This window comes from Rana temporaria, chromosome 1 (assembly GCF_905171775.1).
Source record: "Rana temporaria chromosome 1, aRanTem1.1, whole genome shotgun sequence".
Classification (NCBI taxonomy): domain Eukaryota; kingdom Metazoa; phylum Chordata; class Amphibia; order Anura; family Ranidae; genus Rana; species Rana temporaria.
Window position 1 is genome coordinate 156,186,937 of NC_053489.1, and position 288,358 is coordinate 156,475,294.

The 288,358-nt window shown below is 44.3% G+C and overlaps 1 protein-coding gene across 5 annotated transcripts; it reads left to right on the forward strand.

The window, feature by feature from the left end:
• The first annotated feature begins 25,040 nt into the window (after positions 1–25,040).
• On the forward strand, positions 25,041–230,051 carry GRAMD2B (GRAM domain containing 2B). Of its 5 annotated transcripts, none has more exons than XM_040344578.1 (16): positions 174,582–174,765; positions 175,198–175,379; positions 177,159–177,272; positions 179,636–179,724; positions 180,297–180,378; positions 184,415–184,484; positions 186,111–186,214; positions 187,033–187,128; positions 199,713–199,784; positions 207,634–207,711; positions 208,052–208,163; positions 209,493–209,597; positions 209,703–209,781; positions 217,985–218,071; positions 225,843–225,933; positions 227,421–230,051. In XM_040344578.1, exons 4-16 carry the CDS (start codon positions 179,693–179,695, stop codon positions 227,460–227,462), a joined length of 1,050 nt encoding a protein of 349 aa, XP_040200512.1. In that variant the 5' UTR covers positions 174,582–174,765; positions 175,198–175,379; positions 177,159–177,272; positions 179,636–179,692; the 3' UTR covers positions 227,463–230,051. The 5 variants fall into 5 exon arrangements, with proteins under 5 accessions (XP_040200494.1, XP_040200502.1, XP_040200512.1 ...); XM_040344587.1 differs by having other exon boundaries at positions 175,198–175,337; XM_040344596.1 differs by lacking the exon at positions 175,198–175,379.
• The last annotated feature ends 58,307 nt before the right edge of the window (positions 230,052–288,358 follow it).

Genomic DNA, 288,358 nt, shown 5'->3' on the forward strand with positions numbered 1-288,358 from the left:
ACAAATGCTTTATTTTTGTTTTCGTTGCGGTTGAATGTGCCTAACCTTAACTCTAGTAGTCCAATATTATTCTACATAAAGAGAAAAGATTCGACATAGAGAGAAAAGATTTGAAGTTATAGAGACATGAAGAAGAGTCGACATAGAGAGACATGAAGATTCGACATAGAGAGACATGAAGATTCGACATAGAGAGACATGAAGAGTCAAATTAGATTTTTATTTTTTTTAAAGATTTTGTTGAATCTTCTTTTCTTTTTTTTTTTTCTCTCTTAGAACATTCGACAGACACCATAAGCCTTCAATGATAGATTCAACCTTAATTCTTCTTCTTCTTCTCCTTCTTCTTCTTCTTCTTCTTCTTCTTCTTCTTCTTCTTCTGTTTCTTCTTCTTCTTCTTCTTCTTCTTCTTCTTCTTCTTCTTCTTCTCGAAACGCGTCGGCTGTCCTGTCTTTGTGGTTGCTGTGGACTGTACATGTTCAGTTGAAAATAAAAGACAACTTTCTTTTTAAGTTATTCCGGAGTGCGGCTGTCCATTTTCCTTCCTCCATTCTACTATTGCTACGTGCATTGCCAGCACCTTGGTAATCCAACCGTCCCTGATTGTATACGGGGCTCACCTGGAGCGGTGAAATCTCTCTCACACATTAATCATGGCACAAGGAGAATGCACGCATGCACACCACTGTGGTCCCTAGCACACACACCCCACATCCTCGTCAAATTGGATTAGACCAAAGTACACCGCACGGTACTAGGGAGCAGCAACGCCACGCCAAGGCTCCAATTATGTCACTGTACATTTATACACCATTCACACGGACCTGGGATCACTTCTCCCTGGTCCTGGGGAACCCTTCTCCACCACAAATGAGGGTGACACACCTTTTCCGGCAGGAATGTCACCCCCACATTCATACATCATTCACAAACATAAAACAAATCATAATCGCAGTAAAAACAAAAAAAAAACAAAAAAAAACACTGAAAACAAAAATACACAAAAAATTAACGGAGTTGGCGTGACCCACGCCTGGGCCGGCCACGTCCCCGGCCCCTCAGGGGAGACTCATGGGGGGGGAATCAGGGGAAGGCGGAGCCTCCCCTGGTCTCTGCACACCTGCCGGCCTGCCCTCCAAGGCCACAGCAATTCTGGTCAGGCCCACATTGAGGGCTGCCGTATTGGTCTGGACTGCCTGGGTCAGGGCACACACCTCCTGACCCACGCCTGCTGTGGCGGTCTGCAGGTCATTGAAGCAGTTTATGAGAGCCAGTGAGTTGCAGCTCATGTCCTGTACTGAGTCCTTTATGGAGGCCAGGCTCTCCTCCATCTGGGCCAAAGTCTGGGTGACCTGACCCAGATGGCGGGTCTGAAGGGCCTGGTCCCTCCGCAGATTAGCAAGCAGAAAGTCTGCCACCCCCCTGGTCCTGTGGTGGCCTTCCTGCCTCCAGATGAGGCTTGTGGCCTGGGAGTAGGAGAGACCCTTGGGGGGAGCCCTGTTGGGGAGGAGTGGGAGGGGCTACCCCTGATGGAGGCCTGACTGCTGCCAGCCACAGGGGGAATCTCCTCCAAATGGAGAAGTACCTCATTGGCACTGGTGACCTCCTCCTCCTCAACTTCCTCCCCCTCATCCTCCTCATGAGCTGAGCTGTGGCCACTCCCCTCCCCTGAGGACTCCTGGCTTTCCTGGGGGTCTTCATCAGCCTGATGTCCGGGGGATGGTGCAGACTGCCCAGATGGCGCCGCACCCTCCTGCCCATCTGTGGATGACACAAAACATTCACAGGTTGGAGGATCCACACACATGTCACATACTCCCCCCCCCCACACATGCTACTCGCCAGATAGAAAAAAAAACGTACCTGTCCTCACGGCCTCCTCGGAGTCAAAGCAAGGCAGGCCCTCCACTTGCTGCATGTGGTAGCACTGGGCCACCGCACGCTCCTCAGCAGTCAGCATAATGGTGCAAGGTGGTCCCCCTCCAGTGCCCCTGGAATGTGCTGTTAGCTTGGCCAGCTTCCCACGGACCAGGCGCCTCAGATCGTTGATCTTTTTTGTGATCCCACTGACGGTCCTCGTCTAACCCCCTAACACATTGATATCATCTACAATGTCCTGCAGGATCTGCTTCTTCCTGGCCGGGGTGGTGTCCCGGCTCTCAGGGCCATGCAAAATCCCCCCATATAGGGTATTGGCCCTGGTCAGAATCTCCTTCTCCCGCACATAGAAGTTCAATTTCCTCTTCTTTGGTGCCATCTCAGCACCAAACACTCAGCACAAACAGACACAAAAAAACAGACAGCACAAACAGACACCAAAAACAGACACCAAAAACAGACAGACACCAAAAACAGACACCAAAAACAGACAGCACAAACAGACAGCACAAACAGACAGCACAAACAGACAGCAAATACAATCTCCAATAACACTCTCCAATAAGACTTTCCAATAACACTCCGACACAAACCAACAAACAGGCACAGACAACAGAACAAAAGCACCTTGCTTCAGGAAGGGAAACACATGGATGTACTTTTGCAATGGAAGGGCGTATGTCTGGGCCTATTTATGCACTGGGCGTATCTCACTAAGTACGCCGGGTCTAGTTCCTATCTCACTGATTGCGCCGGGCCGAGTTCTGAGCATGCGCAGTGAGGCTCAGAACATAGTAAGCGTCATGCGCACATGCGCAGTCCGGCCGGCCCTTCATTTGCATGGGGTCACGGCTCATTTCAATGGAGCACGCCCACTTCCTTCCCACTTTCAATTACCCCGCCTTACGCCTCGGAATTTACGTTACGCTGGCGCATATTTGGGCGCAAATACTCTGTGGATACGGTACTTGCGTCTCTAACTTGAGCCGGCGTAACGGAAATGAGATGCGCTACGCCGGTCTATATATATGCCGCTCTACATGAATCTGGCCCACATAGTTTAACCGCTTGCTTACTGGGCACATATACCCCCTTCCTGCCCAGGCAAAATTTCAGCTTTCACCACTGTCACGCTTTGATTGAAAATTGCATGGTCGTGCGACATGGCTCCCAAACAAAATTGACGTCCTTTTTTTCACACAAATAGAGCTTTCTTTTGGAGGTATATGATCACCTCTGCAGTTTTTATTTTTTGCGCTATAAACAAAAAACAAACGACAATTTTGAAAAAAGAAACAATATTTTTTACTTTTTGCTATAATAAATATCCCAATTTTTTTAAAAGAAAAAGTTTTTTCTCAGTTTAGGACGATACATATTCTTCTATATATTTTTGGTAAAAAAAAATTGCAATAAGCGTATAGTGATTTTTATTGTTTACTAGTAATGGTGGTTATCTGCGATTGTTGTCAGGACTGCGATATTATGGCGGACACATTGGACACTTTTGACACATTTTTGGGACCATTCACATTTATACAGCGAACAGTGCTATAAATATGCACTGATTACTGTATAAATGTGACTGGCAGGGAAGGGGTTAACACTAGGGGCCGAGGAAGGGGTTAAATGTGTTCCCTGGGAGTGATTCTTACTGTGGGGGGAGGGGACTGACTGGGGGAGAGACACAGCATTGGTTTCCTCTCCCTGACAGGACGTGGATCTCTGTGTTTACACACAGAGATCCACGTCCTTGGCTGTGTAACGGGCGATCGTGGGTACGTGGCGGACATCGCGGCCGCCAGGCACGCGCATCGGCATCTCAGTGATGCGCCGGGCACCTGCGCCCCCCAGTGGCCGGAGGAGCCGAGGCCATAAAAAGATGGTCTCCCGGGCATTGAGAGCCAATTTGTGGCCGTCTTTTTACAATGGCCCAGGTCTGAAGAAGTTAAAGAGAGGGGGAGAAAATGTGCATGTACATTTAAATGAGGGACAGTTTTTTACAGATATGTTTATATTTTTGCTTGCATATTCATGCATGCATTCTTTGGTATGTTATACATTGACAGTATATATTCTGATTAATTACAGATGACACTATTTCCCATATTGGATTTCTTGTACAGTAAGGGAAAAATGTATTCGATCCCCTGTTGATATTGTACATTTGCCCACTGACAAAGAAATGATCAGTCTATAATTATAATGGTAGGTTTATTTTAACAGTGAGAGACAGAATACCACAAGCATGCAATATGGGCAGCACCGTGGGGTAGTGGTTAGCACTATTGCCTAGCAGCAAAAGGGTCGCTGGTTTGAATCCTGACCACAACACTACCTGCCTGGAGTTTGCATGTTCTCCCTGTGCCTGCGTGGGTTTCCTTGAGGTACTCCAATTTTCCCCCACACTCCAAAGACATGCTGGTAGGTTAATTGGATCCTGTCTAAATTGGTCCTAGTATGCGTGAATGTGAGTTAGGGACATTAGATTGTAAGCTCCTTGAGGGCAGGAACTGATTTAAATCTACAATGTACTGTATATGTAAAGCGCTGCATAAATTGATGGTGCTATATAAGTACCTGTAATAAATAAATATACAGACTGATTTTACTGTTGTGGGTTTAGTAACACTTTAACAAATATGTTGGGTGCTCTGGATAACATTTGCTTTTATTGAGTTAGCATCAAACACACACATAAATGAGTGCAAAGTCATTTACATTTTTAACCATAACAAACCTGTTAAATGTCACTGTCAAGTTAATTTCTTAACGAGCACTACAACTGGATTTTATTTTAGTGTTAGTTTAACAATTTACACAAACAGGTTTCTTATTTGCTATGTTACATTGAAACATATGCTGTGTGGATATAGCAAGTCAGGGAAGATGCTGTGGAGAAAACTCCTCAAATGGAAACATTCTAGAGCAATAGTTTATCCAAAAGTAAAAAAAAAAATGCTTGTACTATTTTTTTATAGAACGCTAATAAATAATATTACCTCATCTACAATAACAAACATATTGTGCTGCTCTCCAGACATTTTAGGGACTGCAGATTTATTAAGTTGATCACCCCTGGTTTAAATAGAATGAAAATAAAATAACACAATTTTACCACCAAATGGACACTAGATGTCAATATTGTACTTTGCTATTACCTATCCACTGTGATCCCAAATGTCAAGCAATGGCTAGGATTCTACTCCAAAGAATCATAACAAGCATAATGTTTGATTTAGGCAACAAATTGCTTGGTTTATGTTAATCAAACAAAACATTTTTGTGATTGCAAAGTAAATTAACGATCAGTGTCCTAAAATAACATTAAAGAATAAAGAGAAGCTATTTCTATGGAGCGATTAAATCTTTAAATGTATGAAAACAAAAATATTTGATTAAATGCTTCAGATCGTGCAGTCTTAACACCACAAGAAAATAAAGGTACTGATTAAATTGTAATAAACACTTTAAACATAAAAATACAAAATATATTCTCTGCCACCAAAAAATATATGGACTGTATTCACATGACATGTGACAAAAAAATATAAAAAGATTTTTCAAGTGTATTACAAATTAAAATAAAAAAGCAGAGCAAACATTAAAAGAAGGGAGACAAAACAGCACATCCTCAATACACAAAATGTAAATCAATATCCAGTGCTGGATTGGAAAATGAACACCTATGAAACATGTCCAAATACAGATGTCAACACATTTCACAATGGATATTGCTTCATCAGTAAAATGGTAGTACAATATAAGAAACCCAACAGGAATTACACCTTTATCATATCAATGTTTAAGTTTACTGGGCCAGATTCACAGTCAGCGGGCGCAACGTAACTTTTCTGATTTAAGTTACAACGCCGCAAATTACACAAGTTAGTGCCCGATCCACAAAGCACTTACCTGGAAATTTGCGGCGGTGTATCCTAAATCAGTCCGGCGCAAGGCGGCCAATTCAAATGGGGCGAGTCCCATTTAAATTAGGCGCGCTCCCGCGCCGGACGTACTGTGCATGCTCCCGACGCTATTTTCCCGACGTGCTTTGCGTGAAGTTACGTTGCGCCGAGTTTTGTGAATCGCGACGGGTAAAAAAGAGTTGCGGCGGGAAAAAAAAAAGATTTGAAAAAAATTCAAAACCGACGCGGAAACGACGGGTATACTTTTGCATGGTAGAGTACCTTTACACTTTTGTAAAGGTACCCTATCTTTGCGACGGCAAACTAACACTTACGGCGACTTAACGAAGGGAAAAACCTTTGTGGATCTCCGTAAGTGCTAATTTGCATACCCAACGCTGGATTACGACGAGAAATGCCCCCAGCGGCGGCCGCGGTACTGCATCCTAAGATCCGACAGTGTAAGTCCATTACACCTGTCGGATCTTAGGACTAGATATGCGTAACTGATTCTATGAATCAGCCGCATAGTTAGAAACAGAGATACGACGGTGTATCAGTAGATACGCCGTCGTATCTCTTTTGTGAATCTGGCCCTCTGTGAGTAGTGTTCATGCTCACATCAGATTATGGCTGCGCAACAGGCACCATGTACAAAAGAGTCCTGCAGGCGGACACAGGGCCACACCAAAACCACAAGCCCCGGAAGGCACAAAATAATCATATAAATGATAACAATATACTGTATACCTTTGAAAGAAGATAGAATCACACTAAATATTATGCTCTCAAAATCTGTGGACGGAATGTATCATTAACTCTTATATTCATTGGAATTGGATACTTACAAGGAAAGAAATTATTTATATTGAGAATACCAAGTATACTCCTATATAGGGCAAGTATCAAATTGGTAACATGCCATTCAACAGTACAAGCCAAAAGGATAGATACAATTTCAGGGGTGAATGCCCATAAAGATGGGAATAATATCATAAGAAGAGGGGCAGCAGAGGAAAAAGTAAAATTATTTTACGTGTGATAGATACAAAATAAATAAGAGTTATAATTATTAACCTACCACATTGCAAAGTATATTACTCTTTTAAAGTCAAACTCTATGCAAGTAAATAAAGTGCCACAAGTTTAGGACACATGGCTTCCAGGGTTAAAAACCAGGCCTAGAAACCAAAGGAATGAGTGAATAAATAAATAGATCGAAATATTTTACAGGCACGCCAGACATCGCTACATCTAAAGTGACGTGAGATATGTAACATAGGCCTTATTACCTGCTTTATGACCCCAATAGTGATATTGCCACAATATACGCCAAAATACAGAGAGGCCAGTTCCTTATATGTGCCCTCACACTACCAGTTCACACCGCCCGGCACCAAAAATGGCAGTGGGAAGTGACGTTGTGATGGCACGTGCATCCCGTCAACGTGCATGCACAAGATAGCACCCAGCGTGGTGGTACCTTCTCCAGGACGTCTCCCGCAGACCACCCTGCCCACCCACCAATAAACATAGGTGATCAGGAGGATGTGCAGAAGCATCTGGAGGACCGCTCCTACCAAAAATTGATAGGGGAATGATGACCAGGCATGCCCCAACGGAGGTGGCCACTCACCCCACCACTGAACAAAAAAGATGGTGGAGTGTGCAAGGCACATTTGCCCATCCACAAGACCCACATAATGCACAGTGCAGCCCAAACAGTAAAAGCAGATAACATTCAAATAAATATTCACTGTATAAAGATAAATGAACAGTATAAACAAAAAATAATAGAGAAATGAATATAAAATTTCAGACACAATGCCAGAATAACTACAAAGGTAAAATCCAATATAAACATTGTACCTTAAAGGTACCGCTGGCTTATGTAAACAAAAGGGAATACAAGCGCACAGGCTCATGGTGCATTAACGTCTTTTTATTGGATATAAAAGGATAAAATCGATACACTCACAAGTGAAGGTGAATAAACAGCGTTAAACAGTTCCTCCAAGAGAGAGACTTAAAAAGGGACACATCCATGCTTCAGGATAGATGAGAAGACCGCTGGATGGATAGATGGGCTGGCTCCACAGACACAGGCTCATCAAGCAGATGCAGACAAACCGCGAGTGAGACATTCACAGACTGAAGAGACAGCCGGTCGGGAGAGGGCTGTGGGACTCCTACAACACTACAACACTTGTTTCAGGGAGAGCGCTGATGGAACCAACTGACCATCCATCCAGCGGTCTCCTCATCCATTATCCATCACTGGCAGTGAAGGGGTTAACACTAGGGGGTGATCAAGTAGTTAACTGTGTTCCCTAGTGTGTGTTCTAGTGTGTGGGGGATGGGACTGACTAGAAGAGATGACAGATCGGTGTTCATAATCAGTCTCCTCTCCCCTGAGAAAACCGCGGACCCGATCATCACTGGTGTGCCGCAATCGGGTCACAGAGCTGAAGAACGGGGATAGGTAAGTATAAACAAACCTTTCCCCGTTCTTCCTAGTGTGGCTGCCACTGATCGTCTGTTCCCTGTCATAGGGAACGACGATCAGTGATGTCACACGCAAAGCCACGTCCCCACACAGTAGTAAACGCTGCCTAGGAAACACTTAACCCCTTCAGCGCCCCTACAGGTTAACCCCTTCACTGCCAGTGTCGTTTTCACAGTAATCAGTGCATTTTTATAGCACTTTTTGCTGTAAAAATGACAATGGCCCCAAAATAGTGTCAAAAGTGTCCGATGTGTCTGCCATAATATCGCAGTAACGAAAAAAAACACTCATCACCATTAGTAGTAAAAAAAAAATATTAATAAAAATGCCATAAAACTATCCCCTATTTTGTAAATGCTATAACTTTTGTGCAAACCAATCGATAAATGCTTATTGCGTTTTTTTTTACCAAAAATATGTAGAAGAATACATATTTTTATATATTTTTGGGGGATATTTATTATAGCAAAAAGTAAAAAATATAGAATTTTTTTTAAATTGTGGCTCTATTTTTGTTTATAGCGCAAAAAAATAAAACTGCAGAGGTGATCAAATACCACCAAAAGAAAGCTCTATTTGTGGGGAAAAAAAGGACGTCAATTTTGTTTGGGAGCCACGTCGCAGACCGTGCAATTGTCAGTTTTAAGCGACGCAGTGCCGAATCGCAAAAAGGGGCCTGGTCTTTTAGCTGCATATTGGTCCGGGGCTTAAGTGGTTAAGGTAGGTAAAATGTCTAATTAATAAAACTCCAATCACAATAGTTGCAGGGATGTGGCAAACTCACTATTATTTCTGATATGGTAAAAACATTTATCTAATCACAATAGTTTCAGGCAGGGCTTTTTTTCAGCTGGAACTTGGTGGAACTCAGTTCCACCACCTCTGGCTCAGGCCCTCAGCTCCCTGCTTACCACTATCACTTGTAAACACTGAAATCTGGCTTCTGTGTTTACAAGTGAAAGTTTGTCTCCCAACAGCTACCACAGATCTGAGCGGCTGCCACTGAGTGCAGGATGGGGACCAGGGAGATGCAGGTGCAGATCCCGACACCTCCACTGGATGACCCCCCTGCAAGTGAGAGAGGCAGAGCCACCTACAGTGTGCGGGGAGGTACTAGAGCCGAGTGGGTGCTTCAGCTTAATACACCAACACAAATTAGACATGTGGAAGATGGTGGAGCTTTTAAGGAAGGAAGGAGAAGCTGGAGGCAGTGGAAGGGGGGTTGCATGCAGAGGTCAGAGGTGAAGATGTGTGAAAGTGAGGAGGATAGGGGATGCAGAGGTAAGTAGCTGTGGAAGAAATCTGAACTCTGCACTCTGTGTGTAGTGCACCCCTGAACCTTGCACCCTGTGTGTAGTGCACCCCTAAACTTTGCACCCTTTGTGAAGTGCACCACTGAACTCTGCGCTCTGTACATAGCCCACCACCGAACCCAACACGTAGTGCACCATCTGAACTCTGCACTCTGTGTAACACCCCCAAACTTTGTACGTAATGCACTTCTGGTATGTAATGCCCCTTCCATTGTTAGTGAGATTTGACCACACCCACTATTTGATATGGTTTGGAGGGTCTGTGTGGGGTGGAGAGTTTTTTTTTGAAAGACCATGGTGGAGTTCCAGCACCTATTTTCTGAGAAAAAAAACCCTGGTTGCAGGCACCAAATCTTCAGGTAGAATTTAAGGAGGATGTATCCTCATTTTGCTTTTTCCCTCCAAAGTGTCTTCTTGTGAGCCTATACCTTATTTATTTACTTCTATATGAGATTTCAAGTTCATCCTTCACATAGTTTTTTAGGGATAGGATCAATGGTCAATAAGTACCAATGTTTTTGTAGAATACTATGCACACAAGAGTATTGTCTATTAAATGATGTTATGAATCGGACTGTATCTGACTGCATCATAGTCTTAGGCCGCGTACACACGGTCGAACATGTCCGCTGAAACTGGTCCGCGGACCAGTTTCCGCGGACATGTCCGACTGTGTGTACGGCCTAGCGGACAGGTTTCCAGCGGACAAAAGTTTCTTAGCAAGCTAAGAAACTTGTCCGCTGGAAACATGTCCGTCGGACATGTCCGATGGTTAGTACACCTAATCGGACATGTCCGCTGGTTATGACGTGTAACCAGCGTCCCGAAATCCCGCGCATGCGTCGAATTGATTCGACGCATGCGTGGAAGCATTGCACTTCCGTGTTTGAGAACGTCGGTGTCTTCTACGTCACCGCGTTCTCTGTCTGCGGGGATTTTGGTCTGATGGTGTGTACACACATCAGACCAAAAGCTTCCAGGAGACATGTCCGATGAAAACGGTCCGCGGACCGTTTTCATCAGACATGTCTCCTTGTGTGTACGGGGCCTTACACTTAAACAAAACTTCATGTTTGGTCTGTTTGTACACTTTTTTAAACGCTTTATTTAAAATTGTACATGACTATCTCCTGGCCAGTAATCTATCACTCAAGGCTACAGCCTCCTGCTTAAAATGTTCCTTACTTGAGAAAATGTGTCATAGGGGATACTACGCATAAGTGGTTGTGAGTGTACAGTATACAACCCACATGAAGTATTGTGTTTCCCACAGTCGGTTTATGGTAAAGTGTAGTGCTGACTGTACCACTCCCCTGTATAAAGATGTGTATATCTAGAAAGATAATCTGTCTGAAGTCATATTGCATGGTGATTTTCAAATTAAACTCGTTTTTACTCAAGCTATCATAAATTCTCAAAGTTCCTGTACATTCCCTGTCCAAAACAAAATTACACCATCAATATAACAATGCCATAACAAAATGCATATCCAAGTTCTCGCATTTTTCTCATCCAAGAAAATAAAGCAAAGCCCCCCCCCCCAGGTACTGATTGGTGTACGTAGGCACACAGCATGTGCCCATCACGACACCCTGTACCTGGAGATAGTGGGAGCCATAAAAAATAAACACATTTCTGGAAAGTATGTGTTCCAAAAGTGCCAAAACGAATTGGCTGTAAGTCATGGGGCCTTAGTTACTCAATGAACAATGAATAAACATTACCACCAACCGATGTAGCAGAGGTGTGCAAACAGCTGGGTGAAGAGATTCATAAATAACAAATGACAAACAAATGACTTTACTTTTTGTGGAACAAACACATATTCACATAGTTTGGGTGCAATAACATCCTCAAAAGGAATATCCATTCAAGAGTAACCTACGGTATCTCTTTCAAACCGTGCCTGTATACCTGCCACCATGTTTCCTTACAGACCTATGCACTTCCTTCCTACAATTCCTGTGGGCAGGAAAGAGAGTGAGACTTTAAGCTCAACTACTTAATCTTTCCAAACAGTGGTGGGATCAGTTTACCCGATTCTTTTCACTATTGTTACCACACTTTGCATCTAGTGAAGATCATGTATTGGTGGTCCTCGTATTCTCATAAACCTTGGGTTACCTCGAAACAGGGCCTTTACCCCTCAGGCGCTCTTTGAGTCACTGCCCATTGCCCAACTCCCCTCAGAACTTAGACAGCACCCCTTGATATAACCCACTTGTGCAGTGGCCTGGAACATTTTTCAGGCCACTGCATCCCGAAGGTTCCAAGTGGGTTGGAGTTCCCCTTAACTCCAGCTGGTCCCTCAAACACTACTTGTGCTCTGTAACTGTTGGTCTGCCAGTGTCTCCAAGTCTTCACCATCATCTGTCAGTTCTACAAGCAACACTTACAGGCACTCGTGTTCCTCCCGACCCTAACCACCATCTGTCTCACCCTCAGAGGGCTTTGGGCAGAAGATACAAGAGAGGCCAACCTCATCATATCAGACTCCTACCAGGTACTTGACACAAAGACTCCAAGCTTAACTTGGTTCGACTCTAGGGGCCTGGTGAGTTCTCCAACTATCTAATTTTCTCCATTCCATGCCAAGGGATAGTGGATTTTTTAGAAGCATCACCCACCTTCTTGAATTTATGCTTACCCTTCACAGACATACTTTTTCTTTAGCCTGCAATGATGTGAGCTCACCCCCATCTTATATCACAGTATGGGAAAAGGAACTGGACTCCCTATTATAGAAGCACAGACAAAGTGCATGCTCATCTTAGCATAGAAGGCATCCATATCCAACAAAATTCCAGAAGTGGGTAACAAGCTGCTTACGTGATGGTACAGGACCCCTGACAGCCTACACAAAATGTATCACCAAAGCTACCTGGAGTTGTTTTCAGCATAGGGATACATTTCCTTTATGCTGGGACTGCCTGGTGTGTATCACTTTTTGCTCTGCTTTCTAATCAATATGCCACAAATTGACAGAGGTGTCCCTCGGTAATGTTCCCCTGGCCTTCCTGCTACATCTTAACCATCTCTCTAATAAATGTTATAAGAAATCACTTTTAATCCACCTGGTAAATTGGTAAATGCCTGGTATGCACCCCTTCCCTTTGGAAGCAGATCCCTCTACCAACTCTGTCTTAATGGTTCTTTGTGAGAACAAAATCATGCAGATGGAGGACCTGACCACCCCCTTTTAACACATAACACAGAGCAGACAGATAAAAAACTGGTTTTGTTGGTGAGATTTCTGCACTAGACCAGATTATAGTTTACCTCTCCTACAAGACATTGATTAGAGTGTCATTTTCTCATTTTCTCTTTCTGCTACAGCTCTGTCCTGTAATTATCTGTGATCTTGTGTTCCAGTTCCCCTCTAGCCTCAGGCTATGGCTATGCTCACTCCTCACCCTCTCCCTCATTTGCCTTCCCCCATTTACTTTTTTTTTTCTTTTCCTTTCACCTCTATATTTCTTCACCCTACTCTACTTCATCCCTTCCCTGTACCCCACTGTTTGACCTGCCTGATTAATACTATTGATAAAATGAAGACCTTCAGTCATCAGTGCTCTCAAGGGCCTTCACCGGACTGTTTGGAATAACAAGAAAACTGTTTTTCTTTATCTACCATTAGGTGTCCTATATGGAGGTCACTGTTTATGCAATTATCTTCTTTTGATTGGCAGCCTTGTAACTTAAATGTCCCTTGGCAATGTAATTATGTAACTATGTAACTATGTGCATTGTATTCAGGTTACAGTAATTTACAGTATATCTTGTCTGACACATGTTAATTTGCTGAACCATTATATATATTTACTTACCATTGTCTTTGTAAAATAAATTTCTTGAAATAAAGAGCATAATAAAAAAAAAAAAATGTCTCTATATGCAGATTAAGCACTCATTTTAAAAGCAATAAAGATGCTCTTGGCTGTCTAATGCATTATTTGCCGTTTAACAGTCCCGATGACAAGAGGTGTTCACATACTTTCACATACCTCCCAACTGTCCCTGATTTGGAGAGACTGTCCCTCATTTGGAGCAATGTCCCTCTGTCCCTCATTCTCCTCATTTGTCCCTCATTTTGATCTGATCCATATAGATGTATATAAAATGCACTTTTTATCTATCAAAAAGTGTTTCCCAGCACTAAACTTTCATCTGATTTCTAAATTGCTGAATTTGTAAATTCCAAAAGCCAATATAAAGAAATAGTAGTGGTAAAAAAAGCACTTGTGGGTTTAACCAATCTTATTTTTTTTGTACAATTCTCTTTTAAGGGGGCGTGGCAAGGGGTGTGTCCTATGCCTGCATACTTTTACTGATAGGTGTCCCACTTTCCCATCTCAGAAAGTTGGGAGGTATGCTTTCATTATGTCTGGAAGTCACTGGAGAAATGCAGTCTTGATCCCATGTTCTTCCAGAAAAAGGATACTTCATGAAGTCAATGGAGTCTGTCCCAGGCCCAGAGTCAATTGTTTATGTTTCGCATACAAACACCAGTTTTAACTTTTATGCACAGACTATAGCTGGGTATACACGATCAGTCTTTTTTTTTCATTCCAGCAAGACTGTTGGACAGAAGATGGTCATTTGACCAGCTTCTGTTGAACAGACAACAGTAAACACATACTGAAAATCGTCCTGAACCAGCTGACTTTCGGTACTTGTGTTAAGCCATGCACACTAGCATTTTTTTAAACCCCTAGAAGCTGTTACTAGCATTTTTTTGCTCCTAGAAGCTAAATAGTGTTATCCTATGTGTCCATGCACACTACTTTAGGCTATTAGACCCCATTCACACCTAAGGGCCAGATTCTCGTACATCCGCGTAAATTTGTGCGGGCGTAACGTATCTGATTTACGTTACGCCTCCGCAACTTACACGGACAAGTGCTGTATTCTCAAAGCACTTGCTTCGTAAGTTGCGGCGCCGTAGCATAAATCGGCCGGCGTAAGCCCGCCTAATTCAAATTTGGATCAGGGGGGCGTGTTTTATGTAAATGTACTGTGACCCGACGTGATTGACGTTTTTCCCGAACGGCGCATGCGCCGTCCGTGGAATTTCCCAGTGTGCATTGCTCCAAAGTACGCCGCAAGGACGTCATTGGTTTCGACGTGAACGTAAATGACGTCCAGGCCCATTCACGAAGCTACAAAACGCTGGAGGGGAAAAAATCTAATATTCTTTATGGAGATAGTTTACATCTCTACTCCAAAACACCTGAAGCCAGAAGCTCCAAAATGGCTGAAGCTCAAACAAGTTCTGGGATTTTCTTTTTAGGCAGATTTGGGCGTTTTTCAGCTTTTTACATTGGTGACCTTTTGACCTGTACAAGATCGCGGAAAAATCGCAGTAAAAAACGCCGCAAAAATCGCAGTAAAATTGCGCGACTTTCTGCTTGAGAACACTAGGCTCAGGTGTTAATAGGGTCAAGCATCTTTTGAGCTTCAGAGTCTAGGAGCAGAGAAAAAATGTTTTTGGAGAGTTTCTTGGAGAGTTTTTCCAGCAGAAACGGCTTCTAAAAGCTACTAAAATGTTAACAGCTTCTTTTGAGCTTTTCTTTTTTATTTTTTTTCATGGACTGCAAAAACGATAATAAAATGCTAATACTCCTGACTGCTCCTAAAAGCTTCCAAATGCTTCTAAAAAGGACTAAAATGCTACCAGAAGCTGGCACAAAAATGCTATTATCAGCATTTTTTATCCAGCATTTTTTTCTAGCTTTTTCTGAGCTTATGAAAAGTCTAAAACACCCTTGCTTCCTGCATATGCGTAGATTTAGGCCCCTTTCACACTGGGCGCGGGAGCTGCGCTGGTGGTATAGCGGCACTATTTTTAGCGCCGCTATACCGTCGTTTTTGCCGCAATATTTGGCCGCTAGCGGTGCTGTTTTAACCCCAGCTAGCGGCCAAGAAAGGGTTAAAACCGCCCTCAAACCGCTGCTACAGCATGATTACAATGGGTAGCAGCGGCAAAGGAGCGGTAAACAAACCGCTCCTTCACCGCTCCAAAGATGCGGCTAGCAGGACTTTTGGAGTGGTCCTGCTAGCGCACCGCTTCAGTGTGAAAGCCTTCGGGCTTTCACACTGAGGACTGCAGGGCAGGTTTTTTTCAGGCGTTATTTAGGCGCTATTTTTAGTGCTAAAACACCTGAAAAACTCCTTGGTGTGAAAGGGGCCTTATTGTGCTTTTAGAGGTTCTGGCCATCCTGGTTAGCTCTTTGTTATTATTTCTGTAAGGCTAAGGCCTCGTACACACGACAGAGTTTCTCGGCAGAATTCGGCGAGAAAGTCGGTCAGAGCCGGATTCTGCCGAGAAACTCTGTCGTCTGTACACTTTTGGCCCGATGGAGCTGCCGAGGAACTCGTCGAGAAAATAGAGAACATGTTCTCTATTTTCTCGTTGTTCTATGGGAGAAGGCGGCCCGCCGAGCTCCTCTGCGGCTTCATCCCTGAACTCGACGAGGAACTCGACGTGTTTGGCACGTCGAGTTCCTCGGCCGTGTGTACGAGGCCTAACAGTCTTCTTGAGGCTAAAACATCCCAGAGAATCTCTTCAGATGAAAAGGGTGCCAGGAAGAGGGTCTGGTATAGATTCTTACAGAAAAACCCCACATCATTTTATTTTATTTAGGAAGCCAGGAAATGTCCCTTAGTGGCAATTTACATTTATTTATTTTCTTTGTAAATGCCACTTTCACTTAAGTACATTATACAGGTACACCACTTCACACGTAGGTTTAGAACATGCCCCAATGATATTTAATGGCCTTGTGCAGTTCTGTGAGGAGAAGAGAGAGAGATCGTGAGTTACTACCAGCTGGGAACCACGATCTGTCATCTCCTATAGTCAGTCCCCTCCCCCCACAGTTAGAACACACACTAGGGAACACAGTTAACCCCTTCATCGCCCCCTAGTGTTAACCTCTTCCCTGCCAGTGACATTTATATAGTAATCAGTGCATTTTTATAGCACTGAGCGCTGTATAAATTGTCAATGGTCCCAAAAATGTGTCAAAAGTGTCTGCCATAATGTCACAGTCCTATTTTGTAGACGCTATGGGGTAGATCCAGATCACAGATTTTTTACAAACTGTCAGAAAATGTACTTAAGGTCGGAACCCTGACTTAGAGTGTTAGAATAGATTTCCAAATCCACTGTACTCCCCTTTTAACTCTTCTAGGAAAAATAGAGCTTTATTTTCACGAAATATGTTGCAATTTTAGGAATGTTTTTACTTCCAAACTTCCAGAAGCTGCACTTCTTGGAGAAAAAAGGAGCACTGTTTTTACAAACTATGCTATCGTTTACTATAAGTCCTATGAGCTGCCCTTTTTGTAGAAAAATAAAGGTATAGAGAATGAGAAATTTCATAAGGGTAAAACAAATGAGGAGGAGGTACAACAACTTGCACAAAAAAGGGGAGAGGCAAAAAGGTTTCTGAAGTGGTTGCCTCCGGCACTAATCTTACAGATATTAAGGGTTTATGTTGATTGGAGTTCTAGGCAAGTGTTGTGTTTTCAATCCAAATGCCTACAGCTGCTCTGACTGCTCAAATAAAGTCAATAGGATTTTTGCTAATCTGTATTTAGTATGCGTTCCAAATGCAGGTCAAATGCAGGAAAATAATACCCGTCAACATGAGCACTAAAGATGGTGGTTGTGCATGCTAATTATAATAACATAAAATGTATCCATTTAAAAAGATAAAAAAAACTTTTGCTGCAATACTCACCTTCAATCCAGAGCTGTTTTCCACATTACTTCTCTCTATAATCCATGTTAAATGATGACCACATCATTCAACCCACTTCCTCTGAGCTCAGGTCTTGTTGGGCCCAACCCAGACTGGGACTAGGCAGTGAAGCAGAAACAACACAGTGATCCCTTGCATTTTCCTCCTATTATCATGCTTCTTGTCAGCACATGAACTGATTGGTTCTTTTTCTGCTGTTTCTTTTCCTACTCAGTTCTGCCCTATAGTATACTGCTGATACCAAGTCAGACTCACAATACACTGCTTGCATTAAAAAAAAAACAAAAAAAAACATTTACTGATGTACTAAATGATGCATTCATTTGTGTCTTTTATAGCTACCTAAAGTTTTACTTTCACTTTTTTATGTTTCAGTGGGATACAGCTCTATGGCTGTTTGCAACTGAAGTTTAGTCATGTTTCTGTTGAGGCAATTTTTACATTTTTCGTACACTGCATTTTTGATAAAGCATTACTTTAAAAAGAGAAATATGTTGTTTATTTTTAAATCATACTTACCTAGGTGGATGTAGCATCGGCCTAATGCTGCTTCTGTCCCCCGCCAGTTTTAAAGACTGGGAACCGATCGATCAAACACTGCCGATCGCTCGGTTCTCAGAGAGCTAGTGACTGTCAATCATCGTTGTCTGCTCTGCCGCTCCAGTGCTCACTGGAGTGCTGGGCTGTGGAAGGGGCAGGAGTGGCTGGCTTAGCCTCTCAGCGACTCGCTGAGAGGCTGAGCCAGGTGTCAGTCCAGGCATGTGGGTGGATCCTGACCATATGGTCGTGATCTTTCCCGAGATTGGACCGGCTCTGTGAAAAAGGATCACAGGAGTGCAGAACAAACTGCACTCCGGTGATCCACAGGAGAACTACAGCCAAACGAGCTTTGGCTGTACTTATCCTTTAAAATCTCAAATATATTTTCTGGAAGCAAAGAAAGTCCATAAACAAAGCTTTTAATGATGTACTAAATGCTGCATTAATTAATGTCTTTTATATCTACCTAAAGTTTTACTTTCACTTTTTTATGCTTTCTGGTAGCCATAGGCCCAATTCACATCTGAGCGATACAGAATTGCGGTCAGAATTGTGCTTATTCCTAATGCACCCCATTTATGGTTAGCAGACGTGTTTTGCTGTGGGACAAATGCACTACAAATGCAGCAAAGTTTGCCCTGAAAAAATGCATGCTCGAAAAAGTGACGTATTTGCCCTTTGCGCGACAGGTGGAAACACACAAAAATCAAGTTCACACTATTCAAATTGTGAATGGGGGCTTACGCATTTTAGACTCTGTCTGGATGTGTCTCTTGTCTGAATCAGTTTGGACTGTGTTGCTGATCTAGTTTTCCTATCTGACCATCATCAACTCTTACCACTGCTTTGTTTCCTGACCTCGCCTTGTAGTAAATCACTCCAATTGTTTGACTTACTTGTAACTGACCCTTAGCTTAATCCTTACTATGATCCTGTCCAAAATGTTATACTTTGCTTCTTATGACCTGCTGATTATCACCAACAAAGCCATATGTTCCAATTAGTTTAAAAACTAGGTAACTCAAGAATAAGCACACTTGGTAATAGCACTCCCTTTTTCTGTTGGCTAGGAGCATCCTCATTCTAGTGAGCTACATCTGCTCAGAATGGGGTTAACTGAATTAAATAGTTTAACCATCTGAAAATCCAGGTTGATTTGCAAGTTGATTTGTTTGTTCAAAGATTACAACAAACATTAAGTCTAAGGCCCCGTACTCACGACCAAACATGTCTGCTGAAACTGGTCCGCAGACCAGTTTCAGCAGACATGTTTGGCCGTGTGTTGGCCCGAGCGGACCATTTTCGGGCGGATCGGACAGGTTTCCAGCGGACAACTGTTTCCTGGACTTGCTTTAAAACAGTCCGCTGGAAACCTGTCCGGCCGGACATGTACGGTCGTCTGTACAGACCTACCGTACATGTCCTGCCGCCCGCCATCCCTCGCATGCGTCGAATGACTTCGACGCATGCGTGGAAGCATTTTAAAGGCAGGCCGCCCACGTCGCCGCGTCATTGTCGCGGCGACACCGCGGACACGCCCCGCGTATTGTTTACGTGCGGACTTCTGTTCGATGGTGTGTATAGCCATCGAACAGAAGTCCCCTGGGCAGTCCCCGGCCAGACATGTCCGATGGAAACGGTCTGCAGACCATTTTCATCGGAGATGTCCTGCCGTGAGTACAAGGCCTTAATAGTCTAAATCAGTGGGTTAGGGCCCCTCTCAGGGGTCAAATTACGATTTGCCAGGGGTCACGAATCCTGGGCTGCTCTCCCAGCCTTTTTCGCGGCTGCCCAGCAGGGCTGTCCCTGGAGCCTGTGGCCACCCAGCTGGACTGTTCCTAGAGGCCGTGGCCACCCACTCAGCCTCTTTGCAGCCGCCCATTCAGTTTACGGCATGGGAGGGGGGCAGAGACTAGAGGTTAGCTGACTGGTGAGGAATGTGAAATGGGAGGGGCTGGAGGAGACCCTATTTCCTGATTTTGGCATAGGTGTCACTACTACGAGACACCACAAAGTCAGAGACACAGTAAAGCCAGAGACACAGAGTAACAATACCTGTGATTCTAGTTGCCATTAAAAGTCCCCACTACAGTTCTCAGATCAGCAGATGACCTTGATCAAGAGCACCTAAGCACACTCCCACCAGCACTGCCACTGATCCCACCCCCACCAGCACTGCCACTCATCCCCCCCCCACCTCCCCCCCCCCACCCCACCAAGGATTAAAAGAAGGAATAAAAGTTGAGAATACACGGAAGGGAGGAACAAAGATAAGCAGAGAGAAAGAACAAGAAAGACGGCTAGAGAGAGGGATGGGGGAAAAAAACAAGAAATCAGGATAGAGATAAAAGGGAAAGAAAAGAGAAGAAAGAGTGGTACATCCGAAAATGTACCATAAGGGGTTTTAATACTTTATGAGTGGAAGGGAGTGCTAAATGTCCGTGGCTTAGGGGCGCAAATTACTTGTCTTGCCTGGGATGCTGAGAACCCACGCTACAAAAATAATTTTCATTTACCAAACAGTACAGTCAAATTTACCTTGGGCCTTGCTATCAGGTAAAGAGGGCCTAGGTAATGTGTTAAAAAATGTAAAATAAAATCCGTTCTATTGCATATATTTTCAAATGTACATTATTAAAGTGCAACTTCACTCTCTCAATCTACATTGAATGATTTTAATCCTTATGCTGCTAGCATTGGATAGGAAAGTACAGTATATCATATTTATCTGTGTAACTTCTTTTTACATTTCTTTATTTACTTCCTGGTTTCCATGCCTAGGCAAATGATGTCATACATCCCAGGAGTCTTCAGAAGGGGAGGAGGAGTCTTCTCAGCTAAGCACACCCTCCTGCCTGCATGGCTGAGCTAAGGGCAGATGGACTCCAGGAAGTAAATGCTACATGAATCATCTGCTCTCACTCAAGATGGCCTCGTGCAGAAATGATAGGGGTGGTTTTCAAAGTAATTTCTCTGCAAAATAAAGCATGGAATATTGGATAAATGGATGAGTTTGCTTTGGATTTTAAAAATGAATTAAATAGTTTTTGGTCTGCAGTGTAGTTCTGCTTTTAAATTTGCATGCTGTGTCAGAGTACCTGTATATCATGTAATGTAGTTTATTCTTGCACTAATGTCTGAAACAAATTTACTATGCATGGTTGAATATGAACAGACTGCCTGTAATATGGGGCCAGATTCAGGTAGATCAGCGGATCTTTAGATCCGCGTGATCTATCTGATTTAAGATACCCTGCCTCAAGTTTGAGAGGCAAGTGGGTAATTCACAAACCACTTACCTCCAAACTTGCGGCGGCGTCTCGCAAATCCCCCGGCGGAATTCAAATTCCGCGTCTAGGGGGAGTGTAATATTTAAATCAGGCGCGTTCCCACGCCGATTTAAATGAGCATGCGCCCTCCGCAAAATTTCCCAGCGTGCATTGCTCCCACTGACGTCACTAGGACGTCAGTGGTTTCGACGTGAGCGTAACTTGCGACGCGCGGGTTTCTGAATCGGCGTACGCTAACGACGTAAAAAAATTCAAAATCGACGCGGGAACGACGGCTATACTTAACATTGGCTGCGCCTCATAGAAGCAGGGGTAAGTATACGCCGGGAAAGCCGCTACGAAAACGTCGTAACAACACTGCGTCGGGTCCGCGTACATTTGTGAATTCGCGTATCTTGCTGATTTACATATTATTCAACGTAAATCAGCGGGAACGCCCCCCGCGCCATTTTTAAATTACAAATAAGATCCGACGGTGTAACACAGTTACACCTGTCGGATCTTAGCCATATCTATGCATAACTGATTCTATGTATCAGGCGCATAGATAAGACCAGTGTAAGTCAGATATACGACGGCGTATCAGGAGATACATCGTCGTATCTCTTTGTGAATCTGGCCCACGGTCTTCATTGCCTCATGCTGCAACAACTTTTCCCTCAATTACTTGTTCTCAGATTTCCTCTAGTGTACTTTCTAGGTCTCAGTACTCTTTGGCTTCCTCTGTTAGGCCCTCATACAGTGTATATAATGTGACTCCTATCTATGGTCCATACACCTGCATCGGCAGTCCATTTATGCTTTCAGGAGTACTGCATACCTGCAGGAATGTGTGCAAGCATATGTTATATCAACCTATGTTTTTTACCTTGTTTGTCCTGACCTCATTAGCCTTTACCTGCTTTAACCACTTGCTTACTGGGCACATAAACCCCCTTCGTTCCCAGGCGAAATCTCAGCGTCCGGCACTGCGTCACTTTAACTGACAATTGCGCGGTCGTGCGACGTGGCTCCCAAACAAAATTGGCGTCCTTTTTTCCCCACAAATAGAGCTTTCTTTTGGTGGTATTTGATCACCTCTGCGGTTTTTATTTTTTGCGCTATAAACAAAAAAAGAGCGACAATTTAAAAAATATATATATATTTTTTTACTTGTTGCTATAATAAATATCCCAATTTTTTTTAAAAAAAACTCTTTTTTTTCTCAGTTAAGGCCGATACGTATTTTTCGACGTATTTTTGTAAAAAAAAAAAAAAATCGCAATAAGCGACTGGTTTGCGCAAAAGTTATAGCGCCTACAAAATGGGGAACAGAATTATGATTTTTTTTATTATTTTTTTTTTTACTAGTAATGGCGGCGATCTGCGATTTTTATTGGGACTGGGATATTGCGGCGGACGTATCGGACACTTTTGACACAAATTTGGCGCCATTCACATTTATTCAGCGATCAGTGCTATAAAAATGCACGAATTACTGTATAAATGTGACTGGCAGTGAAGGGGTTAACACTAGGGGGTGAGGAAGGGGTTAACTGTGTATCCTGGGTGTGTTATAACTGTGTGGGGGGAGGGGGGTGACTGGGGGAGGTGACCGATGCTGTGTCCCTATGTACAAGAGACACAGATCGGTCTCCTCTCTCCCTGACAGGACGTGGAGCTCTGTGTTTACACACAGAGCTCCACGTCCCTGCTGTCACCTGCCGTGTCACCGACGATCGCGTGTACCCGACGGACATCGCGGCCGCCAGGTACACGCATCGGGTCTTCGGCGATGCGCCGGGACAGTTTTTACCCGCCGCGCGCCACCCAGTGGCACGCGCGGTTAATGCACATAAAAGGCCGTGTTTAAACGGCCACTTGGCACTTGAGAGCCGCGCTGCGGACGTATTTTGTCTATAGCGCGGATCTCAAGTGGTTGAACTCCTGCATTATTTCTGCTCTCTGTACTTCTTTATGCAACATTTAATTCAGGTTATCCCTGTCAATGACCCCTACACCCCTACACTGGCTACACTTCCTAGTTACACTTTGTCTAAAGCAGCCTTTCTCAAACTTTTTAACATAGAGGAACACTTGAAATTATTTTTTGGCTTTAGGGAACCCCTGCTGATAAGTATTACAATAACAACTCACAGAACATTAGTGTGAATAATGCTCCTTAAATTTTTGGTCATTTTGGAAGAATTCAACCCTAACAGATAGATGAAAAGATAATTTATGTCAGTGGTTACCCATCTGAGAGGTAGAAATCACCTGATCCTCTTCGGTTCCCCGCCTGGCCGCTAATTGCCAGGGCTGGAGTGATGCTCTGGCCCCGCCCCATGCAGCTTGAATGCTCGAGACTCAGACGCCGCGGGGTAGGAACTGAGTGGGTGCTGCTGAGTGGGCAGCACTGAGAGCTCACTTACAGAAGTAGCATTGTGGATGGTGTCATGGTGAGCTCAGCTGTCCAGCACTGTTTGCACCGAAAGGCTTGAAATGCCCGAAGGAATGCTCCCTCCTCTGCCCCTCCTTCCTGCTTGATTGGCATAGGGTATATTGGGAAAAACAATGCTGAGGGTGGATCTGGGGTGTATAGGGGGTAGCAATGCTTGGGGTATCTTGGATGGCTATAGTGCTACAGTTATCAGAGATGTAGAGAGGCCACAGTGTATGGGGTATAAGGGATGTAGTAGGGTCACAATACAAGGAGTATCTGATAGTATATGGTAACAGTGCTGGGGGAATATCTAGGGTATAGAGGCGTCAGAGTGCTGGGGGATATCTAGGGTGTAGAGGGGTCAGAGTGCTGGGGGTAAATCAATGGTGTAGAGGGGTCAGAGTGCTGGGGTATATCTGGGGTGTAGAGGGGTCAGAGTACTGGGAGATATCTGGGGTGTAGAGGGGTCAGAGTGCTGGGGGGATATCTGGGATGTAGAGGGGTCAGAATACTGGGGGGATATCTGAGATGTAGAAGGGTCAGAGTGCTGGGGGGATATCTAGGGTGTAGAGAGGTCAGAGTGCTGGGAGGGATATCTGGGGTGTAGAGGGGTCAGAGTGCTGGGGGGATATCTGGGGTGTAGAGGGGCAATAGTGCTGGGGGGATATCTGGGGTGTTGAGGGGTCAGAGTGCTGCCGGGACATCTAGGGCGTTCTGGGGTACCATAGGCTGGGGGAATATCTGGGGTGTAGAGGGGTCAGAGTGCTACTATAATATATAATAAATTAAGCATAGAATCTTCACTATAGGATTAAACAGTGAGTACGGGCAAAAAAAATAAATAAAGGCATACTGTAGATCGCGCTACTATGCTTAATTTAATGCTAGAAAAAAAAATGTATAGGGTGAACCCCCTCTTTAATGTGTGTTTACCTGCACTGACTCCATTGTTGGGGCCCCAGAGCATTATTTTGCCCAGGGGTCCATGATGCTATTAAATAAAGGAAGTGAAATATAAGGCACATGTAGAGTTTTTTTAAATTCTATACAATCTATCTTAGAAAAAAAAGGAAAATATAAAAGGAAAACTATTAACCAAACATTTAGTTAGGAATAAAAGCTGGCACAAAATTTAAATCAATAACCATATCTCCTCGATTAGTTTGTTTGGGTGACATTGTACAAACAGCCCAAGTGAATTTTTCTGTAAAATACCAAAACATGTACCAGTACAATACTGCTATCAACATCAGCACAAACTGTGCCTTGGCAGCTTGTCTGTGCTTTAAGAATGATGACCTCAAATGAAATCTGTATCATCTGCAATACTTACAAGTTACTCATTAACATGTACAGAAACTGGACTGACTTGTATTCAAGCCAGTAGCATATACTGTTTCCGGGGCTGTAAAAGTTACTGCTTCACGACATTCCTCACTGCAGCATACTCTCAGCTTTTAACCTCATTAACTGCTTTCTCTGGTGTTTTTATACGTACTCGTCAAGTGCCATTGCTGGTGTTTTTATACATAAAAAAAAACATGAACAAAATGGAAGATTCTGTATTCTTAGATGACACTCTAGCAAATATTCCAAGCTCAAGCGATAGCTCTCCTCTGAGTCCTACAGACAGCATTGGATCAGTCTTCATAAAGTGAGTAATGTTTTATTGATTATAAGCATTCTGACCCTGAAGCTCTTAGCAGAGTCTAATAGAAACAATATTATTTAAGCCTGTGATACGTCAATAGATCAAACTACAAGCACTAGCAAGTGAAACTGCTGAATGACTATGCTAATTAAAATAGGACTTTTATTCATGATAAACTAGCTGCTTTGGATTGGTTATTTTCTATTTGAATGTCTTGTTTGAGTTTTTAAATTAAATGTACGTGTACGCCGAAGCTTGTGATCAAATGTACATTATAGTTAACTAGTAAGATTACATAATAGTCACTATGTTATTCTTATATAAGCATCTTGTAGCTTAAAATCTAAAATTATTTTCCTAATCTCTCTAACAAAGTTCAATATGCATGCAAATTCCACAACGCTACAAGTTGTTTTAATTAGGTGTATACAATTTCTAAACTGTAATTAAGGATGATGATCTGGTTCACCACTACCAAGGGTTTCAGATGGGTCTTGCAAGTTTGAAATTTGCTGTCCCTGAGGATTTATGTGCAGATTTGCCCAGGAGATTTTTTTTTTAACAATAATGCATGTCATGGCCTTTGAACTATGACCAGCCAAAAAGGGAAGCTTTTGAATAAGCCAGCTTCCTCACTATAAAAGATGAGGGCACAAATCAGTTACTGAATTGAAAGCTGTTGTACAGAATGCTGGCAGAGATTAGAGTCATTTAGGAAACTGTATTTTAATTTCGATTCCTAGCTCTTTTATTTTGTATAGTATTATTACAGTGTCTTGAAAAAGTATTCATACCCGTTGAAATTTTCCACATTTTGTCATGTTACAACCAAAAATGTAAATATATTTCATTGGGATTGTAGGTTATAGTCCAGGGGTCTCCAAACTTTTCAAAGGTCCAGTTTATTGTTCTTCAGCCTTTAGGAGGGCCGGATTGTGGCCAGCAGGGGCAGAAAAAGCCCGGGCCCAGCATTGGTGAGAATAAATATGGCCTCATAGTTTGCGATCAGTAGGTTAAGGAGTAGTGCCCCTATTAGTAGGAGTAATTGTATCTCATCATTGGTATCAGTGGAAGAAAAAGTGCCCCCTTGTTGGAGTCAGCGGGAAAAATAGTGCCACATATCAGTGGGAGGAATAAAGCCCTGAGGGCCAGATAAAGGCTAGCAAAGGGCCGCAGTTTGGAGACCCCTGTTATAGACCAACACAGAGTGGCACATAATTGTGAAGTGGAAGGAAAATTATAAATGGTTTTCCAAACCTTTTACAAATAAATATGTGAATAGTGTGGTGTGTATATCACCTTGCGCTGCAATTACAGCTGCAAGTCTTTTTGGGGATGTCTCTACCAGCTTTGCGCATCTAGAGAGTGACAATTTTTGCCCATTCTTCTTTGAAAAATAGCTCAAGCTTTGTCAGATTGGATGGAGAGAGTCTGTGAACAGCAAATTTCAAGTCTTGTCACAGATTCTCAATTGGATTTAGGTCTGGACTGGGTCATTCTAACACATAAATATGCTTTGAACTAAACCATTCCATTGTAGCTCTGGCTGTATGTTTAGGATCGCTGTCCTGCTGGAAGGCAAACCTCTGCCCCAGTATCAAGTCTTTTGCAGACTCTAATTTTTCTTCCAAGATTGCCCTGTATTTGTCTCTATCCATTAGATTCTGGGAAAAATGAGAACCGTGATTATTTTTCTTAGAACAAAGATCTCTCTCAATTCTTTAAAATGGTTTATTTAAAAAAGAAAAATAAGCTGTAGATGGCGCATGCGCAATCAACACGCCGCTATCTTCCGATGCTCGGGGCTGGTTTATAATTTAATACAGCAAAGGGCGGATGCTTTTCTCAAATTGGCGGATGCATTACATCAGCCCCTTTGAGAAAAGCATCGCCCATTATAATAACCAGCCCCGAGCATTGTGTTGATTTTGTTCAATGTATAAACATATAGAGGGGTATAGAGCACTGTATTGGAGGTACAGTCAGTGAACCGAGCACAGTATAGAGGGGTAAAGAGCACAGTATAGAGGGGTACAGCCAGTGCACACTATGTCGGACATACAGAGGTCTGATAAGAAGCTGGTCGCTCTCCTCCGCCGGGACCGCTCCATCTGCTTTCCTCTTCAGACATCTTTATATTCAGTCACTTTACCACTCAGTCACGCTTTCTTCCGCCTGACGTCAGTTCCGATATCGGCGCCATTTGCGTTCCACGCTGGTTCCGTGGTTCAGACAGGGGAGATGCAAAAATCAAGCTAATCCAGCCTGGAGATCGCTGGGGGGGGGTGAATCGAGATTGCGATCTTTAAATGATTAATCGTGCAGCTCTGCTATCCATCTTCCCATCTACTCTGACCAGCTTCCCTGTACCTGCTGAAGAAAAGCATCTTCACAACATGATGCTGCCTCCACCATGTTTCACAGTGGGGATTGCGTGTTCAGGGTGATGTGCAGTGGTCGTTTTCTACCACACATAGCGTTTTGCTTTTAGACCAAAAAGTAAAATTTTGGTCTCATCTGACAAGAGCACCTTCTTCCACATGTTTGCTGTGTCCCTTACACAGGGCTTCTGCAAACTGCAAACAGGACTTCTTATGGTTTTCTTTTAACAATGGCTTTCTTCTTGCCACTCTTCCAAAAAGGCAAGATTTTTGCATGAGTATTTGTTGTCATGTGTGATTCTCCCATCTTAGCTGTGGATCTCTGCAGCTCCTCTAGAGTTAACATTGGCCTCTTGGCTGCTTCTCTGATGAATGCTCTCTTCGTTCAGGCCTGTCAGTTTAGGTGGATGACCATGTCTTGGTAGGTTTGCAGTTGTGCCATAGTCTTACCATAGTCTTACCATTTATTATATTTGTTTTTGGCATATTATCATATATTTTTTTTCAATAATAATGAGGATTTTTGTCATGTAGTTTCACCATCCTCCTGTATAATCCGTTCCCCCCTTATTTTTTTTATATCTGCACAAATCTATTAACTATATTTGTAACTGGGTTAACAATGTATATTGTGGTTTAGTAAAGTGCATAATGATGGACCAGTTAGCTTCCGATGACCTGGTTACATCGTGTAGGTGATCACCGCTGCAGCCAGTATAAGTATGTCCCCTGGGATAACAAATCAGCCTTTTCCCCACAGCGATATCAGATAGCAGGGGACGGGATGTACACAAGCTATACGAATTGACGAATCCCAAGGGAGGGGGCGTGCCTGTAGCAGTGATTCTCCTTTATAGGATGTCGGTGGTCAGTGCGTAACCCCGCTTCAAAAGAGGTTTGATTACGAAACGCGTAAGGCAGAGTTACGCAGTGACGCTACGTCCGGGTTCTACACCAGCTGGAACGCAGGCGGATCGCAAGCCGCGGTTCCCAGCATTGGCGCACATAGAACACTCGGCAGCGTGTTTTTATTAGCTATTGTATAGCAGTTTTTATATTTTTTTTACTTTTGTTATATTATTGCTGGCCATTGTTGTCAATAACGCTGGTTTAATCAGCAGTGTTGGGCCAAATAAAACAATTTTTTACTACAACATGGAAGGCGCTTTTTCTTTTTTTTTCTTCTGAGGATTATTACATCACATTGGAGGCCCTCCATCTGGATGGAGAAGGGAACTAGCTGGGAGAGAGCAACCTTGGGAAGTCTGCACTATATGCGATACACCCCCGGAGGGGGAGTAGGAGCTGGTGAGTGGGGACCCTTGAGGGGGAGCACCGGAACCACTTGCGTACCCACCACCTGTGACATAGAAGCACCTTCCTCACTATAAGAGCCTGCACTCCCATTCCCGGCTGGATTCATGGAACTTTGATCATTTCTATTTATTAGCTAATACTTTGGGATGGACTCTGGCACTTAATTCGCTATATATTTTTCATTTATATACAATTACGTCCGATATATATACTTACACCTGTACCATATTGGTTGTGGATGGTTGTGTTTACCATCATTTATTGATTATTTGATTATTTATCGATCATCTGTGTGGATTTGTACACTTATAGGTAGATTCACAAAGAGTTAGGCAGGCTTATCAGTAGATAAGCCGACCTAACTCAGAATCTACGCCGACTTATGTTTAAGTGTTGTATTGTCAGAGATACACTTCAACATATCTAAGATACGACGGCTTGTGCCGTCCTATCTTAGGTTGCAATATTTCTGCTGGCCGCTAGGTGGCGCTTCCATTGCGGTCGGCGTAGTATATGTAAATTAGCAGATACGCCGATTCACGAACGTACGCCTGGCCGACGCAGTACTTTTACGCCGTTTACGTTAGAGATAGGCCGCGTAAAGTTAGAGCTAGGCCCTAGTTGGAATAGTAATGTTAAGTATGGCCGCCATTCCCGCGTCGAAATTCGAATTTTTTTACGTCGTTTGCGTAAGTCGTCCGTGAATAGGGATTTACGTCGCTTACGTCCACGTAGAAATCAATATGCCCGTGCGGCGTACTTAGCCGCAATGCACACTGGGAAATGTAGGCGCCCGGCGCATGCGCAGTTCAAGAAAAACGTAAGGTCAAGCCCCATTAACATAAAACACGCCCCCTTACACACATTTGAATTAGGTGCCCTTACGCCCGCCCGCTTTAGGCTACGTCGCCGTAACTTAGCAGGCAAGTACATTGTGAATCATGTACTTGCCTAGCTAACTTACGGCGGCGTAGCCTAAACACGCTAAGCTACGCCGCCGCAAGTTCAAGGCAATCTACCTGAATCTACCTATAATACTTTTTCACTCTCTATATATATATTTTTTTTTATAATATCATATATATATTTTTTGATGTTTTTTTACACTATTTGGAATTACATTTTTTATGTGAGGATTTACACAATCCCACTTATAGATCCCACAGGGATTGTGTAGATTTTTTATTCACACATTTTGAGTAACAATTGGGATTAATATAGGCATTTTGGCTTTACCCCTTTTTGCACATTAGACACATTGTGGGCTGGATTCAGGTAGCTGCGCCCCTTGTTACGGCGGCGCAATGTATCGTATTTACGCTGCGCCGCCGTAAGTTTGAAAGGCAAGTGCTGTAATCACAAAGCACTTGCCTCCTAACTTACGGCGGCGTAGTGTAAATGGGGCCGGCGTAAGCGTGCGTTATTCAAATGATGTTGAGGGGGGCATGTTTTATCTAAATTAGGTTGACCCCGCGTATTTTAAATTTTTTACGAACGGCGCATGCGCCGTTCGTGAAAAAATACCAGTGCGCATGCTCTAAATTCCGACGCAAATTGTCATTGCTTCCGACGTGAACGTAAATTACGTCCAGCCCTATTCGCGAACGACTTACGCAAACAACGTAATAAATTCAAATTTCGAAGCGGGAACGACGTCCATACTTAACATTGGCTGCGCCACCTAATAGCAGGAACAACCTTACGCCGAAAAAGCCTAACGTAAATTACGTAAATAAATTGCGCCGGCCGTACGTACGTTTGTGAATCGGCGTATCTAGGTAATTTGCATATTCTACGCCGAAAACAACGGAAGCGGCCCTAGCGGCCAACGTAATATTGCACACAATTCTACGCCGCCGCATTCAAGTTACGTCGGCGGAGGAAGCCTATTTTTTTAGCGTATCTGCCTTTGAGAATCGGTGTAACGATACGCCGGCGCAGATTTGAAATTACGGCAGCGTATCTGGAGATTCAGCTTCCTGAATCTACCCCTTTGTCTTTATTAGACCTCTTTGCAGAGGTCGACCCTAACACTTACCTGTGTTGTATATAGGGTAGGTAGCGCCATCACCCCTTTCTTTTTACTTTTTTCATACTTTACATACCTCATTTGGGGGAGTGTATCTAGGGGGGCAGCTACCTTAATTTATCATTTATAAGCGCAGGTTTACTATTCTTATTATGATTTATATAGTGCCAACAGTTTGCGCAGCGCTTTACAACATCAGGGAAGGCAGTACAGTTACAATACAATTCAATACAGGAAGGATCAGAGGGCCCTGCTCGTTAGAGCTTACAGTCTAGAAGGGAGGGTTAAGAGAAACAAAGGGTAGTAGCTGTGGGGGGATGATCAGATGGACAAAATGAAAATACAGTTGTTAGGTGTGGGTAGGATAGGCTTCTCTGAAGAGGAGGGTTTTCAGAGATCCTCTAAAAGCTAATAGAGAAGGAGATAGACAGACAGATTGGGGTAAGGAGTTTCATAGGCTTTTAGAGGCTCTGGAAAAGTCTTGGAAACGAGCATGGGAGGAGGTGATGAGAGAGCTAGAGAGCTGGAGGTCTTGAGAAGAACAAAGAGAACGATTGGGTTGGTATTTAGAGACTAGGTTAGTGATGTAGCTGGGGGCAGAGTTGTGGATGGCTTTGTAGGTAGTTGTTAGTATTTTGAATTTAATTTGTTGGGCGAGTGGAAGCCAGTGGAGGGATTGACAGAGAGGAGTAGCAGAGACAGAGCAGTTGGTAAGGTGGATGAGTCTGGCAGCAGCATTCATGATGGACTGAAGGGGGGATAGAGTATGCCGAGGTAAGCCAATGAGGAGGGAGGCGAGAGATGACCAGGGAGTGAATATACTTCATACAACAGTGAGTTCTCAATATGTTTTATGTACCAAGGGTCCAATTCATCAGGAGAATGTAGAAAGTAAAGACTTACAAGATTTAAACATGATGTTAAAACACACATTCAGTAGAAGCACAAGCAGGACATAATGGATACCATGCTGCCCTTTTTTATTAAACGTTGCTGTTTTGCACACAGGCATCAGCAGCCTATGCTGTACACATGCATGATGTCACGCTAGGGGAGTCATCTGCCATAAAACCTAAATGGTGAAATATTGGGGAATGTTATTAACCTTCTATGATGAGGTGAGTCGCCATCTAGATAAAGGAAGGCCCGTAGACGTAGTGTATCTGGATTTTGCAAAAGCATTTGACACTGTTCCCCATAAACGTTTACTGTACAAAATAAGGTCTGTTGGCATGGATCAAAGGGTGAGTACATGGATTGAAAATTGGCTACAAGGAAGGAGTTAATAAATGGGGAGTACTCGGAATGATCAGGGGTAAAAAGTGGGGTGCCCCAGGATTCTGTCCTGGGACCAATCCTATTTAATTTGTTCATAAACGACCTGGAGGATGGGGTAAACAGTTCAATCTCTGTATTTGCGGACGATACTAAGCTAAGCAGGGCAATAACTTATCCGCAGTATGTGGAAACTTTGCAAGAAGATCTGAACAAATAAATGGGGTGGGAAACTACATGGCAAATGAGGCTTAATGTGGAAAAAAAATTATTAATGCATTTGGGTGGAAAAAATATGAATGCAATCTACTCACTGGGGGGAGAACCTCTGGGGGAATCAAGGATGGAAAAGGACCTGGGGGTCCTAGTAGTTGATAGGCTGAGCAATGGCATGCAAACTGCTGCTAACAAAGCAAACAGAATATTGTCATGCATTAAAAAGGGGATTAGCTCAAGAGATAAAGCGATAATTCTCCCACTCTACAAGACTCTGGTCCGGCCTCACCTGGAGTTTGCTGTCCAGTTCTGGGCACCAGTCCCCAGGAAGGATGTGCTTGAAATGGAGCGAGTACATAAAAGGGCAACAAAGCTAATAAAGGGACTGGAGGATATTAGTTATAAAGAAAGGTTACGAACACTGAACTTATTCTCTCTGGAAAAGAGACACTTGAGAGGGGATATGATTTCAATTTACAAATACCAAACTGGTGAACCCACAATAGGGATAACACTTTTCCACAAAAGGACATTTAATAAGACATGTGGCCACTGAATAAAATTAGAAGAAAATAGGTTTAACCCTAAACTGCGTAGAGGGTTCTTTACTGTAAGCGGTAAGGATGTGTAATTCCCTTCCACAGGCGTTGGTTTCAGTGGGAAGCATCGATAGTTTCTTCAGCGTGGGGTTGGATACACGTCGATGGCCCGCAATCTATACAGTATATCAGGCCACAGCACAAGCAGGACTGGAAGCACTGAAAGTGGTTAAAGACAATCACAGACATGAATTTGAATGGAGCAAACGGCTGTATGGAGACACATCCTGGCATCCTGCTTATTATAGTTATCTTCCTCCAATCACAGGCACAGCCAATTGATATCAGCTGAGCCTGGGATCTGGAGGGAGGAACAGGGATGAAACACCATCGGCTTCCTGAGCCTAGCATGCACGCTCCCATCCCTCATGGTGAAATTTTAATTAAACGAATTTTTATTCATTGTCTCTAGACAGTGCTGCAATTTTAATTTTAATTTCACTATGAGCTCTGACAGGGAACGTATATAATTTTTGGATGTTGAGGTCTTTATGTCGCGTACACATGATCGGTTTGTCTGATGATGGTTTTACTACAAGAAGTAATGCTGCGTACACACGATCATTTTTCGGTATGAAAAAAACTATGCAAACGACGTTGCCCACACACGGTCGTTTTAAAAAAATGCTCTAGCAAAGCGCGGTGACGTACAACACGTACGACGGCACTATAAAGGGGAAGTTCTATTCGGATGATGTCACCCTTTAGCTAATTTCGTGCTTTTCTGTCTGTAATGCCGCGTACACACGATCGGTCAAACCGATGAGAACGGTCTGATGGACCGTTTTCATCAGGCTAAACCGATCGTGTGTGGGCCCCATCGGTTATTTATCCATCGGTTAAAAAATTAGGAACTTGTTTTAAAATTATCTGATGGATAAAAAACCTATAGAAAAAAACGATCGTCTGTAGGCACGTCCATCGGTTAAAAATCCACGCATGCTCAGAATCAAGTCGACGCATGCTTGGAAGCATTGAACTTTTCAGCACTTTGTTGTGTTTTACGTCGCCGCGTTCTGACACTTTTTCATTGGATGGACCGATCGTGTGTACAGGGCATTAGACATAACGTAGGGAACCAAGGCAGTAACCTTTATGGAAAACCGATGGCAGGCAATAGTATATTACATGCATCAAGCTTTCACCCTCAAACTTTAGTGAAGTCCATACCTTATAGCCAATGGGCCAGATTCAGGTAGATCCACGCAATATTTGCGTGGGCACAGGGCAACGATTTTTGCTCTGCGCCCACGCAAATATTTTGAAATGCCCGCGATTCACGGAGCAGTAGCTCCGTAAATTGCGTGGACGATATGCTAAATAGCCCGGCGTAAGGGCGCCTAATGTAAATGATCCCGCCGGGGGCGGGAATCATTTAAATTAGGCGCGCTCCCGCGCCGAGCTAACAGCGCATGCTCCGTCGGGAAACTTTCCCGACGTGCATTGCGGCAAATGACGTCGCAAGGACGTCATTTGCTTCTAAGTGAACGTGAATGGCGTCCAGCGCCATTCACGATTCACTTACGTAAACGACGTGAAATTTAAATTTCACGAGCGGGAAGGGCGGCTATACTTTAGCATTGGCTGCCCCTGCTACAGCAGGAGCAACCTTGAGCTAAAGTCGCCGTACGGAAACTCCGTACCTTGCGTGCGCAGGGCCCGTGCAACTTTTGTGAATCGGTGGTAGTATGCAATTTGCATACTATACGCCGATCACAATGGCCGCGCCCCCTAGCGGCCAACGCAAGAATGCAGCCTGAGATATGAAGGCATAAGGAGGCTTATGTCTGTCATATCCTAGGCTGCAGTCCGCGTAGCGATGTTCCTGAATCAGGGGCATTCGCTACGCGGGAGCAAAACAGCTATTGCGCCGCGCAACCTATGGTTGCGCGGGCGCAATAGCTTCCTGAATCTGGCCCAGTATCTACTGACAAGGCACAATTGTTCTGACAATAAAAAATGTTAAATCCAGGCTCCTACAGAGGGGCTATTCCCATGCCTCTCTTAAAAGAGCCTATAAACGAGTTCTGTGACAGGACAGAAAAGTACTTTTATATACACAGAAGCCTAAAAATTATATTAATCATGTTCGTAATATTAAAAGATATACAAACCAACAAGCCAAAGTTAACAACATTGTCAACAAATATTGGCATATGTTGTCATCAGACTCTATACTTGGACAGTTTGTCCCCGATCATCCCCTTTTTACATTTGAAATGGCAAAATCTATCAGGGACAGGCTGTTCACCAGCGAGTACAAAGGTAAGGCCCATGTAAATACAAAGGCACATATATGTGCAGTGCCTGCAATTATTGTAAATATATGCACACTACCAGAAACCCTGTTCTCCCTAATGGCCAAATATTTAGTCCCAGACATTTTGCTAACTGAAAAACCAATGATGTTAGTTATATGCTTTGCTGCGATTGCAGCTGTTTCTACAGTATATAGGCAAAACCAAATTGGAGTTCTGGAAAGGTGCCTATAGGCATATAAGAAGCATGCGAACCAACAATCCAGAATTGCCCTTGGGCCGTCACACTCAAATAGTGCATGGTGGCAGGTTTCCCAAGATAACATTTCTTATCTTGGATCGTGTCCACCCCAGCTCCAAAGGAGGGGATTGGAATAAAACCCTCCTCCAAACGGAGCTGCGTTGGATACACACCCTTAAAGCTATCCTACCTCCCGGCCTCAATGAGGTTGTTTGTTTTAATCCCGTTTTTGAAGACTTTTCATCCAGAGGTATGGAGAAATAAAATGGAAGAGCAAATGCACTATAATGCCTCGTACACACAGTTGGACTTTCCGAGAAAATAGTCAGACAGGCTTTTTTTCTCGGAAAGTTCGGCTGTCATAAATCAGATGTGATCAGAACTGTGTGCACTGCACAAGTGAACCAAACGTATATAGGTGAAGAAATTAAATAATTTATTAATGAAAATGTGAATATAAAACACAACCACCTCCAATAATACACAGTGCACAACAGCCAATATAAGACAAGACCCAAAAATAACAATAATCAGACAAATAAATATAGCCAAAGGGAATACCGGAATCGTAGTCTAGCATGCCAGGGTCATAACGGGAGGTCAGCAAATGGGGGACAAGGAGCAATGGACAGGGAGAGGCTGGAAGGGATCGGATAGCAGGGCAGGGATCCAGGGATACAGGACTGACAGGAACAGGTGCAAATGGGTTAGGGATCAGGATCAGAGTCAGGTTCGGAGTCAGGTTCAGATAACAGGTTCAAATCAGGGCACAAGACAAAGCCAAGGCAAGGTGTGATGAGATTGCAGGGTCTTTATACCATTATCAGGTTCAGGTGATACCTAATTGCAGCAGGAGATATCTGCTCCATCTTGTGAGGATCCACCCGCTGGTGGACACCTGTACTGCGGCCCAAAGATCACATAACACCAGCAGGGAAAGGCTCTCCCGACAGTTCCAAACTGCCAGGAGACACCTGCTGGTGGACATCAGTACTGCACGCCAGATATCAGATGGTATCACCAGTGAGTGGAATATTTCCTGACAGTACCCCCCCCCCTCAAAGGAGCGACCTCCGGACGCTCCAACTAGCCTTTGCTGGGGAAGGTCCATAATATCAAGCCAAGCAGCAGACAGAGTCACGTGAGGAAGATCCATGGCTTTAAGTTGGGCAAGGTGCAGCTCGAGCTGAGCAGTGGGTACAGACACATCAAGCTGGGCAGCAGACAGGAACTCATCGAGCTGGGCAGCAGGCTCCGGGTCATCAAGTTGGGCAGCAGGCTCCAGGTCATCGAGCTGGGCAGCAGACAGAAGCTCATCGAGCTGGGCAGCAGGCTCCAGGTCATCGAGCTGGGCAGCAGACAGAAGCTCATCGAGCTGGGCAGCAGGCTCCGGGTCAACGAGCTGGGCAGCAGGCTCTGGGTCATCGGGCTGGGCAGCAGGCTCCGGGTCATCGGGCTGGGCAGCAGGCTCCGGGTCATAAGGCTGGGCAGCAGGCTGGAATGCTGGCACTGGCTCTTCAGACTGGAATGCTGGCACCCCGGGCTGGAAAACTGGCACCTCGGGCTGGAACACTGGCACCTCGGGCTGGAAGGCAGACACCAGGACATCAGGCTGGAAAGCAGGTACCGAGACATCAGTTTGGAAGACAGGTACTGAGACATCAGGCTGGAAGGTAGGCACCAAGACATCAGGCTGGAAGGTAGGCACCAAGACATCAGGCTGGAAGATAGGCACCGAGACATCAGGCTGGAAGGTAGGCACCGAGACATCAGGCTGGAAGGTAGTGTTATGACCCTGAAAATGATAAGACTCTACTTAATGTTTAGACCGCAGGTGTAGAGGCTTATCAGAAATCAACCACCACTTCACTCTCACTGAACAATAAGAGTTTGGGGTATTATCATCATATCCTCTAATGAAGGTAACACATAAAAGTAGTAGCTTAATTCCTCTTAAGCTTAATTGATAGACACAACCCAGATACTATAAGCGTAAGTCTAATTTAGGTATTTGCATCAAATAAAGGTAGTAGAAATTACTGGTATTGTAGTATCTCAGCACACACATATGAATAGTATGAAGTACTCTGCTGTATCTGGTGCTAGTATATAGTAATAAGTATAGAGTCTAGGATATAGTTCAGGCATATACTAGCAATCACTATTAGCAACAAGCTGGTATTACATATACTTGCGGTTTAGGAGGTGGTCTGTACCAGGAAAGTCCGCACAGGTGTTGATGGTACCTTATACAGCAGTAATGTGGTTTAGATATACTTGCGGTTTAGGAGGTGGTCTGTATCAGGAAAGTCCGCACAGGTGATGGTGGTATCTAGCCTGTAGTGAGCAAATGGTGGTGAATCTCCAGCAGAAGGTAGTGATGTCTTGGGTCTCTGAACAGGTGCGCTGTGAAGAGAGGTGCTACAGGGACTCTGTAGCTCGTTCTGGGTTCCCAGGTGGCGGCAGGGTCCAACAGGAATATCCGAACACCCTGCCGCCATTCCCGGGAGTTTAAATAGCCCGGGCAGTGGCTGAGCTGAGCGCCGCACGTTGGAACGCACTTCCGCGTTCCAACGTGGAGCGCAGACGTCCGCGCACCGGAAGTGACGCGGACGTGTATCTGAATGGAGCGCAACTGTCATAAGTGACAAGTCTGCGCTCCATGTGGAAGGAGTAACGCTGACGGCGTTACATACCCCCCTCCTCAAGGGGGCACCTCCGGAGCGCCCAGTGAGACATGGTTTATCAGGATATTTATGATGAAACTGCTTAATGAGCCGAGGAGCATGAATATTTGAAGAACATTCCCAGGAATCATCTGTGGGAGAATAGCCTTTCCAACGAATCAAATATTGAATAGAGGATCCTCTTTTCCTAGAATCAAGAATCTTCTCTACCTGATATTCAGTTTCACCAAAAACTTGAATTGGAGGAGGAGGTTGTGGATCTCTATTTGGAAAGGGGTTAGATTTATAAGGCTTGATTAGTGAAACATGGAAAGATGGATGAATCTTCCAATCTGGAGGTAGAAGTAATCTAACAGCATTTTTATTTATTACATGAGAAATTGGGAAAGGTCCTGTATATTGACGACCAAGTTTCTTTGAAGGAATATTAAGTCGCAAATTCCGAGTGGATAACCATACCAAATCTCCAATCTTGTATGGAGGTGATATTGTTCTATGAGAGTCGTAATATTTCTTTTGTCTAATTTGAGCAGTCTTTAGATTAGAACGAAGAGTGTTTAGAGTGTTTTTTATGGTTGATAAGAAATTCTCAACAGCCGGAACATTACTTGGAGAAAAAGTAGAAGGTAAACTATTAGGATGAAACCCATAATTTGCGTAAAAGGGTGAAAACTGAGAAGATGAATTGGAAGCATTGTTATATGCAAACTCTGCATGTGGAAGTAAGTCAACCCAGTCATCTTGAAGATGGGTGCAATAACAGCGCAAATATTGCTCAAGAGTTTGGTTAACACGTTCCGTTTGCCCATTTGTTTGGGGATGATAAGCAGTAGATCTACGATGATCTATTTGTAAGGTTTGGCAAAGGGCTCTCCAAAACTTGGAAATAAACTGTGACCCACGATCCGAAATGATTTGGGATGGAAGGCCATGCAATTTAAGAATATTAGATACAAAAGCCCTTGCTGTTTCTTGAGAAGTAGGTAACTTTTTCAAAGGTACAAAATGGGCCATCTTGGTTAATATGTCAACAGTGACCATGATGGTGTTAAATCCATTTGATCTAGGAAGGTCTACTATGAAATCCATGGATATAACATCCCAAGGTCTGTCAGGTATTGGGATGGAGGTTAATAACCCATAGGGTGGTTTCCTCGAATGTTTGTTAATTGCACAAGTGTGGCAAGAACTCACATAGTCATGAACAGTCTTTGTCATATGGGGCCACCAATAACTTCTCTTCAGTAAAAGAATGGTTTTACTAATACCAGGATGACCTGCAAGTGGGGCATCGTGGAGTTGTTTTAATAGTGTGAGTTGTAAACTTGGTGGAACGTAGATCTTGTCGTTGAAAGTAAATAGTCCATTAGACTGCTGTTGTAGACCTTTAGGGAGTTGAGATTTATCTTTAGAAAGAGTTTGAATGAGCAATTTATCGAATGTCAAAGTTGTTCCAATAATTCGGTTGGAAGGAATAATGGAAAGTGGTGGAATGTCCATGGATTGATCTTCATTCATACGAGATAGAGAATCTGCTTTGATATTTTGAGTACCAGGGAGGTATGAGATGACAAAATCAAAACGATCAAAAAATAAACTCCATCTGACTTGACGGGCAGAAAGAGTTTTACAAGTTTTGAGATGCTGTAAATTACGATGGTCAGTGAGGATAGTGATAGGGTGTGTAGAACCCTCCAGAAGGTGTCTCCAGTTTGCGAGAGCGTCCTTTATTGCTAACAGTTCCTTTTCTCCAATCGGATAGTTCTTTTCAGCTGGTGATAAAGTTCTGGAATAAAAGGCAACAGGATGTAGTGGGTGTGATAATGTGGGTCGTTGGGAAAGTACAGCACCCAAGGCAAAATGTGAAGCATCAACTTCCAACGTAAAATGAAACATTGGATTGGGAAGTTGGAGAATGGGAGCTGAAGAGTAACTAAGCTTAAGTGTTTCAAAGGATTTCTGTGCTTCCTTGGACCAAATGAAAGGTATCTTAGAACTGGTTAGACTAGTAAGTGGTCTGACAATTGATGAGAAATTTTTAATGAATTTTCTATAATAATTAGAAAATCCAAGGAATCTCTGAAGGGCCTTTCTGGACTGGGGAGAAGGCCAAGACAAAATGCAATCCACTTTAGTATGGTCCATCTGAACTCCATCTGGAGTGATTTGATAACCAAGAAAGGAGATAGTAGTCTGACTGAAGACGCACTTCTCAAGTTTTGCATATAGAGAGTGAATTCTGAGTCTCTCCAGAATCCAACGCACATGTTTGTGATGTTCCTCGAGAGTATCAGAATAAATTAATATGTCATCTAAGTAGATAACAACACAAATGTCAAGCAGATCATGAAAAATATCGTTAATAAACCACTGAAAAGTTGCTGGGGCATTACATAAGCCGAAAGGCATTACACAGTACTCGAAAAGCCCGTATCGAGTTTTAAAAGCAGTTTTCCACTCATCTCCAGAGCGAATCCTTATGAGATTATAAGCACCTCTGAGGTCTAGCTTTGTGTAAATCTTAGCTGTTTGTAACCTTTCAATAAGTTCTGGAATGAGTGGTAATGGATATCTATTCTTTATTGTGATGTTATTGAGGGATCGATAATCTATTATCGGTCGAAGTGATCCATCCTTATTTTTTACAAAAAATAGAGCTGCACTGGCAGAAGAAGTGGAGGGCCTTATAAATCCTTTTTTAAGGTTCTCATCCAAGTAAACTTTTAGGTGTATAAGCTCTGGTTGTGAAAGGGGGTAGATCCGAGCGGTAGGGATAGGACTGTCAGGAATTAAGTCAATAGGACAATCGTAAATCCTATGTGGAGGGAGTTTCTCCGCGTTAGTCTTACTGAACACATCAGCAAAATCTTGTAAGTAATCTGGTAAATTAGTAGGATGAATCTCTGAGAAGGAGATGATACATGGAGGATGACAAAATTCTGTACAATAAGTAGACTGTAAAGAAAGAGATCTTGTGGGCCAAAGAATAGTAGGCTGATGAAGATGCAACCATGGTAGACCTAAAACTATAGGGAAAACTGGAGATGAAATAATATCAAAATTGAGAGTCTCTGTGTGGCCATTGGCACAAGAAACTATTAAAGGAACTGTCTGAGATGTAACTGGACCGAAAGAAGAGTTAGAACCATCAATAAATGTGAGTGACACTGGAATCTGCTTTAACACACTGGGAATTTTATTTGCTTTTACAACATTTGAGTTAATGAAGTTGCCACATGCCCCGCTGTCGACCATTGCTTCAATGGAAATCTTTCCTTGATCCCACTGTAGGGTGAGAGGAACAAAAATATAATGATTAGATATGGTTCCGGGTGAATTTAATTTATTAATGTGGGAGAAATTACCTTCTGAATTCTTCTTAAGAAGAGGGCAGGTGGAAACGATGTGGTCAGGAGCAGAACAATATAGGCAAAGATTGTTAGCTCTGCGACGCTGTTTCTCTGCAGAGGTTAAAGGTCCTTTAATAACACTAAGATCCATTGGAGAATCTTTGGGAGGTGATCTAGATCTCCTGAAGGGAGTGACAGAATAGGTAGTGGCACGTTCGGTCTTTCTTTCGCGAAGGCGACGATCAATAGTGACTGAGAGGTGCATAAGATCTTCCAAAGTAGTGGGTAGGTCAACACGAGCTAGCTCATCCTTCATAGCTTCAGATAAACCCAAACGGAACTGGTTTCTGAGAGAAATATCAGACCATTGAGTTTCTCTGCACCAACATTTGAATTCTGAAATAAAATCTTCAACAGGACGCCTTCCCTGTCTAAGACTCCTGATTGAATTCTCAGCTGTTAACTGTTTGTTGGGATCTTCGTATAACAAAGACATTTCATCAAGAAATGTGTCAAAATCTCCTAGGAGATCTCCGTGTTCTTCTACATAGGTGTCAGCCCATACCCTGGGCTCACCTCTAAGAAAAGAAATTAATGTAAGGATCTTTATCCTATCAGAATGATAAGTACGTGGCTGTAGTTCAAACATCAGTCGACATGAACTAATAAATTGTCTGTAATTTTTTCTATCTCCAAAAAATGGTTCCGGTGAACAGGCCTTTGGTTCAGGTCTTTGCCTGGCTTGTGCCAAATTTTGATCTCTTAAAGCATCATTCTGCATACGTAACTCATTCATGTTGTTAGTAAGATTATCAACTCTTTGAGAGAGTGCAACTAAATGATTTGCAAGGTCAGCTGGATCCATTTAAAAGATATATGTAAATATATCCTTTATCTTTTTGGGTTCGGATATTATGTTATGACCCTGAAAATGATAAGACTCTACTTAATGTTTAGACCGCAGGTGTAGAGGCTTATCAGAAATCAACCACCACTTCACTCTCACTGAACAATAAGAGTTTGGGGTATTATCATCATATCCTCTAATGAAGGTAACACATAAAAGTAGTAGCTTAATTCCTCTTAAGCTTAATTGATAGACACAACCCAGATACTATAAGCGTAAGTCTAATTTAGGTATTTGCATCAAATAAAGGTAGTAGAAATTACTGGTATTGTAGTATCTCAGCACACACATATGAATAGTATGAAGTACTCTGCTGTATCTGGTGCTAGTATATAGTAATAAGTATAGAGTCTAGGATATAGTTCAGGCATATACTAGCAATCACTATTAGCAACAAGCTGGTATTACATATACTTGCGGTTTAGGAGGTGGTCTGTACCAGGAAAGTCCGCACAGGTGTTGATGGTACCTTATACAGCAGTAATGTGGTTTAGATATACTTGCGGTTTAGGAGGTGGTCTGTATCAGGAAAGTCCGCACAGGTGATGGTGGTATCTAGCCTGTAGTGAGCAAATGGTGGTGAATCTCCAGCAGAAGGTAGTGATGTCTTGGGTCTCTGAACAGGTGCGCTGTGAAGAGAGGTGCTACAGGGACTCTGTAGCTCGTTCTGGGTTCCCAGGTGGCGGCAGGGTCCAACAGGAATATCCGAACACCCTGCCGCCATTCCCGGGAGTTTAAATAGCCCGGGCAGTGGCTGAGCTGAGCGCCGCACGTTGGAACGCACTTCCGCGTTCCAACGTGGAGCGCAGACGTCCGCGCACCGGAAGTGACGCGGACGTGTATCTGAATGGAGCGCAACTGTCATAAGTGACAAGTCTGCGCTCCATGTGGAAGGAGTAACGCTGACGGCGTTACAGGTAGGCACCGAGACATCAGGCTGGAAGGTAGGCACCGAGACATCAGGCTGGAAGGCAGGTACCGAGACATCAGGCTGGAAGGCAGGTACCGAGACATCAGGCTGGAAGGCGGGCACCGAGACATCAGGCTGGAAGGTGGGCACCGAGACATCAGGCTGGAAGGTGGGCACCGAGACATCAGGCTGGAAGGTGGGCACCGAGACATCAGGCTGGAAGGTGGGCACCGAGACATCAGGCTGGAAGGTAGGCATCGAGACATCAGGCTGGCAAACTGGCACAGGAACTTCAGGCTGGCAAACTGGCACAGAAACTTCAGGCTGGCAAACTGGCACAGGAACTTCAGACAGTGGAACGTAAGGCTGGGTAGCTGGAACTGGAACATCAGGCTGGGTAGCTGGCACTGGGATGTCAGGCACTGGAACGTCAGGCTGGGTCGCCGGCACTGGAACCTCAGGCTGGGACGCCGGCACTAGAACCTCAGGCTGGGACGCCGGCACTGGAACGTCAGGCTGGGTCGCCGGCACTGGGACATCAGGCTGGGTGGCTGGCACTGGGACGTCAGGCTGGGTGGCCGGCACTGGGACATCAGGCTGGGTGGTTGGCACTGGGACGTCAGGCTGGGTGGCTGGCACTGGGACGTCAGGCTGGGTGGCTGGCACTGGGACGTCAGGCTGGGTGGCTGGCACTGGGACGTCAGGCTGGGTGGCTGGCACTGGGACGTCAGGCTGGGTGGCTGGCACTGGAACGTCGGGCTGGAGAAGGTTGTTTGGTGTGGAGGCAGGTTGGGTTACTGGCAGGATCGTCTTGGTTGGAAAAAACTTTCGTCTTTTCTTGGGCTTAGCCACAGAAGTTCTGTAGGTAAAGGGTGCAATAGACTGGAAAGGAGGATTGGGATATGGCAGAGAAGAGGTAACAGTAGTTGGAGGTGTTTTTTTGTGGGTTTGTAGGCAGCTGAGAAGAGACAGGTGGGTTGTATGCAGGATAGGTACAGGGAGCAGAGACTGGCTATTGGTATCTGGTGGAAAGCAGTGTATACTGAGCTGCGACTGGGGTTGCCATGGGTGATGGGAAAACAGACTTTTGAACAGGTAGGTGTCTGATGGTAGAAGTGGTTTGCTGTGTATACTGAGCTGTGACTGGGGTTGCCATGGGTGATGGGAGAACAGACTTTTGAACAGGTAGGTGTCTGATGGTAGAAGTGGTTTGCTGTGGGTTGGCTGGGATTGATTGTAACATATCAGACCATGCAGAGAGTATTGGTTGGACAAAGAATGAATCACATGCTGCCTGTCTGACAAGGGTCTGTACTGACTGAATACATTCCACAAGCTTTTGCCGGGATCATCCTCTAGCAGCCACACCAGAGATTCCACCTGATCAGCACTGAAAGGGGGAGAAAAATCATCACAGGTCCCTGGAACACAGGACAGGGCTAGCTCAGCACATATTTGGATCAAAGGCTGCACCTCTCCAAACAAAAACACAGCCTTGGTCCACCTGGTGGGAGTGGGCCAAACGAATGATCTCAAGCAGCTGGTCACGGGTCCACTCTTTTAGTGTCTGGAGTAGATAGTCATCATATTTAGATGCCAGCAGAGCATAATAGGGAATTACGTTAGGGTTCATTTCAACAAGCCAACGGAACCAATATGGTTCCTTTGTGCAGCCACTTCTGATCAGGGATGGCCTTGGCTTTCTGTCATGAATCAGATGTGATCAGAACTGTGTGGACTGCACAAGTGAACCAAACGTATATAGGTGAAGAAAGTAAATAATTTATTAATGAAAATGTGAATAATATGAAACACAACCACCTCCAATAATACACAGTGCACAACAACCGGGAATACCGGAATCGTAGTCTAGCATGCCAGGGTCATAACGGGAGATCAGCAAATGGGGGACAAGGAGCAATGGACAGGGAGAGGCTGCAAGGGATCAGATAGCAGGGAAGGGATACAGGACTGATAGGAACAGGTGCAAATGGGTTAGGGATCAGGATCGGAGTCAGGTTCAGAGTCAGGTAACAGGTTCAAATCAGGGCACAAGACAAAGCCAAGGCAAGGTGTGATGATCTTGCAGGGTCTTTATTCCATTACCTGCTATCAGGTTCAGGTGATACCTAATTGCAGCAGGAGATATCTGCTCCATCTTGTCAGGATCCACCTGCTGGTGGATGCCAGTACTACGGCCCAAAGATCACACAACACCAGCAGGGAAAGACTCTCCTGACAGTTCCAAACTGCCAGGAGACACCTGCTGGTGGACATCAGTACTGCACGCCAGATATCAGATGGTATAACCAGCGAGTGGAACCTTTCCTGACACCGGCCGTGTGTAGCCTTCATCAGACTTTTTTTGTCGGAAGTCCAAAGGACCTTAGATAGAGAACTTGTTCTCTTTCTTTCCGACGGACTCACGGCGGACTTTTGCAAGGTCAAAAGTATGACCATGTGTACGAGGCATTAGACATCTTCTGTTCTGGAAGTGCATAATTGGTCAACTTATGCAGACATCTTCCCATAATCCCTATCTGTAATCTAACACATTCATTGTTTACTGATGTCAATGTGAGGAAATTATTTAATTAGGGTAGTTGTTTGATATCCAATAAATATGTCCCACACTTGATTGACTATCAATTCCAATGTGAGGACATTATCTAACTAGTGTAGATGTTTGATATTCTTGTCTTACATTTGATTTCCTCATGCCGAAGATGTCTACAGATGGCTATGCAGTGGAATAACGTCCTTGCAGGATGTCTCCAATTTACAAGCCGACCTCAATGCTCTGTCTAATTGGGCGACTAAGTGGCAGATGAGGTTTAATGTAGATAAATGTAAAGTTATGCACTTGGGGGCTAAGAATATGCATGCATCATACATACTAGGGGGAGTACAACTGGGGGGATCTGTAGTGGAGAAGGATCTAGGGGTTTTAGTTGATCATAAGCTCAATAATAACATGCAATGCCAAGCTGCGGTTTCCAAAGCGAGCAAAGTCCTTTCTTGTATTAAGAGAGGTATGGACTCCAGAGACAGAGATATAATTTTGCCCCTGTACAAATCATTAGTAAGACCTCATCTGGAATATGCAGTTCAGTTTTGGGCACCAGTTCTCAAAAAGGACATCGGAGAACTGGAGAAAGTGCAGAGAAGGGCAACCAAACTGATAAGAGGCATGGAGGAGCTCAGCTATGAGGAAAGATTAGAAGAACTAAATTTATTCACTCTTGAGAAGAGGAGAATAAGGGGGGATATGATCAACATGTACAAATATATAAGAGGTCCATACAGTGAACTTGGTGTTGAGTTATTCACTTTACGGTCAACACTGAGGACAAGGGGGCACTCTTTACGTCTAGAGGAAAAGAGATTTCACCTCCAAATACGGAAAGGTTTTTTCACAGTAAGAGCTGTGAAAATGTGGAACAGACTCCCTCCAGAGGTGGTTCTGGCCAGCTCAGTAGATTGCTTTAAGAAAGGCCTGGATTCTTTCCTAAATGTACAGAATATAACTGAGTACTAAGATTTGTAGGTAAAGTTGATCCAGGGTAAATCCGATTGCCTCTCGGGGGATCAGGAAGGAATTTTTTCCCCTGATGTAGCAAATTGGATCATGCTCTGCTGGGGTTTTTTGCCTTCCTCTGGATCAACTGTGGGTATGGAGTTGGGTGTATAGGATTTTACTGTGTTTTTTATTTTGTTTTTTTTATTTTTTGTGGTTGAACTGGATGGACTTGTGTCTTTTTTCAACCTGACTAACTATGTAACTATGTAACTACATTGTATATATTTACATGATGCTGTTTACAGAATGAATGTTTTGAGTGTTGATCCTGTCTCTAAGGCCCCGTACAGATGGGCAAACATGTACGATGAAAACGGTCCGCCGGACTGTTTTCAGCGCACATGCCCGCCCGGAGATTTCTGTATGATGGCTGTACACACCATCATACAGAAATCCGCGCGTACACGATACGCGGTGACGAGGCCGCGCCGTCGCCGCGACGATGACGCGGCGACGTGCGCGGCCCTGGCAGTTCAATGCTTCCACGCATGCGTCAAAGTCATTCGACGCATGCGAGGGATGGCGGCCGCTCGGACATGTACGGTAAGTCTGTACAGACGACCGAACATGTCCGACGGACAGGATTCCAGCGGGCATGTTTCTAAACATGTTTAGAAACATTTGCCCGCTCGAAAACGGTCTGGCGGGCAAATGTACGCTGGAATCCTGTCCGCTCGGCTGTACAGACGACCGAACATGTCTGCTGAAACTGGTCCGTGGACCAGTTTCAGCAAACATATTCGGTCGTCTGTACGGGCCTTAGCTTTAATTCTCAATTTTTACCACTACGGGGCGGCGATAATATTCGCACATATTCCCTATACTTTTACATTTTTTAGATATTCCTCAATACATCGTTTTATCTTATAGTTATCTGTGGCGGCTTTACTTGGCAGGCAGTTCAGACGATCTTTTTTCGTTCAGCCGACATATTGATACTCCGGCACGCATGTGCTGTTCGCTATTGTGTCATGGGTGCATGCCGTCATTCCACTGCGCGGATGTTGCGCATGTACGGTAGGGATAGGGGTGTGCACGCTTGGCTCAGGAAGCCGATGACGTTTCATCCCTGTTCCTCCCTCCAGATCCCAGGCGTAGCTAATATCAGTTGGCTGTGCCTGTGATTGGAGGGATATAACTATAAGCAGGCCTTGTGTTGGACATGCTGACATCCACCAACAGTCCATTCAAATTCATGTCTGTGATCATCTTAAACCACTTTCAGTGCTTCCAGTCCTGCTGGCGCTGGGGGCTGATATACATGGCACACTTATAATCGATAAAACTAGTGGTTGCCTTACCCTGTCTAGTCAGTAATTTCTGATTGCTGAGTCATGCATAGGCAATCTGGTGGATATGTATATATCTTGTAAGTTTACATACCCCTATTATGTGACAGCCTTCAGTGATCTATTTGATATGATATTTATTTATTTTGGAGTCCATGCAATAGTCCCACTCAAACTTTGCATTTAATGATTTAAAACTTCATAATTATCTACATTTTTTGCCACATGATGGTTTGTCATACCAACAATTTTGCCATACTTTTTCGGGCTGACGGCGCTGCTGCGACTTGGTCGGCATTTTTCGTGGTTGTTGACATTTCTCAGATATGTAACATGTCCATTAACCATTATATTCACATGCATACGGAATTATAAATAATGACCTATATTTATCACTTCCCAGCTGATATCAACTTCATAGTGAGTCATATCTATCTTTAAATAACAGCTAATCTCTCCACCATCAAGTAGGACATATAATTATGTTAGTATTTTGACACATTCATAATATCTGCGTATATTCTATACCTTTTTAAAGTGTGCGGTTCTAATAAAGATATAAAATAAAATAAAATACTTAACACAAATTAAATGAATTAAGAACACCTCTAATTGTCCTTATCCACAGGGTTACGCCCCCTCCCAGGTTCAGCATTGTTAGTCGCTTACTCTCCCCGGGGCTCATCTGGTCATATTCAGTGACCACGTTGTTATAATATTTTTATTCGCTTTGAAGATTAATAACTATAAAACGGGTATTTTTTGTGACACGATCCTGCTCAACTTTCTTGTTTTTATCACAATCTTTTGGAATGTTTTGCATATGATAACTCCACAAAATATGTAATTACATATGGTACATGTACTCTCTGATAGCGATATATATGCTGTCAATGTCATGTTGTTACATTTATTGTGGGCTTAAACTTTTTGTGAACACATTATAGACACATGATTGACCCTCTCATAGACGACGCCCTTGAAGGAGATTCAGAAACTCTGAAACGCGTTGGATAAACCACAAGAAATCTATTGTCAATCGTTTTGGTGATTTTTATATTGTATATGCAGTTATTGTAAACATTCCATCAATTTTTATTCCATTTATGTATATATTTCAACAATAAAATGTATGCTTTTCTATATACAACCTAATCTCAGTGCCTTAAAAGTCCAGTTATAGGGGATATTCTCTCTTTCTGTCTAGTTATTTGGATATGGCACTTTACAGAGACATACCCACCGATATTAAGTATTGCTCCATCAGATAAGCAATGTTGATTAAAATTGGTATTGGTTACTGCAATGCGGGTCACTTGTATGGAAAGTGGTCTCACAGTGTGCTAGGTTGCTTCCTACTGATGTTGTGTATGAGAAGCACTCCAGAGGACTGTTGGACAGGTCAGAAGTATTGGCGGAAGTACCAATGGAAACATAAATGGTTAACGAGAATTTTGTGCAAAAATATGTTGAAAAAGATTGTTTGACAACAGGGGGTGATGTGAAACTGTAAGAAGGTCCCATAGGGAGTAACTGTTTGCCAGTTGGTGGTCCCTCCTCAGACACTGTCCTAGCAAACAATAGGACAAGAGTTCCTGATGACCCTGACAATGATGTGTGTAATTCATGGCTAATGTGGTGTTAATGTCAGATGGTTTGGTTGCCCAAGGGGTTACAGGGGTTAGTGAACCTGAAAAACAGATGATGCTTATTAAGGTTGAGTCAGGTAGTGAGAGAGGTCAGTCCCTGACAGGTGTCATAGAAGTAGGTGCCCTATAGTCCTGGGAAAGTAGGTCTGGGGAGGTAAAAAGAAATGTATGCTCCCGAGACCAGAAGATAGAAGGGATAGTAGAGAGCGCTTGTGGAAGCACACCCAGGAAAAATATGTGGGTGGAGTGCCCCATTAAAAAGAAGGTTGGACAGGCTATGTTGAGTATAGTTGGCACAGAGGTGCCAGGGTAAAGTGCTTGGGAAAACAAGTCCAGGAAAATAGTTGGGCCTATGCAGCTAATGGTTGGCACAGAGGTGTCCCAACTACGCTGATAGGTTTATGTATTCCTCTGTCCAGTTTGAAAATGGGGGGGGGTTATGTAACAGGTGACCCCCTACCACTGTGTAAAATGGTGGTGAATCCAGTTTGTTGGGTAGCAAGCACAGGAATGGCTCAGGTGCATTCATATGCGAGCGAGAGCTCAGAGCCCCCACACTTTTGAGGGAGACAGTGTGTGTAGGGTGCCATGGGAGGTGCTGTGTGCACCATGGTTTCCAGGTTGGGACATAAACAGCTACAAAGCTGTAAGGAAGATGAAGAACTGAGGTGCAGCATCTGTGCATAAACACTGGGATGTGTTTCATGGACAAAAGGACCAAAAAGGTACTAAAGTTCAAGAGGGACCCTGAAGAGGTACTTGGATCAGTAAAGCTGCCACAAGAGAGCCATGAGGCTGAATCTATGTTTTTGCAGTGATGGTGAGAACCACCTGTGTGGGAAGACATACCCATGTGAAGTTTTGATGTTCGTTTAGATTAAAATGGGCAGGAAAGCCCTGAAAATTATAACTGTTTTGGCACTACCATTGAACCAAGAAACCCAGACGTGTCGCACTTGGTAGTTTTTTTATTAAATGACTGTCTCTAAAAATAGTTTGATTATTTAATTATCATAGAAGTTCTTTATTACTATCACAATATCCACAGACTGCACCTGGGGTGAGGCGTTGTTTGTCTCCTGTTTTTCTTTTCTTTCTCAGTGAATATTTGGGGTTCAGGCACAGGAATGGCATAGAAGCCTTTAATATATTGGTTGTATCTTTCCATTAAGCCATTTACCTTAGTGCATGGCAATCTGTACATTGCATTATATATAAATATATTATATAAATATATATAAATGTGCCCCTACTAAATATATATTGTAGATCTTTGCCATCATTGATAAAAATTAAGAATTTTCTGTTGTTTGAATTATATTGAGATATATGCTATTTATTATTGATGGGGTTTTCGGTGGAGGTATTGAAAAAATATTAGGAATTAACATGTACCATGGTTTTATTATGATTTTTTTAATAAAAATTTATACATTTTAGCAATGACACTTCTGAGGATATTTAGCCAGATTCAGAGAGACTTACGACGGTGTATCAGTAGATACGCCGTCGTAAGTTCAAATGAGCGCCGTTGTATCTTTGCACGCATTCTTAAACTGAGATACGCCTCACTACGCCGTCGTATCTTGGCTGAATATTTAAGCTGGCCGCTAGGGGCGTGTACGTGGATTTACGCATTGAATATGTAAATGAGCAAGATACGCCAATTCACGATCGTAGGTACGCCAGTCGCAGTAAGCTACGCCGTTTACGTAAGACATACGCCGGCGTAAACATGTTTAGAAACATTTGCCCGCTCGAAAACGGTCTGGCGGGCAAATGTACGCTGGAATCCTGTCCGCTCGGCTGTACAGACGACCGAACATGTCTGCTGAAACTGGTCCGTGGACCAGTTTCAGCAAACATATTCGGTCGTCTGTACGGGCCTTAGCTTTAATTCTCAATTTTTACCACTACGGGGCGGCGATAATATTCGCACATATTCCCTATACTTTTACATTTTTTAGATATTCCTCAATACATCGTTTTATCTTATAGTTATCTGTGGCGGCTTTACTTGGCAGGCAGTTCAGACGATCTTTTTTCGTTCAGCCGACATATTGATACTCCGGCACGCATGTGCTGTTCGCTATTGTGTCATGGGTGCATGCCGTCATTCCACTGCGCGGATGTTGCGCATGTACGGTAGGGATAGGGGTGTGCACGCTTGGCTCAGGAAGCCGATGACGTTTCATCCCTGTTCCTCCCTCCAGATCCCAGGCGTAGCTAATATCAGTTGGCTGTGCCTGTGATTGGAGGGATATAACTATAAGCAGGCCTTGTGTTGGACATGCTGACATCCACCAACAGTCCATTCAAATTCATGTCTGTGATCATCTTAAACCACTTTCAGTGCTTCCAGTCCTGCTGGCGCTGGGGGCTGATATACATGGCACACTTATAATCGATAAAACTAGTGGTTGCCTTACCCTGTCTAGTCAGTAATTTCTGATTGCTGAGTCATGCATAGGCAATCTGGTGGATATGTATATATCTTGTAAGTTTACATACCCCTATTATGTGACAGCCTTCAGTGATCTATTTGATATGATATTTATTTATTTTGGAGTCCATGCAATAGTCCCACTCAAACTTTGCATTTAATGATTTAAAACTTCATAATTATCTAAATTTTTTGCCACATGATGGTTTGTCATACCAACAATTTTGCCATACTTTTTCGGGCTGACGGCGCTGCTGCGACTTGGTCGGCATTTTTCGTGGTTGTTGACATTTCTCAGATATGTAACATGTCCATTAACCATTATATTCACATGCATACGGAATTATAAATAATGACCTATATTTATCACTTCCCAGCTGATATCAACTTCATAGTGAGTCATATCTATCTTTAAATAACAGCTAATCTCTCCACCATCAAGTAGGACATATAATTATGTTAGTATTTTGACACATTCATAATATCTGCGTATATTCTATACCTTTTTAAAGTGTGCGGTTCTAATAAAGATATAAAATAAAATAAAATACTTAACACAAATTAAATGAATTAAGAACACCTCTAATTGTCCTTATCCACAGGGTTACGCCCCCTCCCAGGTTCAGCATTGTTAGTCGCTTACTCTCCCCGGGGCTCATCTGGTCATATTCAGTGACCACGTTGTTATAATATTTTTATTCGCTTTGAAGATTAATAACTATAAAACGGGTATTTTTTGTGACACGATCCTGCTCAACTTTCTTGTTTTTATCACAATCTTTTGGAATGTTTTGCATATGATAACTCCACAAAATATGTAATTACATATGGTACATGTACTCTCTGATAGCGATATATATGCTGTCAATGTCATGTTGTTACATTTATTGTGGGCTTAAACTTTTTGTGAACACATTATAGACACATGATTGACCCTCTCATAGACGACGCCCTTGAAGGAGATTCAGAAACTCTGAAACGCGTTGGGTAAACCACAAGAAATCTATTGTCAATCGTTTTGGTGATTTTTATATTGTATATGCAGTTATTGTAAACATTCCATCAATTTTTATTCCATTTATGTATATATTTCAACAATAAAATGTATGCTTTTCTATATACAACCTAATCTCAGTGCCTTAAAAGTCCAGTTATAGGGGATATTCTCTCTTTCTGTCTAGTTATTTGGATATGGCACTTTACAGAGACATACCCACCGATATTAAGTATTGCTCCATCAGATAAGCAATGTTGATTAAAATTGGTATTGGTTACTGCAATGCGGGTCACTTGTATGGAAAGTGGTCTCACAGTGTGCTAGGTTGCTTCCTACTGATGTTGTGTATGAGAAGCACTCCAGAGGACTGTTGGACAGGTCAGAAGTATTGGCGGAAGTACCAATGGAAACATAAATGGTTAACGAGAATTTTGTGCAAAAATATGTTGAAAAAGATTGTTTGACAACAGGGGGTGATGTGAAACTGTAAGAAGGTCCCATAGGGAGTAACTGTTTGCCAGTTGGTGGTCCCTCCTCAGACACTGTCCTAGCAAACAATAGGACAAGAGTTCCTGATGACCCTGACAATGATGTGTGTAATTCATGGCTAATGTGGTGTTAATGTCAGATGGTTTGGTTGCCCAAGGGGTTACAGGGGTTAGTGAACCTGAAAAACAGATGATGCTTATTAAGGTTGAGTCAGGTAGTGAGAGAGGTCAGTCCCTGACAGGTGTCATAGAAGTAGGTGCCCTATAGTCCTGGGAAAGTAGGTCTGGGGAGGTAAAAAGAAATGTATGCTCCCGAGACCAGAAGATAGAAGGGATAGTAGAGAGCGCTTGTGGAAGCACACCCAGGAAAAATATGTGGGTGGAGTGCCCCATTAAAAAGAAGGTTGGACAGGCTATGTTGAGTATAGTTGGCACAGAGGTGCCAGGGTAAAGTGCTTGGGAAAACAAGTCCAGGAAAATAGTTGGGCCTATGCAGCTAATGGTTGGCACAGAGGTGTCCCAACTACGCTGATAGGTTTATGTATTCCTCTGTCCAGTTTGAAAATGGGGGGGGGTTATGTAACAGGTGACCCCCTACCACTGTGTAAAATGGTGGTGAATCCAGTTTGTTGGGTAGCAAGCACAGGAATGGCTCAGGTGCATTCATATGCGAGCGAGAGCTCAGAGCCCCCACACTTTTGAGGGAGACAGTGTGTGTAGGGTGCCATGGGAGGTGCTGTGTGCACCATGGTTTCCAGGTTGGGACATAAACAGCTACAAAGCTGTAAGGAAGATGAAGAACTGAGGTGCAGCATCTGTGCATAAACACTGGGATGTGTTTCATGGACAAAAGGACCAAAAAGGTACTAAAGTTCAAGAGGGACCCTGAAGAGGTACTTGGATCAGTAAAGCTGCCACAAGAGAGCCATGAGGCTGAATCTATGTTTTTGCAGTGATGGTGAGAACCACCTGTGTGGGAAGACATACCCATGTGAAGTTTTGATGTTCGTTTAGATTAAAATGGGCAGGAAAGCCCTGAAAATTATAACTGTTTTGGCACTACCATTGAACCAAGAAACCCAGACGTGTCGCACTTGGTAGTTTTTTTATTAAATGACTGTCTCTAAAAATAGTTTGATTATTTAATTATCATAGAAGTTCTTCATTACTATCACAATATCCACAGACTGCACCTGGGGTGAGGCGTTGTTTGTCTCCTGTTTTTCTTTTCTTTCTCAGTGAATATTTGGGGTTCAGGCACAGGAATGGCATAGAAGCCTTTAATATATTGGTTGTATCTTTCCATTAAGCCATTTACCTTAGTGCATGGCAATCTGTACATTGCATTATATATAAATATATTATATAAATATATATAAATGTGCCCCTACTAAATATATATTGTAGATCTTTGCCATCATTGATAAAAATTAAGAATTTTCTGTTGTTTGAATTATATTGAGATATATGCTATTTATTATTGATGGGGTTTTCGGTGGAGGTATTGAAAAAATATTAGGAATTAACATGTACCATGGTTTTATTATGATTTTTTTAATAAAAATTTATACATTTTAGCAATGACACTTCTGAGGATATTTAGCCAGATTCAGAGAGACTTACGACGGTGTATCAGTAGATACGCCGTCGTAAGTCCAAATGAGCGCCGTTGTATCTTTGCACGCATTCTTAAACTGAGATACGCCTCACTACGCCGTCGTATCTTGGCTGAATATTTAAGCTGGCCGCTAGGGGCGTGTACGTGGATTTACGCATTGAATATGTAAATGAGCAAGATACGCCAATTCACGATCGTAGGTACGCCAGTCGCAGTAAGCTACGCCGTTTACGTAAGACATACGCCGGCGTAAAGGTAAAACACCTCTATAGGTGGCGCAGCCCATGCAAGGTATGAACGACGGAACAGCCGTCGTATTTTACGTTGTTTGCGTAAGCGTAAGTGAATGGGGCTGGGCGTAGGTTACGTTCACATCGAAAGCATTGAGTATTTGCGACGTGATTCTGAGCATGCACGCGCATGTGCCGTACCAAGGGCCTTCATTTACATGGGGTCACGGCCCATGTACCTGCCTAATTTGAATTAGGCGGGGTTACGCCGGGCCATTTTCGCTACGCCGACGTAACTTAGGGAGCAAGTGCTTTGTGAATACTGGCCTTGCCTCTCTATTTTACGTTGGCGTAGCGCAAATGAGCTGTGCTACGCCCGCTTAAACATACGCCGATCTACATGAATCTGGCTAATAGTTTTTGTATCCATATTTTCTTTTTCTTACTCTTGTGTTTATCAAGTTTTTTAGGGATAGCGATACACCCCTGTAAGGGGTAATTTATGCAATTCATGCACAATTAATGGTTAAGTTAAGCTTAAAATAAAGCTGTCCCTATGCTGGCCCATTTTATACTGCTGGATCTTATGCCGCGTACACACGATCATTTTTCGACATGAAAAAAACGAAGTTTTAAAACATTTAATTTAAAATAATCGTGTGTGGGCTTCACATCATTTTTAGGGCTCTGAAAAACGACAAAATAAAAATCGAACATGCTGCATTTTTTAACAACGTTTTAAACGATGTTGTTTTTTCAGGTTGTAAAAAATTATCGTGTGTGGGCTAAAACGACGTTAAAAACCCGCGCATGCTCAGAAGCAAGTTATGAGATGGGAGCGCTTGTTCTGATAAAACTAGCCTTCGTAATAGAGTAAGAACATTCATCACGCTGTGATGCCGCATACACACAATCGGTCCATCCGATGAGAACGGACCGATGGACCGTTTTCATCGGTTAACCGATGAAGCTGACTGATGGTCAGTCGTGCCTACACACCATCTGTTAAAAAAACGATCGTGCCAGAACGCGTGACGTAAAACACAACAACGTGCTGAAAAAAACGAAGTTCAATGCTTCCAAGCATGCGTCGACTTGATTCTGAGCATGCGTGGATTTTTAACCAATGGTTGTGCCTACTAACGATCGTTTTTTTCCCATCGGTTAGGTATCCATCGGTTAAATTTAAAACAAGATTGCTTTTTTTTAACCTATGGATAATTATATATCGTTTATTTATAGCGTTTACAAAATAGGGGATAGTTTTATTGCATTTTTATTAATTTTTTTTTTTTACTACTAATGGCGGCGATCAGCAATTTTTTTTCGTGACTGCGACATTATGGCGGACACTTGGGACAATTTTGACACATTTTTGGGACCATTGTCATTTTCACAGCAAAAAATGCATTTAAATTGCATTGTTTATTGTGAAAATGACAGTTGCAGTTTGGGAGTTAACCACAGGGGCCGCTGTAGAAGTTAGTGTTCACTTAGTGTGTGTTTACAACTGTAGGGGGGTGTTAATAACTGTTAATAACTGTTAACCGATGGGGCCCACACACTATCGGTTTGGTCCGATGAAAACGGTCCATCAGACCGTTCTCATTGGTTTGACCGATCGTGTGTACGCGGCATTACAGACAGAAAAGCGCAAATCGTCTTTTACTAACACGAAATTAGCTAAAGGGTGACGTCATCCGAATGGAACTTCCCCTTTATAGTGCCGTCGTACGCGTTTTACGTCACCGCGCTTTGCTAGAGCATTTTTTTAAAATGACCGTGTGTGGGCAACGCCGTTTTAATGATGAAGTTGTAAAAAAACGTTGTTTTTTCTACATGCTGATCGTGTGTATGCAGCATTAGTTCTTGTAGTAAAACCAGTTCTTTTTTTGGCATTGGTACATGCTCCCAGTACCAGCTTCCCGTGCCTTTTTTTTTTTTTTTTACAGTACCTATTAGCGCTAAAATAGACAGAATTAGTCAACACAATGTAATAAACTTCAATGGGGATTGCTTCTAAGTTCAGGTTCGCCAAATTTGAAAAAATTCTCAGAATCTATGGTGGTTCAATTCTCTTAAATTGAGGTAAAACGCATCTGTCGTCACATGTCCATTTTTCACGGGTACAGGCGGCTCAAAAACGCACCAGAAATGCACAGGAAACTCAGCAAAATCTGAGAAGTGTGAAAGTGTGATTTTTTTTATTTATTTATATTTAGTTTATCTTATTATCACAGTCAATTGTTATACTTATTCTACGTACAAAGATCATTATGTGTGCAGACTTGTATTTATATTATGGGTCTGGGACTAACAAAATACAGGAGAGATTCAGGAATGTGACTTTTGCATGAGAACTGTATAATAGCTGCAAAAAGCAAAAGGGAAACATGTTGTTCACCATAATATAGCATGGACTATAACACTAGTGTGTGTATAGTTGTCAATATATCATAGTAATTATAGCACTCTGTCAAAGTGCAAAATAAATTAGCATGCTGTACTTATGCTTTACATTAATATCTTTCAATCATATTGTTGACACCCAGAAGTTTTAATGTGAGACTAAAATATTTTTTTCATGCTGTATCATAGCTGGTAAAAGTGTTCATTTGCGGGTAAGGCAGCTGATGGCAAGATTCCATTCGATTTTCTCACACTGTGTTTGGCTGTCAAGCATTTGACAAGATAGATAACTGCCAACATGTGTTCTTCCTATCTCAAGTGATGTGGCTTCTCAGGGTCACAGACTGAATCAAAACCAAAGACATAAGAACTCCAGGCCTGCAAGGGACTGTTGGGTTCTTCACTTTTTAGAGGAGAACCTTATACCGATAACATTTTTACACTGTATTTAATAAAATATGATTAAAAAAGCAATTTTTTTATTTCTGTTTTCTGGATAATGACAAGCCATTTTTTTCTTCTTTGTGGTTAGGATTATTGTTGCCTCAAATGTTTATTTTTTTGCTGTATTTCACAAAGTCTCGGAATTGGAAGTGAAAATATTCCTGTTCTTGTAGTTGTAGGATAAAATAAAATCCTAAAAGAAGCTGCCCTAAAATAGAAGAGCTTGTATACAGTACTCACCTCTTCAGTGACCATGGTCTCCTATCTTACCCTCATTTCAGTGCTGCGGCCTCCACAATAATCAGCAGAATTCTCCACCAAGGCCACTGATAGGGCAGTACAACCGGCCCGGTTGTACCAGGCCTGGCCCCATCAGCTTCACATAGGCACCGGTCAGCATTACAGTTATTTCTGCATGTCAAAAAAAAGGACTTTCTAAATTTTTCCCTAACTTTTACTTGCTTGGGGGGTAATCAAATTTTCCTGGGCCCCATCAGGTCAACAGAGGGGCCCAGGAGGTGAGCGCAGTCGAGGGACTTCTTCATTTTCGGGTACGCATGTGTACATTGGCGGCCTTATAGTGAGCGGACTTTGAGCTTTAATGTAAAAGTGATCTGCTCGGCTATGGACTGGAATGCGTTGCCAAACAATCTACTCTACCTCAACATTTATTTTGTACATAAAACTGGGCCTTTCTATTTGTGCACTAAAATGTATTTGAGTGTGTTTTTTTCTGAAAATATAGATTTTAAAAACAGTTGCAACAGTGGAAAAAAAATGCAACTACCATTTTTGTATTCTACAGGGCCTCTGCTTTTAGAAAACATATAATGTTTTGGGGGGTTTAAAGCAAGCTTAAGTTTTTCTCTCCCCTCTCCCTGCTGCACTCATAACAGCAGGAGCCATTGGCATTGCTGATAGGGAGAGGAGTGAGCAGAGGGCATGGCCAAGCTGCATTGTGTGTATCTATGAACGCACAGTCCAGCTCAAAAAGGGAGTGCACTCACCTTTCGTGACTAAGCCTATTTCTGACATTTGGTTACAAATACAGTTAAAATCTGTATTTTTTGCTAGAAAATTACTTATGACCCCAAAACATTATGGCCCAGATTCACGTAGATCGGCGCATCTTTGTGCCGGCGTAGCGCATCTCATATACGCTACGCCAACGTAACTCTGAGAGGCAAGCTGCATTGTGCTGCAGCAACAGAGGTCCGACATGATATTCGGACCTCTGCTAGAAGAAAATGTTATTGACCGGACCTCGGCGAATTGTAATTCATTGAAATACTTTTTGTCACACCGTATTTGCGCAGCGGTCTTACAAGCGCACTTATTTTGTAAAAAAATCACTTTTTTTAATAAAAAAAAAAAAGACAACAGTAAAGTTAGCCCAATTATTTTTTTATATTGTGAAAGATGATGATACGCTGAGTAAAAATGATACCCAACATGTCACGCTTCAAAATTGCGCCTGCTCGTAGAATGCCGTCAAACTTTTACCCTTAAAAATCTCCATAGGCGACGTTTAATAAATTCTATAGGTTGCATCTTTTGAGTTACAGAGGAGGTCTAAGGCTAGAATTACTGCTCTCACTCCAACGATCGTGGTGAAACATCCCTTGCAATAGAAAAAAGCATGACATGTCCTCTTAAATATGAGATCTGGGGTCAAAAAGACCTCAGATCTCATATTTAGACTAAAATGCAAAAAACAAAAAATTGTAATTTGAAAAAATTACAACAAGAAAATATGCCTTTAAGAAGCATGGGCGGAAGTGACGTTTTGACGTCACTTCCACCCTGCTATGCTATGGAGACTGGTGGGGGCCATCTTGCTCTCACTCGTATTCCAGCCGAGCAGGACACAGGACGCGATCGCCTCCGCCGCTGCCGACGGCTCCGATAAGCGGCGGAGGGCGCGGGAGAGTGGGCCCCTCTCCCGACGCTGATAACAGTGATCTTGCAGCGAATCCGCCACGGAGACCACCATTATCATTAACAGGACCGCTCACAGGAAAGATGGATATCTCGGTTGCCATTACCGAGATATGCATCTTTAAAGTACCGTTGTATATGTACATGAGCGGGTCCTAAAGTGGTTAAAGACCCCAAATCCCTCTTTTGCACTTCAAAGTATTCAGATCGCCAAAAACTGCGATTCTGAATACTATTTTTTTTTTAAAACCGGCGCCATTGGCAGCCGAGTAAACCGGAAGTGACGTTTTGACGTTGCTTCCGTGTTTACATTCAGGAGACTGGAAAGAAGCCATTTCCGGCTTCATGCCAGTCTGTGTCTAGACGGCGGAAGAGCCGGATTGCAAATCGGTCTCCTGGTGGGACGGGAGGCCTGGTAAGAGCGGCGGAAGGTGGCGGGAGGTGGGATGTCCCCTCCTGCTACTCCGGGATAACAACAGAGTGGCTTTTAGCTGCATCGGTTGTTATCCCTGTTGTGAAGCGATTTATCCCTTGTGAAACCTCTACGCCTGGCCTGTATAAGCAGATATAATCACTGAGGACAATACTCATCAGATAGCTTAAACTCACCAATACCATTTTCATCCACAGAGGTTGCTTTAATTTGAAACATCATGATACAGCAGATAAATAGATTCTTGTATTATGCGGTCAAAAGATGATACTGTCTGTTGCTTACTTATGCAGAATACATGTGCCCTGTTACATGTGGCCTGTTAGCTATATATATATATATATATATATATATATATATATATATATATATATATATATATATATATATATATACACATATACATACACACACACGCACACACGCACACACATATATAAATTATATGCCTCATTGGGGCAGCACACTCCCCGTCTGGCATTGTAAATGTCACTATATACATCAGAACGGTAGTGATGCAACTGCAAATAACAAACAGTGTAATTTGCCTTGATGTCTTGAAGACCAGCAAGACATAAAAAGAACATGCATATAATGCAATAGCTCTCAATTTAAGGCTTCAAGTTATGTCAACTAAAGTTTCAGTCTCTCGATGTGCAAAAATGATGGAGACATACCCCAAGCGACTTACAGCTGTAATCGCAGCAAAAGGTGGCGCTACAAAATATTAACTTAAGGGGGCTGAATAATTTTGCACGCCCAATTTTTCAGTTTTTTATTTGTTAAAAAAGTTTGAAATATCCAATACATTTCGTAAGGCACTGTGTATGTATGTATGTATATATATATATATATATATATATATATATATATATATATATATATATATATACACACACACACACACACAGTAAAACCTTGGTTTGAGAGTAACTTGGTTTGAGAGCGTTTTGCAAGACAATCAAAATGTTTTAATAAATTTTGCCTTGATATACAAGTGATGTCTTGATATAAGAGTAGCATCATGTCACAGCTGAGTATAAAAAAGAAGAGAGGAGCCTCTAAGTGTAGCAATATGGTTACATTTAATGAAGGTACAACATTTAGCAACTTATTGCTACACTTAGAGGTGCCTCTCTTCTCTTTTATACCCTGTAAAAAAAGGTTTTGATATACAAGTGCTTTGGATTACAAGCATGTTTCTGAAGCGAATTATGCTTGCAAACCAAGGTTTTACTGTATATCAATTCTATGCCCCATTGGGGCGGCACATATTTGTTTTTTACTGTGTAGCGCCCCCTTACTTCCAGTATGGGCACTACGCTAAAGTTAGTGGGGAATGAGAGAGTTGTTCTTGCTCCCATTCACAATTTGTCAAATTTGGGCTGCTGTCATTCCAGAAATGTCCTGTAGGGCAGCCTGCACTACAGGGGTGTTGTTTCCACCCCTGGGCGACAGGTGGCGCTAAAGGGGTTCTGGCAGAGCAATTTTCCCCAGCAGCCAATTAGAGGAGTTTTCCCTCGCGAGGCATGCTGGGGGAGAGTATATCTGTGGCAGACGCCATCTTTATTGGTTCTTCCCGCGGGTTCCAGGTGCGGCATCTACCTTTAGCTCATTCAAGTAATTGGCCTGTGGTGAGACCTAGAGCTGGGTCTGTGAGAGAGATCTGTTCCTTCCAGCAATTTAAAGTGACACTTCGGCTGCCAGGCCTGTGACAGGAGTCTGTCCGGGGGCACTTCAACCACTCTGGCTAGAGTGGCGACGAACTGTGATTTGGTACTACTGAGAGCAGGATTGCTCAGTTCTTATCCAGTCCTGATACTGCAAAGTTCTCCCTCTTTCTTCATCAACCTTTTCTTCCTATTTGATGTTGATGTTGGCCGCGTTGGCCTGGAAATAAAGCATTGGAGAACCTCTATTCCTTGCCTGGACATTCGCTCAATACTCTGTTCTCCAACTGCACCCCTAGACAGCACTAAGGTAACTTAATATACCGATCCCAACAACAAATCAGCGGCTCCTGAGGGGGTAGCGCTACAACTGTGTTAATGATAGATGTAGAAACAACCCCTGTGCATAAATACTGTATATGAAATTATGCAAATATGCAGGACATTGCTTTATCCTTTTATGGAGGTGACATTTGAATACCGTATTTTTGTCATAAAGTAGGTCTTTTTACTAGTTTAGAGAATAAAATGGGGTGGAGTGGAAAACAATTTAGTTTTATAATGGTTTTAAATGGTCCTCCTAAATAATATTTAAAGTGTTTGTTAACCCATACATAAAAAACACTGGTCAGCTGGGGGGGTCACATGGCCCCTCCTGCCCCTCCTGCAGTAGCCCTGGAAACTGGCCAGGTGTCCCGTAAACCGGCCTGAAGATTGATATAAAAATATATTTACATGCTTAATTTTTATAAGACTAATACAGTATTTATACTAATACTAATACATACAATCTATAATAGAGAGGCTGGCAGGGACTATTTTTTTTTGTATTTGTACTAATAGCGGCTGGGAGAAGGGGGGCGGAGACAGAGACATAGAACACGGAGCCGACAGGTGGGGGGAGGGGGTGAGGGGGGAGATGAGAGCAGAACAGGGCTGCGGATGAAGAAGGGATGTATGCTGACCATGGTGGTCAGGGCTCAGTAGCCCTGATTTTCGTGGTCAGCACAGAGAGGGGGATACAGGAAGTTGCCGGATCAGCCAGGTTTTTTCGCTTAGAGGGGGGCATATTACACAGCACAAGCACTATGCTGTTTAATCTGCTTTAAGGGATCAGAATCTTTTTTTTTGGGGGGGGGGGGGGTTAACAAACACTTTAATGTTACTTGCAATCTGTGTTTTAGTAAAAAGAATGTCACAATACACCATTCTAATTGTGAATCTGAATGCTTGCTATCTCTAGTTCAAAGTCCAGTTTTCACCTGCACTAATCTTATGCCTTTATGCCTATCATGACAAACCTAAGTTAACAAGGATACTGGCTAGCAATGTGTAAGTGAGGAGGATCGCTATGAACAAATTTATTTCGTCACACACAGATCACATTACTGTGTACACACAGAGATACAAAGAAGACAGCAGAGTTCTGGGAATTCCAAACCCAATATCAAATGAATGCACTGCTAGCCTGGAACATGAGTCTTGGTTTGTCAGCTTCATTCTCATTATCATTCACTATCAGTAATGTATATCCTAAGTAAAAACACCAGTAACAGAATCTAAAGGTGTACGCACGTGACCTACTTGAATTTGGGATACTGCAGCTGATGTTTAAGCATTTGCTATAACTTACAAACCTAGGCAGTTCAAACTGAGCATAGAAGGCTGCCAATTATTTTAAAAGAATAACTGTACTTTTCTGTACTTTTTTACAGCTACCCTTTACATTCATTACCTGCAAAAAAACAGATCCCCATTGGTTTATACTGACCTGTCCATACTCCTATGAGCTATGCATGTGGAGTCCATGTGGCTCTATACAGCTACCACTAGATAGTCTCTAGCTGGTCCCTAAATTCATTGGCATGCATGGGGAGAAAATGGCACAGTGGCTAAGTGGTTAGCACTTCCACCCAACAGCACTATAGTTGTCGGTTTGAATCCCATTCATGGCACAACCTGCCTGGAGTTTGCATGTTCTCCTTGTGCCTGTGTGGGTTTCCTTCCACACTTCAAAAACATGCTGGTAGGTTAATTGGCTCCTGTCTAAACTGTCCCTAGAATATGAGTTAGGGACCTTAGATTGTAAGCTCCTTGAGGGCAGGGACTGATGTGAATGTATAATACATATATGAAGCACAACAATAAATAAAGAGCAAATAAGTCCAATAAATATTGTAGCAGCGCTTTTGTTCTCGTTGAGGTGAATACGCAATACTCTTCATAAAGGGAAAAAATGCAGATAAAATAGGGAGAGGTGCTCAAAGCGGAGTAGTTCATTAATAATAGTGGTGTAAAAAAATCCTCTTCACAGTCCACCAATCACCAGTATACCACCACGTGAACACAGGGAGCCCCTCTCGGGGATGCACCACAAGGATTAGTATAATTTGCCTTCAAATCACAGCAACCTTCCTTCTCTAGCAGTGGCTGCTATTATTTAATTATTTGATTATCTATACGTGATTGAGGGTGTCTTTCCTATCACTATATATCAGTATTTTCATCACTCACACTTTCACCTCCTGAGCGCTGAGCTGTGCTGTTAGAAGAGGGCAGACGTAGCACTGGTTGCATATATGAAGCACAGCCTAAATTTGATGGTGCTATATAAGTACCTATAATAAATAAATCACATCCTTTTCTATAGAGTGGCCATTTATTAATTATCCCAACTATTAACAACTAGTCCATAGGAATGAATGGTATTTTTCTATGTATACGTAGAAGAAATGGGGGATGGGAGCTGCGGTGGCTCAACGCGATTGGCACTGCGCTGATAAGCCATTCACCTCTGCAGCTAGGGGTTCGGATCCTGGTCTCGGCTACATGTGAATTGAGTTTGGTGGTCTCAGCCCGGCTCCCGGTGGGTGTGCTATGCCCACCCCCCTCCCACAAAAACCACCACACTTACACGCACTCGAAATTGGGTTAACATGCACGCACTTTGACCATGCGGTCTCTAAAAAAGAGAGGCGAAGGACTAACGGGGCGGGTTGAGTGGGCAAATCCTCTCACTCCCTTATAGGGAGTCCCTCTGCCCTGTTGGGCTTCAAAGCAGAGCAGGTAGGGCGGGCTGTGTGGGAGGACCCCCTCACACACCCACCATTGCCACCCGGGGCATGGAGAAAGGTGGCAGATTGCCTCTGGGGGAGGCCTGCCTACTCCCAACTCCTGCAGTCCGGCTCCTCTCTCGAGTACACGTACAAAATACACTTAAAAAAAAAAAATCAGAAGAAAGAAGAAATGGGGGGCCAGATGGAGAGTTTGTAGCAGCAGCTGTGTGGCTCCTCATAGACCATGATCGTTTAAGCTGTCAGACTGTGTCAGAATTTAACCGGTTCCTGACCGGTGCACAGCGATGTACGTCGACAGAATGGCACGGCTGCGCAAATGGGCGTACAGGTACGTCCCCTTTCATTTGTGAGCCGTGTGGTCGCAAGCGCGCCACCGCCGGCATGCTCGCGACCCCCAGCTCAGTGACCGCGCCCGCGGGACCCACGGACCTGATCGCCGCCGATGTCCCGCGTTTGGGTCACAGAGCTGAAGGACGGGGAGATGTTAGTGTAAACACAACATCTCCCCATTCTGCCTGGGTCACACGGTCACTGATCGTGTTCCCTGTCGTCAGGAACAACGATCAGTGATGTGTCACAGCAAGCCATGCCCCCCTAACAGTTAAAAGCACTTCCTAGGACACACTTACCCCATTCAGCGCCCCCTACAGGTTAACCCCTTCACTGCCAGTGTCATTTTTACAGTAATCCGTAAGTTTTTATAGCACTGATCACTGTAAAAATAAAAATGGTCCCAAAATGGTGTCAAAAGTGTCCGATGTGTCCGCCATAATGACGCAGTCACGATAAAAACAAAAATAGCTGATCGCCGCCATTACTAGTGAAAAAAATATATTAATAAAAATGCCATAAAACTATCCCCTATTTTGTAGACGCTATAACTTTTGCGCAAGCCAATCAATAAACGCCTATTGCGATTTTTTTTACCAAAAATATGTAGAAGAATACGTATCGGCCTAAACTGAGGAAAACAATGTTTTTTTTTATATATTTTTGGGGTATAATTATTAGCGCAAAAAGTAAAAAATATTGAATTTTTTTCAAAATTGTCGCTCTATTTTTGTTTATAGCGCAAAAAATAAAAACCGCAGAGGTGATCAAATACCACCAAAAGAAAGCTCTATTTGTGGGGAGAAAAGGACGTCAATTTTGTTTGGGAGCCACGTTGCACGACCGCACAATTGTCAGTTAAAGTGACGCAGTGCCGAATTGCAAAAAGTGGCCCGGTCTTTAACCAGCCAACCGGTCTGGGGCTTAAGTGGTTAAAGACTGTGTCCCACAGATGATGGATGTATCTTGGAGCAGAGTGCTGGAAAGCTTTTTCCAGTATCAGCTCTGGATCTACGCAGTCATTGTTAGATGGAGTAATCTTCCACCAAATGCAGTAACATGAGTCAAGGATATCTTTCAGGTAACAGCACAATGAGTGTCAATATATGCATTTTTTTTACAGCCAGTGACCACCAATGCTTTATTTTGGAGATGCAATAGCCACAGACCATGAATAATGTTGGGGACAGATTTTTTTTTTAATACCATTAACCAAAAATGTTGGGGGAAGGGGGATTTTTTTGGCAGTGACCACCAATGATTGGAATGGGGATATACTTTTTACTGCTACTGACCATCATTGTTGAGCGAAGAAGGATCTTATTACCACTGACAACCAATGATTGGATTAGAGCCACTGACCACCTATTTTTTAGAAGGGGGGATCCTTTTGCAATTGACCACCAATGACTTTAGTAAGGGGGTATAGTTTTTACTGTCATTGACCATCAACATTGAGGGTAGAGGGATCCCACTACTTCTGACAACCAATGATTTCAGGGGCATGTTTTTTTACTGCCAATCACCACCAATATTTTGGAAGGGGATCTTATTGGTACTGAGTAGCAATGATTGGAAGAGGGTGGAATTATTTTTACTGTCATTGACCTTCGATGCTCTGGGGAGAAGAATTGTATAACCACTGACAATCACTGATCTTTAAGGAGTGAGTACAAGGACACAATCATATTTGCTGACTCTGTTTGACTATGCTTCATTAAACCACAAGAAATAACGAGCAGCTGATTTGTATAGGTTACTTCAAAGCACTACCCTTTGCTCTATGGGCCAAAGACAAGATGTCAATAACCTGAGCCAGCTGATTTTAGCTAGCTGGAACAAAGATCTCTTGATAATGTCATGTCTGCACTGTATAAAATGCAGAATCCTAGAGCTCGAAGAAAAGAGTGGATCAAATAGGCTTGAGAAATGCCTCCACTGTTTAAACATGTATGTGTGTCCAACCTTGGCATGGAGCTATGATTATTATTATTATTATTATACAGGATTTATATAGAGCCAACAGTTTGCGCAGCGCTTTACATCAGGGAAGACAGTACAGTCACAATACAATTCAATACAGGAAGGATCAGAGGGCCCTGCTCGTTAGAGCTTACAATCTAGAAGGGAGGGTCAAGTGGAACAATAGGTAGTAGCTGTGGGGGATGATCAGATGGACTCAAATACAAATACAGTTGTTAGGTGTGGGTAGGATAGGCTTCTCTGAAGAGGAGGGTTTTCAGGGATCCTCTAAAAGCTAATAGAGAAGGGGATAGGCGGATAGATTGGGGTAAGGCGTTCCATAGGCTTGGAGAGGCTCTGGAGAAGTCCTGGAGACGAGCATGGGAGCAGGTGATGAGAGAGCTAGAGAGTAGGAGGTCTTGAGAAGAGCGAAGAGAACGATTAGGTTGGTATTTAGAGACTAGGTCAGTGATGTAGCTGGGGGCAGAGTTGTGGATGGCTTTGTAGGTAGTAGTTAGTAGTTTGAATTTAATTCTTTGGGTGAGTGGAAGCCAATGGAGGGATTGACAGAGAGGGGAAGCAGAGACAGAGCGGTTGGTAAGGTGGATCAGTCTGGCAGCAGCATTCATGATGGATTGAAGGGGGGTTAGAGTATGCAGAGGTAAGCCAATGAGGAGGGAGTTGCAGTAATCAAGGCGAGAGATGACCAGGGAGTGAATTAAGAGCTTTGTGGTGTCCTTGGTTAGAAAGGGGCGTATTTTGGAGATGTTGCAAAGGTTGAGGCGGCAAGATTTGGACAGTGATTGAACGTGAGGTTTAAATGACAGTTCAGAGTCCAGGACTACTCCTAGGACCTTGACATGTGGGGATGGGCTGATAGTTGTACCATTAATTTTGACAGAGAGATCAGGGGAAGTGGCACGTGGGGGAGGGAAAATGATAAGTTCTGTTTTAGATAGATTGAGTTTGAGGAAGTGGTGCGACATCCAAAGTGATATATCTGATAGTAAATTAGTGATACGTGAGGAAAATGAACTAGTGAGTTGAGGGGTAGAGAAATAAATTTGAGTGTCGTCAGCGTAGAGATGGTATTGGAAGCCGTGGGAGGCTATCAGCTGACCCAGGGAGGAGGTGTAGATTGAGAATAGGAGGGGTCCAAGAACAGAACCTTGGGGGACCCCAACAGAAAAAGGAAGAGGAGAGGAGGAAGTAGAATGAGCTATGATAGATAGACATTCGGGGGGGTTATTTACTAAAACTGGCAAGTGCAAAATCTGTTTTTTTTCAAAGTTTAAAAGAACAAGCTGAAGTTAGAGGCTGATTGGCTACCATGCACAGCTGCAGCATACTCCGAGTGCTCCAGTTTTAGTAAATCAACCCCACTGAATCTCCAGAGCTGAAGTTAGGCTCTGTTATTACAAGTAGTGGGAGGGAACAATCCCCCTTCCCGAGGCTCGCCCGGGCTCTTCTGTACCACCGGGAGGCCCTAGCGGCCAGCCGGCCATGTCCGCCGGCTGGCCGAAGACCCCATATAGACCCCAGGTCCCTCCATAAAGAGTACCTGTCACTGACTATTACAGTCACAAGGGATGTTTACATTCCTTGTGACAGCAATAAAAGTGACCAAAAATTAAAAATGTAGGGACAGTATAAAAATAAAACAAATAAAATAAAATAAATAAGAAAAAATATAATTTAAAGCGGCCCATGCCTCTGTGCTCGAGTGCAGAAGCGAATGCATACATTAGAAGCACACACACATATAAACAGTGTTCGAACAATAATTCTAGCGCAAGACCTCCTCTGTAAAGCCTCATACACAGGATCGGACTTCAAACAAACTTTTCCGTGGATTTTTGTTCGAATGGCGTTGGCCGTGAACTTGGTATGCATACACAAGGCAGGACTTTTTCAGCAAAACTTTCCCAAAATCACATGGTTTTTCAGCTCTTTACCGCCACCCTTTGGTCAACTTCTGTATTGTTTTCTGATCTTTTGCATTGGTTTTGAGCATGTGTGTTTGTACTTTGGACTTAAGTCCGATGGATTTCTGTACACACGGCAGGACTTTGCACCATAGGACTTTTGTTGCCGGAAAGTTTGTCTGTTTGCAGAGCGAACTTTTATCCGATGAAAACCGAAAATGTTTGCCTGATGTAGCGTACACACGCTCGGATTTTTTGGAAAACCTGGTCATTTTGAAGTTTGTTGTCAAAAAGTCCTATCGTGTGTATGGGCCTTAACTCTAAACTGGTAACCTGTAGAAATTGCTTATGGAGATTTTTTAAGTACTGTAGTTTGTCGCCGTTCCACGAGTGTGCACAATGTTAAAGCATGACATGTTAGATATCTAAAGGCATAACATCTTTTACAATACACAACAAAAATTGGGCTTACTTTGCTGTTTGTTTTCTTTATTTATGAAAGTGTATTTCCTCCAAAAAAAATTGCATTTGAAAGCCCGCTGCGTGAATACAGTATGACATAAAATATTGCAACAATCTCCATTTTATTCTCTAGGGTCTCTGCTAATATATATATATATATATATATATATGTGTATGTGTATGTGTATATAATATGTTTGGGGGTTCTAAGTAATGTTCAAGGACAAAATACTGATTTTAACCACTTAAAGGAGTTGTAAAGGTAAAAAAATGTTTTGCTGAAATGACTGTTTACAGGGTATAGAGACATAATAGTTAACTGATTCCTTTTAAAATGTATTAAAAATAGATAAAAATCAATCATACAATGTACCTGCAGTTTCTAGTTTAGTTTTTGCATGTTGTTTCCTGCTTCTGTGATGTACAGAGCCAATACATGGCAGTGATGGTTTGGAAAATGAAACTGATTGGTGCTAAGGGGTTTTAGACACACAGTAAATCACACCTCCTTGATTAGTGACCACAGAGAGAAAGCTCCCAGTACTGTGGTTATCAGGAAACAGACAACCAGGAAGTGTGGAGATCAGAGAAGAATTACAGCAACTTGAGAGCAAAAACAAACAATGAGGACATGAAAACAGCACTGCATTAAGGTAAAGGAAGCTATTAAGATAAAAAAAAATTCCTTTACAAACCCTTTAAGGACCGCCTAACGCTGATATACGTCGGCAGAATGGCACGGCTGGGCACGTACAGGTACGTTGCCCTTTAAGAGCCCCCCGATCGCCGCCCGGTGTCCCGTGATCGGGTCACAGGAGCTGAAGAACAGGGAGAGGTGAGTCACTGATCGTCTGTTCCCTGTTATAGGAAACGACGATCAGTGACGTCACATATCCAGCCACGCCCCCCTACAGTAAGAATCACTCCCTTAGGGCACACTTAACCCCTTAGCGCCCCCTAGTGGTTAACCCCTTCACTGCCATTGTCATTTTCACAGTAATCGGTGCATTTTTATAGCACTTTTCGCTGTGAAAATGACAATGGTCCTAAAAATGTGTCAAAAGTGTCTGATTTGTCTGCCATAATGTCGCAGTCACGATAAAAATTGCTGATCGCCGCCATTACTAGTAAAAAAAATATATATTAATAAAAATTTCATAAAACTATCCCCTATTTTGTAGACGCCATAACTTTTGCGCAAACCGATAAATAAACGCTTATTGTGATTTTTTTTTACCAAAAATATGTAGAAGAATATGTATTGGCCTAAACTGAGAAAAAAAAATGTTATATATTTTTTGGTGATATTTATTATAGTAAAAAATATTGATTTTTTTTCAAAATTGTCACTCTATTTTTGTTTATAGCGCAAAAAATAAAAACCGCAGAGGTGATCAAATACCACCAAAATAAAGCTCTATTTGTGGGAAAAAGGGAAGTCAATTTTGTTTGGGAGCCACATCGCACAACCGCGCAATTGTCAGTTAAAGCGACGCAGTGCCGAATCGCAAAAAGTGACCCGGTCTTTGACCAGCAAAATTATCCGGGGCTGAAGTGGTTAACAGAGCAGTCAGAGGCATGTTGCAATGATACTTTTAAAGCAGGAACAATGTATTATTGAAGCTGCAACATTATAAAAAAAAAAACTCAATATCTGTCTCATTGGTCCTGTTTAGCATTGCTTTGCTGTGTGACAGAACTAATAAATGTCAGGAAGTGAGTAACACTTAAGCTGAATTTCACTGCAGAAAGTGGACTTGGTGCAGCAATCTATATATACATAGTGATGTCACATCGGGTCAAAGTCCTGAGATAAAATAGAGCAATATCTATAGTTTACCTCTACTTTTCATATCAGTGAACTTTACCTTCTGCAAGCATGCGTTTTCCTGTTGGTACTGCAAAAAAGAAAAAAAAATAACTATAATTAATCTGAACTTGTTGATCCTAAGGGGGAAACTAGAAATCAACTGCTTTCCAAAGAGCAGTCAACCAGATTTTTTTTTTTAATACAGTTTTGCAACATACACTCACGGGTCACTTTATTAGGTACACCTGTTCAATTGCCTGGTAACACAAAATGCTAATCGACCAATAACATGGCAGAAACTTAATGCATTTAGTCATCTAGACATGGTGAAGACGACTTGCTTAAAGCGGGGGTTCACCCGAAAAAAATGTTTTAACATTAGATTGAGGCTAATTACGGGAAGCACAATCGGGTGTTTTTTTTTTTTAAATCAATGCAGTACTTACCGATTTAGAGATAGATGTTCTCCGCCGCTTCTGGGTATGGTCTTCGGGACTGGGCGTTCCTATTTGATTGACAGCCTTCCGACGGTCGCATACAGCACGTCACGAGTTGCCGAACGCCGGTGCGGCTCTATACGGCGCCTGCGCACTGACGTTCGGCTACTATCGGAAACTCGTGACGCGCTGTATGCGACGGTCGGAAGCCTGTCAATCAAATAGGAACGCCCAGTCCCGCAGCCCATACCCGGAAGCCGCGAAGAACATCTTCAGAACCTCCACTTTAAGTTCAAACTAAGCATCAGCATGTGGAAGAAAGGGGATTTAAGTGACTTTGAACGTGGCATAATTGTTGGTGGAAGGGGATATGGCGCTGTTCTGTTGAAAACCCATATAACAAACAGGGGGAAGAACCCTGTGTGTGCAATATAAACAAATTAGGCGCTATTTCAACCCAAAAGATACCATATAAAGTGATAATTGAAACAAAACTGGTAAGTACGTATAAATGAAATAACTTCAACCATATAACATAAATGGTTATATCAAAAAAAGTGAAGAAAAAGAAAAGTGCTAGAAAAAAATGCATCGATTATAATATAGAGTGAGATGTGTTTAAACTCAAATAAATAGGCTAGCCAGATTATTAGATAAATAAATCAGCTCTAAAACTGTCCATAAAATCCCAAAAGTGACATGTGCTTCATCTGAAAATAGTGACAGTCTATAAAATAATAATAATGATTGGTGAAAAATAGTTGCTTGAAGTGACTTTTCCGTGCTCCCCTTATGTGTTTGCACTCATCCCTGAAGGCATAAAAGCATATAGTAGAAATTAGGGTTGTCCAGATACCGATACCAGTATCGGTATCGGGACCGATACCGAGTATTTGCGGGAGTACTCGTACTCGCGCAAATACCCCCGATACCTAAATAGAATACTCCCCCCCCCCTTTCCCCCCCCGCCGCTGCCGCCACATTGCGCCGCTGCATCGAGGGACATGGCTAGAGGGACATTGCTGCATATGTGAGGGACATGGCTAGAGGGACATTGCTGCATATGTGAGGGACATGGCTGCATATGTGAGGGACATGGCTAGAGGGACATGGCTGCATATGTGAGGGACATGGCTAGAGGGACATTGCTGCATATGTGAGGGACATGGCTAGAGGGACATGGCTGCATATGTGAGGGACATGGCTAGAGGGACATGGCTGCATATGTGAGGGACATGGCTAGAGGGACATTGCTGCATATGTGAGGGACATGGCTAGAGGGACATGGCTGCATATGTGAGGGACATGGCTAGAGGGACATGGCTGCATATGTGAGGGACATGGCTAGAGGGACATGGCTGCATATGTGAGGGACATGGCTAGAGGGACATGGCTGCATATGTGAGGGACATGGCTGCATATGTGAGGGACATGGCTTGAGGGACATGGCTGCATATGTGAGGGACATGGCTAGAGGGACATGGCTGCATATGTGGGGGACATGACTGCATATGGGGGGACGGGACATGGCTGCATTTGGGGACACATTTAAAAAAAGTATCGGTATTCGGTATCGGCGAGTACTTGAAAAAAAGTATCGGTACTTGTACTCGGTCCTAAAAAAGTGGTATCGGGACAACCCTAGTAGAAATCCACTCCAAATCTTGGTATCCTTCGTTCACGGTGTCCCCCTCACAACCAGAGAAGAAGATCATGAGCATAAGAGTGTAAACTTCAATGAGGTATCCACATGTAATTCAATATGATAGAAAAAACTCCATAGCGTAATATTGCAAAGCTATGTCTTTATTCAAAACCGAAATTTAAAAATTTTCCTTTAAAAAAGTCATAGCGCCCCCGTTTACTGGAGCACCTGGTATCAAAGTGGATGTTGAGGACGACAACCCCTTGGCATACCTCCAACTCTTTTTGACCGATGAGGTTATTGAAAAAATTGTTACGGAGACAAATCGGTACCAGGAGCAAGCTGCTATGCATCAGAGGTTTTCAAGGAGCAGAAAGTGGGAACCAGTGACCAAAGAGGACATCTGGAAGTTTATGGGCCTAATAATTCTTCAGGTAGTGGTGGGGAAACACCTGCAGAAGTGGTATTGGACAATCAACAAATTACTAGCCACTCCTTTTTTTGGCACGGTCATGTCGGAATACAAATTTTCTCTGGTAATTAAATATTTGCACTTTGCAAATAATGGAGAATTTGATGAGACTTCTTATCCAGCTCCAAAACTCAAAAAGATTTGGGAGGTTTATCAAATTATTCTGAAAATGTTCCAGCAGACCTATGTACCAGATAGAGACATCAGTAACAACGAAAGTCTAATGGCCTACAAAGGAAGACTCAGCTGGATACAGTATATCGCATCAAAGAGAGCACGATTTGGCATAAAATCATTCATGCTATGTGAATCCAGCACTGGTTACATATGTAATTTGGTCCTATACATCGGTAAAGGACCCAAATTCAACAAACAATTCAGTAATTATGGAATGGCAAGCGCTTTGGTTCTAATGCCGCGTACAGACGGTCGTTCTTTGTGATGAAAAGAAACAAAGTTTTTGAAAACACCATTTAAAATGACCGTGTGTGGGGAAAACGTTGTTTTATGTCTTCTGAAAAACGAAAAAAAAAAAATTCGAACATGCTCGAATTTTTTAAACCCGCGCATGCTCAGAAGCAAGTTATGAAGCTAGCTTCAATGGAAAAGAGTGCCGTCGTACGTGCTGAACGTAACCGCGTTTTGCTAGAGCATTTTAAAAAACGATGGTGTGTAGGCAACGTCGTTTTTGAAAATGAAGTTTCAAAAACGTCGTTTTATTTCATGATTCAAAACGTCGTTTTTTTTATCACAAAAAATGACCGTCTGTACGCGGCATTACTTTGATTGAGCCATTGCTGAATCAGGGCTACTGTGTAACCACAGACAATTTTTACACTTCTCCAGAACTATGAGTTCCTTCTACACAACAAGCCTGATTCATATGGGATCGTTAGGGCCGTGACATGCCGCCAACCTTTGGCAATAAAAAGCTCAAGGCAGGAGACAGGCAAAATGATGGCACTGAGATGGCGCAACAAAAAAGATGTGTGCCTAATGAGCAGGGCAGGACTTAGGGTGGTGGGGGCCCCTGGGCTTGAGTCACTTTCGGGTCCTACCTGAAAGTGACTCAAGTGTATGCAAAACTCCAGGATCAGATTCAATTATACTGGTATAAGCAACCCATAATGAAAAGTGGAGGGTACAGTTCTCCCACTTCAAAGGGGTATGCCTAGGGAAGCAAAACAGCATAAAATTAATGTGTGTATGGGGATAAATAACCCAATATCACCACAAAGAGCCTGGCAAGGAAAGAGCTTCCGCTGTACCTGTCAGATGGAGAGGGATCATATAATTCCACCGTACAAGCCATCACGTCTGTCCATCGGTAGCCGCCGCAGCTATAAATAGTGTCATTCGGATGCCTGCACATGCGCAGAATAATGACCGGGCGTAATGACATCATCGCGACTGCGTCGCATAATGATGACGCGTAGTCATCAATAGTAAACATAGCATCTAAGGCTGTTTCCAAGCAGAGAGAGATGCTGATAGGCAGGGCTCAAGTCCTGCGGGAACGCGTGGGAACGGAGTTCCTGCACTTTTTTTCACAGCAAGAACGCAGTTCCCTTTGCAGGACTTAGAGCAGCCGAGAGCAGCCGAGCCGCCCGAGCCAATCCTAAGCGGCGATGCCCAGTTCGAATCACTGTCAGGGGCAGACGAACCTTAGTAATCCTTTATGTTACTGGCCGCTTCCTGTATATGGATTAATTGGGTAGTGTGCGAGTATTCCGTCACTTACATGATGCCGCAATGTCTCCTGGGAGCTTTTGTCATTGTTCCCAGGAGACATTGCAGAGGTCTGCAGCGAGTTATCGCGGGATTTAGGAAGAACTTGCTTAAAGGAAGGCATCGAGGAAGTGACGGAATACCCGCACACTACCCGATGAATCCATATACAGGAAGCGGCCAGTAACAAAGGATTACTAAGGTACAGTGGATCGGAAAAAAAAAAAACATGCGGTTTAGTAATTATGCATATGAGCATATCATTTTTTTTTTTTTTTGGGTGGGAGTTCCCACACTTTTTTCCCCAGGACTTGACCCCTGCTGATAGGTGAAGGTGGAAGTCAGGATGAAGAGCAGGAGGAAGAAGAGGAAGCACAGTTTTTGGAAAAAGATTCTGGGAGTGATGAGGATTTCATGGTTGAAGATGATGACGACAGTGATTATGGTCGATCAAAGAAGAAGAAAACGGATTGTGAAAAAATCTAAACCTGAGAAAAGAGAGGAAAAAGTACCCAAGCCCTGACTAAAAGCTACAGTTACCCCCAGTCCAGCAAAGGCCAAAGGGAAGAGCCGACCTGCGGCCTTAAAGGCCTCCAAGGAGAAGTCTCCATCACCTAAACCAGAAGAGGAGGAGGAGGAGGAGGAGGAGGAAGAAGAAGATGATGAACCAGAGACACCACCACCAGAGAAGAAGGCAGCTGCAAGCCCTCAACAAGAGAAATCTGACGAAGAAGCATCAGATGAAGAAGCTCAGTCTACAGAGGACTAAACCTTGTGTTTTTTTGGGTGGGTGGGTGGGTTGGGGGAGGCTGTGAGGGTAATTGGGGAGATTTTATAAAAAAAAAAAAAATTGTAAACATAGCGTTGTCCCGAAGGACATGATGTATACTGCGCATGGGCACAAAAAAGCACTGACACAAGTCAGAGTGCAATGTATTCAAAGGACAAATCCAGCAATTGGAGCCAAAGTAACATGCCACATCCAACAAAAGGACAGACACCGGGCATAATATTGCAAAAATAGCTTCACAGGGGTAATAATAAAAGAAAGACAGTGGGCCAGATCCACGTAGCGTGGCGCATTGTTGCGTCCGGCGTAGCGTATCTCTGATACACTACGCCGGCGTAACTTACAGCGTATTTTCCTTATCCTGAAAGAATTTGCGCCATAAGTTACGGTGGAGTAGTGTAACTTTGGAGGCGTAAGGGCGCGCAATTCAAATGGATGTGATGGGGGCGTGTTTTATGTTAATACGTCTTGACCCAACGTAAATGACGTTTTTTTTTAAAGGTGCATGCGCCGTCCATGGGGGTATCCCAGTGTGCATGCTCGAAATTAACCCGCAACAAGCCAATGCTTACGACGTGATAGTCATTCTACGCAAAGCCCTATTTGCGAACGACTTACGCAAACGACGGCCGGACGTACGTTTGTGGATCGCCGTATCTAACTAATTTGCATACTCGACGCGTAAATCGATGGAAACGTCACCTAGCGGCCAGCGTAAATATGCACCTTAGATCCGACGGCGTACTAAGACGTACGCCAGTCGGATCTAGCCCAGCTTCAGGCGTATCTTGTTTTGTGGATACAAAACAAAGATACGCCGGAGCAAACTAGAAGTTACGCGGTGTATCAATAGATACGCCAGCGTAACTTCTTTGAGGATCTGGCCCAGTTTGTCTACTTGAACGGAGGACAGAAATTATCAATGTCCCTAGAACAGGTAAAAATCCTAGACCAATCAGCACACTTTAAATGAAAAATTAAATGACTGGCATATTATTGAAAATAAATTTACGTAAACGGGCTGGGCCCCCTATTGGGTGGCCCAATGGTAAGTTCGGCCCAGCTAATTCACAACACCTCTACTCAGGGCTGGACTGGGACAACAATTTGGCCCTGGTCTTCATCCAGACCGGCCCACTGGGGCGCTGCCAGGGCGTTAAAAAAAAGTCCTCCAAGTAGCATCTTTGGGGCGGTGGAGGAGCGGTGTACAAACTGCCCATTGAAATGAATGGCTACCGCATCTGAAGCGCCTGCAAAGCACTTCGGCAGCAGCGCTACATGGGCGCATTTAACCTTGAATTTGCCTGCTAGTGGGGGTTAAAAGCGCCTGCTAGACGCCGAATAGTGCAGCTAAAATGACAGTAAAGTGCTGCTAAAACTAGCAGTGTTTTACCGACAATGCCCGCCCCAGTGTGAAAGCAGCCTAAGAGTCAGGGAGTGAATGAGACAGAAGAGGGAGCTGAGAGACCGAGGGAGGGAGCTGAGAGACAGAGGGGGGAGCTGAGAGATAGAGGGGACTGAGAGACAGAGGAGGGGGCTAAAAAAAATGGGAATGAGAGACACGGGGACTGAGAGACAGAGGGGGGGACTGAGAGACAGTGGGGTCTGAGAGAGGCTCTGTTTTAAAAAACGGCCCACTGAGCCATCGGCCCACCGGGAAACTCCCTGTAGTCCCTATGGCCAGTCCATCCCTGCCTCTACTGTCATGGTACACACAAAAGAGGGGAAAGATATAATAAAACCATAAGTTGTGATGGATTATAACAACACCATGAGAGGTGTGGACAGGGCTGACCAGGCCATGACATTTTATCCAGCGATGAGGAAACAACAACAAAAATATTACAAAAAAATCTTCAGGCATCTTCTTTAACAGTGTTTGTGGAATGCCTTCATTCTGCAAAAAAAAAAAAAAAAAGAGTGACAAGCCTGTGGTTCATGCAGACTTTGTTTGGAAAGTTGCTGAACTTATATTTCTCAAGCACCAAAGACTGTAAATAGATCTGGACGTCGTGCTGCTGGCGTTGTGAACTCGGAACGCCTGACTGGTCGCCACTTTATGGACCGCATCCAACCATCGGAAAAGAAGACAGCACCCACAAGGATGTGTGTGGTTTGCTGCTCTAAACGTGATGACACTGGAAGGAAAAAGGACTTTATGCTGTACCATGTTTCAAAATTTACCATACCCAGGACGTTTACTGAAGCAATATGACTAGTAATAATGCACCCTTGTTTGGCCCAAAAAAAATTCAGTGTTTTTGATTTTATTGACTAAAATGTATTGAATAAAAAGTATTATTATTGTATCGTTATTTGTTATTATTTATAGTTATTTATTATATTATAATTTAGGATTTTGTGTTTCAAACTTTATAATACCCGAGATGTCTACTAGACTCTTGTTTGGACAGATTTAAGTGAGCTATTCCTAAGAATTACAGCCCTACAATATAAAACACCAAATTTCCATGCAAAATAATGCTTTCTGCATCTAAAATCTGAAATAATCATCCTGCCAGGGAGGTTAACATTGAGTGGAGGTACTGTCCTATTGTGCTGATGATTTTGTGTTTTTGTTTTGACTAGCCTCGGCTTTAATTATTCCAATATCTACAACTTACTGATTACATTAAAGTACAATGAGCTGTATATATAATTATTTTAGGAGGGTTTCCCGGAGATCTGGAAATCATTTTAAAGAGTTCCTCCATAGCAAAAAGGTTTGGAAAAGCTGAGATACACTGTGAGAGTAAATGCTGCAATAAATCATAGTTTAGTCCACTAGATGGTGCTAGAACGATACAATAGCTAAGCACGCCAAAAAATTATTATTGTGAACAGACATTGTATTTATTTTTACTCAGGATAGAGTCCAAGATTTCTTTCTATGCCTTTGAGCAGATTTGTTGTTTGTGACCTTAGAAAGTTGTGTAGATGGATTTTCTTTCATACTAACCATGTAAAAACATCAATGGCACACATTTCCCCGTTCATTTGTCTGCATTTTAAAGGATAACCCAGGTTCATACAGCTGGTATACACATAGTAAAGACTGTAGCAAATCTTCTTATTCATCTCTAGCACAGTAACTATCCTATAAGATAAAATGGGGTTTATTTACTAAAGGCAAATCCACTTTTCACTACAAGTGCACTTGGAAGTGCAGTCGCTGTAGATCTAAGGGGGACATGCAAGGAAAATAAAAAACAGCATTTTTGCTTGTACACGATTGGATGATAAAATCAGCAGAGCTTCCCCTCATTTCAGATCTTCCCCTCAGATTTACAGCGACTGAACTTCCAAGTGCACTTGCAGTGCAAAGTGGATTTGCCTTTAGTAAATCAACTCCAAAGATCTAATAAGGTACTCCAATATAAGATAAAATTACATAACACTACTGAATAATTATTATTACTATAGGCTGTATTTATGGTAAGGTGGATAAAAGTAGAATTTTCCTCCAGTAGCATTGCATAATGCCTGTAAAGTTGAGTGTGTATGTTAAAGGTTAAAGCGGAGGTTCACCCTAAAAAACAAGTTTCTACCATGTCATCCAGCATACTAGCGTGAGCTACAGTATGCCTTTATTTTATTTTTTTGCGCCGTACTCACAGTTTAATCCATTAGTTTTGTTTCAGACTCCCGCGGGGAGTAGGCGTTCCTATGAAGAGGGGAACATGATTGACGGCCGGCTATGGCGCGTCACGCTTCCCGAAAATAGCCGGAGTAGGACTCGACTCTTCACGGCGCTATACGGCGCCTGCGCACAGACTAGGAGCTGACTGCGCAGGCGCCGTGAAGAGCCAAGTCCTATTTCGGCTATTTTCGGGAAGCGTGACGCGCCATAGCCGGCCGTCAATCATGTTCCCCTCTTCATAGGAACGCCTACTCCCCACGGGGAGTCTGAAACTTAACTAATGGATTAAACTGTGAGTACAGCACAAAAAAATAAAAATAAAGGCATACTGTAGCTGACGCTATTATGCTGGATGGCATGGTAGACAAAAAAAAATAAAAATTTTAGGGTGAACCCCCCGCTTTAACTGAGTTTCAGAGAGATGAAATAAAAAAACTTTAACAAATCATCCTATTAATGTCTAATATTGCTCCATACACTCTTCAAAGCTAAACTCTAGGCACAAAATGATTATTTTAAAGTGGTTGTAAAGCCACTTGGTCAGGAACATACAATCCCAGTGGCGTCACTAGGGTTGGTGTCACCTGGTGCGGTAAAATTTGGCGTCAACCCCCCACCCCGGGTCACTGAGCAATCCGGGGGACTGAGCAGGCTAGCACATCAACACAGCTCTCCCCCCTGTGCAATCACCCTAATGTAACCCTCCCTCCCCCCGAATGTAAACCCCCCCCCTGTGCAATCACCCTAATGTAACCCCCCTGTGTAATCCCCCTTATGGGACCCCCCTGCAATCCCCCTAATGTAACCCTCCCCCTGCAATCCCCCTAATGTAACGCCCCTGCAATCCCCCTTATGTAACCCCACCCCCTGTGCAATCCCCCTAATGTAACCCCAACCCCGTGTGCAATCCCCCTAACTTAATCCCCCTGCAATCCCCCTAATGTACCCCCCCCCCCCCCCCTGTATTCACAGACCTCAGATCAGCGTGGCTCTATCAACATACATGTTCTTCCTCCTAGGCTCCTCCTCCTGTTGTGGATATACTGTCAGCGTGGAGGAGGAGCCTAGGCTCCGTCAGCTCTGAGGAGTGTAATTGTGATAGGCAGCCAGCACCTCTCTCCACCTGCCTGTCACAATAATAGGCAATTCAGATTCCCAGAGCACATATGGGCACTGAGACTCCTGAGCTGCCTGTCTGCCTCACAATATTATTTGCTGCATTTAGAGGATGCAAGTTTTAGTCCAACATGTGCTCTGATAGCTGATCCCTTCCTTCAGTCTCTAAGATGGCGTCTGAGGTCCCAGGATACACCTGTTTCTCTTCTTTAGACTGAAGGCTGATGGGAACTTTTGTTAAAGGTGAACAGTTTCTAGTTTTTGCAATAACAATAAAATCATCACTCCATCTTGTGGTCAAATCTGATATTGCAGGAACATCTTAAAGGGGTTTTAAAGGTTTGTTTTTTATTTTCTAAATAGGTTCCTTTAAGCTAGTGCATTGTTGGTTCACTTACCTTTTCCTTCGAATTCCCTTCTAAATGTTTTTTTTCTTTGTCTAAATTTCTCACTTCCTGTTTCTCCTCAGTAAGCTTGCCCCCATCATCCAAGCCGTTCTGGCTGGGGGTTAGTCAGCCAGAACAGCTTACTGAGGAGGAACAGGAAGTGAGAAATTCAGATAAAGAAAACAAAGAAAAAAACATTTAGAAGGGAAATCGAAGAAAAAATTTAGTGAACCAACAATACACTAGCTGAAAGGAACCTATTTAAAAAATCAAAAAATGAACCTTTACAACCCCTTTAATTAATATCCTGCTTGAGGCAGGACATATAACAAGATTCAATTAACAGTTCACATTATATATATATACATATATACATATATATATGTATATATATATATATATATATATATATATATATATATATATATATATTATTATTATTATTTAAGGTACTTATATAGCGCCATCAATTTATGCAGCGCTTCAAATATACATTGTACATTTACATCAGTCCCTACCCTCAAGGAGCTTACAATCTGAGGTCCCTAACTCACATTCATATACTAGGGCCAATTTAGACAGGAGCCAATTAACCTACCAGCATGTCTTTGGAGTGTAGAAGGAAACCGGAATACCCGGAGGAAACCCACACAGGCACAGGGAGAACATGCAAACTCCAGACAGGTATTTTTGCGTACATTGGAGTGCAGCTTTAATAAACAGCTGAAATAAAGTCACTGCAGTACCACAGTTTGTTCAGTAATGCCGCGTACACACGATCGGACATTCCGGCATCAAAATCGTGGATTTCTTTCCAACGGATTGTTTGCTCAAACTTGTCTTGCATACACACGATCACACAAATGTTGTCGGAAATTCTGAACGTCAAGAACGCGGACACATGCAACACTACGACGAGCCGATAAAAATTAAGTTCAATGATTCCGAGCATGCGTCAAATTGATTCCAAGCATGCGTAGGATTTTTGTGCGTCGGATCTGGCTACGGACGACCAGAATTTCCGACAGGAACTTTTGTTGTCGGAAAAATTCGAGAACCAGCTCTCAAACATTTGTTGTCGGAAATTCCGACAGCAAATGTCCGATGGAGCCTACACACAGTCGGAATATTCGACTAAAAGCTCACATCGAACATTTGTTGTCGGAAATTCCGATCGTGTGTACACAGCATAAGGCTACTTTTAGACTGATGTCGTGCGGTTTGATGGCACTGTGGAAGCAGCGCAATATACCGACAGGTTTGATGCGGGTTAGCTGCGAGTTCTAATAGGTCCTGTGGTTTGGTGCGCTTTCTGTAAGTAAGTACCAAAACTCCTGCATGCTGTCTCTTTGGTGTGCTTTCTAAAAGTGGGGCCCATGATCAGAGAAGGGAATTTTTTATTTTCCATGGGGCTCAGATAGAGTATTACAATGCAGTTATAGTAAGGGTCCCTGTGCCCCACTAGTTCAGCAGGAGGACCGGGGTCAGAGAGAGGGCTTTTTCTTTATTTTCTTTTTTTGCTTCCAGGAGCAAGAGAAGTAATAAGAAGTGACTTGGCTCCTGATAGTCACTCCTGACACCTGCACTCTGTATGTAGGCTCAATTTATAAGCCCCCCTTTCCCCCCACTATTGGCACAATTTTGCCACACCCACAATTGACAACTCTGTTCTAGACATTCTGCTTCATCATTGTCCTCTTGATGTTCAAAGGGGCCCTGTAATGTAAGCTGTAGAGGGCCGCATGATTTTTAATGGTGGCCCTGAATACAGACATGCATGCAGCTGCTGTGTGTCTTTTCAGCCCTTTCCTATCAGCCTTCCACTGTTCTTCAACCAGGAGGATCCACTAGAGAAGCACTGAAGGATAATGGGTATGAAGCCTTATGCCGCGTACACACAATAATTTTTCGGGTTGTAAAAAATGATGTTTTTTAACCACTTCAATACCGGGCTTTAAAACCCACCTCCTTCCCGGGCCTATTCTGGCACTTCTCTCCTACATGTACAAATCATCATTCTTTTGCTAGAAAATTACTCAGAACCCCCAAACATTATATATGTTTTTTTAGCAGACACCCTAGGGAATAAAATGGCGGTCATTGCAACTTTTTATCTTGCACCGTATTTGCGCAATCATTTTTCAAACGGCTTTTTTTTGTAAAAAAAATGGTTTCATAAATTAAAAAATAACAAAACAGTAACGTTAGCCCAATTTTTTGGTAAAATATGAAAGATGATGTTACGCCGAGTAACTAGATACCTAACATGTCACGCTTTAAAATTGCGTACACTCATGGAATGGCGCCTAAATTTGTTACTTAAAAATCTCTATAGACGACACTTTAAAATTTTTACAAGTTGCCAGTTTAGAGTTACAGAGGAGGTCTAGTGCTAGAATTGTTGCACACGCTCTAACGCACGCGGCGACACCTCACATGTGTGGTTTGAACCACGTTTACATACGTGGGCGGGACTTACGTGTGTGTACGCTTCTGAGCGCGAGCTACCGGGGACAGGGGCATTTTAATTTTTTTATTATTATTTTTTATTTTTTATTTTACTTATTTCTTTATTTTTTACACTTTTTTTTACACTTTTTTTTTTTCAATCGCTTTTATTCCTATTACAAGGAATGTAAACATCCCTTGTAATAGGAATGTGTGTGACAGGTCCTCTTTAAGGAGAGATGCGGGGTCAATAAGACCCCACATCTCTCCTCCAGGCTGGAAAGAATGAGATTGTGAAAAAAAAATTCACAGATCTCATTCAAACTAGCCGCAATTGCGGTTTGTTTACTTACGGGGACCCGGGCGTGACGTCATCACATTGCGCCCGGGCCTCCGACGGTCATAGAGATGACTGGTGACCATCTGATCACCAGTCTTCTCTATGGCAAACATCGGGCGGATGGCGATCATCTCTCCGGGCCCCCGGTGGGACGGGAGAGCCCGGAGAAGCACCGGATGGCTGTGGGAGGGGGGGATGTCCCCTCCCGCCACCTGTAAGAACGATCTAGCGGCGGAACCGCCGCTATGATCATTCTTACGGTGCGCAGGATCGCCGTCGCTAAAAAATGATATCTCAATGATGCCTCCGGGTGCAGGCATCATTGAGATATCCCCCCGCAAAGCCCAGGACGTCATATGACGTCCACCCGGGATAACAGGTCCCTGTTTTGGACGTCATATGACGGCGTGCGGGTGTCAAGTGGTTAAAAATGTAATTTAAAACGATTGTGTGTGGGCTTCACAACATTTTTCGGGTTCTGAAAAAATTTCAAACATGCTCTATTTTTTCACAACCTTTTAAACAATGTCGTTTTTCGGGTTGTAAAAAATGGTCGTGTGGGGGCTTTAACGACATGAAAAATCCGCTCATGCACAGAAGCAAGTTATGAGACGGGAGCGCTCGCTTTGGTAAAACTACCGTTTGTAATGGAGTAAGCACATTCATCACCCTGTAAGGCCTCGTACACACGACAAAGTTTCTCGGCAAAAACCATCAAGAAACTTGCTGGGAGATATTTTTTTGCCGAGGAAACCTGTCGTGTGTACATTTTCGTCGAGGAAACTGTCAAGAAACTCGACGAGCCAAAAAGAGAGCAAGTTCTCTATTTCCTCGACGGGAGTCTCAAATTGGCTCGTCAAGTTCCTCGACGGGCTGGTTTTCGACGAGAAACTCGAGTGTGTATGCAAAGAAACCCGCGCTTGCTCAGAATAAAGTATGAGACGGGAGTAAAAGTAGCATTTGTAATGGAGATAACAAATTTTTCAAGCTGTAACAGACTGAAAAGTGCAAATCGTCTCTTAACAAACTTTTACTTAACACGCAAACACATGAGATTAGCAAAACCACCCCCAAGAGTTTAGCCAGTGGAATCAAACTTCCCCTGCCGTTGTATGTGTTGTATGTCACCGCGTTTGAGAACGAGGAGATTTTGTCTTGACAGTGTGTACCCAAAGAAAGCTTGTCGAGTTCCTCGACAAGCCTAACAAGGAACGTGATGAGGAAAACGATGTGTTTCGCCCGTCGAGTTCCTCGGTCGTGTGTACGAGGCTTAACAGACAGAAAAGCGCAAATCGTCTTTTACTAACACAAAATCAGCTAAAGTAGCCCCAAGGGTGGCGCCATCCACATAGAACTTCCCCTTTATAGTGCCATCGTACATGTTGTATGTCACCGAGCTCTGCTACAGCATTTTTTTTAACGATCGTGTGTAGGCAACGCCGTTTTAATGATGAAGTTGAAAAAAACTTTGTTTTTTCTAGAGCCTGAAAAACGTTGTTTTTTAGAACCTGAAAAATGATCGTGTGTACGCGGCATTATGACATAAAAGCTTCATACAGCATTGATTTTTACATGCCGCGGTGTACAGCTAAACCATATGGCACCCTGTAATGTTTCCCATCATTGTCAGAGCACACGTCTCATAGATTTTACTATGTCATTTGGAGCACAGTGGTATGCATTAGCATGCAAGCAGTGTGATGGTCTTTTGTAATATGCAAGCAGTCCCTGACGGTTTTTTCTTACATGTGGTCAGCCTTAGACAGTCTATTGTAACATGTCAACAATGTCTAACAGTCTTAAGCAACTTGCAAATAGTTTATGGCAGTCTTTTGTTACTTGTGAGAAGTCTCTGATCCAATATTAGCAGTCTCTGACAGCCATTTTTAGTATGTGAGAAATGACAGTCTGCAACATGTCAGAGCCTTCAAACATGCTTGGGACAAACAGATCTATACAAAAAAATGAAAAAAGTAAAAAACAAAACAAAAAAACAGGCATTCTTGATGGACTACTCTGTCTTTTTTCTGCCATCACTTTTCTATGTTTCTATGTCATAAATCACTAACAGCCAGTGGAGGCCACTCCCCACGGGGCGCAGCCTCCCTAATCCATGCGCCGGACCCCTACTCTACATGTGGGCAGGGCCGGACTGGCCTACCGGGATACCGGGAAAATTCCCGGTAGGCCGCTTGCTTTTGCCTGCCTGTCAATCAAATACAATCAGCGGCGGGCCGTAGCTGCGGCCGCCATCGCCGCCGCCGTTCTTTTCAATTGTGCGGAGTTCCCTGGGGCTGCTTTTGCATAGCTCCAGACTGTCACTGCAGTAGTTAAAAGCAGCCGCGGGCCGGCGGGTTGCGGCCGCCATGCTCGCCGCCGCACTTCCCTTCTTGCCTAGCTAATCAGTGAGCAGTATTACTGATCATGTGTCTCAGGGGAGGAGCCGAGCGGGAGAAACAAACGTTGGGACATGTTCCATCTTCCCGTGCGGCGCCAGGACAGCCCACAATGTCTCTGCAGGGTCACGAGTGAGGGGAGAGAGCCACAGAGGAGAAGTGAACGGCGTCGCCACCCTGCCTTGGAGGCTGGAGCACAAGGTGAAAAAATGGACATTATCTATTTTCTAATATTAGAGGGGACGGACAGGATAGGACAATTGCAGTACCGGGGGGGGTAATACAATGTACAGGAGGGAGGGGTGATCGGATGGGGGAGGGGAGTAATGTTTCTGTATTAAAAGCTCTCCATCACCTGATCCCAGTGCTCCCCCCCTGTACTCCCCTCCCTCATCCGAGTGTCCCCCTGTACTCCCCTCCCCCATCCTAGTGTCCACCCTGTACTCCCCTCCCCCATCCCAGTGTCCCCCCTGTACTCCCCTCCCTCATCACAGTGTCCCCCCTGTACTCCCCTCCCCCATCCCAGTGCCCCCCCCCGTACTCCGCTCCCCTATCCCAGTGTCCCCCCCGTACTCCTCTCCCCTATCCCAGTGTCCCCCCGTACTTCCCCCCTCATCCCAGTGTCCCCCCTGTGCTCCCATCCCAGTGTCCCCCCACCCCGTACTCCCCTCCCCTATCCCAGTGTCCCCCCCGTACTCCCCTCCCCTATCCCAGTGCCCCTCCGTACTCCCCTCCCCCATCCCAGTGTCCCCCCTGTACCCCCCTCCCTCATCCCAGTGTCCCCCCTGTGATCCCCTCCCTCCTCCCAGTGTCCCCCCTGTGCTCCCCCATCCCAGTGTCCCCCTGTGATCCCCTCCCTCCTCCCAGTGCCCCCCCTGTGCTCTCCTCCCCCATCCCAGTGTCCCCCCTGTGATCTCCTCCCTCATCCCAGTGTCCCCCCTGTGATCTCCTCCCCTATCTCAGTGTCCCCCCTGTGCTCCCCTCCCCCATCCCAGTGTACCCCCTGTGATCTCCTCCCTTATCCCAGTGTCCCCCTTGTGATCTCCTCCCTCATCCCAGTGTCCCCCCTGTGATCTCCTCCCCCATCCCAGTGTCCCCCCTCCCTCATCCCAGTGTCCCCCCCCCCGTACTCCCCTCCCTTATCCCAGTGTCCCACCCTGTACTCCCCTCCCTCATCCCAGTTTCCCCCACCCTGTACTCCCCTCCCCTATCCCAGTGTCCCCCCCGAACTCCCCTCCCCTATCCCAGTATCCCCCCCGTACTCCCCTCCCTCCTCCCAGTGTCCCCCCTGTGCTCCCATCCCAGTGCCCCCCCCCCCACGTACTACCCTCCCCTATCCCAGTGTCCCCCCGTACTCCCCTCCCTCATCCCAGTGTCCCCCCTGTGCTCCCATCCCAGTGTTCCCCCCCGTACTCCCCTCCCCTATCCCAGTGTCCCCCCGTACTCCCCTCCCCTTTTCCAGTGTCCCCCCCGTACTCCCCTCCCTCATCCCAGTGTCCCCCCTGTGCTCCCATCCCAGTGTTCCCCCCCATACTACCCTCCCCTATTCCAGTGTCCCCCCCCCCGTACTCCCCTCCCCTATCCCAGTGTCCGCCCCCGTACTCCCCTTCCTCATCCCAGTGTCCCCCCGTACTCCCCTCCCCCATCCCAGTGTCCCCCCTGTGCTCCCATCCCAGTGTTCCCCCCGTACTAACCTCCCCTATCCCAGTGTCCCCCCGTACTACCCTCCTCTATCCCAGTGTCCCCCCCGTACTCCCCTCCCCTATCCCAGTGTTCCCCCCCGTACTCCCCTACCTCATCCCAGTGTCCCCCCCATACTCCTCTCCCCCATCCCAGGGTCCCCCTGTGCTCCCATCCCAATGTCCCATATCTGCACCCCCCTTCTCTCTCTGTCACCTACCTTTGCTGTCCTTGCAATAAAATTGAAATCTGTATAATAATCTCAGAGAGGATGGGGGAGGGGCATGTGACTTATTATTATTATTATTATTATACAGGATTTATATAGCGCCAACAGTTTACGCAGCGCTTTACAACATCAGGGAAGACATTATAGTTACAATACAATTTAATACAGGAATGATCAGAGGGCCCTGCTCGTTAGAGCTTACAATCTAGGCTACTTTCACACTGTGGCGTTGCGCCGTCGGCAGTAAAGTGTCGCTATTTTAGCAGCGCTTTACTGTCGTTTTTGCGGCGCTATTCGGCCGCTAGCAGGGCGCCTCAAAGACTTTTTTGAGCGTCCTGCCAGCACAATGCTAACGGTCCAAAAGGATTAAAAAAAACGCCCGCAAAGCGCCGCTCCAGCAGCGCTTTGCTGGCGGTTCAGCGCCGCTGCCCATTTCAATGGGCAGGGTCGCTTTAGAAGCAGTGTATACACCGTTCCTACAGGGCCTCAAAGATGCGGCTAGCTGGACTTTTTTGCGCATCCTGCCAGCGCACCGCTCCAGTGTGAAAGCTTTCGCATTGGAGTGAGAAAATAGGCTTTTTCAGGGCATTTTGCAGGCGCTATTTAGTAGCGCCTGTGAAGTACCTCAGTGTGAAAGTAGTCTAAGACCCCTTTCACACTGAGGCGCTTTGCAGGCACTATAACGCAAAAAATAGCATCTGCAGAGCGCCCTGAAAGAGTGGTTCCATTCACTCCAGTGTGAAAGCCCAAGTGCTTTCACACTGCAGCGGTGCGCTGGTAGGACATTAAAAATGTTCCTGCAAGCAGCATCTTTGAGGCGCAGTAGGAGCGGCTCCTAAAGCGCCCCTGCCCATTGAAATCAAAGCGGCGCTTTGTGGCCATTAAAAGCACCCCGCTAGCAGCTGAATAGTGCCGCTAAAAATAGCGGCGCTTTACTGCCGATGCCCCCACCGCCCCAGTGTGAAAGAGGCCTTAAAGTCATCATCATGTGTGATTGTGCGTGTGTGCTCCCTCTCTCCCCCTGTACAGTGTCAGAGGCACTGGCGCAGCATTGGCAGAGGACTGTATCCATTACAAGGAAACACCCCCTGCACTGCTGCGTGTCCCTGACCATCACAGTGCCACTGCCAGTGAGTGTGACCTGTATGTGTACCACTGTCTGATGTTCCATTCCACTCTGCCTTTCTGCCCAGTGCTGTGCCCATGATACACCGCACGATTCCTCTGCATTTATGGGTGCTGATATTGCCACATTTATGGGTGCTGATATTGCCACATTTATGGGTGCTGATATTGCTGCATTTATGGGTGCTGGTAAGGCCATATTTATGGGTGCTGATATTGCTGCATTTATGGGTGCTGGTAAGGCCATATTTATGGGTGCTGATATTGCCACATTTATGGGTGCTGATATTGCCACATTTATGGGTGCTGATATTGCCACATTTATGGGTGCTGATATTGCCACATTTATGGGTGCTGATATTGCCACATTTATGGGTGCTGATATTGCCGCATTTATGGGTGCTGATATTGCCGCATTTATGGGTGCTGATATTGCCACATTTATGGGTGCTGATATTGCTGCATTTATGGGTGCTGGTAAGGCCATATTTATGGGTGATGATATTGCTGCATTTATGGGTGCTGGTAAGGCCATATTTATGGGTGATGATATTGCTGCATTTATGGGTGCTGGTAAGGCCATATTTATGGGTGATGATAAGGCCGCAGTTATGGGTGCTGATATTACTGCAATCTTGGGTGTTTTTTTTTGTTATGGTTATCTGAAAGATGGGTTTCAAATGTTTTGACAGGGGCACAGTTTCAGTAGAAACGCCTCTGCTCTCGCCATTGCACCCCCTCTCTCGCCGTTGCACCCTCTCTCTCTCTCGCCGTTGCACCCTCTCTCATCGTTGCACCCCTCTCTCTCACCATTGCAGCTCGGCCCCTTTCTGGCTCTCTCATGGATTTCTCTCTTTTTTTTGGGCTGGTATATTAATGCTGTGGGGCTGGTATGAAATTATTTCCAGGGCTGGTTTTCATTGCCAGTCCGGCCCTGCATGTGGGACGCCGGACGCATAGAAGTCTATTTTTTTTTTTTAAGCATGTGATTAGAGCATGAGATTCTAATTGGCTTAAAAAAGGGGTGGCCGGGGTACAGAGAACTGCGCTCTGAGCCCACCCATTTGTTTGGCAATAGCAAAATAATATTTGCTATTGTCTTCCTGCTTCTCCTCTCGGCCAATGAGGAAGCAGGAGGAGCGCGACTGGCTGAGAGGAGAAGCGATTGTATTGGCCAGTAGCGTGGGTGGGGAGGATGTACAGGGTGATCCGGAAGACGGTTGCCGTCATCGGCTCTGCATCCGCCATCTGCTCTGAACCTGCCGCCAAGAGCCTGACCGTGTGAGTACCACCCACAGAGGGGGGGTCAGTGGTCTGTTTGCCTCCCCCCCTGCTGGAGCACCAGGCACCACTGCTAACAGTCATTTGTAATATGCAAGCAGTCTCTGATAGGCTTTTAAAATGTTTGTGAGCAGTCTCTGTCGGTTTCGATAGCGTGCAGGTTAGGTCGTCTACTTTGTTGCTGAAAAACTGATTGGAAACTTTAATGATCAAAAAATACTTTACCACAAACTGGTCCTACATTCTTATGCTAAGAATAGTCTGTTGCTGGTAAACATGCCTATTTAATCACATCACTCACAGTAACTACACCCACTTTCTAGCAGCATCATGCTTAGCATGCTAATTTAACTTAAGCCCTGTACACACAGGCAAGAATCTCATCAGGAAAAAAACGTTGTTTTTCCTGACGAGATTCTTGGCAAGAATCTCTTGCCGCCCAAGTGTACAGACTCTCCTTTCAAAAGAACCGCGGTTCTCTTGCAAGGCAAGAACGCGGTGACGTCAACGCGTACAACGAGCATGCGCTCGTCACATTCAATGCCATCACCGCCATCTTGCTGCACCCTACCTATGCCTAGGAAGCTACCGCGCATGCGTCTAAGTCATTTCGAGCATGCGCAGGTTTCTCGGCAGGAAAACTGCAGAGAATCTCACGACGATAAAATAGAGAACATGTTCTCTATTTTTCTCGTCTAGATTCTGGGCAGTTTTCTTCGAGAAACCTGAAAGCCTCGTAAACCGAGCATGTGTACGAGGCTTTATTCCCCAGAGCTTTTCTGGTGAGTTCCCTGTACCCCAGTCCACTGACAGAACCTGCCTCACAATGTGGACATCAGGAGGAGGACATCAAGTACAATGTATAGCTGAAATCTATTCTATTCTGCCTAATATCATTAGCCATGCCTCCAATTGCAGCCACATTGATCCCCCTATTGAGCACACTATATAGCATTTTTTATTTCTCTTCCATAATAACGGAGTCATCCCATTAAAGGTTCAATTTCCCGCTCTGGTCTCCAGCCATCTAAAAATGACAAGTTTTCTAAAGCCACACAATGAAAATATCGGACGAATGATCATCCATTTTTTTTGGCATTGTAGTTTCATATCAAAAATTAAGAAGTTACTAAAGTTATGGAAATTCTTGTACTACAGATTACAACTTCAGAACTGATGTAATGTATTGTATAGTAATGTATTCTTTCGTTTCTGAGTATGCGTGATCTTGCACTTCTGATTTTTCTGTGGAGGAATACTGTACTGAATAAACAAAAATCATACAATCTGATAAAATGTTGTGTTTGTTCATCCAGATCATTTTGGATGAACTGTCGTGATTGGCTCTCGAAAGCTGTGTACTAACGTTTAGATTATCATACGATCAGCCGATTTTTCTGATCGTGTTTACTAGGCTTTAGTGTGAAAAGGCTATTTCGTGTTTCCTTCATACTGTTCTAGTAATTACAAGTCATTGATTACTCAGCATGTCATCCCCTCTGGTATTGCAATTTCTAGAAAAGCTGAAACTGTTTGCTGTGTGCTGCTGTCTTTTTCTTACACCTTCTCTGATATCTCAAGGTAACTGATAAGACAATACATTAAGTCCACTATTATGATTATCATGTTTTCTTGCTGTTATCTTTTGTGTTGAGTTTAAAGTTTCTCAATATTTACTCTACCTTTTCACTACTTTTACCTGTCATGCAATTTATAAAATACTAATGCAAAGCCAAGTCCTACACACAGAATTATCTATTAAAACTTTTGGCTAATACCAGTGTAGAAACATTATTTAAATAACAATTAAAGGAAACACTGCAATGACTGAAGCTGGGTTTAAACTGATGCGACCGTGGGTCCCAGCAGGGGGGCCGGTGCATTCCTGTACACCGATTTAGGTGTGAATCAGGTCCGAATTTTTGCCTGAATTTACACCTGAAACCAGACACACAGAACCCCTGTGCAATGCAGACCGCGGCCACCCCAGAGCTGTGTAAATTGGCTCCATTGAGAGTCGGTCACACTCTCCTGTCATGCTAAAGTAATAACCAGACTTCCCTTACTGTGCATCCTGTATAATTCCCTGAAGCAAGATTCCATAATGTAGGGTAGGTGGACCTGTTTCCAGAAATCTGTCCTGTGAAGCTTCCTCTCTCAAGTTTAAAGTATATATATAGGCAAACCTTTTTATTTATTTTGGATACAACAAAATACAGAAACTTTAAAAAAAAAATGTTTTATTAGTTTCTGCCAACAAATACCCTTTCTTCATAAATGTAGGCCAAAATGTAGTCAGTTACATTTCTTTGGTAAAAATAACCAAAATTTATGTATAGTATTTAGTTTTGTGTAAAAGTCTACAAAATATGACATATACAGTATATTTGAAAACTGGTAAATTCTGAAATATTGACAGCTTATCTGATTTTTTGAGGTCCTAAAATGGCAGGACAGTACAAACACCCCCCAAATAACCCATTTTTGCAACATAAACAGTCTGAGGTATTTAGTAAGAGGCATGGTGAGTTTTTTGTTTTTTTTGTCACAATTTTTGGAAAAATTAGGATTAATTATTATTTTTTTAAATAAAAAAGACATACTTCATCAAATAACACAAACCTGGAAGGGGAAAGATGGCAGGCCTTTAATTATAAAGGTCTTACTATATGGGAAGATATTTACAATTATACATTTTTATTTACCAAATTATGAACAAATTAAAAATGGGATACAAGTATTTTTGGATGCAATGGATAAAGCAGAAGAAACAATAATATTAGGAGGAGATTTTAATTTCATAATGGATCCAAAGATTGACACCACTGCAACCTAATCATACAGAAATAATAGCTAACTAGAAGAATTTAAATATTTATTGGGAAATATCAAATGGTAGCTATATGGAGGGCTCAACATCAGACAGAAAGAAATTACTCTTCCTATTCAAATATACATAATTCATACCATAGAATAGATTACTTTTTTATTAATCAAACAGGTCTGATGATGACTCCCTCCACAGATTTTGGTAAGTTTCTCTGGTCAGATCATGCCCCGATCTATATGGATTTAGAGGTAATAGAGTATAAGAAGTCAAGAGGGATATGGCGATTGAATGATAATCTGATTAAAGATAAAAAATTTGAAAAATAAATCCGATAAACAATAAAGGAACTCATACAGAAACATGGAACAGATGAAACCTCAATCCCCATACAATGGGAGACATTAAAATGTGTAGTATGAGGACAGTTCATCAAGCATGGAGCAAGAATAAAAAAGGAAAAAGAACAAAAAATATCTATTGAGAGAAATTGAGAGAAATTTCATTATTATAAAATACGCATAAGCAAAGTTTTAATTTGTCGGAGGGAATAATATTAAAGGACAAACTAAGGGAACTACAAACCTTGCTTGATGAACAGTCCCTGCGATGGAGGCATAAAAAGAGAGCCCAACAATATCACCATGGAAATAAAACTGTGAAAGTAAAGAATTAGCTAGAATATTAAAACAACAACGACCCCTGACCTCTATAGTAAAAATCTTGAAGCCCACTTATGATCCTAAAGAAATATCTAAAAAATTTCATACATACTACTCTAAGTTTTATAATACAAAAAGACAACAAGAAAATGAAGAAAGGGAGGAAAATTTAGAAGAAATAAGGCAATATATCAAGGAAACAGTATCACCTTCTTTTTCTAAAGAAACAATAGATCTAGAAAGAGAAATCTCACTAGAAGAGATACAACAAGCCATATCTGCACTGGTCTAAAAAAATGGCGTACCAGACCCTTATCCAAGCATGCAACCTGGCAGGCTGCAGGAAAAGATGGAGGAAAGAGAGAGTGCCCCCCCCCTCCTGCCGAACCATACCAGGCCACATGCCCTCAACATGGGGGGGGCCTCATCCCCACAACCGTTGCCCGGTGGTTGTGGGGGTCTGCGGGCAGGGGGCTTATTGGAATCTGGAAGCCCCCCTTTAACAAAGGGAACTCCAGATCCTCCCTCACCCCTATGTGAATTGGTAAGGGGTACATTGTACCCCTACCATTTCACAAAAAAAGTGTGAACATTTTAAAAACGACAGGAGACGGCTTGGGACAAGTCCTTTATTAAGAATAAAAAAATAAAAACGATTGCAGTGATGTAATCAAGTCTCGATGTCCAGCGTTGTAATCCATTCTCGATGTCCAGCGATGATCCATTCTCCAGCGATGCTCTCCAGCGAGGAATGACGCACGATCCTGCCTCGACCAAATGACGCGCAAGCTGTTGACAGCTCTTTTATAACCGAGGGCGGGGCCATCTGTGACGTGGATGAGTGACGCTGCCCCTCTGACGCAACAGGGGTTTCCCGTGATACACTGTCTAGAAAAGGGAATAAGGGTTTATAAAAAATTGAATGCCAAAAATGTGGCAGCAATGGGATGAATTTCGGTCCTCAGCAAATTTAATAAAATATCTATAGAGGGGAATAGAGGGAGGGGAAATTAAAAAAAAAATGTTTACTTTTTCTTTTTTTTTTTCGTGTACGAATGGTTATAGGAAGGAATGAGTAATATTTTTATCTTTTTAAAGGGATCCTAATAATCTGATAAGGAAAGGAATGAAGAGGAATGTGAGGGATACATACTGTCACAGTGCAGTACATCATCATCCTATGATTGGTGTGGCGATGATCAGGGATTCTGACTGGTGAAAATATGTAATAAAAAATGTATATATTTTCAACTTTTCAACACTTTTTTCATTTTTTACGATTTTTATTTTACATACTGTCATCAGAGTAGTTCAGTGCAGTGCCAACATAGTAACACTGTACTACTCTGCAGGGGGTTTGCTCCATTAAATATTTTTTTTTATATTTACACAATTATTGCTTATAACAATGATGATCACTGTTATAAGCAATACTTTCATTCATGACAGCTTGCTTACTATTGTGATCTGTGATTGGCTACAGCTAATTACATGGTACAGGGTGCTGTGGTTGCCCCAGGTGATATACCATGTGATAGCTGTGGGCCAATAATCACAGCATCATAATAAAAAGCAAAACAGTCATGAATGGAAGCAGTTCATGATTGTTTTGTTTCCATGTAACCATGTGATCACGATTAACAATCATATCGATCACATGCTACCCCAGCCACTTACAAGGATCACAGTCATTCAGTGGACACATCAGGCATGGGTTTGCACCGCTGCATACCACAGGGGGTGTGCCAATGTGCATGTGCTCAGCGGCATACCAGTACATTGCTGCTACCACCTGCTAGCAGTAAATCTACAGTTTGGGGGTGGCAAGTGGTTAAATACCACCACCCAAAATAAATGATGTAAAAAAATAATGTGCTACAGATAATTGTTAGTCAAACTATCACAGCACTGTAAATTGAAAAACAGACTAAAAGAAAGGGGTAATACAGGCTAGTCTAACCCTTTTTTTTTCACCGCTGTCTGATAATTATTTTTTCCTGACCAAGAGACACAATAGGATGTGAGAGACGGTCTCTCTAAAGTGAAACTCCTGTCCTGGTAACAACTGGAAGATCGTGGTTGTTTTCACACTTTCTATACATGTGACATTGATCACCAGGACAAATAAAGAGGGTAAATCGCCCCAACAGTCATAACCAAAGTACTTGTGGCACGTCATTGGATACACAGATTATTCAGAACAATTCCTAACCCAAAATCAGTTTAGCTTGCAATCTAAAATTTTTACCACTGTGGAACCAATTTTTTGGCCTGTTAACTTGTCCTTTTGCTTAAAGTGCAGGCCTGCAAATACTCTGTTAAATACAGCCCAGCAATACACCATTCATCATATTCACAGTATGAAAGAAAAATACTTTACCAGTCAGAGTAGGAGACTTGCTTTTCCTCTTAAAACTACTCAGGTAAAGTAGAACAAAATAAATAGTAGGGACACCATTACCAACGCCAAGTTTCCTGTTTGAACAAATGTCACGAAACTGCAAATAGGTTCAGACATTGGACTGCAGAGTCAGTTCTATGTTACATATTAATTCACTAAAAATGTCTCTGAAGAAATAGTATTGTTTTCTATATTTATGACTTATAGAAAAGCCCCAAAATCACACAAAAGATAATTGTAAAAGTAAAATTTTTAACCACTTAAGACCCGGACCAAAATGCTGCTAAAGGACCTTGCCCCTCTTTGCAATCCGGAACTGCGTCAATTTAACAGACAATTGCGTGGTCATGCGACGTGGTTCACAAACAAAATTGGCGTCCTTTTTTTCCCACAAATAGAGCTTTCTTTTGGTGGTATTTGATCACTTCTGCGGTTTTTATTTTTTGCGCTATAAACAAAAATAGAAAGACAATTTTGAAAAAAATGCAATATTTATTACTTTTTGCTATAATAAATATCCCCTCAAAAATATATAAAAAAAAAAAAAATCCTCAGTTTAGGCCGATACGGATTCTTCTACCTATTTTTGGTAAAAAAAATCACAATAAGCGTTTATCGGTTGGTTTGCGAAAAATTTATAGCGTTTACAAAATAGGGGATAGTTTTATTGCATTTTTATTAAAAAAAAATTTTTTTTTACTACAAATGGCGGCGATCACCGATTTTTTTCGTGACTGCGACATTATGGCGGACACTTCGGACAATTTTGACACATTTTTGGGACCATTGTCATTTTCACAGCAAAAAATGCATTTAAAATGCATTGTTTATTGTGAAAATGACAGTTGCAGTTTTAGAGTTAACCACTAGGGGGCGCTGTTGGGGTTATGTGTTCCCTGAAGTGTGTTTACAACTGTAGGGGGGTGTGGCTGTAGGAGTGATGCCATCGATTGTGTCCCCCTATAAAAGGGATGACACGATCGATGCAGCCACCACAGTGAAGAAGGGGGAAGCCGTGTTTATACACGGCTCTCCCCGTTCTTCAGCTCCGGGGACCGATCGCCACACTCCAGCGGCAATCGGGTCCGCGGCACCCACGGTCCCGGAGCTTCGGACCGGGTCGCGGGAGCGCCCCCGCGGCTGGATACTAGTACAGGACGTACCTGTACTAACATGTGCCCAGCCGTGCCATTCTGCCGACGTATATGTGCAGGAGGCGGTCCTTAAGTGGTTAAATAAGTTGCATGTAAGACCACCAAACAAATGATAAGTACACCTGCAAATACAGTGCATTAAAAAAGTATTCATACCCCTTAAAAATGTTCCACATTTTGTCATGTTACAACCAAAAACGTAAATATATTTTATTGGGTTTTTATGTGATAGACCAACACAAAGTGGCACATAATTCTGATGTGGAAGAAATATAATAAATGTTTTTCAAAATTGGTTACAAATAAATATCTGAAAAGTGTGGCATGCACTTGTACAGTATTCAGCCCCCCTGAGTCAATACTTTGTAGAACCACCTTTCACTGCAATTACAGCTACAAGTCTTTTTGGGGATGTCTCTACCAGCTTTGCACATCTAGAGTGTGACATTTTTGTCCATTCTTCTTTGCAAAATAGCTCAAGCTTTGTCAGATTGGATAGAGAGCGTCTGAACTGCAATTTTCAAGTCTTGCCACAGATTCTCAATTGGATTTAGGTCTAGACTTTGACTGGGTCATTCTAACACATGAATATGCTTTGATCTAAACCATTCCATTGTAACTCTGGCTTTATTTTTAGGGTCATTGCCCTGCTGGAAGGTGAACCTCTGCCACAGTCTCAAGTCTTTTGCAGATTCTACAGGTTTTCTTCTAAGATTGCCCTGTATTTGGCTCTATCCATCTTCCCATCAACTCTGACCAGCTTCCCTATGCCTGCTGAAGAAAAAAATCTTCACAACATGATGCTGCCACTGCCATGTTTCATGGTAGAGACGGTGGGGTAGATCCACAAAAGAATTACGCCGGCGTATCTCTTGATACGCCGCGTAATTTCAAATTTTGCGCGTCGTATCTTTGTTTTGTATCTACAAAACAAGATACGAAGGCATCTCGGATGGATCCGACAGGCGTACGTCTTAGTACGCCGTCGGATCTAAGATGCAATTTTTCAGCGGCCGCTAGGTGTCGTTTCCGTCGAATTCCGCGTCGAGTATGCAAATTAGCTAGTTACGGCGATCCACGAATGTACGTCCGGCCGGCGCATTTTTTTATGACGTTTGCGTTCGGCTTTTTAATTAAAGCTACTGTTATGAGGCGTACTTAATGTTAAGTATGGGCGTCGTTCCCGCGTAGAGATTTGAAATGTTTACGTCGTTTGCGTAAGCCGTTCGCGAATAGGGATTTGCGTAGAATGACGTCACCGTCAGAAGCATTGGCTTGTTCTGGGTTAATTTCGAGCATGCGCACTTCCACTTCACAATTATGTGCCACTTTGTGTTGTCTATCACATAAAGTTCCAATAAAATTAGGGTTGTCCAGATACCACTTTTTTAGGACCAAGTACAAGTACCGATACTTTTTTTCATGTACTCGCCGATACCGAATACCGATACTTTTTTTTAATGCCATGTGACAGTTTGACTGACTTGTCAATTAATGTAAACATGTATTCATTCTGCACTGACAAACTGAGGTTCACTTATGCCCATCTAGGAAAGGCTAAACACCAAACAACTAGGACATTAAAATACCACCCACAGCCCCTGACACAAACTGAATGTAACCAGATTTAGGATCCAGCTAATCCCTTTCCGATATGAGGAGTCAGTTCTCATTTGTTTCCAGTGTAAGACAAACTGTTTCTGACCTCTTTGTGATGCTAGCTTGGTGGAAAAGCGACCTGAGATATTCAAGGGCTGCTCTAGCTTGATGTCAGCAGGACAAAACCTAGAGGAATCCACAGTGTTTGTGTCATACTGTATATTTTGTATTACAAAAGTGATAGCTCTGTATCTAAATGGTTAACCGTTTGCTGCTACGCAGTGAATTATAAAATGAACTCTAAACCACAGCATAGCAGTAATGTGCTGTAATCTGTGCTAAACAGATGATTTATTCTGATGAATCTAACTCATTACAGGATTTATTTGCTGTTTGAAACAAGTCTTGACACTTGGCAAATAAAAAAAAGCCTCAAATGAACAATTCTCAGTGTCTTTCTTTTAATTTGCCAAAGTCAAAGCCAGCCATCTAACTAAAAACTATAACTTGATTATAAGTTCTTTGTTTTCTTAGGGTGTGCCAAGATAACGGCAACCCCTCCGCCCACTGATGCCGCCCGTCCACTAAGCCCGATCCACCTACTGAATCAGTTTGCCCACTCCGCCCACAGAGCAGGACCAATCAGCCTATTGACGATCCGCCTGCCCTCCCAGCCCACTGAATCAGTTTGCCCACTCCGCCCACTGAGGCGGGCCCGATCCGCCTGTTGATGTCGCCCGCCCTCTCCGCCCAGAGTCTGCTCACCGCCGCCGCCGACCAGGTATCGGGTCAGGCATCGGGAGCATTTGTGCGAGTACAAGTACTTGCACAAATACTCGGTATCGGTCCCGATACCGATACTAGTATCTGTATCGGGACAACCCTAAATAAAATACATTTACGTTTAACATTACAAAATGTGGAAAATGTCAAGGGGTATGAATACTTTTTCAAGGCACTGTATATAAACAAATATCTACTTTATATACATAATTACTTAGGTAATACACGGCATGCAATAGATTCTTTCCATCTCTGTTCAGATTGAAAGAGAGAGAGAATGAGAGACAGAGCATCTTTATAAAAGAGCTAGCTGTTTAGAATGAGCGTTCATATTTTAGATATGCTTATCACATACCTAGTAGCGGAACTTGACATTATGAGGAAGGCCTCTCTTACACCTCTGATTTGGGGCCCCTAATAGTGTAGACAGGAGGTATTGGAGTACAGAGTGGCACGAGTGCCTGTAAGTCTTGCTAGCAGTAGGGCAGATGTCCACGCTGGGCAGGAAAAGTCATCAGAGGGCTCCGGTAAACCAGTAAGCAGGGGGGCAGTTGATACTGGCGACAATAGGCAGAGTAGCAGAGTCAGGCATGCTGGGTCATACACAGACAGGATGGATCAGGTACAGGACATAGGCAGGTGTGTGATCAGGAAAAAAGATGGGTCTGGAACCAATCAGTAAAGAAAAAGCTAATGGGGCAGACAGAAAGTAGGTCAGGGGACAAGCCGAAGTTGGTGCAGGCGGAGTTCAGAGAGTGGTCCAGACAAGCCGGGTCAGCAACTGCATTCAGGATACAGAATCATAGGGTCCCTGGATACACAGGGGGCTGAAGACAAAGCAGAACTGATCCTGAGCACTGAATGAGTTTAAATAACCTGTTTGGCACCAGCATCTGTCACCGATACACACATGCGCATAGGCATTAGCCAGTGTCCAATTCTTGCAAGCACAAAAGGGAACATGTTTAGCCTGTGAACAGAAGTCTGTCCAGAGCAGTGGCGGCTGGTGCTTCATTTATTTTGGGGGAGGCAGCAAACAAACTCCCCAATCCTCCCGCTCACCAGCCCCGCTTGCAAGCCCACCAGTCATGTACTTACCCCATCCAGGTTGCAGGCAACTTCCCCAAGTTTCTCCCCCTAGCCAATCCCGGCGCCCCAAACACAACCTCCAGCTCTAATCATGTGCTTCACAAAAAAAAAGTAAAAAAAACTGTAGAACTCTATGCATCTGGTGCCTCAAAAGGAGATTAGGGGCCAGTGCATCGAGATCAGGGGGCGGAACCTCTTATGGACGGGCCGTCGCTGATCCAGAGGTGCCATCTTATATATTGGCAAGCCTTCCCTTACAATACTATTCATTTAGTGGGTTCTGCACTTACTACTCAAAACCCTGGTTGCTTGCATAAGTAGAAGGCCTCATTTACAGAGTATCGCTTTTTAGAGGGCCGTTAATAGGCACTTTTGATGTAACATGTGTCCTCCTGGTTGCCCATCTAAAGTCCACTTCACCACACTTCAACCATATAGTGCATCATATTGGTGCGGTTCTCCGTTCACTTAAATTGGCTATGTATGGTGGCGTTACTGCCTTTTGAATACATCATGTGGTATTATTTTTTGCAGCGGCATGTGTACCACCCCCTCTAACCTACTGTGATTTGTGAAGGCTAGTTCAACTGACTATTTTTACCAAGCAAGCACCCCTTTCCGTCTCAGCTGCTAATTTAAACAAGGCCATATGCATCTAGCTAGTAGTAGTCATTCAAATGAATTTATTCTGTATCAACATGTCTAGTAATTAGTACTAAAATTATTATATTGATTTCTTATGATGTAAATTAGGGGAAATTGTACAAGAAAGAAGGGAAAATTTGGGTCTGATAGTTCAGACATCTCCAGGAACATGTTCGATGGGATTATTCCATGTAGCTGTTCAAAAAGTGACATTTGGAAACAACATTGATTTTTTTTAAGATGTTTTGTATATGTGACCCTGAGAACTTCTCTAAACCTCCCTATATTTGTTTTGAACTACAGTTTGAATAGTATTTGTCTACAGTGCACCTTTTTCTTTTTAAATATGAAAAATTGTAGCGCTTAAAGTCAGTTAACAACACATATCAAATGTTGTAAACATACATATATATGAAATCTTAATTTCGGTGACACCAAGTGACTGAGTGTGATCCGTGGAAAAAAAACAGAATGAAGCAGTCCTCTATTGTGACCACACACAAATAACAGTCCAAAAGTGTAGAAAAAACTGCAAGGTTGAAATGAAGAGTCCCACATTAATGTGACCCTCTCTGTGAAAGGATAGAGACACCACCACCGATGAAGGCGGGAGACTTACCAGACTTGGTGTCACCGAAATTAAGATTTCATATATACAGGTCATTCTCAAAAAATTAGCATATTGTGATAAAGTTCATTATTTTCTGTAATGTACTGATAAACATTAGACTTTCATATATTTTAGATTCATTACACACAACTGAAGTAGTTCAAGCCTTTTTATTGTTTTAATATTGATGATTTTGGCATACAGCTCATGAAAACCCAAAATTCCTATCTCAAAAAATTAGCATATTTCATCCGACCAATAAAAGAAAAGTGTTTTTAATAAAAAAAAAGTCAACCTTCAAATAATTATGTTCAGTTATGCACTCAATACTTGGTCGGGAATCCTTTTGCAGAAATGACTGCTTCAATGCGGCGTGGCATGGAGGCAATCAGCCTGTGGCACTGCTGAGGTGTTATGGAGGCCCAGGATGCTTCGGTAGCGGCCTTAAGCTCATCCAGAGTGTTGGGTCTTGCGTCTCTCAACTTTCTCTTCCCAATATCCCACAGATTCTCTATGGGGTTCAGGTCAGGAGAGTTGGCAGGCCAATTGAGCACAGTAATACCATGGTCAGTAAACCATTTACCAGTGGTTTTGGCACTGTGAGCAGGTGCCAGTTCGTGCTGAAAAATGAAATCTTCATCTCCATAAAGCTTTTCAGCAGATGGAAGCATGAAGTGCTCCAAAATCTCCTGATAGCTAGCTGCATTCACCCTGCCCTTGATAAAACACAGTGGACCAACACCAGCAGCTGACATGGCACCCCAGACCATCACTGACTGTGGGTACTTGACACTGGACTTCAGGCATTTTGGCATTTCCCTCTCCCCAGTCTTCCTCCAGACTCTGGCACCCTGATTATCGAATGACATGCAAAATTTGCTTTCATCCGAAAAAAGTACTTTGGACCACTGAGCAACAGTCCAGTATTGTTTCTGGTTCAAAAGTGGCTTGACCTGGGAAATGCGGCACCTGTAGCCCATTTCCTGCACACGCCTGTACACGGTGGCTCTGGATGTTTCTACTCCAGACTCAGTCCACTGCTTCCGCAGGTCCCCCAAGGTCTGGAATCGGTCCTTCTCCACAATCTTCCTCAGGGTCCGGTCACCTCTTCTCATTGTGCAGCGTTTTCTGCCACACTTTTTCCTTCCCACAGACTTCCCACTGAGGTGCCTTGATACAGCACTCTGGGAACAGCCTATTCGTTCAGAAATTTCTTTCTGTGTCTTACCCTCTTGCTTGAGGGTGTCAATGATGGCCTTCTGGACAGCAGTCAGGTCGGCAGTCTTACCCATGATTGCGGTTTGGAGTAATGAACCAGGCTGGGAGTTTTCAAAAGCCTCAGGAATCTTTTGCAGGTGTTTAGAGTTAATTAGTTGATTCAGATGATTAGGTTAAGAGCTCGTTTAGAGAACCTTTTCATGATATGCTAATTTTTTGAGATAGGAATTTGGGGTTTTCATGAGCTGTATGCCAAAATCATCAATATTAAAACAATAAAAAGGATTGAACTACTTCAGTTGTTTGTAATGAATCTAAAATATATGAAAGTCTAATGTTTATCAGTACATTACAGAAAATAATGAACTTTATCACAATATGCTAATTTTTTGAGAATGACCTGTATGTATGTTTACAACATTTGATATGTGTTGTTAACTGACTTTTTCACAAAAATAAGCACTACACTTTTTCATATTCACTAGTTTTTGCTTTGTCTCAGCTGTGTTGGCAGTTAATTTTTGTGTTCACTTATTGCACAGCGCAGTATATCACATATATAATTTTTTGCACCTTTTTCGTTTTGAAGGTATGTTGACAGAATTTTCCTCCAACCCACATGGTTAAGATGATGTAAGAAAAAACATAACTTGTATAAATTATGCTTTAGCTGTGGGATAAAAAATAAGAACCTCACTGCTTCTAGATTCTAGAGGTGTAAAAAAAAACAGTACACAAAGTATTCATTTTTGGTTTTCATATAATGATAGAGCATCTACTGGTTAACAATTGACAAATTACCTGGCCACCTTTGCAGTTGCAAATAGGTATTGCCTAAATCATACTATGAGTTATATGAGAACTAGCTAATCTCTTTTGGCAAATCTGCTCAGAATTACAGCAGCTACTGCAAATACATCATACATTACCTAATATTGCACAATTAGACAATACTATTGTGCTTGTTTGGTTGGCAGTATCTTTAATAACATTTATTACATTCCAAACTATCGATCACCATGGCCGTACATTTTTCCCCAACATTTTTCTTTGTCAGTTATAAAGGAAAAGGGACACTAAAAAGTACTCAATTTTTCCTGGAAGCAAGTCTGTCACTTTAATGTTGAGTGTAAATCACTTGGGAGTAAAAGTTCAAAGCAATTCAGTAATGAGGCAAACATGGCTTGTATGCTGTTTCCAGGTACTACGAAGTCCAAACACCAGATTACATTTTCAGATCACATGAGTATGATCATGTGCATGACGGTCATACAGTATGTCTCTGTATAACAGATGCTAATTTACCACTTGGAAAGGTGTGCAAATAAAACACCTAATTTAGCCTACAAAATTTTATTGGGTTGAACGAAGGAAATTATTATTTTCCTCAAATAAGAGTCAGTATAATCATGTGACATGCCTGCATGACATGACATTAGAAACCATCCAAATCACCTGATCGTTCGTGATAAGAATAATTTACAGAACATTTGAATAATCTCCAGGGAGAGGAAACTTTCCATGTGCTTGCTTGTCTGAAAACAAAAGGGAGATGTTATATTGCCAGTAGTGATGAGCCAAATATTCCTGGGTTTGATTTGCAGGACATTCGCCAAACTGCTTCTAAGTTTAAATGTTAATTAATGTTAATCAAAATCCCATTGAAGTCAAAATGAGATAAAATCTTAAAGTTAATTCTGGAAATGTTCAAGGCTAATAGATAAGGGATTGTCAAACAAAGAGCGTGGGGAGCTGGGCACTGCTCAGAGGGACATGTACCAATTCAAAAAAGGGAGACGTTCCCACTAATCATACTGTTTATAGAAAAAATCATGAAAAAGAGGGAAGATCCCAAGGTTGGCTAGCTACATATATAAGATTTGTATAGCCTATTTTTTTTTAACAGCAGCCAAACAGGTAAATACAGTGAAAACCATAACATTGCCAGTGCCATTCTTCACAGTTGTTATGAGGCTCTTCTCCTGAAATGCTGTCTTCACTTTATCCCAAGCATGTCTACTGTTACTATGACCAAACATATTTAGCGGGTGCGCTGCTATTCTAGCGGATTTGCCAAGCGGCCGCCACGAATACACAGGCTCTCCTGACAGAAAGAACACACCTGTCAGCTCTGTGGGGGATATTCCCTCCTCCTCCTTCTTCTCTTCACTGACTGAATCTAATGTAATGCAAGCAGTGTTTGCACAGGCATCCGCCCACTCTCTGCATCCTCCCATGAGCTCCTATTGGCAGGAGAGGAGCCAATTAAGGGAGCCAGTTTAAGGAGCCAATCGGAGGGATTGTAACAAGCTGCAGGAGCAGCTACAATGGATTCTGAGCCATGTAGTCCCCTCATAAAATGGCCCCATAGCCTTCTATAGAGAAAGGAACTACTAAGACCAGCAGGCTTTGAGAGCAGGAAAAGAGAGACTCCATTTTAATTTCCTGAGGAGATTCTCAGACAGCACAAGTTGAAGGAAGAGATCAGACCTAAGGGAGAGATGCTGTCTCCCAGGTGATTTCACCATGAGAGTTAGACCTCTGTTGCCAGTCAGGACATCCAGCCTGAGAGAGGGGGACCCCAGGTGCACATCCAGGCACACCTGCACAAACAGTGAAGCGTTCCAGTGTGAAGTGATCAGTCGGGTCACCAGGAGAGCCTGCTGTTCCAGGACGTCCGTTTGGGTCTTGACTGCAGGATTTGGTGAGAGGGCTTTATACAGACACCATTGTCCTTTCACCTTGCTGAGAAAGATCCTGCCTTATTCACTTGATAATCTGGGCAAGTTGTGTTCTTTGGCCTTGCTATTCAGGAATTTAAATGCACCAACCAAAGTTGCAAGCTGAAGACACAAAGTTTTATTTTTTCTTCAAAATAACTGATAGTACTAGCACCATACGAACCCGCGCTCACATATTCAGGGCTCTGTATATGCAGCGGTGTGTGGAACAGTTTATCTAGGAAGTTTAGACATTAAAATTATTATTTTTTGTTTAGTTAGCAGTTTGAATAATAAGGATTACCTGTAGGCACATTAAATATCTCTACTATAACTACTAGAAGCCAGTCTAAAGTGCATGGCTGAGCATCAGGGATCTAGTGATACAGAATACTAATAACTGTTGTGTAGAGATTCCTACATTTTCTATACATTAATTTCATCCAAACATACAAAATTTGCCAAATGCTGTTGTCGTCATTGCCAATGTATAGTCTGACAGCGCTGGGTCCCATGTGTTTCTTGGCCCCCTAGATGTCATATGGTCTGCCATGAGGAGATAAACTTTACAGAAACTTTAGGACAACTTTACTGGCTCCGGAGACCCCCCTTACCTTTTGTCATAGTGACACCTGTCACCAAGCCAGGAAGGGAGAGGAAATCCCCACAAAAGACTGAATTTGTCGAAAAAAGAAGACGTGCAAGATAGAGGATGTCATATAATCCACTGTTTATGATGTGTGTATAACCGGCACATGACTGGTGTCAGACGGTGAAGAAGGGAGTGTTTTAATACAGAATATATTCACAAGGTGGATCACATGGCCATATAGTATGCATTGCTAATGTTTGAAAAAGTACTGTATTTGCTGGCGTATAAGACTATCTTTTACACAAACTGGCCAAAAAGCAGGGGTCGCCTTATACGCCGGGTCAGCTGCTCGGATGCCTGCTGGATGTACGGTAATACTGTATGTAGCTTCGGCTACATACAGTATATACCGCTTAGCCAATCCCGGTGAGCGATGTACTCAAATAAATACAGAGCCTGCTCGGATTGGAGTAACAACCTCTGCCAATCCGGGCAGGGTACATACAGTAGCCTGCTCGGATTGGCTTTGAGAGTCAGAGAGGTGTGGGCTGATGATGTTACAGCCTCTGCCAATCCAAGCAGGCTTTGTATTCATTAATAGATTACATTGCTCGCCGTGATTGGCTCCAGCTCCAGAAAGAAGGAAGAAGAATATGGCTCCAGAAGGAAGAAATATGAAGCGTTGGAAGCCTCAGAAGGGGGGTCGTCTTATACGGTGAGTACAGGCAAAAAATCTTAGAACACTGTAAAATTAGGGGGTCGTCTTATATGCCCAGTCGCCTTATACACCGGCAAATACAGTAATGTATATTAATCTTTTACATTTTACTGTTTCGCATAATGTTACTGAGTTTTACAGTTTGACATTAATAATGACTATTGGGAAATCACTGATCCTTTAATATGACTCCTCTCAAATAAAGATAGAACGTTTCAATAAACATTTATGTAATATACTGAATAATGGGGACCTCCATGTATGGGTATATTTTAATGGACAAGACATGCCCGTTAAGGTAGAAAGGAAAAAAAATCTGTAAAAAAATATTGACCATGTTGGAAGTAAGAAGAGACTTGGACAACTTGGTGGACAAAATGGTGGTTTTGCATGTACTATATTTGAAGCTTGCTAGCACAGTAACTCAACAAATTATAATATCTATTGGTGTTTAAAATACAATGTGTAAATAGAAAGAAAACTGGAATAAACAACACATCCAGTTTTGGTCAATAAATCATAATTGGAACAGTTAGAAGCTAGCCATAAATGGGTAACAACAGACACAGGGAGGGTTGACAACCCCCCCCCCCCATGAATTAGTTTATTGACAATATACTAATGAAGCACATTTTTGACTGACAACCTGAAATATGACAGAAACTCCTATTATAAACTAAGACAATCAATATTTAACAACCTGGAGGATGGAGTAAACAGTTCAATCTCTGTATTTGCAGACAATACTAAGTTAAGCAGGGCAATAACTTCTCCGCAGGATATGGAAACCTTGCAAAAAGATCTGAACAAATTAATGGGGTGGGCAACTACATGGAAAATTAGGTTTAATGTAGATAGATGCAAAATAATGCATTTGGGTGGCAAAAATATGAATGCAATCTATACACTGGGGGGAGAACCTCTGGGGGAATCTAGGATGTAAAATGACTTGGAGGATGATAAGCTCAGCAATGGCATGCAATGCCAAGCTGCTGCTAACAAAAAAAACAGAATATTGGCATGCATTAAAAAGGGGATCAACTGCAGAGATAAACTGATAATTCTTCCGCTCTACAAGACTCTGGTTCAGCCGCACCTAGAGTATGCTGTCCAGTTCATAGCACCAGTCCTCAGGAAGGATGTACTGGAAATGGAGCGAGTACAAAGAAGGGCAACAAAGCTAATAAAGCGTCTGGAGGATATTAGTTATGAGGTAAGGTTGCGAGCACTGAACTTGTTCTCTCTGGAGAAGAGACACTTGAGAGGGGATATTATTTCAGTTTACAAATACCGTACTGGTGACCCCACAATAGGGTTAAAACTTTTTTGTGGAAGGGAGTTTAACAAGACATGTGACCACTCATTAAAATGAGAAGAAAAGAAGTTTAACCTTAAACTGCGTAGAGGTTCTTTACTGTAAGAGCTTTGGCCTCAGTGGGAAGCATCGATAGTTTAAAAAAAACTATTAGATAAGCACCTGAACGACCGCAACATACAGGAGTATACAATGTAATACTGACAAATAATCACACACGTACGTTGGACTTGATGGACTTGTGTCTTTTTTCAACCTCATCTAATATGTAACCTACTATGTAACTATGTGCCTAAAGCCAAACTTAGCATTTAAACAGTAAAAAATAATCATTAACAATACTTATAACAAGTAATCTGCCTGGCTTTACAATTAAATAGTCAAAACAGCACGACAAAATGTGAGCAAGACTAGAGTTATGAAAGACATGGGGCACCATGGGAAAGAACAGAAAAATAAGTTCTGCAGTGTGCGTAGCTCGACATGGTGAACAATGGACATGGCAACTGAGAAGGTCTTAAAGGGGGATTGGGCAGAATCTTTGCCTGCTGTATATACTGCACACATATACCATAGTCCTTGTGCCCACAAAATACTAATTACTGCACTAAAACTGACAGTCTCACGGACACAAATAAACCAGACAAGGCATAATATTTCATTACATACATACGTGTTAATGCACACAAAAGGATATTTAAGTCTTACTGAGCCTACCTTAAAGAAGAATTTCATTAAAGCCAGCAACTGCTAAGACAATGAACACCTCGGTTAGGTCTACAACCCAATTTATAGAGTGCTGTGATCAGGAGTAAGTAACAAACATATAGAGTGCAGCAGGCAGGATGAGCACCACGTTCACATCAAAGTCCTCCCTTACATCCAAGTCCCCAACATTCCTTCTATAAATCAGAGTCCCGGACTACTACCTTGCATCCGTGTCCCCATCAGTGCTCCTAGAGTGCCCCCTGACATCAGTGCACCCAAATTGCCCCCTAACATCAGTGCTCCCGCCTCCCTTATATCCTTCAGAGTGCCCCCCTACATATTCCAGAGTGTCCCCTTACATTCTCCAGAGTGCCCCCATAGATGATCCTCCTCCAAATTGGCAATTTGCATTATCCACCTTTAGAGTGCCCCTTAGATGACCCTCCTCCAGATTGTCCCCTTAGAAGATCCTCCCCCAGAGTGCCCCTTTAGATGATCCTTCTTCAGGGTGCCTTCTCAGATGATCCTCCTCCAGAGTGCCCTCTTAGACAATCCTCCTCCTGAGTGCCCCCTTATATGATCCTCCTCCAGAGTGCCCCCTTAGATGATCCTTCTACAGAGTGCCCCCTTAGACGATCCTCCTGCATGGTGCCCTTTTAGACGATCCTCCTCCATAGTGCCCCCTTACATGATCCTTCTCCAGAGTACTCCTTAGATGATCCTCCTCCAGAGTACCCCCTTGGAAAGTCTTCCTCCAGAGTGCCCCCTTTGGAAGATCCTTCTCAAGAGTGCCTCCTTAGAAGATCCTCCTCCAGAGGACCTTCACCAGTTGTGGGCCGCAAGTGTCTGATGGGAAAATGCTTTTAAAAAAATTCTTGTTGTAGGCTCTGAACTGCGCATATGCAGTCATAGCCAATTTGTGAACTGCTGAGCTCAGCCGCAACTCGTGCGGTGGGGCATATGAATATAAGATAAACCCGATGAGCTACATGATGCCACTGTGAGGGCATGTGACTGCCCCACTATTCAATCCCAGACTGAGCCTGGTAGTTTTGTAATTGGTTGGCTCCGGAACTGCCCATGTGCAGTTCAGAGTGGCCAAAAAGGGAATTTTTTAGCAGCCACTTTTGTCCTGTCTACAGACATTTACTGACAGGAGAAAAGTGCCTGTTTTTTACAATCCCTAAATTTACAAATGGTTGGCAACACTGAACAGACATCACCAGTTGACTAAACATAGGAGGAATAATGGCTGGACATACCTGAAAGCTTGGTACAGGTACAGTTTTCCTTAACATAAGTTGGTGCTAATGCTGGCTGACCACGGCCCCTCTTCCCGTTGCTCTATTCTCATAAACATGAACACAGGGCATGCTCATATAATCTGAAGATAAATGTTTATGTAAAAAATGTGTGAAGGGACTCACTTTAAGGCTGGGTTCCCACCACAGCCCAAGGCGGCTCACAGCAGGGGTACGGTGAGTCTCCGTTCACCATTTCAGGTCCGATTTCAGGCCGAATTTGGTCTGAATTCGGACCAGAAATGGACCAGAAGACACACGGGACTCCTGTGCAATTCGCACCGGAGCTGCTCCGGAGATGTGTGAACTGGCTCCATAGAGAGCCGGACACAATCTACTGACATGCGAATTGGATGCGTGGAGACCCACATCCAATTCGCAATAATGTGAACCCAACCTAAAGGTCTATAGTGATATCACTAATATCCAAGTGTTTTGCATTAGAGGTTGTTTGACTAGTTTACCATCTACAAAACTGGAAAAATGGGTTTTTACTAAATTACAAAAAATAAAATAAAGCTACAAAATATTGTAATCGTCACATTAAATATTTTGCCCTCTTTATTTTTAATGGAATAAGGGAAAAATCCCTGTTTTGTCTTTAAGGTCCAAAGATGCGATACATACAAAAGCACAGTACAAAACTGCTCCTGCGCTGGAGCGAAGGAATACCTGGCCGGAATGCGATATAAACAGGTTGGTATTTCAATAGCTTGGAGACCATCAGCTGATACTGTTTAAGGAGTTTTAAGATTGGGCCACCTATTCAAAATGGTAGTTTGTTGATGACAAACACCAAGCTCTTTTACATCAAAAAGTGCTGCAGTAATTTAAGGGTTTTAGATGCGCGGTGGAGGGAGGCCACGTTGCTACTTTACCCCCCAATAAACTGTTTCAGCAAGTTGTTTTTCTAAGATCCATGATGCATACATGTGACCTTTTTAATCATAGTTGTAGGCATCACAGCCTTTGAAGGTTTATCAGCAGATGTTCTAAGGCTACATGCTCCTTACTCTGCTCCACATCTTATGTGCATATCACCAAATTTAGTGCTCTTCTGCTGGATTTTGTGAGCTCACCTTGCAACTTTGCATGTAAAGTCAAACATAAACTAACCTTTCTGCACGGAATTAGGAATAGCCATGGTGGGAAGGCTGCGAGGATTGGAAAGTCTTGTTCTATTGAGTGCCATCTTAGCCCTTGTCCTTCCTATCACTTCGTAATCCCACATCAATTTTTATACTTTTTCAACTCAGTGTCAGCCCAGGTTCACACTGGGTACGATTTGGTTCGATTTGAGATGCGATTTTACTTGTGAAATCGCATCTCAAATCGGCGGCATTTGCCGGCAATTGTCGGCAATGACACCGTCCTAATCGGTGCGACGCCGCATCTGCGTCGCTGCACCGATTTCAAAAAGTAGTTCCTGTACTACTTTTTGCGATTTAGGGCCGCGATTTACATAGACATCTGTGCAGAAACCTGCACAGATGTCTCTTAAATCGCGGCCGAAATCGGGACTGTCAGCGGGAGTGAAATCGTGCGAGTTCAGCTGAACTCAAACGGCTTCACTCCCGCAGCCCAGTGTGAACCAGGGCTCAAGGTTCATACTGCAGCCATCAGTAGCTAAGTATCTCATCTCTTCAGAAAAATACAGTGCTGACCACCAAAACAATGCAGGGAAAACGTATAGATGTACTAATATAGCAAAATCGTGCTAAGAGGGCCAAACCTACCTAGTCATCTTTCTTGTCCATCTTCTACAATAACCTGTGTATTAAGCTCAGGAAAATAATTAAACAAAAGATATTCCCTGTATTTACCAAGTGTTTTTTTTTCCCCAGTCATGCTAGCAGTACTTCTTACAAGTTTGCTGTGGGTAGATTGTTTTTTTAATAATGAAGTAAATCATTGATTTCTACAAGTTGAAGCATATTCACAATCATATGAGGAACAGTAAATATGTTGCAAAGCTTTGATAACTGTGGACTAAACTATAGAAATTAACACAAAGTTGCTATGTCGTTAGGTACATTTACTGGTGGACTGGTTTACATACAGTATGTAAAATAAACCTTCGAGTTAGTTTACCTGTACTGTTTGTATTGGAGTGTTAGTCTGTTTACCGATGCTTTACATACGCCTATACCAATTGCTCATTTTCAAAACAAATCAATTATATTTTTTTCCTCTAAGGCCTCGTACACACGACCGAGCTTCTCGGCAAAAACCAGCAAGAAACTTGCTGGGTTTTTTTTTTTGCCAAGGAAACTGGTCGTGTGTACATTTTTCGACGAGGAAACTGTCGAGGAACTCGTCGAGCCAAAAAGAGAGCATGTTCTCTTTTTCCTCGACGGCAATGGATAAAATTGGCTCGCCGAGTTCCTTGACAGCCTAACAAGGAACTCGACGAGCAAAACTATGTGTTTCGCCCGTCGAGTTCCTCAGTGTACGAGGCCTAAGGCTGTATTCACACCTGAGCGTAGCATTTTAGGTCGTTTTTTCCGACGTTTTGTCGCGCATATTCACACGTATTCACGCGTTTGCATACAGCGTTGTCCGACGTTTTTGAACTTCGTCGTTTTTTATTTTAGCCAATAGGAAAAATGATCATCTCTTTCATCACTTGTTGCTATGTTTGTAGATTTTTTTATCTTCTGCCTGGGTGAAATGTTCTATTTCACAGAACAGATTAAAGCGTCAAAACGCCCGTAGAAACGCTAATTGTCACGCTAGACGCTTGAATCGAGCGTTTCCATTACTTTCTATGGGAATACAAACGCCCAAATCCGCCCTCTAGCGTTTTGTAGCTTCATGCTTCAGGCGACAAAATGCTCAGGTGTGAATGCAGCCTAAGCCATTTTTCAAGGCATCTGGACTATCCACTGATTGACAAATCTGAAGAGGTGCTTACAATTGCAGCACTCTGAATTAATTGATGGAATATTTACCAGGCCCTCCTAGCCTTCCTTAACCACTTCCGGACCGCCGCATGTACATTTACGTCGGCAGAATGGCATGGACAGGCACATTGGCGTACCTGTACGTCCCTGCCTAGACATGGGTCGGGGGTCCGATCGGGACCCCCCACCCCCGTACATGCGGCGGTTCCCGTGGCTTCAGGAGCGATACGGGACGAGGGCGCGGCTATTCATTTCTAGCCGCCCCCTCGCGATCGCTCCCCGGAGCTGAAGAACGGGAAGAGCCGTATGTAAACACGGCTTCCCCGTGCTTCACTGTGGCGGCTGCATCGATCGAGTGATCCCTTTTATAGGGAGACTCGATCGATGACGTCAGACCTACAGCCACACCCCCCTACAGTTGTAAACACACACTAGGTGAACCCTAACTCCTACAGCGCCCCCTGTGGTTAACTCCCAAACTGCAACTGTCATTTTCACAATAAACAATGCAATTTAAATGCATTTTTTTGCTGTGAAAATGACAATGGTCCCAAAAATGTGTCAAAATTGTCCGAAGTGTCCGCCATAATGTCGCAGTCACGAAAAAAATCGCTGATCGCCGCCATTAGTAGTAAAAAAAATAAAAATAATAAAACTATCCCCTATTTTGTAAACATCTATACATTTTGCGCAAACCAATCAATAAATGCTTATTGCGATTTTTTTTACCAAAAATAGGTAGAAGAATACGTATCGGCCTAAACTGAGGGAAAAACAAATTGTTATATATGTTTTTGGGGGATATTTATTATAGCAAAAAGTAAAAAATATTGAATTTTTTTCAAAATTGTCGCTCTATTTTTGTTTATAGCGCAAAAAATAAAAACCGCAGAGGTGATCAAATACCACCAAAAGAAAGCTCTATTTGTGGGGAAAAAAGGACGCCAATTTTGTTTGGGAGCCACGTCGCACGACCGCGCAATTGTCTGTTAAAGCGACGCAGTGCCGAATTGTAAAAACCCCTTGGGTCATTTGGCAGCATATTGGTCCGGTCCTTAAGTGGATGTAAACCCGATTTTTTTTTTTTATGTCACAATGTACAGTGTGAGATTTCCTATCATCTGTGCCCAGTCTTGCTACACAGAGTTAATCCAGCTCTAAGCAATCCTCTTTTATTGTTCAGTGAGATAAAACGGACTTACCGAGAAAAACCTTAGTCCGCCCCCTTGCTGTGAATGGCACTAGCCTGGAGACAGGCATTATTTTAAAATTTCCATCCCCACTCCTTTTCTGAAGTCATGTGGTTACTTTTCTGGATTTTGACTGGATGTTAGTGATCATAGCAGAATAGTATGTAAGGGGAGTATGTAAGGGGAGTGTAGAGGTGGGCAGAGGTGGGCAGGGAGTCTACTGACATCACAACTCCACCCATCTAGCTCCAGACAACAGATCCACCCACAGAATCTGCAGTTTTTTAGTTCTTATAACAGACAGAGGGGAGACATTTGACAGGTAAGAATACATGCAGGAGGCATGTATATCCTTATAGATCAGCACTATGGCAGTAGTTTAGAAAGGATAAGTGGGTTTACATCCATTTTAAGGCAAAGCACTCTGTAGTTGCACCTAGACACTCAGTGACCCCCTAACAGACAGATGGATATTTTGTATCCTTCAATCTCCTTTTGTGCAATTTTATTAGAGGGTTAGGGGCAGTGGCGGCCCGCCCATAGGGGACGCCTGGGTGCCGCCCCACCCCCCGCCCCCCCTCCTGTAGGCACAAACATATTTTTTTTCAATGGCCCCTTTAAGAAAAAAAAAATTCCTTTAATAAAATTAGATTGAGCGCCGGCCACCATTGCCCTATGAAGCACCACGTCAATGCAATCTTTAGATTGCAGACGTGGTGCTTCATTTGCGGGCTTTTATCCCGCCTTATGGGCGCATTGCACAGCGCTGAATAGCTTCCCGTGCGTCCGTATCCACTATGGGTGCCGGGAGCATTACTATTGCTGTGTTACTTCCGGGATTCATCTTACAGACGCAAACCGGAAGTGACGTCACGCAGGTAAGCTCCGTCGTTTACTCTGCCTGAGCGGAGCTGCGAAAGTAAGCCATGCCATTGCCTCATCACATTGCCTCGTTTTTTATTGAATGGAAATCAGCGGTGCACTGCCTGATCTCCACCCATCCACCTCGGAGCCTGTTATTGTAGTTAGACTACAGGGACTTGTAGTTCTCCATCTTCTCCTGGGGCTCATGGAGAAGATGGAGATTGGAGAACTACAAGTCCCAGCAGGTTATACATACAATAAGGCTCTGAGATGAATGGGTGTGGATTGCATCCACCTGAGCTCCAGGAGAAGATGGGGAACTTCAAGTCCCAGCAGGTTATAATATAAAGCTCCGAGGTGGATGGATGTCTGGACACCCATCCACCTCGGAGCCTTATATTATAACCTGCTGGGACTTGTAGTTCCCAATCTTCTCCTGGGGCTCAGGTGCATGCAATCCACACCCATTCACCTCAGAGCCTTATTGCATGTATAACCTGCTGGGACTTGTAGTTCTCCATCGTCTCCTGGGGCTCAGGTGCATGCAATCCACCATCTTTGTCCAGTTTTTCTCTCACTGCTGGGACTTGCAGTCTCATAGATGGTGGATTGCGTGCACCTGAGCCCCAGGAGAAGATGGAGAACTACAAGTCCCAGCAGTGAGAAAAACTGGACAAAGATGGTGGATTGCATGCACCTGAGCCCCAGGAGACGATGGAGAACTGCAAGTCCCAGCAGGTTATAATATAAAGCTCCGAGGTGGATGGATGTCTGGACACCCATCCACCTCGGAGTCTTATATTATAACCTGCTGGGACTTGTAGTTCCTCATCTTCTCCTGGGGCTCAGTTGCATGCAATCCACACCCATTCACCTCAGAGCCTTATTGTATGTATAACCTGCTGGGACTTGTAGTTCTCCATCATCTCCTGGGGCTCAGGTGCATGCAATCCACCATCTTTGTCCAGTTTTTCTCTCACTGCTGGGACTTGTAGTCTCATAGATGGTGGATTGCATGCACCTGAGCACAGGAGAAGATGGAGAACTACAAGTCCCAGCAGTGAGAGAAAAACTGGACAAAGATGGTGGATGGTGGTCCGGACATCCTTCTACCTCGGAGCCTTATATATAACCTGCTGGGACTTGTCGTTCTTCATCTTGTCCTGGGGCTCAGGTGCATGCAATCCACCTTCTATGGGACTACAAGTCCCAGCAGTGAGAAAAAAACTGGACAAAGATGGTGGATAGCATGCACCTGGGCCCCAGGAGACGATGGAGAACTAAAAGCAGGATAAGGGGTCATGCCTTTTTTTTTTAATGCTGGGACTTGTAGTAGTGTTGTACTTGTAAGAAGAAGAGGCTGAAGCCTGGAGGAGTGTGTCTGTCTGCCCTGCCACCCTGTGTTAGTCTGGGAAGGGGGGTGGGGGTGATTGCTGTGTCCACCACCCCCCTCCCATGTGTACAGTGTAGCACTGTAGCTGACCTGATTGGGGGGGTTGCAGAACGCAGATATGTGCTATTTACAGGGTGCAGAATGCAGATATGTGCTATTTACAGGTTGCAGAATGCAGATACGTGCTATTTACAGGTTGCAGAATGCAGATATGTGCTGTTTACAGGTTGCAGAATGCAGATATGTGTGATTTACAGGGGCAGAATGCAGATATGTGCTATTTACAGGTTGCAGAATGCAGATATGTGCTATTTACAGGGTGCAGAATGCATATATGTGCTATTTACAGGTTGCAGAATGCAGATATGTGCTATTTACAGATTGCAGAATGCAGATATGTGCTATTTACAGGTTGCAGAATGCAGATATGTGCTATTTACAGGGTGCAGAATGCAGATACGTGCGATTTACAGGGTGCAGAATGCAGATATGTGCTATTTACAGGTTGCAGAATGCAGATATGTGCTATTTACAGGTTGCAGAATGCAGATATGTGCTATTTACAGGGTGCAGAATGCAGATACGTGCGATTTACAGGGTGCAGAATGCAGATACGTGCTATTTACAGGTTGCAGAATACAGATACGTGCGATTAACAGGGTGCAGAATGCAGATACGTGCGATTTACAGGGTGCAGAATGCAGATATGTGCTATTTACAGGGTGCAGAATGCAGATACGTGCAATTTACAGGGTGCAGAATGCAGATATGTGCTATTTACAGGGTGCAGAATGCAGATATGTGCTATTTACAGGGTGCAGAATGCAGATATGTGCTATTTACAGGTTGCAGAATGCAGATATGTGCTATTTACAGGGTGCAGAATGCAGACATGTGCTATTTACAGGTTGCAGAATGAAGATACATGCAATTTACAGGGTGCAGAATGCAGATACGTGCGATTTACAGGGTGCAGAATGCAGATATGTGCTATTTACATGTAGCAGAATGCAGATACGTGCGATTTACAGGGTGCAGAATGCAGATATGTGCGATTTACAGGGTGCAGAATGCAGATATGTGCTATTTACAGGGTGCAGAATGCAGATATGTGCTATTTACAGGTTGCAGAATGCAGATATGTGCTATTTACAGGGTGCAGAATGCAGACATGTGCTATTTACAGGTTGCAGAATGCAGATATGTGCTATTTACAGGGTGCAGAATGCAGACATGTGCTATTTACAGGTTGCAGAATGAAGATACGTGCAATTTACATGGTGCAAAATGCAGATATGTGCTATTTACAGGGTGCAGAATGCAGATACGTGCGATTTACAGGGTGCAGAATGCAGATACGTAGGATTTACAGGTGGGAACCCCTCATTATGGAGGGAACCCCTCATTACTAACCGTGTCATTTTTCAGTTTGTTTGCGCCAATCTGTAAGGCTGCGCTATATACCATGATCTGTGATGCTGGGGCTAGATACTCTGTCCTGTGATGCTGGGGCTATATACTCTGTCCTGTGATGCTGAGCTGTATATTCCTGAAACTATGAGTGGACGCAAGTGGAATACAGGGGACGGAGTAGGTGCATTTTATAAGGGGTGTTGCTTACAAGAAGTGAGAGGGGCCAAATGTGGAGGGGCGGGGTCTTGCGCCCCCCCATCCTAAAACTTCACCAGCCGCCACTGGTTAGGGGTACAGAATACCCCAAAAATCCCTTCACGCAGCAAATATCTGCATGGATTCTATAAGCCCAGCAGGCAACTATCTTCCTATTTCCTAGACCTCTACTACAGGCCAGTGTCGAGTCTGTTAGCTCAGATAGATAGCTGCTTTTAGTGTCTTCAACCTCTGCTATAGGCATCTTAAAACTTTTTAGGGTTCTCCCATAGGTCAGTTTGTATACTGTAGGCCTATTCAGCGAGATAAGAAACATATCCCTTTTTGTCTTTGTCGTTGCACGGCAAAGCAAAGGCCTGGGAGGCAATAAATGGACCTCTGTACTTACATTCTCACTAGGTAGAGTATGGGAGGCAAAGATCTTACCAAATATGTATCCTCTTCCTCAGCCCACATCACTGGCATAAACCCCTGACTGACTAAGGCAGAAAACTATTATTAACCCAGTACACTGTGAAGTCTCAGGCCCCGTACACACGTCCGAGAAACTCGACGGGCAAAACACATCGTTTTGCTCGTCGAGTTCCTTGTGAAGCCGCCGAGGATCTAGACGAGCCAAGTTTCCTCATTGACTAAGTGAGGAAATAGAGAACATGTTCTTTATTTGGCTCGACGAGTTCCTCGTCGGTTTCCTCGGCCAAAAGTGTACACACGACCGGGTTTCTCAGCAGAATACGGCTCCGATCGAGTTTCTGGCTGAATTCTGCCGAGAAACTCGGTCGTGTGTACGGGGCCTCACTCTCTCTACTGGAGAGCACTCAATAGCAGCAGGCAGAGGCAAATAATATCCTTGGGCTTAGGAAAAAACCCAAAGAACCCAAACAACACAAACGTTCAGGCAGGTTAACGCCTAACTGCAAACATTACATTTAAACTGGGACATTAAAGCAGAACTTCACTGCATCTGTACAGCACAAACCGAAAATGATTTTTCCTGACAGTTCCATGTCAGCCTACTACTGTCTGTGCTGACATGGAGCTCGCCAGGAAAGGAAAATTTGATATTAAATTTTCCGTTTTTCCTGACAGTTCCATGTCAGCACAGACAGTAGTAGGCTGACATGGAGCTTGTCAGGAAAGGAAAATTTTAGTAAGTATTTGTTATTCAATTTTCTGTTTTAATTCAATTGTATTATCTAAAACAAACTCACCCATTCATCCATATCTCCATTCTTTATTTTGCTAAGAAATCACATTGAAAAACACCCCCTCGCATTTCTGCCCATGGCCATTTTGAGTAAGGCCCCGTACACACGAGCAGACATGTCCGATGAAAGACGTAGAAGACACCGACGTTCTCAAACACGGAAGTGCAATGCGGGATTTTGGGGCGCTGGTAACACGTCATAACCAGCGGACATGTCCAATTAGGTGTACTAACCATTGGACATGTCCGACGGACATGTTTCCAGCGGACAAGTTTCTTAGCTTTGCTAAAAAACTTTTGTCCGCTGGAAACCTGTCCGCTAGGCTGTACACACGGTCGGACATGTCCGTGGAAACTGGTCCGCGGACCAGTTTCAGCGGACATGTTCGACCGTGTGTACGCGGCCTTAGGGCAGATGATTCATGTAACATTTACTCCCTGGGATCCATCTGCCCTTAGCTTAGCCATGCAGGCAGAAGGGTGTGCTTAGCTAAGACAACCCCTCCTTTCTTCCTGAAGATACTTGAGATGTATGACATATTTTTCCTAGGCATGGAAACCAGGAAGTAACTTAAGAAAATGCTATTGCTAGCAACATAAGGATGGAAAATAGTCAATGTTGACAGAGAGAATAAAGTTCCACTTTAAGGCAGAGTCCCTATACTATGATGATCTTTTATTCCAACGGTTACATTTTTTTTATTTCTCTAAACTGATGCTGTATTTAGGTGTTTGTATAGCCAAAACTTTTTTTTTTTTAGTTTTAGAGTGAATAATGTTTTTTTGTTGTTGTTGCCTTTACTTCCTGTCTTGGAAAAAGAGAGGAAATCTTCCCAACGTGAAGGGAATTCCCATCTTAGACAGTTGTCACCAGAACTTCTTGCTCTGGTGGCACCTCTGAAATTTTGGATCTTACCTCACTTTCTGTCTTCACAACAATGGTCACCAGGATAAATAAAGAAGTCAATCTTCCTAGAGGGGATAAAGAACAAACTCGTCTCTACTCTATCCAAAACAAAAAAGTTTTGCTTTACATACAATTTAATGATTGGTTGATAGAGATTTTTGGATATCATTACAGCACCATAAATAATAGTAATATAAATGTAGGTATTCTGCACCTCTGCAGCATTATTCACTTTACCATGCCTTTCCCTGGATCTAGCATTACCTATTTAAGTTAGACAATGGCAGCTCCCAGTCCTGGGTGGAGGCCTCAGATGTTTCAGGTAACAGCTTTACAGACAGCTTGTCAAGTATAAACGAATGGGCCACAAACTGATGCTATCAACAATGTAAACCTGCTTTAGAGGTTTCACAACATATAGTCTGGTCTGTCCACCTCCCACTCCAATGTGTTTCACCCCACAAAGTGCTTAATCATTGTCTCCATCTCTTTGTGATGTGAAATGCATTGGAGCGTGCATCCTCTATTACAGGGGTCTCCCTCCAGTTGTTCAGGAACTACAATTCCCATCATGCCTAGTCATGTCTGTGAACGTCAGAGTTTTACAATGCCTCATGGGCGTGTAGTTCTGCAACAGCTGGAGGGCCATAGTTTGGAGATCCCTGCTCTATTATATTGACCCATTGTCGCCCGCCCACCGTCAAATGACAGAGGAGCGGTGGGGCTCTTGTTCTGGATGGACATCATATGATGTCGCCCCAGAGCAGCCGGTCTTAGACTCCCACTGCAGCCGTGCCGTGTCCTAGGACATGATCCTAGGACCCTGATATCTGTAAAGAGCCAATGACGCAGCTCTTTACCATGTGATTGGCTGTGTCCAAAGTGCCCTGTATTGAAGTGGTTAAAGATGATCTTTGGTCAGTTATGGCATCAGTGTGCAATACGTTCATTTATACTTGACAAATGGTACAGCTGAGCAGGGATGTGCTCTTGGGCATGTACCTCATGGGAGCTGAGGCTACAGGAGAGGAGGCAAGTTTGAACTGGCATACAGTGCCTTGAAAAAATATTCATACCCCTTGAATTTTTCTACATTTTGTCATGTTAGAACCAAAAATGCAAATGTAATTTATTGGGATTTTATGTGATAGGCCAACACAAAGTGGCACATAATTGTGACGTAGGAGGAAAATAATAAATGGTTTTCAACATTTTTTACAAATAAATATGTGAAAAGTGTGACGTGCATTTGTATTGGGCCCCCTTTACTCTGATACCCCTAACTAAAATCCAGTGGAACCAATTGCCTTCAGAAGTCACCTAATTAGTAAAAACAGTCCACCTGTGTGTAATTGAATATCAGTACATATACAGCTGTTCTATGAAGCCCTCAGAAGTTTGTTAGAGAACATTAGTGAAAAAAACGCATAATGAAGACCAAGGAACACACCACACAGGAATAAAGTTGTGGAGCAGTTTAAAGAAGGGTTAGGTTATAAAAAAACTATACCAAGCTTTGAACATCTCAATCCATCATCTGAAAATGGAAGAGTATGGCACAACTGCAAACCTACCAAGACATGGCCGTCCACCTAAACTGACAGGTGAACATTAATCAGATAAGCAGCCAACAGGCCCATGGTAACTCTGGAGGAGCTGCAGAGATTCACCACTCAGGTGGGAGAATCTGTCCACAGGACAACTATTAGCCGTGCACTCCACAAATCTGGCCTTTATGGAAGAGTGACAAGAAGAAAGCCATTGTTGAAAGAAAGCCATAGGAAGTCCTGTTTGCAGTTTGCGAGATGCCATGCGGGGGACACAGCAAACTTGTGGAAGAAGGTCTTCTGGTCAGATGAGACCAAAATTTTACTTTTTGGCCTAAAAGCAAAATGCTATGTGTGGCAAAAAACTAACACTGCACATAACCCTGAACCCATGAAACATGGTGGTGGCAGCATCATGTACTGGGGACAGGGACAGGGTAGCTGGTCAGAGTTGATGGGAAGATATATTGAGCCAAATGTAGGGCAATCTTAGAAGAAAACCTGTAGAATCTGCAAAAGACTTGAGACTGGAGCAGAGGTTCGCCTTCCAACAGGACAACGACCCTAATCATACAGCCAGATCTACATTTGAATGGAATGGTTTAGATCATGGGTCTTCAAACTACGGCCCTCCAGTTGTTCATGAACTACAATTCCCATTATGCCTATGCATGTCAGAGTTTCACAATGCCTCATGGGATGTGTAGTTCCGCAACAACTGGAGGGCCATAGTTTGAGGATCCCTGGTTTAGATCAAAGCATATTCATGTGTTAGAATGGCCCAGTCAAAGTCCAGACCTAAATCCAATTGAGAATCTGTGGCAAGACTTGAAAATTGCTGGTCACAGATGCACTCCATCCAATCTGACAGAGCTTGAGCTATTTTGCAAAGAAGAATGGGCAAAAATGTAACTCTCTAGATGTGCAAAGCTGGTAGAGACATCCCCAAAAAGACTTGCAGCTGTAATTGCAGGGAAAGGTGGTTCTACAAAGTATTGACTCGGGGGGGGCTGAATACAAATGAACGCCACACTTTTCAGATATTTATTTGTAAGCCATTTTGAAAACCATTTATAATTTTTCTTCCACTTCAAAATTATGTGCCACTTTGTGTTGGTCTCATAAAATCCCAGTAAAATACATTTATGTTTTTGGTTGTAACATGAAAAAAAAATGAAAAATGTTAAGGGATATCTTTGCAGGCACTGTAGCTACTATTGATTGCATAAACTATGAGCTCTCCAGACATGTTCAAAAATTTATATTTTTTTTTAACAAATTTCATATGACAGACTTGACTGATAATGTAGTCTGCTCTAATCATGACATGAACATGAACGCAAAGCTTTTTATTGTATACAAGTACAATCAATTTCATTAACTAGGAACTAAAGCAGCCTTTTCTGTGTTCAGTGATCAAGGCCAACAAATTCTTTACAGGGACTAATGTTCAATTTTACAGATCAGGTGTTGTTATCAGTTTATGGTATAATTGGAATATTTACTTTAGCATAATAGCTGTCATATGCCTGCTATTATCATTGACGTTATCTTTCTTGCTAACAGCAGCATATGTAGGTCAGTGTCCTTCCCTCTTTGATCACTTCTTACTGTGTGATTGCTTTTGAGACTCTTTAGGAATCAGGTAATCAGCATATCTTCAGCAAACATGATAGCTTATCAAAAGCAGAACGTTAAAAATGTTACTTTCTTTCGTGCATAAGGAAACATAAAAAGTGCGCCTCTTCAAAGCAAATCTATACAATAAGGCCCCTTTCAGACGGACGGCAGTTTTGCCACATTTAAAAGCATGTACATTTTCAGTGAAATTCAAGGCTCTGGGCACTGCGATTAGCTGCATTTGTACATTGCGATTACGTGCGGTTAGATGCGGCCGGGTTTAGCTGCGGTAGTCATTTCCATAGCAACCCTTTTTATTTATTTTTTGATTATGATGTGCTTCCTGTTGTTATTTTTTTTTCTTACGCTGCTATCCGCAGTTGACACAAAAGACTGTGACTACCTGCGGTTAAGTGCATATAGCTGCGCTAAATCGCACCTGGACGCATTCAATTCTATTTTTTCTATTCGCACCAAACCGCATGCAACGAAATCGCAGCTAAACATTGTGTATAAATGGGGCCATAGGAAAGCATTGTGCTTTTAGCTGCGGTAGAAAACTAGGAAATCCGCAGCTAAAAGCACCATTCTATCCGTCTGTGTGAAAGGGACCTAAGGGGGTTGCCATTGCTGACCCCTCATTCTGAGAATGCCCATTGCCTAGCTGTAAAAATGATCAAGTGGTTCCAATGCTTTCTGCGTCACTAACCTGAAACACAGCACAGATCAGTTGCTCAGACTTCACTTTAATTTCTTTTGCTGAATGCTTAGTCCAGCTCAGTAAATGAGACAGTTGGGTAACTAGCAGTTTCAAAAATAGGTCAGCAATCATATACATCTGCATGGTCTCAACTGTAGGTCTCTCTTTACAAGGTTAACTATATTTTTTTACTATTCATGTGTATGTGCATCTTATATCTACGTGTTATTATTTAGGAAACCTTGTTTTAATGTATATATTTAAAATGCATATGTTCATGAAGCAGTCATAATTGCTATTGTGTATGCACACCTGTATGCTTTAGTATTACTGCACAGCAATTGTGCTTTACTCTTTCATTTACATTAAAGTGAAACTCCTGACAAACAGCTGAATGCACAGTTAAATACATACAGTATATGTTTACTATTTTACCAACTAAAGGATTTGGAATTCTGCAAAGCCAATCTTGTGATTTGTGCACTCTTGTCACACTGCACAGTCAGACACTTGGCACCCTAATTTCCAGTATCAGCTTCTTGGGAGAGGAATGCAGCATCTCTTCCCATTCAAGCTGACCATGTTGGATTTTTCCCGCTCCATCAGAGCCGCAGGCTGCAGACTGTATTCTGATGGCGGGGAAATCTTCTCGCTGTCAGACTACAAAAGCTCAGTAAATGAATACCACTCATCCACCTGGAATCCGGTACGTTTTTTTTTCAACCTGCTGATCGAACAAAAAAAACTGACTCTAATGTATGTAAGCTTGCCATACATTAAAGGAGAAGTAGGGCTAAAGCTTTTTCGGCCTTACTTCTCCCGTAGGTCACAGGAGTGCACATCGTTCTGCACTCCTGAGACCCGTATTCAGCCAACAGCAGACTGACATCCCTCAGCCAGTCCAGGTGCCTGGATTGTAAGCTGGCTCAGCCTCTCAGCATGCCACTGAGAGCCGGAGCCAGCAGATTCCGCTCCCACCCCCTTCACAGCCCAACTCCCCAGTGATCTCTGGATGGGCAGAGCAGGGAGCCGATGACTGACAGTCACCAGCTCTCTGCTCACTGAATACCGAGAACTGATTGAACAGCAATATCCGTTCTCTGTCTTAGAGGCGGTGGGGGAGAGATGTAGAATCGGACTGATGCGGCATCCACCAAGGTAAGTATATATGTTTATTTTGTTCAACACCGACACACATTTTTTTTTTCGTTTAATGACTGACTTTCATTGACAATAACAGATGTATTTATAACATGTTTGCACAGTTGTATGTCTAATTCTTTCTGTGCATATGGGGCAAAATGTTATGTGTAAAAGCAGAAAATACATGATAATACACTTTTTTGGGGGGGAGGGTGGGAGTTTTGTTTAGCTTGGTTCACCTAGAAAATTACACCGGAAGCTCTCCCCCCCCATCAACAGCCTTCTAGATACAGACAGAAAAATAATTATAAAAACTCAGAGCAGAAAAAAAGGTTTTAAAGAAAACTTAGTTCAACAGGAAATGGACTTTAATAATCAAGTAAAACTGCTTGGGCAGGAAAGTTATTGGACACAGGCCAACCAGGATACAACGGAAGACTCACAGTTGGATTCTGAGACAACACAGCTGTCCCGGATCCCACGAGTATCATGGGGATTGGAGGGAAGATCAGTGGCAACTATATCTTTAACATCAGTACCACTCCCCAGCAGGGATTCGATTCCACCAGATCTGATATGTAAAGGACAAGAGCTGAATGGAGCACAGACATGTAAAGAAGGGGATATACAGAATATTACCTCCACCCCTACTCCAATACTGGAACCGACATTGCGAGATGTTCTTATGGCTGAACAAGCTTCTAAAAACTCAATATTATCATTAACAAACCAGATGGTTGAACTAAAAGGAGATATTGCAATCATGAGACAGGAAAATCAGAAAATATCGGAAAGGACTACGGAAGTGGAAACGAGAGTAGGAGAGCTGGAGGACTCAATACCCTTAATAAAAAAGGAATTACATTTGGTAAAAATAAAATAACAAAATCAGAGATTGGAAGGAATGGAGAACAGACAAAGACGTAATAATATTCGAATATTAGGACTACCGGAACATGAAAAAGCCCACTCTCCTGCTACCGTTGTTGAACAATGGCTAATGGATATTTTTTGGGGGGGAGGGATTCTCGAAATCTTTTGCAATAGAAAGAGCACACCGTATAATAAGTCACTGCCCTCCACCAGGTGGCAGGCCGAGGTTAATAATTATAAGGTTGCTAAATTGCCTAGATAGGGACAATATACTATATATGGCAAGACAAAGGGGCAGCATTGAGTATAAAGGTAATAAAATATCTTTCTTTCCCTGATTTCTCAGTAGAAGTTAAACGGCAATTACAGGATATGAAGATTAAATACTCAATGTTGTTTCCCTCAAAATTGCGCGTTACGGATCGAGGTGGGGTTCAGTTCCCTTTGGGGAGAGAAACAGTTTGGAATGTTAGTTTCCAGATACAGATGGAAGAGGGGTTGGAGGGATTTAGGATGGATGGGTGTTATTATTAAATTTTATGTAGTGTGGGTGGAGATGATGATTGGGAGGGGGGGGGGCTTGTATGAAGGGATTTTTTTTTCTCACCCTTTTGTTTCTGCTCTCCTCCGCCTGCTCCTCTTGCCCTTTCCCTCTCTTTCTACTCTGCTTTGGCTTTCATACCTTTTATATGCTCTTTCTCTTTCTGCTCTCATATAACCGCCTTTTGCGTTTGTAAAAAATGGACGATCTAGGAAGATGGCTATATCTGTCTGCTATAAGCTCAAAGAAAGATGACAAGTAAAATTAAAATGATGTCATGGAATGTTATAGGATTAGGAGAGAGCAGAAAGAGACACGTGGTAAAGGAATTAATTAAATTTTATAATCCGGAAATAGTCTGTTTGCAGGAGACACATAAGGGGAAGGAGGATGATAAAATGTTTGATATATTTAAATATAAATGTATTCCACTCTACATATTCCACATCTTCTCGAGGAGTGAGTATCTTAATTTCTAATTCTATTAGGTATACGTGCAATCAATGTACTAAAGATGTGGCTGGGCGATGTGTGATGCTTCTTTGTACCCTAAATGAAAAAAAAAAATTGGGTAAATGTGTATATCCCCCCCCCCCCATATAAGGATGATGTTTTAAAAAAGGTTTTTGACAAAATGGCACAATGGTCGGCTATACCAACAGTAATAATTGGAGATTTCAATAATGTATTAAATGAAGAGTTGGATAGGCAAGGTAGCAGAAAAAGTAATGGGAAGGGTAAGGTAACAATATTGGCCAGTCAAATACAAGAGATGGGTCTACTGAATATATGGAGATTAAGATTCCCGGATAGTACAGAAGGTTCATGCTGTTCAAGTACGTATGGATCACTATCGAGAATAGATATGGCCTTGGGAAATAGGAACTTTCTTCCCTGGGTAAAATTAGTTCAGTATGAAGCAAGGAGTCTCTCTGATCATGCCCCATTGACTCTGTCCATGGATTGGAAGGAACAATTGATTCGTCCTCTGTGGAAAGTAAATCCACAGTGGTTATCCTTGTTCCCAGAGAAGACCCAATTGGAACTAGCACAAAAGGGCTTTTTTAGAGACAATAAGGGATCAACCTCAGGGATGGTGGTCTGGGATGCAGAAAGAAGCCGAACGTCGGTGCGCAGGCGCCGTATAGAGCCGACTCGCAATCCGGCTTCTTTCGGCAACTCGTGACGCGCTGTATGCGCCGGTCGGAAGCCTGTCAATCAATTAGAAACGCCCAGTCCCGCAGATTATACCCGGAAGCCGCGATGAACATATATATATAAAATGGTAAGTACGGCAAGGATTTAAAAAAAAAATGCGTAATGTCATTATCATAACTCGCCTGGATGTAATGTTAAAACATTTTTTTGGGTGAACCCCCGCTTTAATGTATAATTCCGATCATGTTATATTGTTCATCATTATTGATTGCAATTAATAAACTATTGTCTTATTTTATACTCCTTTCTATTTTGTTTTGGCACCGTTATAATCCCCTCTAAAATCCCCCTACTTTGTAACTATTGTCTGGGATGAGGTTCCATATCCAATAGAGGACACACCAACACACCTTCACTCAATAGTTTTTGCATATTTTGAAGTTGTTTATTAGGTGCACATAGAGTAACGAAGTAACAGAGTACATCTTGTTCCGCCAAATAAGCATACAATAAATACAAATTCAGAGAACAATATTTTGTACTAATCATACCATATGAAGCGTAGTTACAAACAGGTCCAAGAATGATATATCCTATTAAACCTACGAAAGAGATGGCCTGACTGTCTCAAAAATATACATAACTTCAAATCATAAGATATTCCTTAATGACATACATCGTATTGCAATAACATTTTCAATAGGATTGACTAAGAGATGAAGCCAGTTCTGAAGATAACAGTCATGGAGATCATATTTTGTGAATTTTTTTTAGTAGTCCCTATGTTGATAGGTTAATTTTTCCCTATCTAGAATGGTGTTTAGGGTGTTGCACCACGGCAATAAAGTGGGGGGTGGGGAGGGGATTGGTATTCCTCCCACTGACACTATACTCTGGTACAAACTTCGGGGTCCGCCCCCTCCATCATAGCTTCACACCCGCCCTCAGCTTATTTCCACTCGCCAAATGCGAGCAGGCAAGTAGAAATAAGCTGAGGGTGGGTCTGAAGTTGCGATGGAGGGCGGTGGACTCCGCCGACAGGCAAGGTTGAATAGGAGCTGATTCTCCTCCGAACGATTGGCCAGGAAACTGTGAGGAGAGGAGAGGAAGAGGAGTTACAGCTGGATCACAGAGAGGGGATCTCCATCTGTGACACAGCTTTGATGTGAAACTCTAGCCACGATAAAACAAAGTCCCGCCTCCTGGACCGGCTCCTGTGATAGACAGCACATTGGTCCACTGCAGGGAAATTGAAGTAGTGTGATGTCTATCATAGGAGCTGGTCCAGGAGGTGGAGCTTTGTTTTACAGCGGCACGTTTCATATCCAATTTGTGTCACAGAAAGAGATTCCCTCTCTGTGTAATCCGCCTGGCTCTCCTCTTCCTCTCCTCTCCCTTCCCCACAGTTTCCTGGCTGATTGCTGGGAGGAGAATCGACTCCCATGAGGCTGCATTGATGGGCACTGATAGGCTGCATGGATGGGCACTGATAGGCTGCATTAATGGACAGTGATGAGGCTGCACTGATGAGTCTGTGTTGATGGGCACTGATGCTGCACTGAGAGGCTGCATTGATGGGTACTGATAGGCTGCAGTGATGGGCACTGATGGGACTGCATTGATGGGCACTGATGAGGCTGCACTGATGGACACTGATAGGCTGCACTGATGGGCACTGATAGGCTGCACTGATGGGCACTGATAGACTGCATTGATGGCACTAATAGGCTGCATTGATATGCACTGATAGACTGCATTGATGGGCACTGATAGACTGCAATATTGGGCACTGAGGAGGCTGCACTGATAGGCTGCATTAATGGGCTCTGATGAGGCTGCACTGATGAGGCTGCATTGATGGGCACTGATAGGCACTAATGAGGCTGCACTGATGGACACTGATGAGGTTGTGTTGATAGGCACTGATGGGCACTAATGAGGTGGTACTGATTGGGCAGCCCTGCATAAAATATTTAACAGTGTAATTTAATGAGATAATTTACGGGGGCGTGTTTAGAGGTGGAATTAGGGGAGGGTAGGGTAGAGGTTGGGTGGGGCAACTGATGACGAGTAACTTATTAAGTGTTACTAAACCCACAACAGTAAAATCAGTCTGTATATGCAGTAAAGCATGCTTGTTATACTCACTGTATTGTGTAAAACGGCTGTTTCATCCTGTATGCACAGATCCTCCTATTCCTGCATTGTCTCCAAAAGTTACTGTAGTCAGGGTGCAGATGCTCAGTTTGGTGTATTTGGCTAGAGAGTTGTTTTTCTTTTCTTGGGAGAGTGCATGTGATCAGCACAGGGCCAATCAGCACTGTCCAGGCAGAGGGTCAGGGGTCCTTTATCCTTATAGGTCAGCCAGTGCAGTACGAAAACTCCTCCTACAAGCTTTAACCAGGCACTGATAGAAATCACAAGACTGCTATATACTGCTGATGAGAAAAAGTATTTAGCAGTTTACATTTACATAAAATGATTGAATTTTCATGTTCTGTGTACTGTGGTAGACCATATATAGTAAAAGCAGGGTCCTGGGTTTAGAAACACTTTAAAGTGATTGTAAAGTTAATTTTTTTTTTTCAATAAAAATAACAAACATGTTATACTTACTTGCTCTGTTGCAGTGGATTTGCACAGAGCATCCTGGATCGTCCTCTTCTCGGGGCCCTCTTTAGCTCTCCTGGCTCCTCCCTCCTATTGAGTGCCCCCACATCAAGCAGTTTGCTATGGGGGCACCCAAGCCGAGTCACGGCTCCCTGTGTTCAGACACTGAGCTGTGGCCTGGCCCCTCCCTCTCTCCCCTGATTGGCTGACTGACTTTGATTGACAGCAGCGGGAGCCAATTGCGCCACTGCTGTGTCTTAGCCAACCAGTAGGGAGAGTCCCGGATGGCTGAGGCAAGCAGGGTTAGGGGGGGCTGCTGCACACAGAAAGCTTTTTATCTTAATGCATAGAATGCATTAAAAAAACAAAAAACCTTCTGACTTTGCAACACATTTAAGGCCTGGCTAGTAGCTCAGGACTTGAAATGTTGTGCCCTGGTTTAGTGCATTGCAGCGATGTGTTGAAAATACATGCATTTTACTGTGCATGACTGCAACACACTGGCATGTATGGGCCTTAAAGGGGTTGCAAAGGTTCGTTTTTTATTTTCTAAATAGGTTCCTTTAAGCTAGTGCATTGTTGGTTCACTTACCTATTCTTTTGATTTCCTTTCTAAATGTTTTTTTTTTCTTTGTTTTCTTTATCTGAATTTTTCACTTCCTGTTCCTCCTCAGTAAGCTGTTCTGACTGACTAACCCCCAGCCAGAACGGCTCGGAAAATGGGGGCAAGCTTACTGAGGAGAAACAGGAAGTGAGAAATTCAGACAAGGAAAAAAAAACATTTAGAAGGGAAATCAAAGGAAAAGGTAAGTGAACCAACAATGCACTAGCTTAAAGGAACCAATTTAGAAAATAAAAAACAAACCTTTACAACCCCTTTAACTGAAATATGATTTTCTGGTGAACTGGCACTATAAACAAGTTGACTATACAATATTAGTATTTCTGTTCAGAATTTTAAGCACTTTGTAAAGACTTACTAAAGAAGCACAGCAATATAATGCCACGTACACACGATCAGATTTTCCGGACTTTTTCCATCAGAAATTCTGATCGAGTGTGGGCTCCATCTGACTTTTTTCCGTCTGTGTTTAGAAATAGAACATGTTTTATTTTTTTCCAAAGGATAAAAAAAACGATAGGAAATTCCTATCGTCTGTGTGCAACTCCGGCAGAGAAAAAACCCACGCATACTCAGAATCAAGTCAACGCATGCTCGGAAGCATTGAACTTCATTTTTCTTGGCTCGTCGTAGTGTTTTAGGTCACCGCGTTTTATATGGTCGGAATTTGGTCTGACAGTGTGTATGCAAGACAGCTTGAATGGAATTCCAACAAAAAATTCCATCGGATTTTAGGCCATCGGAAATTCCAATTGTGTGTACGGGGCATTAGAGGTGGAGAATGAGTGAAAAATGTAAGGTCTTAAAAAGCACTAGGATCTTTTGAAATGCATACACATAGTGACAAAGCAAGATTCCAGACTAGATTTGCTAGAGTCCCTGCTTGTTGTAGACAGTTCTGATACACTGAAATGCATTCCTTTGTTTGAAAGCCTGCCAGTTCAGTACATATGCAAAGGTTCAGAAGAAGAGTTTACAGGAATTTATTGTGTGATCTAGTCATTATGAATACCAATGGTTGGTGGAAGGTTAGAAAGCCTGTCAAATTTTTACTACTGTTTGTGTCCCTGCTGGTGAATGTAAAGCCTCATACACACGACTTCCATCAGACTTTTTCATGGATTTTGGTCTGAATGGGCGTTGGCCATTAACTTGTTCTTCATACACACGGCAGAACATTTTCGGCCAACTTTCACCAAATCACATGGTTTTTCTGCTCTTTACCGTCACCCTTTGGGCAACTTCTGCTATTGTCTGATGTTTAGCATTGGTTCTGCGCATGAGTGTTTGTACTTTGGACTTTAGCCCGATGGACCTGTGTACACACGATTGGATTATCCTCCATCAGACATTTGTTGCCGCAGAGTTTGAAAGCATTCACAGCGAACATTTGTCCGATGAAAAACCGAAAACAATTGTCCGATGGAGCATACAAAATCTGATGAGCTTTTACTCCTCTATTTGTCCTGAAACAAGTAAGGAGTAATCCAAAAGTTTACAGCTGCCGTTACAACAGAAGATGTAGGAAAGGGAAAGCTGTTTTGGTAATTAGTGATGAGCCAAGCTGCCCTGGGCTAGGTTCGAGCAGAGTTTGGCAAACTTCAAAAAAGTTTGAATGCCATACACAAACCCCATTGAAACCAACTGGGACCAAATCTGTCAAATTGTCAGACTCTGTGTTTACAAGTTAAAATCATTTTTTTTTTTTGCTTGAAAATTACTTATGTAGCACTACCCCCGTAAGAGCTGCTGGTTTAGATTTTGGGTTTTGCACGTTACCTCTAAGTTCGTTGTCTAGGGAAGAAAGTCTGTAGAAACTGCAATGTCCACACAAGATGTAAAACCTTCAACTGTAGGCTTTTTTTTCACTGCATAAAACTTGTGAAGGAAGTAGAGAGTACAGAGAGAAGGGGAAGGTTCAGGTACGCGGTACAGAATGCACAAAGCATTCAAAGTTCCAATATTCGCCACTCACTCCTGAGTGGGTATTGCTCATCCGGATAGACCCCTCTCACATGGCCTAGCATCCGGAGTGATGCACGGACAGTATAGAAAACAGTCTCTGCCACAGACCGTCTGAGAACACAGAATGGATAGTCAGGAATCCTATTCCACAGCATTTAAAGTCCAGAACTTCCTGTCTTACAGCAAAAGAGCCTTTAAGCCGACCCGGCGGGCTGTAAAACAACTTGCATAGCGGGTCCTTTTTTCTTAACGAGGTCACCAGGCCTATCCTGAGACATCAGCTTGCTATGCTTGTCTCCTCCAGGGCAGGTCCTTCCCCGCTTTCCTTCGCTAAGAAGCTTCCTCCACCTGGACGGACAGCTTGGAATCCCTTGTAGAACCATAGGCCCCAGCCAGCATAGCTGGGCCTACTTGACAGGAACACAGCCTCAGACCAACATGGTCACGAGACTGAAATCATGCACACCCACCTCGTGCCATGAGGGCCACGAAGCGAAGGACCCTGAAAGACGGTGTCTGTCCATTAAGTATCCCTTCCCAGCATGCACAGCGGGGTCACCACTTCCATTGTACCGCTGCCCAGGAGGGACACCCAATACACCATGGTACACCTGTGTTCCAACAGGGGCCTGAAGTTGTAACGCCACCTACAGTCAAAAAGGGAAAATACTACCAGGCAGTACCACAGCCAGAACAGAGGCAATTTTGTATATAATTCAACAGGTCTGGGCCCAACTATTGGCCCAGACATCCCTTAAATTTGAAAAAACAGCTCCCCCATCTTTGGGAGCAGGGCTCAACATACACACCCCCCCCCCTACATACAATCTTCAAGCCTGAAGGTTTTGGTACCTGAACCAAAAAAAATGGGATGGGGGAAGGAAAAGAGGGAAAAGAAACAAAATACAATAAAAGGAATGGCATAAATCTCCAGATAAGACATTTGTATATTACACATCAAATATAAACACTACCACCCATCACCAACTGTCTAATCCCACCCCATTCTTCGATGGTCTTGACAGTAGATCTGGCACCTGGAAGAAAACATAAACATGCATAGAAAAATATCTTTCAAAAAAAATATTTACATAGAAGTGAAGCTGCATTTCCGAAGACTGAAGAACTGAAACTTTCCTTCTCAAAGATTACCTATCGAATTGTAAAAGAGTCACTTTCTTTATTCTGTCGACCACTCCCACCTAGTGTCAGAAGCACAAAGTCCTTTGTAAGCAGGGGCTAGAGCAGGGATGCCCAACCTTTTTAAGAGTGGGGGCCACGTAACCCTCCTCCTATGTTAGCTTTCTGTTACTATCCATGATGTTAACGGGTCGGTTTTGACCCGTGTCTTAAATCAGCCATAAAATACCCTCTGAACAATTATTTATCATCCAATTTGTTTCTTTCTTCTTCTTCTTTCTTTGTTACCTTCTTAGGCTTCTTTATCCTTGAAAAGATTGGTTTTAATATTTTTGGTGTGACCCCTTAGACCTTTCTTTTGATAGCATACCTCTCATTTTCAAATTTAAAAAAATGGTAAAATAAACCTCAGCAACTCTGAAATGTATTGGTCCTATCCTTCTTTACTTTATTAAGAGAAGCAGACAAGCAGGCAAAGAGATAGGCCCCTCCCTAACTACAGCTCACAGGGTTGAGAGGTGATTGGCTGTCAGTGTTACTAAGCAGAGAGAGTGTTTATGATTTCAGTTTTGGCACTTATGTCCTATAATCCTATATTATAACTGAGTCAGAATTGACCCTAACACCATAAACGTCTTAATTTTCACCACAGTATTTTATAATTTAGTGAAAAGGATTCTTTTTCTATTACATTGTTTAAATAGAGGTTCCTGACAAAGTAAAAAAATCTTGATGCAATAAACAAATTTATGTGATACTTATAGACATTCAAAACCTGAAACCGGGTCGGTTCTGACCCTAACACAAGAGGAGGGTTAAGCGGCTTGGTAACTAGTCGCGGGCCATAATGAGCGTAGCGCGTGGATGGCAGTCCACTCCGTATAGCTCACCGAACTCGTTTTTTAGTGGATCGGATTGGAGGTAAGCGTTTTGTAAACGGACAAAAGTCAATTTATCTGCCACTCCTTAGGCCCCGTACACACGGTCGGACAAAACCGATGAGAATGGACCGAGGTTCAGTTTCATCGGTCCAAACAGACCGTGTGTATAGCCCATCGGTCTGTTTTCCTTCAGTCCAAAATTTTAAAACATGCTTCAAAACTGAACCGATCTACCGCTGCCCGATCGGTCCAAACCCATGGTAAGTACAGAAAAGCATCGGTTCAAAATCCGCGCATGCTCAGAATCAAGGCGACACATGCTTGGAAGCATTGAACTTCGTTTTATTCAGCACGTTGTGTGTTTGACGTCACCGCGTTCTGACCCGATCGGTTTTTGGAACGATGGTGTGTACACACATCAGGCCACTTCAGCGGTGAACCGATGAAAACGGTCCGTCGGACCATTCTCATCGGTTTGGAACGACCGTGTGTACAAGGCCTTTAAGGTAAATAGAGGGTCTGATCGGGTCGGACGGACCGTGTGAAAGGGGCCCAAGGCTGCTTTCACACTGATGCACTGTTGTTTACCCGCACCGTGAATTCACCTGTGGCTTTGCTGCAGGTTAGTTGCACTTTGCCATAGACTTCTATTATATCCTGTAGGTGTGGTGCACTTTCAGAAAGCACACCAAACTTGCAGGTAATAGAAGTCTATGGCTCAGTGCAGGTTACCCACAGGTGCACTGCTCTGCACCTGTGGATGAGTTGAAAGCAGCCCAGTAACGACTGCAGAACACATATGCCCATATATACACTGTGGGCCAGATCCACAAAGCACTTACGCCGGCGTATCTCGAGATGAGCGGCGTAAGTGTAAATATGCGCCGGCGTATCTATGCGCCGAGATACGTCTGAAAACCAGATTTTTCTGACCGACGTAAAAAGATTACACCGGCACATCGTGGGCGCAAAAATACGCGAGACGCACCATTGTTTTGCTATGCAAATGAGGGAGATACGGCGATCCACAAAAGTACGTTTGTCCGGCGCAGGCTACGCGCATCAGCTGTACGTCCGGTCTAAAGTTACCCCTCATAAAAGCAGCTTTAACTTTGCACCAGACGTGTGCATGTCAGCTAAAGCAACACCGTTAGGGACGAGCAGCCACACTTGCAGGACAACAATCTGTATGCCAACATGCCAGGGGCATCCATGGTCATAGCTATACTACTGGCTTTAGATGCGTGCAGAAGGAGGAGGGAACGGAGGAGGAGGAGGGCACGGGAGAGGATATACCGCACACGCATAGACGTCTTTGGCATGTGTGATTCTGAGGTGTATCGCATCTTCAGATTCACCCCTACTGCCATCATCGAATTAACCACAACCCTGCAGGATGACATCACCAGCCCAACACACCGCTCACATGCAGTGCAGCCACTGGTCAAGGTACTGGCAACACTCCATTTCCTTGCCAGTGGCTCTTTTCAGCGTACAAGTGGAGTGGTGGCTGGGATGGCACAATCCTCCATTAGCAGATGTGTGCACCAGGTTATCCCTGCAATTCTCAGACGCATGGCCAACCAAATCATCAGACCCACCCAGGAGGACCTGCGGGTGAAGGCAATGCGTGATTTCTACAGAATTCCCACGCACTGTGGGGGCCATTGATTGCACACATGTGGCACTACAGCCCCCCCGTGAGACAGAGCACCTATACCGCAATCGAAACATTGGCATTCCATCAACGTACAAGTGATAGCCGATGCCCAATGCCTCATATGGCACGTCCGTGCCAAAAACCCAGGATCTAGCCATGGCAGCTACATATACCGTCAAAGCCCCATCCCAATGGAATTTGAACAGAACATGTATGGGGACAGCTGGCTGGTTGGTGAGTGACATGGGTGTCAGGCATGTCTGTCCCCCCCCATGATGCAGACATCACGAGGGGCACATGCATGACTAACATCCTCCTGTCTTTTATCTTCCAGGTGATGCGGCATATGCACTTGGACCCCATCTCATGACTTCCGGAATCCCCAAACCCCAGGAGAGCAAAGATACAATGAAGCACACGCACGTACCCGTGGAGTGGTGGAACGCACCTTTGGCCTCCTGAAGTCCCGTTTCCGATGCCTGGATAAGTCTGGGGGTACCCTGTTGTATTCCCCAAACTTCGTGTGCCAGATCATCGGTGCATGTTGCATGCTACACAACTTCGCCGTGAGAAGGGGCCTGGAGATTGACATACGTGATGACCTGACCCCCGAACCAGACAATCCCCCCCTAACCGAGGGTCCCCCGTCTTCCGAGGGAAGAGCAGCCAGGAGACGAATCGCATTAGGCATCTTTGCACGTTAAACCCACACATTAATCATGGCACAGTGAGAATGCATGCATGCACACCACTGTGGTCCTTAGCACAGACACATCACATCCTCATCAAATTGGATTAGCACAAGCCCACCATGCAGGACTTGGGAGCAGCAACGCCACGCCAAGGCTCCAATTATGTCACTGTACATCCATACACTATTCACACGGACCTGGGGATCACTTCTCCCTGGTCCTGGGGATCCCTTCTCCACCACACTGAAAACAAAAAAATACAACAACTTAACCCCGCTGGCGTGACCCGCGCCTGGGCCGGCCACGGCCCCGGCTCCTCAGGGGAGACTCATGGGGGGGGGGGATCAGGGGAAGGAGGAGCATCCCCTGGTCTCTGCCCACCTGCACTCCAAGGCCACGGCTATCCTGGTGAGGCCCACATTGAGGGCTGCCGTGTTGGCCTGGACAGCCTGGGTCAGGGCACGCACATCCTGACCAATGCCTGCTGTGGCAGTCTGCAGGTCGTTGAGACATGTTATGAGAGCCAGTGAGTTACAACTCATGTCCACAACTGACTCCTTGATGGAGGCCAGGCTCTCCTCCATCTGGCCCAAAGTCTGGGTGACCTGACCCAGACGGCGGGTCTGACGGGCCTGGTCCCTTCTTAGGTCTGCAGGCAGAACCTCTGCCACCCCCCTGGTCTTGCGGGTCGCCTTCCTGCCTCCAGATGAGGCCTGGGAGAAGGGGAGACCCCTGGGGGGGAAGCCCTGTTGGTGGAGGAGTGGGAGGGGCTACCCCTGATGAAGGCCTGACTGCTGCCAGCCCTAGGGGGAGACTCCTCCAAATGGAGCGTGAGATCATTCCCTGACATCACCTCCTTCTCCTCCTCAGAGGACTCCGGGCTTGCCTGGGGGTCTTCCTCAGACTCATGTCCGGTGGAGGCTGCGGACTGGCCAGATGGCCCAGCACCCTCCTGCACATCTGTGGATGACACAAAATATACACAGGTTGGAGGATCCACACACTTGTCACATATTCCCTCCCCCCCCCCCACACATGCTACTCACCAGATAGAAAAAAAAAAAACTTACCTGTCCTCACAGCCTCCTCAATGGAGTCAACGCCAGGCAGCCCCTCCACTTGCTGCCTGTGGAAGCACTGGGCCACCGCACGCTCCTCAGCAGTCAGCCTAATAGTGCATGGTGGTCCCCCTCCAGTGCCCCTGGCATGAGCGACCATCTTGGCCAGCTTCCCACGGACCACACGCCTGAAATAATTTATCTTTTTTTGGATCCCATTGCAGGTCCGGGTCTCACCCCCCAACGCATTGACATCGTCTGTGATGTCCTGCAGTATCTGCCTCCTCCTGGCCGGGGTGGTGTTGGCATTCTCAGGGCCATGCAGCAAACGACCAAAGCGGGTAATGGCCCTCACAATGATCTCCTTCTCCCGCGAGGAGTAGTTCAGCTTCCTCTTCCTCTCAGTCATCTTTCCAAAACACACGATCCAAAACACTCTCCAAAAACCACAACGACATGACACAAACCAACAAACAGCCACAGACAAAGGAACAAAAGCACCTTGCTTCAGAAAGGGAAACAAATGGATGTACTTTTGCAATGGAAGGGCGTATGTCTGGGCCTATTTATGCACTGGGCGTATCTCACGAAGTACGCCGGGCCTAGTTCCTATCTCACTGATTGCGCCGGGCCGAGTTCTGAGCATGCGCAGAGAGGCTCTGACCATAGTCGGCGTCATGCGCATGCGCAGTCCGGCCGGCCCTTCATTTGCATGGGGTCACGGCTCATTTCAATGGAACACGCCCACGTCCTTCCCACTTTGAATTACGCCTCGGAATTTACGTTGCGCCGGCGCAAATTTGGGCGCAAATACTATGAGGATACGGTACTTACGTCTCTAAGTTGAGCCGGTGTAACGTAAATGAGATGCGCTACGCCAGTCTATATATGCGCCGATGTACGTGGATCTGGCCCTGTGATTTTAGTAATAAACTTACCTTTAATAACAGTATTCTATTCTATTCCGTTCCAGAGCAGGAGGTTGCGGGCCACATCAGAGAGCTCCGCGGGCCACTGGTTGGGCACCCCTGGGATAGAGCAAGAAAAACAAAACACAACTTGAACTCGGCATTCTCAACACCCTACTCTGTCTACCTAATTTCCCAAAGTCCAGCAGCAATGTTCAGGGAGGAAACAAAGAAAAATGCCTCCTTAGGCAGAGTGTCCTTCTCTTGTTATGAGAAGTCAGCAGAAGTGAGAAAAAAAAACCACAAAATAATTCTTCTGCTTATTCAGCATTACAGGTAGAACCTGGGATCCGGCAAGGTCAGGGTGTTTCCCTGTTTGTCCAAGATGGTGATAAAGTAGATCACATTGCCCTTTCCCGGCCTGCACAGAACCACCTGGTCGGCGTGAATATGCCGGCCATAGCTCCAGTGTAACACGGGGTGGCACGGTGGGCTGTTCCACCTCAAATTGGTAATCCACACAGGACATGCATCGTCTGAATGGGCGCAACTGCACCATCAGTCCCTCGCATCCAGGGCACAGCATGCCCAGGGCCTCTACATCCCGGCTTGTATAGAGCATGAAGCGTCCCCGGGGCTGTATCAGTAAGCGGGGCTCCGGATGATGTGGCACCCACAGTATTTGTCATGGATGGCATCCAGGGTCCCGACATGGCTGGTGCCCAAGAAAAAGACATTATGCTGCGTGATCTCCTCTCGATCTGGCAACTTCTAGTCTTGGCGCCAAACACACACACACGTGTTTCACGCAGTTGGCGGGAATTCCTCCCCTTTCTGCTCTTTTGTCACGTAGCTCACAGGCTTTTCTGGCTCCATCCAACAGCCCACACAGATGGCTGTACCCTTAACCTCTTTCTCTCGATATTAAAGCACAGTCCAACACTTCCTTGATTGTAGACTTCCAATAAAATGAAACACATTAAATCGGTTGCGGGGGGTAACGGCAAATAATCCCGGACGAGCCCCCACGTGTAGCACTACCCCCGTAAGAGCTGCTGGTTTAGATTTTTGGTTCTGCACGTTACCTCTAAGTTTGTTGTCTAGGGAAGAAAGTCTGTAGAAATTGCAATGTCCACACAAGATGTAAAACCTTCAACTGTAGGCTTTATTTTCGCTGCATAAAACTTGTGAAGGAAGTAGAGAGTACAGAGAGAAGGGGAAGGTTCAGGTACGCGGTACAGAATGCACAAAGTATTCAAAGTTCCAATATTCGCCACTCAGTCCTGAGTGGGTATTGCTCACCCGGATAGACCCCTCTCACATGGCCTAGCTGCCAGAGTGATGCACGGACAGTATAGAAAACAGTCTCTGCCACAGACCGTCTGAGAACACAAAATGGATAGTCAGGAATCCTCTGCCACAGGATTTAAAGTCCCGAACCTGTAAAACAACTTGCATAGTGGGTCCCTTTTTCTTAACGAGGTTAGCAGGCCTATCCCGAGACATCAGCTTGCCTTGCTTGTCTCCTCCAGGGTAGGTCCCCTCCCAGCATGCACAGCGGGGTCACCACTCCCACTGCACTGTTGCCGAGGAAGGACACCCAATACACCATGGTACACCTGCGTTCCAACAGGGGCCTGAAGTGGTAACGGCACCTACAGGCAACAAGGGAAAATACTACCAAGCAGTACCACAGCCAGAACAGAGGCAAATTTGTATATAATTCAACAGGTCTGGGCCCAACTATTGGCCCAGACATCCCTTAAATTTGAAACAGCGCCCCCATCTTTGGGAGCAGGGTGCTACACTTGGAACCCCCAAACATTATATATATTTTTTCTAACACCCTACAAAATAAAATGACGGTCGTTGCAATACTTTCTGTCACACTGTATTTATGCAGCGGTCTTACAAGCGCACTTTTTTGATCTAAAAAATACACTTTTTTGACCTAAAAAATAAGACAATAGTAAAGTTAGCTAAAAAAAAATTATTTTGTGAAAGATAATGTTATGCCGAGTAAATTGATACCCAACATGTCATGCTTAAAAATTTAGCCCGTTTGTGGAATGTAGACAAACTTTTACCCTTAGAAATCTCCATAGACGACGTTTAAAAATTTCTACAGGTTGTATGTTTTGAGTTACAGAGGAGGTCTGGGGCTAGAATTATTTCTCTTGCTCTAACGATCGCGGCAATACCTCACATGTGTGGTTTGAACACCGTTTTCATATGCGGGCGCTACACTCGCGTATGCGTTCGTTTCTGCACGCTAGCTCGTCGGGACGGGGTGCTTTAAAAAAAACATTTTTTTTGGGGTGTGCTTATGTTTTCAAAGGAGTTAAATTTTTGCTTGGAATTACGCTTTTAGATACAAACGCCAGGTACACACAACCAGATTATTGGACACATTCTCGCATGACAGAATTCACCTTTAGAAGTGTTGTAATGTGTTGAATCGTTTTGTATGTATTCTTTCGTTTCTAAGAATGTGTAGTCTTGCTCTTATGATTTTTTTGGGATGAAAACTGTACTAATTATATGAAAATCGGACGTTGTGTTCATGCACAACAAAAATTTTAGAGCCTGCACATCCAGTTTTTGTCGTCCGAAAATTAAGAATCTGCTGTCAAAAGTACTATACTAAGGACCAAAGAACTATAATGCAGTGCCGCTAGGCCAAAATCCTGCACTGTACTCCAGGCAGAGCTCTTAGCAGCGGTCCCCCAGTCAGCATGCCTTAACATGGGCAGCTCGGAAAGGGAAATCGGGGCTTCTGGGAGTACGCCATGCCACTTCTGGCTCCATCTTGCCACATCACCGAAAGTGCGTCAACCGACGCTATTTTGGTACACCCGATGCAGAGAGCGGAATTTTAGGATGTAGCTCTCCCACCATTCTCCTCACCTAGGTCCACCATGGCAGGATGCACTCCAGGCCTGAAAGTCACTGGGATGTGGCAGTTGCCTCATAAATTAATAAGTCAAGTATTCCACCAACACAAATGGGAACCCTTTAGGCAAATAAAATAAAGCAGACATAGCCACAACCATAGCTACCAGACCTATAGAAAAAAAACTGACGTTTCGGTGTGTACTCCTGGAGGGTCTGGAAACACAAAACAACTGAGGGTCAGAGGAATGGGAGGGACTTTTAAATCATGTCCGATTTGTTATTCGTGTAGAGGGCGGAGCCAATCATCTCTCCAAGTAGATGTCCTGGAAGATGAAGGCGGAAATCGGCAGATCGTTCATCGGACAAAATTGTACTTCTGATTTTGTGATCGTGTGTAAGGGTCTTTACCTGTCCACAAATCAAGCAGTGTCTTTACCCTAGCCGATTTTTCAACTGGCTCTTGGGTGTTACTGCCGCCTTTTTTGTATGGGAAACCAGCCGTGAAGCCTTGCTGGGAAGGAGGAGGGGGCCAAACTTCCCGATGACTTTGCCGTGGCCTAGTCACCCATAAGTGGGAGCAGGTAATTGTCAAATCCAGGTACCTGCTCCCCCCAAAACGTGCCAAACGTTGTAGCAGAGGGGAGGAAAATAGACCCCTTTCACACTGATGTGATTTACAGGCATTTTAGCGCTAAAAATAGTGGCTGAAAGCTGCCTCCAATGCCGCCCGAATGTGAAAGCCGGAGTGCTTCCACACTGGGGTGGTGTGCTTGTGCAACGTTAGAAAAAGTATTGCAAGCATCTTTGGGGCGGTTTGGGAGCACTGTATTTAGCACTCCCAAAATGCCCCTGCCCATTGCAATGAATGGGCAGTGCTTCTGAAGCACCTGAAAAGTGCTTTGGAAGCGCCGCTCGCAACACGGGCGTTTTTAACTCCTTTTTGGGTTAAAAGTGCCCCGCTATCGGCCGAAAAACGCCACTAAAACAAGCGGCGATTTACCGCTCAGCTCCATTCACACCTTGGCGACAAAACGCCCGACGCCTGGAGGGGAGAATTGCCATTGATGTCTATGGTTCACATATCATAAACGCCGTACGCCTGCCGCCTGAAAACAAGTCCCGGACCCTTTTTTTCAGGCAGCATTGGCGTTCGGCCATAGACATCAATGGCAATTCTTTGTGAAAAAAAAAAAAAAGGTAACCTAATCGCGGCAAAATACGCCACGTACGCGGCGTTACAATGTGAATGGGGGCTAACACACAGGCAGTCGCAGTCTGAAAGGGGTCTTTCTTACTGGTTTACCGCTCCTATTAGCCAGATGGGGCCCCATGATTCGAACAGCAGCCCTGGCCATGTCTATTATAGATGAAGAGTCTATAAACTGCAGAAATCAATGGCGGTTCCTGATAAAGCTGATTTTATATTTTACGAGTAATAAAGCAGGAATGTATGTGGTGTGCCAGGCTCTCCAGAACATTGTGAGGTGTAGTGCTCTGTGACTAGGCCAGGTTACCTCAGGCCCCCCTCCAGGCCCTCCTCACTCATCTTCTAGTGAAACATTTAAGCAGAGCCATTGTGAAATAACCAGCCCGTGAATAATTTACACCGAGCACGGGGCCCTGAACTTCTCCTCACAAGCCATGATATATAAGTAAAGACTCGGGGAACAATTAATAAGCTGATTTATGAAGTGCAATCAGCTGATGTGCAAATCAGCTTTCCCGCTCAGGACTGGAAGAACGAGTTCCCTTTCAGTAATTGGAGTTGTGCAAGGAAGGCGGCTGATCGTGTGAGAGAAGTAGGAGGAGGCCGAGCCGCTTCGGGGTGCTGAGTACAGAGATCTGAGGGAAGGACCCGGAGAGGGAGGCGGCGGTGTTTGTGTGCGCAGGAGGAGTTCAGTCCTCGGGACACTCAGGAAATGGTGATCATGACAGAACCGTCCTGGCAGCCTGACGAGCCGAGCAGGACCATGAGAAAGGATTATAAAGGAGCGCCTTCTTTGTGAGTATAGTCCGTGTATGGAGGTGTGTGTGAGGGGACGGGGGCTCTGTGCAGTTTTAGGCCGGTCTCGTCCTCTGTGTACGGGAAGTTTGTGTGAGGGGAGTGGGCGCTTCTCTATACACAGCCATGTCCTGTACTGGACAGGGACTCTTACTGTATTGCTCTGTTCTATAGCCATGTCTTCTATTACACTGGAGGGGGACTCCAGCTCCCACAGCCATGTCTCCTGCTGGCCCATGGAATGGATATAATGAAGACACACAGACAAGCTGCTCGCTTTGCCAGGGAAGTTTTTCTTCACTCAGAAGTGAATGAGGTGGCGTTTACCTTTATAGAGAGTACCCAATCGCATGCAAGAGAAATTAAAAAAAGTTTTTGTTGCTCGCACCTGATTGGATGATGGAAGTCAGCAGAGTTTCACCTCATTCCCTAAACTGTAAACATCCTTGCCAAAATGGGGGAAAATTATTTATATATATATATATATATATATATATATATATATATATATATATATATATATATATATATATATATATATATATATATATATATATATATATATATATATATATATATATATATAATTTCAATGGCAACTTTTCACATCTGAGCGTTTTGTCACCTGAAGAAAAATGCCCTAAGCTCAAAAAAAGAACGTGCGCTTCTTTGGGGCAGATTACAGGCTGTTTTCTGCATTTTTTACATTGGTGACCTGAACAAAATCAAGTTAAAAACACGCGACTTTGAAACACTCAGGTGTGAATGCAGCCTTTAGGCTCCCTACACACTTTGTGCGACTTGTCATGCAATTCTGGATGCTAAAGTCACGTGACATGTTGCACTCCATGTTTTTCAATGACCTCTGTTCAAATATGTGCGACTTGGTTGCAGCAACTTTAAAAAGGTTCCTGCGCTACTTTGGTCTGACTTCCATGCGTCTTGAGTGTCATAGACTGCAATGTAAACCCTTAAGTCGCATCTGAATGTTATTCAGTTGTGCAACAGCTGTCTATTATCATTTGTCAAACCCAAAGTCGCACAAGTGTGAAGATCTAAATGTGCATTTGGGGGGGGGGGGGGGGGGAGTGGTTAAAATACGCAGTTACGCTGCGTCTTAACCTCCTACTCCCCCTTTAAGCCGTACTAGGCGGTGGACAGAGCTGTTTACATATTTACTGGGGATTACATATTTGCTAGGGATACCCTTTATTTTATCAACTAGTACTGTTGCTTTTGGTCAAGTACTTGCTGATACTGAGTACACTCTGCTGTGCGATTTGCATCCTTATGACATCAATATGGGCAAATCGCACTGCAAAGAATCGCATGCAATTTGAACAGGAATGTGGTGCTATTCCTGTTCAAATCGCATGCAGTTTCCTCACGGCCTCTGTGTGAACCCAGGCTTGTCAGTGTGGGTTTACACAGGAGCAGTGGGGAAACCCGCATGCAATTCGGACAGGAATTGCACTGCATTCCTGTACAAATCGCATGTGATTCTTTGCAGTGGGATTTGCGCTAGTTTGTTTATTAGGGTTGTCCCGATACCAAGCATTTGCCCGAGTACTTGTACTCGGGCCAATGCTCCCGATGCTTCACCCGATACTTGTACTGTCAGGGGTGATCGGTGCATGGGGAAGTTACAGGCACCAATCACCGCTATAGTGTATTCCCGCTGTGTATTCCCGCCGTGTATTCCTCTGTGTATCCCACCGTGTTCCTCTCCCCTTCCGTGCTCCTCCTCCACCCCCTGGAACTGTCAGGATGGAGAGCGGGGTAGGAGCCGGTAAATCCAGCTCCTTACTGCTCCAAATGGACAGAGTCGGTGATGACTGACTGTCCATTCACATAACTGAAACATCGTACGCTGTCTTCACTCCATTCATTTTCAGCGCAGCTGATGCTGCTGAGAAAGGGACTGGGGAACATGTGTCCCTAGTCCCATTCTCTGTCTCAAAGGGGAGATGTCAGAGGTCTGTTAAGACCCCTGATATCTCACCAAAGCCCCCCAACAGGGCTGAAAAAAAAATACAGAATAAAAAAAAAAAAGGAATACAAAAATGATTGTAGAAAATAATAAAAAAAACAAAAGAAAAAACACGCTGACACGGTCCCGCCCCCCCCCCCCTTAAAAAAAGGAAAGCATTATAAATAAAAAAAATTGTAAAAAAAAAAATAAAAAACTGACACATGTGCTGCTGTCACATGAGATTAAAAAAAAGTATCGGTATTCTGTATCGGCGAGTACTTGAAAAGAAGTATCGGTACTTGTACTCGGTCTTAAAAAAGTGGTATCGGGACAACCCTAATGTTTATGGATGCAAATCGCACCACAAAGTATCGGTATCAGAAGTATTTTCAAGACTTAAAAGAAAACCTCAGTGTCGGTGCATCTCTAAAATTTACTTGCTGCAGTTGCAATGCTTCGCTTCACACCCGCAGCAAAATCTGGCAGGCAGCAAGTCTGCCAAATGCAATACATTCAGGTGACCAGGGAAGTGCCACAAACACTGTGCAGTTGTTGTACAGAACCTGGCAAAAAAGGGGTGTAATCACCTACTTGCCACCTGTCAATCTCCTCTGAGGTGCAGTTTGAGGCTGGGTTCACACGTATGCAAATTGGATGCAGCTTCCCTGCATCCAATGCACATGATGGGAAACTGTGACCAGCTCTCAATGGTGCCAGTTTACAAATGTCTAGGGCCATTGCGGTCCGGATTGAAAAAGGGTTCAGGTGTAAATTCAGACCCGAATTGCACTTGAGCCAGTGAACAGGGACACACCGGACCCCAGGCACAAAACTGTGGCTGCATATGTGTGATCCCGGTCAAAATGTGGATTGTGCTTCGGAGGAAAAGCTAGATTTAGATTAGAGGTTGACCGATATGCTGGCTGATATTTGGCCATTTTTGAAAAATCGACATTGGTGTTCCACCTCCCTTCTCCACACTTCATTGGCACTTGACGCTTGTCAGAGCCACTGAGTGTGTGAAACTGACACATATAACAATGCAGAGAGAGGAGCTGTCAAAATTGAGGGTTGATGTCAGGGGTGGGCAGGACCCAGCAGCTATCAAACACCAGCCAATAGGATGGGATCTGGGCGAGCTGCTACATGTATGTATATTCCCCCTTTAAGCAGTCCAATCATTGGCTGGTGTTTTGATAGCTGCTGGGTCCCGTCCATCACCGCTGAATTTTGACAGCTCCTTGCTCTGCATTCAGTTACATGCCAGTTTCACACGCAGTTACACTATATTGGCCCAGTGCGAAACATGCCACGCCAATCGGTGCCACCTGCCAATCGGTGTCATCTGTACTAAGGACATCAAGTGTGTGTGTGTGTGTGTGTGTGTGTTAGAGCGATGGGTGCAAGCGGGGGGAGTAGAGTGGGTGAGTTTGAGATGAAGGGGGGGGGGGGATAAAATCGGCCTAAAATATCTCCAAAAATCAGAATTGTATCATTGGCTGCCTCAATTTCTAAATATGGGCCAGAGAGAAACCCATATCAGTCAATCTCTGAATTGGATGCACATCTACAGTAGATCTACTCTTATTGGTTTTAGTCAACCAACACCACTGACTCCAGGTTGTACAGCAACCAATGCCTTCCCACAGCCTCCAGATGGCCTTTTAAGGTGGCATTTAACACCTTCCAGGAATACAGCAGTTCCAACTCTCATTGGCCTTGGCTCTCTTCTCCCCAGCTACTTCTGGGGGCTGGGCTATCAACTCCTTGATTGGCCGGTGGTGGAATTATGTCGTCCCACATTTGCGCACAGGAGTTGGTCATTCTGGCACAGCAAAAAAAACTTGCCTGAGCCTCTGCATATCTGCAGCAGCTCTTCTCCCTTCCCCTGGCTCTTGCACGCTTGGCTATGAGCAGTGGGAGCCATTGGCTCCTGCTGCTGTCAGTCAAAACCTCTGAATAGATTCACACAACCCGTCTTGGAATTGAGCATGCACAAGTGCCCTCATAAGAAGCTATGGGGGCACTTGGTAGGGGGGAGGAGCTCTGGCAGAGGACCCCCAAAAGAGGATTGGGCTGCATTGTGCAGATAAGAGTGACATGTTAAGTATTTTAATGGGGGGGGGGTGGGGGGTGTAAATGAACTTTACATTCACTTTAAGTGGGCTTTGAAGTACAGCCAAAGCTCATTTGACTGTACTTCTCCTGTGGCTTTGCAGTTTGTTCTGTGACCTGTGTTTTCAGCAGACAGTGGGCTAACCTCCACCGAGCCGGTCCAGACATGGGCAAGATCGCATCCATATGGTTGGGATCCACCCACATGCTTGGACAAGCACCTGGCCCAGCCTCTTGGCGAGCTGCTGAGCCTGAGCCGGCCGCTTCTGCCCCCTCCACAGCTCAGCACTCCAGTGAGTGTAGGGGGGGGGGGGGGCAGAGCTACTGACTGTCAGCAGTTCTCTGCTCAGGGAGCTGGGAGAACCGAGCCATTGGCAGTGTTAGCTTGGATTTCAGTGTTGGAGCTGGCACGGGACAGATGCAGCATTGGACCGATGCTGCAACCACTTAGGTAAGTATGATTAAAATAGTTTTCCCATACATCTTTTAATGCCCACAAGACTCGTCTATCAAGTGAATGCTGTGATTAGCTTTCACTGTGGTCACGGTCGGGAGCCTGTCTCGCTGGATTCTAGTGAGAAACTGATAGCTGTCACTGACAGATCTGTCAGTTTTCTTGAGTGCACTCTCAGCACGCAGCCTCAGGCTGCTGCAAACGCATGATGGGTTGCGTAGATGGCAAGAGGAAAAAACACACCTGGCTCAGTGCTAAAATTTGGTACAGGAGTTTCGTCGAGCAGAGGGAGACGCATTCAAAATGGTGCCACTCCAAAAACGTGACACTGAAACATCAGATGTTGCCCAAATGTGAATGAGGCCTAAGTGACTAGATATACATTGACTGTATGGACTCTGGCCCACTTCACACTGCTGCGAATTCTATTGTGAATTTGAGCTGTTGCGATTTCTCAAATTCGCAAGTCATTAAAATAACAGTGTTTTCAATTAGTGCACTGCAAAATCTAAACTGCGGGGGGGGAAGGGTCCTGTGCGAGTTTGATCCGTGTGCGATGCGCATTCTATAGACTGGCATTCCCTGAAATCACGGTAAAATCGCGTGATTTTGAATTCACAGCAGTGTGACCCTAGCCTTACACAGCTGAGTTTGACAAGGATGGGTACGTAGATCCTGACTCAGAGCCTATGCATCCAGGCTATGCACCCATCCCTGCATACCTGTCAAACTCGACCCTGTGGGTGGTTCTATATAGCCATTTCAGCTCCAGGCCATTTCTGGCACTTTTTGTTTACAATCAGTATTTATCGCTAGAAAATGACTTGGAACATGTATATGAAATTTTAAAGCGAAGGCCCGAGCATAAATTGGTGGGTTTTGCAATTTTTTTTTTTTTCGTTGCACAATATTTGGGCGGCGGTTTTTCAAACTTAATTTTTAGAGAGAAAATACTTTTTTTTTTATTTTTGCATTGAAATTAAGAAAAATATATAACCCATGCCACGGCAACAAACTACATACATTTTACTATCTATAGGTGACATTTTAACAAGCACAGGGGGGACCGGGGCATTTTTATTTTAATCTTGCTTTACAAAAAAATTGTATCATTTGGTGCAACAAGGAATGTAAACATCCCTTGTGACACAGCAATAGGCAGTGACGGGTACTATTTATGAAAGGACCTGGGGCCAAAAGCATTCAAAACACTAAAATCGGCCTTTTTAAATGCTTTTATTTATTTTGAACATGGCGTTGATGGCATCTGTGTGAACTGGAAGTGATGCCAGTTAATCGCTTCCAAGTTACTGCTATGGAGACCAGATCAAAGCTGATCCTGGCTTTGATCGGCTGTCCGGCCAGCTGGCAGACGTGCCAGGTTGCTCTGCTCTCGATGGGAGAGCCTGGGCAAGCTTCTGGAGGAGGGCACAGCAGTCAAGTGGCTAGTTGGCTGCCCTGATTGCTCTTGCCAACAAGCCAACCTCCGGCTCTAAAAAAAACAAAAAAAAAACCTATACTGGGGTAATGCCTGCAAATGCAGGCATCATCACAGTACAACCACTTGAAGTCAAGCAAAGTATGGGTACGTCGAATGGTGGCAAGTGGACATTTGATGTATCTATTCACTTATATAAGCTGCCTGCATGCAGCTCATTGCAGGTACAAACTGTTACACCAGGCTGTACAGCAATGTTCTCTATTCAAACACTGGACTGTGACTCCAGCTTATCACTGTATTAAGGAATGAGGTCAGGTTGTTGGCATTCCTGGCATTACTGTGAGATGATTGTGTTTGGAGTTGGTGCATGTATAATCCATGGCTGAGATTTCAACTATAAATACTATCTGTCATCCTAATTGTCTGTATGCTAAACTTAGACTAGTGTTTCTCAACTTCTTAGGGATCATGCACATGGACTCCTTCAGGCATACTCCTCAAATTCGGTGTGTTTCCATGCCCTGAAGTCACAGGTGTTGTGGCCAGCAGGCTGTACTAATCGGTGGTAGGCTGCCATGGACATACACTTTTAACCGGGACAGCTGTTGCGTGTGTACTGGGACAGCTGGGTGGCCCTGGATGCAAACTGTGTGGCCAGGGCTGTTCCTCTGAGTGGTTACACATGTACAGGAATGGATGTGTGGGTACAAGTTTATAGCAGAGATGTCTGCTAGCCTGTATTTGACTCCTGCAGGCTGGTGAATATGGCTTTACATGGACACTTGAGACTTTATTTTTATTTCTAAAGTTAACACTTACCCAATCATCATCATTTCAAAAATTGAGAATTTGTTTACTGGCCAATTTCAGCCAGTGAAGCAATTGATCAGACTGATCTCAGTTTGATTGGCTGCCTTGGAGGCAGAGGAGGGATCGGGTTATAATTGGACCCCAGATCTCTGCATCAAGAGGACCTGTCACTGTCCCAGCTATCAAAAGCAATAAAGTTAAGTAGAAAAAAATAAATTAAGACAGTGTTACAAGGACATTAATAACAAAAAAATAAAAATTAAGACCCCCCCCCCCCCAAATCCCTCCTTGCATGCAAATGCACGCTTAGGTCCCGCCTGCATGTGTATATGGTGACTGCGCCACAAATGTGAGATTCCCCCGAACATCAGATTGGGAGCAATAATTCTAGCACCTTAGCTCATGTTTAACTCTAAATTGGTGACCTGTAAAGGCTTATAAAGCATCGAGCAAAGGATGAAGCCACATGACAATGCTGACCCACTGGTATTGGAATGAATGGCATTCTCAGCCTGGGCTCCAGGCAGGTCATGTTCCACTCTGCCACTCGGAGCTTAATCATGGACCTCTGCCGGGTTCCCCCCCCCCCCCCCCCCCATATAAAAAGAATGTGACTTTTTTTTTATTTATTTTTTTATGCAGTTTGTTAGATTAGGTTGGATCAATCGTTGTTTGCGTTAGATCTCACACAGAGGAAGCTCCTGGTTCATTCATAATGGCACCCCCAATGCATCTGAAACTGCAGCATGTTTTCAGTTGTGGGAAATTGCATGGTGCAAAATCACCATGCGGTTTCCCTCCAGGCTACATTTTGGAAGGTGCAGGAACCCTTTCCTGTGGGAAATGCAGTCCCAGCAGCAGATTCAAATGAATGGGCTGCCGTGCCCAAGCAAACACGGCTCGCAGAGCCACACAGGTGAGAATATAGCCTTGACTGAAATGCACGTATTTGCATTAACTTGCATACGGTACATACATGTTGTTTTTGAATTGGATGCATTTGAGAGGTGGTGTATCGCTTGCTTTAACACCTTAAACCCAGGACTAGTGTGCCACCCCCATTCAGCAAGGATCGTTTTTGCTGTGTCACAATGCAAAGCATTGTGACATATATATCCACCACTCTACTGCCTTTGCAGGGAATGTTTTATTTTATTTTTATTTTTTTTGGGGGGGGGGGGGGGATATACCATGGCTCAGCCACTTTTTTTTTATGTTAAATTTTTTTAAGGCATGAAGCCACCATGTTAAAGGTTTCATAGTCATACTAGTGCTTTAAGCTTTATTGCTAAGGCTATGCATAGACACCGAACGTCAGCTGGTTTAGCAGGACTTTTTGGTATGTGGTGTGGACTGCTTTGGCAAGCTCTGTTGTATGATCATGCTGGAAAACCAGCATTCGAACATTGCTTGCAGACAATAGAACAGAGAGTGTGATCCCTGCATTAAAGGGGTTTGTAAAGGTTCGTGGTGGGTTTTTTTTTTTTTTTTTTTTTTTTCTAAATGGGTTCCTTTTTAAGCTAGTTCATTGTTGGTTCACTTACCTTTTTCCTTCGATTTCCCTTCGAAATGTTTTCTTTGTGGGGTGTTTTTTTGTCATAAATTCGTTGGTGTTTGCCTGTACCATACGTCTAAAGTTTAGGGAGCTACAACTTAAAAGTCTCAAACCTTATTTACCTCTTGATAACCTTGTGTGGAATCTGACTAGATATGTTAACAGTTACAAGTTCCCTTGAACACACAAGTTTGAAGATGGAAAGGCAAAGTTCAACTGAGTTGTGTCTCACCTGTAAGCAGGTGGCTGAACAAGGATCATGTGAGAGTCACTTTGTGCAAGATCGCACTTCTGTAACAAATGGCAAATCTTCAGAAGCTCCTAAAGAGTTGAACATGGTTTGTGATCATTTCCTATACAAATAGACCCCAAAAAAATGCAATACATACACTGTATGTGTTGCATTTTTCAGTGTCTATTTGTATAGGAAATGATCACAAACCATGTTCAACTCTTTAGGAGCTTCTAAAGACTTGTCATGTATTTTGATACAGAAGTGTGATCTTGCACAAAGTTGAGTTGACTCTCGCATGAGACACAACTCAGTTGAACTTTACCTGTCCATCTTCAAACTTGTGTGTTCTAGGGAAATTGTACAGTGCCTTGCAAAAGTATTTAGCATGTTTTGTTGCCTCACAGCCTGGAATTAACATGGCTTGTTTGAGGATTTGCATCATTTAATTTACAGAACATGCCCACAACTTTGAAGATGGGAAGGTTTATTTTGTGTTTATTTTATTATGAAGCAAACAAATGGGACAAAATAACAAAGTTCATGTGCATAACTATTCACCCCCTAAAGTCAATACTTTTGTAGAGGAACTTTTTTGCGGCTATCACAGCTCCAAATCGCTTTGGGTAAGTCTCTGAGCTTGCCACATTTTACCCCTGGGATTTTTTTTCCCATTCCTCCTTGCAAAACTCCTTCAGCTCCAAGTTAGATGGTTTGTGCTTGTGAATAGCACTTTAAGTCTGACCATTCTATTGGATTGAGGTCTGGGCTTGACTAGGCCATTCCAGCACATTTACATGTTTCTCCTTAAACCACTCAAGTGTTGCTTTAGCAGTATGTTTGGGGTTATTGTCCTGCTGGAAGGTGAACCTCTGTCCTAGCCTCAAATCACACACAGAGTGGTACAGGTTTTGCCCAAGAATATCCCTGTATTTAGCACCATCCATCTTTCCCTCAACTCCGATCAGTTTCCCAGTCCTGACTGTTGAAAAACATCCCCACATCATGATGCTGCCACCACCATGTTTCACTGTGCGTATGGTGTTCTTCGGGTGATGTGTTGGGTTTGCGCCAGACATGCGTTTTCTTTGATGGCCAAAAAATTCAATTTTAAACCCCCTTCACATTGAGGGCGTTTTTGCAGGCGCTATAGTGTTAAAAATAGCGCCTGCAATCTGTCCTTAACCACTGAAGCCTCGGACCATATTGCTGGTCAAAGACCAGGCCACTTTTTGCGATTCGGCACTGCGTCGCTTTAACTGACAATTGCGCGGTCGTGCGACGTGGCTCCCAAACAAAATTGGCGTCCTTTTTTTATTTTTTTTCCCACAAATAGAGTTTCTTTTGGTGGTATTTGATCACCTCTGCGGTTTTTCGTTTTTGCGCTATAAACAAAAATAGAGCGACAATTTTGGAAAAAATTAATAATTTTTTACTTTTTGCTATAATATCCCCCAAAAATATATAAAAAAAACATTTCTTTTCCTCAGTTTAGGCTGATACGTATTCTTCTACATATTTTTCGTAAAGAAATATTGCAATAAGCGTTTGGTTTGCGCAATTGGTTTTTTTTTTTTTTTTTTACTAGTAATGGGGGCGATTACCAATTTTTTTTCGGCAAGTGTTTTAACAGCTGCTCCTCACACTCCAGTGCGCTGGCAGGGTGTCAAAAGTCCTGCCAGCAGCTTCTTTGGAGCGTTTAGCTCTGATGCATGAGGCTCCAAGGATTAGGTGTACTGTCCGGCCCCGCTGCTGGCAGCCTGTCATTCTGAGAGGTTGAACGCTGTGGCTGGACAGTGCACTGAACAGTACTTATATTTGGTGCAGTATGCGCCCAGGGATGACTGTCCAGAAGTACTACTTGGTTCATCATCCCGCATTGCAGCTGACAGCCAGTTTGCCAGGCTGTCAGCAGGGCTGGATAGTGCACCTTTACCTTCACTTGCACCCAAATGTCCAGTGTTCATGAGGTCTAAAGCTGAACTCCAGGAATTGACATTGGTCCAGCTTTCTTTAAATCAAATTCTTTATATCTTGCATATGGAGATACATATATTCCCTATACTAGTCTGTTACAATGAGAGCTGGTTTTCTGTATGTTGCTTGAGCGACTTGCTGTCTGTACTGAACTTGTTGTCACTCGCCTGGAACCTCCCGCCTTTCAGAGACTCCGGTATTCATAGGGGGGAAAAAAAGGGGCCACGCAAACAAAACATCCCTTCCCCACCTCACCACTGAGTGTATGTAGTACTGACTATTACAGTGAACTTCTACATCCCTCCCGATGTAAGCTATAAAGAATTGGCTGTAACAAAGCTAGAACTATGTAACTAATAATAAACATTTCCTGGAGTTTAGCTCTTAAAACCTGTCTTTATGCAGATGCTGGTGAACCTTGTTTGCCCCAAGGCCTGTAAAACCAGGGACACAGAGTAGGCTCCACCACCTGGATGGTGCAGCTGTAGAGGACCATGTAGTTGAAAGGACAAGCTGCAGCAATAATGGCTATCTCAAGAATGGTAATTGGTCAAAGAATAGAAAAGTCCCCTTGTTCACCCATTTTGAGGAGTGTCTAATATGGATTCTGACTAAATGTGTAACATTTCCAAGTTCTCTAGTGTACAGGTTTTATAGCTAGGGCAGGCAGAGTTCAGCTGAGTTGAATCGCACCTGTATAAGCGGGGTAAAGGTCATAGGAGTCTGAACAAATCTCAAGTAGAAAACTTGATTATACTGTAAGGATGACCTAAAACGATGGGGCAGCGCAAAGCATGGCTTGTATGTGTTCTAGTTATTAACTAGAACTATAGCCGTTACTACTGGGCTCGACAAATCCCGGTCACCATGGCGACTAGAAATAGGATCCTGGCGACTTGGCTTGGAAGGGGGCAGGCGCTATCTGGTGGTGAGCCGTTGGTATTACAAGTTATTACCACCAAATGTGTAAGCTGGCGCCATCTGGTGGTGGCCGTTGGTATTACAAGTTAAACAGCAATTGTAATGTTGTTCACCATTTTCACTGCCATCTTCTTCCCTCTAATTGGAACCACCAAACGATATAGATATAGATATAGATATAGATATAGATATAGATATAGATATAGATATAGATATAGATATAGATATAGATATAGATATAGATATAGATATAGATATAGATAAAAAATTTTTTTTATATAAACACCCTAGAGAATAAAATGGCGATCGTTGCAATACTTTCTGTCACGCCGTATTTGCGCAGCGGTCTTACAAGCGCACTTTTTTTTGTGAAAAAATTACACTTTTTTAATAAAAAAAATAAGACAACTGTAAAGTTATCCCTATATTTTTTTTTTATTATGAAAGATTGTTACGCCGAGTAAATTCATACCCAACATGTCACGCTTCAAAATTGCGTCCGCTCGTGGAATGCCGACAAACTTTTACCCTTTAAAATCTTCATATCTACATATGTGAGACCCCTGTGTAGCAGGGCAACAGATGAGTCCAAGTGGTAGGCAAAAGTATAGCCAGGGTCAGTTCACGTGGAAGGCAGTGGCATGGTTATTTGGGGAAGCATGGAAAATGGTCAGCACAGATGATGGAATGGTTAAAAATATGGGCTAATATTTTTCTTGTACAAAGAGTTTTATTGAAAAAGCACATCAACAGAAAAAAGAATACAAAAGAAAAAGCAGTGGTGGACACGCCATGAGCGATTATCATACAGAGAACTGGAGGCATCAAAAAAGTTAGTCCGTAGACCTGAGATTGATCCAGCCCCTAGGAATCCAGAAGCGAATCCAGAAGACTGGCAAAAGAATGTCCCCAACTCAAGTGGCCTGCTAAGTCGACCTAATGCTGGCTTAGGTAACATACCTGTTAACACACCGGAGTAAATGTATAACTTAAAAGCACAATAGCTATACGATGCACAACATTACAATAATAAAAAAAATAATGAAAAAAATAAAATTCAAACAAGCTCATAGCAGAGGATATCATTATCCAAAATGTAAAATAAACAATGCATCATGTGTCCAAGACCAACAGGACCAAGCCTGTGGGCCCAAGCCACAAAGAATGAAGAAAGGGAGGATGAGGAGAAAGAGAACCAGCTAGAAAAATAACATGAACAAATGGCATTGAAAAGAAAGAGAGAGAAAAGAAAAGACAAGAAGAAAATTAAAATAAAAGAAAGAAAAGGGTCCACGGGGCGGGGGGGGGAACAGAGGCTCATCAAAGAGAAAGTAGCGTGGGGTCAAATCGTGAAGGGTGATTGTAGGCCACCCAGGGTTGCCATACCCGGAGGAATTTATCGTGGGTATCCGCTAACACAGCAGTAAGTTTCTCATTAACCATAATATCATTAATGCAGTTTTTAACTGCTTCGAAGCTGAGGACCGGGGTCTTCCAGGCCCTTGCAATGGTCAATTTAGTTGCAGTAAAAACATGCGCCGCCAGCTGGCGTTCAGGGTGGAGAAGCTCTGTGATCGGTTTCCATAAAAGGGCCTCAAAAGGGTCCCTCTTTAAGTTGGTATCAAAGAGGTTGCGGAGCAACGCATACACTCTAACCCACAATCTGCATACCCTGGGGCAGGTCCACCAGATATGTGCCATTGTACCCTCCTGAGAGCATCCACGGAAGCACAAAGGGGAGTAGGAAGGTATAAAACTTGCCAGCCTAGCCGGGGTATAATACCACCTATAGAACACTTTATAAGCGTTCTCCTGAAAGAGAACATTTGTAGAGCATTTAGACAATGCTAAAGTCAAAGCTTGCCAATCTTCCGGATCGAGTTGCTTCCCAAGCTCAGCCTCCCACTGAAGGTGATAAGGTATGGGCTAATATTTTTAAAGTTGTATGATAAAGTTGGAAGCATTCACCAATGCAAAGGCTAAAGGGAGGGATACTGGGGACAATGGCAGCTGGTATCTATCTCCTTCTTTTTTTTTTTTTTTTTTTTTTTTTGCTGTCTTCAGCCTGCTTCAGATAGTGGAATATTGAATGGCAAGTGGCGCTCATGAAGTCGGCTGATGGCATCAGAGTGAAGGTCTTCTGGGGGGGGATTTCACTAAAGCCTGACAGCCGCTTCTCCCCGTCTAGAAAATTGTGGTCATCTTTTAAATCTGTAATAGTAGGGTGCTTGACCCCATCAGTAGTCAAAGTTTTAAGGGCTCATTCAGTTTTTGACAGATGCATTTTTACACTGAAATCAATAGAAGGCATCAAAATGTGCTTCATACTTTGCATCAGTGCATATGAGCTTTTATACACTTGCGTTTCCACTGATTCTGTAAAAAAAAAAATGCATCTGCCAAAATCAGACAAGTTTTAATAAATGACAGGTGACTATAGTAATACAGCAGCATTCGTGGGCACAAGTAGGAAGGTGTCCATCTCGTCTTATCAGAGTAAATATTGATTGGGAAGGAGATGGTTATTTGCATTCCACATATGAGAATAATTAGGATTGTAATACAGGTTTGGATAAGCTATTTATTTTATTTGCAGAGCAAATCTATTTAGATCTGTGGATATCGGTGCTAAAAAATATTTTGTCTTCATAATGGCTGGGGACCAGTGTGCTGAACACCAATACTCTTCCATATCTCTCTTGCTAAGCACAATTCATAATATTAATGTGTTGTGCAAATCCTGAAGATTAACTTAACATGTTTGCAGTTTGATCATCTGAAAAATATCAATTGGGGGAGTTATCAAAACTAGAGCAGACTAGCTGCCATCTTCAGCTGGTACAATTAGGGTTAATTATAGGCCTCATGTGCACTGCTGCTGGTAAGGCTGGGTTCACACTACGGTTTTCCCGTCCGTCAGCCGCATACGATTTATATGAAAAACCGTATGCGGCTGAAACGGACGGGAACGTATGGAACCGCACATATGTGCGTTTTCCATTGACGTTAATGTTAAAGGAAAACGTATGCGTTTGCCATACTGTTTTAAAAACGGCCGCAAAACCGTGGTTGAACACGGTTTTGCGTACGTTTAAAAAACGTTTTGCCAGCAAATCGTACGCACCCGGATGCATCTGAGTGCATACGATTTGCAATGCATTGTCTATCTATGTTTTCCCGTCCGGGCCCGTACGTTTTCAATACTGAAATCGTATGCGGCTGACGGACGGGAAAACCGTAGTGTGAACCCAGCCTAACTGAGGTTTAGGCCCCATGCACACTGGAAGTTTTTGGACATTTTTACAGTGTGTGGTGTTTTTTTATATATATATATATATATATATATATATATACACATACACATACACATACACATACACATACACATACACATACACATACACATTAAACTCTCCATGTTATCCTATGTGTCCATGCACACATGGGCTGTTATCAGCAGTTTTGGGGAGTTGGTGTTTTTCAGCAGTAAAGAAAAAAAAAACTCAACTAGTGGATTCTGAGAGACAGTTTTCAGCTGTATAAACGCTAAAATCTTCACTTTGTTTATAAAAAACAAACAAAAAAAAAAAACGCTAACATGGAAAAACACTATTGCAAAAACATTGAAAAACTCACTGCAAAGCTACTGGCGGTTTTATAACATTATTTTAACATCCAGTGTGCATGAGGCCTTAAGAGCAGTAGGGCATTTTTTTCAGCTGCCCCTGAACTCTGAAGCTGATAAATTGCAGTTTATTGGTGTTATGGGCTTTTTTTAACCACTTTTCGACCACCTTACGACTATATACGGCGGCACTTTAAAGATGGATATCTCGGTAACGGCAGCAACTGCTGCCACAACCGAGGTATCCATCTTTAGTGTGAGCGGTCCTGTAAAAGATAACGGTGCTCTCCGCGGCGGATTAGGCCCGAGATCACCATTATCGGCGGCAGGAGGGGGCCCTTCTCGCGGCTCTCCCGTGCCCTCCGCCGCTTACCGGAGCCGTCGGTAGCGGCGGAGGCGATCGGGTGCTTCAGCCTGCTCTGTGGGGATACGAGTGAGGGCAAGATGGTCCCCATAGCATTGCTGGGCGGAAGTGACGTCAAAACGTCAGTCCCGCCAGCGTCTTAGAGCCTTTTTTTGTTATTTCAAATGACAATTTTTTTTTTTTTTTTTTTTTTTGCATTCAAGTCTAAATATTAGATCTGAGGTCTTTTTGACCCCAGATCTCATATTAAGAGGACCTGTCATGATTTTTTTTCTATTACAAGGGATGTTTACATTCCTTGTAATAGGAATAAAAGTGATCCATATTATTTTTTTTTTTCAGTGTAAAAAATAAAATAAATAAAAATAAATAAGAAAAAAAAAAATGTTTTAAAGCGCCCTGTCCCGACGCGCTTGACAGCAGAAGCGAACGCATACGTGAGTAGCTTCCGCATATGAAAACGGTGTTCAAACCACACAAGTGAGGTATCGCCGCGATCGTTAGAGCGAGAGCAATAATTCTAGCCCTAGACCTCTTCTGTAGCTCAAAAAATGCAACCTATAGAATTTTTTTAAACGTTGCCTATCGAGATTTTTAAGGGTAAAAGTTTGACGCGATGCCACGAGCGGGCGCAATTTTTAAGCGTGACATGTTTGGTATCATTTTACTCGGCGTAACATTATCTTTCACAATATATAAATTTATTGCTGTCTTATTTTAATTCAAAAAAGTGATTTTTTTCCAAAAAAAAATGCGCTTGTAAGACCGCTGCGCAAATATGGTGTGACAAAGTATTGCAATGATCGCCATTTTATTCTCTAGGCTGTTAGAAAAAAAAAAAAAATATATATATATATATATATATATATATATATATATATATATATATTTTTTTTTCTAATGTTTGGGGGTTTTAAGTAATTTTTTTAGCAAAAAAAAATGGTTTAGTCTTGTAAACACCAAATCTGAAAAACGCCCAAAGTAGAGAAGTGGTTAAAAAGCCCATAAACTGAACTCTGTTAGCCTATGCACACATGGGCGTTTTTTGTGTTAATGAGCTTTGGAGTTTATTATTTTATTTTTTTCTGAACGCCCAAAATTTGTGTTCAAAGTGCTGTTTTCCGTGGGGAAAAAACGCTTTGTTTATTTTTTTATCCATTGAAAAAAAAAAAGTAAAAGGGGGGGGGGGGGAAAAAAAGCTACACTGAAAAACGCTTATTAACCACTTGACAACTGGGCACTTAAACCCACTTAATAACCAGACCAATTTTCAGCTTTCGGTGCTCTCACATTTTGAATGACAATTACTCAGTCATACAACACTGTACCCAAATTAAATAAAACATTTTTTTCCACAAATAGAGCTTTCTTTTCGTGGTATTTAGTCACCGTTTTTTTATTTTTTTTTTTGCCCTATAAAAGAAAAAATACTGACAGCAGCACATGTGTCAGTAGGTTTTTTTTTTTTTTTTTTTTTTTTATCTTTAACAATTTGTTTTAAATTTTTTACAATATTTAATTTTTTTTAAGGGGGGGGGTGGATCGTGTCAGTGTGTGTGTGTGTGTGTGTGTGTGTGTGTGTGTGTGTGTGTGTGTGTGTGTTGTTTGTTATCTTATTTTTTTAAAATATATATATTTAATATATATATAAAATTTTATTTCAGCCCTGTTGGGGGGCTTTGGTGAGATATCAGGGGTCTTAACATACCTCTGACATCTCCCCTTTGAGACAGAGAAAGGGACTAGGGACACATGTTCCCCTGTCCCTTTCTCATCAGCATCAGCTGCGCTGAAAATGAATGGAGTGAAGACAGCGTCTTCTCTTCATTCATAAACTGAAACATTGTAATCAGTTTACGATGTTTCAGTTATGTGAATGGACCGAGTCAGTGATCACTGACTCTGTCCATTCGGAGCACTAAGGAGCCAGATTTACCGGCTCCTACCCGCTCTCCATCCTGACAGTTCCAGGGGGTGGAGGAGGAGCACGGAAGGGGCGGGATACACGCCGGAAAACGGTATATAGCGGTGATTGGTGCCTGTAACTTCCCCATGCACTGATCACCCCTGAAAGTACAAGTATCGGGTGAAGCATCGGGAGCATTTGCCCGAGTAAAAGTACTCGGGCAAATGCTTGGTATCGGGACAACCCTAGTTATTTCTCACACAGCATATGCATACCGCAAAATACACCCCAAAACACATTCTGCTATTCCTCCCGAGTATGGCGATACCATGTGTGAGACTTTTACACAGCGTGGCCACATACAGAGGAACAACATGCAGAGAACACCATCAGGCGTTCTGGAGCACCCAGACCAATTCTGACATTCCTCTAAAAATCATCATTTATTTGCTAGTAAATTACATAGAACCCCAAAACATTTATATATGATTTTTTAGCAAAGACACTAGAGAATACAATGGCGGTCGTTGCAACTTTTTATCGTGCACGGTATTTGCACAGCAATTTTTCGAACGGGTTTTTTTCTAAATAAAACTGTTTTGTTCTTTTAAAAAAAAAATGCATTAAATTTAGCCCAATGTTTTTGCATAAAATGAAAGAGGAAGTTGCGCCGAGTAAATGCATACCCAACATGTCACCCTTCAAAATTGCACACGCTTGTGGAATGGCGCCAAACTTCGCTACTTAAAAATCCCCATAGGTGACGCTTTAAATATTTTTACTGGTTACATCTTTTTAGCTGGAGAAGAGGTCTAGGGCCAATATTATTGCTCTCGCTCTAACGTTCGCAGCGATACCTCACATGTGTGGTTTGAACACAGTTTTCATATGTGGGTCGGGACTTGCGTGTGCGTTCGCTTCTGTATATGCGCACCAGGGAACAGGGGGCGCTAAAAATTTTATTTTATTTTTTTGTGTATCTTTTAGTTTGACACGTTTTTTCCCCAAAAATAAATGTTTTGATCACTTTTATTCCTATTACAAGGAATGTAAACATCCCTTGTAATAGGAATATAGCATGACCGGTCCTCTTTACAGTGAGATATGGGGTCAATAAGACCCCACATCTCACCTCTAGGCTGGGAAGCCTGAAATTTTTTTTTTTCTAGCCTTAGGCCGGGTTCACACTTGTCCTACAAACGCTCTGACATTAGGAGCACATGTCGCATGACGTGTGAAAATCAATGTTTGGCTATGAGAGCAGTCTTAACTGGTCCGACACAAGTCGGTCAGACTTTGAAAATGCTCCCTGTACTACTTTGGTCCGACATTGATCCTACTTCAGCCCATTGAATATCATTGAAGTCGGACCAAAGTAGGAGCCTTGTCCTTACCAGACATCCGACATGTGATTACAGCAGCAGTAAAAGGAAGCTTATCTCACTCTGGGATTGTTTTGATTGGTCAAAGAACAAGTCAGGCTATCACAAAGTCGGATCAAAGTAGTATCCTGTTCATGAAAGTCGGATAGATGTAGGACCAATATAGGACAGATTTCGCAGAGCAAAGTAGGATGAAAGTTGTACTGCTGTCGTGTAGTATAGTGTGAACCCAACCTTAGACCCCTTTCACACTGGAGTTTTTTTAGGCGGTACAGCGCTGCTATACCACCTGAAAAACTCCTGCCCAGCAACCTCAATGTGAAAGCCGGAGGGCTTTCACACTGAGGCGATGCGCTGGCAGGAGATAAAAAAAATCTACTGCAAGCAGCATCTTTGGAGCGGTGAGAGAAGCTGTATGTACACTGCTCCTTCACCGCTCCTTCCCATTTAAAACAATGGGAAACCGCGGCAATACCGCCCGCAATGTGCCTCTGCAGAGGCGCATTGCGGGCGGTATTGACCCTTTATCAGCTGCTAGCAGGGGTTAATACCGCACCGCTAGCGGTCGAATCCCACGCCAAATCCGACAGTATAGCGCCGCTATTTTAGCTCCCGCCCCAGTGTGAAAGGGGCCTTATAGTAGTTTCTAGGCAGTTGCATTTAGAAGCATTTTTTGGAAAGCAAACAAGAGTTCAGGACGGATGTTCAGAGGCATTTGAAACACCAACCGTCTGTAACGGCTTGTAAATGCGGTAACTTGCTAGTAACACCCTGTTTCGGTTTTACAGGTGTTTTTAATTGACTATTTGAAGAGAAAAATTGCTTCTAAATGCAAACGTGGCGAAACTGACGTCTTTGAGCCCTGGTTCACACTGGGTACGATTTGGGATGCGATTTGACATGTCAAATCGCATCTCAAATCGACGGCAATGGCACTGTCCTAATCAGTGCTACGCCGCATCTGCGATTTCAAAAAGTAGTTCCTGTACTACTTTTTGCGATTTCGGGCCGCGATTTACATTAAATTGCGGCAAAATCGCGCATTTTACCGCGATTTTGAATTCGCAGCAGTGTGAACCTAGGCTAAACGTTGTTTACATCTGTTAAATCATTCAGGGGAGATGGTAAAAACGTCCCGTGTACATAAAGGTGTCCGTTTTAGTAAACTGAGAAGTTTTTTTTCTCAGTTCAGTTCTCAGAGGAAAATTATCTCCTCTACAGCCAGTTTAATAAACTGAGAACTGAAGTTCTCAATGGGAGAACAGAGGAGAAGTGTTTCCTCTGAAAACGGCCAGGATCTGTGTAAAAGTGGGTGGGCTGCCTGTAATCTCGTGAAATTACAGCGCAGCCGAGCTCAAAAAGTGAAACTAAGAACATGTAATTACATGTTTTCAGACGTGATAACTTGTTAAATTTTATTTTTTAACCCACTGGTGCTGCTATTGGTAAGAAATAAGCCTTCTTCCTCTTATCACAACAGATTCTCCACTTCTGAGCTGGTTGGTGAATCTCAGAAGGGAGATATTTCAGTGGAAGAGCTGTGAGATCTTCAGGTCTCAGATTATTAAACTGGCCGTTTTGTGACAAAACAGCCATGTGCTGTGATGAGAAGCAGAGAACATGTTCTCTGCTCCTTATCTCAGTTTATTAAACCGGAAATGCTCTGAGATAAGCAGTGATCATCATGATCTCGGCTTATCACGGTTTATTAACCACTTAACCCCCGGACCATATTGCTGCCCAAAGACCAGAGCACTTTATGTGATTCGGCACTGTGTCACTTTAACTGACAATTGCACGGTCGTGCGACGTGGCTCCCAAACAAAAATTGGCGTCCTTTTTTTTCCCACAAATAGAGCTTTCTTTTGGTGGTATTTGATTACCTCTGCGGTTTTTAGTTTTTGCGCTATAAACAAAAATAGACAATTTTGAAAAAAATTAATATTTTTTACTTTTTGCTATAATAAATATCCCCCAAAATATATATATATATATATATATATATATATATATATATATATATATATATATATATATATATATATATATATATATATATATATATATATATAATATATATATAACATTTTTTTTTCCTCGGTTTAGGCCAATGCGTATTCTTCTATATATTTTTCGTAAAAAAATCGCAATAAGAGTTTATTGGTTTGCGCAAAAGTTATAGCGTTTACAATTAATAGGGGGTATTTTTAAGGCATTTTTATTTTTTTACTAGTAATGGCGGCGATCAGCATTTTTTTTCGGTACTGCGACATTATGGCGGACACTTTTGACACATTTTTGGGACCATTTGCATTTTTATAGCGATCAGTGCTATAAAAATGCATTGGATTACTATAAAAATGGCAGTGAAGGGGTTAACACTAGGGGGCGGGGAAGTGGTTAAGTATGTTCCCTGGGTGTGTTCTAACTGTGGGGGGGGGGGTGGCCTCACTAGGGGAAATCACTGATCTTCTGTTCATACATTGTATGAACAGAGGATCAGCATTCCCCCCCCTGACAGGACCGGGAGCTGTGTGTCTACACACACAGCTCCCGGTCCCCGCTCTGTAACGAGCGATTTCGTGTGCCCGGGCTCTCGCGCAGGGGAGCCGACTTGCCGCCGTAAAAGGACGGTGGGCGGTTGGCAAGTAGTTAAACATACACCTAAGCCTTACACTTGCATCACTCCAAAGAATGATCTGCAATGGATTGCTTCTATGCACGGGACGTTGTTTAAAGGGGGTTGTAAAGTTTTGTTTATTTAGAAAATAAAAGACGAACCTTTTACAACCCCTTTAACCTCAACTGAACTTGACAGCTAGAATTCAATGTTTAAAACTTCAGTTTAGCCACATCTACATGCCGGTGTTTGCATTTAGGGGCTTTTTTTTTTTTTATGGAAACGTCTAAAAACGCTGCTAAACTAGAGTTGCCACGTTTAGCAGTGTTTACAAGCTCTTGCAGGCATTTGGCATTTCAAATGCCTTTGAACGGTCATGAACGCTGCTCGCTTTTTTTTATTTTTTTTATTTAACCTTTGACCACCAAACAGTTTGTTAGGCTTGGTGCGGTATTCTAGTCAATCGGTTGACGTCAGACCTAGTCCAGGCTCTGACAAGAACCCAACCATATGTTCAGGATTTGACCAGAAGCCTGGACCGACAGCTAGCTCAGCCTCTAGGCAAGTCACTGAGAGCCAGCCGCTTCTGCCCTCTTCCCCCCCCTTAACAGCCCAGTGCTGGAGGTGCAGAGCAGAGAGCTGGTGATTGACAGCCAACTTTGAGAAGAGTGTGACTTTTCCCATGACCAATCAAAACAATTCTTTTTGCTCTGGAATGGATGAAACCTCATTGCAAATTTTATAAAAAAAAAAAAAAGTGTGGGCTCCCCCCTTAAATCCAAAGGGCCTGGTATGTATCTTGAAAGGGGACCCCACACTGTGTGTGTGTGTGTGTGTGTGTGTGTGTGTGTGTGTCCTTTTATTAAAAAATGTATTCTCCCCCATCATGGTAGCTCCAACATCAATCGCTGTCTTCCTCCATTACCGCTCCTGTGTCTGATAGTACTCTTGGGGCATGGCCATCTAGTGACATCAAGGACCCATCATGCCTGGGGTGGGGGTCTCCGGATGACATCACCAGATGGCCATGGACCGTTTGCTGTGGATTGGAGGCCCCACAACCCTTCTACAGCCCAGGGTTGTGGGGGGGGAAGAGGCTCTTGTCCCCAATTAAATTCAGTGGGCTGAAACCGGCCCCAGGTAGTGCAGAAACCTTTTCTAAAATTGGACCAGTTAAAGCTGAGTTGCGTCTGGGTAAAAGAAGAGAAAATTTAAGTCTGCAGCTGCTGACTGTTGATATATAAACACTTGCTTGTCCAGGGAGCCCATGATGTCAGAAGCCAACTTGTCCCTCAGCCCCGGGTGCAGGCATCCTTACTAAGGAAAACGGGAAGGGACGCCTTGTGGCTTTGCAGCCTGTTTCCTACTGTGTATGCTTGAGTTGTGCTGCACTTCCAGAATGGTCTTCTGGGACATGTGTTTGCAAGAATTGCGTAGTTTTCCCGCACAATATTGCAGCGATCTTTCCCCAGAAGTTGGGTCAGATACCTGGATTTGACAGATATCTGCTCCTCCCCCAGATAGGTGCCAAATGTGGCACCAGAGGGGGGGAATCGGTCCACGGAAGTTCCTATTCTAGGTGGAACTCCGCTTTTAAGACTGCTCTGATAGGAAAACCATTGATTTTTACTTGTCATGTCCTGCGACTTGTTCTCTCAACGTGTGATTACTGCACCTGTATAAACAGGCATTGGGGTGGCTGGCTGCAGCCATTTCGATAAGTATTGTGTGTGTGTTTTTTTTTTTTTTTTTTTTTAATGCACATCCTGGTAACACAGGATGAAGATCATTCTTTCAGTCCAATAAGATCTGAAAACTAGTCACATGACACAGTTTGTAATATGACTGAATTAATAAAGAACACAAGCTTTGATATTCTGCAAAAGCACAACCACAATCGGCAGAATAAATGCACAGATGTGTCTTGAGCATATCTCCGTTTTTTTTTTTTTTTTTTTATTGAATTTTTTTATTTAACTTTTACATGCATACTAGCAATGTGGACAATCCTGAAATTCTTGCATGAATGGTTACTTTGCTAGGCTGTGTCTAATCATTTCCTAGTGCCTTCAAAGAAGATATGATATGTAGGCAAAATGTTACTTGTAAAAGATGTCAGTGCAGTCACACTAGATTTTCTTCCTTCTCCACCTATACAAACAATTTTCAAAAAATGTATGTTGGATCTTCTCACAATCGGACTTGAAATGGACGTTAAAATCTCATATTCTGTGTGGTTACTGCTTTACTTTGTACATAAAGGTAAGCTTATAAGTCTTCTAGAAATCCTATAAAGCAGCACCTTTTAGTAATCGGAGATATCGGCTCTGGCAGATGCCCAGTTACCGCTGCGTATGTGGCATGTTGTCTGTGCCATGTTGGCTTGAGGTTCGCATGGCGCAGCCATTCAAGTGGCTTGAGAGCCTGAACCAGGAAGGAATACTGGACAAAATGGAAGTGCCAGGAGCGGTGAAAGCTCAGTGCTGGAGCATTTTATCTGGCAAATCCGTAATGTGGTGCATACTAGCATATTATGACATCAACCACCTGGGGCCTGCTTGGCATTTAATATCGCTTAAGTTCAACCAGAATTCACTCTGCTAAATTTGTGCTAGGACAAGGTTGTGTGTGTGTGTGATACCACCTTTTAGAATTGACACATTGGAGATTTACTAAAACTGGAACCCAGAAAATTTAGTGCAGCTGTTCATAGTAACCCATCGGCTTCTAAATCCAGCTTGTTCAATGAATCTTTGCCAGTAACGCCTAGTATCTGGTTTGTTAGGCACAGCTGCGCCAGATTCTCTGTGCTCCAGTTTTAGTAAATCTCCCTTATTTTGTCACTTTGTTTAAATTCCTGTTAAAAAATATGTATGCTTTTCCCCCTAACTGTCCCCTGTTTTTCTGCTCAGTTTAACTTCTGTCAAATTGGGCATGCATTTTTTAATTCCTGCATTTCCATCCATAGGGTGGCTAGGTTTCCTTTCAGGGCCCCTATGAAGTGAAACTCCTTTTGTCAAAGCCACTCTTGCCTGCATGGTCCGACCAAGACTGCACACACTGTGCAACTGTCTCGCTGTTGACTCACCGATGGTCCCGTTCACTTTAATGGGACAACTGGTAATGCGGCAGTGACACAACAAGGTGAGGGACATGATGGCAGCAGGTGAGTGGATGCCTGCTAACATGCGCTGCTAATATTGGATCTGAAATGAAAGGTGCTCTTTAAATATAAGGACTCATTCTTGTTGGTAGTTAGATTCTTAATTATTTGCAAACAAAATGAAGGTTTCCCATTTGAACTAATAAGCTGTCAGTTTTGTAGTGTGCACCTCAGTCACACAGATTCTCCACTACTTGCATGCCTCTTCAGTGCTTCTGGTCCTTCCCTCCTGACGAGTGCTCACACAGGAAGCGTCTTACTATGGGGGCATCCAAGCCGCAGCTCCATGTATCCATACAAATGTAAATCCGTGTCTCCCCCTCATTGGCGCACTGATTTTTGATAGCTGTCTCAGCAAATGAGGCGGGAGAGTTGAGGGCAGCTGAGCCTCTTCTGCAACATTGCTGGTTCAAGATGGGGCTCAGGTAAGTATAAGGCCCCTTTCACACAGGGCAGTGGAGGTGCGGTTGCAGTATAGCAGCGCAATTTTAAGCGTTGTATTTACTGCGCTATCTGGCCGCTAGCAGTGCGGTTTTAACCCCCACTAGTGGCCAAAAAAGGGTGAATACCGCCCGCAAAGCACCTCTGCAGAGGCACATTGCTGGCGGTATTACCGCAGTTTCTCATTGATTTCAATGTGAAGGAGCAGTAAACGCCCCGCTCCTATACCGCTCCAAAGATGCAGCTAGCAGGACTTTTGGAGTGGTCCTGCTAGCGCACCGCTTCAGTGTGAAAGCCTTCGGGCTTTCACGCTGAAGACTGCAGGGCACATTTTTTTTTCTGCCGGTATAGCAGTGCTATTGGTGCTAAACCGCCTGAAAAACGTGTCAATGTGAAAGGGGCCTTAGAGGCATTCTAAACCTTCTGACTTTACTTTTTCATTTTTTATTTTTTTTTCTAAAATTTTTGTGACTTTAGCAACCTATTCAATTTCTTCTTGCGGAAAAAGTCAGACAGGCAATTAGGATAAAGAATTGCTTGTGTTTAAGTCTTAAGTTGATTTTTATTTTTGTGTATCCTAAGAGCCCTTTCACACTGGAAACGCCTATAGCGGAGCATTAAAATGGCGGTAAAACACAGCGTTTTTACCGTGTTTTAAATTCATTTCAATGGAGAGGGGCTGCTCCAAAGATGCTGCTTGCAGGACTAACGCTCCTCCAGCGCCACGCCTCAGTGTGAAAGGGTCCATTGATATGCATGATGAGTGTTTTTAATAGCGCTATTTTTACCGCAAAAACGCACCAGTGTGAAAGGGCTCTAAAAGAATAGTGCTTGGTACTCCAAATGACTTGTGCAGTGCTCCTCATTATGCCAAGTCAGTGTTCTATTAGCCTTGTTATTGTGTGTAATTGGATTACTACAACTCCTTGGTATGAAGTAATCACAACGCCTTGTGTAATATATTGAACTACACTACAGTTATATATTTATATATTTGTTTGAACCATACACAGACGCTAAGAATGTTGGTGAGGTGGGTGGAAACCTGATCACAAACTAATCTCTGTTCATGGAACCTTTTTTATTTCATTTAACCATATGACCGGAAACTTGTGAATTGGTAAAGCAATAAAATGGCAATTAAACGTCCCTTATTTTTTTTGTCGCTGTGTTTATAGCGCAACAAATATAAACTTCAGAGGTGATCAGATGGCACTAAATGAAAACTTTTTGGGTGAAAGGAGGTCAATTTTGTTTGGGTACAGCATCGCAATTGTCAAAGCGACAGTGCTGTATCACAAAAAATGGCCTGTCATTAACCATTTTAATACAGGACACTTTCTCCCCTTCCTGCCCAGGACAATTTTCTGATTTCAGCGCTGGTTAAATCGACTTGATTTAAATCAAATCCACCCTGAGATAAATTCTTAACTGTTTCCTGACTGGCTCACCCTGATATATGCCGGGAAAATGGCACGGCTGGGCAAAACAATGTGTGGGTATGTTCCCTTTAAGAACCGCTGGGGGAATATGGCTATGTGTTCTCCCCCCAGTCAGTCCAATCCCCATACAGTCAGAACACATCCAGGAAACACACTTAACCCCTAGTGTTAACCCCCTTCCAGTGACATTTACACAGTAATCAGTACATTTTTAAGAGCACTGATCACTGTAAAAATATCAATGGACCCAAAAATGTCACAAGTGTCTGATCTGTTGACCGCAATGTCGCATTACTGCTAAAAATCGCAGATCACTGCCATTACTAATAAAAAAATACATCTTTCCCAGTTTGTAGACGCTATAACTTCTGCGCAAACCAATCAATATACGCTGCTTGTGATATTTTTGGTAAAAAAAATGTAGACTGCATATTGGCCTAAACTGATGAAGAAATTTATTTTTTTGAGGATATTTATTATAGCAACATTTTATTTTTTTGCGCAAAAAATAAAAATCGCAGAGGTGATCAAAAAGCTCTATTTGTGGGGTAAAAAGATGCAAATTTCATTTGGGTACAGCATTGCATTACTGCGCAATTGTCGGTTAAAGCAACGCAGTGCCAAATTGTAAAGTTCTCTGGTCAGGAAGGTGATAAAATCTTCTGGGGCTGAAGTGGTTAAACTACTCCCATCATAATACGATCAAGAGAAAGGAACACATTGCAGTTAAGATGTGGTCTGTGTTCTATATAAAATTTGACCATATGAAATTATTACAAACCTGAAGCTGTTCAGGAATGAAGAAAACATTTCGTGTCAGGACAAGGTCATCTAGAGCCCAGGGCAAACCTGCTAAACTGCCCCAATTTCCCCACCTAGCACAAACATCCCTCCTAGCACAATTCTCTCCCACCACATCATCTAGCTCGAATCCTTTTCCCCCACCACCACCCCCTCTTTTAACAGATTTCCCCAAATCGCAGCTCCTACCAAATTTCCGCTGCTGCCCCCCCCCCCCCCCCCCCCCCCAAAATTCCCTCTTCCAGCACAAATTTCCTTGCCCCAATCTCTTCAGTGCCCTCCAAACTGTCCCTGATTTGGAACAAAGTCCCTCTTTTCCTCATTTGTCCCTCATTTTTGGTCTGATTTGTATAGTTGTATATAAAAAAGCTCTATCTTTCAAAGTTTCCCAGTGCTAAACCTTTCATCCAATTTAAGTTCCTGCATTTGTAAATGTCAAAAGCCAGTATAAAGGATTAGTAATAGTAAAGAAAAGGCTTGCAGGTTTAATATATATATATATATATATATATTATAATTTTTTTTTTTTTTTTTTTTTTTTTGTATAATTTTCCTATAAGACGGCGTGGCAGGGATGTGTCTTGTGCCTACATACTTTTGCTAATGGGTGTCCCTCATTCCCATCTCAAAAGGTTGGGAGGTATGCTCGCATGATGTCGGTGTTCATGGCAGCCACCCCTTCTCCCAGGCCCAGTAGACGGTGCATGATGGGGCTACCCTTTATACTGTATATTGCATGGAGACCTTAACCACAGAACAGACGAGGTTCTCTTCTCATGCTCTTCTAATTGTCGACTGGTTAGACTTAGTGTGTGTATAAAAATATTCTATTTCGGCACAAAATGTCCCTTCAAATGTTTTTCCAGTGGAAACCTATAGTGTAGCTGTATTATGAGTGTATAGCATTAGCATACCTGACTGTCCTGGCTATATTGTAATGTACTAGACATTATATTCTTGTAAAGGTTCTGAGGTGAATGCATCATGGGTTCAATTTGTACTCGAACTTACCTCTGTATGCCAGACAACATTTTTGTCAGGTGATTTGCAAACACGTGAAAAAAAAAAAGGCGTTGGGATCTTGAGTCATTTACTGTACGCCAACTTCCTCTTATGTCATCTCTTGTGGATATAGCTGACAGACATCAGGTACTTCATTTCTGTAAGGCGAGCCAGGCTGAAGGTAAGGCGGCAGCTGCTGCTTCGTGTATTCTGGTGATCTTTGTATTTAGCAGGCATAGTCAGAACTTTATTTTTTGTCAAGTAAAAGCAACACTGATCTGTTTATGCATTTCTTCATTTTAAGTGTGAAGCTTTTAGTCTTTTTAATTCTTCCACTTTTGGTCCTAACTAGACAGTACATGCATCTTGCTAGCTGAATCTAAACGTGTCTTGCTTGGAAGCAAAAAAATATTGATATCTAAATTTTTTTTTTTTTTTTTTTTCAGATTTTAACCATTTACATACTAGTGTTTTTATATTTGGTTCATAGATGCTCTTTAGTTTGGAACAGGTGTTTGATGAGAATTTAGTGTAGGTTTGTTTTTGGATTTGTATGGGGTGTTTTATTTTTATGGCTGGATGTTGTAATGAAGTAATAAGTGGTTGTCCGTAGGTGAGAAACTTCTGAAAGCCATTAAATTTGTACTTGGGTGTACAGCTGTTCTCTGAAGCATATCAACCATCCGTACTCCCAACCTTCGCTGTCCATACTGCAAATGTGGAGCAATTGTAATGGACTGCCACCAACACCCGGTGGGTACATGCTGAAATATCTTCTATCAACAATTTGAAAGTGTGGGTTTTTTTTTTGTTTTTGTTTTTTTGTGTTTTTGGTTCTGTTTGTTTTATTTTTATTCTTCCCTTCCCTCTTTCCTCACCCCCACCCCCTTTTCTGATAGGATTGCATCTAAAGTCTGTTACAGCTATTCAATAAACTGTAAGGTCTGCAGATTCTAGAATCGGTAGTGTGGTTTTTTTTTTTTTTTTTTTTTTTTTTTTTTTTTATATAATTGAAGGATACTTATAATGCTGCTAATGGTATGGCTCCAATTCAAAGATAAGATCAAAGAACACTATACTGTGGATAAGTGTTTAATGGTGTAGTGTTGGTCTTCTGATGGGATATGCATACCACACAATCTACTTGGCAGACCTAGTGGCAAACAATTCCTGTATTCAAGACCAGGGGTCCTAGGGCAAGGTGTTGTGTGGTTTTTGTTTTTTTATTTTTTATATTGACTGACAATTCATTTTTGGGTCACTATATCATATCCTGATATGTATGTGGCCTATGGGTCAGTTCACTCCACATGCAGTTGCAGTGCTTTTTCTGCATCAAAGCATGAAAAGTAGGTTATGTCGGTTCCAGTGGCAAAGTTCACAGCAGCGCAGTGCTTTTTCAGTTCCAGGAAAAAGTACAACATGCTGTTTTTTTTTCCAGCACAGAAATGTACTAGAACGCAGTAAAAAGCACCGGACAACAGTACAGTGAAAAAAAGGGGGGGAAATACGTAAACGAATCAAACAAACATGTTAAAGCACATCCAGAACATGGGGCTTTTTTTTTTTTTTTTTTTTGTGAACTGGTCCTATATGAAATTGGAGTTTTTGAATTTAGATGGAAGGCAAAATATTACAATGACTGCATTTTTGTGTGCACATAATTTGTATGATGGAAGTCAGCAGAGCATCACCTCATTCACTAAGCTCTGGTGCAGTTTCCTTGCAAAGTGAATGGGCAGCCTATTTTGCCTTTCATAATCAACCTTGTCTCGGGCAACAGAAAAGAGACTAAAATCATTGATTCACTGCTGGTTGGCTGGCACGGTTTTGTGCATCCATCAAAATGTATTTACCCTCGGGAAATTGGTGATTTCAGTTGTTGGGGGGGGGGGGGGGGGGGAGACACAATGTCTGTGACCTCAAGACAGACTTTTGACTGACCTGTAAATGTGCATGTAAAAAGTCAAACTTGACTTTTTCTGCATATTTTGGATTGAGTTGCAGACAACGTGTTGACTCTAGGAGCTCAACCCAGCAACTCCATTTTTAAGAGGTCAGAAATGTTACCCTTCATGCCAATCTCATGACAGGTTTACAGTGTTATTTTTTTTATAGCCACTTTTTTTTTTTTTTTTTTTTTTTGGAAACGGGTAAAAACCTTGTCTGTGCATATTTGGAGAGATTTCTCCAATTCCTCTTCAGATATGTGAGAGACTTTGGAAAAAAATCTCTGCAAAGTAAATGTTTCTTTTTGGACAGTTGTCCCCACTGGAAATGGTAATGCAAGGACCACATTTGTACTTTTGTTCTGGTGACAAAAAAAGAGGTAAGGTAATTGCCTCCTTGTTCTGATGATGGCTATACAAATTTGGATCTCCCATCACTTTCTTTGTATTGAGACAATTGGAGAGGGTGTGACTACATATCGGGGACATAGAGCAATGAACACCTGACATGGGTTCTAAACCTTGTAAAATCCCCAAACTGTCACATTTGAGATTAGGATTTCATGTGTAACAGAGCATTGCTTGGTCATGTTAACAACTAAGATTTTCAATTCTTGTTTTGTAGCTCTGAAACGGAGAATGGGGCTGAGGAAAAGAAAGCCAAGCCATATGCCACCCCTCAAGTCCTGATCAGTGAGGCTGAAGAGATTGAAATCCGGCAAAAACCTCCCCTCACCAGGTAAACTACTGCTAGTTTTATTCAGTTCTCCTGTTAATTATGACATTTGCTAAGCATAAACTTGGATGCCAACCTGCTATCATAACTACCTGCTACTAACCTGAATATACTTTGATTTGAGTCGTAAAAAAAAAACTAGTAAAGTTACCTTCGCTATACAAAGGGGAACATTTTGTTCTGTGCCACAGGAAGTCATCGCTGAACAGGAACCAGAAGTCAGAAATTATACATCCTTATTCATGTATAATTTCCCAGCTACAGTTTTTATTTCAGTTTGTCGTAGACTGATGGGCTACAGGCAACACTGCAACTGAGAGTGCCAGGCTCACAAATGCAAAATTGATGCACAGCATGCATGTAGCCAAATTTGTGCTTCTGTTTAAAGAGATTACCTGTCTTCCTCAACTCAGACTTGTGTAGTCTCTCAGATGGCAGCCAGAGATTACAGGCACAGGGGTAGCAAATACACAGAATAGATTTTGCTAAACTTTTTACTAATTTGCTTGATAAGTCACTCAAGTGTCGTGCTCGCCAAAGTGAACATTCCTAGATGCTGTTGCGAACTCTGTTGCATATGCTTTGGAAAGTGTTTAATTGGGTGTTATGCTGTTCACACATGCTGCGAGTTGATTACCTGCTCAAGAAATAGCCTGTAATACCACTGCATTACCAAGTTTTAAAGTACTGTGATGGTTTGATTTGACTAATGTATATGCAACACTACCCAAATAAAGGTGTTTCCTCTGGGATAGAACTTTATTTCGGTGACTTTTTAAAACCATTTTGGCTTTATTTTTTTTACTATATAAAGATTTTTTTTATTTTTTTCCCAAAAAAGTAATCTTGGTTATAAAACATGCTGGGGGGGGGATGCCAGGAGCGTTAAACACCCCCAAACGTACTCCTTTTTGGAAAGTAGATACTAAAAGTCCCCCCCCCCCATTCTTTTTTTTTGTGACCTACCATGGCTTTATTGACCATTAAAACATGGAGCTTGGTGATGGTGCACTAGATACAGAACGTTATGTATAGGTCATGCACAGAGGGGTTGAAGGAGTTAATAGCCAGGTCAGAGACTGCATTGAGATGTACACAATAGTTGTGAAGGGGTTAAAAAAATCCAGCACTCCTGCATCCCCCCTCAATATCAATCTGCTGATAATGCCTTTCATCTGCCCTCCTTCATAAAACCTCACTTCCTGTCTTGGTTGGAGAGGAAGATTAAGAGCCGGTTCACACAGGGGCGACTTGGGATCCGACTTTAAGTCTCGTAACATGTCAAATTCCATGTAGGTCAATGAGACCCATCCTAATGTACACTACTGAAGTCGCTCCGACTTCAGAAAGGGTTCCTGTACTACTTCATTCCGACTTCTAGGCGACTTGTACCCATTGATTTCAATGGAAGTCGCCTCCAAAGTCAGATCGTGTCTTAACTGAAGCAACAATACAGGAAGAGAAAATTGTTTTCTCAGGCAAACCCCTCCCTCAGAGCTGATTTGTTTGCTTGGCCACTGGAAAGTCGCCTGTCCCGGAGGCGACTTGATGTCGCCTTTTTAAGTCGCGCTGTGGTGCGCACTCGGGTCACCTCGCAAAGTCGCGGCCAGAGTCGTGTTGCCCCTGTGTGAACCGGCTCTAAGAGCCGGTTCACACTGGGGCGACTCGTCCGGTGGCGTCCCATTCAATGCAATGGAACTGTTCTATGCAATGGAACCCTCCTATGAGCGACGCAAGTCGCTCCGACTTGTAAAAAGGTTCTTGCACGACATTCGGTGGGTGGCTTGGGGCGACCTGCCTTGAAGTCGTTTTGCAGGACGACTTGCAGAGCCACCCCCAAAGTCGTGCCGCGGAAGTGTGAACTGGCTCTAAGGCTTTTGTAAACATTGTGTTTACATTTGTGATGGGTCACCTCAGCAATTATAAGGTACTGAGCTGCTCTGATCGATTCTGTACATAATGCATGTGATCTGAGCCACGCATGGATGCAACTTTTTTAAACAATTCACCATAAATGCATGTGCATGTTAAGGCTTTGGGTAGCAAAGTGGTTAATTACACATTTGAAGTAAGATTGATTTTGAGAAGGCCATTATAGCAGTTTCAGACTTTAATTATTTTGTGTCCCTTGTGACTTTGATTCATTGCTAGCGTTTGACATCCCCCAGGACTGGGCTCCTTTTTCTAATCCTGGAACATGCAATGTATGTGTGTTGTATACTTGGGTTTTTAACTGGCCACATTTGAGAGGTGTGTGTGTGTGTGTGTGTGTGTGTGTGTGTTGCTAAAAGCTTCATTATTTAAACTGTTTTACGTAACTATTTTGGTCCTTTTGAACAAACTGACACTTCTTCCATTTGCTGCAGATCACAATCTAGTTAGCTGAAAAATTGCACACCTTTTTGGATCTGCAGATCGCAAACATGCACAGCTGTCTTTTCAGCTTTCTCCAGAAGTAAGCACACTTGCATCCACATTCTGCACTGCTCTAAAGGTAGTATATGCTTGCTTTGCGTGCCGGGCGGATTTTGTACAGTTGCAATTGGATTCCCTTTTTGTAAAAAAATGCAAACCTACAAATTTGATTAAGGTCTTAAGGTCTTAATGTGGCCAATGTCCCTATTGACCCTTTTTACCCATTTGTCACTAAATCTTTGATCCATAGACTACCTTTAGTGTGGTTGGCTGCTTGATGTCATTGACCCTGTTCTAGTTCTCGCTTAAGTGTCGCATGTGGTCGATGTCATTGGTGTCTTGTGTTCTTGGGGCAAGACGGCTGGAACGGTCAGTTTATATACGGTAATCACTGGCCACAAATCAGACACTTGGTTACAAAAAAGGCAGGTGTCTGAGTGTCTATTGCAAGCAAAGAAATAAAGTCTCAAGGGATATCCTCTTGCAGATCCACCCCCTCTGGGCCAGCTGTTTTCTAAATGGCTCACATGGACTGGTCTAATATGCTGTACAATCCATTTGTTTATGAAATATTGATGGGCTTAAGGATCTGAATGTTTTCCTCTGTTAAAGGTCAAAGACTTATGATTCCACGTTGGCTCTCGACATGAAGAATGATATGAAAATTGAACGGAAAAAATCTGCTTCAAATCAGGTAAGGCTTGGCTTGATTCTAAGATTCCTCACTCGGCAATGGACATGTGTTGACACAATGGAAAAACTAATGAAATGTCAGGTGGCAAGAGCAAATGTTTGTCTTCTTGTTCGCTGTTGGTTCCCCTCCTGTCAGACATGTTATGCTCTGTTGTAAAGCGAAGCTCATCTTAAAGATTTATCCTTTTGTCAGTGACTATTCTTGTCTCTTTACCATTTCTTTATATTTGACAATCCTTCCTAAGTGGTTTTTGTTTTTTATTGAAAGCTGCTGAATGAATTTTGACTTGCAAAAGATTGAGCCACTGTCTTATGCATTAAAGTGACTGTGTGTTTTTTTTTTTTTTTTTTTTTTTAAATGGTATGTGCTGCTGTCAGTCAAAATATTTAAGAAGAGCATTGGGGTGGGGGGCGAGTTCTGCTGTTTCGGTCAATAGATGGTATAGTGAGGCTTACTATTGGGCATTTGTTGGCTGTTCCTCGTTTTTCACTGAAACCACTGCTGGGACCTGATCCTATGACCAGAATGGATTGACTTCAGAATGAGTATAAGCATCTTTTTCCTTTTTTACAGAGTAGATGGAATAGGCTTAGAATGGTTGCATTTATACCACTCAACCAGGCAAAAATTATGCCCCCTGTCTTAAGAGGGCAGTACTGGCAAGCTGTTTTGTTGCATGAATGGGTTGTGGACTTTTAGGGGTTAGCAGGTGGTGAAGAGGCGACCTGTTGCCTCACTGCCTGTAAAATGCCCTCTGAGCATCTACTGCAGAACGCTCTTCAAAGGGTGACACTAGTGTAAATGAGCCTTGATGTGCCTTGATGTAAATGTACACACAGGTGGAATATTTTAGTGTTGAAATTTTACATATGCTAAATGTGTAACTGGCAATAGTACGGTCTTGGTGATCTTTTGTGACGCTAGTCTAATTTTGTAAGGCAGACAAGCCTTGTCCATTTATTACTGCTAGGTTGTTTCTCAGTGCCAAGTGGGCTGATATAATAGACATGCTGTCTGAATTTCATGCTGTACATTGTTATCAAAGGTTAACTTTCAGCTTTAGGGAAGAGGTAAAATGTTGCAACGTGAAGGAAATTGTGTGCTTGTGATACTTCACAAACTCCACTCTGAACTGATTTTAGTGTCATCCTTCCTGTGAAGACTGGATTTGTACATCTTTAAAATGAACAAAACTGGACTGCTAAGCACCTTCTGAAGCCAAAAGATAAAAAGCAGATAGATGGATATCTCTATCGCCACTTTGGTACACCTGTTCAATTGTTTCATTGATTGAAGTTCAAACTGAGCATCAGAATGGCGAACACTTAAAGCGGGGGTTTACCCTTAAAGAATTATATACAATTACATCTAGCATACTTCGGATATGTAAAGTATGCTGGACTTTTTTTTTTTTTTTTTTTTTTTTCCGGGGCACATACCGTTTAAAAGTTATTTTTCATCCGGGTTCGCTCTGTTGCGGGGGAATAGGCGTTCCTAGGCAGTGGTGTAGATGATTGATGTGCTGTTATGGCGCGTCACGCTTTCCGAAAATATCCGAGCTGGACTCGGCTCTGTACGGCGCCTGCACAGTCAGCTCTACACAGCAGGCGCCGTACAGAGCCGAGTCCAGCTCTGATATTTTCGGAAAACGTGACGCGCCATAACAGCACATCAATCACCTACACCGCTGCCTAGGAACGCCTATTCCCCGCGGCAGAGAGAACCCGAACTGAGTGAAACAGAACTTTTAAACGGTATGTGCCCCGAAAAAAAAAAGTCCAGCATACTTTACATATCCGAATTATGCTGGATGTAATGGTGAATAGATGTTTTTTAGGGTGAACCTCTGCTTTAAGTGACTTTAAACATGGCGTGGTTGTTGCGAAAATGTGTATGGAAAAACCGGGACGGCCGCACTCCAAAAATAAAAATGTGTTCCTTTTAATAAAAACTGGTCAGAACATGGATATGTCACAGCAAAAAAACAGGAAAAGAGCCAACGCGTTTCACACTCATACAGTGCTTATTCATAGCGTGGTTGTTGGTGCCAGACGGGCTGGTCTTAGTATTTCAAGAACTGCTGATCTACTGGGATTTGCACGCACCACCATCTCTAGAGTTTTTTTTTAATCAGAGAATGGTCTGAAAGAGAAAATATCCAGTGAGTGGCAGTTATGTGGATAAAAATGCCTTGTTGATGTCAAAGGTCAAAAGAGAATGAGCAGACTGGTTAGCTATGATAGAAAGGCAACAGTAATGCAAATAACCACTCGTTACAACCAAGGTATGCAGAATATCATCTTTAAACCCACAACGCATCAAACCTTGAAGCAGATGGGCTGTAGCAGCAGAAGGCCACACCGAGTGCCAAGCCTGTCAGCTAAGAACGGTTAACCAAGGCAACAATTTCCACAGGCCCCCCAAAATTGGACAATAGATTGGAGACACGTTGCCTTGTCTGAGTCTCAATTTCAGCTGTGACATTCAGATGGTAGGGTAAGATTTTGGGGTCAACATAAACGAATGGCCTTGTATCAACAGTTCAGAGTGGTGTAATGGTGCGAGGGAGATTTTCTTTGCACACTTTGGGTCCCTTTAGTACTAGGCATTTTATTTAAAAAAAAAAAAAAAAAAAGGCCAACCTGAGTATTGTTGCTGACCATGTCCATCCCGTTTATATCTTGGGTGTCCCTAGCTTTTGATGGCTACTTCCAGCAGGATATTGCACCATGTCACAAAGTTCAAATTATCTCGCCACTGGTTTCTAGAACATGACAATGAGTTCAATGGCCTCCACAGTGACCAGATCTCAATCCAATATAGCACCTTTGGGATGTGGCGGAACAGGAGATTTGCATTTGTGTGATGCCATCATGTCACTCTGGTGCAAAGACTCTAAGGAATGTTTCCAACACCTTTTTGAATACATGCCAGGTGTACCTAATAAGTGACCAGTGTATGTATGCATGATTCTGGCTATAATTGTGTGTGTGTGTGTGTGTGTGTTCCAAGTAATTTTTTCTATCAAATACTGATTTTAAGAAACGGGTGTCGGAAAAAGTGTCTAAGTCGTTACACTTCCAGACCGAAGTTCATTCATTTGATCCAAGAAGTAAGTTACAATGTTGTAAAATGGACTTGGTTTGTAACATGTACTTTGCCTTAGTTAGTGTGTTGAAATGTTGTTGTTGAAAATGATTGAAGGCACAGTATGTCAACACATGTAATGTGTTTTTTGCAGCACATTAGTGCAAATTGTCCTTTTAAAACCCATCAGGCTGAACCAAAAGAAAAGGGCTCAAGATAAGCTTGTGTTTTAACTAATGTTGGTGCAGCGATTTTTCACCAGAACACACCAGCCAGTGCTCTCAGCCATTGGCTGAGAGCACCGATTGGGTGTCAATTGGCAAACCTTTTGCGGTCATGCTTTTTTGACAGTAAGGCCCCATGCACACGAGACGCTGCTAAACTCGAGTTCAGAGGCATTTGGGCATTTTTTTCAACTGCCCCTGAACACATTTAATGTTATCCTATGTGTCCATGCACACGATCACGTTTTTTGGCGTTTCAAAGCAGTTGGGTTTAGGGCCGTTTTTCCAAACCCAAAATTTTGGGTTCAGAAGCTTTCAGCTTTTGCGTTTTAGATGCAAATCGCCGCTAAACGCGGCAAAACACGGCACAAATAGTTTGATTCTGAGCTTGGGGAGGGTCTACAGTGTTTTGGGGATAAACGCTGACAGCCGCAAATCGCGGTAAAACGCCGCGCATTTTGCCGCAAAACGCCGCGCGTTTTAAATGCCGGTTTTTGCCTTTGAAAAGCTGAGATTAGAGGCGTTTGTAATAGTGTCTCGTGTGCATGGGGCCTTACTGTCGGATCGTTGCCCATACACACAATGCCAGTCCATATTCGGCCCCTGTGTACAGTTCTTTTGTCTGATCACAATGGTTTTGCTTTTCCCCTGGACATGATGGTTTAATCTCAACTGCATATATATCCAATACTTAACTATTTTAATTAATTTCTTTTCCTTTTTAGTTCATGAAGGCAAATGCACATTTCCACAAGCTGTTCAAGGATGTTCCAAAGGATGAGTTAATAAAAGAAAGTAAGCAAATAAACACAAATATCTTATCTGCATGCAATAAAAAAAATGTAGTTTAGATCATAAAAACCTAAGGCCCCTTTCACATAGGCACCTCCGCCTGACAGACTGCTTAGTAGGGGATAGCTTTGCTGATTCCCACTGAGCAGGCAGATGACAGGTCTGTCTCTGCTCACTGTGCTGAGTGGACACAGATCCAATCCCACTCTCCTGTATGGGAAAATCTGACCGAATGTCTGTTTTTCACCCGAACATATCCGATCCGCCAGGCGGATGGAAAATGGGACCACCATCGGTCTGGATTTCGAGTACAGGATCGAATAGCAGCTTGTCGGCATATATGTCAACGCTGACATCTGCTGCTCCATAGAGGTGAATAGAGGGTTCGATCAGGTCCACCTGAAAAAACTGACGGGTGGACCTGATTGAAGCCCCGGTGTAAAAGGGGCCTAAAGTATTGGTTTATGTTTAAAAACAAGCCTTTAGTGTCTGGACAGAGTTATGACACTTTGGAAAGTTGGGTTAACTGTACATACCCAGTGTATCATGGTGAATTATACCAATCCAGACACTTATTTGGTAGTAAATACCACTTTAAAGCGGTTCTCCACCCTAAAGTGGAGTCCCGCTGATCGGAACCCTCCCCCCCTCCGGTGTCACATTTGACACCTTTCAGGGAGGTGCAGATACCTCTCTAAAGAAGTGGGTATTTGCACCCACTTCCGGCCCGGCATTCACGGGCAAAAGACGGGCATTGCGTCACATCCCGTCCCCCGTTGTGTGCTGGGAACACTCGGCTCCCAGCACATAGCGGGAGCCGATCGGCATGCGCCGTAGGGAACCGGGCAGTGAAGCCGCAGCGCTTCACTTTCTGGTTCCCTCAGCGTGGATGGAGGGGGGAGCAGCAGGGTGACGAGCGATCGCTCGTCATCTGCTGCGGACGGCGCTGGACTCCAGGACAGGTAAGTGTCCTAATATTAAAAGTCAGCAGCTGCAGTATTTGTAGCTGCTGGCTTTTAATATTTTTTTTTGGCGGAACATCCGCTTTAACAGTAATTTTTATTATGCCATGGTAATGCCACTAAAGTGTACATTATGTTTTGAACCCATAGAAGGTCAAAAACAATAGTGTACATGGACATGAAATAACACAAGCGCATAATTTTATATTTAATCCTACCTAAAACGCACTGACCCTTGCACTGAGACACTCCCCCCCCCTTCATTCTGCTGGGTCTGCAGGATGGGGAAAAGAAGCTTGGTGTATGTAAAAGCTTTTAAAACCAAATCAATAAAACATACAAAAGCCAGCAATACACTTACAGGCACAAACTCCGCCCTACACGTGTTTCGTTTGAGACATCATCAGGGGCTGCTTCAATGAGTGGTGTCACTGCCCAAAACTAGACTACAGCTCGGGGTGGAGAGAGCATGCCCATTGATTCTTCTCACTTTGATTTGTTGCTTTTTGACAGACCCTTTGAACTAAAGTCCTTCCTTTCTCTAGTATAGGGCTGCTGGTGTTGCAGCTGACATTCAAAGCCATGAACAAATATAAAAAATGTATAGTATATAATCCCGTTGAAATCTTGCTGAACTTTTTTTTTTTATTTTTTTTTTATTTTTTAGGTTTCACGTGTGCATTACAGAAAGAGATTTTATACCAAGGAAAGTTATACATTTCAGAAAACTGGATTTGTTTCCACTCAAAGGTGTTTGGGAAAGACACAAAGGTTGGTGGAAAATCCATTTTGTATGATTGTCTTTTAGTAGAGCAATTACTAGGAAGGTGTGTGGTTAAGGTGGACCTTCCCCCAAACTAGGCAGCATTTTATTATGCACATATACCTTTTTTTGCCCAGGCAAGAATGTTGTGCCCCCCCCGCCTCCTAGCCTCTGCATGTGTAGATGTGCTACTGGCCTTGCACAGGGAAGTCTCTTGTGTGCCAAGATGTGCCGAAGGTTTTTGCCAGGACCCACAGGCCGAGCACAGGCGTTTGGCACATCTCTGTCCGCACCACAACAATTGTGCTAGAGGGGGATGGAGCCACTGAAAAAGGACTAATGATCAACTTTAAAGCCTTTTGATGGGCCAACACAGTTCAACACAGATGTGGATTGGGAAGATTGTGCCTTTACATGTGCAGTATTTTTGTTTTTATGCTGGATAAAATCTTATCTTGGTGTAAAATTCACACACAAAAATTGTTTAAATAAGAACGTACAGCTGCTGGAGCATTTCACCTCCCAACAGCTGTCCGTTCCTGGCTGCAGTTTTGTGCACAATTCAGCACATTACACTTTTGTACAAATTTGATTATAAATGTACACTTCATGGTGCTATGCAGCACCATCTAGTTCTGTAGTGTTGCTTCAGGCTGCATTGCAGTGTAAATGGGACAGATAAAACTATTCTTTTCTGTGTCCCTGTGATAGGTATTTTACAAAGCAGTCAAACGCATGTCCCTGCACTGTGTGAATTTGCCCTTTAGATATGCATTATCTCTAAACTTGTGGTTTATAAACCGATCCAAATGTGATTATTTTGCAGATTGTAATTCCAGCAATCGCAGTAACTGTGTTAAAGAAAACCAAAACTGCCTTACTTGTGCCAAATGCCCTTGTTATTGCTACAGTCACCGATCGGGTGAGTAAATCCTTGAAAAATATTTGTATGTATATTTAGTATTCTAGGACTAAGGAGCATCAAACAAATGCGGCTCCATTGCCGAACAACTAGACACTGAAACCTACTCAGTGAGGTTGATTTACTAAAACTGGAAAGTGTAAGATCTGGTGCAGCTCTGCATGGTAGCTAAGCGGCTTCTAACTTCAGCTTGTTTTAATTAACCATCTCGCGCCAATATACGTCGGCAACGTGGTTCGCGATCGTGAATCGCTGTATGAGTATGTCTGTGCTTTCCACCCCCCACCTGACGGGTCTGTGTGTCTCTGTGTGTCTCTGTGTGTCTGTGTGTCTGTGTGTGTCTGTGTGTGTCTGTGTGTGTCTGTGTGTGTCTGTGTGTGTCTGTGTGTGTCTGTGTGTCTGTGTGTGTCTGTGTGTCTCTGTGTCTGTGTCTGTGTCTCTGTGTCTGTGTCTGTGTGTCTCTGTGTGTGTGTGTGTGTGTCTCTGTGTGTGTGTGTGTGTGTGTCTCTGTGTGTGTGTGTGTGTGTGTGTCTCTGTGTGTGTGTGTGTGTCTCTGTGTGTGTGTGTGTGTGTCTCTGTCTGTGTGTGTGTGTCTCTGTGTGTGTGTGTGTGTGTCTCTGTGTGTGTGTGTGTGTGTCTCTGTGTGTGTGTGTGTGTGTCTCTGTCTGTGTGTGTGTGTGTCTCTGTGTGTGTGTGTGTGTCTCTGTGTGTGTGTGTGTGTCTCTGTGTGTGTGTGTGTGTGTCTCTGTCTGTGTGTGTGTGTCTCTGTGTGTGTGTGTGTGTCTCTGTGTGTGTGTGTGTGTCTCTGTGTGTGTGTGTCTGTCTGTGTGTGTGTGTCTCTGTGTGTGTGTGTCTCTGTGTGTCTCTGTCTGTGTGTGTGTCTCTGTGTGTGTGTGTGTCTCTGTGTGTGTGTGTGTGTCTCTGTGTGTGTGTGTCTGTCTGTGTGTGTGTGTCTCTGTGTGTGTGTGTCTCTGTCTGTGTGTGTGTGTCTCTGTCTGTGTGTGTGTGTCTCTGTCTGTGTGTGTGTGTCTCTGTCTGTGTGTGTGTGTGTCTCTGTCTGTGTGTGTGTGTGTGTCTCTGTCTGTGTGTGTGTGTGTCTCTGTCTGTGTGTGTGTGTGTCTCTGTCTGTGTGTGTGTGTGTGTCTGTGTGTGTGTGTGTGTGTGTGTGTGTGTGTGTGTGTCTTTCCTGTTCTGTCAGGAGCTATATTGTTTGTTCCTACGAAGTAGAAACAATAGGTCTCCTCTCCCAGTCAGTCCTATTCCCATACAGTGGAACACATTTAACCCCTTGATCGCCCCTTAGTGTTAGCCCCTTCCCTTTCGGTGACATACAGTAATCTGTGCATTTTTATAGCACTGATCGCTGTATAATTGTCAATGGTCCAAAAAATGTGTCAAGTGTCCGATCTGTCTGCCACAATGTCGCAGTACCGCTAATTATCGCACATCATCGCCATTGCTAATGAAAAAATTTAAAAAAAATGCCAAATCTTTCCCATAGTTTGTAGATGTTCAAAGTTTTGCACAAACCAACTTTAATATACACGTATTGCAATTTTTGACGGCTCCCGCTGATTTCCATCAAACTCCGTGACACGAGGGTGTGGCTGAGTTCTGCTGTCTGTGTCAATGGATGCAGCAGCAGGACTCGAGCGTGCCCCCATGGATAGCATCTCTTCACGGGGGCACCTGATGTAGCGCCACCAGGACACCCCAGAAACGGGGGGATTGGGCAGCTCTGTGCTAAACCCTTGCACAGAGCAGGGTAAATATGACATGTTTTAAAAAAAAAAAAAAAACTTTACAATCCCTTTTTTTTAAGCTTTGACCAAAAAAAATAACCTGAAAGCTGATTTGTTTCTATGCTGCACAAGGTTTCTGCACCCTAGTTTTAGTAATTCAACGTGTGTGTGTAGTTGGGCCCTATACACATGGCAGTTTAAAAACAAAACTCGTGTACAAGCAGTTTTTATTTATGAATCCAAATGCAACTGCATTGTTTCAATAAAGAAATTCACACAAGTGCAAAAACACGATCAGATCTGTAACACTGGATCCAAAAATCCTCCAAAGGTATGCTTGTACACGTATACCACTGGAAAAAGGACAATTTTAGAGCATTTAACACATTTATTTCGGAATATTATTATTTTTTTTTTTTTTTTTTATCGGTAACATTTTTACAGCTATGTTATGGCCTTGTGAACATAGCTTTTTTTTTTTTTTCCTGCAACTGCCTCAATGCCTGGCACACACGATGAAGATTATCAAAGGATCTTTTTTTTTTTTTTTTGCATGCCATATCCACATTGAAAATTGAGTTTCTCTTATCGTCGATGGACGGACACAGCTCCTAAATCTTGACAAGTGGGTTATGTTCCCTGTTTAACATGTTTCTGCTTAGTCCTCTCCTGTAATAGTTAAATACCGTATTTATCGACCTATTGCACGCCCCGGCGTATAGCGCGCACCCCTAAACTTGAAGAAAAATTCCTGGGGGAAAAAAAAAATACTTAGTTTGGATGCCCCTTGTCGGTGTCTTGCCCATCGGCGGCCTCGTCCGGTCTGGCGTCCTTCTGCGGCTATCGTGGTGTCCCCCCCCGCTCGATCCCCGCTTCCCGCGCTGAGTTTGAACCACTGCGCCGGCATATACCGAGCGCAGTACACTCGGGTATAGTCGGGCAGGCTCCGCTCCTCTCGCGTAAAGGACATGCAGGACGTGACCGCGAGAGGAGCCGAGCGTGCCTGACTATACCCTAGTGTACTGCGCTCGATATATGCCGGCGCAGTGGTTCAAGCTCAGCGCGGGTATCGGCGTATATCGCGCACCCACGATATCGCGTATCGGCGTATATCGCGCACCCGGCAAAAAAGTGCGCGGTATATGCCGATACATGCGGTACATGTTGCATTACCAGAGTTGAACTGCCCCGCCCAGGGGCGGTCCCTCCAGACATAACCCTCCTCACTGTAGCATGCAGCCTTAGTTTCGTTCTGCCTAGCAAGGAGGACGTATGGCCCAGCGCCCTGAGGAGAAATTTTATTTTACTTGAATCTTCTTTCAACTGTCGGCTGAGACAGGCTGGATCATATATATCCTTGTAGTCTATTCGGTCCGACCAGCAAGCGTGGACACACCTTTGCAAAGAGGCTGGGTCTGCCACACCATACCCCATGACTCCTGGGGTGGCCGGTGAGCTTTGCTCCGAGGTCCACATATGACTGGGCTGTGGTGTTCCACTCACAGTGGACCGGGCCGACAGCTACCTCCATTGCAGTTCTGTCAGGAATGCGTCAGCGAGTCCTCGATTGGACGGGTAAGTACAGTCCCTCCTGCTTCGGTGGGTTGGTATGGCTGGGGTTCGGCGGCCCTCTTCTCCTCCCTACCCTGCTCCTTTTCCCTTGCTGCATTGCTAACATTGCCGCTGTCAGGGGGGAGGGGGCCTTCCTGAGGGGACTGTGTTATCTGGCCTGTTTTTTTTTTTTTTCACTGTTAAAAAGCCCTGTGATGAGCACAGATGTTTATGATTATACTTCAGCGAGTAGTTAAACGCTGACTGATTGGTGACACCTGTAACGGTTTTGCTTTTTATGCTGTATCTGTGTCTTATTTTTAGATAAAAAAGCCCTAGGAGGCTTTTCCTGTTTAAACATGCCTTCAGATGCCGCACAGTTACCTCACCGTTCTTTTCCTCACACGCTGTGTGCTGAGAGCGGACGGCAGCGCTGGGCAGTCTTCTCCTGAGGTGAGTCCCCTGGTCAGCGCAGCAAGTGGGTGAGAGGCCCTGAATAGGGCTCTAGGAGCTTTTGTTTGTAAGGACAGGTGTGCATATTATAATACACACTATGTAAATATTAATTAATATTTGGAGTCAGTATCTGGGTCCTTCTCCACATGCTGGTGGTGGCAGCAGGTGTTAGCACCTGGGATTCCCACAGAGTTTTTATTGTTAGTCCTGGACACGTTTGTGCCAGGGTGGGGGTGGACTGCTCTGTTATGAAGCCATGGACCAGGTACCTAGTTAAAAAAAAAAAAAGAAGCAGAATAAGGCATTTATGGGTGCGCTTTTTACTGCTGCAAGGGACTCTCTTAAGCTGGATAGTGCAGCTGGGTTTCCGCCGAGGGCTCTGTCTTTTTTGGATCACACAAATCAGACCACTGTGTAGGTTTTTTCCTTCTGTGCCCTTCTTTGATAATTTCTGAGATGTGGAATGAGAAAAGCCACTGAGGGCTTTTGTATAGGTCTGTGATGCTTCATTGAATGCTGCGCCCTTGTTATCCAGGGCTTCTGTTTCAGAATGGTTTTATGCACACGGTGGTGTAGTGCTTAACTCCATTACTTGGCAGCAAGAGTCATTGGTTCGAATCCAGACACTGATGCCAATCTGCCTGGAGCTTGCATTGTCGCTCCCCGTGTCTGCGTGGGTTTCCTCCGGGTACTCCGGTTTCCTCCAAAGGCATGTGTGCATACACCTACATAATATACATACACACTATGTGTGTGTGTGTGTGTGTGTGTATTATTTAGGGGCAACCCTCCTAGGCCGTCAAAGGCCCAGCTGGGGGACTAATCCGTCCCTGGGTGCGTAAGCCGATCACGCCGGCACCCAAATCCTGCCATGCATGTAGCCTTCCCTCCCTGTCTCTAGATGGGAGGGGCTGCTTGCAGGTTCACAATTCGGTGAAACCTCCCTGCTCTTTGACCAGTGGGTCTGCGAGGTGGTCTCTTCGGAGTACTAGATAGGGTTTCCTCCTATCCACAGAACAAAGTTCTTTCCTTGTGTCTTCCTCTCCCGGCCCGTTTGTCTGCCTTGGGCAGTGTGGGATTTGCTAAGCTGCAGGGTAATTTTACCTTTCCTGCAGGACGAGAGTTTAAGGGTTTTCTACGGGCCTCAGGCCATAAATACCTTTGTGAACGTCAGGTAGTTCCGCATGGAATCCATTTGTTCGGTGGTAGCTGCGCTCCATCCGGGGGATGTCCTCGGACATCAGGGACACATACATGCATGTCCCGTTTTGTGCATGTCAGTGTTTTTTTGTTTTTTTTTCTGTGCTTCGTGATGAGAGAGGGTCTGTCAGCCTGTGGCCCTCCCTTTTGATCTGCATCAGCACCATGGGTTTTCAGCTAGGAGCTCGCACTTATCCTAACTTTGTTGGGACAGCGAGGCTTTGCCTTATTGGCTACTTGGACGACTTTCTTCTGAGAGCAGCTTCTGTCTCCGACCTAGTGGATGGGTTATTCCCATTCAGACCCTCCGAAGATTCAGGTGGGTGTTAAATGTTTAGGCTCAGTGGCAGCAAGCCTGCCCTCCATGTGTGCGACCCAGGGTTCAAATCCTGGGCATGCTAGGTTCCGACTCGGTGTTGAAGTATCTAGTGTTGATCCAGACTCCTCGGGGGCAAAGGTCCTTCTTCCCCTGGAGAAATTGCAGACTCTTCAGTCTGCGATGAAGGTATTGGCATCACGCAATCGGTCTTCTCTCCTGGCGCCTGCTGGTTCGGGGCCTGTGGGTAGCCTCCAAGGCGGTACTGTATGCCCAGTTCCACACCCTGGTTTTCCAGGGGAAATGCTGTCCAGGTGGTAAAAATCTCTTGTCTCTGAAATCATCGGATTCCGGTGCGCCACCTAGTCAGTCTCTCTGAGTTGGTGACAGAGATCCCCTGACTCTTTGGTCCGGGAAGTTTTCTTCCTTCTAGTGGTCCTGGGGGGGGGGGGGGGGTTCACAAAACCGGGGGGGGGGGGGTCCAGTCGGCCCTGAGTGGCTAGACTTGCGTGGACCTACGGCCACACCTCCCTGAATGTGTCTGGTCTCGGTAGCTACCCAGGGTCGGGCCTGGCTAGTGCCTGGGTGAGAGACCGCCTGGGAATACCAGGTGCTGTCTACTGTTCATTGTCATACTATTTAAGGCGATCAGGCTATGCTTCTCCTTGTGGTCGACTGATCTGGTTTCAGCCGGCCAACACCATGGCCGTGGCTTCGGTCTACCATCAGGTATACTGGCAGGCGGACTACTGGAGTCGCCAGATGCTGGACCAGGGCGACTGGTCTTTGTGCTTGGGGTGTTTTGGCTCCCTTGCAGGAGGTGAGCCTCACAGGGCATGGATCTCCTGGCCCGACATCATGCGTCGGTTTCGCAGGTGTGCGATGTGGCAACTTGCTCGTCTGTTAACGCTTTTTCCAGAATTTACATGGTTGCTGTGAGTGCATCTTATGTTTTTTTTAGCAGCTAGTTTTTGCCGGGGGCTGTTTAAAGTTGCACCTCCTCCGTTGAGGAGCTCTGCTTGTTTTGGCGTGAAGTTAAAATTGGTTTTACTGATATTTTTCCCACCCCTCGTTTTTTGACACTGCTTGGGGACGTCCCACTTGTCAAGATTTAAGGAGCTGTGTCTGTCCATTGACGATAAGAGAAAATAGGATTTTCTCTTTCGTTCATAGACTGACACAGCCTTCATTGACCTTAGGGTTATGCTTCTTCCTACCAGGAGATTTAGGCAGAATTCTACAGCACTTAAGGTGTTAAAAACTTCCCTTCATGCCGCTCCTCCCAGGGGGCGTGGCTCCCCCAGGCATAACCCACACCCTGCTCTAGCAGCTTCAGTTTGTTTTCTGCCTAACGACAGGAGGTCAGGCTCTCTGGAGTTCCTGGACTCTGGAGTTTTTTTCTTGCAATTTTTATCGCTTTTTATTTTGTTCCTGCATTTTTTGAATCCTGTGATTCTTCTATCAACAGACGACTGGGTGACGGGCTGGGTCCTCGACCCTTGTAGTCCCCCCATCTTCGGCCTTCGAGCGTGTGCCGGCCCTCAGCTCAGCTTTGGGACGTCCACAACAGGCCCCGTTGCTCCAGGGGCGGCCGGGGAACTTCGGTTCTAGGGCACACATATGACCGGTCTTTTATGGCCTTGTCACAGTATGTCTGGCCGACAGCCATGCCGTTCGCGGACGTTGGTTCTGTCTGGGATACCTCCAGCCGGGTAGTCGCAGGACAGGTAAGTAGTGGCCCCTTACTCAGGTAAGTGGTCTGGCTGGAATGCTTCCCTTGGGAGGTCGACTGAGGGTCCGCCCTGCTTTCCTCTCTCCCCTTCCTCTCCCTCCTTCCCCTGACTGGGTAGTGGCTGTGAAGGGGGGGCCTCCTGGGTTTTCTTTATTACCACCGGGGCCCTTGTGGTGTTGGGGGACTGTGTTGTTACTCTGGGGGGTGCTGCTGTGTGCTGCTGTGTTCTATGAGTTGATTTTTACCTCAGACGGTGGCCATCTTGGAAATCTCCTTGGTAACGCTGTGATTCTTCCCTGAGGTGACTCGGCACAGCCTCTGGTCTCTTCTACCAGTTTTAGTGCTGTGAAACGCTGTGAATCTTCCTTGAGGTGACAGAAAACATCACAGCCAGCACATCAGAGCACACCTCAGGTTTTCAGCTCCCTCTGCAGCTGGGTGGGGTGGTGAATACCAGGGGCCCCCATGCTCTGCAATAGCAGCAAGGAGGTGACCAGTGGGGGGTTTTTTTTGTCCTGCCTTGCAGGGTGGGTGACTCAGCGCTGACACTATGGAACCTGAGCCAGGTCTCCCTCTCAAGCTATGCCTGAGTTAACCCTTAACACCCCTTCCCCTGCCACATCTGTTATGTTAGCTGTCCTGGGTTTCTTGCCAGGTTTGAAGCAGCTGGTGCCCGGATGGGGGGTAAAAAAGCGCCCCCTCCCTGAGCCTGCTTCTGGGGATGACACAGAATCGCTGTTTTTTTTTCTAGTTCTGTTATGTCAGAGGCTGCGGGTTTAACCCTTATGGATAGTGAGGATGACTCTGCTGCAGTCAGTTGCTGGCAAGAATTTGTTTGAGCTCTTGTTTTCTGCGGTGCGTGAGACTCTAAAAATTGAGGATGTGGCGGAGACGCCTCCATGTCAGTACCAGCAGACTACCACGCACCGCTGAAGGGTTTCCTTGTGCTCCTTATTTGAACTATATGTTATACAAGGAATGGGATGCACCGCAAAAAGTTTGTCAAAAAACTTTGCAACCCGTTACCCCCTTGAGGGGGGCTTTAAAAAAAAAAAAAAGTAGGGCTCTCCTCCGCCAGTGGACCCCCCTGTGTCCAGATGTGGAAGGGGCTCCTGCATTTCAGGATCCAGCTGATGGGAGAGTGGAGGCCGTGGCCCGCTCCCTATTCACGGTGGTGGGTTCGGCGGTGAGGCCGGCTCTGGCCAGGGCCCTGGTCAGGCCCCGACTAAAAGGGCGAAGCTCCTGCTGCAGGAGCTGGAAGAAGGACCTCTAAGGTGGCCTTGGTGATGGCCGTTAAGGGTGAACGGTCCTTTTGGGACTTCCCTGAATGGCATCATTGAGGATGCCACGGGTGGTAAGCGCATGCTGTTCCCACAGTCTGGGAAGGGCTAGGGACCTCGCCCTGTGCAAGGACCCTCCTTGCCTACCTCCGAGCGTTTTTTCGCTCGCCCTGTGCGGTGGGGGTAGGTCTACATGGTGCTTGAATCCCCGCTGCGGGGTAGCAGCGCACCTGATACCGCATGCCTAACGAGTCTGCGGACATACCTGCTTCCGCCTGAAGGTCTGCTCCCGCCCGTGTCTCGGGTGGGAGACTGGCTTCGCATTGCGAAGCGTTTTCCTTGGGGTACAAGATTGAGTTTCTCTCTTGTCTGCCAAACAGGTTTTTTTCCTCCGGCTTCTGGCATCCTCCGGTTCGCCGGTTGACTGTCAGGGGCTGTCCAGGATCTTCTGGTCAGGGGAGTGATTGTGCCAGTTCCCTCGTTGGAACGGTCTCGGGGTTTTTACTCCATTCTGTTTGTGTCCCCACGGAGGATGGGGCCCGGTCAATCCTGGGCCTCAAGTCCCTCGTTTGTTTTGTCAAGGTGCAAACTTTTGGTGGTGTCGATTCGCTTGGTAATAGCGGCACTCCATCAGGGGGATTTTCTGGCATCCTTGGATGTCATGAACGTGTACCTGCATATCCTCAAACCACCGGAGATTCTGTGCTTTGCGGTCGGGGGGGACCATTTTCAATAGTGTCCTTCCCATTCGGCAGGTTTTCGCCAAGGTGCTCGTCCCGATACTGGCCCGGCTGTGACAGCGGGGGTTTGTTATCATGGGATGTCTGGACGACATTCTCCTACGAGCTTCTTCGAGCTCTGCATTGGTGGAGCCGTGTCCATCACGTGTCAGGCTCTCCGAGTGTTCGGCTGGTTTCTGGATTGTCCTGAAATCAGGGTTGATTCCGTCTCAGGGACTGGAATACCTGGGACTAGTCCTGGATTCCGCCAGGGCGGGAGTGTTTTTCTCCTAACGGAAAAACTTCAGACTCTGCTATCTGCTGTGCAGCAGTTGCTGACCCAGAAGCGGTCATCTCTGCGATTCTGCAGGAAGGTTCTGGGTCAGTTGGTAGCCTTTTTCCAGGCGGTTCCGTATGCCCAATTCCACGCCAGGGTTCTACGGAGGGAACTGCTGTCACGATGGGACTAGCTTCCGTCATCTCTGGATTACCAGATTCAATTGAGTCATCTGATCATGTCTCCCCTGGTGTGGTTGGCGTTTCCGGTGCTTCGGGCCGGAAAGTCCTTTTTCTGCTGGCCACTGGATGGACAGTGGTCACGACGGATGCCAGCCTCTCCGGTTAGGGAGGGGCGCTTGGGGCACCCAGTCAGCCCAGGGGCACTGGACTCAGGTGGAGTCCTGCCTACTGATCAACGTTCTGGAGCTCCGAGCAATCAAGCTTTGCCTTGCCAGGTGGTCCCTGGATCTTCAGGGCCGACAGGTCAGGATCCTGTCCGATGATGCCACGGCCTTGGCGTAGGTCGATCATCAGGGAGGCACACGGAGTTCTGTTGCAGCGACGGGGGTCGTGCACATCCTTCGGTGGGCCGAAGGGTCTGTTCCGGCTCTATCGGCCGGGTACATTCCGGGAATACGGAATTGGCTAGCCGACTACCTAAGTCGCACTGCACGGGGCCCAAGGAGAGTGGTCTCTCCACCCGCAGGTCTTTCGGGGTTCTGTGCCGAAAGCGGGGCACTCTGGGCGTGGACCTTCTAGCGTCTCTATCGGTAATTGCCACGGTTCGTGGCCAGGTTTAAGGACCTGTGGGCGGACGCGTCAGACACGTTGGTGGCTCCTTGGGGTCACTATCGCCTACTTTACACCTTCCCTCCTCGGAAGCTTCTTCCTCGCCTGCTGCGCTGAGTGGAAGCTGTGGGGATTCTATCAGTTCTGATTGCTCCGGTTTGGCCGCGTCGCTTCTGGTACGCGGACCTACTGCATCTGGTGGCAGATGCCCCCTAGCGTCTTCCCCTGGAAAATGATCTTCTGATACAGGGTCCGATCTTCCACCCTGTTTCACAGCCACCGGCCTTAGCGGCGCGGCTGTTGAGAGCCAGGGGCTTAAGGACCGAGGCCTATTGGGCTCGGTGGTCTCTACCGTGCTGCGTGCACGGAGGTCTACCTCACGTAGGTTTTTTTTTCCTCATACATGGAAGGCCTACATCTGTGTGTGGGGAGATGAACTGGCACCCCCGTACTTGCGTAGTGTCCCGGATCCTGCTGTTCCTGCAGCGGGGAGTGGACTAGACTTTTGCCTTGAGCACGAGCAAGAGTCGGCTTTCTGCTCTGGCTGTTTACTTTCAGCGTCCCTTGGCGGCGCACTCCTTGATTCGCATGTTTGTGCAGGGGGTCCGCCATGTGGCCCCTCCGGTGCGCCCTCCACTGCCTTCATGGGACTTGAATTTGGTCCTCTCGGCGCTTCAGCATGCTCCCTTTGAGAACATTCAGGAGATCCCTTTGCTGACTCTGTCGTGGAAGGTGTTTTTTCTGGTAGCTATTACCTCTATCAGACGAGTGTCTGAACTGGCGGCCTTGTCCTGCAAGGCCCCCTACTTGGTTATCCATCAGGATAAGGCGGTGCTGCGCCCGCAGCCCTCTTTTCTTCCGAAGGTCGTTTCGGCTTTTCACATCAACGAGGACATTGTTCTTCCATCCTTATGTCCTAAGCCGAAGGAGGCCGTTTTACATTCTCTGGATGTGGTTCGGGCCCTTCGAGTTTACTTGTCTGCGACAGCTCCGTTCCGGAAGTCGGACTTGCTGTTCGTGTCTGTGTCCGGTCCCAGTGAGGGCCTGGCAGTCTCGTCGGCCACCATTTCCAGGTGGATCCGACAGGTTGTGCTTCAGGCCTATGCCCTGAAGGGGCGGGCGCCCCCCTTTCGGGTCATGGCGCATTAGACCAGGGCGATCAGGGTATCTTGGGCTTTCCGACACCAAGCCTCTGTGTTACAGGTGTGTAAGGCTGCGACCTGGTCGTCGGTCCACACTTTTTCAAAGTATTATAAGGTGGATGTGAGTGCATCTTCTGATGCCTCCTTCGGCCGCAGGTGTTTCAGGCGGCAGTTTAAGGTTGGAGTTCCTCCGTTGAGTGACTCCGGTTTTGTTTGGGGTGTAACCTGTTTTTGGTGTTTTTCCCACCCCTCGAATTTTTTGACACTGCTTGGGGACGTCCCTAAGGTCAATGAAGGCTGTGTCCGTCTATGAACGAAAGAGAAAAAAGGATTTTTGTACTCACCGTAAAATCCATTTCTCTGAGTTCATAGACGGACACAGCACCCACCCCTCTTTTGTTTGTACTGCTTGTTACGAACTGAAGCTGCTAGAGCAGGGTGTGGGTTATGCCTGGGGGAGCCACGCCCCCTGGGAGGAGCGGCATGAAGGGAAGTTTTTAACACCTTAAGTGCTGTAGAATTCTGCCTAAATCTCCTGGTAGGAAGAAGCATAACCCTAAGGTCAATGAAGGCTGTGTCCGTCTATGAACTCAGAGAAATGGATTTTACGGTGAGTACAAAAATCCTTTTTTTTGTACTCACGGTAAAATCCTTTTCTCTGAAGTCCATGGATGGACACAGCTCCCACCCCTCCTTTTTTAGGTTTGTACTGCTTGTTATGAACTGAGGCTGCATGCTACAGTGAGGAGGGTTATGTCTGGAGGGATCGCCCCCTGGGTGGGGCTGGTCAACTCTGTTAATGTAACATGTATTTAACATGTTTCTGCCTAGTCCTCTCCTGTAAACAGGGAACATAACCTGTTTACACATGTCAAGATTTAAGGAGCTGTGTCCGTCCATGGACTTCAGAGAAAAGGATTTTACGGTGAGTACAAAAAATCCTATTTTTACCTAAGTTCTGAATTTTTATGCTGTAGTATGAGAAATTGCATAAGTGAAACAATGTCTTGTGTTTTTTTGGACAACTGTACTGATATTAAACAAAATTTGCATGATCTGGTATCGTACGAGGGGAAAAAATTTGCTTGTCCAATCGGATTAAATCGCATGAATTGTTGTGATGGGCTCTCGAAAGCTCTGTACTAACGATCAGATTATCGTACGATCGCTTTGAAATCAATATTTTTTATTTGCTTTACTGATTGTGTGTACGGGCCTTTTTTAGATATATATTTTAATTTTTTTGCCCAGCGTCCTATTCTACAAACAGCCACACTCCATGCTCTGCCTGTGACATCACTACTGAATATAAGTAAAAGCGCAATGCACATTTTCTCTTCTCTCCTGTTTAAATAACAACCTTTCTGTCTTCATACAGTTCATATTTGTGTCCTTATTATCACGTGATTCCACCTACAAGTTATTGAGGTCTGTCTGCAGCCACCTTGATGTAAGTATTCAGCCAACCATGTCCATGTGTTCGCTGCATCTGGTAAACACACCAAGAGGCATATTTATAAAGTGCTGAATCTGACATTTACTGCTTGAAAGGGAAATTTGTTTGTGGGTTTTTATTTTTTAGTTATCGTAGCCTTTTTTTTTTTTTTTTTTTTTTTTTTTTTTATGGACGGAAAAGGCACTCTCGACAAAAGTGGGTATTTAGCCTTCAACTAGGAGAGGACTAGGCAGAAACAGGTTACTGTTTAAACACATCAAACAAACTGTACAGCACCGCCCCGGGAGCGGTCCCTCTAGTACAACCCCTCTCTCTGCACCATGCGGCCCAGTTTTTTTTTATTTATTTTTTCTTCTGCCTAGTATAGGGGGAAGGACATGGCTTCCCCCTATATATGGCTTCCCCTGGAATTTTTTCAGGTGTTTTTTTTTACTTTTTGTTCCTGTGACCACCTACTAGCAACTGCTGACTGGGCGACAGGCTGGATCCTAAATCCTTGGAGTCTCTATCTTTGGCCAGCGAGTGTGCTTACCGTAGCTACGCACTGGGTTGTCCACAACATGCCCCGACGTTCCAGGGGTGGCCTGTGAGCTTCGGGTTCCAGGCCTGATTCAGTGTGCCGGGCTGATGGCCATCTTCATTGCCATGCGGAAGATCGCCTGTCAGGAATGCTTCCAGCAAGTCCGCATGGGACAGGTAAGTAGCTTTTTTTTTTTTTTTTTTATTCTTTTTTTTCTCTTCCATTCCTGGGGAGGTTGTTTTTGAGGGATTGTACATCACTTTGCCTCCTCTCCTTCCCTCCTACCTGCTCTGGATTAGCTGCTGCGTGGATAGGGGGGGCATCATCCGGCACGGGGGGCTGCGATGTCCGTTTTTCCACGGGCGGTTGTTCGGCTGTGCATAGGGGGAGGCCCTAGGGTCCCTAAATGTTTTGCAGCCTACTGCGCATTTTTTTCACTACCTGCCTCTGTCTTGCGTTCACGCGGCCGGCCGCCATTTTGGCCTCTAGTGTGTTCGGCCATTTTCTTGTGGCCGCGCTCCTTTTCGTCGGCTTGCCGTTCGGCTGAGCTTTTGACCTCTTGTGACAGTTTATTTGGCGCGAGCGCTGGGTGACTTTTCAGGCGGGAGGCGGATGGCAACTGTGTGGCTCCGTTGCTGGGTGGTGAGTCCTCTGGGGATCTCTCGTTCTTTGCAGCAGCTAGGAGGGGGGACAGCGTGCTGGGCCTTGGTCCTGTGTCGCACGTGTGGGTCAGCATGATGTCGGAAGCCGGCGCCTCCTCCCCAGAAACACCTGAGCTAGCGGCTGGGGCCCCTGCTCCTGATGTGTCAGTGGATGCTATGTCAGCAGTCCTGGAGGCCTTTGTTGCCAGGGTGGAAGCAGCGTGTAAGGCCGGGGGGGGGGGTAAAAAGCACCCCCTCCCCCCATCTTCCGGGGACAATTCTGATGCTGAGTCTGGCCCGGCTACGGCTCCTGATCAGGATTCTGATGCTTTAGAGGCCGCGGACCGCGGCCATTCGGATAATGGGGAGGACTCTGGGTCTGGATCAGCACATGAAAAGGCTCTGGTCATTCAACTGATCACCACAGTGCGGGATACATTGAATATGGAGGATTCTGCCGAAGCAGCGGAGGAATCGTTCCCATTTGGGTTCCGTAAGCCGTCCCGCACCGCAAATGTGTTTCCTTGTGTTTCTTATCTTGATAAGCTTTTTTTTTTACAAGGATTGGGAAAAACCACAGAAGGTTTTTGCTGCCCCAAGTGTCTCAAACGCTGACGGAATGGGTAAAGATACTGCTCCAGGGGCTTAAGACTCGTCGGGCACCTCTGGATGAGGTGGCTTTTGCCGACCAATTAGTGCAGGGCCTTAAGTTTGTCTGCGAGTCAGATCTGGATACTATTCCCTTGCTGTCCAGGGCCTCGGTCTGTGCGGTGGTGTTGCGCCACCTGATCTGGCTTAAAGGGGTTGTAAAGGTAAATGTTTTTTTCATCTTAATGCATCCCCCCCCCCCCAAACCCTTGTTTTGCTTATCTGACCCCTCGAAAGTCCCGCACGCATCCACATGATCCTCTTCGGTTCCCAGCCTGGCCGTTGATTGGCTAGGCTAGACGGATTGATAGCAGCGCAGCCATTGGCTGGCGCTGCTGTCAATCACAGCGGATGACGCGGCGCGCCGGGGGGCGGGGCCGAGTGATACAGCTGGCGGCTATGCCCGCCGCTGTATCACGGGAGCGCTCTGGCAAAAGCTTTCCACCATGCGAGCTCACTCGCATGAAGGTGGAAAGCTTTTGCGAGGAGGAGCCGAGACAGCCGCCAAGGGACCCCAGAAGACCGGATTCGGGGACACTCTGTGCAAAACGAGCTGCACAGTCGAGGTAAGTATAACATGTTTGTTATTTATAAAATAAAGGAAAATGTTTTGCCTTTTAGTGTTGCTTTAAGTGTTGGTCGGCAGACCAATCTTCTAAGAAGGCTCTGATGGATTTGCCCTTTTAAGGGCGACAGACTGTTCGGTGCTTCTCTTGATCAAGGATGCTATGGGGGCAAGAGCACCCTCCTCCTGCAATCCAAAAAAGAGTCAGAAGCCACACCGCAGGCAAGGCCCCTCTTTCACTGTGAACAATTTTTTTTTTTTTTTTTTTTTTTTTTTTTTTTTTTTGTCCGCTTAGTGCTGCAGGTAAACGCTCCAGGCTGACAAAGCGTCTGCAGAGGGTCAGAAGCGACCTTGGTTTCGCAAAACCACAGTCTGCATGAAGGTTTGCCCCCGCCTATCTCTCGGATGTGGGGACGTCTTTGTGAATTTGCGACTCTGGTCGTCTCTGATCTCTGACCGCTGGGTTTGCGTAGTGGTTTCTTCACGGTACAAGATGGTGTTTTTCTCGTCGTCCGAGCAGATTTTTTTTTTTTTCCTCCAGCTGCAGCCGAAGTGTCTGACAGCCCTTTTCGGGGTGGTTCAGGATCTGCTGGCTCGTGGAGCAATTGTTCGGTTCCTTCGCAGGAGCGGTTTCAGGGGTTCTACTCGAACCTGTTGGTTGTGCCGAAGAAGGACGGAGTCCGTCCGATCCTGGACCAATTGCTTTGTGAGGGTGCAAAGATTCAGGATGGAGTCGGTTCGCTCTGTTGCGGCTCTCTATCTGGGGGACTTTCTGGCATCCTTGGACCTCAAGGACGCATACCTGCATATCCCCATCTACTCCGGTCATCAGATTTCTGCAATTTGCAGTCGGGGAAGCTCACTATCAGTTTGTGGCTCTCCCCCTTCGGCTTGGCATCTGCACCAAGGGTGTTTACCAAGGTGCTGTTCCCGATTCTGGCATCGCTATCGCGGGCTACTTGGATGACCTTCTTCCTCTGAGGGCCTCTTCAAGCTCAGAATTTGAGGGAGTGTCTAGCACCCAACAAAATTCGAGGGTCCGACAGGCTATAAACACCCAGAAGTCGGTCTTGGTTCCCTCTCAACACCTGGAATACCTGGGGTTGATTCTGGACTCCTCGGTGGCGAGGGTGTTTCTTCCAGTGGAAAAGCTGCAGTCTCTGAACGGCGGTGCAGCAGTTGATATCCCAAAGCTGGTTGTGTCTCCGTTTTTGCATGCGGGTCCTGGATCTCATGGTAGCCTCCTTCGAGGCGGTGCCGTATGCTAAATCTCACACTCGAGTGCTGCAGAGGGAGATTCTGCTCAGATGGGACAGGAGTCCTTCGTCTCTGGATCATCAGATCCGAGTGAGCCACCGGGTCAGGTCTTCCCTGGTGTGGTGGCTGACATCACCGGCTCTTCGGTCAGGGAAGTCGTTCGTCGTGATTACCATCCAGTGACAAGGGAGGGACACCGTCTTACCGGCTGGGGGGTCCAGTCGGCCCAGGGTCCCTGGGCTTCGGAGGAATCCTGCTTGCCGATCAAGCTTTGCCTCCTCGAGTGGTCTCAGACTGCAGGGGCGACCGGTCAGGATAGTCGGACAACGCCATGTTGGTGGCATATGTCAATCAAGGAGGAACGAGAAGCGCGGCGGCATCTTCAGAGGTCACTCGCATCCTGAGGTGGGCAGACTGGAGCATGCTCGCTCTGTCGGCCATATACATTCCGTGCATGGAAAACTGGCAGGCGGACTACCTGAGTCGTCAGATGCTGGACCAGGGAGACTGGTCCCTGCACCCAGATGTTTCTCCTCGTCTGTCAGATGGGGCACACTGGACATGTATTGCGTCTTGTCTCAATCTGAAGGTTTTGAGGTTCGTGGCCAGATCAAGGGACCCCTGGGCGGACGCGACGGACGTGTTGGTGGGGTCGGTATCTGCTGCTTTATGCGTTTCCTCCTCTAAAGCTTCTTCCTCGTCTGCTTTGCCGGGTGGAGGCTGAAGGGATCCAAATGATCCTTGTCACTTCGGATTGGCCTCTGCGTCCCTGGTACGCCGACCTGGTGCGTTTAGTGGCGGACGCGCCCTGGCATCTGCCGCTACAAGAGGACCTTCTGTCGCAAGGTCCCATACTCCATCCTGCTTTGCGGTCTCTGGTTTTACCAGCCTGGCTGTTGAAAGCCAGGTGTTGAGGGATCGTGGCCTGTCAGATTCTGTAATTTCTACCATGTTGAGGGCACGTAAATCGGCTTCCAGGAAGATTTCACACTTGGAAGGCTTACTTTTCTCTGTGAAGAAATGGGGTTGTGTCCATGCACCTATTCGTTGTCAAGGGTCCTGCTGTTCTTACAGCGTGGGGTGGACCAGAGGATGGCTTTGAGTATGGTCAATGGGCAGATTTCTGCCATGGCTTTTTTTTTCTAGTGCGGACATTCGTGCAGGGGGTTCGGCATGTGGCCCCTTCGGTCTGCCCTCCGCTGCCGCCATGGGATTTAAACCTGGTTCTCTCGGCTCTTCAAAAGCCTCCGTTTGAGAACATTAGGGAGATTCCCTTGCAGACGTTGTCTCAGAAGGTGGTCTTCTTGGTGGCGATTACGTCTGTCAGGCGTGTTTCTGAGCTGGCGGCCTTGTCCTGCAAGGCTCCATTTCTGATCTTTCACAAGGATAAGGTTGTGCTGCGTCACAACTTTTTTTTCTTCCTAAGGTCGTTTCGGCCTTTCACCTCAATGAGGATATTGTCCTCCCGCGACCTTGTGTCCTCGCCCGTCTCATCCAAAGCAGATTTGCGTTGCACTCCTTGGACGTTGTTCGCGTTCTGCTGGTGTACCTTTCGGCTACTGCTCCATTCCGGAGGTCCGACTCACTGTTTGTCTCGGTGGCTGGTCCGAAGAAGGGCCTGGCGGTCTTGTCGTCCACCATTTCTAGGTGGATCAGGCAGGTCGTGATCCAGGCTTATGCTTTGAAGAGGCGGGTGCCCCCCTTTCCTGTCACGGCGCATTCAACCAGGGCAATTGGTGCCTCTTGGGCTTTCCGACACCAAGCGTCCGTTTCCCAGGTGTGTAAGGGGGCGACTTGGTCGTCCGTTCACACTTGCACACACATCAACCTTGTAAAATGTTGTGAATCTTCGGATGCTTCCTTCGGCCGCAAGGTTTAATGCTGTTTCCACGTGTGTGTGTGTGGTGTTTTTTTTTTTTTTCTTTCGACACTGCTTTGGGAAGTCTCACTCTGTCAAGAGTGCTGTGTCCGTCCATGAACGAAAGAGAAAATAGGATTTTTGTACTCACCGTAAAATCGTTTTCTCTAAGTTCATGGATGGACACGGCACCCACCCCTCCTTTTATGTGTTTGTACTGCTTTTTGATGAACTGAGCTGAATGGTGCAGGGAGAGGGGTTGTACAGTTATGTGTTTAAACAGTTAACTAGGAGAGGACTAGGCAGAAACAGGTTAAGATCTCAGGCAGAATTGCTGCAATTCTGTCCATGATGGCAAAATTCACTACAATCACAAAATGCAGGTTCAGATGCCATTCTTTTCAATGGCACCGACCAATGCTATTTTCACACGATTTTTCACACAGCAAATCGCATAGTGAAGCTTGTTGCCCAAAAAGAACATGATTCTGTCTGAGATTTCAAAACGCCAAGTGTGAATGGAGCCTTACTGTTAGTGGTTAGCTAAATTCATTCTCCATTGTCCCACTGTATTTAGGACTGTAGCCACCCTCTTGCTTACTCCTGAGATGGACTATGAGACTTTTAGTGTGCAAAGCAGTGAATGTAACCACAATTACCATGCAAGACTGATCATTCCAAATGTGAGGAGGAAAGAGTTCACTTATAAGGGAATGGGGGGGGAAGGGAAGCTCCGATTTTATTTCTTGTAAAATAGATTACAGGTCCATTTAGTAGTAGTGGGGGGGATTTTTGGTGTCACTGTTCCCTTTTGCCGATGAAGGCTAACCTGCTTTCAGTTGAATGTCAACTTGTAGCTGTAGGTATAGTCTGGGTGGCTAGCACTCATTACTATAGCACTGGGGTCATGAATTCACTTTTACATTAGTGACCCACTATTTTAGCTCTAGCCAAGAGCTTTTGTTTTCTCCCAAATACAATATGGAAGTGGGGGATTAAGGCAGTAATAAACCTAAAGGCAAACACTTTTTTTTATTTATATTGCAGCTTACTAGTTCTTGGATGTGGTGGCTTCATACATTGTTTTTTAGACTTTCCTTTATGTTCATCTGACGATTTATGACTCCAGCCATATCACTCATTCAGTGTTCTGTGAATAGTAAAACTACAAGCTCTGACAGACTTGGCAGCTGTCTGCTTGTAGTTCTCAACTAACTACCATGGTGCTGTGAGCGATGTGGTAGTTCATTGATTCTTCCTGTTGGCGTGTATCTGCTTGCTCATGTGAGGTGCAAGCAGATACACTGACTGATCTGCAGGAGACCTGCATGGCATTAGCAATCTGCTGATGACTAGTGCAATGCTTTACAGACTCCTGCAACAAATAAATGCACTTTTGCAGGTTAAAATGTATAATTTTTGTCAAAAGGTGAACTTTTTCCTTTTTAATAGCACTTTAATTGGCTTAATTGACCATAGAGCAGTGGTGCACAACCCCAGTTCTTCAGGCCAGCAAAAGCAAATGTATATTTTCCCAGCTGTCTGGTACAATAACAATTGTTAGTGACCTACATAGGAGAATAATTCTCTTGCATCTAAATCTGAAGGGAGCTGAAAAACATGCACCAGTGTGGAAAGGGGGGTTGGTGGGGAAGGCCTTAAAGGGGTTGTAAAGGAATTTTTTTTCCTTAAGCATCCTTTTACCTGCAGACATTCCTCTTTCCACTTCCTCATTGTTCGTTTTTGCTCAGAAGTTGCTCTGTTCACTTCCTTCTTGTCTGATTTTACTGACCACCGTGAAGGGAGGCTTTACTGCGGTGGTCAGCAACGTGCTCGCCCCCTCCTGGGAACTACAGCTGTGTGGCAGGACACTCTCTACGTGTTAGACTTCAAGGAGGTGTGAATTACTGGGCGTGCCACAGTTCATACTGGGAAATGTAGTTCTTACATGAACGAACGATGCAAACCAGGAAGTGAATGAGAGAACAGAAACTAGGATGCCGGAGGTGATATAGATGAAGGAATTTAATAGATATTTACTTTGTTTTTTTAACAGAATCGTTGCACAATTCTGTCTACCTTGCAGACATTAATTTTAGGCAACATTTTTTTTTTCCTTTACATCTGGAGTTCCACTGCCCTAGATTGTTGTACAATTGTTTTAAGAACATTATCGTAAGCTCCCTCAGAAGCAGGGATTGGTGTACTCTGTAATTCTCTGTATAATGTGCAAGCAAAACAAAATTGTCTGTCTGCAGTCTTTTTTTTTATTTTTATTTTTTTTTATTTTTTTTGCGTGTTTTTGGTTGTCTGTCATAATCATGTGTGTTTTTTTGTGTTTCATCTTCTTCTAGAACATAAGTGTTGGAAACAGTCCCAACCCTTCTGCAGAACACCTTGACAGAGCCGAACATGCTACCTCATTTCCACTTGTAAGTGAAACACAAAATGTTCATTATATCTGACTAGATATTCAGCACAGGATCATGTATCGCGTAAAAAAAATCACTATTGCTAGCCCTACTGTTACATCCATGTTTGCTGCTATTTTTTGCATTTTGGGTAAAAACATTGGTGGTGCATGAAGTGTTTGTGGATATCATTAACTTTCAGTATCAGAGGTTATATTGGCCTCTGCAGTTGTGGGCATTTTAATGTACCCTGATTATTAGAATTTTAGGACTCCAATAGTCTTTAAAAGCCAGTCCAGTAAAAGCTGTCATAATGCTTTGAGATCCTGGTATATTTGATTGTTTTATTTTTTTGGCGTAGGATTTCAGTGTAGACTTTTCAGAGATTGACGGTTTGGTCCGACAACGAAGAAAGGACATAGAAGAATACAGTAGCACGGGCTCTCAAACACCAGAATCTGAAAACTCTCAAGGTTAGCCCATGTTCTGTTCTCTTAATAAAGCCGCAAAATGAAAGTGTAACTACCTACCCCCTTCCCAGTAACCATTTTATTGCCTTTTGATCCTAATTCTTCCACTTGCTCTGTGTGTGTGTGTGTGTGTGTGTGTGTGTGTGTGTGTGTGTGTGTGTGTGTTGTGGTTTTTTTTATTTTTTATTTTTTTTTTTGCATCAAAAGGCATTATCTGTCTTTGGGATAGTATAATCTTAGGTGGGCATGTTGTTTTTAAATGGATGAGGAGCCTTATTTAGGTTTGAAAAATTTTAAGTCAGCATCTACAAATACTGATGCAGCTGTCTTTTAATAAAGACACTTGCCAGCAGTGTCTTCACCAGGGCCGGTTCTTCGCTGGTCTTTGGGTCCCTCGGCAGTATCACCACCCCACTGCACATGCATTACATTTTTGGTTTTGGCTTGAATAATGCTTTAACGGCTTGCCGACCAGCCGATGGTTGTGGGCAAGAGAGCCAGAACGTGCGGATCCCTTTTCTGTGAGGAGAGGCAGATCGTGAGTTCCTACTAGCTAAGAACAGCAATCTCCCAGCTCCTAGTCGGTCCCACCCCCCTACAGTTAAAACACACGGTTGACCACCACTAGTGTTAAGGAGGGCCACAGGTTGAGCACCCATGCTTAAGGTTGAATTGTTAAAATATAATGGAAGTGGAGTTTCCATTTGATATAAAACGTGTGTAGTGGTTATTTTTTTTATTTTTTTTCCTTGCACAATGGGGGTTATTTTTACGAAAGGCAAATAAACTTTGCGCTACAAGTGCGAAGTGCACTTGAAATTGCACTGAACGTGCACTTGGAAGTGCGGCCACTGTAAATCTGAGGGGTAGATTTGAAATGAGGGGAAGCTCTGCTGATTTTATTTAATCATGTGCAAGCTAAAATACTGTTTTATTTTCATTGCATGTCCCCCTCCGATCTACAGTGACTGCACTTCCAAGTGCAATTTCAAGTGCACTTTGCACTTGTAGTGCGACGTGGATTTGGCTTTTGTAAATAACCCCCAATGTGTTGCCATTGATAAACAACCATTTTAAATAAATTTCAATTTAGCGTGGCGTCAACAAGTTATCAAACAGATCGGTACAACCAGATTGGTAAAACCCATCACCCTTCCTATCATATAAATGAACTGTTTTTGCAATTGAAAGCTTTTTTTTTTAAATGGCAGAAAATTGTGTAAAAAAACAGCATTGCGGTTGCAGACCTTTGCTTCTGCTACTAATTTTAGTTTTCTTTGGTCCATTGAGTATAACTACATCCACTGACCTTAACATTTGTTTTACGTCTAGAATTCCAGGATCAAGACAAAAACGTCACCACAAAGTCTCACAACCCTGTAGTTGTGGAGAGTCAGAAGAGCCCTGAGAGAAGTAAATTGATTCAACAAAAGACAGGCAAGTCATTTTATCCTTCTCTTTTTTTTTTTTTTTTTTTTTTTTTTAAATGCGAGCCTACATCTGAGCAAAGTATAATGTTTACTGCATGTTCTTATCTTACAGATCACAAAAGCTTGTTTAAGAGACCAAACATTTCACAGATTACCTCCTTGAATGGCTTGCTTTTCTTCTATGCAATTCTGTAAGTTGACCTTTTCATATCATACATTTATAGCCATGCTTGTGTTTTTAAAGCTGTAGTTGCAGTGTAAGATGCCAAACATTCCTGAACCCTATAAAACGAATTTCTCTTCCGTTCATGGACGGACACGGCAGCCTTTGACCTTAGGGTTATATCCGCTTCCTTCAGGAGAGTTGGGCAGAAACAAAGCACTTTAAGTGTCAACAACACTTTCCTTAGTGCAGCTTCTCCCAGGGGGCGTGGTTCCCTGGGTATAACCCACACCCTGCTCTAGCAGCTCCAGTTTCTTTCTGCGTAACGTCAGGAGAGGACAGGCACTCTGGAGTCCCTGTACTCTGGAGAATTTTTTTTTTTATCATTTTGTTCCTGCATTTTGAATCCTGTGATTCTTCTATCAACAGCCGACTGGGTGACAGGCTGGGTCTTGACTCTTGTAGTCCCCCCATGTTCGGCCATCGAGCGTGTGCCGGCCCTCAGCTCGGCTCTGGGTCGTCCACGACAGGCCCCATTGCTCCAGGGGAGGCCGGGGAACAACATGTTCCAGGACACACATATGACCCGTCTCTATGGCCTTGTCACAGTGTGTCTGGCCCACAGCCATGCCGTTGGTGGACGTTGGTTCTGTCCGGGATACCTCCAGCCGTTCGTCGCAGGATGGGTAAGTAGTGGCCCCTTGCCCTGGCAAGGTGGTGTGGCTGGTGTTTTCCCTGGGGAGGTCAACCGAGGGTCTGCCCTGCTTTCCTCTCTCCCTTTCACTCTCCCTCCTTCCACAGACTGGGTAGCGGCTGTGAGGAGGGGCCTCCTGGGGTTTCTTTATTACCACCGGGGGCCCGTGTGTTGTGGGGGACTGTGTTTTTACTCTGGGAGGTGCTGCTGTGTAGTGTTAGGTGTTTGGTGCATCACTGGGGATTTTAAACTGCACCATGGCCGCCATTTTGCCGTGGTCACAGTTTACATAGCTCGGCGGCCATTTTCCTGTAGCCTCCTGGTGATTTTTACCTCAGACAGCGGCCATCTTGGAAATGTCTTGGCCTCTTGTGTCTGTTTTAGCGCTGCAAAACGCCGCAAATCTTCCCTAAGGTGACAGACGCAACACAGCCAGCACATCAGAGCACACCTCAGGTTTTCAGCTCTCTGCAGCCGGGTGGGGTGGTGAGTCCCTGGGAGGCCTCTGCTTCTATTTTTGCAGCCAGGAGGTGACCGGTGGGTTGTTCTATCTTGCAGTACACAGCGGTGGGGCAACATGGAACCTAAACCTGGTGTTTCTGCCCCAGCAATGCCTAAGTTATACTTTAATCCCCCTGCCGCATCTGTTGAGGCAATGTCGGCTGTCCTTGAGGCGTTTCTCGCCAGGTTTGAAGCGGCTAGTGCCCAGAAGGGGGGTACAAATCGCCCCCTCCCTGAGCCTGCTTCTGGGGATATCTCTGACACAGACTCATTGCCTGCTGTTGCTTCAGGATCTGGTCATGTCAGATGATGCAGGCTTAACCCACACGGACTGTGAGGATGACTCTGCCTCAGGGTCAGTAAATGATAGAGAATTTGTTGGAGCTCTTATTTCTGCGGTGCGTGATACTCATAAACTTGAGGATTTGGCGGGGGCACCGGATGTGCCGGTCCCTTTTGGGTTCCCGAAAACTGCCCAGCACCGCAAAAGTATTTCCCTGTATTCCATATTTGGAACAATTGCTATGTAAGGAATGGGACATGCCACAAAGTTTTTGCTGTTCCTAAAAACTTTGCGGTCCGTTATCTCTTTGAGGAGGACTTTTTGAAAAAGTGGGTCTCTCCTCCATCAGTGGACCCTCCCGTGTCCAGACTGAGTAAAGCCACCACATTGCCTGTGGAAGGGGCTCCCGCTTTTACGGACCCCACTGATAGGAGAGTGGAGGCTGTGGCCCACTCTATGTTTACGGTTGTGGGTTCGGCTGTGAGACCGGTTGTGGCCGGGTCTCTGGTGTCGCAGACACTGGCTGAACGGGCAAAGTTGTTGCTGCAGAAGCTGGAGGAGCAGGATGCTTCCGAGACCTGCAAGGACCTGGCTGAACAATTGGTTCAGGGTCTAAAATGTGTCCGAGTCGGCCCTGGATACGCTTCCCTTGCTTTCCAGAGCCTCCGCGGTGGTACTACGCCGCCTTGTGTGGCTGACATGCTGGTCTGCGGACCAATCCTCCAAGAAGGCCTTGGTGGATTTGCCCTTTAAGGGTGAGCGGCTTTTTGGGGCGTCCCTGGATGACATCATTAAGGATGCCACAGGTGGTAAGAGCACACTGCTCCCACAGTCTGGGAAGGGCAAGGAGCCTCGCCGTAGGCAAGGGCCCTCTTTTACTAGCCCAAAGCGTTTTTTGTTTTTGTTTTTTTGTGCGGCGGGAAAACATTTGCAAGGTTCTAAGGCGCCCGCTGCAGGGCAGAAGCGCCCCTGGTTCCGCAAGCCTGCGGACAAACCTGCTTCCGCATGAAGGTCTGCCCCGCCCGTGTCTCGGGTGGGGGGCCGGCTTCGCAAATTTGCGGCTCGGAGGTCTCTTCTCTCCGACCGTTGGGTTTGCGAAGTAGTTTCCTCGGGGTACAAGATAGTTTCTCTCTTGTCCACCAAACAGATTCTTTCCTTCCAACCTCCAGCTTCCTCCGGTTCGCCGGCAGGCTCTGTCCAGGATCTTCTGGTCAGGGGTGTGATTGTACCAGTTCCCTCGTTTGGAACGGTTTCAGGGGTTTTACTCCAATCTGTTCGTAGTACCCAAGAAGGAAGGGGTCCGTCCAATCCTGAACCTCAAGGCCCTCAATTGCTTTGTCAAGGTGCAAAAATTCCGGATAGTCGATTCGCTCGTTAATAGCAGCACTCCATCAGGGGGACTTCATGGCGTCCTTGGATATCATGGACGCATACCTACATGTTCCCATATGCACGAAGCACCAGAGGTTTCTGCGCTTTGCGATCAGAGAGGACCACTTTCAATTCATGGCCCTCCTGTTCGGCCTGGCCTCGGCACCACGGGTTTTCACCAAGGTGCTCGCCCCGATACTGGCCCTGCTGAGACAGCAAGGGATCGATATCGTGGGATATCTGGACGACCTTCTCCTGAGAGCTTCCTCAGGCTCAGAGTTAGAAGAGGACGTGTCTGACACGTGTCAGACTCCAAGAGTTCGGCTGGCTTCTGAATATCCAGAAGTCGGTGTTGGTTCCATCTCTGTGTCTGGAAGACCTAGGACTAGTCCTGGATTCCGCGGAGGCGAGAGTTTTTCTCCCAACAGAGAAACTCCAGACACTGCATTCTGCGGTACAGCAATTGTTGACCCAGAAGTGGTCGTCTCTTCGATTCTGCATGAGGGTTCTGGGTCTGATGGTGGCCTCTTTCGAGGCTGTTCCTTATGCCCAATTCCACACCAGGGAACTACAGAAGGAGATTCTGTCACGTGGGACAAGCTCCCGTCTTCTCTGGATTACCAGATTCAGTTGAGTCAACTGGTGCTTCAGACTGGGAAGTCTTTTCTGCCGTGCCAATGGACAGTGGTCACGACGGATGCCAGCCTCTCCGGCTGGGGGGGGCGTTTGGGGCGCCGGACTCAGGAGGAGTCCCGCCTTTCAATCAATGTTCTGGAGCTCCGAGCAATCAAGCTGTGCCTTGCCAGGTGGTCCCTGGAGCTGCAGGGCCGACCCGGTCAGTATCCAGCCCGACGACGCCACGGCCATGGCGTACGTCAATCAAGGAGGCACACAGGAGTTCAGCTGCAGCGACGGAGGTCGCGCACATCCTTCGGTGGGCCGAAAGGTCTGTTTCGGCTTTGTCGGCCGTGTACATTCCTGGAGTACAGAATTGGCAAGCCGACTTCCTAAGTCGCCAAACACTAGACCAAGGAGAGTGGTCACTTCACCCGGAGGTGTTTCAGAGACTGTGCCGAAAGTGGGGCACTCCAGACGTGGACCTTCTAGCGTCCGTCTCAATCGAAAGGTGCCACGGTTCGTGGCCAGGTCAAAGGACCCGTGGGCAGACGCGTTGGTGGCACCTTGGGGTCACTATCGCCTAATTTACGCCTTCCCTCCTGAAGCTTCTTCCTCGCCTGCTGCGCAGAGTGGAAGCCGAAGGGATTCCAACAATCCTGATCGCCCCAGATTGGCCACGCCGGTCCTGGTACGCGGACCTGGTGCGTCTGGTGGCAGACGTTCCCTGGTGTCTACCCCTGAGAGAAGATCTTCTGTCGCAGGGTCCAATCTTCCACCCTGCTTTACAGTCACTGGCTTTAACGGCATGGCTGTTGAGAGCCAGGTATTGAAGGACCAAGGCCTATCAGGCTTGATGGTCTCTACCATGCTGCGTGCACGGAAGTCTACCTCACGTAGGATTTACCATCATACGTGGAAGGCCTACATCTCTGTGAGGAGATGAAGTGGCACCCTCGTTCTTGCGTAGTGTCCAGGATTCTGCTGTTTTTACAGCGGGGAGTGAATCGGGCTCTCGCCTTGAGTCCGGTTAAGAGTCAGATTTCGGCTCTGGCCGTTTACTTTCAGCGACCCTTTGGCGGCGCACTCCTTGGTGCGCCATTCGCTGCCCCCATGGTACTTGAATTTAGTCCTTTTGGTGCTTCAGGATGCTTCCTTTGAGGACATCTGAAAGATCCCTTTGTTGACTCTGTCACAGAAGGTGTTTTTTTCTGGTAGCAATTACCTCGATCAGAGGAGTATCTGAACTGGCGCCCTTGTCTTGCAAGGCTCCCTACTTGGTCATCCATAAGGATAAGGTGGTACTGCGACCTCAGACGTGTTTTTTTCTCTCGAAGTGGTTTCGGCTTTTCACATTAATGAGGACATTGTTCTTCCATCCTTATGTCCTCAGCCGAAAAACCAGAAGGAGGCCCCTTTACATTCACTGGATGTGGTTCGGGCCCTATGAGTGTACTTATCTGCTACGGCTCCGTTCCGGAAGTCGGACTCACTGTTCGTGACGGTGGCTGGTCCCAAAAAGGGTCTGGCAGTCTTGTCGGCCACCATTTCTAGGTGGATCCAACAGGTTGTGGTTCAGGCCTATGCCCTAAAGGGGTGGGCGCCTCCCTTTCGGGTTACGGCGCATTCGACCAGGGCGATCAGTGCCTCTTGGGCTTTCCGGCATCAAGCCTCTGTGTTACAGGTGTGTAAAGCAGCAACCTGGTCGTCGGTCCACACTTTTTCAAAGATTTACAAGGTGGATGTGAGTGCACCTTCTGATGCCTCCTTCGGCCGCAGAATTTTTTTGACACTGCTTGGGGACGTCCCTAAGGTCAAAGGCTGCTGTGTCCGTCCATGAACGGAAGAGAAAATAGGATTTTTGTACTCACCGTAAAATCCATTTCTCTGAGTTCATGGACGGACACAGCACCCACCCCTCCTTTTTTTGTTTGTACTGCTTGTTACGAACTGGAGCTGCTAGAGCAGGGTGTGGGTTATACCCGGGGAACCACGCCCCCTGGGAGGAGCTGCACTGAGGAAAGTGACACTTAAGTGCTTTGTTTCTGCCCAACTCTCCTGAAGGAAGATTTTACGGTGAGTACAAAAATCCTATTTTTTGCATCACTTTTATAATGCGTCTATGGCAAAAATAGTATCATTAATTTATTGGTACTTCAGCTGAGCTGTAATAAAATTCCAATGCATTTATTACATTGTGTAAAAAATGGGTAGTTAAGCGCTGATATGAACCAAAAATATTAAGATGATGAATAAATGATTAAAGCTGCATATATTTTAAAAGTGTAATGGTATCACCACATGTGCTATATTAATAGAGTAATAATGCGCTAAAATCAACCTTCCAATATTGCCTTAATTTATACACATTCCAATGGCATAAAAACAATAGGTGTAAAATGAAAAAGCAGCTGTTCACATATTGGACTTTCAGGATTGCTTTTAAATTTTACACCTATTGTTATGCCATTGGAATATGTATAAATTAATGTAATATTGGAAGGTTGATTTTAGTGCATTATTACTCTTGCACTGTGCTTTACAGCAATGAAATTGGGTGCATCAGTTGACACCCATGAAGATGTTTAAAATCGAATGCTCGAGCCCACAATATGTACTCTAGAGCCAGTTAGTCAGGCATCTGTCACCTACCAGTGTGTTCTTGGGTGGGCTTTCCATTAGCTTCTCGTGTCTAATAGAATCTGATGGAAACCCACATATTTGGATCAAAATATGAAACACAACTTTACTTTTTCCAGACCGTCTCCAAAAGCAAAATTTAGATATAATTAAGTTTTCCTTTCCATGTTTTTCATGTAACACCCCTTCATTGCCAGCCATGAAACAATTACCCAAATTACTTGTGTTTTTTTTTTTTTTATAGTAAAAACCTAAGTTTTGAAGAAATATTTTTGGTTTCAATGAAAATGCTAGAATATTATGAAACCCCCGTAAAGCTGGCACCCCAGGGTGATCTCTTTTGCCACAATTTTTTTGAAAATTGAGAAGCTTGCTGGTATTAAGGCGGTTGAGCATGGCAATGATGCACTAGATACATTAATGTACAGGTCACGCACAGAGAATGCGGTGAAAGGGATAATTAACTGGTTACATGGCTTTAGATGGGCAGGATAAGAGGTGAGGGGTTAATTATATAGGTCACTAGAAACCGCATTATGTGTAGGTGAGAATGAGGACCGGAAACTAAAAAAAAATAAAAAAATCCTGTCACTGCAATTGGATGGCTCAGCAGCTGCTGATCCGTTCATTTAGTACCCATTTAAAAGTACTGATCTTCCCTTTTTATCTATTGTAAGGGGAAGGGATAAGCACTGTAAAGAACACGTGATTGCTGTGACGACCAGTCACAGCGATCACCTGGTACCTACAAAGATTAACTGGGTACAGTGTCTGTGCCCAGCTGTCTAATGATGGTGGGGTATACACCGGTCCCCCGGCATGTATCAAGATCCGCTGGACAATGACACATGAGTGGTTATTGAGGATTTCACAAATTCCTAACTCATGTAAAATTTAAACGTGTGTGAGTAAAAAAAAAAACAACTTGCACAATATGCTTAAGTCTGCTGGTCCCATGGGGAAAAAGTCAGCTCTGAAAAACTGCTTATTCACTGAAGACTCCTTTCAGGACTAACTGGCAACTGCTTCCCTGCCTCTTCTGTTTTTCTGCCATGGACAAGTGAGTGGGTTAAGTGACCGACCCAGGGTTGAATACTAGACCCAGTAACAAGTATGCACATGAGTTCTTGTGTTGATGCATAGTTTCTGGGGACAGTTGCCTCATTTGCACTGATGGAAGAGGTGCTACACTGTCAAGCTGTTATGCAGCCAAGGAATTGTAAAAAGGCTGAAGTTTGAGTTTCACTCCATTTGAAGTGCTTCTGATACTGGACCTTACACGAATATAATGATATGCACATTGTTATTGAGCTTTGTGTAGTCAAAGCCATTCATTATTTTGGATGATTAAGTGTGTGTGTGTGTGTGTGTGTGTGTGTGTGTGTGTGTGTGTGTTTGTTTAAATTGAAGTCTGTCTGTCTTAAATTGAAGTCTGTCTTGGTGACCAGTTGTCATTGGAACAGGAATAGAGGGTAAAGCGTTCAGTGGGTAACGTGTTCCAATCACAGCTGTTTGAGAGGAATTCCTTATTTTAGAGAGATCTCCTTTTCATTTGTTGTCTTTAGACAGTAAGTGAAGGAAGATCTCCCCAATAGGATAAAGTAAACATTCTCAGGGGTTTCAACCCTTCCCTATCTAAAGCTTTAAAATTTTGGCTTTAGATACAAACAATTGGTTAAAAACAATTATGTGTATTTAATGTGGCGTCATGGCAGCATGCAACAGCCCCAAAAAGTCTTCTCAAGAAACGGGCAAGTCAGAAGTTGTGCTTAATTACGGTTATCCTCGGCGCCAAGATTATATGTTCAGCTCGTCCTTGCTCCTTTATTGTGCTTAACAAGAGTACTTGCCAAACTGGCACACAAACCCCAGAAATCAAGCATGCAAGTCTGACTGTTCTTTCCTGTCTATAGTCTACTTTAAATGGGGACGATCTTTTTGTAATTTTTTTTTTTTTTCCTTTTTGACAGATAATCTGATTATAGCTATGCAATGAGCTTAAGATGGTGGCATTAACCTTGGCTCATAGTGGGGAAAACAATGGCGCATCTGTCACTGCTGAAGTTTTTATTTTTGTGGAAAATATGCTGTATTGTGTACATGTTTATGATGCCTGTCTCTTTACAGTGTCTGTCTGCTGATAGTCTCCACATTATATATGCAGTCAAGGATTGTGTATCTAGAGGAACGGCTTTCCACGCTTGGTTCTTTCCAGTAAGTATGTATTCTGGAGGGTAGGGTTCTGGTTAACAGTGAAATAATCTGCAGAGAACTTAAGAGCCAGTCAGGCATGAGAAAGTGGGAATTTATCTCCCCCTCCTAAGTAGTCCATCTTTGCTGCTCAGATTGCTATTGTGCTGTTTGTTTTGGTCAGAACAGAGAAATGTCAGACTTCAAGAACCTAGGTATTGTATGACCTGTCGCCTTCCTAAGTTAAAGCGTTTGTTACCCTAAAAAAAAAAAAAAAAATGGATCCTGTTCCCTTAAAGGGTAACTAAAGGAAGCTTTTTTTTTTTTTTTTTTTTTTCTTTAAAATAACATGTTATACTTACCTCCACTTTGCAGATCGTTTTGCACAGAGTGGCCCCGATCCACGTCTTCTGGGGTCCCTCAGCGGCTGTCTCTGGTCCTCCCCGCAATTACTCACCACAGTTTTGCAAGAGCTCGCATGGTGGTCAGTAATTGCAGGCGCGCTCCCGCTGTATCACTCGGCGTGCTGCGCCACTGGATGTGATTGACATCAGCCAATGGCTGCGCTGCTCTCAATCCATCCACTTTAGCCAATCGGCGGCCAGGCTGAGCGGCGAAGAGGATTTTGGGACCGCGCGGGACTTTCGAGGGGTCAGGTAAGTATAACGGGGGCTTGGGGGGGGGCCGGCAGTTTCACATAGATTGCATTAAGGTGACAATTTTTTTTTTTTTTTTTTTTTTCTTTCTTTACAACTCCTTTTTAAAGCCTTTTTCTCTTATCGTCCATGGACGGACACAGCTCCTTAAATCTTGACAAGTGGGTTATGTTCCCTGTTTACAGGAGAGGACTAGGCAGAAACATGTTAAATACATGTTACATTAACAGAGTTGAACAGCCCCGCCCCTCCAGACATAACCCTCCTCACTGCAGCTTGCAGCCTCAGTTTCGTTCTGCCTAGCAAGGAGAAGGACGTATGGCTCCCTTTGGGCCCAGCGCCCTGAGGAGAAATGTTATTTTACTTTACTTTTTCTTGAAGAATCTTCTTTCAACTGTTGGCTGACAGACAGGCTTCATAATATAGATTCTTGTAGTCTACTCAGTCCGACCAGCAAGCGTGGGCACACCTTTGCAAAGAGGCTTGGTCTGCCACGCCATACCCCATGACTCCTGGGGTGGCCGGTGAGCTTTGCTCCAAGGTCCACATATGACTGGGCTGTGGTGTTGTCTCACTCGCAGTGGACCGGGCCGACAGCTACCTCCATTTCGGTTGTAGTTCAAGCGAGGACTCGCTGACACATTCCTGACAGGACGGGTAAGTACAGTCCCTCCTGCTTCGGTGGGTTGGTACGGCTGGGCATTCCTGGGGTCCCTTCCTTCCCTGCTCCTTTCCCTTGCTGCATTGCTAACATTGCCGCTGTCAGGGGGCCTTCCTGAGGGGACTGTTATCTGGCCTGTTTTTTTTTTTTTTTCTTTTTTGTATTGGGCTTTCCTGTGAGGGATTTTTCACTGTTAAAAAGCCCTGTGATGAGCACAGATGTTTATGATTATACTTCAGCAGACGCTGACTGATTGGTGACACCTGTAACAGGTTTGCTTTTTATGCTGTATCTGTGTCTTATCCTTACATAAAACAGCCCTAGGAGGCTTTTCCTGTTTAAACACAGGTCCCTGCAGAAGTTACCTCACGGTTCTTTTCCTCACAGGCAGCGCTGGGCAGTCTCCTCCTGAGGGAGTCCCCTGGTTACTCCTGGTCAGCGCAGCAAGTGGGTGAGAGGCCCAGAATAGGGCTCTAGGAGCTTTTGTATGGACAGGTGTGCATATTATAATACACACTATATGTAAATATTGGAGTCAGTATCTGGGTCCTTCCCCACATGCTGGTGGTGGCAGCAGGTGTTAGCACCTGGGATTCCCACAGAGTTTTTATTGTTAGTCCTGGACACAGTTTGTGCCAGGGTGGGGGTGGACTGCGGGCGGGCGGTAAGAGTGCCCCCTTCCCCCGTTATCCCCTGGGGAATGCTCTGTTAGGCTGGGTTCACACTTGTCCGACAAACGGTCCTACATTGGGAGCCTCATGTAGCATGACGTGTGAAAATCAATGTTTCCCTATGAGAGCTGTCTTAACTGGTCCTACACAAGTCGGTCCGACTTTGAAAATGCTCCCTGTACTACTTTTGGTCCTACATTGATCCTACTTCAACCCATTGAATATCATTGAAGTCGGACCAAAGTAGTATCCTGTTCATGAAAGTAGGATGCATGTAGGACCAATGTAGCAGAGCAAAGTAGGATGAAAGTAGTGTAGTAGTGTGAACCCAGCCTTATGAAGCCATGGACCAGGTACCTAGTTTAAAAAAAAAAAAAAAAAAAGCAGAATAAGGCATTTATGGGTGCGCTTTTTACTGCTGCAAGGGACTCTCCTAAGCTGCATAGTGCAGCTGGGTTTCCGCCGAGGGCTCGGTCTTTTTTGGATCACACAAATCAGACCGCTGTGTAGGTTTTTTTTCCCTCCTGTGCCCTTCTTTGATAATTCCTGAGATGCGGAATGAGAAAAGCCAGTGAGGGCTTTTGTAGTCACTCACCGCCGGACGGGAACCCCCGCTTCTATGGATCTGACTGATAGAAGATCCGAAGTACTGACCCGTTCTATGTTTACCATGCTGGGGTCTGGCTTGCGGCCTATTGTGGCCACTACACTGGGGTCTCAGTCGGCGCTGGCGCCATTTTTTGGGAGGTTTTTCAATTACGTTAAACTCCCATTGGCACCCATTTTGTCGTAGCCGCGCTATGGCGCAGCTTACATTGTTCCGGACATTTTCCTGTGGCCGCGTTCTGAACGCTCGGCGGCCATCTTGGAGTAGTCCTGACCCCTAGTGCTGTATACAACTCGGAGTGAGCATTTTGCACCAGACCGTGGAGGAGCACCGACTCTCTCCTGAGGTTATTAGGCTAGCGGACCAGCTGGTCCAGGGCCTCATATAGGTCTGTGATGCTTCATTGAATGCTGTGCCCTTGTTATCCAGGGCGTGTGTTTCAGAATGGTTTTATGCACACGGTGGTGTAGTGCTTAACTCCATTACTTGGCAGCAAGAGAGTCATTGGTTCGAATCCGGACACTGACGCCGATCTGCCTGGAGCTTGCATTGTCGTTCCCTGTGTCTGCGTGGGTTTCCTCCAGGTACTCCGGTTTCCTCCAAAGACATGTGTGCATACACCTACATAATATACATACACACTATGTGTGTGTATTATTTAGGGGCAACCCTCCCAGGCCGTCAAAGGCCCAGCTGGGGGACTAATCTGTCCCTGGGTGCGTAAGCCTGGGTGCGTAAGCCTATCACCCTGGCACCCAAATCCTGCTAATGTATGTAGCCTTCCCTCCCTGTCTCTAGGTGGGTGGGGCGGCTTGCAGGTTCACAATTCGGTGAAACCTCCCTGCTCTCCGACCAGTGGGTCTGCGAGGTGGTCTCTTCGGCGTACTAGATAGGGTTTCCTCCTATCCACAGAACAAAGTTCTTTCCTCGTGTCTTCCTCTCCCGGCCCGTCGGTCTGCCTTGGGCAGTGTGGGATTTGCTAAGCTGCGGGGTAATTTTACCTTTCCCGCAGGACAAGAGTTTGGGGGTTTTCTATGGGCCTCAGGCCCTAAATACCTTTGAACGTCAGGTAGTTCCGCATGGAATCCATTTGTTCGGTGGTAGCTGCGCTCCATCCGGGGGATGTCCTGACGTCTCCGGACATCAGGGACGCATACATGCATGTCCTGTTTTGCACATGTCAGTGTTTTTTTCTGTGATGAGAGAAGGGTCTCTGTCAGCCTGTAGCCCTCCCTTTTGATCTGGCGTCAGCTCCATGGGTTTTCAGCTAGGAGCTTGCACTTATCCTAACTTTGTTGGGACAGCGAGGCTTTGCCTCATTGGCTACTTGGACGACTTTCTTCTGAGAGCAGCTTCTGTCTCCGACCTAGTGGATGGGTTATTCCCATTCAGACCCTCCGAAGATTCCGGTGGACGTTTAGACCAGAAAGTGTAGCTCAGTGGCAGCAAGCCTGCCCTCCATGTGTGCGACCCAGGGTTCAAATTCTGGGCATGCTAGGTTCCGACTTGGGGTTGGAGTATCTAGTGTTGATCCAGACTCCTCGGTGGCAAAGGTCCTTCTTCCCCTGGAGAAATTGCAGACTCTTCAGTCTGCGGGGAAGGTATTGGCATCACGCAATCGGTCTTCTCTCCGGGCGCCTGCTGGTTCGGGGCCTGTGGGTAGCCTCCTTCAAGCCGGTACTGTATGCCCAGTTCCACACCCTGGTTTTCCAGGGGAAATACTGTCCAGGTGGTAAAAATCTCTTGTCTCAAATCATTAGTTTCCTGTGCGCCACCTAGTCAGTCTGAGTTGGTGACCGAGATCCTCGACTCTTCGGTCCGGGAAGTTATTTCTTCCTTCCAGTGGTCGGTGTTTACGACGGATGCCAGCTCACGGGTTGTGAATCGGGGGGGTTCACAAAACTGGGGGGTCCAGTCGGCCCTGAGTCGCTGGACTTGCGTGGACCTACGGCCACACCTCCCTGAATGTGTCTGGTCTCGGTAGCTACCCAGGGTCAGGCCTGGCCTGGCTAGTGCCTGGTGGGAGACCGTCTGTTCATTGTCCTACTATTTTAGGCGATCAGGCTATGCTTCTCCTTGTGGTCGACCGATCTGGTTTCAGCCGGACAACGCCACGGCCGTGGCTTCGGTCTACCATCAGGTAGACTACTGGAGTCGCCAGATGCTGGACCAGGGCGACTGGTCTTTGTGCTTGGTGTTTCGGCTCCCTTGCTCCCGCCGCAAGGGTGTCAAGGTTAGTGGCCATGTCTAGTGATCTCGTACAGACGCGTCAGTCGCGCTGGTGGCCCTGTTTTGTCTGTATCGTTTTTTTTTTGCCGTTCCTCCATGGTAGTTGCTTCCTCGGCCGCTCCAGTGTGGAGGCTGAGGAGATCCCGATGATTCTAATCACTCCAGATTGACCTCAAGGTCCTTGGTACGCTGATATCGGGCGCCTGGTAGCGGAGGCACCCTGGCGGTTGCCAGGGCAGGAGGTTCCTCTGTCTCAAGGTCCCATACTTTCTCCTGTTGTACAGTCACTGACTTGCTCAACATGGTTATTGGAAGCCAGACTTAAGGTGACCGGGGTCTGTCTGACTCTGTCATCTCAACAGGGCACCGTAGTCTTCTTCCGGAGGATGTACCGTCGCACCTCTCTTGGTGCGAATGGATGGAGTGACGTCCACGGACGTGCTCTCGGTGTCCAGGGTCCTGCTGTTTTTAAAGTTTGGAGTGGATCTAAAAATTGCTTAAAGCACCGTTTATGGGCAGATTTCAGCCTTGGCTGTGTTTTTAGTGGCCTTTTTGCGGCCCGTTCCCTGGTGGGTCCCCTTTTTTTTTTGTGTGCAGGGGGTTTGTCATATACTTTCTCCTCTTGGCCCATCTCTTTCCCCATGAGTTTTGACTCTGGTGCTCTCGGTTCTTCAGGAACCTTCCTTTTGGAAACATCAGAGATTTTCTCTTGACACTATCTCAGAAGGTGGCCCCTTTAGTGGCCTTTACCTGTTTAGAGTGGTTTCTGAGTTGGCGGTCTTGTCTTGCAAGCCGCTATGCTTGATCCTCCATAAGGATTAGGTGATGGTGCGCACGCGACCTTCCCTTCTTCCAAAGGAGGTTTCGGCCTTTCATACTTTAGGCGTGCTACGCGCTTTGCGGGTATACCAGCCTACTACGGCTCAGTTTCGGAGCTTCTGACTCTTTTGTGTCGGTGTCTGGTCCACTAAAGGGCCTGGCGGTCTCGTCGACCACCATTTCTCGGTGGATCAGGCAGGCCATCATACAGGCCTATGCTCCTAAGGGGCAGGCCCCCCTTACCGGTCACGGCACTTTCGACCAGGGCAATTGGTGCTTCCTGGGTTTTTTTTCCGACATCATCCGTCGGTCTCACAGGTTTGCGAGGTGGCGATTTGCTTGTCCGTTAACGCTTTTTCCAGAATTAGCATGGTTGCTGTGAGTGCATCTTATGTTTTTTTTTCAGGCGCTAGTTTTTGCCGGCGGCTGTTTAAAGTTGCACCTCCTCCGTTGAGGAGCTCTGCTTGTTTTGGGGTGAAGTTAAAATTGGTTTTACTGATATATATTTCCCACCCCTCGTTTTTTGACACTGCTTGGGGACGTCCCACTTGTCAAGATTTAAGGAGCTGTGTCTGTCCATGGACGATGAGAGAAAATAGGATTTTTTGTACTCACCATAAAATCCTTTTCTCTGAAGTCCATGGACGGACACGGCTCCCACCCCTCCTTTTTAGGTTTGTACTGCTTGTTGCGAACTGAGGCTGCTAGCTGCAGTGAGGAGGGTTATGTCTGGAGGGACCGCCCCCTGGGCGGGGCTGTTCAACTCTGTTAATGTAGCATGTATTTAACATGTTTCTGCCTAGTCCTCTCCTGTAAACAGGGAACATAACCCACTTGTCAAGATTTAAGGAGCTGTGTCCGTCCATGGACTTCAGAGAAAAGGATTTTACGGTGAGTACAAAAAATCCTATTTTTTTACAGCGCTTGTGCAATTTGGCCTTTTTGTATCACCTGACATACCTGGTTGATCCTGCCCGGTTCTTCCCTCCCTCTGTAAACTGACCACTGTTTATCATGGCTGCTGAGCCCTGACACTGGTCAGTTTACATGTCTCTGCCATCCTCAGCTCTCCTATGTTGTCCTCCCCCCTCCCTTGTGACAGTGCCTGCCCTCCTGCTGCTGAAATTAGTTTTACATTTTCTTACAATGTTTTGGTAATGTTGGGTGCCCCAGTGTGTGCGCTTTTATAAAAAATATACTGTTCTATACCTTATTTCAGAGTGGCCCTCACATGACTGCCTGCTTCACTCCTCCTGACTAATGTCAGCGGGGGATTCTCGGCTCCTCCAACTGTAGCTCCCAGATCAAGAAAGGAGAGAGGCGGCCAATCTTGTGAGCGGCGCTCTGAAATAAGGTATAGAACAGCAACAACGCTGTTCTGGCTTCAGGAGGGAGGGGCAATTAACAAAGTATTTTCTAGTATGCAATTCTGATGCCACCTTAAGCATATAAGCATTGCGTACAGGCAGGAGATGAGATGGTCTTTTATTCCTGCAATCTGCGCTGAGATGATATATTCATACAAATCCTGAATGTCAGCCATTCCAATACCACAGTTGCCCTACTCCAGTGTTTCTCAATTCCAGTCCTCAGGCCCCCCCAACAGGTCAGGTTTTCAGGATTTCCATTATTTTGCACAGGTGATTTGATCAGTTTCACTGCCTTAGTAATCACCACAGCCTTTTCATCTGAGGGAAATCCTGAAAACCTGACCTGTTGGGGGGGCCTGAGGACTGGAATTGAGAAACACTGCCCTACTCTGAAGTATGAGCTTTTCTGGCACCGCACCATGTGTTGTGGAAGTCTATTAGATCTCCCCTTTTTCTGGACAGTGACCTTGGATAGATGACCTCAATTCACTGCAAATGTACGATCTCCTGAATATTGAAACTACTACAGTCACAGAAGCAGTGGCATGGTTTATTTTGTAGACCTGATTACCACTGCAAATAACCCTCCTACCAGAACTAAAGCTGCTATTGAGGCTGCCTCATAGGGGGGATCGAGGGTGAGGCCTACTTTACTCCTACAGAAAGAATGGCAGGAAGTTTAGTCCTAGCAGATGACATTTTGTAAATGGAGTTGGGTGTCTGTCTTTCTTTTTTTGCCTAAACGTCTGTGTACAATTGCTGACAATCCCCTTCTCTTTCAGATGGTCGACAGAGCAAGGAATGAGCAGTTGGCACATTAATGCAAATCTAATATGTGAGGAATTGTCAGCCAACCTGGAAAAACTTGACAAGGTAGCCTCTCTTGCTGTTTTGTTTCTAGGCATCCTTGGGGTGCGTTCACACTGGTAGTTCTAACTGAGCCAAGGCGTGGTTCACCCCCTTGGTCCTGTTCATTGGTGTAATGTAAATTCTCTGAATTGTGCCCAGGATCATTTGGAAGAGATGGTCCTGGAGACAATTCCCTTCAGCGTGGGTGCAAACTGCGCCTGAGCACAAAACTTGTCATAGCACAGAAGCTGGGATCACTGGTCTGGTTGGCAAAGTGTGTGTGTGTGTGTGTGTGTGTGTGCTCAGGAATAGTTGCTTAAAGCCCAGTGTGAATGCAATCCAGTGGAGGACTGATTCACAGTCGAACTCTGGCATGGGTTCAGTTCAACCGTGCCAGTGTAGCGTGCACCCTTAAAGTCAACCTGGGACTACAAGAAAATGGTGCCTCCCCATAGTTATTGCATACCATTGGTCAAAAATGTATTGGTGGCTTTAGCCTGATATCCATCCAGCCACAGAAGTGTTTATTTGTGGGCAGTGGAATGGCAGAGATGGAATAACCCTGCCATTAAATAGGTCCTCAAAAAGGCATACCAGTAAAAGATGATTGAATAATTCAGTTTTCTGCCAGAATGATGCTTTAAGTAGAAATTCTCCTTTGACTTTTTGGGAATACAAGCTTTTATGGTTCCTCCCCCCACAGCTGTCACTGGTTCCTTAGGTGTGTGTGTGTGTGTGTGTGTGTGTGTGTGTGTGTGTGTGTGTGTGTGTGTCTCCGTCCATATTGGTAATTCATGTTGAGTTGGCAGTAGTGTTAATGTCGTAGACTAGAAGATATATATATTTTTTTTTAACTAAAATGGCATTTTAGTTGAGCTATAATTTTTGCTATGGCTAAAATGTAATTGACATTTGACATCAAAATGAACACTGTACTACCGCATAAGAATGAGGCATTACAGCCAATGGAGTTTACTGGTGTGTGTGTGTGTGTTAGACCCAACCCCCCCCCCCCCCCCAAGCTTTACTCCAAAAAGCAAAATTTGTTTTATTTTATGAAACTTGGTATTTATAAAGAGGTAAAATATCAACAGCTAAAAATTTATTTTATGTTTTTTAACCTTACTACCATAAGAAATAAACCTGTTAGATTTGTATATAGTGCTTGTAAATTCTAAAGGAAATGCATTCAAATCTAACTAAACCCATTACATTTTAGTCGACTAAAATGTACTGGATATTTTAGGCTAATTAAATACGACTAAAATGGCATCTTGGTCAAAAGACTATAACTAAAATGAAGTTGAAATTTGGTGTCAAAATTAACACGGCAGAATTTTGCTAGAGTCTGATACAAGCTTACAATGATTCAGTCCATTAATTAAGCACCCCTAATTTTAAAAGTTTTCAGTGCCGTTTACTTTTAATGGAACTTTTTTTATTTTTTTTATCTAGTGTTTTTTTTTTCCTGTCTTTACACAACCTGTGAGGTTTTTAAATGTGTCTTGCAGATTCAGAGAAGCTTGCAGAGGCTACTGGAAGATGCAGAATAAAACGCATGTTTACATTGATGGTACACCGCTCTCTGCTGGACAGAGGAATTTTATTGTGGAATCAATCACTGAACTGCACGGAAAGCCAGAAATTTCATCTCAGGAACGCTTTTTTTTTTTTCTAGTCCTTTTCTACTTGTTTTCCCCTAACGTGAGCAATGTGGTGGTTAAAGCCTTCTCACATTTCTTGCTTCTGACTTAAGAGAATTATTCTTACATTTCACTGTGAAAGACTGTTTTGCACATGTTTCTGTAAATGTATATTTGAAGCACTCCTTTCTTTACTGTCTTATTTATGTCAAGGGCTTTGTTTGCTGGAACCATAAACCAGCCCGGTGGAGACTTGATGTTTGCAACAGAATGCTGCCACTTTAAATCCAGTTACTGTGATAATGAGAATGGTATTGGGGCCTTCTGACCAATGAACTATGGAGTAATTTGCAACCTTAATGCCCATGTTGTCCACTGTGTAATCGTTCAGGAACCAGGCTACCTTGCCAATAATAAAGAATAAACTTTGTGCTATTGTACAGATGCTGCATCCTGTCCTCCTGAGATGTGCCTGTAACAGGAGTAGTCTCAGACAGCACAATTTTGGAGGTGCTAGGAGGGACACCAGTTTTGTCTTGATAAAAAAGTTAAAGTAGTTTATGCAGGTATGGTTGTTGGCAGTTATGTTTAAAGTGACCTTGTTGGCCCTTAAGCCGCCATCTTTATTAACCTGAAAACCCTTCTCTGTTCCTGTCGTTTTGATTGGGTTTTCTTAATTCATTAGGGGCCTGAATTCTTGACCAAGCTTTACCCTCGAGTGCCCCTTGTCCAACAAGTATGCCCTTGATGGCCACCAAAGAACTGTCATTTGGGGGGGCGGGGTGGTAGCTGACCAATGCTTAGGTCAGACGTCTAGTCTTTAGCCAAATAGTGAAATGTGCACAGAGGATAGTTTTTCTGGATAATAAAGGTAATGAACACCTTGCAGCATCTGCTCTGCGGCTGATCTTTTATCTGTATGTGGCTAAAATGGTCGACTGGTTTTAAGAGTACATCTTTATAGAGTACATTTTTTATAGACTCAAGTCCTCACAAAGCACACATGGATAACTACAGATTAGGCTGGCTATACATGATTTTTTTTTTTTTTTTTTTTTTTTCCAACCAGTGGGAGGATTGGGGGAGAAAAAAAATGCAGATTCTCCCATCCATACATTCAAGGTGGATGTGAGGAGAATTGCTCCCACTGTGGTATTGTATTCTGACAGCAGGGGGTCTTTCCTTCTGCTAGAATATGATTGGTGTTGCCAGCTATAGCTGCTGGCACCAATTGTTCACACAGGCTGGTTGTACCCAAGTCAAGCGACATGTAGACAATCGACCAGCCCATTAATGAATTTAATATTCGTCCCTGTTGGACTGACCACATTTCAATCAATGTATGGTTTGCTTAACTTTCCTGAGTCGCTGCCTTTTAAAAGGATTACTTGACCTGAATGTTTTCACATGGTCAGAAGTGCTGGCCACACTATTTAGTCATCTAAGCATAAAAGCATTGGTATGGTCAGAGCTCCTTTTTTATATAAAAATGCAAATGGATGTTTACTGTCAACACTTTGTGATTGCACTGATGGAAACAACACATGGGTACTTTAAATTGTTTCATTGTCCAACCCATACAAGTGATGGCTTTTTAATAATCTAATTCCCTCACGTGATTTGACTCATGCATTATCATCCTTGGGTGAATATATCGGCACACAAAATCATAACAATTATTGAATGAAGCCCCAGCCGATATACAGGCTTTCATCGCCTCAATTTGGTTCACATCATAAACTTAATACAAGGAAAGATCGTTTTAGCGTTTTCATTTAAGACACTGTTGCTAATTTTATTCAAATCCATTTGGCTAATCGGGTCTATTGTGTGGGTTTTACTTTTTGTGGGAGGTTTTATACTTTGAACCAGTCACTAACACTTTACTTGATATTGGCCAGAATTTTCTAAAGAGCAGAGCTGGAGCTGGACTAAAGAGTACTTGTGGAACCGTTTGCAGCAGTCGTCTATGTAGCTTGCATTGTTTTTGACGTGTGTACCTATGCTTGAAAGTCTTTGCCCTGTTACTGAATTTTAGTCATTGATGTTAATTTAAACTACAACTGGAGTGCAAAATCTGGCACCGCTCTGCATACAAACAACTGGCTTCCATATTTTTTTATTTTTTTGTCAAAGCTTAATTGAGCAAACTGAAGTTAAAAGCGGATTGGCTACCATGCGGCGCTGCACCAGATCTTGCACTCCCCAGTTTTAGTAAGTCAACTCCAATGTGTTTTCAGGACTTGTGTGAGAAATTCAATACCTTGAGAATTTTTGTGTTTTTTTTTTTTTTTTTTATTTGTATAATGTATCAGTTACGCCATAACCTTTAACACTAGTCTTACAAAACGGGTTGGATTATTTTTGGATACCTGACTTGTTCTGCATCTAATGTTTATATGGTATACCTATGTATGTTGAACTGTAGTTTTTAATCATTTCTATGAAATGTTTTTCATATTGCTAAAGTATTAAATAAATGTATACCTTGCACCAGGAGGAAATGTGTCTTTTTTTTGGACTGAAAAGTAAAATGGTAAATTTTGCAGAGAAAATCCCTTGGATAAAATGGTGTGGTGGTTTTGCTTCGGATCTTTTCTGGTGCTGCTTATGAATTGCTTTGTGCTTGCATAACTTATGAGCTGCCTTGTGGTGACCTTGCCCTGTATGGATGGGAAAATTTTGTTACGATGTCAAAACTGCTAATTTACACACATTTTTAGGACTGTACCAATTTTGATCACTGAGGGCAGCTCTAACTACAGTTTGTGTAGGTATAGAATCCTATGCGCTACCACTTATAAGAAATAGGAAGCCACTGCTCACAGCTTAAAGAGGTTGTAAAGGTTTCGTTTTTTATTTTCTAAATAGGTTCCTTTTTAAGCTAGTACATTGTTGGTTCATTTACCTTTTCCTCCAATTTCCCTTCTAAATTTTTTTTTTTCTTTGAATTTCTCACTTCCTGTTCCTCTTCAGTAAGCAGTTCTGGCTGACTAATCACCGCTCAGATGGTGGAAAGCTTACTGAGGAGAAACGGGAAGTGAAAAATTCAGACAGACAAAGATAAAAACATTTAGGAGGGAAATCTAAGGAAAGGGTAAGTGAACCAACAATGCACTAGCTTAAAGGAACCTATTTAGAAAAAAAAACAAAAACTTTACAACCCCTTTTAACAATGTGTCCCCACATCAAATTTTGTAAACAATTGAATTTTAGAATTTATACTATGCTTCAAAACTAAAAGCATGATAAAAAATACATAAAGAATTGCAAACATTAATATTACATGTGTCCTGATCTCCAGGTAGATGGTGAATAACAAAATTACTGAATGTGTAAGTTCTGCAACACGCTTTTCGTCAAGGTGTGCAAAATAATGCAAATGCAGATCTTGTCTTCTCACAATCCGACATAAAATGAGACTCCTGGGTAGTTTAGCCAAAAATCACCAGTGCATGCAAATGATGACTAATCCATTTTTGCTTATTTGTTTTTTTCACTGTATTCATTTTTAAAAATTGTGGATGGAGGTGCAAGGGAGAGTAGAACTCTTCTGTGAGGGCTAGCAGCTCACCTCATTCCCTAGACCAGTGATGGCGAACCTTGGCACCCCAAATGTTTTTTTGAAACTGCAGTGTAGATGAGCATCATGGGGAAATATAGTTCCAAAACGTCTAAGGTGGCAAGTTTTGCCATCACTACCCTAGACCATAAAAATTTGGGGTGTAAGCAATGCCTCTCCATGGGTTGGTATATCGTATCCTATCCTAGCTTCCAATCAGCAGTGTGATGGTATATTGGTCTGTCCTCACTCTCTCCCACTCTCCTCCAGTGGGCGATATGATTATACAAAATCCTCATTGTGTAGTAGTAAAATGTAATTGTATAAAAAAATAAAAAAATAAAAATTAAAATCTATTGCTGCAACATCAAATCATGAACTTCTGTGATTGGCTGAAAGCCAAATACGTTTTTAATTATGTTTCACAACAAATTTTCTTTCTTGTATAAACGTATTGCCCACTGGAGGAGAGTGGATAGTGGGAGAAAGTGTGGACAGACCCATAAACCATCGCATTACTTATTGGAAGAAAGTATATGATCCTGCCACCCATTAAGAAGAATTGCTTGCACCCTAAATGCTTTTAGACCTTCTGGTCTAGGGAATGAGTTGAGGTGCAAGGGGAAAGTGATCACATCACTGAGGAATTTGACAACAGAAATCACCATAAACAGTGAATTTTGTTTCTTTAACCACTTAAGCCCCGGACCAATATGCTGCTAAATGCCCAAAGGCGTTTTTACAATTCGGCACTGCGTTGCTTTAACAGACAATTGCGCGCTCGTGCAACGTGGCTCCCAAACAAAATTGGCGTCCTTTTTTTCCTCACAAATAGAGCTTTCTTTTGGTGGTATTTGATCACCTCTGCGGTTTTTATTTTTTGCGCTATAAACATAAATAGAGCGACAATTTTGAAAAAAATGCAATATTTTTTACTTTTTGCTGTAATAAATATCCCCCAAAAACACATATAAAAAAAAAAAAAATTCCTAGGTTTAGGCCGATACGTATTCTTCTACCTATTTTTGGTAAAAAAAAATCGCAATAAGCGTTTATCGATTGGTTTGCGCAAAATTTATAGCGTTTACAAAATAGGGGATACTTTTATTGCATTTTTTTTTTTTTTTTTTTTTTTTACTACTAATGGCAGCGATCAGTGATTTTTTTTGTGACTGCGACATTATGGCGGACACTTCGGACAATTTTGACACATTTTTGGGACCATTGTCATTTTCACAGCAAAAAATGCATTTAAATTGCATTGTTTGTTGTGGAAATGACAGTTGCAGTTTGGGAGTTAACCACAGGGGGCGCTGAACGTGTTAGGCTTCACCTAGTGTGTGTTTACAACAGTAGGGGGGTGTGGCTGTAGGTCTGACGTCATCGATTGTGTCTCCCCTATAAAGGGGATGACACGATCGATGCGCCGCCACAGTGAAGCACGGGGAAGCCGTGTTTACATACTGTTCTCCCCGTTCTTCAGCTCCGGGGAGCGATCGCGACGGAGCGGCTATAAACGAATAGCCGCGCCGTCATCCCGGAATCGCTCCCCAAAAGAATCCGCCCGCCGCGGGGGGGTCCCGATCAGACCCGCGGAAAGGCAAGGACGTATATATACGCCCATCTGTGCCATTTTGCTTACGTAAATAGTCGTGCGGCGGGCGTTAAGTGGTTAACGGACACTATTATATGCAAATCAAGTCACTAAATTGGATTTTTTTTTATTTTTCACTTTATCAATATATTGATTGTTTAATCAATTCTTGCCTATTTGCATTATTTGCCACACTGGTGTTTTTTGGCTAAACTACACAGTAGGGGTCTCATTTTCAATATTTTTATTTTGCCTTATTTTGCACACCTTGATGAAAAGTTTGTTGCCGCACTTTGAGTACAAACTCAAGTCAATTATTCATATTTAATCTCTACCTTGAGAGATCGAACATGTGTAATACGGTTTGCAATTCTTTATGTAGTTTTATCTAACTAGTTTATTTGCCGCCTCATTTAACAATAAAGCCCAGGCAGTCAATGTCTAGTCCAAGATGTAGTCCTGGGACCTAGTTTATAGTACCCAGACATGGATTGGTAGCATTAAAGGGGTTGTAAAGGTTCATGTTTTTTCACCTAATGCATTCTATGCATTAAGGTGAAAAAACACCTGGCACTTGCATCAGCTGGGTCATGTGACGGCTATATATCAAATTGGAAAAATGTACTTGGCTGTTTTTATCCACATACAGAAAGCTGCTGTAAATTAAACGCTTGCCTCCCACCTACAGTAGATTCATTGCAGAAGGGTGGCATGGCTAGACCACATACTGGTACATTGCCTAGCACATGCACACTAGCTTGCCCCTGGGGTGGGCAACGAAACAAACTTGCCACTGTGTTGGGTGGACAGAGCAGATCACGGTGCTCAGTACCCACTGAGTGGATGAGAGATTACGTGATTGGTCATAATCACATGATTATAATGTCAACAAAACATTCATCAATTGCTTCCATTTATGTTGGTTTTGTTTACTATTGTGATGCTGCGATTCCCCCACAGCTATTAAATGGTACCTGGGCCAATCTCCACACCCTGTACCATGTGTTTAGCTGTAGCTAACCACAGCATGTCAACAGTAAGCAAGCTGTCGAGAATGGAAAGCCAGTCATGACCGTTAACTATTGCTTATAACAGTGAATGATCACAGTTATAGGCAATAGCTGTAAACCACTGATCATGCTCTCTCAGTAGCACTATGGTGACACTAAACTACGCTGATGAAAGTATGTTAAAAAAATAATGTTAAATGTATGCAAAAGAGAAAATGTTTAGGTTCCCCCCTCATGCTGTCACCAGTCAGTATCTGGATTGATAAATCAATAGCCTTGTTTGTAGATTCTATAACTTTCACACAAACTATACACATTATATAGCACCAACAGTTTGTGCAGCTCTTTACAATATTAAGACAATAGAGCAGGGGTCTTCAAACTACGGCCCTCCAGGTGTTCAGGAAATACAATTCCCATCATGCCTAGTCATGTTTGTGAATGTCAGAGTTTTGAAATGCCTCATGGGATCTGTAGTTCCAAAACAGCTGGAGGGCCGTAGTTTGAGGATCCCTGCAATAGAGCAACAGTACAAAAGGCTTAGGAGGTCCCTGCTCCTGGGAGCTTACAATCTGTGGGTTATTTAACAAAAAATTTAGCAGAATACATTTTAAACTAAGTTTTGTTTTTTTTGTTTTTTTGTATGAAGAAAGATAATTTGCAAAATTGTATAACTAACCTAGAAAAATTTCTTATCGTCAGTTTTTCCATTTTATATAGCAAAAAATACTCTGATTAAATATCACCAAAATAAATCTCCATTTGTGTGGGGGGAAAAAAGGTACAAATATAATTTGCTTAATAGCATTGCATGACCATGCAATTGGCGGTTAAAAAAAAAAATAACCTGGTCAGTAAAGGGTAATCCCTTCCGGCGGTCATGACCAAGCCCAGAACAAAAGCGTTCATATTTAAACCACTTTAGTGCATCTTTTTAAGCTGCAATGCAAATCTTAAGGTTAGCTTAGACGCTGTGTTCGGGATGTTTGTTCAGCAGGACACTTCATCCTCTTTATGCACTGAGCAGTAATATTTGCTTTGCATTAAATCTAAAACCATACTGAAGCTGTTGTTTTACTGGTACAGTGAGTATAAAGTTAGTTTATAGATTATGTGGCGCCTGTAAGTTATAGCCATTGTGTAACTTGCTGTTTGGCAGACCTGAAATCTAGAAACATTACAGTAAAATATTACACATGCCACACCTTTTTTAGGCAAAGCTATAGCATCAAGAAATGAAACACAACTGGTTCCTAAACAAAGCAAACTACTTTCAGCAGGACATTCTTTTAGTGTCTACACCCGTGTCTTCTTAAAATGACACGTCACGGATGTTTGGCAGACGTGTCTTTTTACAGATTTGTTTTAAATGCACTAATCAGTTTTTCAGTAATACAAGCCTGGCATCCTTTCGTGCATTACTTTAAACTAGATATTTCCACCACTGTATTGCATCATTGGATAACAAACCTGTTCTGAATGATCTTGTTTACTTGATATGTTATACAGGATGTATGGCTATGTAAAAAAAAAAGTGTGGGCTGCTAAAGAATGTTAAAGGAAGTCATGTCAGTGCTAGGAAAAAGAAACCGCTGAACATGTGCCGCTTCTCTTCCCCAGGATTGGATGAGTATGATACCAGGTCAAATTGAGGCAGTTATGCTGCTTGCCTTAAGTGTGTACTAATTACAAAATTGCATTAATGTTGTGTGTGTGTTTAAGATCTGCCTGTAGTTTAGGTATAACCTGTTTACTGCCACCAATGTATGCCATGTCTTATTGGGGAGCTTTACACTGTAATTCTGACAAGTCGGCTGTCAGATGGAAGTGATCTGGTGGCTGTGCAGCCAATGTATCGCTTACACACCCAACCACCACCGTTATTACTGTGCGTGTAAAAGGCAGGAGATTGGCAAATGTCTGATCCCTAATCTACCATTCTGTTACTGATCAAAAGCGGCATGTTGAATGTTCCTGGTGTCACTTCTCCATGCACGTGTAAACTCATGCATCAGGGGCAACTAGGCACAAAAACTTAAATTGTGCTAAGCCTTACTAGGGATGCACTGATACTGGCATCGGTGCTGATGCCAAACAATTGCGTGAGTATCAGTACTCCCACAAATGCTCCCTATACTTTGCAGTGCAATTTGAATCAGTACAAAAAGAATGGGCACAAATTACACTGCAAAGAATTGCATGCGATTTGGATAAGAATTGCACTGCATTCCTGTTCAAATCGCAAGTGATTCTTTGCAGTACAATTTTTTTTTTTTCTTCTCCCCCCTGCTCCTGTGTGCTTAGAAATTGAAAAGCACCATCTAGTGGTTAGTTTATAAAAAGTGTTTGAACTCAAAATACATATATGCAAATGAAAAATCTGCATAGGTCTGTCCCCAAGCTGACATATTTGCCCTATACCCATGGGGCCTTGAAACTTCTCCTTCAGCCCTGTGAGCACAACCTAGTGCTGCGATTTGCTATCATTGGTGGGTACGGGACACCTATGCAGATTTTGCAATTGGCCAGATTTGTACTGTGAGTTTTAAATAAACTGCCCACTAGATGGTGCTTTTTTGCTTTCTACACACACACACACACACACACACACAGTGAGGGAAGTCATGTGGACATTTTTTTTTTTCATATTGACGCAAATCATACTGCAATGTATCAGTATCTGGGAGTACTTGACCGAAAGTATCGGTACCTGCCAAATTACCCCCCCCCCCCGCGCCCCCTTTTCTCCCCCATGATGATCTGACTTGGATGCGACTTCCAGCTCATTGATTTGAATGGAAGTTTGATCAGTTAAGACTGCTCCCAGGCTGAGTTTACACCATGTGCAGCCGTAAGGCACAGCAGAGGGTCTGGTGCGTGTCTGTTCATATCAGGTCTGAGTTTTTGCCTGGATTCAGACCTGAAATGGATCCTAAGATGCAACCCTCTGCTGTGTGCTCGGTGGCCACCCCCGGAGATTTTTTAACCAGCTCCAATGAGGAGTCGGTCACACTCTCCTGTCATGCGAATAGGAAATAAGGAAACTCATCCATTTCGCAATAGTGTGAACCCAGCCTCCTAGGGAACCATTGATTTTGACATTTCATGGGACTTGTGCTCTGTAGTAAATGTATTTGGAGGTGGAAAATAGAAGAGGCAGAGAAATGCTGTTAAACGTGCATTAATACCAATGCAAAAAAAGCTACTAAACGTGTTTTTCTTTTTGTTTACTGACGCTTTTTCCTGGCGTTGGTAGTGTTTTTGCAACTTGCTTTTTATAGCCGAACACTGCGGTTTATTCTCTAAAACTGGAGAGTGCAAAATCAATCGGCTTCTGAACTTGTTCAATTAGGGTTTGGCAATAAAACCCAGATGCTGATTGAATTCTATGCAGAAGTGAACCTGATTTTCCACACTCCGGCTTTAGTAAATAAACCCCACACAGCTGTTTTACCTGTCAAAGGATTTGTATTTAATTCTTGTATATACATAGCTCTATCCTACATCACAGCCATGTCTGGTAGGGCAGGTCCTGTCCCTCTCACAGGTTGTCGCTGAGCAGAAAGGCTGGTTTCACACTGCAGCACGGAGCAGCGCACAGCAGGGGTCTGGTTCGTCCCTGTTTAACGGGTTCAGATCGAATTTTTGGCTGAATTCAGAGCTGAAAGCAAACCAGAAGACGCACAGGACTCCTCAATTTGCACAGAAGCGGCTCCAAAAACGTGAACTGGCTTTATAGACCGCCGGTCACAATGTCCTGATATGCAAATTGGATGCAGAGAAAGCTGCATCCAATTCCAACTAGGCAAATCCAACTAGGCAATTATTCTCCTAAGCCTTGGTTCGCATTGCTGCGACCTGTTTTAAAACTTTGCCGCAAGTTCAGTTTTAAGGCAGTGAATGAGTTCCACAGGTAACATTTGCTGCAAAAGCAGAGATGGAAATGTGGAACTTTCTTGGAGTTTAATCTGGGTATAAATGCACTGTCAACAAATGTTGGCCCGATTTTGACAGGACTTAAAAGTGGAAGTTTACACACATTTTATTTGGGTACACCCTTGCACGCCCGCGCAATTGTCAGTTTAAAGTAATGCACTACCAGATGTTGAAATGAACTATCAGCCTGAGTTTACACTGATGTGAATTTACAGTGGGTTTGCTGCGTTTAGGAGCACACAGATTTGCAGGTCATGTAAAAAGCATAGTATTCCATGGCTTTGGTTCACATCTATGCGTTGAGAATTTGGTGCAAGAAAAATAAAATAAGTCCAGTGCGTACAATGCAAATTTGTATGGTGCAGTGGGAATTTTATCTTCATAGGCTTCAATTGAACTTGCAGTAAACTCGTAGCACACAGTTCACATCTCTGCGAACTGTTCACTGTCTGCCTCCTGAAATTTGCTGTAAATTTGCAGCTGTCCACCTCAAAATGCAAGGCAAATTCGCACCTCACACAGCACAAAAAAAAGCAGATCAAATTTGCAGTACATCTCATCGCAGTAGTGTGAACCTAGGCTAAGTATTAATGCATGCTGGCATTTCCTGACCTAATAAACCATTTGCTGAAATAGTTACATTTAGTTTGGCCAGTGTCAGCAAGTGTTGCATGTGCAAACCAAACCATCTGGAACTTGTGTGATCCCAGATTTTTACATAAGTTTGAGAATTTTTCTTGAGGATACACAGGAGCAACCAGTACCATGAGTAGTCGGCTGGATGAACAGTGGTATCGTGTAATTTAGATTTCTTGAAGTCTGCTGAATCCATGAAGAGAACCTAGGAAATCCACATACCATTAAATATGTTAAGACATCAAGTTATTGGGCTAGGAAGCATTACACATTAGAAGGGGCCATTGAAGATCTTCAGTGTCTTGGAATAACTGCTTTCAACACAGAAAGGTTTAAAGAAAAAAAAAAAGCCAAATAGTTACGTCTTTTGGGTTAATGATCTGGTATAATGGACACACTGGTTTCAAAGTGTGTTTAGGAGTATTTCGAGTAACCTGGCAGTGTATTTTACCTGTCACCAAAAAGATTTAATACGTGGCCTACCTAACCACACATGAAGTGCTGCACCCACTTTAGAGTCACACCTTCAGCATAGGTTTGTGACTGTAGGCAGCATCCCGAGTAAGGATGAGCTCCAGAAGGGCCCTATATTATTGAGTCGAATATAGAAATCTCTACTTTATCTGACATGCCTCCTTGAGAATGAAAATGACTGCACCCGCATTGCAATAACAACCATTTACATGGCGACTAAATTAAAAACTTTTTCAAGATCAGGAAGTAGTAGAAATAGTAAGGAAAGAAATAAAGCAGTATTTCTTAATAAACGATACCCAAGACATATCGGGGGCCTCTCTCTGGGAGGCCCATAAAGCCTATATTAGGGGCATATTAATCGCCATAGTGGCAGGAAAGAAAAAGAGAGAACAAAATCCAAATGCTAATAGATGAAATACATACAATAGAACAGGACCATAAAAACCAGCAGGGAGCACAACAGGAATTATGGCAATCTTTGGTAATCAAGAGAGATGAATTAAAGGATTTAATGGAGCAAGAAAAGACTTTCAATAGAATAGCACAAGAAAGATACCAGTGGGGGAATAAAGCAAGCAAACACCTAGCTAGAATATTACAAAAGAAAAAAAAATCTAGAAACTTTATGGAAAAAAAATCCAAAAGAAGAATGGGGAAATGGTATACACGACTAAAGAGATAGCAGAAAGTTTTAAAACTATTATGAGGCTCTATGTTCAGTAAATCAGAAAGAAGAACAGGTAAATGATAAAATAGAACAAATAAATGAATTTGTAAAAAATGCCAGATTACCTATAATATCCGAAAACGAAAGGTTAATTTTAGATAAACCAATAACGGAGGACGAAATTAACAACACGTTAAAAGAATCGGCCCCGGGGAAAAGCCCTAGACCCGACGAGTTCACGACTTGCTACTTAAAAAAGTACAAAGATATCCTGACACTAAGGATGTCCCAGTACATGAATGGATTGGGGTAGAGTAGGATATGAGTAGGGAGGCCCTTCTGGCATCAATAACAGTAATCCCGAAGGAGGGAAAGGATGGCATGCTTTGTTTCAAGTTACAGACCGATATCGCTGCTCAATGCGGACACTAAACTATATGCTAAAATCCTTGCAGGACGGATGAAAGGCATGATGACCACCCTGGTCCACCCAGACCAGGTGGGATTCATCCCAGGAAGAGAGGGGAGGGACAACAATAAAAAATGAGGGGTCCCCTGGTCTATTCCTGTTGATAGATGCTGAAAAAGCATTCGACAGGGTAGACTGGGTACTCATGATAAAAACGTTGGAAATAATGAGTGTTGGTCCAAGAATGATCCAGTGGATCAAAGATCAAAGTATTGTACCATTACCCTACGGCAAATATAAAAATTATTGGTGTGCCGTCCTCCCCCTTGGAGATGAAAAACAGGACAAGACAGGGGTGCCCCCTCTCCCCCCCCCCTTCTATTTGAATCGTCTCTGGAACCACTCCTCGCAACGATTCGAAATAATCCTGATATAAGAGGTATCAGGGCAGGTGAGGAAGAACATAAGTTGGCAGCTTTTGCCGACGACGTGTTCTATATTACAAATCCGAGGATTACAATGCCTAACCTACTAAAAACATTAAAACAATATGGTGAGTTGGCGAATTTTAAAATAAACTTAACCAAGTCTGAGATTTTGAACATTAATATACGTAATCAGGAAGCAGCGGACTTACAGAATGAATTCCAATTCCCATGGAAAAAAGAGCTAAAGTACCTAGGAATAAAACTAGCTAATACAATGAAGACAATATATAAAATCAACTACATCCCCCTACTGGATGAAATTAAAAATGAAATAAAGAGTAACGTACAGACCCCTATTTTGGATTGGGAGAATTAGCACTTTGAAGATGGTATTACTACCAAAGATTACATACAAGTTCCAAATTTTACCTATGGCTCTGTCGCAAACCTTTCTTAGGGTACTAATAAGCATGATTAGGAGATTCATCTGGCAAAATAAAAAAGCAAGAATCTTGCTTGCGGTACTTAACCACTTCAATACAGGGCTTTTATACCCACCTCCATACCGGACCTATTCTGGCACTTCTCTCCTACATGTACAAATCATCATTCTTTTGCTAGAAAATTACTCAGAACCCCCAAACATATATGTTTTTTTTAGCAGACACCCTAGGGAATAAAATGGCGCCATTGCAACTTTTTATTTTACGGTATTTGCGCAATCATTTTTCAAACGCCTTTTCTTTTTTTTTTTGTAAAAAAAATGGTTTCATAAATAAAAAAACAAAACCATAAAGTTAGCCCAATTTTTTTGTAAAATATGAAAGATGATGTTACGCCGAGTAATTAGATACCCAACATGTCCTGCTTTAAAATTGTGCACACTCATGGAATGGCACACATTTTTTACAGGTTACCAGTTTAGAGTTACAGAGCAGGTCTAGAGCTAGAATTGTTGCACACGCTCTAACGCATGTGGCGATACCTCACATGTGTGGTTTGAACGACGTTTACATACGTGGGCGGGACTTACGTGTGCGTTCGCTTCTGAGCGCGAGCTACAGGGGACAGGGGCGTTTTTAATTTTTTTTTAATTTTTTTTATGGCTTTTATTTCTATTACAAGGAATGTAAACATCCCTTGTAATAGGAATAGTGTGTGACAGGTCCTCTTTAACCACTTCAGCCCCGGACCATATTGCTGGTCAATGACCGGGCCACTTTTTGCGATTCGGCACTGCATCGCTTTAACTGACAATTGCGCGGTCGTGCGACGTGGCTCCCAAACAAAATTGGTGTCCTTTTTTTTCCACAAATAGAGCTTTCTTTTGGTGGTATTTGATCACCTCTGCGGTTTTAATTTTTTGCGCTATAAACAAAAATAGAGCAACAATTTTGAAAAAAATTAATATTTTTTACTTGTTGCTATAATAAATATCCCCAAAAATATATAAAAATGTATTATTTTTTCAGTTTAGGCCGATACATATTCTTCTACATATTTTTCGTAAAAAAAAAATCACAATAAGCGTTTATTGATTGGTTTGCGCAAAAGTTATAGCGTCTACAAAATAGGGCATAGTTTTATGGCATTTTTATTATTTTTATTTTTTTACTAGTAATGGCGGCGATTAACGATTTTTATCGGTACTGCGACCTTATTTCAGACACTTTTGACCATTGGCATTTTTTTTAATCAGTGCTATAAAAATGCATTGATTACTATAAAAATGACACTGGCAGGAAAGGGGTTAACACTAGGGGGCAAGGAAGGGGTTAATTATGTTCCCTGTGTATGTTCTAACTGAAGGGACTGACTTGGGGAAATGACTGATCGCTGTTCATACATTGTATGAACAGACAATCAGGCATTTCTCCCCCTGACCTGCCGCCGTATAAGTGCGGCGGCTGGTCGGCAAGCTGCAGGCATCATTCAGATATCACCGCACAAATTCCAGGATGTCATATGAGGACGTCATTTGTGGACGTCATATGGCGATGTGCGGTATTGAAGTGGTTAAACAAGGGAAAAAACAAGGCGGGCTAGCGGTTCCTGACATTAAAGAATACTATAAGGCGGTGGTGATATCCGTGGAATGGACTAGTGGACAAAGCGAAAAAAGCTGGGTGAAGTTGGAGAACACAATGAGTGAGGCACACTTAAGAAGTATAGTTTGGAATCCTCCACAATTTAGAAAATTAGGCGACAATACACACACACCGACTTTAAATGCATTACAAATCTGGGACGCAATCCACAAAAGAAGTAGGGGGAGATTTAATTAACTATTAATTTTATGGAAAAAAAAGCAATAAGAGGAAATTGGATAATAATTCAGAATGCACAATTAACTACTTGCCGACCAGCCGCCGTATAACTGGAAGGTCGGCTCCCCATACGTCGGGCTCTCAAAGCGGCCACTAAGGAGACAGCTTGGGACAAGTCCTTTATTAAAAAATAAATTCCAGCGATGTACATCCATTCTCGAGCGGAGGATAGAGAGAAAAAAATGCAGACATGGTGGGAAACTCCCGTCTAATTACACTACACCAGCCATGACGGCTCTTAAATAGCTGAGGGCGGAGCCACATGTCACGTGTGTGGGTGACCCCGCCCCCTCTCATACAACAGATGTTTCCCGTTGCACTGGGAAACCACAGGAAACCCCTGTTGCGTCAAAGGGGGACGGGGTCAACCGCGCACGTGACGGGTGGCCCCGCTCTCAGCTATTTAAGAGCTGTCACGGCGGGTGTAGTGTCATTTGACGGGAGTCTCTCATGGAGGCAGATCGTGTCTGTGTTTTTTGTTTTTTTTTCGTATTCCCCTCTCGAGAATGAATGTACATCGCTGGAATTTCTTTTTCAAGCTGTCTCCTGTGTTTTTAAAAAATGTTTACATTTTTTTTGTGAAATGGTAGGGGTACATTGTACCCCGTTACCAATTCACATGGGGGGCGGGATCTGGGGGTCCCCTTTGACCTGAAGGGCCTGGTATGGAATTTGGGGGGACCCCCAATTTTTTTTTAAATCTTGGTTTGGGGTTCCCCTTAATATTCATACCAGACCCAAAGGACCTGGTAATTGACTGGGGAGGGGGAACCCGTGCCGTTTTTTTCAATGACTTTTATCTGTATTGTGGTACCCGAGAATTCATTACAGCCACGAGTAGTTTTAAATTACTTTTTGCATTGATACATGTCCCATGGGGAAGGACCCAGGTCCCCAAACACTTTTTATGACAATAACTTGCATAATAACCTTTAAAATTAGCACTTTTGATTTCTCCCATAGACTTTTAAAGGGTGTTCCCCAGCTTTCGAATTTGCCGCGAACTCCCCATAACACCCAATATTCTAGTTGAACTTACGCTCGACTCGAACATCGGGATCATCACTATTGCTGAGAAGTGACCACTTGTTGAAGTTCCATTGGCTTTGTGGAGCGAGGTTAAAACGAATCTATTGGTTTCAGGTGTTGATTGAAGTTCTAGAGGCCATCTCTAAGCTCTTCTGTATGCCACATACAGTATGAGTAGCCTCAAGGTGGGAAAACATGGATTTAATTTGCTTCTTCGAAATGAGTGAAGTAGATACTGTTTATACCTAAAAGCTGTATCCTCCAGAGTTGAAGGTGTCCTGGCAATCATTAAAATGTGCAGCTGGTGAAGAACCCATGTGCGCATGGCCCAACACCATATTGTAGGCTAAAGTCTTGCAGACTGTGCCGGTAAAAAATACTCAATATCTCAGTATGATGTCTGGGAACATGCCCGCAGTGACATCTGCCCTTTATTGTACGCAATCTAAGGCTGGTTATACATTTGGTTGGTACACTCTGAGCAGGGCTAAACGTGTCAGAGCTCATAGGTCACACATCCAACCACGGCCATGAACAAACCATGCCACTCTTAGATAGAAAACTTGCCATAGAAAAAAAATATTTTTCTGAATACTTGCTAGGGCAGCACATGTGCTAAGTGCTTTTTTCTTTGTGAACCTAGCCTGAGGAACTTTTGGTGAAAAAAAAACTGTTTGCTTGATGCACCCAGTCATGTGCAGGTTACGTGTCTGTATATAAATATGGAAACAGATATTTATCAGTTGTGCTGATCCACTGGCTTCAATATTATGTGGATTGAAGAATTTACTAATACATGTTAAAGCAGGGGTCCGCCGAGGACCTTTATCTGACTCACTGCACGCAGGGCCGGTAGACTGCTGTGTCAGGAGCTCACTGAAAAGTTTGGGCGCGCTGTGATAAAAGTCCCGCCCTCCTCTTAGACCAGGTTGTGTGATAGACGCAGTGTTCTGTCTATCACATGAGCTAGTCTAGGAGGAGGGCGGGACTACTTTCACAGTGCGCCCAAACTTTTTAGTGCGCTTCTGACACAGCAGGAGCAGGAGATCCCGATGCACACACTGACTGGTGAGACATTGTTTGGCACAGTAAGGCTGCAATGGTAAGGGGGGCTTGTAATGATGGTGGGGGGGCTGCAATGGTGAGGGGGGCTTGTGATAATGGTGAGGGGGGGCTGCAATGGTGAGAGGAGCTTGTAATGATGGTGGGGGGGCTGCAATGGTGGGGGGCTTTGTAATGATGGTGGGAGGCTGGAATGGTGAGGGGGGATTGTAATGATGGTGGGGGGCTGCAATAGTGAAGGGGGCTTGTGATGATGGTGGGGGGCTTGTGATGATGGTGGGGGGCTGCAATGGTGAGGGGGGCTTGTAATGATGGTGGGGGGCTGCAATGGTGAGGGGGCTTGTAATTATTGTGGGGGCTTGTAATGATGGTGGGGGGCTGCAATTGTGAGTGGGGCTTGTAATGATGGTGGGGGGGCTTCAATGGTTAGGGGTGGCTTGTGAAAATGGTGAGGGGGGCTGCAATGGTGAGGGTGGCTGCAATGGTGAGGGGGGCTTGTAATGATGGTGGGAGGCTGGAATGGTGAGGGGGGCTTGTAATGATGGTGGGGGGCTGCAATGGTGAGGGGGCTTGTTATGATGGTGGGGGCTGTTAAATAATGGTGGGAGGCTGGAATGGTGAGGGGCTGCAATGGTGAGGGGGGCTGTTAAATGATGGTGGGGGGCTTGTAATGATGGTGGGGGGCTTGTAATGATGGTGGGGGGCTGCAATGGTGAGGGGGGCTTGTAATGATGGTGGGGGGGGCTTGTAATGATGGTGGGGGGGCTTGTAATGATGGTGGGGGCTTGTATTGATGATGAGGGCTTGTAATGATGGTGAGGGCTTGTAATGATGGTGGGGGGCTGCAATGGTGAGGGGGGGCTGCAATGGTGAGGGGGGCTTGTAATGATGGTGGGAGGCTGGATTGGTGAGGGGGGCTTGTAATGATGGTGGGGGGCTGCAATGGTGAGGGGGCTTGTTATGATGGTGGGGGCTGTTAAATAATGGTGGGAGGCTGGAATGGTGAGGGGCTGCAATGGTGAGGGGGGCTGTTAAATGATGGTGGGGGCTGTTAAATGATGGTGGGGGGCTTGTAATGATGGTGGGGGGCTTGTAATGGTGAGGGGGGCTTGTAATGATGGTGGGGGGCTTGTAATGATGGTGGGGGGCTTGTAATGATGGTGGGGGGGGCTTTTAATGATGGTGGGAGGCTTGTAATGATGGTGGGGGCTTGTATTGATGATGAGGGCTTGTAATGATGGTGAGGGCTTGTAATGATGGTGGGGGGGGGCTTTTAATGATGGTGGGAGGCTTGTAATGATGGTGGGGGCTTGTATTGATGATGAGGGCTTGTAATGATGGTGGGGGGCTGCAATGGTGACGGGGGCTTGTAATGATGGTGACGGGGGCTTGTAATAATGGTGGGGGGGGCTTGTAATGATGGTGAGGGGCTGCAATGGTGAGGGGGGCTTGTAATGATGATGAAAGGGGCTTGTAATAATGGTGGGGGGGGGCTTGTAATGATGGTGAGGGGCTGCAATGGTGAGGGGGGCTTGTAATGATGGTGAGGGCTTGTAATGATGGTGGGGGCTGTAATGGTGAGGGGGGCTTGTAATGATGGTGACGGGGGCTTGTAATGATGGTGAAAGGGGCTTGTAATAATGGTGGGGGGGGCTTGTAATGATGGTGAGGGGCTGCAATGGTGAGGGGGGCTTGTAATGATGGTGAAAGGGGCTTGTAATGATGGTGAGGGGCTGCAATGGTGAGGGGGGCTTGTAATGATGGTGGGGGGCTTGTAATGATGGTGGGGGCTGCAATGGTGAGGGGGGCTTGTAATGATGGTGAGGGCTTGTAATGATGGTGGGGGGCTGCAATGGTGAGGGGGGCTTGTAATGATGGTGAAAGGGGCTTGTAATAATGGTGGGGGGGGGCTTGTAATGATGGTGATAGCCAGTGTTTATATCCCCCCTCCATTCAAATTCGAAGTCCTACACAAATTGATTGAGTTTACATTGGACAAATCAGGGATACCGATACTTATTATAGGAGATTTTAATGAAGCCTTAGATAGGATCCAGGACAGGTTCCCTCCGGGAAACAGACCTAAAATAAAAGGAGAGGATCGATTAGCTCTATTTCTGGTTGAAGTTGGATTATGCGATATCTGGCGTACGCGTTATCCGCAGGAACGCCAATATTCCTGTTTTTCGAAGACTCACCACACTTTATCCAGAATAGACATGGCGTTGGGTAACGACGAGGTGGCAACACTAGTAACAAAAATAGAATATGGCCCAAGAGGAATCTCCGATCACTCACCGATCGAGCTGACAATAAAAGCAAGGGGTAAATGGTACCCCAGTGAATGGAAAATTAGCCCTCACTGGCTCGAGCTAATGAGTGAACACAGTATGACGATGTCTGCTCTTAAAGAATTTCTACAGATAAATGTGGGTACTGCATCAGTGGGGGTGGTATGGGACACCCTAAAAGCTCACCTCCGAGGTCTCCTGATTCAAAAAATAGCAGGGATTAAGAGGAAGAACAGTGAGGGAGAGAGCGAGATAAGGAAGCAGCTGCTACAGGCAGAGAAGAGATACATCGAAGCCCCAACCCCGCACAGGTTAAAAGAGTGGTTAGAAAAACAACAGATATACAAAATGACCACATTAAAAAGAACAGAGGGAAAACGAATATTCCAGAGACAGAATCAATTTGGAGATGGAGAGCGAGTGGGGCGCCTATTATCTCTGCTTATTAGAACTAATTCCCCCCCCTCCACTGTTACTGCAGTTAAGTTAGCAAGCGGGGAAACTTCCACCGACAAAACGATGATATTAAACACCTTCAGAGAATTTTACGTGTCCCTTTACAGTTCCAAAAGGAGGGAGGGGACTGAAGGACCGGGAAACTTTCTCCTGGGAATGTCCGTCCCGACCCTGTCGGAGGAAGATAACATTGATATGGAGGCTCCAATCACTCTAGGTGAACTAAAACAGGCAGTGGCGGGGATGTCAACTCAAAAGTCACCTGGCCCAGATGGGTTGCCCTTAGAGATCTATAAAAGATATGGGGGTATTCTGTTACCAGAACACCTCAAGACATTAAATTGGGCATTGATTCACGGAACGCTACCCACCTCTATGACGGAAGCCACTATTATTGTCTTACATAAGGAGGGGAAGGATCCAACTGAGGCCTCATCGTATCGTCCCATTTCACTCCTATGTACTGACGCCAAGATCTTGGCTAAAGTATTAGCAACTCGTCTAAACCGGAATATCCAAGCGCTCATACACCCTGATCAATCGGGCTTCATCCCTATTAGGTCAACCAGTATTAATATCAGGAGACTGTTCCTGAATATGCAAATCCCAACAGAGGGGGTGGGTTCCAGGGCTGTTTTAGCCCTGGATGCCGCTAAAGCTTTCGACAGTCTGGAATGGGACTACCTGTGGAAGGTCCTAGAGAAATTCGGGTTTGGCCCCAGGTTTATTAGTTGGGTGAAGTTGTTATATAACCAGCCAAGAGCAAAAATTAAAATCAACAACGAACTTTCCGAAATCTTTCAACTAGAGAGAGGAACTCGACAAGGCTGTCCCCTTTCCCCCCTTCTGTTCGCGCTGGCGATGGAACCATTGGCTATTAAAATCAGAAGATATACAGGGGTTCCGTAGATCAACCATAGAGGACAAGATCGCACTGTATGCGGACGATGTCCTTTTTTTTTTGGGAGACACCGAAACCTCGCTAAAAAATGTGATCAAAACGGTGGGTGAGTTTGGGCTATGTTCTGGGCTGGTCATTAATTGGGAAAAGTCGGCACTATTGCCAATTGACCCCCTTGGTGTCCAGATACCCCACGGAATCCCTCAGTTAAAAGTAGTAGCTATGATGAAATACCTCGGGATATGGATTACGAGGGACATCAATAGCTTCGTCTCAAATAACCTAATTCCCCTCTTGTCCAAATGGGAACATAAAAGAGACTGGTGTAGACTACCATTATCCATAGCGGGGCGATGTAATTTAATAAAGATGCTATGGCTGCCCCAGCTACTCTATATCCTCCACAACTCCCCAGTCTGGATAGACCAAAAATGGTTCAAAAGGATAGAATCCATCTTTAGAGACTTAATTTGGAAGAAGGGACAAGCCAGGATTTGTCTCCAGACCATGCAGTTACCAGCTAAAGAGGGGGGAATGGCAGTTCCTCACCCGAAAACATACTTCCTAGCTTCGCAGTTACAACATATTGCGGATTGGAGGGAGAGGCGAATCCAGGTACACTGATGCTAATAGGAGCACCACATAGGACAATATTGGAGGCACTCGAGGCTGGCTCGTTTATTCATAAAGGTCCAACTATAAAACTAATACTTAAAGTATGGCAAACAACAAAAGCACTGATGGGCTACAAGGGAATAACAACGTTTGCCCCTCTCTGGTGTAACCAAAACTTAAGGGAACTAAAAGATATTGAGAGATGCAAGGAATGGGAGAGACAAGGGATAAACCGCTTAAACCAACTATACGATGGAGAACATATGAAATCCTTTGCAGACTTGCGACAGGAATTCAATATAGCAAATAAAACATTTTACAGATACCTCCAGATCCGTCATGGCATTCAAGCCCAGTTTGGGTCACGACCCATTGTATGGTCCTCGGCTCCTACCCTCCTGAAAATAATCTCTTCAAAAACAACTAAAGGCCTGATCTCCGAACTGTACTACAGAATAGGAGCTAAAACAATAAGTAGGGCAGGCCCCATTAAGAGCAGGATAGGATGGGAGAGAGACTTAGGGCAAATGACCACGGAACAGTGGAATTCGATCCTGAGGAGGGGGGTATTGGTCTTGATCTCTCCATCTCAGAAAGTATCACACTTGTTCCTCTTGCATAGGGTATACTATACCCCCAGGAGAATGTTCAACCTCGGGTGGAGAAGTACTGACAAATGTCCAAGGTGCAGAGCGACAGGCAATCCTATCCACATGTTGTGGAAATGCCCTAAGCTATTCAGATACTGGGAGGAGGTGATAGACATAATAAATAAAACTTTTAAAACGAATCTGGAAGCTGAGTCCAAGACATGCCTATTAGGCAGTATTGAGGAGGATAGAGTGCCGGTCGGTGCCCTTGAGGTGGTGCTGAGATGCCTCTTCCAGGCAAGGAAGCTAATTGCGTGGAGGTGGCAGGCCCAGACTCCACCCACTGTCAAATCTTGGGTTGAAACCATCAACACAATGATCTGGAGCGAGAGAGTGACACTTACTAAACAGGGCAACTATAAAAAATTTGTGAGGATGTGGAAACCTTGGCTAGACATAACGGGATGCCCTATATAAGTAGAGGAAGTCTTTCAAACTTAATAAATACCTTAACCCGCTATTGGACATCCCTTTATGGGGACGATCAATTGAATGTAGCGAATTAACCTAAAAAACCGGTCCAAGGTGTGATGGGAGGGTGGATGGGTGGGTGAGGGTTGGAGGGGCGGGGGGGGGATGGTGGACATGAGGGAAGACAATTTGGAATATAATAGGTCTTTTTTACTTAAATACAATGACACAGAGATAGGGGGAGGGGTAAAATGTATGCTTGTGTATGTACTATGTTAAACTTATACAACTTGGCGCACTACTTTCTGTACTATATATATGCAAACAATAATAAAAAATGTTAAATTAAAAAAAAAATGATGGTGAGGGGCTGCAATGGTGAGGGGGGCTTGTAATGATGGTGGGGGGGCTGTAATGGTGACGGGGGCTTGTAATAATGGTGGGGGGGGCTTGTAATGATGGTGAGGGGCTGCAATGGTGAGGGGGGCTTGTAATGATGGTGACGGGGGCTTGTAATGATGGTGAAAGGGGCTTGTAATAATGGTGGGGGGGGCTTGTAATGATGGTGAGGGGGGCTTGTAATGATGGTGGGGGGCTTGTAATGATGGTGGGGGGCTTGTAATGATGGTGGGGGCTGCAATGGTGAGGGGGGCTTGTGGTGATGGTGGGGGGCTGCAATGGTGAGGGGGGCTTGTAATGATGGTGAAAGGGGCTTGTAATGATGGTGAAAGGGGCTTGTAATAATGGTGGGGGGGGGCTTGTAATGATGGTGGGGGGCTGCAATGGTGGGGGGGCTTGTAATGATGGTGAAAGGGGCTTGTAATGATGGTGAGGGGGCTGCAATGGTGAGGGGGGCTTGCAATGATGGTGAAAGGGGCTTGTAATAATGGTGGGAGGGGGCTTGTAATGATGGTGAGGGGGGCTTGTAATGATGGTGAGGGGGCTGCAATGGTGAGGGGGGCTTGCAATGATGGTGAGGGGGGCTGTACTGATGGTGGGGGGGCTTGTAATGATAGTGAGGGAGGCTGTAATGATGGTGAGGGAGGCTGCAATGAGGGCACAGTAAGGCGGCATTGAAAGTGAGGCTGCAGTGAGAGCACGGTAAAGCTGCAATGATGGTAAGGCGGCAATGATGGGCACGGGTTGGGGGACTTTCAGGTTTTTTTTTTGGCGGGGGGCGGCAGTGAAGGACCCGGCCCTCTAACGGTCTGAGGGACAGTGAACTGGACCCTGTTTAAAAAGTTTGAGGACCCCTGTGTTAAAGAATGTGATTCCATTTATTTAAGATAGAGGGTCAGCATTATAGCAGGAAAGTAATGGCATAAATCAAGGGTGTCCCACCTTTTGACCTTCCTTGGTCACTTTAGATGTAGAGGAATTGTCTCGGGCTGCACATAAAATACACCAACAATAAGGATAACTGATGAACAGAACAAGTTGGGTAGATCACAAGTTCATGATCACTGTTATAGATCACTTATCTGAGTAATAAAAAGTCACTTTTTTTGTAATATTCTTTATTGAAGAAGTAAAACAGGGTTATATAAAACTAGTGTGATATTTGGCACTGTTTTTAATAAACGAATGCATCAATATCTGGTTCAATGGATGTAGTAGCAATTCTGAATGTGCTCATCAGATATGTTGGTTCAAAATTTTGCCCTTGTGTGCTTCAAGCCCTGTACACACGGGGCCAGAATCTCGTCAGGAAAAAACATTGTTTTCCTTGATGAGATTCTTGGCAGTTATATAGACGACATCCTCCTCCTATGGGAGCGCGACCTTGAATCGCTAACCTTGTATATGCAACAACTTAACAACAACCGGTTGGGGATAGTGTTACAGTTTGAGTTCAGTACCAGTAAGATATATTTTCTGGATCTCACCATACAAATTAAGAATGGTACCTTCAATTTGTCCACTTTTTTTAAAACAACTGACAGGAATGGCTATATTGGGCAAGGGAGTTGCCATCATCCCTCCTGGCTTAGGTCAGTACCCAAAATCCAGTTCCTTCATCTGAGACGTAAATGCACCCTTAAAGATGACTTTTTCTCACAGGCCTCGGTCCTGAGGGAGAGATTCCTTGAAAAGGGTTACTCAGTTAATGACCTGAATGCAGTAATCACTGAGGTGAGTAACATGGATCGAACGTCAGTTCTTTCCACCAATAAGAAGGCTCCATCCAAAATGATTGACTACAGTTTTTCTATGGTCACCAATTTTTCCCAACAACATTTTGATATCAAAAAGATTCTGACCAAACACTGGGGAGTTTTAAAAAATTATAGAATCTTGGGTCCAGTCCTTCCTGAGCGGCAACAAGTTGTTTTCAGAGGAGTTCCTCCTCTTAGGCTTCAATTAGCACCTAACATCTTGGATGCCCCCAACAGAGTTTCCTTTTTTCAAAAATCTAAGGGATACTATCCTTGTCATAATTGCAATGTTTGTGCTAACAACAAGGATAAAAGTAGAAAAATATGTCAGTTTAAATCACATACCACGGGCAGGGTGTATGATATTAATACTTTCATCACTTGTTCTTCTCTTAACGTCTATTTGTTGATCTGTCCATGTGGCCTTTAATATGTTGGCCGTACCACACGTGCCATGCACGTTCGGGTCAATGAACACATCACGAATATTAAGAAGGGCTTCCTAAAGCACACCGTTTCTCGACACTATTTGGAGCATCACAAAAAGAACCCTAAGGGCACTATTTTTATAGCCATCGACAGGTTTAATCCTCATTGGCAAGGTAGTATGTCCACGCGAGAAATTTCCAAGCTTGAAACTCGCTGGATTTACGACCTGAAATGTTATACCCCTTTCGGCTTGAATGTCGACTGGGATATAAATTGTTTTATTAATAATAGTTGAGTTATGAATTACATTTTTTGATTATATTTATATTTATTATATTTTTTTATATATACTTTTTCATTATATTTATATTTTCTATATATTTTTTTATTCATTTTTTTTTTTTATATATTCACCGCAGGTTGGGGTTCATTCCCCCTTCTAGTTACCGCCGTTTGAGTATTTGTTAGGAGCCTCCTTTTTTCTTCCTCCTTCCAGCAGGGTTTTTATACATTCATACATTTGCATATGTTGTATCAAAGCGGAGCTCCACCCTAAAGTGGAACTCCCGCTGATCGGAACCCTCCTCCCCTCCAGTGTCACATTTGACACCTTTCAGGGGGGAGGGGGGTGCAGATACCTGTCTAAAGACAGGTATTTGCACCCTCTTCCGGCCACACAATCTCGGGCAGACTGCAGGCATGACGTCACCTCCCGTCCCCCCTTGTGTTCTAGGAACACTCGGCTCTCAATACACAGCGGGAGTCAATCGGCAGGCGTAGCGCATGCACCGTAGGGAACTGGGCAGTGAAGCCAGGTTCTCTTTTTTTTCTCCTCGAGATTTTAGGCAGTTTTCTTGACGAGAAACCTGAAAGCCTCGTACACACGCTCGGTATACTCGGCAAGAAAGCTCTGCCAGCAGTTTTCTTGCTGGTTCTTGCCGAGTAAACCAAGGCTTCAGCCTTGAAAACTGATAACATTAATAGGGCATCATTGTGAAGAGTGGGATATTTTCTTTGGGAAGAGAAAACATATAAAAGTCCAGTAAAGAGACACTGTCAAATTTTTCCTCACTCGCATATGTTCGCTAAGTGTAAAACAGTTTTACAAAAATGTCTCCCCCAAATTTTTTTGGAAATTTTTAAGTTTACGAGTTAGTGTTGGGTTGCATTCCTAACCATCTTGGACCACAGGTTGGACACCCCTGGCATTGATCATTATCTTCAACATGCAGTTAGTCATCATCCCAGCCAATTAAAAAAATCTTAGTAGTGAATTGTTGCAGTTTTTGAAACTGCATAATCAAGGGTGACAACTTAAAATTTTTGCATGTGTGGCGTATATCTGCAACCTAAGGAAGAACTCTAACATGAAATATTACTTATTTATGGATACATAATACTGCATAAAGATTTTGGGCCTGTAATATGAAATGAGTTGTCCCTAGAAACCCTACTGCATACCAAAGATATAAAGTATGCACAATGCAGTTACACCAGTTTAGAGTCTACCGACCTTTAATTTCATAATAAACCAAACATAGTTAGGATTTGTGCTGTGTTAAAATGTACATGTGGCTTATATAGAGTGGTCCATCCAGAAATGCACAGAGGGCAATCTAGCTGCAGTGCATCCCTCCCAGCATTTTAGTGTGTTCTGAAATGACAGGTACAGTATCTAGCTTTCAGTCAAAGTCTATGGCTGTACAATGCTGAATGCTGTACTGAATGGTACCCACAATTAGGGCCCTATGATTCCAGGGACGAATGTCCAGGATGCAGGTCTTCTGCATTGTGGCCATTTGTCCCTATATGCAGCTATCACTCAATACAGTATTCAGCCGCAGCCTGCCTTAGACTTTGACAGGCTGCAGGCAGCTGCACTGGAAGCTACATCTGTTCCACCTGGGTGTGCTGCAGCTAGATGGCCCTGTGTGCAAGGGGCCCTACTCTAATGAACATGCCAAAAAATGAACAGCGCTACTATAAATGAAGAGTGAATAAAACGTGTGAACCTGTGTAAACAATGAATGTGAAAAATATGCAAGAAATCTTATGCCGCGTACACACGGTCGTTTTTCGGCATGAAAAAAAATGACATTTTTCAGCATGTCCAAAAAACAACGTTTTTCCAACTTCATCATTAAAAACGATGATGTCCACACACCATCGTTTTTTAAAAATGATGAACAAAGCGCGGTGACGTACAACATGTACGACGGCACTCTGAAGGGGAAGTAAAACACGATTCGCGCTTTTTTGTCTGTTACAGCGTGATGAATGTGCTTACTCCATTATGAATGGTAGTTTTACCAGAACAAGCGCTCCCATCTCATAACTCGCTTCTGGGCATGCGCGGGTTTAAAACGTCGTTTTAGCCCACACACGATCATTTTTTTTTCATAACCGAAAAACGACATTTTAAAAAACGACATTAAAAAACGATGTGAAGCCCACACACGATGATTTTAAATGACGTTTTTAAAAATGTCATTTTTTTTCATGCCGAAAAAACGACCGCGTGTAAGCGGCATTATAAATAATCTACAACTCTATGTACCCTTCAATTATATGCATCACACACTTAGGGCTCATTTACACTTGCTTCAAAACATGGCTTCGGACCCCCTTTTTTGTTTAAAGCTTTCAGAACGCCAGTCAAAGCCCTGTCATTAAATAAAATGTTTAGCTTACAGGCCTTTTTACACCTTGCTTTTGCTTTGCTTCAGCTTCGCTTTAAAAATGATACCCCATGTCACTTTAGTGGTGCTTCCAAGCATCTTCAAAGCCTCAATAGAAGTCGATGACAAAGCTTGCTTGCAGCACCTGCAGCTTTTGAGCGGCTTTAATTCAGCTTTACCTTCTCTTTGTTTTGGAGGTATTGAAGGCATGATATATCCACACACACAGGGCATCTGCCAAGCTTCATTAAAGCTTCAAAAAAGCAACACCGTAGCACCAAAAACACATCAAAAAAGCATGTTGAATCGGCAGGCGCTTTAACCACCTAAGGACCGCCTCCTGCACATATACGTCGGCAGAATGGCACGGCTGGGCACAAGCACGTACAGGTACGTCCTCTTTAAGTGCCCAGCCATTGGTCGCGGGCGCGCTTTTGCGACCCAGTCCGAAGCTCCGTGACCACGGGACTCGCGGACCCGATCGCCGCTGGAATCCCGTGATCGGTCCCCGGAGCTGAAGAACGGGGAGAGCTGTGTGTAAACACAGCTTCCCCGTTCTTCACTGTGGCGCTGTCATTGATCGTGTGTTCCCTTATATAGGGAATCACAATCAATGATGTCACACCTACAGCCACACCCCCCTACAGTTAGAAACACAGATGAGGTCATACATAACCCCTTCAGCACCCCCTTGTGGTAACTCCAAAACTGCAATTGTAATTTTCACAGTAAACAATGCATTTTAAATGCATTTTTTGCTGTGAAAATGACAATGGTCCCAAAAATGTGTCAAAATTGTCCGAAGTGTCCCCCATAATGTCGCAGTGACGAAAAAAATTGCTGATCGCCGCCATTAGTAGTAAAAAAAAATATTTTTTATAAAAATGCAATAAAACTATCCCCTATTTTGTAAACGCTATAAATTTTGGGCAAACCAACCGATAAACGCTTATTGCGATTTTTTTTACCAAAAATAGTTAGAAGAATACGTATCGGCCTAAACTGAGGAAATTTTTTTTTATATATATATATTTTTGGGGATATTTATTATAGCAAAAAGTAAAAAATATTGATTTTTTTTTCAGAATTGTCGCTCTATTTTTGTTTATAGCGCAAAAAATAAAAACCGCAGAGGTGATCAAATACCACCAAAAGAAAGCTCTATTTGTGGGGAAAAAAGGACGCCAATTTTGTTTGGGAGCCATGTCGCACGACCGCGCAATTGTCAGTTAAAGCAACGCAGTGCAGAATCGCAAAAACTGGCCGGGTCCTTTAGCTGCCTAAAGGTCCTGGTCTTAAGTGGTTAATGTGTGTAGAAGTCAACGCAAGTGAGCCCTAATTGGTGAAATATTTTCCAATGCAAAGTCTATGAATTACACTGCAAATTTGTGAACCTTGTGCATGGCCTTGGTGCCCCCGGCTTCTGCCCATACTCACCAGATATGAGTGACCCCTTGTGTTAATAAGCAAGTCAACTGCCCTTCACCGATCTTCTCAGAAATGTATTACTAATGCATCCATCAAATATCAACCTGGGAAACCAATTGCTCACCACATCACAAATGGATAGCAAACAGATACAACAGAAAAGCCTGCATTATGCAGTCCCTGTTATGATCTGACTCTATTATGCATATTCTTTGTATTGTATTGCTATATGTTTTTGACGAAATGGCATGGTCTTAGTGTTTGATACATGTAATTGAAGGGCACGTGTGGATTGTTTATAAGATTTCATAAATATCTTTCACATGCCTTGTTTGCACAGATTCACATTTTATTCTCTGATTTATTTATTGTAACACTAACTTTTTGGAGTATTAGTTTGAATGCCTAGATCAGGGGTGCCCAACCAGTGGCCCGGGGGCCACATTCGGCCTGTGGAGCCCTCTGATGTGGCCCGCGACCTACTGCTCTGGGGTGGAATAAGATAGACTAGAATACTGTTATTAAAGGTAAATTTATTACTAATATCACAGTGTATTACAGGGCATATCTGTTCTGCAGTGGTTACTGGCCTGCTTTCAAACTGATCCACAGGTGCAGAGAAATGCACCTGTGGGTTACATGCACTGAGCCATAGACTTCTATTACCAGCGAGTTTGGTGTGCTAAGAGTAGAGTGGGTTCTATAGTGCTGAGTGGGCTGTCATCCACCCGCTCCTCTCATTGTGGCCCGCCAGAGGCGGCTCTACGCTTTGTGAGGCCTTAGGCAAAACTTAGCCATGAAGTCCCACTCACGCCCATAATGGGAAAAAGTATTACATTTTTAGTGCAGAGTCCTTGCATGAGGAGATCCCACACATCCGCAGGCAGTGCCATCAATCTTCCCGATGCTGGGCTCTCCCCTTCCTCGTCAGGCAAATTAGGCGACCGTGAGGCCCCTGTGAGCGAGAGGCCTTAGTAGACCACCTAATTTGCCTAATTAAAGAGCCGCCTCTGTGGCCCGCGACCTGTTACCAAGTCGCTTAAGTGGCCCTTGCTCTTCAAAAGGTTGGGCACCCCTGGCCTAGACATTCCTCACAGCAGCAACCAGTAGTAGCACAGCTGGCCATACATGGATTGAAAATTGACCGGTTCAGCAGGGACCATCCGTGATTTGATCCATCTATGGGCAGGCTGATTGTACCCACGTTGAGCCATCCTGTAGGATTTTTTACATTTGATTACTGCTGGTGGGTATAGCTGCTAGCAGTAATCAATGTGTTCTGCCAGGAAGGCTCCCCACCAACAGAACACCATAGTGTAGCAAACCCCCGAAGGAGCTGCTTTTGTTTGTTCAGTCCGTTACTCTGCCTTCCAACCCCAATGAACTGTTCCAGCCCCTCTGGCACACCTGGCAATGTTATTAATGGAATAACTCCACAGCAATACACAACACAGTTCCATTTGTAGTTTACTTAAAGAAAAGAAAAGTTCAGGTTAACATTTGTCAGCCAAGACCTGTATAAGTACCCAGGACTTGGTTGAAAGTTTGAAGAACACAATCAGGCCTACGATACCTCTAGTACACACCCAGTGAAATAATCTTAATACCTGTGGTGTGTCTCCTTTAGGAGCAACCGCGGCAATGTCCTGGAAGCAAAGCTTTGCGGTTTATTATCTTCACCCGCAATGTAGGAGCTCTGTGGACAATACTTGGATGTGGTATTCTATGAAAAGCACTAAAGGTTCCTGGGCAAAGCCCCCTCACCAAATCCTGAACACAGTCAACGGTCCTCCCCTGAGAGATCGATCGATCTTATGCTGGCCATACACTATACAAAAATTCGGCCGAAAATCGGTCGTAAAGAAAGATCTTTCGTTTTTCGGCCAGTTAATGGGCACAGAATCGAAAATCGTTTGGACGTTTTTGAGCCGAAAAAACGAAGGACAAGTTTGGAAATTTTCTGCCGAACGAACGATAAATCGGAAGGTTAATGTGTTTCCCGTCCGAACTTTCTGCACTAGGTATATGTAAAAAAAACGAACCATTTTTATTTTTTTATGTCCACTGAACGATTTATCGCCCATTACATGATGGCACTATCGTTTGCACTCACGAAAGAACTTTCGTTTTTCGAAAGTTCTTTCGGAAGATTTTTCGTGGAGTGTATGGCCAGCATTAGATGTAGGTGTGTGGCAGTGGCATTCAGTCCTTGAGCTGTTGCAGGATGTCCTTCTTTAGCATGGACAGTCTGTTCCTCTGAGCTGGAGCTGCATGAACAATCTGTTCCTCTGGAAAGGGAGTCACCGCTCCAGGTGGGTCTTGTGAACAATTAAGGAACCTCTCAGGGAACCAAGGTGCTGGCAATGCATGAAGCAAATGTGGAAAATTTGGAGAATCTGTTCCTCTGGGCTGGAGCTCCATGAACAATCTGCCCCTCTGGGCTGGAGCTGCATGAGCAATCTGTTCCTCTGGGCTGGAGCTCCATGAACAATCTGCCCCTCTGGGCTGGAGCTGCAGGCTGTGTGTCCCTTGATAGGCCGCAATTCCACACACACTTAGAATGCAGATGCTCTCCTGATGGGGTGCAGGCAAAAAGAGGCTCTGGCCTAGTTCCTCTAGCGTTTTATCCTCTCCCCCACAGTCCTTTTCTGCTGTCTAATGATTGGCTCAGGTTCTTCCAATAGGGAGTTTGCAGACAACCTCAAATAGGAAGTTTACAAACAGTTCTGAGTGTCTGTGTGAAGAGAGAGGGGGGGGTGAAAAAGCCCACACTGCTGCAGCAGACAGTTCTCCCATCATAGATTAGATCAGTCTGGAGAAGTACCTGCTACAATAGCATTGCAGGAGCGATTTTCTTAGAATGAAAGACAATCTAGTCATCTATGGTCATAATGACTCTGGTAAAACTGAGCCATATTTGCAGTTCATTATGATAAGCAAAGTTCCCTTATAATAACTCCTCAGTCCCCTGTTTCTAATGCAGAGCGAGGGGAAGTTACTGTATTTACAAGTGAAATAAAGTTGTTGTTTTTTTTGCAACATTTCAAAGACAAAAAACAAAGAATATGTTAAAAATTTAAAAAAAGGGAGGAAGGAGTTAAACATGAGCAGCTTTCATTTTAAAAAAAAAACTCTTGCTATGCAGAGCTGGGCCCAGTTCAGCCAAGCCCTGAAGATTTTACCAGGCGATCAGGTACAAGGTCTGGTTTCCAAGTGCCAAAACTAGACACTCTGCATCGCAAGTAAATAACTGGACAATGGGTGTATGAACCGGACTGTCCAGCTCAAAACTGGATGGCGGCAGCCATACTATACTTTCCCCCCTATCCTTATGAAATGCAAACAGGAAAGCAGTACACATGCAAACTGTGGTTGTACTTTTGTGTGTTTTTTTAACCCTTTTTTGACAGCTAAAGCAGCAGTCCCCATCCTTTTTGGGGGGTGGTGTTTGGTGGATGGGTCAGTGGATGAGATATTCACATCTGTCCTCAGTCCCCCCTTTATATCAGTGTCCTCAGTTCCCCTTCACATCACAGCCCCCCTTTACATCACAGTGCCCCTTTACAGTGAAGTCTCTTTTACATCACAGTGCTTTACATTAATGCAGTGCTTCTCAAATAGTGGGGCGCGCCCCCCTGGGGGGCCGCGAGGCTCCGTAAAGGGGGTCTCGTGTGACCTGGCAATTATCCCCCGTTTCCAGCCAGTGGCGGAACTACCGCCATAGCGACCAGGGCCGGCCTTTGCAATGATGTGTGCGGGGATGCTGGGGATGCTGATCTGTACGGCACCCCGGCGCTGCAGAGGGGGGGTGGCGCCGACGCGCCCGAAGTGTCTGACACTGTCTGGTCCCCTTGGCACGCACACCCTCCCTTCCTCCCTCCTCCGCGTCTCAGGTCAGGCGGTCAGGTGGTAGCGCGGCGCCGTTGCGTGCATGCGTAAGGCATGCAGTTAAAATTCTAACGGCGGGACCAGGACGGGACTGACAGACTGCCGCCTTGCACAGTGCGCTGAAGTAAAGTAAAGGTAAGGCCGCCCGTCCCCTCCACCTTATCCAGCAGGCTGACAGGTGTCATCCCTCCTCCCACCTCACCTGTACTCCAATGAGGAGGGCCAGTTTATAAAAAAAAACGTAAAAAAAAAATGTCAAAATTGACCTTTTGTTGAAAAAAATAGGAAAAAAAAAACGCAGAGGTGATCAAAAACCAATGCGCAGTTGTCAGCTTAAAGTGGAGGTTCACCTAAAAACCGTATAGAGCAATAACAATTTTATAGACAAAAGATACTATTTACAGTCGCGCGGGGGGCCCCGAAATGTTTTCTTCTTCCTAGGGGGGGGCATGACAGAAAATAATTGAGAAGCACTGCATTAATGTAACAGGGACTGCTCTGTAAAGGGGGGCACTGTAATGTAAAGGGGGACTGCATTGTAAAGGGGCACTGTGATGTAAAGGGGGACTGCATTGTAAAAGGGCACTGCATTGTAAAGGGGCTCTGTAATGTAAAGGGGCACTGTGATGCAAAAGGGACTGCTCTGTAAAGGGGGGCACTGTAATGTAAAGGGGGACTTCATTGTAAAGGGGGCTCTGTGATGTAAAGGGGGACTGCACTTTTAAGGGGGGCACTAATGCAAAGGGGGCACTGTAAAGGGGACTGCACTGTGATATATAATATAATAATAATTATTACAATGCCCCTAGTAATCAGTCTCCTCCATCACAGTGCCTCTGCAGTCTCTAGCAGTACATGAGTTTTCCTAGAACAGAGAGAGCAACTACAAACTTCACTTGGCATCAGCTGGTAAAAGTTGGCATTGCAGAGTGTCCACAGCGTGCAGTGGTTCTCCATTAAAGCCACATCATTTAATTTTTCAGAATCCAATTTACTAACTAAATGCACATGAGCATTGCTATTTTTACAAGAAAGGAACTGACAACAGGGCCCCTTTTCAAGTTATTAATGAAAAGACCTGAAAAAAGGGGATTTTCATTATTCACTAATTAAATGTATATGTCACACTTTTCTGTGCAGAGAACACGCATTACAGCTTATAACCTGTTTCAATGGAAAAACAAAGTGCATGTACCATCTCAAATGCTCACTGTACAGCAAACTCATCTAGCCTTGTTTTGGTGCTGTTGGTATTCATATAGTTTGCATATATATGGTTTATTATTTCCTTTTCTTTCCTAGACATGGAATGCGAACTGCACAGAGAAATCTACTGTCAACAATACCATAGGTCAAAAATCACATAAAGAGGCTTTTATAATCTGAGACAGTTCCTGCATTCTTGCAAACGCGTACACCTAAATGTAACAGGTCACAGTATATAAAAATGAATCCATTACCTTCTCCTTAAAGGAACAAACTAAAAATTAAACTTTGAGATGTGTATTCCCACAATATTTCAGCTTTTCATCCAGACATAAGGGGTCCATATCAGGGCTGGACTGGGACAAAAATTTGGCCCTGGACTTCATCCAGACTGGCCCACTTTGACGGGTCTCTCCCATGGCGGCCGGACAACTCCCGCACCCCCCCGGCCACCCAAGCCTCCTTTCCCCCTCTCCCCCTAGCCACTAGCCATTCTACTTTATTCGAGTAGAACGGCTGGTACTGGTACTAGTGGGGAAGCTAGACATTATTTCACCCGGGACTAAGAATCAGTTCGGTGCCCCCCCTTATGGGACAAGATTAGGCAGAAGTGAGAAACTCCCAGGCCATAGCTGTTGAGTCAGCTGTCTGTCCTCTCCCCCCATGCTCCTCTGTCGTCCCCCCTGCTCCTCTGGTCCTCCCTCTGCTTCTCTGTTCCCCCCAGGTGAGCGCTGTGGGGAGGGAGAGGAGGTGAGTGCTGCGGGAAGGGAGAGACAGAGGAGAGGAGGCGGGCGGTGGTCCGCTGTCACTGAAGCCGGCCCACTGAGCCATCGGCCCACCGGGAAACTCCCTGTAGTCCCAAAGGCCAGTCCATCCCTGGTCCATATAGTGAACTTGGTGTTGAGTTATTCACTTTACGGTCAACACAGAAGACAAGCGGGCACTCTCTACGTCTAGAGGTAAAAGAGATTTCATCTCCAAATACGGAAAGGTTTCTTCACAGTAAGAGCTGTGAGAATGTGGAACAGACTCCCTCCAGGCATGGTTCTGGCCAGCTCAGTAGATTGCTTTAAGAAAGGCCTGGATTCTTTCCTAAATGTACATAAAATAACTGAGTACTAAGATTTGTAGGTAAAGTTGATCCAGGGTAAATCTGATTGCCTCTCGGGGGATCAGGAAGGAATTTTTTCCCCTGCTGTAGCAAATTGGATCATGCTCTGCTGGTTTTTTTTGCCTTCCTCTGAATCAACTGTGGGTATGGAGTTGGGTGTATGGGATTGTATTGTGTTTTTTATTTTGTTTGTTTATTTATTTATTTTTTTTGTGGTTGAACTGGATGGACTTGTGTCTTTTTTTAACCTGACTAACTATGTAACATTGTTGTGTACCAGACCTTGTAGTTGGTGAGGAAATCCCACCATTGTAGTTCTCTCTCACATATAGAAAAACAATGTTAAAAAATTTCTTACGGACCCAATATTAGATTTAAAACTAAAGTTTTGGTATAGCGATTTTTACATTGGTAGAGCTTGGACCAATGTCAGTATTTATGTGCCATACTTGTGGAAGCTGGAAATCCCTGAAAAAGGCAAGCCTATTGCAGTAATTAACACTAGCTTCCAGGTCCAGCATCAGACCGCTTCACTGCTGCTTTGTGAACAGGGAATACAAATAAATGTATTAGTTTGTACTAAAAAAAAACAGCCAACGCGTTCAGAGGTCAGAAAAAAACTCCCCCTTCATCAGGGATCTTGATTGCTCACACAGATACTGTGTATCAATAAAAGACAGAACTTGAGAAAAATAGGTACCTCTGTAGATCTAGGTAGTTTGACCAAAAAATTACTTTACTGAAAAATGAAGCAATAAAATGATTAAAGTGGAGGTTCACCCAAAAACTTAATTTTTAACATTAGATTAATGCTCATTTTGTCAAGGGGAATCGGGTGTTTTTTTTTTAAATCGAAGCAGTACTTACCGTTTTAGAAAGCGATCTTCTCCGCCGCTTACGGGTATGGGCTGCGGGACTGGGCATTCCTATTTGATTGACAGGCTTCCGACAGTCGCATACATCGCGTCACGATTTTCCGAAAGTAGCCGAACGTCGGTGCGCAGGCGCCGTATAGAGCCGCACCGACGTTCGGCTTCTTTCGGCTACTCGTGACGCGATGTATGCGACCGTCGGAAGCCTGTCGGAAGCCTGTCAATCAAATAGGAATGCCCAGTCCCGAAGACCATACCCGGAAGCGGCGGAGAAGATCTATCTCTAAAACGGTAAGTACTGCTTCGATTTAAAAAAAAAAAAACACCCGATTCCCCTTGACAAAATGAGCATCAATCTAATGTTAAAAATTGTTTTTCGGGTGAACTCCCGCTTTAAATAACACATGCCAATAATTAGCCAAAAAACCTCCACCCCACACCAAATATGACAATGTTGTCAGTGATAAAAGTGAGTTAGTGCATCCTAAAAGCCGCCCATCACGCCTAAAGCCCCATCCACACGAATGCTGGGCGACATCAGGCGGTCCAATAAAAACCGTCCAGCATTCGGCCGTGTGTATGGCAGCGAGCCATTTGGCTGGCTTCGGTCAGACGTGCATACGACTGACCGGCTCCCATACAGCGCTCTCAGCCAATGGCCAGCGTGTTCTGCCGTGGGGGGCCGTTGTCATATCAGAGCACAACAGCTCAGCAGGGGAGATCGTTGTATTAATGTCGGATGGTTAGTACAGTGGCTGACTGGAGCCAACTGTTTTTTTTTAGTTCAACCTACTGGGCTGAACAGAAAAAAACCTCATAGTGTGTACCAGGATACTCATAGACTAATACAGGCAAGCTCTGTTTGAGTCCATTCAAGAATCTTATTTTAACTGAAGCCCTGATGAAGAGCGTATTTTTCTGAGCCCTGAAACACATTGGTGTCTTTTTTTTTCTTTTTTTTTTTAGTACAAACTAATAAATCTGTTACCCACTGGAGGGTAGCCTAACCCAAACCAGTGAGCTCTTTGTATGTTTTTGTCTTCTCAATACTTTGCTTAAATTCACATCAAAGTCCCAGTGCCCCTTGGATGCTTTTTTTCTTATGAACACAGAAGGTTGCCCGCTCGGCATGGGCACCATTCAGGAAACACTTTGCATCTTCACCTCCAAGCTGGACCAATGTAACTATATAAAAATTGCCACACCTAAAACAGTTTAAATGTGATTGGGCGATACTCCACATATGAGAGAGGATGTTACATACAGTGCCACAAATTTATCCCTGGCCTGTCTGGTGTGTTGCTCAGGCCTTCGTGATGCTGTTTGTTCACTAAGGTTCTCTAACAAACCTATGAGGGCTTCACAAAACAGCTGTATTATACTGAGATTAAATTACACATAGGTGGATTCTATTTAATAATTATTAGGTGACTTCTGAAGGCAATTGGTTCCATTAGATTTTAGTTAGAAGTAAAGGTGGCTGAATACAAAGGCATGCCACACTTTTTAGATATTTGAAAAAAAAAAAAATAATTGAAAACCATTTATTTCCACTTTACAATTATGTGCCATTTTGTGTTGGTCTGTCACATAAAATCCCAATAACATACATTTACGTTTTTGGTTGTAACATGACAAAATGTGGAAAATGAATACTTTTTCAAGGCACTGTACACAGCTCTTCCTCAGGACTATCACAGTGACACTGTTAGGTGCTCTCTGGATTCTGACCACAATGAAAAAAACTCAGAATAAAGTGGAGGTTCACCCAAAAACTTAATTTTTAACATTAGATTGAGGCTCATTTTGTCAAGGGGAATCGGGTGTTTTTTTTTAAATCGAAGCAGTATTTACCGTTTTAGAGAGCGATCTTCTCCGCCGCTTCCGGTAATGGGCTGCGGGACTGGGCGTTCCTATTTGATTGACAGGCTTCCGACGGTCGCATACATCGCGTCATGATTTTCCGAAAGTAGCCGAACGTTGGTGCGCAGGCGCCGTATAGAGCCGCACCGACGTTCGGCTTCTTTTGGCTACTCGTGACGCGATGTATGCGACCGTCGGAAGCCTGTCGAAAGCCTGTCAATCAAATAGGAACGCCCAGTCCCGAAGACCATACTCGGAAGCGGCGGAGAAGATCTATCTCTAAAACGGTAAGTACAGCTTCGATTTAAAAAAAAACACCCGATTCCCCTTGACAAAATGAGCCTCAATCTAATGTTAAAAATTGTTTTTCGGTTGAACTCCCGCTTTAAGGTAATTTGAGTGAACAGAGTTTATCACAGCGACACTGTTTAGCTCTCTTGTTGTCAGGAGTTGCTTTTTAATCCTTTGAAAATAGATCTTTTGAGCATACCTAGTTTCCTGTAATACATATACAATACAAATATTGTAAGATGTAATTACAATATTGTTCCATAAACGGATCATTATTTATTTACTTTCCATTAGTTGTAATTAATTGTGTTTTTTCATAGAGATTATCATGAGTAACTAAACTGACTTGTCAACCTGATGCTGAATGCTTTGGTTATTATCATCCATGAGTAAGCAGTCATAACTCCACAAACTCGTCCTCATTTCTAGTCTGCATTCACTTTTATTTGAAATTGACCATCTTAAAGTATATATCAATGCAAAGAAAAATATTTCATACAGCCCCATGTTTTATCCCTTTAAGCACGTTGCAAGTACAGAAAATGAAACGTTGGCGTGCCAGAAATATTATACTCCTACACTGACCTTTTACATAACAACAAGGTGTATTTTTGGCTCTGAATTCCAAAACGTGGTATCAGCCCTGCCTACTTCACTTCTGATGCATTACGAAGAATGCTGATCTCTCCTCATCACCCCATCTCTATAACCCCACAGAAAAATATCAACTTACAAGATTTCTGGCAGATCTACAAAGAATTTTGGAACTGATGAAACAAGCAGCAATAATAACTATAATGAAATCAGCAGTCCTATTTTAGCAGAGGAGGAATTCTGTAATTTTTAACTGAATTAGACATACAGAGTTATTTCAGTCTGCAATTACGCAGATTTCTGGTGTACATGATTAGGCTCCACTCTACGCGTTACGTCACTTCCGACTTTATTGGGGGCTTGTTCCAAAAATCTGTTACCAATTGTTTGGAGGAATTATAGAGATATTTTAGCAGAGGAGGAATTCTGTAATTTTTAACTGAATTAGACATACAGAGTTATTTCAGTCTGTAGCAGAAGTTCAAAGGCCTGTCCATATGGGACACAGGGGCGCGGCCCTTCTGATCTATGCGCCTGGACCCTAATCTACATGCTGGACGCATGGATTACATTTTTGTTTTAGAAGCACGTGATTAGAACAATGAGGCTCTAATTGTCTTCAAAAAAGGGTGGGCTCGGAGCGCAGAGCCCACCCAGTTGTGTCACAATTGCAAATTAATATTCGCTTTTGTCTTCCTAATTCTCCCAGCCAATCAGGAAGTGGGTCCTGAGAACCTTCACCCAATTGACCGAGAGGAGAAGGGATTCTCTTGGCCACAGAGGAGGAGGAGGGAGGAGACGCAGGGGAAGCCGCCAAAGCTGATAAGACGCAGGGTGGAGCAGCTGCCCGAAGGAAGTGCTGCCCGCGACCGAGATGGGGTAAGTGCAGGGCTGGTTTCTGACCAACCAAAGGGGGGGGTGGTGCCTGTGACCCGACGGACGGACGGGGGAGGTGTGGTTGGTTACTATTTTTGATTGTCTCTGCTGTTGGCGTTATTTGCCATAGTAAATTCCCTGCAAGTGACAAGTTTATATTGCTGAATCTCCTTGCTATTAATCTTACAGTAAATAAGATTCAACCAATCTTTTTGACTGTGTGTATTTTTGAGTATCCTCATCTCAACCAGAATATCGGAACCCCAGACTGTCAAAGGATTTTCAAGGTCATGCTAATCAGTGGGGTACAAATTCTTTAAACGGCCCTCATGGGGGTAGCGCTACGTATCTATTAAACTTTCCTCTTGGTTTTCATGAAAAAGGAGTGATCTATTATCCTCAATTACACATAACAAGACTTTGTTTCCGCATAATGTTCTTGTAATCACTTCATACTCCTGTGAAATGTTAAATATAGAAATAAGGAACTATACAGCTGAAACAGACAGTTATACAACATGAAGAGACAGTAACGGAGTACAACAAACAAAGTAATAATATACACATCTGTTATAGGAGAAATATAGGGGCTGCTAGTGCTGGCCTCCTTCTGGAAATGCTAGTTGCCCTGCAGTTATACTGCTCCTGTTAAAGAAAAAAAGGAAATAAACAACCTTAATTCCTGTGCAGTGCTATTACATCAATTTCTAATATGTGGTAAAACTTCAATACACCAGTATACTTAAATATGTATCCATATGCGATACCTTCAAAGACAACTCTACACCAGTGTCACAAAACAGAATAGTGATCAAATATTGTCCACACAAACAATGGGCCAGATCCACAAAAACCCGGCGCAATGTAACTTTTTCAATTTAAGTTACACCGCCGGAAAATTTCTACCTAAGTGCCAGATGCACAAAGCACTTACCTAGAAATTTTCGGCTGTGTAACTTAAATCCGGCCGGCGCAAGGCGTTCCTAATTTAATGGGGCGAGTCCCATTTAAATTAGGCGCGCTCCCGCGCCGGCCGTACTGCGCATGCTCACAACGTCATTTTCCCTACGTGCTTTGGGCGGTTTTACGTTGCGCAGGGTTTTTAGAATCGTGACGGGCGTAAAAAATAAAATACGAGTTGCGGCGGGAAAAAAAATGTGAAAAAAAAAGACGGCGACGCGCGATAGAAGGGTCTACTTTTACAAGGCCTAAACAGTTTAGGCCTTGTAAAAGTAGCCCTAATATTGCGACGGCAAACTAATACTTACGGAGAAAAAACGAAGCGTAAAAGCTTTGTGGATCTCCGTAAGTGCTAATTTGCATACTTGAAGCGGCATTTCGACGAGAAATGCCCCCAGCGGCGGCTGCGGTACTGCATCCTAAGATCCGGCAGTGTAAGTCTCTTACACATGTCGCATCTTCTGCCTATCTATGTGAAACTGATTCTGTGGATCAGTTCCAAAGATAGAAACAGGGATACGACGGCATATCAGTAGATACGCCGTCGTATCCCTTTTGAGGATCTGGCCCAATGTGTTTAGAAAGTGTCCATTGGTATCCACTTGTGATCTCCACAATGTTGATTAAAGACTACACGGTGTCCATCAATCCTCTCTTGACTCTTGTCCAAGTGATCAAAAAGAAATACTGCCAGTGCAATTCTACCCCTTTTGGAAGGACACTCGTCTTCTGAAAAATGACCTGTACCAACATACATCTGATAGATCACAAAAGCTTAGCTTCTATCTGGTTTATAAACACATCAGCTAAGCTATAATTCATCAGTCGCATATAGCATAAAACTTTACTTTGTTCAAATAGATTTACAAAAATGACTCACATTTATATCTTTACATAAAAGCATCAGCGTCATCGGCCATTACCCAGATTTCAGGTGTACATCATTTGGCTCCGCTCTACACGTTACGTCACTTCTGACTTTATTGGGGGCTTGTTCCAAAAATCTGTTACCAATTGTTTGGAGGAATTATAAAAAAGGTATCATGATTTTGTAGGTGTGGCTACAAAAGGTGGCATAATTTATGGGTATGATTTAAACTAGGCGTGGTTAGTATAGTTTATGCAGATTTAAAAAAAATATATACTGTATATATTTTTTTAATCTGGTGATCTTAAACTAACATTTTTTAGAAGAGGGACAGAAATGGCAACATCATACTTCTCATAAATTGCAGTTGCTAAACAGCATGATAGCTGAAAAACTAGCATTTGTATTCTTAACAAGCAGTAAGAAAAAGTTTAAAACAAGTCATCCCTGTTCTCTCTATCTGCAGGTATTGTAAACATTCTCAAAGATCACAAAAAAGACTCTAATGCCCCGTACACACGGTCGGAATTTCCGACAAGAAAAGGCCGATGTGAGCTTTTGGTCGGAAATTTCAACCGTGTGTAGGCTCCATCGCACTTTTCCTGTCGGAATTTCCACCAACAAAAATTTGAAAGCTGGTTAAAATTTTCAGACGGAAAAAATTCCAATCGGAAATTCCGATCGTCTGTAGCAATTCCGACGCGCAAAATTACGACGCATGTTCTCTGACAGCCCCCCCTCTCTCTCCCTGACCCCCCTCTCTCTCCCTGACCCCTCTCTCTCTCTCCCTGACCTCCCTCTCTCTCTCCACGACCGCCCTCTCTCTCTGACAGCCCCCTCTCTCTCCCTGACCCACCCCCCTCTCTCTCCCTGACCCCCCTCTCTCTCCCTGACCCCCTCTCTCTCTCTCTCTCTCTCTGACAACCCCTCTCTCTCTCTCCCTGACCCCTCTCTCTCTCTCTGACAGCCCCCCTCTCTCTCTCTCTCTTACAGCCCCCCTCTCTCTCTCTCTCTGACAGCCCCCCTCTCTCTCTGACAGCCCCCTCTCTCTCTGACAGCCCCCTCTCTCTTTCTCTCTCTGACAGCCCCCCTCTCTTTCTCTGACAGCCCCCCCCCTCTCTCTCTCTGAGAGCCTCCCTCTCTCTCTCTCTCTCTGACAACCCCCCTCTCTCTCTCTCTGACTACCCCCTCTCTCTCTCTCTGACAGTCCCCTCTCTCTCTGACAGCCCCCTCTCTCTCTCTGACAGCCCCCTCTCTCTCTCTGACAGCCCCCTCTCTCTGACAGCCCCCTCTCTCTCTCTCTGTCAGCCCCCCCTCTCTCTCTGACAGCCCCCACTCTCTCTCTGACATCCCTCTCTCTCTCTGACAGTCCCCTCTCTCTCTCTGACAGCCCCCTCTCTCTCTCTCTGACAGCCCCCCTCTCTCTCTCTCTCTGACAGCCCCCCTCTCTCTCTAACAGCCCCCCCACTCTCTCTCTCTCTGACAGGTGACAGCTCTCTCTATCTGACAGACCCCCCTCTCTCTCTGACAGCCCCCCCTCGCTCTCTGACAGCCCCCTCTCTCTCTCTCTGACAGCCCCCTCTCTCTCTCTGACAGCCCCCCCCTCTCTCTCTCTCTCTCCTTCTGACAGCCCTCTCTCTCTGAATGAATGAATGAATGAAAAACTTATATAGCGCAGCACATGCGAACTAAATCGCCTCTCTCTCTCTCTCTATCTGACAGACCCCCTTCTCTCTATCTGACAGCCCCCCCTCTCTCTCTCTCTCTGACAGTCCCCTCTCTCTCTCTGACAGCCCCCTCTCTCTCTCTCTCTTTCTCTCTCTCCCCCTGACAGCTCCCTTCGTTCTCTCTTTCCTTGTCCGCACTGGAAGTAGCTTTACTCGAGTCTGTTTATCTCTTGTTTTTTAACTCCTTTCTTACCATCATCTGCCTATATATTGATGTATAACAGAATTACTTGATTAACTTTAAACTGGTATTAAAAGTGGTATTAAAGCAAAAACAAAATATTTATTATACTGCAGATTACCAATTTATAGATGGGTGGCTGCATTAGTTTTGTTGTTTGTTTTTAGGTTTTCTCTTTTATATTCATCTGGTGATCCTGCTAGTAAGTCTTATGTTTTTTCAAAAGAACGAGCTGTCTTGCAGATGTAGCAGTTAGAGGGTTAAATCAAACCATTTAACACTGGCAAAGGGGGTGGAGTCAGGGGCGGACCCAGTGGGGGCGACAAAATGGGGTTTCGCCTAGGGTGTCAAAAATCCTTGCACCGGCCCTGATGGCAAGGCACAGAAATTGCTGAAGGTAAGGGTACATTAGTTATCTTTGTTGCCCATAAAGGCCAGAAAGTCATCCAAATGAGAGGAATCAATGCACATTTTGTATATTTCTTTGGGAAACTTGCATCTGAACCACGTCCCTTAGAGAGCCAAGATGCAGAACAGGTAATACACACCATGGGCTTTAGAACGGTGAATTGTTTGCCACCGCAACTGTTACAAAACACATTGGGGCAGATTCAGGTACCTGCGCGCCTAGTTACGGCGGCGCAGCGTATTGTATTTACGCTACGCCGACGCAACTTACAGGAGTAAGTGCAGTATTCACAAAGCACTTGCTCAGTAAGTTGCGGCGGCGTAGCGTAAATGGGGCCGGCGTAAGCCCGCGTAATTCAAATGTGGAAGGGGGGCGTGTTTTATGCTAATGTGTGATGATCTGATGTGATTGACGTGTTTTACAAACGGCGCATGCGCCGTCCGTGTACATATCCCAGTGTGCATTGCTCTCAAGTACACCGCAACGACGTATTGGTTTCGACGTGAACATAAATTACGTCCAGCTCCTATTCGCGAACGACTTACGCAAACGACGTAAAAAATTCAAATTTCAATGCGGGAACGACGTCCATACTTAACATTGGCTGCGCCTCCTAATAGCAGGAGCAACGTTACGCCGAAAAAGCCTTACGCAAACTGCGTAAAAAACTACCGCCGGGCGCACGTACGTTCGTGAATCGACGTAACTAGGTAATTTGCATATTCTACGCCGAAAACAACGGAAGCGCCCCTAGCGGTCAACGTAATATTGCACACAATTATACGCCGCCGCATTCAAGTTACGTCGGCGGAGGAAGCCTATTTTTTAAGCGTATGTGCCTTTGAGAATCGGCGTAACTATACGCCGGCGCAGATTTCAAATTACGGCGGCGTATCTAAAAGCTACCTGAATCTGCCCCTCTGACCCAGTAACTTTCAGAACATATGCAGAGGCCACGAGTAGAGAAATGACACTTCTTAAAAATACCTTGCAAACTGTACTCGAGGCTCCTTCTGCAGGGAATGTCAGGTGTTCAACTTCAGCAGCATCTTTAATGCTGTTGTCCTGGGCTGTCTCACAGGGACACTGTACCTGGAAGGCCATGCATGCTACTCCTGACCGAGGAAATGCTGTAGCAAGTTTCTTACCTAGGGTCATCACTCATGATAAATTTACCTGCCTTAAAGACAGGGGAGGGCTGGCAGCCTTAGGCCTGGGGGGCCTAAGTCCAGTCAAGTGGCCCATAGAGCGTGGAAAAGTGATAGATCGAGGAAAACAGTCTAAGATTTTTCATGATCACAAGAGTCCGCACAGAGTCTCCCCTTACATCAGAGTCCACACAGAGGCCCTCCTTACATCAGAGTCCGCACAGAGGCCCCCCTTACATAAGAGTCCGCAAAAGAGGCCCCCCTTACATCAGAGTCCACACAGCGCCTCCCCTTACATCAGAGTCCGCATAGCAGAATCCCTTACATCAGAGTCCACACAGCGCCTCCCCTTACATCAGAGTCCGCACAGCGGAATCCCTTACATTAGAGTCCGCACATCGCCTCCCCTTACATCAGAGTCTGCACAGAGCCTCCCCTTACATCAGAGTCCGCACAGAGCCTCCCTTTATATCAGAGTCCGCACAGAGCCTCCCATATACATCAGAGTCCGCACAGACCCCATATACATCAGATCTGATGTAAGGGGTGTTCTGGGAAACTTGATTTAGGGTGCATGCTGTGGACTATTGTGTAAAAAGGTTCTCTGCTCACCAAAGCCTGCCCCCCCTCCCCTTTAACAAAGTCTACATAGCACCCCTTTTTAGACATTCTTTTTTGTCCGAATGCATTTTCGTCCGAATTTAAGGTATTTCCGTTATCGTTTTAACAAACGATAATGAAAGCACAGAAAACGAAAACCAAAAGATCCGACATAAACAAATGCTTTATTTTTGTTTTCGTTGCGGTCAAATGTGCCTAACCTTAACTCTATTAGTCCAATATTATTCTACATAAAGAGAAAAGATTCGACATAGAGAGAAAAGATTCGACATAGAGAGAAAAGATTCGACATAGAGAGAAAAGATTCGACATAGAGAGAAATGAAGATTCGACATAGAGAGACATGAAGAGTTTAAATTTTTTTTTTTTTTTTTAAAGATTCTGTCGAATCTTCTTTTTCTTTTTCTTTTTTCTTCTTAGAACATTCGACAGACACCATAAGCCTTCAATGACAGATTTTACCTTAATTTGGATTTTCGGACGAATGCATTTTTTTTACGAAAAACAAAATAAATAAAAACTAATTTCGGGAGTAACTAAATAAATGTATTTTTCAGACGAAAATGAAATTACGAAACAAAATATTTCAGTGTGCACATGTCTACGCCCTTTTTATACACTGGGAGGCAGGAGAGACTAGAGAGGGTGAGCTTACCAGGATGGAGGCTGAGGCACAGGCAGGCTGTCTGATGCTTTTTTGGGTTCAAACTTCCTGTCCAGTGCCCACACATGCCCGGGGAGTGTGGGCAGGGCAGACTCAGAAGGAGGAGGAGCAGATGAGCTCTATCTCTCCTCGTGTCTGTGCATAGAGAGAAGGGGGTGTTAGCGCTGGTGTGCGCTGAGGCTAAGCTATGTGTGAGACGAGACATAGCTCAGCTCTGCAGCCATCTACCTCGGAGCTGACACGGGCACAGCTGCACAGTGGGAGGTGAGCAGCGGCCGTGACCTGTGTTAACAGAGCTCCAGCAGGCATATTCCTGCTCTGCGAAAACAGCATTTGGTAGTGGCGGCCGGTGGCTGTGCATAGTGTCATCAGCCCGGGGGGGAGATTTCCACCCTGCCCCCCTGCCAGCCCTCCCCTGGGGAGGGTTAATATCCATGTCAGTTTTTTTTTGCCATTTGTGTCTCATTGGTGAGATCTCCCTTTACTTCCTGCCCCATAGCCAAAACAGGAAGTGACAGAATCCCTGGTTGTCACCAAAAGCATAGTGTCCACATTAACACATTTTTCATTTACTCCTGTTCTGGTGACAACCAAAAATTTGAAACCCAAAAATGATAAGCAGGACTAATATACAGGGGGGGTTTTCCTAATGGGGGAGCAGACGGCAATGAAAGCCTGGCAGTTGTTCTAATCCTCCTCCACTGTATCCAAAACTAAAAAAAAAAAGTTTTGTCTTTTAGTTATACTTTAAAACCATACTTTTAATGTGGGAATTTCCACTCTTTTGCATACTGCCTTTAAGGGTAAGAAAACAGACGGTTTCTGTCTGAAAATTCAATTATCTTCTGGAACATCATCATCTTGTTATTTAAATCATCTGAATCAAATTTCATCCTCAGACAAAGTCTCTTTCACAGAAACAAAGGCTGATTTAAACAAACTATAAAACTTCCTGGGGAGGATTGTGTTTTAGCAGAATAGTATGCCTCTTGGAACTTAGTTCCCCATAGCCTTGCATCAAGTAGTAAATATGGTGTGACTGTCATCTGCCCGAAGTCCCAATGTTGCTTCATTTTGGCCCCCGCCCCTACTTCTTTCCTTGATGCAAAATTGTGGTTTGCTACACCTCATCTCAGTGACTGGATGCAATGCCTGTGCTTCCTCATCTCACTGGTATATACATTTGTGTATGCAAATCTTATATACATTGTTAACATTCCACAGCTTCCCGATGAAACGTATAAACCTGTGAAATGTGCTTTCAGAATTAAATCGCCCCAACCCCAGGGCTGAAACGTCTATGACATGATGTTAACTACTGAAAGCTGGGGTTCTGCAGGTTTTTCATTTTTTTTTTTTTAAATCCTTCTGCCGCTCTCACCTTGGTAAATAATGAACTCGTGTGTTCCAATCTTCTAGTCGCCCGGAATTGTTTTCTCCCGCAAACGATATTTTTTAAAAATCAATAGATGGACGTTTCCATCTTGTTTGTGGGCACTGTGAAGCCCAGCATGATGTCCTTCCGGGATACTCCATACCTAAAATGGAGAATTCGTAGCCGCCCACATCACATGACCCACTTGCCGAGTCACATGACCTGCTTGCCGAGTCACGTGACCCGCGAGATATAGCGGGATTACAGCACAGTGCGTCTCCTGGGCTTCTCATCACTCACTCCCAGGAGACATTGCGCAGAGCTCCCCGTCGGGGAAAAGGAGCGACACGCCCACTCCCCGCAGGGAAGAAGACCCGGAAGTGAGGCTGGAGACAGGTAAGGGTTCACATCTGAAAAAAAAAGACAACGCTAGAGGCATATATTAAGGCTGCAGAAATGATTGCTATAAAGTTCAGATTGAGGGTGAACCTCCGCTTTAAGAACCAAGTCTCTTTCTGAGATTTGGTGTTTACAAGTTAACCACTTCCGGACCGCCTCATGTACATATACGTCAGCAGAATGGCACGGACAGGCACATCAACGTACCTGTACGTGCTCTGCTTGACGTGGGTCGGGGGTCCAATCGGGACCCCCCCGGTACTTGCGGCAATCCGGTAAGCTTCAGGAGCAATCCGGGATGAGGGGGCGGCGGTTCGTTTTTGTCCGCCCCCTCCGGATCGCTCCCCAGCCAACCCGCTTCCTCCCCCGCCTGCATTGTAAACACAGGCAGAGGAGGAAGTGATGTCACCGCTCCTCCTGCCGGTATATTCGTCCGGCGGAGGAGCGGAGACATCACACAGTGAGTACACAAGCACTACACTGACACCTGTACACATAGGCATACAATCCCCCCCCCCCCCCGGTCACCCCCCGATCACCCCCCCCCCCAGCCCCCCCCTGTCACACTGTCACTAAATAGCAGTGATCATTTACTGATCACTGCATTTAGTGTCAGTGTGACAGGCAGTTAGTGTCAGGCAGTTAGTGTTAGGTCCAGGATAGCCCCCTACCCCCCCCCCAATAAAGGTTTTAACCCCTTGATCACCCCCTAGTTAACCCTTTCACCCCCCTTTTGCCAGCGTCACTAAGCGATCGTTTTTCTGATAGCGCCCCCATAAATTTTCTAACGCTATAAAAACATGGCGGCGAACCTCAAAAAAAAACTAGCTACCTAGTGGCACGAGCGACACTAATACAGCGATCAGAAAAAAAACGATCACTTAGTGACGCTGGCAAAAGGGGGGTGAAAGGGTTAACTAGGGGGTGATCAAGGGGTTAAAACCTTTATTGGGGGGGGTAGGGGGCTACCCTGGACCTAACACTTTTAACCCCTTGATCACCCCCTAGTTAACCCTTTCACCCCCCTTTTGCCAGCGTCACTAAGCGATCGTTTTTCTGATCGCTGTATTAGTGTCGCTCGTGCCACTAGGTAGCTAGTTTTTTTTTTAGGTTCGCCGCCATGTTTTTATAGCGTTAGAAAATTTATGGGGGTACCTAACGCTATAAAAACATGGCGGCGAACCTCAAAAAAAACTAGCTACCTAGCGGCACGAGCGACACTAATACAGCGATCAAAAAAACGATCGCTTAGTGACGCTGGCAAAAGGGGGGTGAAAGGGTTAACTAGGGGGTGATCAAGGGGTTAAAACCTTTATTGGGGGGGGTAGGGGGCTACCCTGGACCTAACACTTTTAACCCCTTGATCACCCCCTAGTTAACCCTTTCACCCCCCTTTTGCCAGCGTCACTAAGCGATCGTTTTTCTGATCGCTGTATTAGTGTCGCTCGTGCCGCTAGGTAGCTAGTTATTTTTTGAGGTTCGCCCGCCAGGTTTTTATAGCGTTAGGTACCCCCATACATTTTCTGATAAAGGTTTTAACCCCTGATTGCCCCTAGAGTTAACCCTTTCACCCCCCTATTGCCAGCGTCACTAAGCAATCGTTTTTCTGATCGCTGTATTAGTGTTGCTGGTGCCGCTAGGTAGCTAGTTATTTTTTGAGGTTCGCCCGCCAGGTTTTTATAGCGTTAGGTACCCCCATACATTTTCTAATAAAGGTTTTAACCCCTGATTGCCCCTAGAGTTAACCCTTTCACCCCCTATTGCCAGCGTCACTAAGCGATCGTTTTTCTGATCGCTGTATTAGTGTCGCTGGTGCCGCTAGGTAGCTAGTTATTTTTTTGAGGTTCGCCCGCCAGGTTTTTATAGCGTTAGGTACCCCCATACATTTTCTAATAAAGGTTTTAACCCCTGATTGCCCCTAGAGTTAACCCTTTTACCCCCTATTACCAGCATCACTAAGCGATCGTTTTTCTGATCGCTGTATTAGTGCCGCTAGGTAGCTAGTTATTTTTTGAGGTTCGCCCGCTAGGTTTTTATAGCGTTAGGTACCCCCATACATTTTCTAATAAAGGTTTTAACCCCTGATTGCCCCTAGAGTTAACCCTTTCACCCCTCTATTGCCAGCGTCACTAAGCGATCATTTTTCTAGTTCCAATAGTTTTTATTGAAAAAAAGTTTTTCCAACACAGTTTACAAGCATCAGAGAGGAAATACATCAAACAGGGCATTGGGTACAAGAAGGACAACTCCAGTTAAGTCTTATACACATGTAATCCTAGGGTGGTCACTCGGGGTTAGGGACAAGAGTCTCGCCACCCGCACCCCCCTTGCGATCCCTCTCAATGGTCGCTCCAGGGAGCACAGTCAGCGACCTCCCCCCCTCCCCCCCCCCCCCATATGGAGATATGCCCCCTTTTTGTAGTTGTAGTTCCTATAGCAGTGGTACCCTACCCTCCCGTGAGCATGCGTGGTAAACAGATGCAGGTTGAACACAGAGGACTAAAGTAACTGAGTTTCCTTGTATAGGAGTAGTATCAACAAAACGGAATAGAACAAAATTATATAAAACAGAACATAACAAAAACACATTTCTCCCACATTCAAGTCCTGAGTGACGTGTGTCTGTAGTCTACAGCAGCCTCAATAGTACCAGTACGTAATATAATATTATTATTTGGGACCCTTTACAAACAAGCACCTCCTTTATACCAATTCAACCAGCCCTCCCATTCCTTGGCCGTCTTATCATAGTTACCCATAGCTGAAGCATGAAGTACTTCATACATACCATGTGTATGTATTATATGTATGATCTCCGTGATTGTGGGCACTTCCACTGATTTCCAATGTCTCAGAATAGCCAGACGAGCAGCCATAATAATATGCGATACGATGGTCTTATGTGCTGTCGGTATAGTGTGTAGGTCCAGTGAAAGTATCGCCATGGCTGGTGATAACGGGCGGTGTACTCCCGTCACCACAGCCATCAACCTCTCAGTCTGTTTCCAGACTCGGTGCAATCTGGAGCAGGACCATAGAATGTGGCACAGTGAACCTTTTTCCCCACAGACCCTCCAGCACAGCGGGGATGCTCCAGGGAAAATTCTCGATAATCTATACGGGGTAAGGTACCATCGAAGTGTGATTTTTTGTTGCATTTCTCTCAGGTTAGTACTTCTCGTAGATGCGTAGGTAAGTTTAAATGATCTTTCCCACTCCCACGTTGCATGTTCCACCCCCAACTCTCTTTCCCATGCTAGCATATGTTGGGATTTTTCGCACAGTAATTTACTTTGGAGGGTGTTATATACAATAGAAATTCCTCCTGTCGAGCTCTGAAGGTCTTTATAGAATCTCAAGATCTTCCCCGGTATGCTGGTCAGCAATCCCGGGGTGGCCTTCCACAAGTGGTGTATTTGCATGTATGCATACTGGTCTAAAGCTGTAAGGTTATTTTCTGTTTGGAGTTTAGCAAATGGTCTAAGATGTGGCCCATCTACTATGTCCTCTACATTTTGGAGCCCCCTATCTATCCAAGTCGTGACATTTAAGTTTGGTATCAAAAGTCCTAGTGCTGGTAATGGAAGTTCCACTGATGATATGTCTACTTCCCCTTTTGTATGTCCGGACAGGTATAACCACGCTCTGATCGAGGCCTGTATAGGTGGGGCTAATTTTGTGGTAAGTGATCTTGCAATTGGGGCTGTTAGTAGGAAGTTCATTAGGTTCTTTTGTGGGACCTGGTCCTCTTCTAAATTTTTCCACAACGCTTCTGAGTGTGGTAAAAACCATTGTTTAAGTTGTGCCAATATGGCAGCAAAATAATAATCCTGGATGTGAACGTGGCTTATCCCCCCCGCTTTTCTATGTTTGACAAGCTTACTGAATGCACATCTCGCCTTCCCTCCTTGCCATAGGTAGTTGTTTATCAGGGATTGCATAGATTTAAAGTAGGAGTTTGGTAAGACTATAGGGAGCGTGCGAAACAGATATAACACCTGAGGGAGGATCTGCATTTTAAAGGCTGCTAGTCTACCCAGCCATGACAGTTCTGTTTTCGCTAGGGTCCTCAGTTTGGTCTTTAGTGTTTCCAGAAAGGGAGTAAAGTTGGACCTCAGGAGGTCTCCAGTCTTGGGGGTCAGAGTAATGCCTAAATAGGTGATACCTTCTTGTTTCCACGTGTAGGGAACTTTCTTTCTAAGGGAACACACCTCCTCCTCTGGAATGCCCAGATTCAGAATGTACGATTTAGACTCGTTGACCTTATAGTACGATACTGTGTTAAATGCATGTAATGCCTCATGTACCGCTGGTAAGGAGGTTTCTGTCTTTGACAACATCAGGATAACGTCATCAGCAAAAAGGCTGATGACATGCTCCTTCCCCCCCGCTGTGATACCCGAGATATCAGGGTGTTTACGCAAATAGGAAGCGAGTGGCTCCATCAACAGATTAAAAATCAATGGCGAGAGGGGACACCCCTGCCTTGTCCCATTGGATATGGTAAACGGAGTGGACAACACTCCTGCTACATAGACCTGTGCAGTGGGAAGGGTATACAGTGCCATTATTGCTGAGTAGATAAATCCCCTGAACCCAAACTTGTCCAACACTCTAGAGAGGAATTGCCAATGGATCCTATCGAACGCCTTCTCCGCGTCCAGCGCCAGGAGCAGAGAAGGCGTTCCCCCACCAGCCGCTACATGGATCACGTTGATCAACCGGCGGGTGGCGTCTGATGTTTGACGTCCTCTAGTAAATCCAGATTGGTCCCTATCGATCAACCCGGGTAATATGTCTACTAGCCTATTTGCAAGTATTTTGGCATATATCTTGATATCATTGTTGAGCAATGATATTGGTCTAAAATTTTGGGGGGTATCTGGGTCTTTCCCGGGTTTTGGCAGCGCCACTATCATTGCCATCAACATCTCAGGAGGAATAAGGGATTCTGCAGCTGCTGAGTTAAAGAGTTTCTCCAGATGTGGGACCAGGCTATCCTGAAAGAATTTATAGTACTCTCCCGTAAAGCCATCTGGCCCTGGAGATTTATTGTTGGGAAGATTCTTGATGACATCACCTATCTCTGCTCCTGAGATAGGGGAGTTCAACTCCTCTAGGTGTTCAGGGGTGAGCTTCGGGAGGTCTATGTGTTGTAGGAATGAGTCTATCAGTGAGATGTTCGGCTGGGGGATATTAGGATCATCTTTAAGATTATATAGCATACTGTAATATTGGCTAAAGGCGTCCGCTATCTCCTGTGGGTGGTAGAGCTTAGTCTTCGTCACTGGGTGGATAATATAAGGGATCTGTGTCTTATGTCTCTGGCCCCTAAGCTTGTTAGCCAGCATCTTGCCTGCTCTATTGCCACTCGTGTAGTATTGTAGTTTTAGCCTCCTTGAGGACTTCTCAAAGTCCTCTTGGAACAGCAGTCGTAGTTCAGTACGGAGTTGTGACAGTTGAGTTGTAGTACTTGGGGACAATCTACTTTTATTTTGTTTCTCGAGGGCCTCTATGTCAGAGATAAGATTATTCATATGTGTCTGCCTCAACCTCTTACTCCTGGCCCCCTGTTGGATCAAGATCCCCCTCGCAAATGCCTTATGGGCATTCCAAAGCACCCCTGGATTTGACACCGATGGGCAGTTGAGTGTGAAAAATTCTTTCAGCTGACCTTCAATCCTAGATCTGGTCGAACCATCCTGGAACAGTCTAGTGTTCGCTCTCCAAATGTGAGTACCTCCATTATTAGTATTGTTGCCGATAGACAGCGTGATCGAGGCATGGTCCGACCAGGTGATGGTATTGATTCGGGCAGCTGTACAGTTAAACAATAAGCATTTATCTACTATGAACAAATCAATTCTACTATATGTTCTATGGCAATTAGAAAAAAAAGAAAAGTCCTTTTCATCCGCATTGAGACACCTCCATGAATCGAATACTTCATGAGCCCTCAGGGATTCTCCCAAGGACGCCGGAGCTCGTTTGTGAACTGCCGTGGAGTCTACAGAGGGGTCCGGGGTGATGTTGAAGTCTCCACACAGTAAAACTCTACCCCTCTCTATAGCCCTTATTTTCTTCATAACCTTGTTGAAGAAACGGACTTGCCCATGGTTTGGTGCATAAATGTTCCCTATCGTGTAGGTAGTAGAGTCAATGTCACATATCAGGATCAAAAAACGTCCCTGGGGGTCTGCTACCAATGAATGCAGCTTGAAGGTTACAGAGTTCCTTATGGCTATCATCACTCCCTTCTTTTTCTCATCCGCATTGGCGTAAAAGTAGTGTTGGAATTGGGGATGACTGCACTTAGGGGGGGAAGACAGAGTGAAGTGAGTCTCCTGGACGCACAAGACGTCACAATGCTGGCCCATAGCCTCTTTCCACAATGAACGCCTTTTCGCCGGGTGATTAAGACCCTTGGCATTGATTGACATGAATTTTAGCGCCATTTGGTAGTGTGATATGGTGGGGTAGCATAAGGTGAACAGCTCTTACTCACTGTCAGGTGAATGTCCAGCTTCAGTTGCATTGGCTGAGGTGTCTGTTGAGGCCATCGATTCTTCAAGTGTCCAGATGGTATGGGCTCCAAGCATTTGTAGAAACGTCGGTTAGATCCGAATGGGGAGAAAAACAAAAACATAAGTATACAGCAACAAAAAAAAAAAACAGTCAACACAGGCTAATAGCCCAACCAGTGAAAAGTGAACAAGAGTGTGGCCCATGGCCACTCAAATAAACTGGGGTAGGAAAGTCCGAGCTGTAAGTGTCACACGGACCGCGCAGATTCCTCCCTCAGCAGGTGAATATATGGCATGTTATGCCCATCCGATCTATTTATGGGTGCGGGCATTTCTCGAATTCACTTTGTGCCAGTCCTGAGGTGGTGCAGAGCGACTTGGATTCGCTGGGTCTTGAGATTGGGGGTCAGGTGTAATCCCCCACGATTTAAGGAAGGCCAGCCCCCTTGCCATAGAGTCGATCACATAGTCCGTTCCCTCCTTAGTGACAATCAATTTAGTCGGGAAGCCCCACTTGTAGCTAAGGTTGTGGTTCCTGAGTGCCTTCGTTATTGTGTTTAAATTCCTGCGTTTCTGCAGCGTAAATTGCGACAAGTCAGCATAAAATTGTAGATTATCGTATGGTACTGGGATTTTCCCTTTCACCCTGGATGCTGCCATCAACTTTTCTTTGGTATAGTAAAAATGAAATCTCATAATAACATCTCTGGGTATGTTCTCTGATAGATAGGAGGGTTTGGGCAGGTGGTGGATTCTGTCAACATTAAAGTCCAGCTCCTTCATATCAGGGAGAAGCTGGGAGACATACTGGCGCAGCTCAGCCTGTTGCACTGTCTCAGGGATCCCCCTTATCTTAACGTTGTTCCTCCTGCTTCTGTCTTCTAAATCTGCCATTTTCGTTTTAAGTGCCTCCAGCTCATCCTCCCTCCCATCATTAGCATCCACCAGGTCATTTATTGTGTCAGCAAATTCTCCCATCTTAACTTCCACATGTGTCACCCTTTCGGTAACTGAGCCCAGTTCTTTGCTAAACTTGTGCAGGCATGACACCATGTCAGTGTGCAAGGAGCTTCTCAGGGAAACCAGCATTTCCTTTAGGACAGTGTCCATGACTGGCTGATTGGCCGTGGGGAATGTATCAATGGAGTCAGGGAGCTCCCTCGTGTCCTCCCTAGATTCCTCCCCAGAGATAAATAAAGCGCTCACCTCTTCATCCGCTGCATCCGCTCTGAACCTGGATTTTTCAGGGCTCCCCGAAGAAGGTGTAGGTGGAGGAGAAGTGGATGATCTAGGAGGACTGCTCCTTTTGTTGGTTTTGCTGGTTGGGTATTGTTGTAGGCGCGGGCCCGCCATCGGCGTGGATGTCGCTCCGGCGCCATGTTGCTTGGCCTCGAGGGGATAGAACTCGGTCAGCTTCTGGGGCCGGTTCCCCGATTTTTTGGGCTTAGTCATGCCCGCTGTGCAGGAGGTCTGCTCTGGCACTAATCCGCCGTGCAGGGCGGTGTTTTTGCTGCTCGGATGGGCTGCTATAAGCCATTGTCTGCCTGCTATTGCTGGAGCTCCGCTCTCAAGCGTCCATCGCGGTCCCCGGCTAGCTCCGCCCCAGCGATCATTTTTCTGATCGCTGTATTAGTGGCGCTGGTGCCGCTAGGTAGCTAGTTAGTGCCAGTAACGCTTACACCCACGCGCAAAGCATACTCCCCCCATATGTGGAATTACACCCCAAAATACATTCTGCTGCTTCTCCTGAGTACGGGGATACCACATGTGTGGGACTTTTTGGGAGCCTAGCCGCGTACGGGACCCCAAAAACCAATCACCGCCTTCAGGCTTTCTAAGGGTGTAAATTTTTGATTTCACTCCTCACTACCTATCACAGTTTCGAAGGCCATAAAATGCCAAAATAGCACAAAAACCCCCAAATGACCCCATTTTGGAAAGTAGACACCCCAAGCTATTTTCTGAGAGGGATGTCGAGTCCATGGAATATTTTATATTTTGACACAAGTTGCAGGAATATGATAAACTGATTTTTGCACAAAGTTGTCACTAAATGATATATTGCTCACACATGCCATGGTTATATGTGGAATTGCACCTCAAAATACATTCTGCTGCTTCTCCTGAGTACGGGGATACCACATGTGTGGGACTTTTTGGGAGCCTAGCCACGTACGGGGCCCCGAAAAGCCTTCAAGATTTCTAAGGGCATACATTTTTGATTTCACTCCTCACTACCTATCATAGTTTTGAAGGCCATAAAATGCCAAGATGGCACACAACCCCCCCAAATGACCCTATTTTGGAAAGAAGACACCCCAAGCTATTTGCTGAGAGGCATGTTGAGTCCATGGAATATTTAATTTTTTTGCCCCAAGTGATTGAATATTGACCAAAAAAATAAAAATAAAATAAAATTACAAAACGTTGTCACTAAATGATATATTGTAAGGTGAAAATTCTGCGCCTAACTAATAAAATAATTAATAAACAATAATATAAGCTGCTCCTCACAAACAATAAAAATTGTACATATGTGAAAATAGAAAATAGAGGGCGCTAAGCCCATACAAATACTATGTATAGTGCCGTGAACCAATCCAATATGATTGGCAATTAATTAACACTCGCTGGTGAATAATTAAAATAAAAAATGAAAAATAAATAAAATAAAGTCCCATATATTGCAGACAGCGCTGCACATTCAGAAAAAAACACAGCGTGAAAGTTCCAATGTGATCAATGTGAATATGTAAATCCCGCACAATAGGGGAAATTGTTGCAGTCCACTATGTTCGTTGTGATTTTCTTTAAGAGGAGAGAAAGTGCCACCACCGCTCTATATAACTTCAATTCCACCCAAGGTGCTTGATATTAAATTGCTCTTACCAGAGCTAGTTGACCAGTTTAATGAAAAAGTGGTCAAACTAGCTTTTGCAGGATTGTGCCTGCGCACATGAGGATATGGACAACCAATAGACAGATCCAGGAGCTCCACATGGGATACGTTATGCAAGAGAAGAAAGCCAGGAAAGCCAATAGCGTAATAACGTTTATTAAAAGTATTAAAAAACACATAAAAACAGCCAAATGGCCTCTTACTTCCAAGGGTGCCCACCCGGCACTGAGGCTGCGGACTTGTCACCGCCAATCTGCGGTTTCAAATGTGGGATTCGAAAAAGGGGTGGAAGCCGCCGCTGTCTCACCGCCGATGGATCTTTGCCGACACTCCACAGCGCAGGGGGGACGTCACGTGACCTCCCCCCTGCGCTGTGGAGTGTCGGCAAGGATCCATCGGCGGTGAGACAGCGGCGGCTTCCACCCCTTTTTCGAATCCCACATTTGAAACCGCAGATTGGCGGTGACAAGTCCGCAGCCTCAGTGCCGGGTGGGCACCCTTGGAAGCTAGATAATTAAAATAAATGTGTGTTATTTAAAAAAAAAAAAAAAACTCCATAGTTCCTTCTTTTTTCCCTTTCTTTCTAAATTTCCGCAGCTGATCCTTTTGCCTAACTCTGCAATTAGTCATTTATCTTGCAAACAAAGATCCTCGCACCCCTATTAGGTATGTGACCAACTATATGTGAGTATTGAAAAAAAAAAAAAAAAAAAGTGCGCTCACTGTCTAATGTGAGTTCCTTACACCGTGGCCCTGCCCACTCCAAGAGGTCCAGAAAATCTTCAAGACACCGTGATGACGACAGATCAGACCGCAGGTCTCATTCTTCACGTCATAGATCAGAGAGATCAAGATCCAGAGGACAAGATCCTTCCCCCTCTCCTAGGACCTATACAAAGAAGAAATGCTGGACAGGTGGGGCCACACCACTACCAGACAGAGTGGTCTGTAAGGACTGTTTTATGGACTATGAGTCCGGCTGCGAGCTAGAAAATCAGCACGCTGTAGACCTGCTCAAGTGAACAATGAAGGACTCCTTCTCCAAGCTTGCGACTTGGGTCCCCGCTCAACCACTTCAGCAGTTGTCCCAGGTTCAGGATACAGAACCTAATCTCCCTGGTCCTGCAGCAGTCAGTACACCTCTGCCACTGTCAGGCTGACCAGCTAGAGATTCACCACCTGTAGACTCTTCAGAGGAGTCAACCTTCTGGCTTCAGTCTCTCCTTGGTAAAGCTGTTCTTCCAGGCAGTCAAAACTGCAGTCACCTGAGAAGACGCAGAAGAGCCTCCCCAAGAGTCTTCTTGTTGAGGCGACATTAGCCAGGTCATTCAGAATGAATGGGCAAAGACTGATAGAAAACTTTCATGGGGCTGGTTCAATAAACTATACCCATTAACAGAATCCATGCCAGTGGTAGACGCATCGGTGGTGCGACTCGAAAAAAAAAAAAAAAAAAAGGAACGCGCTTTACCAATGGAGGATTCCGCTTCCTTCAAAAGAACCGCTAGGCATGCGAACCAACCTGGACCTGAAGAGGAGCTATTTAGCCGCGGGAGCAGCTTGTAAGCCAGCTATCGCCCTCACATCGGTATCAAATGTCATAAGATCTTGGACATATAATATTGAGACGGCTTTGCGTCAGGATGTCCCCAAGGAGGATATAATTAAAGCCTTGGAAGAACTTCGGTTGTCAGCAGACTTTTTTAGGGTGGCGGCCATTGACACGATCAGATGCTCTGCAAGATCCATGTTGCATTCAGTAATGGTGAAGAGGGTCTTCTGGCTGGAAGATTGGCTGGCTGACTTATTCTCCAACAAAATTGGTGCAAAATCCCATTCAGTGGAAAAGCACTATTCAGAGACAAAACGGTTAAAGCTATCTCCAGGCTGTCAGGAGGGAAGTCCGGTGTGCTTCCCCAGGTCAGAAGGATGCGAAGATTCAGAGGCAGGTCCTCTAGATTCCGCCAGACAAATCCAATAGATTTTAGGCAGTCAAGACAGCCCAGAGACAACAAAAGACCTTGGAAAGGTACTCAGACATTCTTTTTGAACAGGAAGATGAATGACCTTTCCGGCTCCACAGGAGCAGAAGCAGTCTTTTTGACGCCAGAGTAGCCCAGGCACTCCCGGTGGGAGCCAGGCTAAAGTTCTTGTCCCAGTCTGGACCACATGCTGTCAGGACCCCTGGGTTCTGTCTACAATTCAATTGGGGCACCTTTGGAATTTCTCTCATCCCCCACCTCGGGATTCTTTCAAAGGAACAGAGATTCCATCCTCTACGCCAAGGGCTCAAGCTCTGTAAAACTTCCTAACGTCACTTCAGCCTCAGGGGGCGGCTGTTCTGGTTCCCTTGGCAGAGCGTTTCGCAGACGTCTACTCCACCCTATTTCTGATCCCAAGAGGACAGGTGGGTGGAGGCCTGTGACAGGCCTTCAGAGGCTCAGCCGGTATATCTGCCCCAAAAGCTTCAAAATGGAGTCCCTGCAGAGGATTATTCAGGCAGTCCAGCCATAAGATTGGATGATTTCTGCAGGATGCGTACCTACACGTTCTAATTCTGTCTGCATTTCAAAAATGTCTGAGATTTGCAGTGGGATGGACCCACCTACAGTTTCAAGCCCTGCCTTTCGGTCTGTGCACCTCTCCCAGGGTGTTCACCAAGATACTAATATCCGCTTTGGTTCCCCTGCGGGAAAGGGGCTTGAGGATATTCCACTACTTGGATGACATCCTCCTCCTAGCAAGCAATCCGGATCAGTTGGTATGTCACCGGGAAATTCTTCTACAGTCCCTAAAAGAGCTAGGGTGGCTAATAAATTCCGAAAGGAGTCAACTAGCACCCACACAGCAGATAATCTACCTGGGTGCAATGTTCAACACTCAGGAGGGGACAGTGTCACTACCACCGCCAAAGGCAAGGATTGTCACCCAGAGAATGATCAAGGTCATCCGGAGCCCGTATCTGACAGCTTCACAATGTCTGAGCCTCATTTGCACAGTGTCTCCTTGTATACCCATGGTTCCTTGGGCCCATTGGCACTTAAGGTAGTTCCAGACAGGTTTCTTGGCGCAGTGGAAGAAACGACGACTATCCTAGACGATACTGCTGATGGGAGTAATGCACAGGGATCTTCACTGGTGGACAGTTCCAGAAAACCTCTCCAAACCTAGTCACCTG

Excerpts from the sequence above, each read along its gene's own strand:
- GRAMD2B (XM_040344560.1), top strand. The coding sequence starts at position 25,165 with ATGAACAAAATGGAAGATTCTGTATTCTTAGATGACACTCTAGCAAAT. Across the intron at positions 25,278-177,158 it reads ATTGGATCAGTCTTCATAAA|CTCTGAAACGGAGAATGGGG; the intron begins GTGAGTAATGTT and ends CTTGTTTTGTAG. Across the intron at positions 199,785-207,633 it reads CTGTCTGCAGCCACCTTGAT|AACATAAGTGTTGGAAACAG; the intron begins GTAAGTATTCAG and ends ATCTTCTTCTAG.